This window comes from Cupressus sempervirens, chromosome 7 (assembly GCF_028749045.1).
Source record: "Cupressus sempervirens isolate cs-2001-9-10 chromosome 7, ASM2874904v1, whole genome shotgun sequence".
Taxonomy (NCBI): Eukaryota; Viridiplantae; Streptophyta; class Pinopsida; order Cupressales; family Cupressaceae; genus Cupressus; species Cupressus sempervirens.
Genome location: NC_143124.1, coordinates 330237611 through 330525968, shown reverse-complemented (window position 1 = coordinate 330525968; position 288358 = coordinate 330237611). Strand labels below are relative to the sequence as shown.

General features: G+C 34.7%; 3 protein-coding genes and 1 long non-coding RNA gene across 9 annotated transcripts; 3 read left to right on the top strand and 1 right to left on the bottom strand.

Moving 5' to 3' along the window:
* Positions 1–28305: 28305 nt before the first annotated feature.
* LOC149546773 (uncharacterized) lies at positions 28306–37255 on the top strand. The gene is made up of 9 exons (XM_089791352.1): positions 28306–29132; positions 29613–29738; positions 29890–30218; positions 35210–35361; positions 35452–35837; positions 35948–36149; positions 36266–36500; positions 36574–36718; positions 36806–37255. Exons 1-9 carry the CDS (start codon positions 29034–29036, stop codon positions 37040–37042), a joined length of 1911 nt encoding a protein of 636 aa, XP_089647478.1. The 5' UTR covers positions 28306–29033; the 3' UTR covers positions 37043–37255.
* A 42518-nt stretch (positions 37256–79773) lies between these two features.
* On the bottom strand, positions 79774–240762 carry LOC149546771 (uncharacterized). Of its 4 annotated transcripts, none has more exons than XR_016353771.1 (3): positions 240391–240760; positions 239991–240114; positions 79774–79799 (listed from the first exon to the last, which is right to left on the bottom strand). It is a non-coding gene; the product is annotated as an uncharacterized LOC149546771 (long non-coding RNA). The 4 variants fall into 4 exon arrangements; XR_016353769.1 differs by lacking the exon at positions 79774–79799 and adding an exon at positions 111537–112360 and having other exon boundaries at positions 240391–240762; XR_016353768.1 differs by lacking the exon at positions 79774–79799 and adding an exon at positions 118738–119249 and having other exon boundaries at positions 240391–240762.
* Positions 236260–239977, top strand: LOC149546772 (uncharacterized). The gene is made up of 4 exons (XM_089793636.1): positions 236260–237104; positions 237626–237751; positions 237896–238224; positions 239812–239977. The coding sequence occupies exons 1-4, from the start codon at positions 237006–237008 to the stop codon at positions 239975–239977; spliced, it is 720 nt and encodes a 239-aa protein (XP_089649762.1). The 5' UTR covers positions 236260–237005.
* Positions 240763–244455: 3693 nt separating the features above from the next.
* Positions 244456–246266, top strand: LOC149546770 (cold-responsive protein kinase 1-like). 3 transcript variants are annotated; one of them, XM_089794665.1, is made up of 5 exons: positions 244456–244762; positions 244873–245145; positions 245245–245425; positions 245498–245642; positions 245730–246266. In XM_089794665.1, exons 3-5 carry the CDS (start codon positions 245286–245288, stop codon positions 245964–245966), a joined length of 522 nt encoding a protein of 173 aa, XP_089650791.1. In that variant the 5' UTR covers positions 244456–244762; positions 244873–245145; positions 245245–245285; the 3' UTR covers positions 245967–246266. The 3 variants fall into 3 exon arrangements, with proteins under 3 accessions (XP_089650791.1, XP_089650790.1, XP_089650789.1); XM_089794664.1 differs by having other exon boundaries at positions 244456–245145; XM_089794663.1 differs by lacking the exons at positions 244456–244762; positions 244873–245145 and having other exon boundaries at positions 245157–245425.
* Positions 246267–288358: the final 42092 nt, after the last annotated feature.

The following is a 288358-nucleotide window of genomic DNA, read 5'->3' as shown; positions in this document are numbered from 1 at the left end:
GTAATTTTTGCAGTTCAGTTTTAACTATTTCTCTCTAAGGCTTGGATTTATCCTTCTTTGAGGTTGATAGAGTGGTAGAAAGCCTTCATTAATGTATATCCTATGGGTACACAATGTAGGACTCAACCCTTTCATGTCACTATAATCCCATGCAAAGGCATTTTCATGCCTTTGAAGCAATTCTTGCAATTGTTCCATTTGTGTGGGTGTTAATTTGGGATTAATATGGAGATTATAACCTTTAAACAGTTCAATGGTAGTTTTAGACTTTATCATAGCAGCTTCAAAGATTGGGCTTGCTTATAATTCATAAGGTAAGAGTTGATGAAGGATGTCAAGTTCCTTGAGCATAGTACAATTCTCATCACATTCCTCATATGTGATTAATTCCAACACAAAACTTTCAAATACATCTTTTTCTACCACACAAATGTTAGTAAGAATACTTTGGAGTACTAAATCTTCCTCTTGTAGCTTTAGAAATGATTGTCTATGCAACATCATGAGATGTACTTAGAATTTAACTCTTCTTCTTCATTCCTTAAATCTGGCCAAACAGATGTGCTCAAATCTGGTAATGGTTGTGTTGGAGGATATAAATCAAATTTCTTTGTTGTTTGGCCATTGAATATGGTCATGTTCCTTGATCTACAACTTATATTTGCATCAGTCGTGGCTAACCATGGTCGACCTAGGATGACAGGGTAACCAAATAGATTAACTTTGGGGGATAGAATCATGAAGTCGGCAGGATACTTTAGAGAATCTAAGGTTACAACTATGTTTTCTATCATCATCAAGGTGATAGTAGAACTATCTACAAGTTGCAGAATTTTTGGAGTAGCCCTTAATCCTTCTATTTTCAACTTCTTCATAGTGTCCTTGGTCATGACATTGATAGCAGCACCAAGATCTATTAAAGCATTCTTAATAGATTGACCATTTATATTAACATTCACTACTGGACTACTTGGATTAGAATATTTTGGTGTGATCAATTTGCCTAACATAATGCCAACCAATTATCCCACAACATGAACTATGGTGGGATCCTTTTTCTTCCTTCCATGCTTCTTTAGGCAAGCATCTCTAATAGCTTTTCCATAGATTGGAACATCTTTAATGGCTTGGAATAGGGGTATTTGGATATGTATATTCTTCAATTTATCAACAATATCAAAAGGTTGTTCCTCTACTTGTATAGGTTTTCTCTGTATAAACTTTTCTAGAAAAGGAGGTTCCACTGCTAGTTGAACTTGGGTTGACATGGGGACATTGGTTGGGTCAACTATTTCAGCAACTAAGGGTTTTGATGCTGCAGGAGTATCTGGTATTTTAGTTGTAAAAAGTAGTTTAGGCACTGGTAAAGTTGTACTAGATCTCAGATGTATATCGGCAACATTCATAGTGTAAGTAAGACATCGCTGAGCATCAGCACTATACATAGGTTGTTGTGGCAATTGGCTATTATAATTTGGCTGAAGTTGTGCAAGTAATTGTGTTTGCTTTTTAGGTCTAGGATTTGCAAGTGGTGGCATTAAAGCAGGTTGTTGAACTAGAGGTGGTAATTGTGGAGTATTGGTATTTTGATTAGGCCACTGTTGAGATCCCCTCCATTGATTTGTAGGCTATCGATTCCCTTGGGGTGGTTGCCATTAGTTCTACTAGTTTTGCCAGTAGTTTTGTTGGTTCTACCATTGATTACTCTATTGGTTATGCCAAAATGGTTGGGAATTCTAAGGCCATCAGGGTTGTTGCAGATTGTTTTTCCTAGCATTATTCCAATTGGGTTGACATTGTGGAGGACCTTGGGGATTACGATTTTTCCATTGATTACCATATGAATTTGAATTTTACAAAGGATCCTAAGGCATACCTTGACATTGGGCACATGGCAAGTGTTGAGAAAAAAACAATACTTGCTCATCATCTCCATCTATCTTGAGGTACTCAGTTGGAAGATGTTGGTTCTCCATGCTTACAACTAATTTACATTGGAAATCCTTCGTTTTCTTCTGGCAATGAGGGCAGTATTCATCTAGTTGTAGCTCATCTTTTGCATGGTTCTTCTTTGTAGTCATTGTGTCAAGATGTGTAGCGACATTATTGATGATGTCCTATTTGATATCTGACAATAGGTTAGATATCTCAAGCTCTGAAATACCTTGGCTAATTCCTTTAGTGATTGTGGAACGAGGTCCATGGCATTTCTTCATTATTGACCTTGAATAGTTCTAACAGATCTTCTTGAGGGCATCCCAGGAAGCTTGATACACATCACCAACAACCATCAAGTCTAATGTTTCTAGACAATCATCATTCACACCTCTCAGAAAGACTAGCTTTTGTGAATCCTCTAACAATGCATCCTAAGGGTTCTTCTATAATGTATATAAGAAATGTGAAACAATGTCTTCTAGTGTTTCTTCCTCCTTCTATGATATCCTTAAGACATCATCTCCTCTTGAATCAAATGCTTTGCAATACTCTTTATACTTATCCAGAAATAGAGTTTGCATTTCATCCCAAGTTCCTATTGCATTGGCTCCTAAGCCCATGAACCATTGTAGAGTTGATTCTTTCAATGATGCTAGAAACAATTTGAGCTTATGGGCATTAGAGTTGTAGTCAAAACTACAATGAAGTATGTCAAATTCAAACAAGAAAGTATCAGGGTCTTCAGTTGCAAGTCCATAGAACTTTGGAAGAGCAGTTGGAGGTATATTTTTAAGATTAGCATTGGTTACAAGACTTGGAAGAGGGAATGGAAAAGTAGGTTGTGCCATTATTGGAAGTATTAGATTATGGGGTTGCCGCTAAAAAGGAACATTAGGAATTGGGTTATTAACAACTAGTGGATTTAAGGCAGTGTTATCAAGGAAACTGGCCAAAATTTTAGCAAAAGGTTGAAGACCACTTGTATCTATAGGTTCTACTCTTGAAGATGATTGTGTAGGAAAAATGGGGCTTGCGTCTTCAAAAGGAAACTCAACTTCTTCTTCTTCAATTTCTTTGTTCAAATTAATAGACTCCCATGGGAGAAATCTACCATATTCATCTCATCATCTTCCTCTTCAATGCATACAATTGAACTCTTCACACTGGTGAAGGAAACTTCAAAGATAAAAATTCCTAAAAACTTTATCTAAGAACTATGACTCAAAAATGCTCCTAGCTTGAAACCATCCCCGACGATAGTGCCAAAAAATGGTCTGTCTCACAATAGGTATATAATAATCATGCTCTAGGTCATGCTTAGGAATAACGTATTCAATTTAAGGATTATTTTTCCCACTATAAGGTGCATTTAATGTTGTCAACCCAGGGACATAAACTTGAAATGGTTGGCATAGTGTGTGCACTAGGGCTCTTAATGAGTCACTATGCTTATGTTGCAGGAAAGTAAAATGCAAGAAAAAGAACTTACACTAATGTTGTAGGAAACTAACATACTTAACTCTATGAATATTGAAAATACAATGAAAGGCTAACATAAATTCCAACTTAGTTCATCCACTATAACTGTTCTCACAGATGCTGCAAGAACATTCACGTAGTATGATGCTACAGGAAGGAACTTACAACTTCTACTTGTGATAAATAAAATGGTTGGAAATAAATCTATACTAGCCTAATCTAATCTAATCCACCTCCCAAGTGGGCCCCCTTGGTTGGATTCTTCTAATCTACTAACATAGAATAGAAGCCAAAAACTATTTCATTACATTTCAGAAATTCATTACATAGAAACAACACACAAAACTGTAAAAACAACACATTGTAAAGTTAACAGTTTATTCTCATAAACTTTCTTCTTCTAACTAGCTAAACTAACACACTTGGTCCAATCCCTATAAATAGGAGATCGATTCTTATTCTGAAATAGAAAAGTAAACAACCTAGCTATATACCCACAAGAGAGAAAGAAGGAAAATAACAACTCAAGGTGGGAAAAAGAAATAATGGCTTAAGGTAGGAACAATAAAGTCTAAACAATTGCTTGCCATAATAATAAATGCAAAGAATGCAGTAAATCTTCATAGGTCCTCCATACTCATTGTCATGTCCTTTGGAACTGTTATGAGTTTTCATTACCGTGGCTACATCTCAATGTTCTTTTCTATTGGCTACATCTCCTTGAATTCTATTGGCTATCTTCAACATTCATCTTTGAATTCTTCTAATCATCTTCAGCTTCATTGCTAACAGGTTAGTTATAATGTAGATATAATTGCAAATAAGCATTTTCAAACTAAATTCAAATATAAGAACACACATTTTGATAATTATATGAAATACTGCATCATATATATGATATTAGCAAAAGATGACATACTATCTACCCATAGGTTAATCATTGGTTTAGCTAAATAGAGTTTCAAAAATGTCTTGATGAAAATGAAACAGAGTATTAACAAAGTGTTTTAAAACTATCATAAAATAGAGGTAGTATTTAGCCTCATCAAAAAGCTCTAAACAAGGGTGTAGAGCTCTGAATGTTCGTGGAGATCAATGGAGATCTAGGATTTTTTTGTCAATTCCCTTGTAATTTTTGTGCCCTTTCTCTATGATTTTTTTCAAGGGGAGAACAGGTACCTATGTAAATGTTGTTTTCTTTTCTTTCTAAACATGTATTTCTTGTTCATATATAATAGTTTTGGTCAGATTCAAGGATAACTAATTATGATGATTGTATGCATATGTGCATGTATCTATGTAAATTAGTTCACTATGTGAACTGTTTTACATGCATACATACACAATTGCATAGTACTTGTGCTAAATTAAATTAATCATTCATGTCTTGGATTCACACAAACAATTATCCTTGCATTCAATCAAATATATTCATACTAAACTAAGTATGCAGAAACCTGTACTTACAGAATATATTATCTCTTGGTGATTGAGTAAAGATCTCATGCATAATATCATCCAAGTAATGATCAGATGCATTCACTTTAAGTCATAATAGGATCGAGAAAATGATCCATTTATGTTATTTCATACTATTTTTATTGAACATTTTGTTTAACATGATTAATAATACTAGAATTATATAGTTACAACTAGTACTATTGTTTACTTTATTTAATCATATACATTTAAGACTATTATTTTTCTTAAAATTAGATTGTATATTTTTTTATCACTAAAACACGATTATAGATCTCTGATAGTTACCATTGTTAATTTCAAGATCTTCGTATTTAATGTGAAGAGTTTCCAGTACTGGATAGTAGAATAGCCACATAGCTCATGGCTTTTTCCACCAAATTATATTTTTATTATATTTTTGTCCTTCAAAAATATTATAGGTGAATGTTCTTCTGATTTTCAATATATTTAATAATTTTTTGCTTGTCGTTTGAGGTAATTTTCTATTATGAGATAGAGACATCTATTTTAAGGATGGGCATGCCAATTTTGATCATCCTACTTTCAAAGCCGATTCTCTTATCTAATTAATGAAACTACTTGCAACTGACACCCTAATTTTCTATAACTTGTCTAGTCAACCATTCATACAAATGAATCATCTCATATCCATAAATAACATCTAATATTCTATAAGTCTCTCTCCTCTAAAGACCTAATACATGGAGCCATTATCATCATGAGTAGACTCACTCTCCTCAAATAAATTTGATCGAAACTATTCATACCAAACTAAGTATGCATAATTCTATACTTACAAATTATATTATCACTTGGTGATTGAGTAAAGATCAAATAGAGTTTTCCAAGGTGATAAAATTGCATATGCAGATATATGAATGTATGTGTGTCTGTATAAATATATGTATGTATATATGCATGTTTTTATGTATTTATGTATCTCTACATCTCATTGTCACTCCTTTGTGATCTTTTTATATGTATTTTTGTATGTATATATATACATATGTATATGTATATATATGTGTATATATACATACATACACACACATATATATGTGTATGTCTATATATATACACATACATATACATAAAGAGAAGCTTCTCTAATCACATACTAGGGAAAATAAAAAGAGATACATGTTTAGAAGGAAAAGAAAAGAACATTTACATAGGTACCTCTTCTCGTCTTGAAGAAAATCATAGAGAAAATAGTACTACATTTGGGCTCAAACACCACAAACTACACCATTGTTGCAAATTGTCATTGTGATTTGACCCCAAATGTTGTAGTGTTGGAAAGGGTACAAAGATCACAAGGGCATGACATGGCAACAAAATCATAGAGAAAGGGCACGAAGATCACAAGGGAATGACAATATATATATAGATATATGTATGTATATGTATATATGTATATATATATATATATATATATATGTATATGTATATATATACATATATATATATACATATGTATATGTATATATATGTGTATATATATATGTATGTATGTATATGTATATATATGTATGTATGTATATATATATATACATATACATATATATATACATATGTATATGTATATATATGTGTATATATATATGCATATAAACAGAGAGATCTTGGTACAATAGAAAAATAATAAACCTCACTCAACGAGTAACATGGCCACGAGTATTGTCACAAGATTTTAAACATAACTATATAAGGAGTGAGTTAGGACATATATAGGTTAACCTTACATTAACTATAAACTACAACAAAAAGGTTGCATCAGGATACTACAATATTTTAATTATAGAAAACTGTCTGATTCACCTGAGTGGGTGTATGATTGTGAAGAGCTATATTAGGTGAGTAAAGCTCACCAATGGTTATAGGAATACAAATACATCAAAACAATTAGAAACCAAAACTAAATATTCATTAGAGTGAGTAGTTCAAAGGTCTTGATCCTGTGGATACAGGTATGTAGGTAGCTTGGTAGGTGGAGTATGCCTCCAGAGTGTAGACGCCCTAGACATAGTTAGGTAGCACTTAACTATTTTAAGATAGTATATGTTAACTCATGAGGCTCATTCCCTTGTAGAAGCCTCTCGCCAAATCACCCAAGATGGCTAGAATATCTGACTGAGAACCTCCTATATTACTCAATTTCTTGAGTTGATAGATCTGACATAATTCTAATTATCTATAAGAGGAATATATGTTTCTTCATTGTTGCCAATATCTATGTTCATTCTAAATTTTTACTCTTGCTTGTTTTTAGCATGTTCTTTGACAAAATTTACCTTTTGACTATTATTAGGGCCTAAGCTTTGGAATCAATGCAAGCTAATTTGCATGGTAGTAGAATATCTTGAATTTATCAACACAGTGCTAAGTGGAATCCAACAAAATTGGGAATGATTTATGTCATATTTTCTTTTTTCTTTTTTATATCTAAAATCAACTTCACATTGTGTTGTAACTTTGGCATAGGTGTTTGATCCTCAATAGCTTTCATTTAAGCATTTCAACATTCAAGTTTTCAAGTTTCCTATTCATTATATGTTTGGTCTATCAATGATTTCCTCCAGTTCGACTGTAGTGCATCTCAACTAGCTTCTCCAATGATGCAATCATCCATCTATCTCTAGATTATGCAAGAACTTGTTGATTTACAAAATCTAGATAGATACTAAGAGTTCCAAAGCCATAAACCTAAAGGTTATCATGTGTGTGTCCCACTATAGGGAAAATTTGGATGTCATGTTCTTGTACATATATTACGATCACTTCAAACTCAACTGAGGTGCACCCATGGAAGTTGAGGCTTTTTGTTGAGCATATGTTGTTGTTGCTTGTTGTTGTTGAAGTGACTCAAATTGGCATTGTTTTGTCACCCTAATATAACTTACATTCTCTCTAGCCCTATGTTGTTCCATAGTTTTACCCTGTATAGCTTGATTTATCATTTTAACGGATACATTTAGCTGACGTCTTATCCTCTCATTAGCAATAATCTCAAGGTGAAATAGTCATTTCCACCCTAAAAACCACTTTGTTACTTCATTAAGATCAGGCCAATGATACAAATCCTACTACCACTTTTGAAAAAATGTTGTTTTAGACAATGCAACCATATGATAAATGTTGCCTCCAACATTGCACCCCTTGTGATCTTTGCATCTTGTTTTCATGCCCTTGTGATCTCTGTATGTGTATTTATGTATGTATGTATGTATGTATGTCTATGTATGTATGTACACACACACACACATATGTATATACATATATATATATGTGTATATGTATGTATGTATATACATATGTATATTCATATATATGTGTATATGTATGTATGTATATAAATAGAGAAATCTTGGCACAACAGAAAAACAATAAAACTCACTCAATAGGTAGCATGGCCTAAAATGTGATGGTAATGCCTATTGGTAAGTAGATTCCTCTTTCTCTCTCTCATTTTTTACGTGTTTATTTCAATTCAACTGTTATTTCTTAGGAGACATTTTCTAATATTGGATTCATTTTATGCACAAAGCAATGAGGATGTTCTTGGATGTACCCATGTGATGAATTTCCTATGAGCAATGAAGATGGACTTCCTATGAGAGTAGCAGAAGGCAATGAGGACATAGGTGAACCCACAATAATGGGTTCCACTTAAGTGGGATGAACAAAAATTGCAAAACATGAAATCAGGTTTATCATATGTTCACGACGAACATACTTAATATGTTCACTGCAAATATATATTAAAACCATGTTTGCAGCAAACATATTAATATATAATTACGTATATTTTCTGCAAACATACGTAATTAATATGTTGCAGAAAACATACAAAATGTAGATTTTCAATGTTTAAAAATGTCGTTTTTACCCTCTTTTGTCATTTTTTACAGTGTTAACTATTCACTCAAGGATTGGAGCGAACATTTGCTCTCTGTCAATGTCATCTTGTCATTTTCCTTCAAATTCTCGTCTTCAGGTATGTCTATATATTTTTTAAATTTTTTTTTAAAGGTTTTTAATGTTTTTTAAGCATTTTTTAGAATTTTTTACATTTTTAATGTTTTCAAAGCATATTTTGATGTTAATTTAATATTTTTATTGTTTATTTATATTAAACTTAATTATATTAATTTAGAAAATATTAGAAAATAAATTTAGAAAACATTATAAAAAACATTAATTTAAAACAAAATTAGAAAATATTAGAAAATTTATAATAATATAAAATTAAGAAAAAAAATTTAGAAAAAACATTAGAAATTTTATAATAATATAAATTTTAGAAAACAAATTTAGAAAAACATTAGAAAAAATATTTTTAAAAAATTAGAAAAACATAAGAAAATTTATAATAATATAAAATTTAGAAAAATATTAGATAAAATATTAGAAAAATATTAAAAAAACATTAAAAAATTTATAATAATATAATGTATTAGAAAACAAATTTAGAAAAAAATTAGAAAAAATATTAGAAAAAACATTAGAAAAATATTAGAAAAAACATTGCATTTAAATATTAGAAAAATATTGGAAAATATATTTTTAAAATAATAATTTAGAATTTTATATTGGAAAACTATGAGAAAATAAATTAGGATTCAAACATTAGAAAATATTAGAAAAAACATTAGAAAATATTTTTAAAAACATTAGTCTCGAAAATTAGAAAACATTAGAAAATATTTAAAAATATTAAAAAAACGATAGTGTAGAAAATAAAATTTAGAAAAATATTTTCAATATTCATATAAATTTATTAATGTTAATGTACATGTTATTGATCTTTTAATACATCTTAATTTTTTATGTTTACATATATGTTTTATTCATGTTTCTGTATATGTTATTCATCTTAATGTCTTATTCATGTTTATGTGTATGTTATTCATCTTTATGCACCTTAATCTAAATTGTGTAATTAACTATATTTAATGCCATACATCTTAAGGGGAGATCCTAAATTATACATAACAATGCAAATTAAAATATACATATTTTATTTCATAGATATATGTATATATGTTAATGTTAAATGTAGACATGTATGTTTTCAATATTCATGTTTATGTATATGTCAAATTCATCTTAATGTCTTAATCATAGAAGTGTAATTAAACGGCATGTCTTAAGGGTTCAGGTCATAAATTATACATGTAAGAATGTAGATTAAAATGTATTTTTTATTTTGAACATAGATGTATGTATATTTGTTCATGGTTAAAAGTAGGTCCATGTTCATGTTTTCAATAAATTCACATTTTTATATGTACATATGTTAACTATTGATCTTAATTTGTCTTATAACTAAGTGTAATTAACTATATTTAATGACATGTCTTAAGGGTAGATCCTAAATTATACATAAGAATATAGATTAATGTATATTTTATTTCATAAATGTACATGAAGATATGTTCATGTTAAATATAGACACATGTATGTTTTCAATATTCATGTTTATGTATATATTATTATTTTTAATGCCTTAATCTAAGTATATAATTAACTATATAATTCAATGGCATGTCTTAAGGGGAGATCCTAAATTATACATATATAAGAATGTAGATTGATTTGCATAGGTAAGAATATAACATACATACATACATAAGAACATATAACTTAGAATGTGTATGACCTCAAGAGTACATGTTACAACATTTAATTAATAAAAGTCAATTATAAAAACATAACTTGATTATATACAAACATAAAGAATGTACATCATATAAGAACATGTAAATATTATATATAACTTAAATTTTAACTCTTAAAACTTAATGCTAAACAATAGTCCTAAATACTAAACCTGGTCATAATCCTAACTGCAAAACCCTAATCATAAATTATAACCCCTAATCTTAGATGCTCAACCATAACTCCTAAATCTCAATTTGAACCATAGACCTAAATGATAAACCCCAACATTAAATAGTAAATCATAATACTTGATCCTAACTTTAATTATAAATATTAAAACTATGTGTTAAAACCATAATCCAAAATCTTATCCCTAATACAAATCCTAACCCTCTAACCATACTTCTAACAATGATGTAAACCCATACCCTAACCCTCTAACCATACTTCTAACAATGATGTAAACCCATAACCTAGAACCCTAATCATAATCATAAATCATAAATGTTAAACCATGACCCTAAATACTAAACCCTAATCTTTGTACACTAAGATCCTAAAATGTTAAATTTAAATGCTAAACTCTAATTGTAAAAGCTATAAACTAATTTAAAGTAATAAACCATAATTCTAACCCTAATTGTAAATGGTAAACCCTTATACTAGATGTTAAGCCCCAACCCTTATCCTAAATTATAAGCCCTAATCATAATCCTATCCATAAATTTAACCCTGATACAAACCATAACCCTAAAAATAATACTAATAGCAATGTCTTGACCCATATCCTAACCCTGTAAATAATACTAATAGAAATGTAAACCCATACCCTAACCCTAATCATAACTATAACCCTAAATCCTAAATGCTAAAGCCTAATACTAACTCTAATTGATAGACTATAATTTGTACTCCTAACCTCCGACCATGATCCTAACCCTAATCATGGTCTCAATCCTAAATCATAGAGCTAACCATAATCCTAACTCTAACCCTAAACCTTAACTAAAATAATTATCCAAACCCTAACTCTAACCATTATCCAAACCCTAACCCTAACCTTGATCTTAAAATTTAATTTCTAAACCCTTATTATAAATGATAATTTACCCTAAATCATAATCTTGAACCAAATCATAAACTTCATATGCTAAACCCTTATCCTAAATTCTTAACCATGGACCTTAATATTAACCCCTAAATAATGTTAAATTATACTCGTATAAAACCTAACAATGTCATAAGGTCCTAAATCTTACCCTAAAAATAAGCCTAATTATAACCCTTACACTAAAACCCTATTTCAAAACCTAATTGAGGCCTAACTTACATAAAATTAAAACAAGTTGACCATAATCCTAAATTATAATATTACGTTTGAGATACATGCATACATAAACACACCTAAACCTCAACATTATCCTTTAAGAGTAATATAAATAATTTATTACCCTGATTGAACTCTAATAATACCCCCCAAAGTATAATAAAATCCTAACAATAAATTAACTCTAACCATAACCAAACTCTCAACTTTAAAGTTATCTTTAACCCTAACTATAAATCAAAGACTTTCCCTCTAATTTGTACCTTATCCTAAGTGCTAACCTTAACTCTAACCTTAATTTTCCTTAAATCATAACATTAATTAAACTAATATATCCCTATTTTAACCCTAACTATAATATAATCTAAATTATAACCATAACCTTTAACCCAACCCTAACATTCAAGATAACCATACCCTAATTTGAATCATAACAAAAGCTCAATTTGAATCATATGGACCAAAATCATCAAAGCCCAGAGGTTGTTTGAACCTTAGTAGAAACATTAATAAAAAATTATTTAGCCATCATATTAGACCTTGGACAACATATCTCATGACAAAAGATCAATTGAGATTCTTGTGAATGATTTAAAAACTAGTTTGGATAAAAGCTTGAAAATAAGGGATTAAAAAAGGTGTCAAAAGTTGACTTTTTTATCCTCGAGATAACCTAAACTTGAACATCTATATGAAATTTTGGAGATACATGGTTAAAAAATTAGTATGATAAACTTAGAAGACATTCTCATGAGATTGACTCAATGAAACATGGGTCAATGAGATTGACTCATAAACTATATGATTAATTCCTTATAGAAATAACACAATGTCATAATATATTAATGTATTTTAATAGAAAACTTGAATTGGTCTCATATAACTTTCAATGTTTTGAATTGCACTTCTTAGAAAATTATTAAAACATATTAGTTAAATATCTAATAAGATGAACCCTTTATATTTGTGATACAATTAGTTATCAAAAGTTACAAAATGGGAAAACTATTATATATATTTTAGAATCTAACTACTCCAAATATTTGATCTAGGGGATAAAATAAGATCTAATTTATCCTTAGATCATGTTAGATTATTTTATATATTTTTTAATTGATGGTTTATGGACCAATGTGTTCAAATTTATAATTAATTACACATTTAAAGACTAAATTTAGAAGGATTCACATGTGACCAACCTTTGTGACACCACATGTGATGTCTCAACAAAATGAATTTCCTTAAATTATCACATGTATGTATGTATGTATGTATGTATGTATGTGTGTCTCTAACTCTAAAGTTATCATGTATGTATGTATATGCATTCAATCATATATTTAAATTTTATCAAATCATATATGTACATGTTATAGATTATCTTGTACATTCAATTACATGTATAATTTTTAATTAGAAATAAAAAATTATGTGTAGAGTAGACATTTTAGCTCTTGATACATTCTACAGATATGGCTTCACACAATCAGTTTGTTGTGGCTCTTGGTGCAATGCCTGATGCAGTTCTTGTTGCAGCATAGGTTGATGCAGTTCCTATTGCAGTGCTTGATGCAGTTCCTATTTCGACTCCTCGCGTAGCTCATCATTTTGCTCATGGTGGGGCTCGTGTTGCAGCTCCTGGTGTGGCTTGAGGTGGTGTAGCTCCTACCATGGCTCCTAGTACGGCTCCTATTCTAGTTCAGGCTACACTTGCAGCTCCTACTGGAGGTCTTGTTGCACCACCTCCATGCATCAATATCGATGCTTTATTTACATTTTTAGAGTAGGAGGTTGCTAGACTACATCAGTCTATATTGTCCTCTGATAATGGTCTTTATAGAGACATATGTGCTACGATATGTAGGAGTTTACAGGATCTGACAGCTAGATTTAGAGCTCACCATTCATTTACTCTTGACATATTAGCTTCCATATATAGGGACCTTAGGGCTAAGATTTTAGGAGATGCCTCTTTTGATGACGTCAAGAGAGTGGCCCCCAAAGATGTCATCAAAAGAGAGCTCTTTCCAAAATATGAGGGAGCACAGGGTAGGCTGAGAGGCTACCAAGTCACATGATGTAGAGATCTTGTTATTGCTAGCATGATCTATCCTTGGTTTTTAGCTGCACATGGTCATTATCCTAATAACGACTAGATATCTCTTTATTTTGAACAGTAGTTATACGTTGAGTTCTGCGTGGGGCTCAATGTCAACTACTTGGATATTCCTGATTATTGTGGATAGGGGTGTGGTCAGATCGCAAATTGTGACCAGTATCATAGTGCACATCGTGATGGATGTTGTTAGACAACATCAGAGCCTCGACATAGTTCCACAGACACGGGCCACCACAATAGTGACAAATGATACACCTATGCATAGCTCACAGCATTCAGCACCAGGCTTACGACACTCTATAGATGACTCAAGCATACGAGTTGGAGATGTCCAAATCATAGCTGAGGGTCTTGATGATTTTGGTGAGTAGTTGCGAGGCCTATCTAAGATTGATTATACTAGTTTGAGCTTGGGTATTTCATCATACATGGACCTATTGTTCTAACCTAGTAGCACTAATTCTACACCATTACCCAGCCAGTTACATATTCCTCTTCACTTAGATTTACTAGTAGTTGGACATGGTGTTGAGGGTGGTTCAGTAGGTGTCAGAGTTTTAGGCTTAGGTGCATCAGTAGATGATACGATGGAGTTTTCTGATCATCCTCCACCTTTGAAGACCTAGGTACATATATAATTTATTTTTATTTTTAAATATATATGAAATTAAAAAATATGAATTTATTAAAAAAATCAGTTCAGATATATATAGATATTTAATTTATCTTTAACTATAATAAATCATGTAGGCAAAGGTCACTGAGCACATGGTTACATGAAGTGTTGGTTTAGGGCATCATGTATGTGAGAGAGATGATTCTATTGAAGCACCTAGTAGTGCTCAGGTACTTGAGCTTTAAATAGTTTGTTTAAAGTTATTTAAATGTTTCAAACTAGATATATATCTATATATGTGCAAGTTCATATTTAATTTGAATGTACATGTGTGTGTGTGTGTGTGTGTGTGTGTGTGTATAACTCTAATGTATGTATATGTATATATATTTGTAAGGCTCGGTTGATGCACCTCAGCAAAAGGATGTATAGGAGACTCGATCAGAGGGTCGTTTTGTTTGTATGTGTCTTGAGGGGTCCCTCTAGTAGTATATCTTTATATATTTTTGATGCATTTATATATTGGAGACAGTTTACATACACATGTGTATTTTAGTACATTGATGACATACGTGTATACATATGTTTCACTATTTATTTGATTATTGAGTACTTCAGTAGTTAGATGGTCACATGTATATATGATTTTTTATATTTTGCTACATATATGTATTTATTCGAGATTTACAGTTTGCATATGTATGCATTTTAGTTGTAGAGATATATTAGATCTGTAGATGTTTATTCTTGAGATGTGCATATGTGTATATGTGCATTTTTTTGTATTATAGCTATAGAACATGATCTTGAGATGTGTACAGACATGTACATATGTATATACATGTGTGTTTCTTTTTACAGTACTTATAGTAGAACATTCTTCATCAATAAGATTATAGCTTTCAAACTTTAGATTTTATTGTCATCATTATAAAATAATCAAATTAACTTCTCTAAATATAGGTACTTCAATAGTTAAATATTCAAAGAAGTTCCAAATTGATCTATGAAACTAATTTAAAACTTTGAAAAAAAATATTAATTTAAATAAGGTGATTGAATTGAATTAATGTAGGTGATTAAAACTACTAAATTAACCCAAATGATTTAGATTATAAATTTAAAACATTAAATATTTAATTGTAATCATTATATGAAATAAACAATTAGAAGGACTAAAGATACATAAATTTGGTAAATCAATTAGTACCTAAATAAAGATGCAAATTTGTTATATCAATTAGTAGGAAGTTAGAAAGATACATATTTCTTAAATTATCAATTACTAACCCGCTAAAGATAAATATTACTTTTATGTGGATAAAAATATGTTAATTAGGTAAGCCAATACATTATTTTAGAAAAGTTTTACAAAATATAATATTTAAAAGCATATTAATTTAAACTTTAACAGTATGACCATAGATGTAATAAACTAACATTAAAATATATAGTTTTTTAATAAACTAACATTTGATAACTATGAACTTATAATCTTACAAGTTTAAAAACAAATTTAATTCACTTATGAAATTCAATAGTTTGAAAAAAAAAGTTGATAAATGAATTTAAATTATTAAATTCATCCATGGTGCAATTAATTTATTATTAAATTATATAGTTTTTTAATAAACAAGATGAAATTCAATAGTTTGAAAAGAAGTTGATATTTAAGAATTGTAACATATTAAATTATTTTTGATACATATCTATAGATAATGATTGTGTAAGTTCGAACTAACTTAGCCTATTTATATCAAGTTTTTAATTATTAAATTCATCCATGGTACAATTAATTTATTATTAAATTATATAGTTTTTTAATAAACTAATGATAATTAAGAACTTATGACCGTACAATTAAAAACACATTTAATTCAAGATGAAATTCAATAGTTTGAAAAGAAATTGATATTTTAGAATTGTAATATATTAAATTATTTTTGATACATATCTATAGATAATGATTGTGTAAGTTTGAACTAACTTAGCCTATTTTTATCAAGTTGTTAAATTATTAAATTCATCCATGGTACAATTAATTTATTATTAAATTATGTAGTTTTTTAATAAACTAATGATAATTAAGAACTTATGATCATACAATTAAAAACACATTTAATTCAAGATGAAATTTAATAGTTTGAAAAGAAGTTGATATTTAAGAATTGTACCATATTCAATTATTTTTGATACATATCTATAGATAATGATTGTGTAAGTTCGAACTAACTTAACCTATTTATATCAAGTTCTTAAATTATTAAATTCATCCATGGTACAATTAATATTATTAAATTTTATAGTTTTTTAATAAACTAATGATAACTAAGACTATGATCGTACAATTAAAAACACATTTAATTCAAGATGAAATTCAATAGTTTGAAAACAAGTTGATATTCAAATTATTATAAAATAAATCTCAAATGTCAGTTCAACCATGATGTACACTTATAAGATGTAATATCTTCACATGATCTTCACTATCTAGTCTCCACTTGCAATGTGCATGCTTAACTTTGACTAGATGTAGACAAATCCTGGTAGCAATGACCAGGTGGTTGTATTGTAAAACCTTGTTGTTAGGTTGATAATCAACAAAGTGTATTCCATGTTGGACTATTTTGTCTTGCTTCAAATATGTTCCCTCTATCACAATAGAACCTACACCACAAATTTAAGTATTTTAAAATTTGATAAATATAAAGTTAGTTTTATATATATATAAAGTTACCTATGGGGGAACAACATTCCATCACTTTCTTCAAGGTCATATAACTTCATCCTCTCTGCAATACATCGCAATAAATAATAACTGACACCTTCATAATTTCCAAGCTTAGCAATCACTGCAAAGATATCTCCTGCATAACAAGTATACATGTGTATGTGTACAGTACATATATAAGACAATTCAAATTGATAATTAAATAACACTTGGTCAAATTAATTTTTATGATACTTACCCACTTTTACCAATCCAGAGATATGATCATAATCATCAAATATCAATGGAATATCATCAAAACTTTCATATCTTTATCAAATGTATCAGGAACATCAAGTGGTACCAAAATCCATGCACATGTATATCCATGTGCTTGATTGATGCATTCTTCATAATCTTCATCAATGCAACTATCACAAAAACATGAATATTCTCGTCTTCAATGTCCAATTGTAATTATCTGTACTCATGACTGAATGTAAGGAACATGTGTTTTCTATCCTCTTGCAACCATGCATGTTTTTTCTATTAACACCTGAAAGTTCATTAAATTGAAAATATGGACAAATTAAATTTTAAAAACTTCAACAAATTGAAACATAAAAAACTTAACAATAAAATTTTATAACTTAATTGCATAAAAATTAAACAGATGTACACATCCATACCTGTTATCTCCCAAAAGACTCTATATGGTACCTACCAACTCATTGTTGATGATGCCTCGACCTCATCTAATGAAAAATGTGTCTTACACCATTCAACAACATCATGTGCATCATTTACATGAACTCCCTGATAATTCATTTGATACTTTTGCAGAGCACGTTTGATGTAAGCTCCAGCACCATCATGTTCACCTTTTCCATGACCACTCTCGAAGAAATTCCATGTGTTTTATATTCTCATTGCAATGCTATCTACATAATGCATAAAATGGTCTAGATGATATAGAAATGATATTCCTTTTTAATTGTGCATGTCTATAACAAACATGTACCATAATAGTGACTTGCTTAGAAAAGTAATAATCTGATTAAATTATTTCCTAATGAACAAAGGAATAGTTCTCTACAAAGTCAACAACTGATACAATCATTCCAAGTGGGAAATTATCTCTCAAAGTTTGAAACTATTGTGCTTGCCACTTTGCAAAAAATGCATGATGAATATGAGGTTGAATCAAAATCTTAAATCTATTCATAAATGTTAGAACAGGTAACTCCTTTTCAACATATTCCAACCTTTTTGTCTCTTTTCCCAACTTTACTTCATTCTTGACATACTTGTAACTTTTGCGATTCAATTTTTTGGTCGCATCAATATTTTCAATTTTCAAAGGAAATAGAGCCAATTCACCACATGTTTCGCATAATCCTTTGATGCAATTTATTTGACCAACTGGATCATCTATTTTGTCACATATAATGGATGATATAAACTCAATTTTCCTACTAGGAGGAGTAGTGTGAAAACCATATGTGTCTTCTACAAACATTCAAGATACCTGATAGTGGAGATCAAACTCAATATGATGACGACAAAAACATGTTTCAAACACTTTGTTTGACCTCACAAAGTATGGCTTCAATTTTTCAAACAACGTTTGCCCAACTTCTATGTTAGGATGTTCACTACAAAATGACACATATAACTCATGTTGTCTTGTGTCCAACCAATGTTTTGTATGATGTTCATATTGACCAGATGTAATCCTATGTTTGATAACATCTCTACTATTTGATGAAGGACAAGTGTTATCAATCCAAAATGATATGACTAAATTTTTTAATGACTCTTCAATCCTATCAGAATGAGGTGCTCTACACATAATTGCCCAATTGCCCTCCATAGTATTGTCATCCACAGTTAATCTTTTCTTAACATATTTTCTCATTATTTTCCTACTAAAACCCATTTCAGATGAAATTGAAGATATTTGTCTATTTTGGGTCATATTCTTATTTACAACAAACATCAACATCACTTTTCTTGCCACAGACTTATCTTTAGTTTGAGAGTATCCTCCTATGTTTCTCAAACCTTGTTTAACATTTTCAATCAAATCAGTTTGCATGCCAGAAAATCTTCTCTTCTTTGATTTTGTGTCTACGCCTAACAATTTCAATGCCTCTTGCAACTTCTTTTGTGTAAGAAAAAGTGAAAGTAACTGATCTTGTTCAAGTGTTTCAATGTTATCAAATTGAGTCATAATTTCTCTTATCTTCTTATTCATTGACCTTTTCTTAGACAAACTTAATGGTTTAATAGTAGCTGCAAGTCTTCTCAATTTATCCACATCCATTTTAAGTAAATGATCTAAATTTTTTGGAGAAATAGCATTCTTTACAGATTGGTCAATATTTAGGAGTTCATCCATACTAGTTCCTGCACCTGATCTCGACCCTTCTCTAACTTATGTTACTGAAATTTCTATAGGGAGCAATCTTAAACCTTCTCCAACATCCATTGTTTGAGATTCTATAGGGAAAGATTCTGACCCTTTTTCGACTTCTATTATTTGAACCTCTGTAGGGAGTGATCTTGAGCCTTCTTCAACATTCATTGTTTGAGATTCCATAGGAAGTGTCCCTGAACTCTCTCCCATATGCACTTCTTCTACTTCTGTTGAGCCTTCTTCAACATTTCCTTCACTTTGTTTAATTTGATGATAACGTGTCACAATCTTCTGAAGATTTCTTTGTTCTACTTCATCGGATCTCTTTCTTGCATATTTGTTTTGCCTTCCTTTCTTGTTTCCCATTATAAAATCAAAAAATAAAAATAAAATTTACCCCTTGCCTCAAGATAAATTTCGCAATAACCATATAAAAATTTTGCTGTATAGATTTGCTTGTCGTTGTCACTATTTTTAAATTGCTTTTCAGAAGGTCAGGTTTTTTTGTTTTTTTACATGTTCGCACAAACACAATAAAATAGACATATTCATGCGAACATGTCTTGTTAAATTTTCGGTGGTCAAGAAATTATAACTCGTATGTTCATAACGAACATGTGTTCATAGAAAATGTCTAAAAATAAGAAAATTTTGCCCCTGTTTTTTTTTTTCCCCTCTTTTGACACTCATAATTGCAAAAGAATGAGCTTCTAATATAAAATAAAATATTTCAAAATGTGCTGCTCAGAGCAAGCTTTCCAATCACTATAATTGTAATACATATTTTAATCGTTAAAACTTTCAAATATGAGTTTAACTCATCATAGGTTCATTACCGATTCAACATCAACTGACTTCGACACTTCGAGAAAATCAGTAAATTAGGTGCAATTTTTTTTGAAAAATATGTAGGAAATAGTTCATTGAGATAGCTTTCTATTCAAAAAAATATATAGGTTTATGATAAATTGACTTCAAATTATCTATGTCAAAATGAACGTACATCTAAATTATGATTGGTGTCATTTCAAAACTTCATAAACTATACAATATTTACCCAAAATGAATCAAACCAAATGCATCTTCTGGATATTGATGTTACAAATCTAACACCAAAAGAATTACTTCATTATCATTTCTAGAAAAAAGTTGTGTCAAATGTACTGTCACTCTTTAAAAATATTGAATTTTATTATGTACCACTTTTCGGAGGAGATTTTTAAATTGACATTAAAAAAAAAAAAAAATTTGAGCTTAAAAAATATGGTTACAAAGTAGGAATAGAGTACTAAAAATCACTAATTATGTCATCTTGAAATTATTTATAGTTTTAGAGATATAGTCACTCAAATGTGAAGTTTGTTGCAAAAATATTGATTTTAGTGTCAAAATTGGCCAAAAACTTGAACCCATTATTGTGGGATCACCCACATTCCAAGTACTTTAAAGATTGATCATTTCTTAAATATTATATAAGCTCATGTGGTTGGCCTTGATTAGTAGAGAATATTAAACTATTCTTGAAACCAAGTGAAACTCAACAATAACCTATGATTGTATGACAACTAATTTATGAATCTCTTGGTTTAAGGCAATGTAGAAGGACATCGTAGTTCAATATGCAATGTCAATTCTTATGCATATGATATTAGATAGAGCTGAAAATTGCAACAGGTTTGCATTTTTTATAGAGGTCTTTAATTAGGTATTTTAAGTAATAGACCATCACAAGCATTTTTCATGATGATTGTCTATAATTTTAAACTTAATAGACCTATAAAATAAATGTGATTGAGTTGCCTTTTTTAAGTTTCGCCTATTGTTCATGCATAAAGATTGTAATTGCATGTGCTTCTTGATTTAGAGTGGGATGGGAAAGTGATGTCACTTTTGTAGGTTTGGAACCTTTTTTGTACTTTAAACATTGATCATTTCTTATTTAGATGTTAACAAAGATTTTAGATGTTGGGGGAAGGGAGCAAATGAGTTTCCACCTTCACATGGTTGGCTCTAAGTAGTAGAGAATATTAAACTATTTTCAAAACCATGTGAAGCTCAATATTAACCTATGATTGCATCATAGCTATTCAACATTGGCTACTATTTTTTTTATTAATACAACATGACATCGCAATTGCGACGGCTGGCCATCGATCCCACAACATTGCTGCCACATGCCCATCCCAATGACGACAAAGGTTTTTGACGGCTTTCCATGAGACCCATAGCATTTCTATCACACAGATGTCACAATTGTGATGGTTTCTTTGATAGATTTTTGTTGCAATGTGTACAGTGAAAATGAACAATTTGCCAGAAAGATAGCCCAATTTATGACACTTGTAGGCATTGCAATTGTGATGGTAACCCTTGTCATTGCAACTTGTGACAAGAAAAATCTAACACTTGTCCAACGGGAGCCAATTTTGACTAATGTCAGTTGGGCGAAAGGTTACTATCATAATTGCTATGGCCTATCATTGCAATTTAGGCCCAAATGTAGTAATGTCACTTTCAAAACCATCTTTTTCATTACTATAATAATATTTCTTACCTTTTCCCTTGTAGTTTTGGTTACCTCAGTTACCTCTATAATCTCTTCTACCTCATTATTTTTGTCTTTCCTTTCTTCCTTTTAACCTTTTTCAGGACACCTCACATCAATATGACCAAATTTATTACATGTAAAAAAAATTATAAGAAGTTTACCTTTGTATTTTCCTTTTCCTCTTACTAGCCTTTTTGCTAATAATGCTTCAAGATCATCAAGGTCATCATTTGATTTACTATCATTGTCAACAAGCTTACTCTTTGAACTTTTTTTTTCTTCTAGATCTATAAGGGTTAGCTGAGACTTGAAAGAGCATTCAACACTAGAAGGTATATAGTTATCAAAATTTAATAATTCAAATGTAGTGAGTCTACCAACTAAACTATCCAGGGTTAGATCATTACTAGGTGTACACCTCAGTTATTGTATTGCAGATACTCTAATGGCATAAGAAGGAAGTAAAGTCCTTAATACCTTGTTGATTATAGTCTCTTCAATTATGTCTCCTCCAACACCTTTGATTTCATTCACCACTTCAAGGTTTCAGCTAGAATATTGTGCAACAATTTCTCCTTTCAATTTTATATCATAAAACTTGCCACTCAAACTTTCAGCTTTATCCCCTAACACACTTTTGTCTCCTCCATGAAGTTGTGCCAACTGAGCCTGCATTTTCTTTTTAGTTGCGCAATCCTTCACATCATCAAACTCAACATAACTTAGCAAAGATGTCAGATCTATCATCATTTGATTATGCTCCTACTTCTTTTTCATTTTCTCAATTTTCATGGGTCTGGGTACTTCAATGTAGTCATTGTCCAATTAGTATAGTGAAGAATATCCAACTCCAAATAGATGCAAACTAATCAAATGTTTCCATGCTGGGAAGTTAATTTTGTTTAGCTTGGGTACTTCTCTCTTATACATCTAGGTCTTTAACTTAAGTCCCTCCAACTTTTCCTTGCAAGTACAAAATCTCTAATACCAATTATTAGAATGATTATAATAACTAAGGGGGAGTGGGAGGAATCAATTATCCTTAGGTCAAGATGTACCTGTATATGAGCAATGTTAGTATGCTAATAGAAACAAAATTTAAATAAAGCTTCTACAAACTAAACAAAATTCATAAACTTCAAGATAGACTAAGATGAGCTCTCAATTGAGAATATGAGCCATTAATGGACTCTCTCAATAAGAAGCTCTCTTGTTGAGTAGCTTTATCTAAATGGATAGGATGTATGCTCAATATGCTTTCAAAGGCTTCAATGGATGATTGTGGATTTTTGGTGTGGATAGATGGCTTTAGTATGGATTTGGCTCTCAAAATAGCATTATAACTTTACTTCATGGATTGTGTTAAAATGGCTTGGGAGGGGATCCAATTTATAGGCAAGAGGCTTGAAGGATTGAGGGCTAAGATGCAAGGATGGGAAAAAGCTCATAGAGGGCTTAGATTGCATGAGAGGAGAGCACATGGATTGTGCTTCCTTACAACCAATCAAGGAGTGACACATGTCACATGGTGAGAGGATGGAGGAAAGGGGAAGGATGAGTCAACAAAGGAGGCTCAAGGGATAAAATCTTCATAAAGACCCTTCATAAGTGCTTGTAAGAGCAATAAAAGGGCTTGGAAGAGTCATTTATGGCCTAGTGGGCTTCATAAAGTTTTATGGTTGAGATATTTTGAGGGTGATGAGAGCAATTTCGACTTGGACTTGATTTGAAGGGTTTTAAGCTTGCTTAGGCTTGTGCAAATGATTAGATGATGGATTAGGATAGTTTAGGATTAGCTTAGGGATAGGCAAGTGGATGGCATTTAATGAGGGTGGGTGAAGGAGGAGATATTTGTTAACTTTGGCTTGGGTTAGTAAGTTTTAACCCATGTTTAGAGAATGTGACAAGGTTAGGAGGGGATTAGGATTAGGTTTAAAGACATCTTCTAGAAGAGTCTAGATTTTGGATGAGGATAAAGACTTTCTAGAATAGTCTAGAATTTCCTAGGATGAGGATGAAGACTTTCTAGAAGAGTCTAGAACTTCTTAGGATGAGGATAAATTAGATTTTTAGGAAATAAATATAGTTTTATTTATTTCAAGGGTTTGGGTTGAAGAGATATTTATTAAAACTTTTTTAATAAACATGGGGATTAATATTTAATCTTAATTAAATATTTTGAGTTGGGATTAGGGGTAGGAAATGATGGGATCAGCCTTTAATCGAAATTAAAGAAGGATTAGAAGATTTTGGAAGAGGTTATTGGTCATAAGGAAATTGGCCAAGTTTTGGGCAAAAAATAAATTTTTTATTTATTTTAAAATTTTTGGTCAATTCATTAATTAAATAATTAATAAATAAGGAAATAATGTTTAAATAAGATTTAAACATTTTTGGGAGGGATTCCTTAATTAAATATTTTTAATTAAGATAAAGGGATTTAAGTATGATACCATTCACACAAGTATGATACCATGATTTAATGTGGAAACCTAATTTGGGAAAAGCCACCAAACTTAACATGCTACCACTTTTTCACTCTTATAAAGTGAGCTCGATTAAGAGCCAACACTATTAAGAGTTACAAAAAACATCATTAGGTGTGACCCTATTAAAGGATTTAATCACCTTGTTAGGAATGACCTTGTTAGAGGTCTTCAAAACATTTCATTAGAATGTCACCTTGATTAAAGGAGTTACAATATGACTATTAGGTCAACCTTGATTAAATAATTTTACTACCATAATGGTTAGAAAGTATCAGCTAGGTTGATATGATAAAATACAAGTTGCTTTGAATATTCAAATCTCCAGTTGTCTCATTCTTAATTCATTGACTAGACTTCATAACATTCTCCATCTCGGATCTTCTTGGCAATACTTCAAGGAATCTCAATACACAAACTTCTCACTTTTTCTTTGCAACTCTTGTTCCTCCACTTTCCTTCACAAATTCACCAGTCTAACAGCCATACAATTTCTCACATGTTTCCTTCAATAGACATGTTTAATCTTTTGTTGCTTAAACATTACTATAGATCTTAGGGTTTGCTCAAATTCATTGAATTTGTCCATCGTTTGTCTTTCTACTTCTTTCCTTGAAACTTTTGGAAACTTCTCATTGAATTCTTACTTTAGATCATTTTAACAAACTCAATTTACACATTAAATATTTTACTCCATCAATCTTTATCTTTTACACATTTTGACCATTCTATAAATTCAACTATGTCAACCTTAAATCTTGATTCTTTCTCAAATTGTTAATTTGTTGACACTTGGTCATCACTATGTTCTTCATCTTGGTCATCACTAGGTAGCTCAGTTACTATTGATTTGTCTCACTCAACTCACATTTCCTTGCTCAACCACTGTTGTACTTGGTCATTACTTTAGTTTACCTTCGTCTTGCTCAGTCATTACCATCACTCGACTAATATTGTTCTACTTGACAATGCTTGACTTCTTCATTGACTTCTATCAGTCATGTCTTCTATAAGTTTCAACTCATCTTTTTTCTCCACTAAATACAATGATCAAACAATATATTATCTTGTCAAATGATAATTGATCAAGTTCCCTTTGTAATTCCATCATACTTACTCCTCTTCACTCAATCACTTTACTAGTTCATCTTTTTATCTCTCTTTTCTTGAATCCTCTTCATCAATCAAATAATATGGCACTCTACATTGTTAGAAAATGTCTTACCAGAAAGGTTTGACATTAGTGAAAACATAAAAAATATCTCAATTATAGTTCTAACAAAAATAGACCAAATATTAACTACAACATTTTGGAGAATAAAATCATTTGTAGGCTTGAAGTGAATATGAAGTTGCAAGGATATCATAAGCTGGTGTAAAACAAAAACATAAAGAAGATAATGTAAACCAGATAATGACTTTGAATAAGAAGCATCAACACTTCAAAGAATGTGATTCAAAGGCCATAAACCTCTCTTTAATCCATGTGAAGGAATCATGACATGTACATCACATCCAACTATATAAAAGGAAGGCTTGTCTTCCCTAGATTCCAAATATCAAGGGATGCCTTTATATGTTCTAAGTTTGGATAGGAAGGATAGTTGTAAAGATATTTCTAAACTAATTTAAATGCATGGGAGGGTATGCCCTCTTAAAGACCTTTGTGAAGACACGAAGGAAAATGTATTTGGATGTAATCAAGACATAAATGTCCCAAACTACATTGAGGGTTTTCTTCCCCATTCTTGTTTCTTTAGTGCATGCACTTTGAACGGTTTTAATTTTGTTGTAAAATTATTTTGAATATAATATATAGGGCACTTTGTCTTTTACTAATAAAATGAATAAATAAATAAATAAATAATTGTTGATGCAAGATTGCTAAAGTACCCAAGATGCTCTTGCATCACCTTTTAATCAATTTTTATGTAAACCATATCAATTTAATCTTTTCCCTTACAATTGTTACTTCAATCTACTATTGATGGGAAGCCTGGACCTTATGCATGCTTTTGGACATTTTAAATTCCTTTTTATTAACTTTGGAGAACAATCAATTTAACCTTCACCAAGATTTTGTCCTTGTAAAATTCAGTTTTCCTTTAACCTAGATATTAACATCGTCCATCCATTTCTCTTATTATAATTGTTATATAGAAGGACAAGGTTAGTGCTTGTTCGATTAATTTGAGTGGTGAATATAGACCCTACGGTTTATACATGATATCTTAAAATTAAATTACTGAAAAATAATTAAATTTACTCAATTATATTCAAGGTGTAGAATTGTAGAATATCTTGAATGGTTCCAACTTTGAAGGGTCGTGAAGTAGTTATATTAGGTCTATGAGTGGAGTGAGAAGTGACTTATTTTTCTACAATGATCTGACAATTAATATCTTTCTTTTGTCCTTTGTTCACATTAATAGGCCATCATGATGTAGATATTTTCTCTCAATGATGTCGATCATAACAAAGAAGTTCCCTCCTATACAACCATGAAGACTCTGGGTCCACCACATGGGTGACATTCACGTGAAGACGTAGATACTAATGTGCATTTTTTTCGTAATGAAGTTCATTAGGGGGTCTCATTGTGTTTATCTATTAATAAACTAGCAATCACTTTAGTGTACAATGGATAAATCAAAGAGACATGGATACATATAGTAAATGAGATTATTAAGATATGTAAAAAATGACTTACATAAATGATAAATTTATAAACTATATAGACCTATTTTTTCATAATTGGCCCTTTCAATCTCTTGGCACACTCATGTGCAATTGCTAGTATTAAAATAAATTGAAGAAATAAAAATGAACTAGACCTTCTACCTTCTTTGGTCATTGCTCTTGTAGTTTAAGGGTGTTTCACTTCTAGGCTCAACCCTTTAACGTAGGACTTTGCCCTTATGACTTTATTAACTAGTATAGATATCTTAAATAAATCTATCTAAAGAAATGTCAATAGATATCCACTACAAAATTATTAAAATTTAATTTACTACACCAAAAACTATTTATATTTCCCTTTTTTCCATTTGTTTTATTTTTTTCACTAACTTGAACTTTTTATTTTTAATTTTTTTAAAAATTGATTTATATCTCCAAAGATTATAATTTTTATGGTGTTTATTAGATTATTTTCAATAGTATATTCTATTTATAATAAAATTAAAAATTTTGACATATAGATGATTGTCAAATTTAATCTAAAAAGATAGAAGTTAAGATTAATACTCACATCACCCCACTCCATATGACTATTAGGTAAAGAATTTTAAATTTTTTCCTCCGGTCTCTAAAAATTGATGTTTTTAATATAATAATTTTAATAACATATTTCCTTACAAAATATTAAAATATATTTAAATTTTACCTATCTTAATTTCACACAACTCATCTTTAAAATTTACATATCTTAATTTCATACATCTCATCTTTACAACTTTCTATCAAAACTTCAAAACAAATTAATGTCCTTGTCACTGATCTTCTGTGCTGGTGCGCAGAACGTTCTGGGTCAAAAAGAGGCAGAGTCGTAGTTTGGCTTCCGAGCTTGGCTAAAATCGAGTTCTCGAAACTCCAACTGGGCATTACCCGTTTTTTTTTAATGAAAATTTGAGTTGACTTGAAAGAAGAGAATATTTCTTTTGGAAGGTTTCGCTGTAATCAACCATTCTGTTCATCACGAAATCTAATCTAATATAAACTTACAATCAAACGCCTGGCAAACAATGGGAAAATAATTTAGATGAGACGAGTTTCATGATTTGCCTCGTAGACTTTACTTCGCTCTATATATCACAGCAATTGACTGAAAAATGTTAAAATTTTAACTTTTAATTTGACTCGGGATTTTTTCTCCTTCTTCGGTAAAGATGAGCTTTCGTAAGGGGGTCAGGTATTTTACAAGGTTAAACCAGAAAATGCATTGAAACCCTATAAATAATTGGAAAACAGTAACAATTTAAAGTAGCGCAGAGACTGAAAACTGATAGACTATACAATATTACCTTACAGCAGTCTGGATGCATCCAACGTGTATACAACTTACATGGTTTTATGTTTCAGTATTCAATTCATTGACCCTAGTCTGAATCGTGTGCCTCAAGAAACTGTAAACCTAAAATCTCTTCTGTTTATTTTTTAAATGGCGGGTTAACATTGTACAACATTTTCGTCAAGTTGGGAGATTGAATTTGCCAGTCTTCTACGTCGCCTCGAAAATTTAATTCAATGGATTCCGATCCCGGCAGTCAATATGGAACAGAAATGGACTTGGAGCTTCTTATACAGCATATTGATGCTGCTTTGTCTACCACAGTAATTGACAAGGTATGCAAAACCATCCAAACCTTTTTTAATTGTTCATGGTTTTAGTCTCTGATGTTTTAGTCCCTATACCCATGAGTTCAGTAGCCCCAGATTACGTCTGCGGAAAGTTGGAAATTAAAGAGGATATAATAATTTTGGGAAGTGTAATCTTGTAATATGAAATGATTTGATTGGAACTGAAAGCGTCTGCACTCCATATTGGAGGTCACATGTTCAAACCGAGGGATGGAAAGTTCGAACTTAACAGACAATATATAAGGTGGATCGTGTGTAACTTAATGAAAAACATTCAAGGTGAACTGGAAAAACAATTCCCCGGTCTCCTAGGCCACGACATGCTGAAATATTGGTCTAGCTTGAAATGGTTAACCATGAAATTCTTTGACTTGGTTCAACTTTTTACATCTGGATCCTCAAAAAAATGAGAAACTCGCGTCTCAGAGGACTCTAATCACCAGAATATTTTGTTTTGAATGATAGAGCTGCCGTAGTGACAAGGGTGAAGGTAGTACGGAATTCTCCGACTTTGTGCAGCCTGCTTCTTCTGGGTTTATCGAACTATTACAAGGACGGATCTCCGAGGGCTCCAAGTTATTTTCAAATCAGGTACTGTCAAATTGGACGGGTGAGGATTTCCTTGCAGATAAAATTTATTCAAGATTTTAGATCTGGGCAGTCTTTATTGCGATTATGTTGTTTAATTGTGTCTTGCTCATTTGAATACAAGAAGTGTAGTTGCACTGTTTTCTTTTTGTAGAAATCATTATCCTCAAGCACATGGGCTACTGATGCAAGAACAGTGGCTGTGGATGTTCTTAGAGGAGTGAGCAATATTCACTGGAGTGCAGTGGGGCTATTAGCAGTGGCGATTGTTCTTGAAAGACTCGATAAAATTTCATCAAACGATAGAGAATGTCTAGATCTTCTTCGAGGGATGAATGACTTGGCAAAATGTATTAAGCAGCTCCACGAAATCAAGGCCCATTTGCATAAGGAGATCAAAGAAAAGATGTCCGAGGGTGTTTACTTGATAATTACTGGAGCAATGATGTGTTGTTCTGTCATTCGATCTAAGAAAATATCCAAGTATGTGTTCCTTGTCATCTGCATGATTTATTGCCGAATGAAGTTACTACATTCATCCTTTGAATTCAGTAAGACATGCTAAATATATTTTCATTTTCCTATTATACTTGAGCCCTATATTTCTTAGATTAGTTTAGATTAAAATTCAGGCACTAGACACAATTTTCTTCTCTTTTTTCTTGAACACTAGACACAATCTTAGTTTAGTCCAGGTCAAAACCTTGGTCACTAGAGACAACTACTGAGCTTCCACCAGATTTCAAAATCTTCATTAAGTGGTTTGACAATGGTGGTTTTCAGGCAATCTGATGATCCGTAGAAAACTCAGAGAACAGAAGGGATAATCCCAGCCCTGTGAATATTGCAGATCAAATAGTTTTACCTGTGTATACATCACATAATTGGTCCACTTTAGCCCCTAGAGACAATTATTGACCCAAGGTGTTACGAAAAACAATAAACAGAGCAATATAAATCACTAGCAGATTAAACAGAAAATAAAAATTGTCATGGTTCATCATAATTCACTACATCACAGAAAAAAAATCGGGATTTATTCTCTTTAACAATTGCATCAATGCATAAGTTTTTCATAGAACATATGATACATTCCTCAAATTAATGTAATTCAATGGTAAAAATTGAAGAGGAAAAAAATAGAGGGAAGCAGAATGGCTTGTGACAGTTGGACTTCACAACCAACAAATCTCCCACTTGAAATCATACTGTCGCATATTTACTGAACCAAGAGAAGCTCTTCAGAACATCAGTTTCTCTTTAGTGTCAACTTTAGCAGATCCATCTGCAGGATTGTGGGAATCTTCTCAACGTTAGGTTAACCTATTCAAGAACACCTCTGGTAAAATGATATTCAAGAACGCCTCTGATAAAATGATATTGAATCTTTGCTAAGTAAATTGCATTTTTGTTGATAATTTTGCTTTTTTGTTGTCGTTATACTTTACTTCCCAATTTGGATAGTGACCATTGCAAGCAGAACATCTTCTTAGCTCCTTTTGTGATGTCCCCTAATTTTGATAAAATAATTTAATTAAATTAACTAATTAAGTGGTCCCAGAATTTAAAATAAACCTTTAATTAATTTTTAAGAGGGGCCCAAATAATAAACTAATAAAATAGTGTCAGCTTGAATTATGTTGTAACTTTCTAAACTCTAGGAGGCCTTTATATGGAGTTGGTTGGGCATTGTAAATTTTCATGGAATGTATCAACTCTTTTTTATTTCTAGAAGTTGAAAACTGAAGGTAGTTGTGTGCAGTTTCGGAGATGGAAGATCCTGCTTACTCTGCATTCACACTTTCAATGGCTCACAGCCACGCTAGTCTATTAGAAATATCACTACAATATTTCACATTGTGCATCAAATCTGTAAAAGTCTTCATTCGAAGAGAAATCTGTATCCTACTCTTGATCCATTTGAAATCATTCTAATATGAAGTGCTATCATCATTGAATCAGAATTTCTACATGTGCGAACCAAACTGGTGAAACCTATGGCGATCCACTTTAGTAATTGGTATATATATTCTTAATTGCATACTCTATTCTTCGTCTATGTTGAAGGCTGATCTGTATAACAGTCTGGAGTTGCTAGTAACCATATGACCATCATCATACACTCAGCCTGCACTTATACATCCACCTCCAGACATCACACTTCTTTGTACCATACCTACAACCCAACATCACCGTATGAATAGCACCAAAACATTGTACCAGAGTGGTAACTTGGTGCAGGGGCACTAATTAGATTGCTTTAGGAGTGGTGTCTTAGTGTTATGTTTTGTAATAAGGCCATAAGGCTGTGAACCTTATTTGTTCAATCCTTAATGAAAGCTCATTTTGGTAGTAAGGACCCATAGGAGTGGTGATGGCCAATTATGGCTCAGAGCCTTCCAAGGGCACCCAATGTTTAGGACAGGTTGCATTTGGTCTAATTAGGTATAATTAGGGGTCTAGAGGTGAGTTGAGACACTTAGAAGTGACCAAGAATTTGGATGAGCACAGTTGCTTAACAGATGTAAAATTGCACAAAACTTGCTTGACCAACTTTTGCAACTTTTTCAATTTCTTGCACAAATTAGTTGCAATCGGTTGTAACTGATCCAAGGCATGATAAATGTCTTGGAAAGTCAATTACAGAAGGTTACAGAGTGCAATTAAAAATCTTTTTGAGCAAGATTCCTAACTGGGTACAATGTTTTTACTGTTTTTCTGTGCTTTTCTTGTTGTGTATGGTCATGTACGGTCTTATCTGATCTTGTAACTTATATGGTGATTTAGCCCTGTGAGTTACTTGCTCAACAAAGGTGGTTGAGCATATGAAGAGCTTTGTGGAGGGAGAGTCATGGCTTTGAAGCCAAACTGGTTAAATACCCTTAAGAACCTAGGGTCTGGATTCAAAATGGCCATACCCTAGCATTCCACGGTGGAAATTTTTTAGTCTTCTTGGAATGTTAGGATGGAATGTATAATAAAGGTTCATGCAAGATTTGAGGTTGCAAACATTGGTTCCCTGTTTGTTAGGTGATGGCCTAGGCTGATCACAGAGTGGTGGTGAGCTAGGAAAGTAAGGAAGAAGCAAACATTTGCATGATAGAGGATGAATGTGTTGGAGCCAATGGTGGATTGGAGTTTCCTTAGGAGGTACAGATCCTAATTGAATGCGCAAGACAAGAGCTGAGTTGACTGGTGAAGGCTTTTAAGTCATTCTACTGCATTAGGTTCATCATGCTCCATTAGGCTTGCTTAAGCCCAAATTAAGTTACGTGGGTTGGGAGTAGAGCCGACAACTGGTTTTGTCATATGGTTTAGAATCCCCAAAGGGATATCCAACTATGCTCTTCAAACATATGTTACTTCAGAAGATAAGGAGAAAGAACCAAAATACTCGAATAAGAGGGCTAATAGAATTAGGTCTCCTATTAGGCCTAACTGAGAAAAATCAACTTGTGGCTTTTGTTGCTTGGGTTCAAAGAGTCCATTGGCATATGTGGAATCAAGAAAGGGTGGGAACTCATTCATCCATGGTGGCAGATGTGGTTGTGCACAAATTCTAGTTGGTAGAGGGGTTGTGGGAATAGAGACCTTAGGGTAAAGTTAAAGTGCAAGGTCAAATTAGAAAGAGTGGGTTTGGAACTCTACTTGCCTAGTTGGGATTGTCCTATTGAAGACCTTGGGAAGGTAGGGGACAAGTCCTTTATATGAGCCTTGAGAAGGCTAGCTGAGTAAAGGAACCATTGGATGATTCTAGGAAGTAGACCTTGGAAGGAGAATTAGCCATACGGCTAAGACAATCACTTTACGGTATCTTATCATATGACATCCTGCCGCTAACATTTCGTATGTCACCACTAGGCATACTGTTCAACTTTTTTTTTGCCTACCATATTCAGGCTACGTGCACCTGGGAGTATCATCAGGGGTAGTCCAACTAGGGCTTACCATTTTGTATATTGCTTATACCAATAGTTTGGGCTGGGAGAGCAGGTTGGGTGCATTACAATGGTATCAGAGCTTGTGACCTTGGTAACCTGTGGGGAATTCAGATCGAATTGTGGTGCTCAGTGATGGACAATGGTGGTTGAATGCACTAGAAAAGATTAGCCAAGGGTTCAGCAATGGTGTTGATATTCCATTAGATATATTGGAAGCTTGTTTGTGTAAGGTGGACCAGTCACCTTCAAGATTTATATAGAGGGCCCTTGCTCCTTTTGTGGTGGAGAAGGCCACTGCCTTCTGCAATCTAGAAATCCAGCTGATTGCTGCCCTGAACACATACCAATGGTTGATTGTATTTTATCCAAATCACCAATATGTCAAAGTCAACAAATGCTTGTAGTTGTGCATCTTCTCCTCTAAACATCAAAACATTGTGCCATGTGTCATTCAAATATCTCAGAATCCATTTTACAGCCCGCCAATAAATTTTCCTCTATTGCTCTTATATCTGCTAACCACTGCCAATGCATAAGAAATGTTGGATCTTGTGCAAACCATGGCATGCATAAGGCTTTCAATAATAGAGGAGTAGGGCTTTCTTTCTATGTATTCTTTTGTTCCCCATATTTAAGGATGTAACTCAACATAATATCCAATTTGATTGTCTGCATGTGGCTTATCTCCACAATCTCCTTAAAGTCATATTGTAGGTGCTGAGGCTTCTAAGCTGACTTTGATACCAATTGGCAAGCAGATAAAGCAAAGACACGGCAACATAAACCTACAACAGATAAAATAGAAAATACAAATTGCACAGAAACAACGAATTACATGGTTCACCAGAATGGACTAGGAATAAATATTCCATTCAAGTTTACCTAACTGGCAGGTGAAAGAATTAAAAAATGGAAGCTGAATGGTTTGTGACAGTTGGACTTCACAACCAAAAAAAGGGAAGACTCACAAAACCGGAGGAATCACCCCAACACTATGAATGGTATAGGTACAGAAGTTTCAGAACAGATAGGCATCATAGAGCTACCTTCCCAAACCCAACCAGGAGGAGCTACTATTGGTCACTGTCCCTCAAGATCAACTCCAGCTGTTTAATCACTGGTCATAAGACGTTTAAAATCCCCTTCAACCCATCATAGACTATTCTGCATGGCACCTATCATAGCAAGAAAGTGAGATTATATACCATCCCATTAAGCATACCTCCATCTCAGCTTCCATTCAAGGAAATTTGAATTAAACGGGAATAATTTACAAATAACTAAAACAGTATTGAGCTCCCATTCACTACAAAAGAGCTTAAAATTAACGGTTAAGGCCTTTTTGTTTGCCATGACTTCCATTTTTTTATTGGTTTTCAATTTTCCAATACTGTCCTATTTAGGTTTGACACAACTGTATAATATTTATAGATCATAACAAATGTTGGTTGAACATTGATCATGCATATTATCTCCATCTGACTTTCAGGTTTAAAGTTTGGTATTGATGCTATCTTCAAAAACATTCTACAGGTTCCTGCTTTCTACAAAGATACGGGAAGATCTTAATTTTTTAAGAGGACAAGTAGATCGTATGTTCAGAGATATTATGTTACAAGTGCAACTGAAGACACTATTTTCTTTTATGTCATATACATCACTTCAATCCACTTCTGAAGCTCCAGGTGATTTCTCACTCTTGTTTACAGATTCAATCTTTCAGGTTAACAGTTGGATACCCTACTAGATTTGAAGTTTTATCTTTGCATAAGCAGGTGGCATTTTGTTGCAGTCTGCGAAAGATGTCCCCGAAACTTCATTCCAAGGACAAATTCATAGAAATGCAATTTCTTACAACTCACGGAAAACAAACCATGACCAACCCTTTAACTGGAATCATGGTCACTCTTCACAAATTGCTAGCCATAGGAGCAATAATCATTATCAAAGGAGAGGAATAATTTCACGCATTGTTCGGGGAATCAGAGGAGGCAGCAAAACAGTGGGTGATGAAAAATATGAGCGTTTGGTCATGCAAAAAGGAATGAAGGATTTAGCTCGAGGAACAACTGTGTTCTCATTCAATGAAATTCAGATCGCATGTCAATATTTTCACCCAAATAATAAGATAGGAGAAGGAGGATTTGGGTCTGTATATAAGGTAATCAATCAAACAGATTGTTCACAATTTGATTTGTAAATTGTGAGGGCACTTATACCTTGTTTCTTTTATGTGGTAAGTTTCATGATGATGTAGCATTTCCACTACAGGGAACTTTTCCAGATGGTAAGCAATTTGCCATAAAGAGATTATCTGAAAAAGGAGGGAGCTTATTTATGAACGAATGGGGCATTGCTTCACGTTTACAACATCGTAACATTGTAAAGTTGTTCGGCTTTTGCATTGAGGGAGAGGAGATATTGCTTATTTATGAATATGCACCTAAAGGAAGCCTCGTAGAGTTTTGCTTCAGTAAGTTCCTAAGTAAAGAATAAACATTATTTCCTTCAAAGGCTTTTAAATTGGACACCTTCATAGACATGGTATGTATGCTCATTGCCTACACATGATTTTGAGTGCAATTGTAGATCCTTTAAAGGTCCAGACCCTTGATTGGAGAACCCATTTGAAAATAATACAAGGTGTAGCACGTGGGCTGGCATATGTTCATGAGGATTCTGGGATGTGCATAGTGCACAGAGATATAAAGCCCAATAATATATTACTCGACGAGAATTTGAATGCCAAGATTGCAGATTTTGGTTTGGGAGCAGTCTTAAGTGAAAATGACGTCAATCAAACTATACCAGTTGCTGGGACAGAGTAAGCTACATGTCATAAGAAATATAATTTTTAGAATGTAAATTAGAAAATGTTCTAATTTTTTCTTGTGCAGAGGTTACATAGCTCCAGAATGCAAGTCCGATGGTCAAGTAACTGACAAGGCAGATGTTTTCAGCTTTGGTGTGGTCGTCTTAGAAGTAATGTCTGGCAAAAGACATGTGGAATCTAATTCCTCCTTCCCGAGCCTCGTGAAGTGGGTGGGTATATATTTTTTACCTCAGAATTTTTCAATGTGAAGGAAGTGTTCTTCACCGTTTTAATGTGAAATTGCTTTTGTGCAATAGGCGTGGAGTCTAAATGAGGATAATTGCCATTTTGATCTGGTAGACAGCAAGTTAACTCGTAGTGAGAATTTTGACTCAAAAATTGCAATGAGAGTGATACTTATTGCCCTTCAGTGCACTCAAGAAGCGAGGTTGAGGCCTTCAACGTCAAAGGTATCATTCTTGTTGTCACTGTCTGGTGAAGAAGAAATTGGCATGCCTAAACTGACAAAGCCAGATTATCTCTACAACAGCTGATTAGCCCTCTTTCTTGATTATTCTAGTCAATTTCTTGTCACAAACCTTTGTTCTTTCCTAAGCGTTACTCAAATTCAGATGTTATGCAAGTAATTTTTCGTACATCATATAAACTCATTCACAGTTCCATTCAGATTCCCTTTACAAGAACAGTACATCAAAAGAACCCTTAATCAATAATTCACAAGCAACTAATTTAGAGATTTTTCACAACACTTACCTTCATTTCATTTTTTCCGATTTGTATCCAAAATATGCTTACCAACAAGATTCTATATGCATGCTACATTACTTTGTTGGCTGATTTCATTTTGTGGTCCTACCAGCTGAGAGCTGTTAATGCTTAGATGTATTGAATAATGAAAATGGTAATTATTTTTTGAGTTTGGTTTTTATAAATTATAGAATTTATATCTAATATTCTGAGTGTCAAAATTATTCAAGTCATGACAATGACTAAGGAAAAGAATCTGTTCATGGCAAATGACAAAGATAAGGAATCTGTTCATGGTTTTTCATATTCATAGCCATAACTAATCTTAATTCCAATAATTCTCAGTCCATTTCTTAGGAATACAGACATTCTGTTTGTTACAATTTAAAGAACAATAGAGCCAGAGAAAAATTTGTACACTTGGAGTGTAACACTATTAAATTTTAAATTAAGACTCCAATAATACAGCACAATCACAGATAAAAACTACAAAACAGCATTCATGAATCATTGGTAATTTCTGAGGCAAAACTATTTTATAACAAACTCTTCGAAGGTGGTTCTTATACATTCCTTAACCTAATACATATGCTCCTATTGTGCATTGTTCAAACAACATTCATCAAACATGTTACTTCTTGTAAGCAGCTTATGAATATACATGCATGAATTCATTCTCTATCCATTCGTTTGCCATGATAACTACACACTGTTATGATAAATGCATACATGCCAGCCATTGATTGCAATCTTTAGGAGACTTCCTACACAATGCTTGGTGCCTTTAAATATTTATCTTATACTAATCCGTCAATAAGCTAACTAATAGCAACAACATTTATGTAAGCTATTCCTTTCTTGTGTTGACAGGCAGATGCAATCATAAACACACTCAACTTGCAAAATTATATAGACGCTCAAATTGCAAAATATTCTGACTAGCGAAAATACTAATTCATCTTCCACTTCAGCTTTCAGGTCATAAACACTTCTGTCTGGAGAGCGGCAACACATCATTGCTCATTTGTATTATACTCTTTTCTTTGTTTTCTGCTGTGTTAGATTATTTACTTTGCAGCAGGCTTATTTGACTTGCAAAAACAGGGGTTGTCTGTATCACTTCAGTTTTAGAATGACAGAAGATGATTCAGAAAGGAGTCTATCTGAATTGAGGAAGGAGAGGTGGGAGGAATGAAAGGGTACAAAGTAATAATAGCTAAGAATGGCTCAAAGGATTAGAATCCATACAAACCAGAATGCATGTAGATGGCTCTGAAGAAAAACAAGAGATCAGGAGCAATACATGTAAATGATAGATCCTATGGAGAAGCTCACTGAGACTGTTTCCAGACAATGATTAAGAGTGGAGATTGGGATTTCAGACTTTAAATATGAACTTAGCCCCAATTTATTTATAGGCTGATTCTTGAATTTGAAGAGGTATTTTGAGATGGAGGATTTCGATGAAAATGATCAAAGGAAAGGTGAAAATTGTTGCATCAAAATTAGTCTCATCTTCCTCGCTCGCGGGAAATTTCTAGAGTACTAAGAGAAGATTGGGGAAGGACAATAGTAGGTTTGTATGCTGTTTTTTAATTTGATTTAGTGTATGTTTTTCGTATTAATGTTTTGAATCATATTTTATGATCGATCATCAAGACAATAGAATATATAAAGAGAATATAAAATACTCACGCAATAAAATCCAGAAACAACATATGAGCAAAACAACATCATTTTGTGGCCCAAGAAGTTGAAGCGCTTCATAGCTATATTTCTGCCTTCAGGCTATTAACAAAAATTATTAAGCCATATGTCTGCCTTCATATTATTAACAAAGATTATATAGAAATTTTTAAAAACCTAAAGAAAAGGGATTGATAGATGAAAATTTATAACAAACAGTTCATGAGGTTGCTAATCATAATTGATATACAAGAGAATGAAAGGCAAAGTAGTAGGCACATATGCGAATGAGCTAAGGTTTCAGCTTCCAAATGAACTAGCCTTGGCCAAAGTACATAATGTGGATCTGGTATATGAATATGCTTTGAAAACAAAGGAACATTGATGAGAAGAGAATGGCAAACGAGAAAAATTGACAGTACTCCAAATAAAACTAAATAATGTTCATCAAACCTACTAAACGAGAAGATGCTGATGGAAAAGTGAAACCCAACTTTAAGGGCCCATTTGGCAATGGGAATACAAGTGGAATAGGCATATGTATATTCTTAAAATTTTGAATTCTTTGTTTGGATGCACCAAATTGGAATTGAAATAGGAATAAAATTGGAAAACGTATTCCAATTTTGGCTCAAAAATGAGCATTTGTTATTACACATAAATAGGTGGAATTGGAATACATATTCCTATCCCAGTTTTTTTAATTTTAGAAAACATAGAATTTTGAGTCCGTAAATTCTACATCAAATTCTGGGTGAACCAAACAAGAATAGGAATACATAACCCCATTTTTTAATTGAGAATAAGTGTTCCTATTCCCATTTTCATATTCCTGCAGCCAAACGGACCCTAAAGGCTTTAGAGATAGGAGATGATGGCAAAGTTCTTATGCCATTGCAATCCTTCATATGCAATGAAGCTGACGAAGCTCAAGAGGTCCTACTAAATCCAAAAACATTAAAAAGGGCAATGATGATAGAAGAAGAGCAGCCGCAATAGAAAAAAGCTATAAAACTAGAGATTAGAATTATAATAAAAAAAGATGTTTGTAAGGACCATGACCTGAATAAACAAGCAATTTTAGACAATGATAGGAGGATGAATGTTTTTTAGACCAGACGAAGGACTCAAGCAAAGGTATATCAAGTAATCATAGACAATTTGGTAAATATAGAAATGGTGCAAAGGTTGAACATTTTTTGCATTCATAAATCTAAAAATATATAACAATATAGTTTTAGGAAAGGCTTTAGAGATAAGGGATGATGGAAAAGTTCTTATGGCATTTCAATCCTTCATATGCAATGAAGCCAATGAAGCTCAAGACTTCCTACTAAATCCAAAAACATTAAAAGGGGCAATGATGATAGAAGAAGAGTAGGCGCAATAGAAAAAAGCTATAAAACTAGAGGCTAGAATTATAATAAAAAAAGATATTTGTAAGGACCATGATCTGAAGAAACAAGCGATCTTTAGACAATGATACAAGGATGAATGTTTTTTAGACCAGACACAAGACTCAAGCAAAGGTATATCAAGTAATCATAGACAATTTGGTAAATATAGAAATGATGCAAAGGTATTTGGTATTGTGGTTTTAGTTGATGAATTGGGCATGACTCCAATAACTAGAAGGAAAATCTTAAATTGTAAACTACTCTTTAGTATGATAAAGGTAAGAGGAGCTTCAATGGTTTATTGAACTTCTTAAGAGTTTTACTAGAAATTGCAATAGCAATAGTGTACCTACATTTAATTACGCACTGCAAGGAAAATACTTTACCTAGAATTAAGTAGTTGATTTGAGCTTTCACCATGTTGAAAATTGGATAATTGAAACATTTTTTTGTTCTATAGGAAGATTTTACAATAGCGAGTGGTTCATTAGGGCTCTTGGTTAGCTATCACATTCAAGTTTATATGGAAAAGTTGAACTTCTAGAATTTGCAAATGAGGAGTTGATTAAAATTAAAAAGGTTCATTACCCATAATGGGGAATTTTATGCTACAACACAAGCAATTAATATTAAAGGTATTATATTTTCGTAGAGAATTCATTTTGATAATTAATAATTGAGTTTTGAAGAATATAAGTCCACAAGCTAATTGTCATGCATGTTCAAAAAACATAGGTTACATATGCCTTTACTTGTGCAAAAATAACTATTGACTAATATTTACATGGAACTTGTTTCAGCACTATGAAGAACCCAAAGATTACACAAATTCAATGTTTGTAATGGTGGACCAATTTTATGAAATAACCTTCACATGTCACAAAAAGATAATTTATCATTTGCACCAAAAGGAGTTGTAATGGCTACATTGATATTTTACACTCTATAATATGTTGTAGAAGAAAAATATGAAAATTGAATTCTGAATCTAAGTAGGGCGCCTTGAATAAGTTAATTTTGGAGTGAACATCTTGAGGGTAATCAAAACATTGAGGTGTGATTCCACCACATTCCATGCCTCACAAATATATTCTTAGCATTAAATTTAAAAGTAGTTTTCCATTAGGTATTTAGTAATATAATGTTAGCCTGTTCCTTAGAATAACTTAACTTTTTTGTGAACTTTTTTTGTTTAATTTCAATTTCAGACTACACAATCAACAAGTTTCATTTATGTATTTCCTCCAATCAAAATCGTCCATAAGATGATTTCTCTTTAAGGCATCTTGTCAAGTGGTACATATGCCTTGTAGCATATGATACGTCCCCAATACCTACTACACATAGAAGAAAGATGTTTTAACCACTAAGAAAATTTGAGAGAAATTATTAGCTCTATAATATGAGGTAGACATGGGGAAGAGTTTTGTGGGTTAATTTGTTATAGATAGAGTTGTTGCAATCAAACTTCCTCTTTTTTTCTTATTACTGTGTACATATTGTTTTGCATTTTGGACACCTGTTCGAAGGAGAATGTTTGTTGAATGCAAAGTTCATTTAATGACCTAACTCTAGATATGGTTATGAAGGCGAGACCTAACTCTAGATATGGTCAACTATTGCTTTATGTAATGTCAGTACTTGAGATTTGTGTATAGTTATAACCCATGACATTGTGAGTAGTATTTTCCTTTTGATGCCCAAGGATAAAGGATTTGATGGTATAATTTTGGAATCATTTTGGATTCATGGTCGCTCATTGTAATGTTCAATCCTTGCTACAACATATATTGAAATGTCAAGAGGTTGGGAATTAGAAGTATAAATAATTTCAATTACTTCACTAAGAACTCCATTTACAAGCCCTTCTTGTGCCCATACATTCATTGTGAGGATGATGTAATACCCTTTACAAATCGGTACATATTTGTCTAGTTATTCATCATTGGCATTATTGTTTGTTTTGTTACAAGTGTCAATTACTATGCTTATCACAATTGGACAGTTTAATAATTTTAATATCCTTCTATCATGTACCTTTACTATCATTGGTAAAAAATAAGTGCATTGAGTTGTTGAATTCTTCATTTTCTCTCAGTGTAACATCTTTCTTTGTGAGAGTCATCAAGAGATGCCAATCTTCCTGACATGGCTTTTCAATTTGTATCTTTTTTATAATTTGATGACATTGTATCTTTGTTATGTATACCAATTTAACAACTTCAAATAACTTAAACAAGCTCATAAATCCATTCGGACAATATAGAAACTCATCAATAATTTAACTTGTCCATTCATCACTTAACTCTTTGTTTAATATATGTTGAATAATAGAAACATATAATAGTAAATAACATGAAAGGTGAAAGAAACATTCACACATGTATGACACTAGGATTTAACATGGAGACTCAATTTGGAAAAAACCACCTAGTAACATGCTACCACTTTTCACTCTTATGAAGTGAGCTGAGTTAAGAGCCAACCCTATTAAAGGTTACAAAGCCCAATGTTATGTGTGACCCTGTTAAATTATTTAATCACCCTATTAGGAGTGGCCTGGTCAGAGGTCTTTAGAAAATCCCATTAGAATGTCACCTTGATTAAAGGATTTACAATATGATTGCTAGGTCAGCCTTGATTAAAGGATTTTACCACCACAATGGTTAGAAAGTAACACCTAGGTATGATATGATAAGATACAACACATTTTGCTTGTTCAAATCTCCATTCATCTCACTCTTGGTTCATTGATTGGACTTCATCATATTCTCCATCTTTGATCTACTTGGCAACTCTTCAAGCAATCACACTTCACCAAGTTTCTCAATTTTCCTTTGCAAGCTTGTTCTTCACTTTCCTTCACAAATTCACCAATCATCAACCATAAAACATCTCTTCTGCCTCCTTAAATAGGTAGCTTTGATTATTTGTTGCTTAAATATAACCGTAGTTCTTAGGGTTTGATCAAATTCATTGAATCTGTCTACCATTTTGTCCTTCTACTTTTTTCTTGAAAATTATGGAAACTTCTCCTTGAATCCACACCTTAGATTGCTTAATGAACTCTATTCATGCATTAAATATTCTAGCTCATTAATCATCATCTTCACGTGTTTTGACCAATCCAAAAATTCAACTATGTCGACCTCAAATCTTGATTCGTTCATAAACTATCAATTTTTCCAACACTCGATCATCACTAAGTAACTCAGTCTCTACTTATTCTATCTTCACTCGACTTACATTGGCTCATTTGACTTGCATCGACTTGCTCAACCATCTCTTTGTTCAGTTGCTTCAACTTTTTCCTTCATCTTGCTTGATCGCTACTATCACTTGGCTATTACTATTTTTGTCGGCTTTAACTCAAGTTCCTTAATCTTCTGCTTCAACTTCTCCATTGACCTTGTAAACTGGTACTCGATCAAGCTTGTGGTTTTCTCAATTTCTTGACTTGCTTCAATCATTCCTTCTAAACTTCAATTCATTTGACTTCTTCACTTAATATAATGATCAAACAACACATTATCTTGTTAAATACCAACCGATCAAGTACCCATTGTAATTCTATCATAATTACTTCTCTTTGCCCAAAAAAATTACTAGTTAATTTAATTACTAGTTAATCTAATTAACTATCTTGCCAAATCCTCTTCATCATTCAATAGATATGACACTCTACATTGATAGAGAATGTCTAACTATTAAGGTTTGACATCAATGACAACATAACAATTATTACAATTGTAGTTTCCAACAATATCCCTACTTGACATTGATGACAACACCTTTAGTTACCATACACTGACAAAAGTGTCTTCTTGGTTTTCACTTTGTCAGCTCCCTCTATGATCTATATAAGATCTTCACTAATATCCTTAGTTTCATTCTGATTCTCATACATGCAACCTCTGATATGCTTTCTCTTTTCTTCTTTACACTTCACCCTCTATGATACCAATTATAGATTCTTCATTTTGATACCAAATAAACATACTTTTTTCTCACACATCTTTAGATATTCATCTTCTTCCTCTTTATTTGTAACTTGTAACTCATTGGTTTCTCTAAAAACTAATTTTTGAAAATATCTCTCCTTCTATCATCTTTGTCCATGACTACTTGTAGTCTCACCAACTCATGCTTCTACCCTTATTTCCATAGCTTTAGGCAACTCCTAAAGTGTGACCTTCTGCATCAATTTGTCAGATATTTTGATCATCACAATTGATGCAATGTTGTACCTCTTATTAGTTTTCTTCGGATAGGGGAATGACCCTATCTTACCTCTTAGATACACATGTATCCTTAGGTAATGCCTTAGTGAATATATCAAGTATCTACTCCTTTATCTTCACATATTCTTGTCTAGCTTTTTTTTCTTATACTAGCTCTCTCAAGTAATGTTACTTCATTGCAACGTGCTTGATCTTTGTGTGCATCACATGATTCCTATATATGCTTATAGCACTTGTGTTATCATAATATATCACCACAATTTTAGTAACCTCTTGCATCATACATTTCAAAAATTGCTTGATCTATACTGTGTTTGAACAATTAAATGTTGTATCAACATATTTAGCCTCTGTTGTGGATTGAGAAATACAATTTTGCTTCTTACTTGCCCATGAAATCAATCTTCTACCTAGAAAGAAAGCATCTAATTGTACTCTTTCTATCATCAATGTTTTCATCCCAATCAACATCTATATAAACATTCAACTCAAACTTTCCACTCTTCTTATACCATAAATCATAGTCTTTTGTTCCTTTTAGATACCTCAATATCCTTTTCACAACCATCATGTGATTCTCCCTAGGTTTAGTAGAATATCTTGCAACACTACCAACAACTAATGCAATGGCAGGTCTCCTATGTACGACATATTTCAGTTTTCCATCCATTCACCTATATAATGTCTTATTTACTTTAGTAGAATCATCATTCTTTGAAAGTTTATGTCTAGTGACCATAGGTGTTCCAACTAGTCTTGAAGTTTCTATTCCAAATGTTTTCAGTATCTCCTTGATATACTTTGTGTTAGAGTAAATAATTAATTATTTATTATTTATATATTTATTTACTTAAGTTTACTTAGATAAATGCATCTAGATATTTAGTTGCCATCTAGGAGTTGTTGACAATATCAGAGTTTGTTCCTATCTAAGTCATACTTATCCTCTCACCTTGATCGAGGACATTCCACCTTTTGCGGATGTATGCTTAGTTGTCACACTTATCTCCTAGCACCTTCTAGCTAGTTCTAGAAGATTCCTTGAGGCCTTTAAATTCGGGCTCTCACATTGTATTTGATAACTCAACTCTTTTTCAAGGTATATTGTATAACAATACATTTTTCTTTATTTACAATATCTTCTCTCAAGTCCGTTTAGTTTCTCCAAGCTCTTGCTCCTTCCTTCTTTCATTTCTCTTTTACAAGTTATTTGCATGAAGGTGATCTTGGCACACTGTGAAGTTGGCTTTCATCAACTTCTACATAGTATCAGAGCCTCCCTGCTACTTCTCTGTTGAATAATATTTGAAGCCACGATTCGGACACACAAACCCTAGTTTGTTTGTGCATTTTTCTTCAATTCGGGGGAGGAGAAATTTTTTGGGTCACTTTGGGCCTAAATGGACATTGCCATTGAGTTCAGAAGGCCTGTTACAGTAAGGATTCATATAAAGTTTTTTGTTTTTAGTGACAGGAGCTCCGGGAGGCAAAAAAATTTGGTTCAACATGTAAAAAAACACACTGGCAGCATGCCACCATGGCACCGCCTAGTGACCATCATAGCTAATCATGCCACTGCGGCACCACCATGTTTCAGCTGCTACCAGTGCGCTACTCTACGGCCACCATGGCTCTGCTTCGGTGACTGCACCATCAATAGCGCCGCTAGATTCTCCTCCTGGGCGCCACCTTTGCTAGCAGTGCCATTGCCCATATAGCTCCATCAGTGACATCACATTTTGGCAACCCTGTGTTAGTATTTAGACTGTTGATGTCACTTTTAGGTGCTACGTCACCCTTTTCTGGCCGTTGATGTCATTACCACCAACCCTATGCTGACATCATTTCCTAGTCAGGTGACATCATTTTTTGGCTATTGATATCAACAAACTGGCAACCAGAATTTTTTTCGACAATAACCAGTTGATGGCCATACGCACGTCAAATTTTTTCCAATTACTATTTTTCTAGCAAGTTTTTTTTGGAGCAATAGTTGGTTTTTTGGCTAAAACTTGAGCATACGGAGGTCTTTTTCTGATCTGAAAGAAGTGCTCAAAAGTTGTCTCAGAGAGGGAGACAATGGTGTTGGTTTCATCACATTCCAAGTTTTTTTGTGCTCCCATTTTTGGCATTGAAGTAGAGGCTTTTGTTTCCTCCTTCTCTGCATCCAGAATCTAGGTTCTTTTCTCAGTTTTTGTGCTTTCTATAGTTGTTTTTTTGGTACTTGCGGGATATCATTGTACGTTGTGGGGGGGGGGGCATTTTCTTTTGTGTTATTTTCTTCAGAATAAGACCCTTCTACTTTTGTCTTCTTCTCTCAATGTCAGATCCATCTGGGACCCAGCTCACACCACACAACTTTCACACCTAGAAGGCACACATGATTAAGCTTCTCATGTCAAGAGGCTTATGGTCATGTCTTGATGCGTACCAACGTATTCTCACGTTCCCTTTTGAGGTTCTTCAGCACAAGAATAAAATGGATGAGGCCATGGGATTGATTGCACTGAATATCTCAAATAGTCTTCTTTTTCACTTGGATGGTTTGACCACTCTGAGGGCTATTTGGACCAAATCCCAGACTTTTTTTGGCATAGTGAATGAGTTCCGAGCACTTTAGCTAGATATAGAGTTGACCTCTTTGACACCAACTAGCTTTCCCACTATTGAAGACTTCTTGATGAAGTTCAAATCACAACCTACCATTTTGTAGGGATGTGGGAAAATCAAGATAGATGATGAGTGTATCTTTTTGATACTCTCAATGTTGAGGGGACAGTATCAGATCTTCTCTTCCACTTTCTAATCCATTATGGATGCCTTGGGTGACAAACACAGGATGCCTTTATTTGAGATATTTTGTGATTAGTTGACATGAGAATAGGCAAAGATCCAATAGGTGGATGCTTCTGGCTCTTCCAGCCACGCATTGCTTGCTCAAAATTCTAAGGGGAAATCAAAGCAGAAAGAAAAAATGAAGAAAGATACACCAAAAAAAGATATTAAACCTCCAGCTAACCCTCTTAAGGGTAAAGATTCTTCGAAGTTTACTGAGTCTACCTCCAAGACCAAGAAGAAATCTAGTGAGAATTGTAATTTTTGTAGCAAAGATGGACATCTCATTTCTAGGTGTTCGAGGCATTTGGAGGCTTTAGAGGAAGCCATGCAAGAGCATCATATTTCAACTCCTAAGTCTTCATCCCCTCCTACAGGGAAAGGTCATGCTCTTTTTTCTCTAGCTACGACTTCCTGGCCCACCTGAATTATTGATTCTAGTGCCTCTCACCATATGATAAACACTTTGCAGTTGGTCACCTCACTTGCTCCTTGTGCTAACTCATAGATTGTTGTTGGGAACTCATCAAAACTTTCAGTTATGGGTTATGGTTCTGTTGCACTAGTCGGGGGTTCTCTTCAGGATGTTCTTTGTGTCCCTGACATTTCGATGAACCTATTGTCCATCTACTAGATTTGCCACTTTAGCTCTGGTAAGACAATTGAGTTCTCACCACATGATGTGGTTATCCGAGACTTGCATGATTCTGAGATGGTTGTGGCTACTGGAAGTGTTGACTCTACATCTCACCTCTTCAGCTTTTATGGATTTGAGTCTTCTGATGACATAGGTTCATGTCTTGTTACACATGTAGATTCAGTAAGCAAACTTTGGCATGAGCATTTGGGTCATCTCAATTACAAATATCTTCAACAGATGAGTACACAGGCACTTGTTCTTGGGCTTCCCCAGATTTCCTGTATTGTGCACTTGGCAAGCAACATAAGGATTCTTTTCCACATGGATGATCCACTCGTGCTTTGGTGCCTTTGGAGTTTATTCATAGTGACCTCATATCATTTCCTACTCCTTTTTTTGGTGCCAAATATGTGCCTACATTTATTGATGACTTCTCTAGACGCACATGGGTGTACTTTCTCAAGTACAAGTCTAATGTCTTTGATTCATTTAAAGTCTTCAAGACATTTGTAGAGAAGTAGTCTAGTCTTTCTATTTAGTGGATATGCATGGATAATGGGGGGGAGTACATGAACCAAGCTTTCAGGGATTTTTTCTTTGGACATGGTCTTCAACATTAGTTTTCAGTGCCCTACACCCCTCAATAGAATGGCGTGGCCAAGAGAAAGAACATAACACTTTAGGAGATGGCTAATTGTATGATTCAATCCAAGTCCATGGATTCATATTTTTGGGCAAAGGCAGTTAATTGTGCCAATTATATTCAGAATTGGATGCCTCACAAGCTGGTTCGACATATGACTCCAATGGAGGCTTGGTCTCATGTCAAGCCTGATGTATCATCATTTTGAGTGTTTGGGAGTGAAGCTTGGACATTTATACATGATGCTTAGTGGAAAGCAATGAAACGAAAGAGTCGACCATTCATTTTTGTTGGCTACTGCATGGATGTTAAGGCTTATAGGTTGTTTGATCCTAATTCCTAAGAGGTCCTATTTCGACAAGATGTCCAGTTTGATGAGAGCCTTCCTATAGTTCATACCTCACCTCCAATGCCTACTTCACTTCCCACTAATCCTCCCTCTCTTCTAAACTATTTTCAGGATGATGAGGATGATGATCTTGGTGATCCCCATTTACCTCCACTATAGGATGCTCCACAAATGCCCAAATGGGCTTGGGCTATAGTTGAGTATGTAGGATCTTTAGCTAGTGATCCTTCCACTTCCCTTCACACCCTTTCTCATATAGCGAGTTCCAGTCTTATCAATCATGCTATTTGTGATGATCCATAGACATTTGTGGCAGCAACAAGACATTTAGAGTGGGACAGTGTCATGGAGGAGGAGTATTCTTCTTTGTTGAAGAATCATACAATGGGATCTTTGTACTCTTCCTAAGGGAAGAAAGCTAGTGCAATGCAAATGGATTTATCGTACTAAGTTTTCTACTGATGGTTCCATTGATAAGCACAAGGCTTATCTTGTTGCGAAGGTTTTTTCACAAGTTGAGGGTATTGACTACAACAAGACCTTTTCACATGTCGCTAAGATGAATTATATCTGCCTTGTCTTATCCTTCGCAACTTCCTACAGATGGCCTATTTTTCAGATGGATGTGAAGAGTGCCTTCTTGCATGGTATCTCACTGAGGAGATTTACATGGAGCAACCTAAGGGCTTTGTGCAAGACTCCTCCTTGGTTTGCAGACTTTGACACTCATTATATGGTCTCAAACAGGCCCCTCAGGCTTGGTATTAGAAGATGGACTCTTTTTTTCTTTCCACAGGCTTCACCTACTACCATTCTAATCTTACAGTGTACATTCAACATCTTGGAGATGAGATTTTGATTCTTGTCCTATATATTGATGATCTTATCCTCACGGGTAGCTCATCATCCATGCTTCAAGATGTTCAGCGTGCATTGATGGACCAGTTTGAGATGACTAATCTTGGCTTCCTACACTATTTTCTTGGGCCACAAATTGTTCAGTCCTCTACTAGGATTTTTTTTTCTTAGCAGAAGTATGCTCTTAACATGCTTTGTAACTTTGGCATGCTTGATTGCAAGCCTGCTCTAACACCTTTTCAATCAGGTGTCACTCTGTCTACCTCTTGCTCTTCACCTTCAATAGATGCAACTTTGTACTGGTAGTTGGTTGGCAGCTTGTTGTACCTAACACACACTTGTCCTAATCTCTACTTTGCAGTAGGTCTTGTCTCTTGATTCTCTCAGAACCCTCATGAGAGTCATTGGCAGGCTACTGGGCACATTTGAGATACAGTCAAGGCACCCTTTTGTATGGCATTCATTACACCTCAAGGACTCCTCACATTGTTGGCTACACTGGCTTTGATTGGGTTGGTGATGTTGATGATCAGAGGTATACTTTTGGCTTTGTGTTTTGTCTTGACTCTAGTCCTATCACATGGTCATGCAAGAAGCAGCATGCTCGCACACTTTCATCTACAAAGGCTGAGTACAAGGCCGTAGTTCTTGCCAATCAAGAGATTTTATGGCTTCGATAAATTGATGACTAGGTTTGGTTTCCCCCTGATCGTCCCACTATTGTGTGGTGCAATAATTAGAGTGTCATTCACATTTCTCACAAGTCGGTGGAGCATCAGCGCACCAAGCACATTGAGTTGCATATACACTTCATCCATCAACTCATATAGGATGGTCTTATTTCTTTGGAGTACATTTCTATTGATGCATAGGTTGCGGATATCTTCACCAAACCTTTTGCATCACCACGTTGTCTTCAGTTGTGGTCCATGCTTGGGGTTATAGAAGTTGTCCTTGGGGAGTCTTGTTGAGGCCTTCCTTCCTTCATGTTTTCTAGCATGCTTGTATTTATCTCTTTTGAGGGAGGATTTTTTCCACATGATTTTCTCTCTTTCCCCATTTTCTGAGGTTGCATTTCTTATGCATTTGTACATGAGTACCTTTCTTGGCTTTGTTGTCGGGACCCATTCTACATTTCATCTTAGCTTTTGTGAGCTTAAGGCATTTCCCTAAGTTGCACTTAAGGGGGGGTGTTAGAGTAAATAATTATTTATTCTTTTACTCAAGTTTACTTAGATAAATGCATCTAGATATTTAGTTGTCATCTAGGAGTTGTTGATGAGTTGTTGACAATACGAGATTTTTTTCCTATCTAAGTCATACTTATCCTCTCACCTTGATCAAGGACATTCCACATTTTGTGGATGTATTCTTAGTTGTCACACATATCTTCTAGCACTTTCTAGCTTGTTCTAGAAGATTCCTTGAGGCCTTTATATTCAAGCTCTCACATTGTATTTCATAACTCAACTCTTTTTCAAAGCATATTGTATAGCAATACATTTTTCTTTGTTTGCAATATCTTCTCTCAAGTTTTTTCAGTTTCTCCAAGCTCTTGCTCCTTCCTTCTTTGGTTTCTCTTCGACAAGTTATTTGCATGCAGGTGATCTTGGCACACTGTGAAGTTGGCTTTCATCAACTTCTACACTTTGATTGTGTAATGTATATACCTCCTTTCATCTAAGAGACTTGTAAACCAGCAAAGAACTTAATCTCTCCAAACATTGACATCTCAAATTATTTTTTCATCTCATTAACAAATGATTTGCACATCAAATTTTGTCCTCCAAATATGATATCATCAACAAATATTTAAGCTAGCAATATCCTATCCCCAGATTCACTTTTCAAGTATATGTTCCTATTATCATTAGCTCTTGCAAAACCAATTCTCACTAAATATACTTTTAAACTTTCATACCATGTTCTAGGAGCTTGTTTCAAACTATTTAATATTGTGTGCAATTCACATACGATGTTCTTCTTGCTAGGATCAACAAATCCTTTAGGTTGCTCAATGTAGACTTCTTCTTCCAAGATTCTATTAAAAAATGTAGATTTGACATCCATTTGACATACCTTTTAAAATCCTTTGTAAGAAGCATATGCAAGCAATGTTTTAATTCCATCAAACCTTGGAACTTAGGAAAATGTCTCTCCATAGTCAATCCCTTCCAATTGTGCATATCCCTTACAAACCAATCTCACTTTATTCCTTGTGACTTCACCTTGTTACTGAATACCCACTTGGTTACAATAAAACTCTTATCTTTTGGCCTTAGTAAAAATATCCATGTCTTGTTCTTCTCTATTTGATCAATCTCCTCATTCATTTCTTCAATTTAATATTCATTCTCCAAAGCTTACTTAACTAATTTAGGCTCAAACTCACATAGTAAACATGTATCGTTTTTCAATATACTTTTTTTCATGACTCTTGAATCTATGTCTCCAATGATTTGATCTAGTGTATGATTCTTTCCTACATATTTTTTCTAAGATAGGTTCACGTCTTTTTTCATCTTGTTGTATTTTGCTTGGTCCTTCTTTCTCATCTACTTCAACTGCTTCCTACTATAACTCAATATTATCTATCTAGTGTTCAGTCTCCTCTTTCTAATATTAGACGTCCTCTCATTGTGACTCAACTCCTATAGTCTGATGCTTGGTAGCATGGTGATGCTCAATTTTTTTTTGTAATGAACCTAGGAAGTGCCTCACTTCTAATACTTGAAAATCTCTTTCTCTACATCATGTAGTGTACTCAGTTCTCTTTCATAGATGTTTACTAAGTTTCTATAATTTTTTAGGTTCTTTCATGGATCCCTTTTCATTCTTTTCTACAAATTCATCAACTCTAACATTTGCACTTTCTACAATTTTCTTAGTGTTATAATTCAAACACTTGTATGCCTTGCTTTTAGTGGAATATCCTAAGAATAAACCTTCATCTCTTTTTTCATCAAGTTTTCCTTCCCTTGCATCTTTCAATATGTGACACTTTCTTCCAAATACTTTAAAATAATTGAAATTAGTTACATAGCCATACCAAAGTTCAAAAGGAGTTTTATCTGCACCTTTCTTGATTTGAACTTGGTTAAATGTATAAACAATAATAGTTACAATTTCTCTCCAATACTTTTGTGAAACATTTTCTTCCATCATTAGTGTTCTTGTATAATCCATGATTGATCTATTCTTTCTTTCAGTGCCTATCCCATTTTGCGGTGGAGTCCTTGGTGTTGACATTTATCTTTTGATTCCTTTTTTATTGTAGAATATATTGAACTTATATGATGTGAATTCACCTCCTCTATATGATTTCAAGCATTTCGGATTCTTACCTATTTCCTTTTCAACTCTAGCCAAATACCACTTATATATTTGAAAAGCATCAAAATTTTCTTTAAGAAACATCATATTCATTATTCTAGAAAATTCATCAACAAGTAAAACAAAGTACTTGTTACCATAATAGCTTTGCACTCCAGTAGGACCACATAAATCAGCACGAGCCAACTACAAAATATCATCAAAATAATAGGTCTTGCTCTTGAAACTAGATTTTATCATTTTTCCCTTTTGACATTGTTTGCACATCACTTTATCAAGTTTTCTCAATCTTGGTAATCCTCTTACTCTTTTCATCTTACTGATGTTTATCAAATTATCAAAGTTCACATGACATAACCTCTTATGCCATAATAAAAAACCCTTCAAATTGTGCAAATAAATATGTATATTTAGATAGGTATAGATAGAACAAGTTACCTCTTTTTTCTCTCCAATTCTAATTAGTTCACTAGTAGCATCATATAGATTTTTCCTTCTTGTTTTGGAATTTAACTCAATAGCTTAAACTATTCAATTGTGCCACACTCAACATATTATATTTTGGTCCATAAACCCAATATGCATTGTCACATCTAATCTTGTCATTCAAAAAATTGATCCTCTACCTTTCACATAACATGGTGCATCATTTTCAAACATAACACTACTTCCATTATACTATTCCAGCTTTTCAAACTTACTTGTATCACCAATCATATGATATCAGCAAATGCTATCAATCATGCATCAATAGCTATTACTCACATATTAAATTAAAGTATTTTAAAAAGTTTTTCATCTTCATTAGATTCAACTTTCATTCCAACATAACCAACTTCTTCGTCACGTTCTTTAGAATCACTTTTAGAACCATCTTTTTTAGTGATGTAACAAGATTTATTAAGATCAATAGTTTACCCAGAGGAAAAAAGCAATAGGGAACATGCCCCATGCCCCATGCCCCGAGTCCTCTAGTCCATAACATCCTCAAGAGACTATTAGGAAGGGAACACTCAAGAAAGAAACCATCATAGACATTACACAAAGAAAATAAATCCAATAGGTTTAATGTTCAAGTGCATGTGTGTAAGTCACATGAGTGTCTCTTAAGGACTCAAATCTGTCAGCGATAAATATCAGAACATCCTAGACTGTAGCTAAGGTATCTAATAAGTGTTGAGAAACACTTGATGTCAAGGGGGAGGTTTTGAAAAATATTATTTGAGAGAGTAGCCAAAGAAGCACCAATGCAACAGGGAGACCCATGATAAGATATGCAGTTCATGCCCCCTAGACCTAGATGAGAGTCAGTTCCAATCTAGGCAAGGAAAAGAAAAATGGAACAAATAGGTTCATGAGTATAAAGCAAGACTGATAGATATAGGTGTAAGGGTCTTAAGTAGCACATGTTTACAGGGAAGTATTTTTTTTAGGACTTATTACAATTTGTTTGCTGATGCATCAAAACACCTATTGCTAGGTTTTCACTAAGATGATCATTTTTTAGGACATTTTACACTTTTAAGGAATTTTCTTCTCAAATCATAAGATATGTACAAATAGCTAAGAAGCGAGAGCTTTAGGCATACAAATTCTTAAGATTCAAGATGTTGATAGGTTTAGGAAGTTGTTCTCCCTTTGGTGTAGAAATATGACATGCATCATATCCAAATGCAATAGTGACAATGTAGGGACTCAACCAATTTGGTTCAAACTTCCCCTTTTGTTCTCGATTTTGTTGATTCGTAGCATCTCTCTAAGGACAAGATCTCCAACATAAAACTCTCTAGGATGAACTTTCTTGTTACAGCTTGTAGACATACATGTTTTATAAGCTCTCATGTGATTGAAAGAAACCTTACAACATTCATCCAAGACCTTGAGCTCATGTATTCTCATTTCCCTATAATCATCATTAATGATCAACCCTTTTAAGAAGACTCGCAAGGAAGAGATCTTGACCTCAAGTGGTAAAATAGGTTTAGAACCATAGACTAGAGAAAAAGGGGTAGCTCCTCTAGGAATGTGTATGTTATTTTGATAAGCTCATAATGTAGGATTGATTTGCAAGTGCCAATCTCTCCTTGAATTGTGTACAGTACTATGCAAGATTCTCAACAATGTCTGATTTCATGCTTCATCTTGCCCATTCCCTTCAGGTTGATAAATAGATGACTAGTATTGTTTGATCTTTGAACTTTTTACAGAGTTGTCTAAGGGTTTTTGACTTGTCCCCCATTATTGGTAACTATAGAGGAGGGAATGCCATTATGAAAAAAAGATGTGATTCAAATAAACGGAGAAACGTGATTCCCATTAGATGCAAAAAGAGGTACAACTTTAAACCATTTTATAAAATGCTCTATAGTCATAATGATAAATATTTGTCGACTCAAAGAACTAGATGAATCTTTCCAACTAGATAAAGCCCACTATTGAAAAGGCCAATGTGTGATGGATGGAATCAACTCATGTCTAGGAGTGTGAATTAAGTTTCCATGTAGCTAACACTTCTTACAATATTTGGCATATCATACGACATATACTTGCATAGTAGGCGAATAATAACCAACCTTAAGTATCTTTTGAGCCAATGCAAGGCCATTAGAGTGTGACCCACAAATTTCATCATGGACTTGGGCTAGTGCTTTTCCGAACACATCTATTTCTCATTATAACATTTGGGGTCAAATTGCGTTAGCAATTTGCAATGACAGTGTAGTTTACATGTATTTTTTGTTTTTTTTGCAAGTTTCCCTAACATCATTGTAATACTGATGATGTTTTCATTATTGTGATGACCATGTGATTATAAAGAAAGAAAAGAAAAAAAATGTCATTTTCCCCAAATGTGTGTGCGAAGAGGAGCTAGCTAGGATGTTGCAGCTATGAGATCGGTGTGAAAAATTGTAACAAGGTGGTTGCAGCTAAGACATTGGTGCCACAAATTGTGTTACTCAATACTACATACTATTATGTGTTTTGGAATGGTATGCATACTATTTTGTCCTACTAAAAAACCCAACTCTCTATATTCAAGATGTTTGAATACATAGCTATTTCGGTACTTCTAGAAAAAGCATGGGATTACAAGTCACAGCATAATATTGGGCATTGTATAATTTGAAAGTGGGAATGACACACTCCATTGAAGATGATTGGGAATATGTGGTTCTTATGTTCTATTAGAGACCATGCATAAAGGACATGAAATTTCAAATAAAAAATACCCCCATAATAATAAATTTTAAACCAGTTGAATCACTCCTTACCATATGTGGCATTCCAAAGATTGGCTTCTATCCACCCTTGAACCTTTCTCTCTTTCTTTAGTTGTAATTTCACATTTAGTGACATATACTTTTATCATAGTCAGTGGCTATGATATATAAAGATTGAGTGCCAAAGTAGAGCTATTTCCTAGACATAGATATAGGCCTCCCCTAACCAATAGTAGAATAAACATAGTTAGCTTTAGGAGGGTTTCTTTAGTAAGTAGGCTTAGGCCTGTAATGAGTAGGTGTGGCCCTATGGGGAGAGTTTGTTAGTTCTCGGTCTAACCATTGAATGACCTGATAGATTTCCCCATGCTATGGCCTATAAGTGTAGATAAGAAACTACAAAAGAGAAATATCAAACTTGAAAAAGGTGTAGATAAGAAACTATTGTGGTTTGTACTATTTCAAAATTATAGTTACAAGTGATAAAGTTATATACCTTTGATTCAGAGAGCACAAATAATGGAAATGAAGTATTGCAGAAGGTGCAAGTTCAACTACTTAACTATGTCCAAGGCGTCTGTAATACTGTAATACCCTAGTGAAACCTTTGTGTTGTAGTTCACAGTTAATGTAAGTTTAACCTATATACATCCTAACTCAGTCCTTATATAGTTATGTTTAAAATCTTGTGACAATAATCAATGGGTCTAAATAGACCAGTGAAGTTAATGTTGAAATGTACAGTTAAGCCTTTTTATTTTCAATAGCTAGGTACACTAGGTAATATCATTGTGGTTTAGAGGTAATTTTTCATGTTTATAGGTAATGTGATTGTAGTTTAGAGGTAATGTCATTGTGGCAGTGACAATAACTTCAATAAAGAGTAGTTAAGTGTAAGTAGTTACTACCCCGAACCTATGCTGCAAATTCCTAGGAGCCAAGGGACCCTAAACCTATGCTACATTTTTTGGAGACATGAGACAAGTTACTATTGGATTTAGTACTTCATAACATTTTGGATCATATAGTAATGAAACTGGAGGAAATCATTGATAAACCAAACATGTAATGAAGAGGAAACTTGAAAACTTGAATGTTGAAATGTTAAAATGCTAAAATGAAAGCTATCGAGGATCAAACACCTATGCCAAAGTTACAACACAATGTGAAGTTGATTTTAGATATAAATAAATAAAAAATAAAATACAACATAAATCATTCCAAATTTTATGTTCACAACTCAAATTCTCTCTCGTGGCCTGAGCTAAAACCTCATTACTGCATCCAAAATCAAGAAATAAAATATGACTATGTCCCCAATGGAGAATTGAAATGCAATTTTTTCGGATACCACTTAGCATTGTGTTGATAAATTTAAGAAATTATGCTACCATGCAAATTAACTTACATTGAGTTAACATAATGTCTCAAAATGGCTAAGTGCTACCTACCTATGTCCAAGGTGTCTACCCACTAGAGGCATACTCTACCTACCAGGCTACCTACATACCGGTATTCATGAGATCAAGACCCTTGAACTACTCACTCTAACGAATATGTAGTTTTGGTTTCTAATTAATTTGATGTAGTTGTATTCCTATAAACATTGGTGAGCTTTACTCATCTAATAAAACACTTTGTCATCATACACCCACTAAGGCGAATCAGACAATTTTATATAATTACACTACTACAATACCCTGGTGCAACCTTTTTTTTTTGTAGTTTACAATTAATGCAAGGTTAACCTATATACATCCTAACTCACTCCTTATATAGTTATGTTTAAAATCTTGTGAAAATACCCATGACCATGCTACTTGTTGAGTGAGTTTTATTATTTTTTTGTTGTGCCAAGATCTCTTTGTTTATATACATACATACATATACAGAGATCACAATGGAACGACAACGAGATATAGATATCATAAGGGCATGACAATGAAATGAAGCAATCACAAGGGTAAAACAACAAAGTCCTAGATCTCCACTGATCTCCATAATCCAAAAGATCTCTCTACATATATACATACATACATATACATGCATATATACATACATACATATATAGATACATACATATACACACATATAATATATATATACACATACATGCATGCATACACATTTACATCTGCATATGTAATTTTATCACTTTTAAAAACTGTATTTGATCCTGCTAGCTAGGAACAACCGATTGTTCATTTTATTTTACCTAATTTGATGTTAGTTCTATAAGAATTTGTAATCAACGCAGATAATCATCAACTACACCAATGTAACTAGGTTATGGCTTGTTTCTTTCTAAAAATATCTGCTATGATATGTTTTTCTAAAATTTCTTATGAACTCTGCCCATTTTTCTTGGTCTGCATTATTTTTGTGTAGGATCTTAAGCTAAGCCAGTTAGTGCAGGTTGAGTGAGTTTTATTGTTTTATTATTTGGATTCTAGAATATGAGCATTTTTTATCATTGGCTTTGTTCAAGTCATGATTTTAATGAAGTAACAAAGTGATTTTTAGGGTGGAAAGGACTATATAATGAAGATGAAATTTGAAAACTTGAATGTTGAAATGAAAGATATCAAGGATCAAACACCTATGGTAGAGTTGCAACACAATGTGAAGTTGATTTTAGATATTAAAAAAAAAAACACAACATAAATCATTCCCCATTTGTTTTGATTGTGGAGAGTTGTGTGTGAAAGATGGTGGAGAGCTCCAAACACTAGTGGAGATTTCATTGTCATGCCCTTGTTATTGCTACATTTCATTGCCATGCACTTATCATCTCTACATTTTTTTGTCATGCCCTTGGTGGAGATTAGTGGAGATCTAGGATTATGTTGACGTGCCCTTGTGATCTCTACATTTTTTTTTCATTTCCTTGTGATCTTTATGCCCTTTCTCTATGATTCATTGTTTTGTCATTCCCTTGTGATCTCTGTACCCTTTGCTACTCACTACAACATTTGGGGTTAAATTGTGACATCGGTTTGCAATGACGATGTAATTTTTCGTGTTTGGGCCCAAATGTAGTAGTGCTTTCTCTATGACTTTCTTCAAGGGGAGAAGAGGTACCTATGTAAATTTTCTTTTCTTTTCCTTCTAAACATGTCTCTTTATATTTCCCCCAGCAAGTGATTAGAGAAGCTTCTCTTTATGTATATGTGTGTGTATATATACATACATAAGCACACACTTAAGTGTGTGTATGTATATATATATACACATATATATACATATACATTAGTATATATATGTATGTATATACATACATACATGTACAAAGATCACAAAAGCATGATAACAATATGTAGAGATACATACATACATACATACACACATAGAAATAAACATACATACATCTACAAATGCAATTTTATCATCTTGGAAAACTGTATTTGATCTTCACTCAATCACCAAGAGGCAATATAGTTTGTAAGTATAGATTTGTGCATACTTAGTTTGGTACAAATAGTTTCAATTGAATTCGTTTGAGGAGAATGAGTCTACTCATGATGATAATGACTCCATGCATTGGGTCTTTAGAGGAGAGAGACTTACAGAAGTTTAGATGGTGTTTATGGATATGGGATGATTTTTTTGTGTGAATGGTTGATCAGACAAGTAGCAAAAAATTAGGGTGTCAGTTACAAGTAGTTTCATTAATTAGATAAGGGAATTAGCTTTGAAAATGATATTTTTAAAAATTGGCATGTCCATCCTTATGATAGATATCTCTATCTCATAATAGAAAATTACCTCAAAGCAATGACAAATTATTAAAAATATGGAAAATTAAAAAAAATTCACCTATAATATTTTTGAACAACTAAAAAATATAAAAAATATAATTTGGTGGAAAAATCCATGAGCTATGTGGCTCCACATTGTGGCTATTCCACTATCTAGTAGTGGGAACTCTTCACATTAAGTATGTCGATCTTGAAATTTAAAACAGATAACTATTAGAGATCTATATTTGTGTTTTAGTAATAACAAATATACAATCTAATTTTAAGAAAAATAATAGTCTTAAATGTATATGATTAAATAAAATAAACAAAAGTACTAGTTGTAGCTATATAATTCTAGTATTACTGATTATGTTAAACAAAATGTTCAATAAAATAGGTATGAAGTAACATAAATGGATCATTTTCTCTATCATATTATGACATAATGTGAATGCATCTGATCATTACCTAGACAATATTATGCATGCGATCTTTACTCAATCACCAAGAGATAATATAATCTCTAAGTACAGATTTTTGCATACTTAGTTTGGCATGAATAATATAATCTGTAAGTACAAATTTCTTCATACTGATTTACATACATACATGCACACTCTCTAAGTACTGATTTACTGATTTACTGATAATATAATCTCTAAGTACAGATTTCTGATAATATAATCTCTAAGTACAGATTTCTGCATACTTAGTTTGGCATGAATAATATAATCTGTAAGTACAAATTTCTTCATACTGATTTACATACATACATGCACATATGCATACTGATTTACTGATAATATAATCTCTAAGTACAGATTTCTGCATACTTAGTTTGGCATGAATAATATAATCTGTAAGTACAAATTTCTTCATACTGATTTACATACATACATGCACATATGCATACAATTATCGTTGAATTTAACCAAAGCTATTATAAATAAACAAGAGATGCATGTTTAGAAAGAAAAGAAAAGAACATTTACATAGGTACCTCTTCTCCCCTTGAAGAAAATCATAGAGCAAGGGCATAGAGATCACAAGGGAACAAAAACAAAATCCTAGATCTCCACTGATCTCCACCAATGTTCAAAGCTCTCCACCCTCATTCAGAGCTTTCCACCCTCTTTCATGCGTAGCTCTCCACCTTCAACAAAATTAATATTTTGCAAGAAAATGCATTTGAAGAATTATTAGCTTAGAAGCAAGAACATGGTGTTGAAATAGTACAAAATGTGCTTGACATGAGAGGTCTACAAGTGAGGACCGTGTTGACCAATATTGAAAACTTGAATGCGAAAATGAAAGCTATCAATGATCAAACACCAATGCTAGAGATACAACACACTATGAAGTTGATTTTAGATAAGGTAGAGACATATATTCAAAAGTTTGATAATCAAAATTTAAGGCATGAGAGTAAAGGAGAAGGAGCGGCTTTACAAAGAGAACGAGAAGCAGCGGCTTTTGAAAGAGACTGCATGATAGAAACAACAACTAGACAACATAGAGGATATTATGGAAGTCACTAGATAGAATCCAAGAAAGTGTTGTGGTAGGTACTATGACATTGAAATCACTTGCAAGTGTCTTTTAGAATTTACGGTCCAAATATCAAATACTTATAAGAGTGTTTCAAGTATTGGCACAATCTCCCTATGATCATCCCAAGTATCAAATGCTTATAAGAGTGTTTCAACGTTGGGAACCACTTTGAATTCCTTTGCAAGGTTTAGAGGTAATTTCATTGTAGTAGAGGCTTCTAAAAGGGAATGAGTCGTGATTATGGCTAGTTTCTTTCTCAAAATATATGCTATGAAATGTTTTTGTAAAAAAAATTGTGAACTCTGCCCATTTTTCCTGGTTCGCATTATTTTTTTGGAGGATCTTGAGGTAAGTCACTTAGCATGGGTTGAGTGAGTTTTTTTTTTTTTGGATTATGGAATATGTATGAAGCTAGATCAATTTTTCTATTATGTAGCTAATATGTAATAAGCACCTTAAAAAATATCTCTAGATATAAATGTTCAAAAGGAGATATAAAGAGATGCCTATTTAGAAGAAAAAGAAACCAACATTTACATACCCTTGAAGAAAATCACAGAACTAGGGCATAGAAAAAAAACAATAGAGCAAGAGCACAACATGGCAATAAAATCACAGAGCAAGGTATGGCATGGCAACAAAATTGCAAAGAATGGGCATAACACTGAAATCATAAAGCAAGGGCATGGCAATGAAACACAGAGATTACAATGGCATGGCAACCAAATCATAAAGCAAGGGCACAACAACAAAATCTAGAGATATTTCACAGGAAAGAAATGCACCAAACACATATGCATAATCACGAGGATCATTCCCTTCAAAATGTCATAACCCAGTTAAATATACGTCTATATCAACCTAACTAATTAGCAGCTAGACCCATTTAACTAGTTATGGCTTGTTTCTTTCTAAAAGTATTTGCTATAATATGTTTTTGTAAAATTTCTTGTGAACTTGGCCCATTTTTCATGGTCTGCATTATTTTTGTGCAGGATCTTGGGGTAAGTCACTTAGCATGAGTTGAGTGAGTTTTATTGTTCTATTATTTAGATTATGGAATATGTATGCAACTAGATCATATATGTAATAAGCAGCTTGAAAAAGATCTCTTTGAATATATAAAGAGATACATGTTTAATTAAAATGAAATATAAAGACAAACATGTTTATAAGGAAAAGAAAAAAATATTTACATACGTACCCCTTCTCACCCTTGAAGAAAATTGCAAAGCTAGGGCATGTAGATCAAAGGGCACAACACGAAAATGAAATCATAGAGCAAGGGCATGACACGACAATGAAATCACAAAGCAAGGGCATGACATGACAATGAAATCACAAAGAAAGGGCACAACAATAAAATGTAGAGATCATGAGGGCACATCAACCAAATGCACTAATCACAAGGGTGCCACGAAAATGTTCATACCTCTCCACCTCTTTTGTGTGCAACTAGATCCAAAATCAAAACAAATAGAAAATGGTTTTCATGTTTCTTTTCTTTTATGCTCGCGAGAGTGTCGTAATTATGATGCCAACTTTGGTATTGCGACATTGTCAGGGATAATTGCAAAAAAAAACCATGAAAATGACCATAAATTACACCCTTGTCATAATTTGAACCCAAATATTGTAGTGCTACAACCAATCTAATTAGGGTTCTCCACAATCCAAAACCTTTGAAAAGAAAGAAACATTTTCTTTGATACCACTTGATGCAAGGCAAGAGGGAAATAAATTTACTCTTAGGCTACCCTTTCTTAGTGTTATGCACGAAAACCATAAGAAATTATATAGATCTTGATGCATAAATGATGAGATAGTGTTCATTCAACATGCAAGGCATAAGGCCTAGCTAGTTGCAACCATGTACAATCAAATTACAAGTAGTGAGTTTCCAAGCCTAGGCTTACTAAACCAAATCTTTAATATTTTGTTCTATCTAATTTCATTCTACTTTTCCTAAACCTAGATCTCTAATTATATCCAGCAAGACCATATGTTAGTTTGTTGGGAGTATTATTACAAAAATATAGGCCTTTCCCAAAGGAGAAATCAAAGACCTTACCATTTAGAAAATTAACTTCTATGGGGACATAAATAGGTCCACAAGTGATCCAAGAAGAGATTTTTGAGGCCATGTAAAGATATAATGTCAAACAAAACCTCACTGAAACCAAACTTGCATATCACTCGAGTTGCCAGGAAATAAGCACACCTCTAACAAAAAAATGATAACTTTCACATATAATGGAATCAATTTCTATGAGCTTCTATATAGGATCCATGATAGGTCCACATTAAGGAGATAACTATAGGGAAAGAGAAAAAATGAACAAAAGACAAGAACATGTTAGATTGTGGTAACTGATCAGGGAAGTACGATACATACTCCATAATTCCTCAATGGGGTTCGGGGTCTGGCCTGGCCTCGAGTGAGGGTTTTGGGGCAGTAACCCCCAATACAGCTAGGCCATTAGGCCATAGTTGTCTAGGGCTTCAAGGGCGAAGCCCCCCCAAAAAAAAATTTGGGCCCTATTTTACAAAGATTTTGGGCTGACATGTAATTATTAATTGTAACCCTAAAGTGGTAAAAATACTTGCATAAAAGGGCTTAGCATTAGGGATTTTTCATATGGTGATGCAAAAATTGGCTTGCGGCAGTATTGAGTTGTAAGGGATTATGGATTGTAATCAGGTTGTAATCACTGGATCATAAAAATATTGGACTTATTGTTTGGTGGACGTAGCCCAGGGTTTGGGTGAACCACGTTAAATCTTGGTGTCTTGTGTTCTTTTTTGTGTGATTTATTATTTTATGATATTGTTTATATTTGCATGCAATTGTTATTTTTGTCTGTGTTTAGTCCTAATAGAAAAAAATAAAGAAAATCTTTTGAACTTAGCAATCACTACATACTATCCTATTAAAATAAAAGTATCCAAACATACTTAGTGAAACTCATATAACTAAGGACAAAGAACCTATGTTAATTTTTTTAGAATGATTAGAATAACAGAGAGGGGATATAATCAGTTATCCTCAACTACAGATGTAATAATTTAACTTTTAACAACTTCAAACAACTTAATCGAACTCATAAATCCACTCGACCAATATAGAAAATCATCAATAATTTCAATTATTCATATCAACATTTAACTCTCTATTTTAGTGTATGTTGAATTGTAAAAACATGTAAAAGTAAAAATCATAATACATGAAAACAACATTCACACAATTATGATACTAGGATTTAAAGTAGAAACCCAATTTGGGAAAAACCACCAAGTAACATGCTACCACTTTTTCACTCTTCTAAAGTGAGTTTAGTTAAGAGCCAACTATATTAAATGATATAAATCACACTATTAGGTGTGACCCTATTAAAGGATTCAATCAACCTATTAGGAGTGGTCTTGTTAGAGGTCTTCAAAACGTTCAATTAGAATGTCACCTTGATCAATGGATTTACAATATGACTGTTAGGTCAACCTTGATTAAAGGATTTTACTGCCATAATGGTGAGAAAATAATAGCTAGGTCGATATGATAAAATACAACTTGCTTTGCATGTTTAAATCTCCAATTGCTTCATTCTTGGTTTATTGACTAGACTTCATAACATTCTCCATCACTTCAAGTAATCTCTCTTCACCAACTTCTCACTTTTCCTTTGCAACTCTTATTCTTCCACTTCACAAATTTTCCAATCTAACATCCATAAAACATCTCATATGCTTCCTTAAATAGACATGTTTAATCTTTTTCCACTTAAACATAATTGTAGATCTTAGGGTTTGATCAAATTCATTGAATTTGTTCATCATTTGTCTTTCTACTTCTTTTCTTGAAAATTATAGAAATTTCTCTTTGAATCCTCACCTTAGATCACTTAACAAACTCAATTCACACATTAAATATTCTAGCTCACTAATCCTCATCTTTTATGCATTTTGACTATTCTATAAATTCATATATGTCAGCCTCAAATCTTGGTTCTTTCTCAAACTATTTATTTGTTGACATTCGGTCATCACTATGTTCTTTTGCTCAATCATCACTAGGTATCTTGGTCACTACTGATCTGTCTCACTCGGCTTGCACTAGCTTTCCTAGTCATTAATGTGCTCAAACATTAATTTAGGTTACCTTCATCTTGCTTGGCCATTACCATCACTTGGCTAACACTGTTCTGCTTAACAATGCTTAACTTCTTTGTTGACTTCTATTAGTCATCGCTTCTACACTTTAACTCATCTTTCTTCTCCATTGAATACAATGATCAAACAACATATTATCTTATCAAATTCCAACTGATCAAGTGCCCTTTTTAATTCCATCATAATTATTCATCTTCACTCAATCACTTTACTACTTCACTTTGTTATCTCTATTTTCAAATCTTCTTCATCAATCAAATAATATGACACTTACACTATTAGCAATTTTCATACTAGTAAGGTTTGACATCAATGAAAACATAAATTTTTTTCCAATTGTAGTTTCAACAATCTCCCTCTTTGGCATTGATGACAACACCTTTAGTTACAATGCAATGGAAAAAGTGTTCATTGGATTTTTACTGTCAACTCCCTCTGTGATCTATATCAAATCTTCATTAATATCTATAGCTTTATCCCAATTCTCATCCATGCAATGTATGATATGCTCCCTCTTTTTTCTTTACACTTCTTTGTAATAACAATTGTATTAGTTAACTCTTTGACATATCTCTTACAATATTCTCCCTCTTTATAACTTTCTTAAATTAAATGGTAACCTAACACAAAATTCTCCCTCTTTGACAACAATGCCAAAGACATCATGTACACATCTCCCTCTTTATATTTTGTACTAGCTAATCTTTGAATTATTTCTCCCTCTTTCAAGATGCATATTTATCAACTCATGCTTATGTCATGTTTACAACTTTAGGTGACTCCTAAAGTGTGACCTCCTACATCAATCTATAAGATATTCTAATCATAAAAATTGTTGCAATATTGCATCTTTGTCTAGTTTTCTTCAAATAGGGGAATGACCCCTAACTTACCTCTTAGATACACAAATTAATCCTTTGGTAATGGCTTAGTGAATATATCAACCATTTGTTCCTTTGTATTCACACATTTCAATCTTACATCTTTGTCTTTCTCTAACTTCCTTAAATAATGATACTTGATTGAAATTTTTTTTGTCTTTGTGTCATCAAAGGATTATTATATGTATTTATAGCACTTGTGTTATCAAAATACATCACAACAGGCTCAATAATATCTTCCTTCATACCTTTAAACAATTGCTTGATCCACACTGTGTTTGAGCAATTAATTACTACTGCAACATATTTAGCCTCTATTGTAGATTGTAAGATACAATTTTTCTTCTTGATTGTCCATGAAATCAATCTCTTACCTAGGAAGAAAGCTTATCTACTTGTACTCTTTCTATCATCAATATTTCTAGCCCAATCAACATCTGTATAAACTCTTAGCTCAAACTTGTCATTCTTCTTATGTCATAAACCATAGTCTTATATTCTTTTCATATACATCAATATCCTTTTCACATCCATCAAGTGATTCTCCTTAGGATTGGCATAAAATATTGCAACAATTCCAACAACAAGTGCAATGCCAAATCTTCTATGAATATCATATTGCAATTTTCCAATCATTGACATGTACAATGTCTAATTTACTTAAGCTGAATCATCATTCTTTGAAATTTTATGTCCAATAGCCATAGGTGGTCCAACTATTTGTGAATCTTCTATTCCAAAGGTTTTTATCATCTCCTTGATATACTTTGATTGTGTAATATGTATTCCTCCTTTCATTTGATAGACTCGTAAACCAACAAAGAATTTTATCTCTCCAACTATTGACATCTCAAATTCCTTCTTCATCTCAATAGAAAATGATTTGCACATGAAGTCTTATCCTCCAAATATGATATCATCAATAAATATTTTAGCTAACAATATCCTATCCTCAAATTTACTTTTCAAGCATAGATTACTATTATCAATAGTTCTTGCAAAACCATTTGTTATTGAATATGCATATAACCTTTCATACCATGCTCTAGGAGCTTGTTTCAAATCATACAGTACCTTGTGCAATTTACATACCATGTTCTTCTTTTCAAGTTCAACACATCCTTCAAGTTATTCACTGTGGACTTCTTCTTCCAGAATTTCATTCAAAAATGCAGATTTGACATCTATTTAATATACCTTGAATCATGTGTAAGCATCACATGCAAGTAATTTTATTACTCCTTTCAACCTTGAAAATAGATCAAATGTATCTCCATAGTCAATTCATTCCTCTTGTGCATATCCCTTGTAAACCAATCTTGCTTCATTTCTTGTGACTTCACCTTTCTCATTCAACTTATTTCTAAATACACACTTGGCCCCAATCACATTTTTATCCTTTGGCCTCGGTACCAATCTCAATAATTTTTTCTTCTCTATTTGATCAATCTCCTCATTCATTGCTCTAATATAATCTTCATTTTACAATGCATTTGTAATTGTTCTTAGCTCAAACTCACATAGTAAAAATCTATCATTCTTCAACTTGTTTCTTCTTATGACTCCTGAATCTTTATATCCAACTATTCGATTAGGTGTATGATGTCTTCTCACATATTTTCATAAGACAGGTACATATATTATCTCTTCTTGTTGTTGTTCAGTAGGTTCATCTTCTCCAAGTATCTCCTATTGTGACTCTACTTCCTCTGTTTGGTGTTCAATCTCCTCTCTCTATAACTCAACTTCTATTTCCTGATGTTTGATAATATTTGATAGCTTGCTAATGCATGAAAAAGCTTCTTTGTTGTGACTTGAAAATGTCTATCTATCGATACTCGACATTATATTTCTCTAGTTCAAGTAAGATACTCGATTCTCCTTTATAGATGTATACAAATTTTTTGTAATCTTGAGGTTCCTTCTCGCATTCTTATTCACTTTTTTCTACAAATTCTTCAAATCTAGCAATTGCACTTTCCACAATTTTGTTAGTATTAGAATTCAAACACTTATATGCCTTTCTTTTAGTGAAATATCCTAAGAATGTACCTTCTTCACTCTTTGTATCAAGTTTTTTATTCCTTGAATCTTTCAATACATACACTTTCTTCAAAATACTTTAAAATTTGATAGTATGTAAACAGTCATACTATAGTTCAAAAGGGATTTTATTTCTACCTTTCTTCACTTGAACTCATTTGAGTGTATAAACATCAATACTTACAAATTTTTTCCAATATCTTTGTGAAATATTATTTTCCATCATTAGTGTTCTTGCATAGTCCATGATTGATATGTTTCATCATTAGCTATCCCATTATGTGGTGGAGTATTGAACTCCTCTGATATGGATTAACCTCCTCTATCTGATCTTAAGCATTACATAGATTTACATATTTCCCTTTTCAACTCTAGCCAAATACCACTTAAACATTTAAAAAGAATCACATTTTTCTTTGAGAAACATTACAATCATCATTGTAGAGAAATCATCAACAAATAGGATAAAGTACTTGTCACCATAATAAATTTGCACTCCAATGGGACCACACAAATCAATATGAACCCACTCCAAAATATCATCAAAAGAATAGGTCTTACTCTTAAAACTAGACTTTGTCATTTTTCCCATTTGACATTGTTTGTACATCACTTTATCAAGTTTTCTCAATCTTGGTAATCCTCTTACTCTTTTCATGTACTAATTGTAGGACCAGAAAAATGGGTTAAATGCGTAACACACTACGAGAAAATCACAAAACTCAATAATCATGCGTTAGCACCCACTAGTCTACCATGAAAGCCAAACTAATTAAGAAAGCAATAGAAACCCCCTTTTTCATTTGTAGCTCCCATGTCCTTCTTTCTTATCCAAATGATTGTAGCTCCAAAATTTCCTATAGTGCACACAAAATTGAAGCAAAAGCCTATGATAGTGATAAAGCCATGAGAATACTTGAAGTGTGATTTTATTGTAAGAGAGAGAATGCAAAATGCAAATTAATAGAGACTCAAAAACTCAAAGATTCAAGGACTCAAGACTTAAGCATTCTGATCCCAGAGACACAAAATGAGAGAAAGAGTGTTCATTTTATAATTTTCAAGTAGGGTGAGAGCATTGGATTTGTCACCTACAGACATGCGATGTGGCAAGAGATTCCTATGACGCATATGACAGAATATGCCAAAAGTAAGATTCTATGACACATGCAAGTCAAATTTGGAAGAGAATCTATGACGCGTCATAAGATTCCTCAACCCACTTAAAGCCAAGAATCTATGATGAATAAGCCAAGCAGGGACATGTGTAAGAGGTAATAATAATTCCTATGATACAAAAGGGGATACTAATGACAAAATATGGTCAATCTGGCCAAAAGATCAAAGTTAGTAGAATGAGAAAATGGGACAAATTAGTATGAAGAAGTGATGAGGTAGTAGATGCGAACCATTTTTGAGCGTCTACATTTTGCCCCTCTTTGATACAATGTGATTTAGAGCATTGTATCAAAGAATAACTGATGAGAAAACCACAACATGCCCTAGTAGGAATGATATATATGGGTGCCCCCTCGAGAAATTGACTAAGATAAGAATTTGATAAGTCAATTTATCGACAACAAGAAGACAAAACCATAGCAACTGATGGAATGAAAATCAGAACCAAAATGATGGAAAGATGTCAGAGCATGAGGGAAATCATTAAAAACCGTAGTATTTGGTCAAAGATGATGAGACAAATGTCAGACTGAGGTTGAACCAGGTCGAAAACCATAGAAAGTTGATTAACAGCGTAGGATGATGCAAGAATGCATGAATGCAAGATGAAGATGATTTGGTGAATCAGAAGACATGATCATGGTAATGGAGAATGAGATGAAAAAGAAAGATGAGATGAGGAGATGTTAGTATGATGGAAAGAATTTTGCTTCTAGAAGGTGCACTATATGTCAAATGGAGCTTTATTTTGATATGACAAATGGAATGCAACGCATCATGGCATAAAGGGCCAGAGCGCAAATGCAATCCTTTTGCGTAAACAAGCACAATGCAAACAAAGAATGACCTTGTCCTTCCTAAGGCATATGGACATGCCCCAAACTCTCCAAGGTACATTGTAAGAGACAGAAATGGAAAAAGATGACCATGAACCATCCTAGCCAGTCTCATAGATTAGTTTAATATCATCGAGTGGCATAGGGACATGATCAAAGAAAAAACAAAGCAAAAATAAATCACTCACTAAACAGCGTGAGCCAACAGCTATTCTTGTCCATTATTACGTTCTTGTTAATGTTTTAGGTGTGTATATAGTGTTTGACATGTTGATAATGTGATAGTTCTGGTTGTGGATTCAGTTGATAAGTTCATAGTGACATGTTGGATTGATTGTTGGTTTATGCTGCACAGATATTGTGATTGGCACTGAAGCGCAGTACTTTGATTTTCAGTCTGCAAAGCGCAAGTGTTTATGCAAAAGGGGTGGTTATCCATAGTGAAAATGTGCAAGGTTTATTGCAAATTTTTGACCAGTTTTTTTTATTTTTAGGGTTTTGTGGAGATATTTGATTTTTTTGTGTAATTGATTTCTTCAAGTCATTTTACGATTTTTAGGATTTTTTAGGACATTTTATGATTTTTAGGGATTTTTTCAGGATCGTATTTGAATGTTTAGGATTTTTTTTTTTCAGGACATTATGTGAATGTTTAGGATTTTCTCAGGACATGTTATGATTTTTAGGAATTTTTTCAGGATCGTATAAGCATATAGAAGTGTTAGCTCCAATCTGTTATGTGATAGATCCAATGGATAAAAAGAAATTAGGGGCATGCCCCTAGTTCAAATTTAAACTTACGCACCATGTAGGTAATATGCCCCCAGACAAGACGCAAATTATGTACAAAGGCCAATGACAGAGTGTGTGTATAGACTGGTGATGCTTAGGCAAGGTAACAAAGGACATTAACCAGTTCGTGAGCCATGATAAGGGACCAAGGATGTCTTGCAATATGAAGAATATGATCAAGGAATAATAAAGGGGAAAAAGTCTAGATGGAATCCTGATAGATGGAGCAATAACTGATTACACATGGCGCCTGTTTGCCAGGTTTTCACCATGGTACTTGCCCAAAGCGCCTGTTTGCCAGGTTTTCACTTTTGGACGAAATTTTTCTCTTGACTCAAATTTTCGTGCCAAGATGCCTGTTTGCCAGGTTTTCATCAAGGCATCCTCTTTTTTTTCATGACTTTTTTCACTTTTTTCTTTGCTTTTTTCATGACTTTTTACTATTTTTTTGATATTTTTTCAGGACTTTTTGCAATTTTTTTCATGACTTTTAGATTGAATCAAGAATGTCACTGACAAATGCTGAGAAGATATTTGTTGTTGATGCTGCTAGCTAATGAGCTCTGAATCCATGACTGACCATAACTACATAGGCTTTGTTCCGAGTCTATAGCTAAAATCAAACCACTAGAAAGGCCTCGAGAGATACCATCGTGTACCGTATGTAAGACAATGTCTATCTCTTGTGAATCAAGGCATCTAAGGATAAATGGGTCAATAGAAATGTCATGTGGGATGTCACTGATGATGACATAGGCAAAGGCTTGTTGGATAGAGGACTGATTTTGGTTATTGGACAAAGTAGGTAGTTGGATTTGGGGATAAACAAATGGATATAAGGGAGGGTTGGTAGGGTTGAGACCAATGACCTTCCGCATGAACGCTGATTGAGAGAGCTCCAAAAGACTTTGTGGCATGTTGAACACTGGAAAACTGATATTCATGGCATCATATTTTTCATTTTGTATCCTTGGGAGCTTCTTAGCTTTTGATTTTTTATAGTCTAATGGCGCCTTTCGATTTTCACCAAGAGACCTATGCTTGTTATTTCTTTCTCTTTTTGCTTTGTAACTAGAAGGTGGAGTAGGCTCCCCAAAGTATGCCAATGTGTTCTCTTTAGGAGAAACTGCTTCTTTATGATCTTCAGTCATAATGCCTTCAAAGTCTATTATGAGAGTGTCATCATCGTCGAATCGATCAAAAATTGGTGGTCCACGTTGGTCCCAATCCAAAGGTTCAAGATAACTTGAGGAGATGTCATCATCAGTGTTGAATGGGCTTTGGTTGAAGGTAGATATATGGGTAACTAATTCAACTGGGTCATTAGGGTTATGTTTAGAGGCTAGGGGATTGTTGGTTTCAAGTGGGATATCCTTAGATGTCTTTTCATCGTTTGAAACATCCATAGTCTTACATGTAGGTACTATGATACTAGGAGGACCTATTCGTAATGGTTTAAATCCAAGCCCCAAACTAGGAGGTTGTCCTTTTGTAGTGATAGGTTCAATGATTCCTTGTTTCTCAGATCCAAGACCACTATAGCCATCATAGCCTTGTTTCTGCATGATGGTAAACCCAAGTCCATACTTGCTAGGAGATATCAAAGCGGGTTCTCTTTTTGCTTTTGCTTTCTCAATACATATGGATGTATTCTCATTGATAGAAGTATCATTCTTTGTATTGATGGGAGAAAGTGGTGACTCCCTAATGTGAGAGACTTGAGACATAAAGTACTCTCCACACCCATTGTCTTCAATCTTCATCTTTTCCTTGGCTTTACTGAGCAGTATATCGGCATCCACATACTTAGAGGGATTTGTGGGTTGTGCTTCATTATTTTTTGGGATTTGGTATGTCGTGGCATCTCTTAGATTAGCACAAAACTAGAAAGGATTTGGATCGCCAGGGATTGTAACCTCCAAGTTGTCATAGGAAAACTTCACACATTGATGATATGCAGAAGGGACCGCTTTCATAGCATGAAGCCAAGGGCATCCAAGTATCATGTTGCAGTTCATTTCGATGTCTAGGACATGGAACAAGGTATCTTCAATAGCCGGACCAACTCTGACAAGTAATGTGATGATGCCCCTAGAGAAGCGTTCACCATCATCATAAGCTTTTATTGTGATTCTTCGAGAGGGATCCACATCATCTTCAGAATAACCCAAATTGTTGACAACCTTAAGAGTACAGATGTTTAGTCCTGCTCCTCCATCTATTAAGACGCATCTGACTTTGGCATTATGGATGAAGACTTCGAGATAAAGGGGATCATTATGGCTAGGTTTGTCCTTAGGAATATTTCGTGGTGAAAAAGTGATATGTTGTGATGTGGATAGGTTCCCAACCATGGCTTGGAACTGGCCAACATCAATGTTATCTAGGACTACTGACTCTTTAAGGGCTTGATCCAAGATCTTTTGGTGTTGGGGGGATGCATGCAGTAGGTCCAAAATGGATATTTGTGCAGGGGTTTTTCCGAGTTGTTCAACAAGGCTATAATCAGATGAAGTAGGAGCAATAGGTCTACTCGGGGGTGTAGGTCTAGTAGAAGCATTAGGTCTAGATGGGGCTCCAGGTAGGGTGATCTTGCTACGGCGTGTAGTGATAGCACAATGAGGGTCTTCAGCCTTCAATGTGAATCTGGATATGCGGAAGTCAGACTTATTAAAGCAATTGATGGTGTAGTCATAGTCGGTGCATGTGTAATTCACATTACCTTGCAAGTTTGAGTTTGAACTTGAGGGTTTCTCTTTGTCATGATTACCCAAAGGATCTTTGAAAATAGTGTGATCAGAGTTGGATGCTAATAGTGATGGATCAACTGTGATGACACCATCATCAATAAGGTCTTGTATTGCATGTTTCAGTTGGAAGCATGATGAAGTTTTGTGTCCTTTGGTGCAATGGTAATCACAATACTTTTTGTCATCCCACCAATTAGCTTTAGTCAATGGTTCATCTTTGATTGGGGGTAATTGCAAGAATTTATTAGTCAGTAACTGTTGTAATGCAGTCTCAAGTGGTATCCCCAATGGTGTGAATTTCCTATCTTTGGTTCTAGGATGTCTTCGAGGTTTATCTTGCGTGGGAGTCTCAGTTTTTTGTTGTGGAGTTGATGTTTGATTAGAGGTTTGTGAATTTGTAGGGTTTACACCTTTCAAAGTCAATTGAGGTTGTGCTGTGCTAATTGTGTGAGCATCCACAATACCATCATTAGTCACATTCTTATTTTTGGAGAAAAATTTTGCCTTGTCATTAGACGAGTTGGTGTTTGTGTTTTCTTTGTTTATCTTCAGGACTCCCTTATGGATAAGAGCATCTTCAATACTAGCCCCTTTTTTCATTAGTTTAGAAATGGTGCTTGGACTCTTGATTTTGAGTTCATACATTAAGTTTGGGACTAAATTTTCAATGCATAGGTTTACTTGTTCTTCTTCAAGAATATCTAGTGAGCATTGACTAACTAGGTTTCTCCAACGCAGTAAGAATGTGATGAATGCTTCTCCTGCCTTCTGTTTAGTTGAGCACAAATTAGAAAGTGTCACCTCATTTGCGATGTTAAAGGAAAAGTGGGAGATAAACTTGTCTGCTAGTTCTGACCAAGATTTGATATTACCAGGAAGTTTGGAGTACCATTCAAGTGCAAGCCCACCTAGAGAACGAGGGAACAATCTCATAAGGTACGTGGGCTCATCACTAAGTTCAGTGCATGAAGCACAAAATTCTTGGATGTGATCAATAGGGTTGCCTTTTCCTCGGTATTTTTCAAACCTTGGAGCTTCAAAGTGTTTTGGGAATGGAGGCATATATAGACTTTTATCGAATGGGTTAGGACGTAGGTCCCTTTCTGTATATAGAGCCTGTTTCTTTTGGACTCCCAATGCCTCGACTTGTTTGGAAAGTTGTTTGAATTGTTGTAATAGTTCTTCATTGGGGTTTTGCATGATAAGTCTTTTGTGTCTATGAGTAGACCGTTTGCTGTGGCGAGAACTATGTCTACTTGGTTCTGACATTTCTGTGTCTGATGAGTCTGATGAAGTGTCGCTAGGTGGTGGAGGTATGTTGGCACCTCGAAGACAGAAAGGTCCCTATTGTTGGGGAACTTGTTGTGGTATTTGATGTGGCATTTGCTGTGGGATTGACTGTGATTGTTGTACCATGCGTTGTTGTTGTGTCGTGTGTTGTGGTTGTTGTTGGGATACCTCTGTTGGTTGTATGTGAGACCATGTGTGTGCCTGTTGTTGTAGAGGCATTTGTTGAGGTTGTTGTGGCACATGTTGTTGTTGTAACAAATGTTCACGGTATGTGATTTGTTGCTCAAGGTGTCTTTGGTATTCCAACTGTTACTTGTGTTGCTCTTGTTGTTTAGCAAACATCATTTATTGTTTTTGGAATTGCTACTGAAATTGTTGTTGATAAATTGTGTGTAAGTCAAGTGGGTCCACATGGGATTGTGTGTTAGGAATGTTGGATGTTTGCCCCACTTGCGGTTGTTGTCATTGTGTATGATGTTGTTGTTGATATGTGGGATGTGTGTCAAGCGGATGTAGACTTGGTTGTGCCTTGTAAGTGTTGAGTCCTTGTACCATTGTAGGTTGTTGTTGTCGTGGGGGTTGACTAAGTCCTTGAGAATTGAACGTCATGTTTGTATCGTTGTTTTGGTACCTTTGTGTTTTAGATGTTCCTGCTTGCGACATCATATTGACTTGACTATGAGATACATTTCTATTGGAAATGGGTGTAATGTCAATAAGACTTTTCCTTTGTGTGTCCATAGGGATGGTTGCGCTTGATGTTTCACATGTTGTATTTATGAGAGGCTCCATAGTGTTTGATGTCGTAGCACTGGGTAAAGTTAGGAGCAAAGGTGTACTTTGTTGATTTGCCTCCAAAGAAGGTATGTCTGGCATCCCTAGAGCACTGGTCCCTTTAGGTGCATCTTATTGTTGCATCATGTGACTAAAATCAAGTCTTAATGTCCTATTGGGGTTTTTAGGGATTGGTGGTATTTCATCAAACAAGGGGTTCACATTGATGTGTTCAAATGTACTTTGGAGGATTTCAATTGTTGGTTCTTGATGGGATCTTATAGGTGCCATTATTGTGTTTGAAAATTCCAAAAGTTGTTTTCCCTTGTCTAAGTCCAAATTTATCATGGGTTGGATGTTTTCAATTGTTGTGTTGGTTTGATTTTTGGACCTAGGACCTTCCAAGTTTGGATTAAATTTGACAATTTCTTGAGCTCCCAAACGTTTGAAGTTCTTGCGAAAACTTTTGTCTTGACATGCCCTAGCCATTTCTTCATCAGTGATGCCATAATCAGTGTCAGAGTCATCGCTTAGGTGTGTAATACATTGTTGTATGTTTGATGCGTTAGGCTGGCTGAATTCAAAAGAATGTGATTGTTTATCTTTAGGTGAGGTTGGTACACTTCCTTCTCCTGGTGGCATTGGCACGAATATAGGTTCAAAGTCAGGACTCCATTGAACCATCCCATGTGTGGGGGAAGTGTTTGGAGGAAATCTCATGGTAGGTGTATTGTTCAAGGTTTGTTGTGCAATAGCTTGAGGATCTTGTGGATACATGTTCAAGGGGTCTGCTAGTAATGGTTGTGATGCTTCGATTTGGTCTTCGTCAAAGGTTTGTTGGATTTTCGTGCTCTTTCTTTGTCTTGGATGAGGTTTTGGTTGTGCTTGTGCCTCAGAAAACAAAGGTTGATAGAGTTCCTCGAGTCTCTAAGTTGCTTGTCTCCTAGTAAGTGCTGGCATGATACCTAAGAGTGCAAAGAGTGGTGGGTATGCAAGATATGAGTGTTTTTGGGATTTTTAAGAATTTAGGAATGTTATGCAATGTGAGGAAATGCTGGATGAATTATGGTTTTGATGTGCAAAGTGCAAATGTCCTAGGGATGTTATGTAAATGCAAATGCAAGGTGTTGTTTTGAAGTTTGACTAGAGGGGATGAAAATGACTCTAAAGTATGCAAAATGGCAATTAAGGTTATATTTTGGACTTGTTAAGGGTGCTAAAGGTTGATGTATGCAAGGTATATCATGCAAAGGATGATGTTCTAGGGTTCGTAATGACATTTGGGACATGAAAAATGAGGGTAAATGCTCAAGAAGGCAATTTGGTTGATGGACAATTTGATAGGGTTTGGTAGTGAAAATGATGCTAAGGATTTTGATCAATGCAATATGAAGGGGATATACCACTAGGGCAAGTCAAAATGACATTTGGGGATGCTAGGGATATGATTATGCTATGACAAGGGTATATGGAAAGTTTTGAACTTAAATAAAACCTTTTGAAAGTATTTTGCCTAAGAGTTTAACCTTGTGATAAAGGACTTTGGATCTTGACCAAAAACTGATAAAAGATGAAAAGATCAAATTGATAAAACATGAAAAGGTCAAATATATCAAGACATAGTTAAATTTTGACCAAAGAAAATGATAACCAAAGATAAAAGGACTAGTCAAGATCCATTATCCGTCAACACTAGGAGATACTCTAAGACTTATACTTTGTCTAGATTTTTGACTAAATTCAAAGGTTTTGGGAGTTCAAAATGACATTTAGACGACTTTGGAAGCTATGGTTTCAGGATTGATGTCACAGAGAGGTAAATGGTAGAGGACAGTGTTAGGGCCAGTTTGGATGCTTAAAATGATGATTAGGACACCTAGAATGATGGATAAAGTGGTCAAGATGATGAACAGGTATGTAAATATGCAAGGTGGTGAATGCAAAGTGCTGATTCTGAGATGGGAATGCAAAAACTAAGGAAAGTAAAACTGAACCTAAATGGACGCAATATGAAAAGTAATGAGGACTAAAAGGTGCAATATGAAGTCTATATGATGCAAGAATGAAACCTGGACTAGGGTGAATGCAAGTGAAATCTATGCAAGTGTGAGATCTACATTTTACCAAGCACATTTAGAAGCACAAGTCAACATGTTTTCCAAGGTTTGAGTATGTTGAACCAAAGTTTGATAAAGGATGAAATGTTTTGGCAATGTGTGATGTTTTGACAAGTTCAAATGATATCCAAGGTGTAAATTTAAAAGTTTGTCTTTTATCTTGATTATGTTTTACACACACGCAAGACACATTAAGACAAGAATAGCTGTTGTAAAAAGTTAACAAACACACCACAACCTAGGCTTTTAGGATTGTATCCACTGAATTCCTACTTGAACCGAAGTTCAGCCGCACTTATCCAGAGTGGACAACCTAGGATCTACCACAGGCTCCCCCTTAAAGCGCACTCACTTCTCGGGGCTACCAAGATCCGCTTCCTAAGGGGCATGACTTCCCAAGGGATTGTTGCCTCTACTAAGGACCACGAGAATGTAGGATGTCTTCACGGGCATGGGTGACCCCTTGAGCCAGTGGATAGAAAGGATTTTGGCCACTAAAACATGGTTTTTAGTAAGGGCATTCCGTTCGGCAAGTTAATGATAAACTTCCGTAGAAGGTCTCCCAGCCCCGAGAACCAGGGTTTGATGCATCACAAAGGTACTGGAGGAGAGCTATCACACAGCAATACTGCCGACACAGCTTTCACTATAATCGAGTTTTATATAGCGACTGGAACGTTGACCTGGCTTTGGTCCGTTAACGCTCTGAGGTCATCCCCTGGCATACCCAATATCGAGTATCTTGGTCCAAGGCAGGCCTCCTATAGAAGTTACACGGATTTATCTTACACCCAAGATCCACGAATGGTGAGGGGAGAGGATACGTCCAATGCAACTCCTAGGGATCTAACACTGTAGACACGCCAGGTAGAAAAGAAAAAGGTTCTTTTTAAGCACCAAACAAAATGTTATCTAATCTAGGAAATCCACACACATAGTTTTGAAAGACACACAAACTCTTCGACAACGTCTTGCAAACAAAGCATTAGTAGTTTATGATCATGTCTTCATCTCATGATTGCCACATGCTGCAAATAGACCATCAGTAACACAAAATCACCTAATCTATGTCCTAGATAGTGATAGGAGCTTGAAATGCAGATTTTGATTGGTGCATGTGCTTACTATGAACCTAGGTGTGCTCTGACAGTACAAATCTAGGTGTGAAAAGGGAGAGCAAATAGTCATTATACCCTTCCAAGTGAGCTCCTTCCTTGCACCTACAAGCACAAAACAAGAAAACCCAAGTTAGATATGCATGTTCACGTTGGGTTCACCAAATGTAGGACCAAAAAAATGGGTTAAATGCATAACATACTATGAGAAAATCACAAAACTCAATAATCATGCGTTAGCACCCACTAGTCTACCATGAAAGCCAAACTAATTAAGAAAGCAATAGAAACCCCCTTTTTCGTTTGTAGCTCCCATGTCCTTCTTTCTTCTCCAAATGATTGTAGCTCCAAAATTGCCTATAGTGCACACAAAATTGAAGCAAAAGCCTATGATAGTGATAAAGCCATGAGAATACTTGAAGTGTGATTTTATTGTAAGAGTGAGAATGCAAAATGCACATTAATAGAGACTCAAAAACTCAAAGATTCAAGGACTCAAGACTTAAGCATTCTAATCCCAGAGACCCAAAATGAGAGAAAGAGTGTTCATTTTATAATTTTCAAGTAGGGTGAGAGCATTGGATTTGTCACCTACAAACATGCGATGTGGCAAGAGATTCTTATGACGCATATGACAGAGTATGCCAAAAGTAAGATTCTATGACACATGCAAGTCAAATTTGGAAGAGAATCTATGACGCGTCATAAGATTCCTCAACCCACTTAAAGCCAAGAATCTATGACGAGTAAGCCAAATAGGGACATGTGTAAGAGGTAATAATAATTCCTATGACGCATATTACAAAATATACCAAAAGTAAGATTCTATGACACATGAGAGTCAAATTTGGAAGAGAATCTATGACACGTCATAAGATTCCTCAACCCAGTTAAAGCCAAGAATCTATGACGAATAAGCCAAATAGGGACATGCGTAAGAGATAAGAATATTTGATTATGAAAAATCTCAGCCAAGTGTCAAAGGAGAATCCACGAGGTGTCATATCCAAGTGTCATGATGATGGAATATTTTATGGAATACTTGAATTAAAAATCCTCTTATTCCACAAAATAAGAACTAGTAGAAAATGGATTTAATGATGAAAAATGGAACTTAGGAAATTAAAAATTTCCATGATTTGCAAATAATGAATCAATTAATTAATAAAATTAATTAATTGACGATGATAAACTAATTAATTAATAAAATTAATTAATTGAGGATGATAATTAGGAAGAATAATTAGAAGGAAAAATAGAATTAAATTATGGGTTATTTAATCCTATAGAGAAAATTAGCAGATGATTGGCCAAATTGATTAAATGAATGCGACTGTATCCTTTGATGAAAATGTGACGATGATGGATATCGAATAAGATGATGAAAAGGTAGACCAAAACTATGGTCAAATTAATTGATAGATGGAAATTGATAACATGCCAAGGACACATGACATGAATAAATTGAAATGTAACATTTAACTGACATTGTAAATGCTACAGGATTGAAATTGATTGATAAGGTTCGATCATAATAACATTGACAAACATTGTCAATATTATTAAAATGGTTGATGATGCCATGATCTGACATTGAAAGCCTCAACAACGTCAAATATTGAATGACATGAATGATATTTTGACCTAGTACTAAGAGCCATGACAGTACTAAGGTAAGATTGGTAAGATTGATAAGTTGATAGGTTTCCAAGGCACTGAAAGCCACAACAATGTCTAGGAGTGGATAAATGATGATTGATTTGGGATGTTTGATATGTTTTGGGTTGATTAGAACCAGTGTCGAGTGATTTCAAGTTGATTTGGGGTGATTCCGAGTTGATTTGATATGATTTCGAGTTGATATGAAATTGATACAAAAGGGGATACAAATGACAAAATATGGTCAATCTGGCCAAAAGATCAAAGTTAGTAGAATGAGAAAATGGGACAAATTAGTATGAAGAAGTGATGAGGTAGTAGATGCGAACCATTTTTGAGTGTCTACACTAATGTTTACCAAATTATCAAAATCCACATGACACAACCTCTTATGCCATAAGCAAACATATTCAAATTGTGTAAATAAACATATATTTTCAGATAGGTCTAGATAGAACACATTACCTCTTGTTTTCTCTCCATCTCCAATGAGTTCACCAGTAGCATCACATATTTTTCCCTTCTTATTTTTAAACTAAACTCAAAATCCTAAATTGTTCAGTTGTGCCACATTCAATATATTATATTTTAATCCATCAACCCAATATGCATTGTAACATCCCATCCTTATCATTCACTACAATAGATCCTTTATCTTTCACATAACATGGTGCATCATTTCCAACCTAACAAAACCTCCATCATAGTGTTCTAGCTTTACAAAATTACTTGTATCACTAGTCATATGATGTGAGCAACCACTATAAAATATCCATCTATCATTCTTACTAACATGTGAAATGAGACCAATTTTCTCAAAATTTTCATCTTCATTAGATTCATCTTTCATTTTAACACAAACAACTTCTTCATTATTTTCATCATAATCACTTTCAATACCATCTTTTTCATTAATGTAACAAGATTTCTTACCTTTTCCATTCTAGTCTTTGTTACCCCAGTTATCCCTATTGTCTCTTCTACCTCGTTCTTTGTTGTCTTTCCTTTCTTCCTTTTAACATTTTTTAGGACACCTTGTAGCAATATGACCAAATTTATTGCATGTAAAACAAATTATAGGAAGTTTACACTTGTATTTTCCTTTTCCTCTTAGTAGCCTTCTTCCCTATAGTCCTTCAAGATCATCAAGGTCATCATTTTATTTACTATCATTGTCCACAAGCTTATGCTTTGAACTTTTTTTTCTTCTAGATCCTTCAAGGGTAAGTTTAGACTTGAAAGCACATTCAAAACTAGAAGGTGTATGGTTATCAAAATTTGATAATTCAAATGTGGTGAGTCTACCAACTAAACTATCCAAGGTCAAATCATTACGAGGTGTACATCTCAATTCTTGTATTGTAGATACTCTAATGGCATAAGAAGGAAGTATAGTTCATAATACATTGTTAATCACATTCTCTTCAATATGTCTCCTCCAACACCTTTGATTGCATTCACCACTTCAAGGATTCAACTAGGATATTGTTCAACAGTTTCTTCTTCTTTCATTCTTATGTTATAAAATTTTCCTCTCAAAATTTCAGTTTTATCCCTTAACACACTTTTGTCTCCTCTATGAATTTGTGCCATCTTATCCCACATTTTCTTTTTAGTCATGCAATCGTTTACATCATCAAACTCAAATAACTCAATGAAGATGTCAAATCTACCATCATTTGATTGTTCGCTTGCTTCTCTTTTATTTTTCTCAATTGTCATGGGTCTAGGTACTTTAATGTATTCATTGTTCAAGTAGCATAGTGCAAAATCTCCAATTCTTGAATGATGCAATCTCATAAAATGTTTCCATGCTAGGAAGTTGTCTTTGTTCAGCTTGGGTACTTTTCTCTTTTATATCTAGATCTTTAACTTAAGTCCCATCAAAATTTCCTTGCAAGCACAAAAGCTCAGATACCAATTGTTAGAATGATTATAATAATTGAGGGGGAGGGGGATGAATCAATTATCCTTAGTTCAAGATGTACCAATTCAGCTTTTAACAGCTTGAAACAACTTAATGAAACTCATAAATCCACCAAGGCCAATATATAAAATCATCACTAATTCAACTTATTCATATTGACACTTAACTCTCGATTTTAGTGTATGATGAATTGTAGAAACATGTAATAGTAAATAGCGTAACACATAGAAACAACATTTACACAAGTATGACACCATGATTGAATGTGGAAACCCAATTTAAGAAAAAACATCAAGTAACATGCTACCACTTTTTCACTCTTCTAAAGTGATCTTAGTTAAGAGCCAACCCTATTAAGGTTACAAAACACATTGTTAGGTGTGACCCTGTTAAATGATTTAATCACCTTGTTAGGAATGGCCTTGTTAGAGGTCTTCAAAACATTTCTTTAGAATGTCACCTTGATAAAAGGATTTACATTATGATTGTTTGGTCAACCTTGATTAAAGGATTTTACTACCATAATGGTCAGAAAGTATCAGCTAGGTTGATATGATAAAATACAACTTGCTTTACATGTCCAGATCTCCAATTGGCTCATTCTTGGTTCATTAATTAGACTTCATAACATTCTCCATCTTTGATATGCTTGGAAAAACTTTAAGCAATCTTGATTCACCAACTTCTCACTTTTCCTTTGGAACTCTTGTCCTCCCACTTTCCTTCACAAATTCACCAGTCTAACATCCATAAAGTGTCTCATATGCTTCCTTAAATAGTCATGTTTAATCTTTTTCCTCTTAAACATAAGTTTAGATCTTAGGGTTTCATCAAATTCATTGATTTTTTCCATTATTTGTTTTTCTACTTCTTTCCTTGAAAGTTTTGGAAAATTCTCATTGAATCTTCACCTTAGATCACCTAACAAACTCAGTTTATGCATTAAATATGACATCTCATCGATCCTTATCTTTTATACATTTTGACCATTCTATAATTCAACCATGTCCACCTCAAATCTTGTTTCTTTCTCAAATTATTAATTTGCTAACACTCAGACATCACTATGTTCTTCATCTCAATCATCATTATGTTCTTCATCTCAGTAATCATTAGGTAGCTTAGTCACTATTGATTTGTCTCACTCGACTCACACTACCTTGCCTGACCATTACTATACTCAATCATTACTTTAGTTTACCTTCACCTTTCTTGGTCATACAATTACTTGGCTAATATTGTTCTACTCAACAATGCTTAACTTCTTCATTGACTTCTATCAATCATCTCTTCTGTACTTCAACTCATCTTTCTTCTCCACTGCATACAATGATCAAACAACATATTATCTTGTCAAATACTAATTGATCAAGCTTCCTTTGTAATTTCATCATACTTACTCCTATTTTCTTAATCACTTTCCTAGTTCATCTCGTTATCTCTCTTTTCAAATCCTCTTCATCGATCAAATAATATGACACTCTACACTGTTAGAAAATGTCTTACCAGTAAGGTTTGACATCAATGACAACATAAAAAAAATGTCTCAATTATTATTCCAACAAAAGAAAACTAAATCTTAACTACACGATTTTGAAAAAAAACATCATTTGTGAACTTGAAATGAATATGAAGTTGCAAGGATATCATAAGCTGATGTAAAACAAAAGCATAAAGAAGACAATTTAAACTAGATAATGACTTTGAATAAGAAGCATCAACACTTTGAAGAATGTGTTTCAGAGGTCATAGCTCTCTCTTAAATCCATGCAAAAGAATCATGAAATGTATCACATTCAACTATGTAAAAGGAAGGCTTGTCTTCCCTAGATTCTAAATATTATGGGGTGCCTTTATATTTTCTAAGTTTTGATAGGAAGGAAAGTTGTAAAGATATTTTTAAACTGATTTAAATAAGGGTATGCCCTCTCAAAGACCTTTGCGAAGACACAAAGACAAATGCATCTGGATGTAATTAATACATAAATGTCCCAAACTACATTGAGGGTTTTCTTTCCCATTCTTTTTCCTCTAGTGCCTGCACTTTGAATGGGGTCAATTTCTTTGTAAAATTATTTTGAATATAATATATAGGACACTTTGCCTTTACTAATAAAATGAATAAATAAAGGAATTTTTTTTGTTGATGCAAGATTGCCGAAGTACCTAAGATGCTCTTGCATCACCTTTTACTCAATTTTTATGTAAACCATGTCAATTTAATCTTTCCCTTACAATTGTTACTTCAATCTAGTACTAATGGGAAGCCTAGATCTTATGCATGCCTTTAAACATTTTAAATTCCTTTTTATTAATTTCGGAGAACAATTGATTTAACCTTCACCAAGAGCTTGTCCTTGTAAAATATAGTTTTACTTTAAGCTAGATATTAACATCGTCCATCCATTTCTCTTCTTATAATTGTTATCTGGAAGGACAAGCTTAGTGGTTGTTTGATTAATTTGAGTGGTGAATATAGACCCTAGGGTTTATGAATTATATCTTAAAATTCAATTAATGAAAAATAATTAAATTTAGTCAATCATATTCAAGGTGTAGAATTGGAGCATGTCTTGAGTGGTTCCAACTTCAAAGGGCTCTGAAGTAGTTATATTAGGTCTATGAGTGCAATGAGAAGTGACTTATTTTGCTACTATGGTCTAACAATTAATATCTTTCCTTTTCCTTTGTTCACACTGCTAGGCCATCATGATGTTGGTATTTTCTCTTAATGATGTTGATATTAACAAAGAAGTTCCCTCCTATGCAACCATGAAGACTTTCGGTCTACCACACGAGTGACATTCACGTGAAGACCTAGATACCAATGTGCCTTTTTTCGTAATGAAGTTCATTAGGGGGTCTCATCATGTTTATCTATAAATAAACTAGCAATCACTTTGGTGTACAATGGATAAATCCAAGAGATGTGGACACACACACACACACACACACACACACACATTAAAAAAGATTATTAAGATATGTAAAAATGACTTACATAAATTATAAATTTATAAACTACATAGACCTAGTTTTTCATAATTGGCCCTTCTTATCTCTTGGCACACCCATGTCCAATTGCTAGTATCAAAATACATTGAAGAAATAAAGAATTAGACCCTCTGTCTTCTTTGGTCATTGCTCTTGTCGTTTGAGGGTATTCCACTTCTAAGCACAACCCTTTAAAATGTCAACTCATGTTCGTAGCCATTATGATTTTATTAACAATTATTTAATGTATCTAAGCAATGCCTATATGACTATTAGGTAATGAATTTTAAATTTTTGTCTCCCATCTTTATACAAGAGAAGCAATGTGTCATAGTTCCTGCCTAACGCATAATAGTTGTAGAGGTGTAGATGAGTGAGAATCTAAATTATCATTATGAATGCATTAGTTTTTGCCTAGAAATGCACTTTTGATTTGATAGGATTGCTTATATTTTCTTATTAAATTCTCGTCCTAGAAATGCGCTTGTGATTTGATAGGATGGCTCATATTTTGTTGTTAAGCTCTTGTGCTATATTATTATATCTTTGGGCATTTAAGCCCAAGAATAAGAGGCCAAAGTCCCCAATATGACACTAAGTACTTAATATCATACTACGATCAATACATATGCTTTAGACAAATTTGCACCTTCTATATTGACAACTTAAATTATGTCCAATGAGGAAAGATATCCATACCAATATTTGAATTATGGAACTTGAAGAAATGATGAAGCATTTGGAGTATCACATTATATGTTTAAGCATACCATGCATGCTACTAGACAACCATAAGTAGTTGGAATAACTCCCCCAACCATGTATTATTCTCATCTTGATTATCAAATGGAACTCAAACTATTTTTAATCATTAGCACTAGACAAAAACTAGGATATAGATATAGATAGAGATAAATAGCAATATACAACAATAACAACATAAACATATATGCAGAGGAAAAAAGGATAGTTAATATAAAGGAGGAAGAGAAATAGAAATAAAATAGTAAGATAGAGTGATACCAACATAAGTTGTGTGTGTGTGTGAGAGAATTAAATATAATTATTTTTCTTAATAAAACAAATAGTCAAAATAAAATCATGGTTATAATAAATAATTAAAATATATTGTATTTTAATTAATTAAACTAAGAATTTAATTTTTATATTACAACTCACATTTCTATAAGAAAAAATGAAATGTATTGAAATATAAAAATATTTTATAAGTAAAACTAATTGTTTAATTTTACACAATTAAAGAAGGTTTACTATTTAATGTTTTGTTTTGTATTTCCAAAATTTTCATAAAATTAAGTAATTTTTAATTATGAATTAATATCTATATAATTTAATATGTACATTTGTAAATAATAAATAGATGTAATACATATAAATTATTATGATATAATAAATAAGAAATAAAATATAATTTTTTAATTTTAATACATAGTTTATAAAAACCTAATAATAATTTATAATATATCTTTTAGAATTGAATTATTTCTAGTTTGTGGTTATTTCTTTAGTATGTTTTTTGATATAAAATATGATTATTAATTTAATATTAAAATATATATTTAAGTTTTAAAAATATTTAAACTAAATGATAAATTGTTTAAATAAAAATAATAATGATAAATTGTTTAAAAATTGTAACACTTATCAATTATACATATTACAAACACTATTATAAAATATAACTAAAAAATAATATTGTTTAATTTATTTTTATAAAAGTAAAATAATAGTAATAATTTAACTACTTTTATTAAAAAAGAAAAATTTTAAAAAAAAAAAATTCAAATACCAAGATATAACATATTAAAATTATATTAAAAAGACATATTTATTAGTTTTATATATATATATAATTTGAACTTGCATTACATGAAGTTTTAGGAATAAGTTATATCAAATAGTAAAAAATAAACATCAATGTAAAACTAATAATAAATATATTTAAAATAATAAATTAAAAATATTTAATAAATTGTGATAATTAATATTGATTAGACATGTTGTGTGAGGTGGAAGATAAAATGATTGAAAAAATAAAATCTTATCAACTTGTCACAAATGCGAAAAATTAGAAAAAGATATAAACATTTGAAATCTAATATAATCTTCTAAATTCTTGAATTTGATTGGTTAGTGTTAATGTCATATTTGAATTGAGTATTCTTAAATATTGATGTTTTTAATAGCATATTTCCTTACTAAATATTAAAATATATTTAAATTTTATCTACCTTAATTTCATACATCTCATCTTTACACTTTTCTATAAAAAAAATTCATGTCCTTGTCACTGGTCTTCCGTGCTGGTGCACAGATGTTCTCGGTCAAAAGGAGGCAGAGTTGCAGTGTGGCTTCCGACTTGTTGATCACAGGGTAAAATCGGGCTCTCAAAACTCCAACTGGGCCTTACCCGCTTTTTAAAAATGAAAATTTGGGTTGTCTTGAAAGGAGAATTTTTGTTTGGTTTGATCAAAAGACTTTTCGCAGCAATCAACCATTTTTGTTCATCACGAAATCTAATCTAATATAAACTTACAATCAAACGCCTCGCAAACAATGGGAAAATAATTTAGACGAGATGAGTTTCATGATTTGACTCGTAGACTTTCCTTCGGTCTAGATATCACAGCAATTGACTGAAAAATGAAAAAATTCTAACTTTTAATTTGACTTCGGATTTTTTTTTCACTATTTGGTGAAGATGAGCTTTCGAAACGGGGTCAGGTTTTTTTACAAGGTTAAACCCGATAATACATTGAAACCCTATAAATAATTGGAAAGCAGTGACAATTAACAGTAGCGGAGAGACGGAAAACTGATAGACAATACAAAGTCACCATACAGCAGTCTGGATGCATCCAACGTGCATACAACTTACATGGTTTTAAGTTTCACTGTTCAATTCATTGACCATGGTCTGAATCGTGTGCCTCAAGAAACTGTAAACCTAAAATCTCTTCTGTTCGTTGTTTGGATGGTGGGTTAACATTGTACAACATTTTCGTGAAGTTGGGAGATTGCATTTGTCTGTTTTCTATCTGGCCTCAAAAAACTTAATTCAATGGATTCAGTAAGATACGCTAAATATATTTTTATTTTCTTATTATACTTGAGCCATATATTTCTTAGATTAGATTGGATTAAAATTCAGGCACTAGACACAATTTTCTTCTTTTTCCTTGAACACTAGACACAATCTTAGTTTAGTCTAGGTCAAAACCTTGGCCACTAGAGATAACTACTGAGCTTCCACCAGATTTCAAAATCTTCATTAAGTAGTTTGACAGTGGTGGTTTTCAGGCAATCTGATGATCCATTGAAAACTCAGAGAACAGGAGGGATAATCCTAGCCCTGTGAATATTGCAGATCAAATAGTTTTACCTGTGTATACATGAAAAAATTGGTCCACTTTAGCCTCTAGAGACAATTATTGACCCAAGGTGTTACGAAAAACAATAAAACAGAGCAATATAAAACAATAGCAGATTAAACAGAAAACATAAATTGTCCCGGTTCATCAAAATTCACTGCGTCACAGGAAAATATGGGGATTTATTCTCTTTAACAGTTACAGCAATTCATAAGTTTTTCATAGAACATATGATACGTTCCTCAAATTTATGTAATTCAATGGTAAAAATTGAGAAGGGAAAAAAATAGAGGGAAGCACAATGGTTTGTGACAGTTGGGCTTTACAACCAACCAATCTCCCACTTGAAATCATACCGTCACATATTTACTGAACCAAGCGAAGCTCTTCAGAACTTCAGTTTCACTTTAGTGTCAATTTTAGCAGATCCATCTGCAGGATAGTGTGAATCTTCTCAAACTTTAGGTTAAACTATTCAAGAAAACCTCTGGTAAAATGATATTCAAGAACACCTCTGATAAAATGATATTGATTCTTCACTAAGTGAATTGCATTTTTGTTGATAATTTTGCATTTTTGTTGTCATTTTACTTTACTACCCAATTTGGATAGTGACCATTGATACCACAACATCTTCTTAGCTCCTTTTGTGATGTCTCCCAAATTTTAATAAAATAATTTAATTTAATTAACTAATTAAGTGGTCCCAGAATTTAAAATAAACCTTTAATTATTTTGTAAGAGGGGCCCAAATAATAAACTAATAAAATAGTGTCAGCCTGTATGATGTTGTAACTTTCTAGACATAGGAGGCCTTAATATGGAGTTGGTTGGGCATTGTAAATTATCATGGAATGTATGACTCTTTTTTATTTCTAGAAGTTGAAAGCTGAAGGTAGTTATGTGCAGCTTCGGAGATGGAAGTTCCTCCTTACTCTGCATTTACACTTTCAATGGCTCACAGCCACCCTAGTCTGCCATTAGAAATATCATTACAATGTTCAACATTGTGCGTCAAATCTGTAAAAGTCTTCATTCGAAGACAAATCTATGTTCTACTCTTGATCCATTTGAAATCATTCTAATATGTAAGTGCTATCATCATTGAATCAGAATTTATACATGTGCGCACCAAACTGGTGAAACCTTTGGTGATCCACTTCAGTAATTGGTATATATATTCTTAATTGCATACTCTATTCTTCATCTATGTTGAGGGCTGAACCCTATAGCAGTCTGGAGTTGCTAGTAACCGTATGACCATCATCATACACTTGGCCTGCACTTATACATACACCTCCAGACATCACACTTGTTTGTACCATACCTATAGCCCAACATCACTGTATGAATGGCACCAAACCATTGTACCAGAGTGGTAACTTGGTGCAGGGGCACTAATTAGATTGCTTTAGGAGTGGTGTCTTAGTGTCATGTTTTGTAATAAGGCCATAAGGTTGTGACCCTTGTTTGTTCAATCCTTAATGAAAGCTCATTTTGGTGGTAAGGACCCTTAGGAGTGGTGATGGCCAATTATGGCCCAGAGCCTTCCAAGGGCACCTGATGTTTAGGACAGGTTGCATTTGGTCTAATTAGGTATAATTAGGAGTCTAGAGGTGAATTGAGGCACTTAGTAGTGACCAAGAATTGATGAGCAGAGTTGCTTAAAAGATGTAAAATTGCACAAAAGTTGCTTGAGCAACTTTTGCAACTTTTTCAATTTCTTCCACAAATTAGTTGCAATCAGTTGTAACTGATCCAAGGCATGATAAATGCTTTGGAAAGTCGATTAGAGAAGGTTACGGAGTGCAATGAAAAATCTTTTTGAGCAAGATTCCTAACTGGCTACATAGTTTTTACTGTTTTACTATGCTTTCCTTGTTATGTATGGTCCTGTACGGTCTTGTCTGATCTTGTAGCTTATATGGTGATTTAGCGCTGTGAGTTGCTCAAAAAAGGTGGCTGAGCATATGAAGAGCTTCGTGGAGGGAGTCATGGCTTTGAAGCCAAACTGGTTAAAAACCCATAAGAACCTAGGGTTTTGATTCAAAATGGTCATACCCTAGCATTCCAAAGTGGGAACTTTTTAGCCTTCTTGGAATGTTAGGATGGAATGTATGGTAAAGGTTCATGCAAGATTTGAGGTTGCAAACATTGATTCCCTATTTGTTAGGTGAAGCCCTAGGCTGATCATAGAGTGGTGGTGAGCTAGGAAAGTAATGGCATGATAGAGGATGGATGTGATGGACTAAATGGTGGATTGGAGTTTCTTGAGGAGGTAAAGATCTTAATTGAATGTGCAAGACAAGAGCTGAGTTGACTGGTGAAGGTTTTTAAGTTATTCTTCTGCATTAGGTTCATTACGCTCCATTAGGCTTGATTAAGCCAAAAATAAGTTACGTGAGTTGGGAGTAGAGCCCACAACTGGTTTTGTCATATTGTTTAGAATCCCCAAAGGGATATCCAAATATGCTCTTCAAACAGTAGGTTATTCAGCAAGATAAGGAGAAAGAACCAAAATACTCGATTAGGAGGGCTAATAGAATTAGATCTCCTATTAGGCCTAACTCGGAAAAATCAACTTGTGGGTTTTGTTGCTTGGGTTCAAAACGTCCATTGGCATATGTGGAGCCAAGATAGGGTGGGAACACATTCATCTGTAGTGGGAGATCTGATTATGCACAAATTCTAGTTGGTAGAGGGGTTGTGGGAATAGAGACCTTAGGGTAAAGTCAAAGTGCAAAGTCAAATTAGAAAGAGTGGGTTTGGAACTCTACTTGCCCTATTGGGATTGTCATACTAAAGACCTTCGGAAGGTAGGGAACAAGTCCTTTAGAGAAGCCTTGAGAAAGCTAGCTGAGTAAAGGGACCATTGGATGGTTCTTGGAACTAGACCTTGGAAGGAGAATTAGCCATATGGCTAAGACCATCACTTTATAGTATATTATCATATGATATCCTGCCGCTAACATTTTGTATGTCGCCATTAGGCATGCTGTCAACTTTTTTTTCCCTACCATATTAAGTCTATGTGCACCTAGAGTACCATCAGGGGTAGTCCAACAAGGGCTAACCATTGTGTATATTGCTTATACCAATGGTTTGGGCTGGGAGAGCAGGTCGGGTGCATTATAATGGTATCAAAGCTTGTGACCTTGGCAGCCTGTAGGGAATTCAGATTGAATCATGGTGCCCAGTGATGGAAAATGTTGGTTGAATGCATTACAAAAGATTAGCCAAGGGCTCAGCAACAATGTTGATATTCCATTAGATATATTGGAAGCTTGTTTGTGTAAGTAAGGTGGACCAGTCACCGTCAAGATTTATATAGAGGGCCCTTGCTCCTTTTGTAGTGGAGAAGGCCACCGCCTTTTGCAATCTAGAAATCCAGCTAATTATTGCCCTAAACATATACCAAGGGTTGATTGTATTTTATCCAAGTCACCAAATATGTCAAAGTCAACAAATCCTTGTAGTTGTGCATCTTCTCCTCTAAACATCAAAACATTGTGTCATGTGTCCTTCAAATATCTCAATATTCATTTTACAACCCACGAATAAATTTTCCTCTATTGCTTTTATATCTTCTAACCACTGCCAATGCATAAGAAATGTTGGATCTTGTGCAAACCATGGCATGCATAAGGCTTTCAATAATAGAGGAGTAAGGCTTTCTTTCTATGTATTCTTCTGTTCCCCATATTTAGGATGTAACTCAACATAATATCCAATTTGATTCTCTGTATCTGGCTTATCTCCACAATCTCCTTAAAGTCATATTGTAGGTGCTAAGGCTTCTAACTTGACTTTGATACCAATTGGCAAGCAAATAAAGCAAAGGCATGGCAATATAAACCTACAACAAATAAAATAGGAAAATACAAATTGCACAGAAACAACGAATTACATGGTTCACCATAATGGACTAGGAACAAATATTCCATTCAAGTTTACCTAACTAGCAGCTGAAAGAATAAAAAAATGGAAGCTGAATGGTTTGTGATGGTTGGACTTCACAACCAAAAAAGGGAAGACTCACAAAATAGGAGCAATCACCCCAACAATGTGAATGGTATGTAAAGAAATCAATTTCACAACATCAAATTTCACTTGGCACAAGAAGGTGCCAAGTGACAGTTTGCTCGACATGTAGTGGATGCCAAGTGATAGGCAAATGGTACCGAGTGACTCGACACACGAAGAAGCCGAGTAAGCTTGACACTAAGGGGAACTTGACACAAGAGGATGCCGAGTGAGCTCGGTCACCAAAGGGAAGGTGGACCTTGACACAATGGTTGCTAAGTGAACGTGGTCTCCAAAAGAAAGATGGAGCTCGACAAGCTCGACACCCAACCAACACTTAGACTACCAAGTAAACTCGGTAGGAACAACAGAAGAGAGAGCTTGGTTAAAGAGTGAACCAAGTGAGTTGTCTAACAATCTAACAAACTTACAGTCTGAGCATTTCTACCATTAAAACACAAAGTGGATAACTTCAAAACTTGCAAATATGAATATCTCAAGTGCAAAACATGTAATATTAAATAGAAGGGAGATAACAATATGCCAACTATGCTTGCTTTCTATTAAACTAGGTTAAACTATTACAAAATTTGGGAGCATTTGGCTTCAACCAAAAAATACTAAAACTTCAATTGATAAAACTTAAACTTACAACACTAAAAGTGACATACAATAATGCTTGGAGCAATCACTACTTCTTAGGAAAAAACAAAATGGACTTACAAAATGATAAGGAGATTCAACATGTGCTACTGCAAACACAAAAAGTGAACCTTCTTCCTATCCCCTGACCTTTGTTCTGAATATTCTTCCTTTGCTCTGATCTGCTGATCTTCCTTTCTCTCCACTTTGGTCTACTCTTCTATGATCTCTTTAACTTATCGAATGAATCGGGTTCATTCCCTTTGTCTTACTGCAAAATGTTTTCCCTCTCATTTCAAATTCAAATTCACCTACCGAGTTGAATGAGGGTCAGGCAGGTAGGTTGGCTTTTGGCTCTAGGGGCAACCGACCAACCACATTAAATTTCTGACACTCCCTCGTTGTCCTGAGCCAAACAAAACAAGGATCACTCATGATCCAAATCAACTACACCAAGACTCTTTCTTAGGTGCACAAAAGTTCCAATGCCCAAAAGCTTTGTGAATATATGTCTGCTAGTTGCTGCTTAGACTTACAAAATCTCATCTTGATATCTCCATTTTCCACCAACTCTCTGATGAAGTGATATTTGATCTCAATGTGCTTGCTTCTTCCATGGAAGACAAGATTCTTAGACAATGCAATTGAGGAGATGTTGTCACAAAAGATTGTAGTTCCATCCTCTTGCCTTTCATTCAAATCTATCAAGATTCTCCTTAACCAAATAGCTTGACATGTTGTTACATTTCCTGCTATGTATTCAACCTCTGCTATAGATTGAGCAACAATAGGTTGCTTGTTGGATGCCCATGAAATTGCACCTGATCCCATATGAAACATATATTTGGAAGTGATTTTACTATCATTTAAACTTCCAACCTAATTACTATCAATGTAACTAACCAACTTAAAATTATTATCTACAGTATATAAAATCCCAAATACCTTGGTACCATTCACATACCTTAGGATCTTCTTTCCCATTTTCAAATGGGAATCCTTTGGTGTTTCCATAAATCTAGAAATCAAACTTTTTGCATGCATCATGTGAGGCCGAGTTGCTGTCAAATACATCGAACTTTCAACCATCGTCATGTATAGTGTTGGATTCACATGTCTTCTGTTATCTTCCTTGCTCAACTTTAGACCTACTATTCTTGGTGTTCGGGCTGCCTTATTATTTTGCATTTTGAATCTCTCCAAGATCTGCCTTGCATATTTTTCTTTAGAGATAAAGATGCTATCATGCATTTGTTTTACTTCTATGCCTAGAAAATACTTCAAGAGACCTAGGTCTGTCATTTCAAATTCATTCTCATGGCCTCTTTGAACTCACCAATTAGGAAATTATCATTTCCAATGAAGATTAAATCATCTACATATAAGATGACAATCAACCCTTTAATATTTGTTGCCTTGATGTAGAGAGTGGGCTCACCATCACTTTTGCTAAAGTCATTGTTCATCAAATATGAGTCAATCCTACTGTACCATGCCTGCAGAGCTTATTTGAGCCCACATAGAACTCTCTTCAATCTATACACTGTGTTCTTTACCCAAAACTTCATAACCAGGTGGCTGCTCCACAAAAACAACTTCTTTCAATACACTATTCAAGAAGGCAGACTTCACATCCATTTGATATACCTTCCATTTGTGTTGGGCTAGAATTGCTATGATAACACGCATAGTTTCCATTCTTGCAATCGGGGCATATGTCTCATCATAATCTCTGTCATATTGTTGTTTGCACCCCTTGACCACCAAACATGCCTTATGCCTATCTGTTTTTTCTCAGCACTACACTTGGTCTTGTAAACCCATTTCACTCCAATTACTTGCTTCTTGTGAGGCAAAGTAGCTAACTCCCATGTCTCATTTCTCTCAATAGAATCTATTTCCTCATCCATGACATTACACCATTTGTCTTCCTTCGCGGCTTCCTCGAAATAAGTTGGATCACTATGAGAAAATAATGCAAAATTAGCACTCATCATAATCTTCCTCATAACTTTCTTCTTGGTATATCTCACTTAGACTTTGTCTTTCTTGGCAATAGGGAAGCAAGAGTGGGATTTGAATATTTAGTATTGCTATTGTTACTGGTTTGCATTCTAGCTCAAGGCTGCTCCAAGGTAAGGGGATGCTTACCCTTCTGCCTTTGTCTGCAATTTTTCACATTTGCTGCTCCATCATCCTGCTCATCACCAATGTCTTTCTCTTCCTCATCAATACTCGACACTTTTCTTGAAGTGCTTGAAGATACATCAACTGAGCCATCCAAAGACTTATTTTCAAGAAATTCCTCCTCTTGAAATGATGATCTTCATGGTGATTGGATCATACAATTTGTAAGCCTTTGATTCCAGAGTATAACCTGTGAAGATACACTTCACGCCTTTTCCATCTAGCTTTTGCCTTTGTTCCTTAGGCACATGTGCACATGCTACACATCCAAACACTCTCAAGTGTTCAACTACCCATCTATTCCTTAACCAAGCCTCAAGAGAAATCTTGTCACGAACTAACTTTGTAGGACACCTGTTGATCAAATATATTGTTGTTGCTACAACTTCTCCCCAATATTCAGTTGGAAGCCCTTTTTCTTTCATCATGCTTCTAGTAATTTCAAGGATGGTCCTTTTTTTCTCTCAGCCACTCTATTTTGCTGCAGAGTATAATTGGCTGTAAACTCTTTCTTTACGTCATTCCACCTACAAAAATTTACAAACAAATTGGAAGTATACTCCCCTCCTCTATCTGATCTAAGAACTTTTACATAGTGTCCACATTCTTTTTCAGCCAGACCTTTAAATTCAAAAAAATTATCAAACGGCTCAAAATTATTCTTCAAGAAATATACCCATGTCCTATCACTAAAATCATCTATGAGTGCCATATAAATAGTACTCCTCCCAATAGAAGTAGTTTGCATAGGGCCTACTAAATCAAAATGTATCGATTCTAATGGTGTTGTAGCCTTTCTAGAATTTTCAGAATTAAAGGGAAGCCTATGTTGCTTACCCAAAATGGAAGCCTCACACTTGTCATATTAATCTACTATGTTGGTAAAACAGCTACTATTCTTTTCTTGGACAATAAATTTAAACCAACAAGGCCAAGATGTCTATACCTGAGATGCCAAAGCTTGGAGGGGTCTTCAATCATGCTCCTAAGAGCTAATTGCTAATGTACTATTGTGCATGCATGCTTGCAAGGTGCAAAACTGACTTGAGACGAGAATGGAACATCCGGTTCTTTGTCATTTGGACTGCTACTAGTAATCTATTACTCCCATACTTCTTATGAATGACGCATTTGTCATTTTCCATCAACACCTTATATCCATTTTAAATGAGTTGTCCAACACTCATCAAGTTGTGCTTCATACCGAGGGAAAAATATACATTTTGTATCTCTTTCTTCTCACCCTGCTTAGTGTAGACCATGATAGATCCTTTGCCCACTATCGGAAGGGTTCCATTATTTCCAATTTTAATTTCAGACTTGAAAGTCTTGTCAATGAAAGATAATAAACTTTCATTACCACTCATGTGGTTGCTAAAATTGTTGTCCAAATACCGTACCTCAAGGCTGCCTTCTTCACCATTGTTGCACATGATGAAGGTTGTGAGATTATTTGCATTTTCCATGTTCACATCAACCACATTTGCATTCTGCTTTGACTGATCACCTTGCTTCTTCCAGCATTCCCTAGCATAATGCCTATACTTATGATAGTAGTAGCATTCAACATTTCTCTTATTGGAGTTGTAATTCTTCTTACCTCCTCTAGAGCTATTTTGAGAGGTGCTTGCTCCCTCTTGGTTGCTTGCTCGCCTTAAGCTTTCTGCACCATCATTCCTTTGACCATTTCTTCCATGACCTCTACTTCTTGAGCCTCTATTAGAGCCATTTCTTCCTCTCTCCCTGCCTCTTGAATTCTCTTGAGCTTTGAAAGACTGCCCTTGGAAGTTGTTGTTGATCTGTTCATCCAGTCCTCATGGGGTTGAAGAGTTCCCATCAACTCGTCCATGGTCAATGTGGTGAGGTCCTTTGCTTCCTCAGTAGTCATCACAAGGTTGTCATATTCCTGAGGTAAACTCCTCAATATCTTTTCAACAATCCTCTACTCTTCATAATCTTCTCCATTTGATTTGAGCTAGTTTATCAAAGTGGAGATTCATGAGCTCAACTCTTCAATAAGCTCATTGTCCTTCATCTGAAGCTTCTCAAATTCCGTTTTGATCATCTATAGTTTCACTACTCTGACCTTACCAGTCCCCTTGAAGTTTTTTTTTAAGGATATCCATGCTTCCTTTGCATAATTTGCTACTGCAATCTTGGAGAAGACTGTCTCTGTCATTGTTGCCTTAATCAAACTTAATGCTTTCGCATCCTTTCTCCTTGACTCTTTCAACTGAGTCTTTTATGGGTTTGTGAGAGCATCATACAGTGTTGGGACTGTAACATCATTGAAACCATTGATCACAAATTCCTACAAATCATTAGCTACCATTATGGTTTTCATCTTCTTTGCCCATGTATCATAATTATGTCTATTAAAGGATGGTGGTTGTTGCCATATATTTCTTGCATCTCCTACCATGCCAATTTTCCAAAATAAAAAAATGCCCTAACTCACTGTGGATATGGGGCCTCAAAGCTCTGATACCATGTAAAGAATTCAACTTCACAACATAAAATTTTGCTTAGCACAAAAAGGTGTCGAGTGAAAATTTTCTCGGCACACAGTGGATGCTGAGTGATAGTCAGATGGTGCCGAGTGACTCGGCACACGAAGAAGCTGAGTAAGCTCAACACTAAGGGAAAATCGGCACAAGAGGATTTCAAGTGAGCTCAGTCACCAAAGAGAAGGTGGAGCTCACCATAGTGGTTGTTGACTGAACTTGGTCTCCAAAAGAAAGGTGGACCTCGGCAAGCTCGACACCCAACCAACACTTAGATCGAGAGATCTCGGTCAACAAATATACTGAGTGAACTCGGTAGGAACAACAGAAGAGAGAGCTCGATTAAAGAGTGAACCAAGTGAGCTATCTAATAGACTTATAGTCTGAGCATTTTTGCCATTAAAACACAGAGTGGATAACTTCAAAATTTGCAAGTATGAATATCTCAAGTGCAAAACATGTAATATCAAATAGAAGAGAGACAAAAATACACCAAGTATGCTTGCTTTCTTGCTTTCTATTCAATTAGGTTAACCTATTACAAAATCTGAGAGCATTTGACTTTAACTAGAAAACGCTAAAACTTCAACTGATAAAACATAACCTTACGACACTAAGGGCTAGATACAATAATGCCTAGAGCAATCACTGCTTCTCAGGATGAAAAAAATGGACTTATAGAATGATAAGGAGATTCAACATGTGCTACTGAAAACACAGAAAGTGAACCTTCTTCCTGTCCTTTGATCTTTGTTCTAAATATTCTTCCTATGCTCTGATCTGCTGATCTTCTTCCATCCTCTGCACTTTGCTCTGCTCTTCTTTGATCTCTCTAACTAATCGAATGAATCAGATTCATTCCTTTTGTCTTACTAAAAAAATTTCCCTCTCATTTCAAATTCATATTCACCTACAAAGTTGAATGAGCATTAGGTGCGTAGGTGGGCATTTGGCTCCAAGGGCAACCGACCAAGTGTATTAAATTTATGACATGGTATAGGTACAGAAGTTTCAAAACAGATGGGCATCATAGAGCTACCTTTCCAAACCCAACCAGGAGGATCTACTATCATTCATTGCCCCTCAAGATCAACTCCCGTTGTTTAATCACTAGTCATTAAGACGTTTAAAAGAACCTCAGTAAATAAGGCATAAGAACCATGTCCTGAAATCCCCTTCAACCCATCATAGACTATTCTGCATGACACCGATCATAGCAAGAAAGTGAGATTATAAAACATCCCATTAAGCATACCTACGTCTCATATTCCATTCAAGAAAAACTGGATTAAACAAAAGTTATTTACAAATAACTAAAATAGTATTGACCACCCATTCACTACGAAAGAGCTCAAAATTAATGGTTAAGGCCTTTTTGTATGCCATGACTTCCATTTTTTTATTGGTTTTCAATTTTCCAACACTGTCCTATTTAGGTTTGACACAACTGTATAATATTTATAGATCATAACAAATGTTAGTTGAACATGGACCACCCATATTATCTCTGACTTTCAGGTTTAATGTTTGGTATTGATGCTATCTTCAAAAACATTGTACAGGTTCCTGCTTTCTACAAAGATATGGGAAGATCTTTATTTTTTAAGGGGACACGTAGATCATATGTTCAGAGATATTATGTTACAAGTGCAACTGAAGACACTATTTTCTTTTATGTCATATACATCACTTCAATCCACTTCTGAAGCTCCAAATATTTGATTTCTCACTATATGTTCTCAGATTCTTGTTTACAGATTCAATGTTTCAGATTATCAGTTGGATGCCCTACTAGATTTCAAGTTTTATCTTTGCATAAGTAGGTGGCATTTGGTCGCAATTTGAGAAAGATGTCCCTGAAACTTCATTCCAAGGACAAATTCATAGAAATGCAATTTCTTTTAATTTGCAGAAAATAAACCAGGACCAACCCTTTAACTCGAATCATGGTCACTCTTCACAAATTGCTAGCCATAAGAGCAATAATCATTATCAAAGGAGAGGAATAATTTCACGCATTGTTCAGGGAATTAGAGGAGGCAGCAAAATAGTGGGTGAGGAAAAATATGAGCATTTGTTCATGCAGAAAAGAATGAAGGATTTAGCTCGAGGAACAACTGTGTTCTCATTCAATGAAATTCAGATTACAAGTCAATATTTTCACCCAAATAATAAGCTAGGACAAGGAGGATTTGCGCCTGTATATAAGGTAAGCAATCAACCAGATCATTCACAGTTTGATTTGACACATAGTAGCGGAAGCAATAACATGTAATCATCAACAAACATTCATAACAGGTTACATTCCTTAAGGACCCCAGGACGTTGAAGCACATTTAAATTTAATTAATTCTAAGTCTAACAACTACCACATCCACATGAAAGAATAATAAGAAATTTCAATGTCCATATAATATACATTTTTTCTGAATGCCTCTTGGAAAATTAATTCAAAATGCTCATTCATCCACTGTACATATCACAGGGTATAAAAGGCTTAAAAGAATATACATATGTAGAAGTAAAAAAAATACATCATCCTCAAATCCATGATACAAAGTACAATAAAATAAATGAAATCATTCACCATACATGATACATCCATACATCCATAATGATAAAATACCGATCATAAATCTAACTATTCACCATAATAATCCATGAATAGAATGAGGTATATGCCAACAAGAATACTCCAGCCACGATGTCTCGGATGGATCTCAATGGTAAGAGTCAAAAGCACTACCACCCGACCTCGTGGAACCTAAATGGTCCACTCCCACCGCGCTGAGGAGAGAGTCTCAAGTCCCAAGCAAGATATCAAAACACAAAATACAAATACTCTCTAGGTTCAGGAAATCCTAAAAGTACACTAACTCAAAAGTTCTAACATAGATAGACATCTAGACCCAGAGGCACACAAGACATGTAGGAAACCTACTATGCAAGCAGAAAAGTATCATCGCAAAAGTCACGTAGAAGTTACTCGAGCAATCCCTTAGGAATCTCGGGTCCCTAGTGATCCCTGCGGCCACTACTATCCTCTCATATTGACGAGGCATACTACAGAATGCAAGGTCATAACCAAGCGTTCTCTCTACCCCATCCTAGTCTATACTAGCACTCAAGGCATGGGACAGAACATACAATTATCTTATTAGGTTCATTTAAGTCAGTATTTAGGTGAGATGTTTTCACTTATTAAAACAACTTACAATGGGTTTCTCCAGGCAGCCTCTTAGGGCCCTGACCCCCACCGCAAGCCACTTCCCGACACTACACATAGATAACGTACCCTAGGCTCATGAAATCACAAATCAAGAAACATAATAAAATCACTTCAGTCCTATACAAGCGACTGAAAGCATCAAAATTATAATCCACAATAAACACATCAGTTCTCCATAAGCAACTGATAAGCATCAAATAATAATCATAATGATCACAACAGTTCTCTATCATCAACTGAAGGCATCAATGATAAGTCACAATATCCAAAGGTTCTCCAACGAGCAAACAAAAAGTATCCCAATAATAAATCATAGTACTAATCAAAGACTCTAAAATGGTCAAGTCAAACATGTCACAACATGACATCATCAAAAACAAACCATACACTTCAGTCTTCTCGAAGTGACTGGAAAGCAAATCAAATATAACTGATCGATGACTCAAAAATGGTTAAGTTAGGTAACTCATAAACATATACCTCAGCTTCATACAAGGAAATTGGAAAGCAATAAGCAACAGTAAAAACATCCATCATAGAGCATATCAACACATCACCCTGGTTGGGTTTAGAAAGATCGAAAATAAATCATCATAATATCACAATCGCATAACCCCCGAGCCTCTGGTAAACGTCCTAATCTGGTCAACACTAGGACAACCCAAAACCCCAAAACATAGAGATCATAAGAAACAAGATGCAAATGCATATCTTGCCTTGTTTTAAATCACATGGTTGAGTTGAATATAAAGTTTCAGTTTGCATTTCAATGATCGTTTTAAATGTATAAAGTTCTTAGTATTACCCTTATAATTAAACTCGATAATTAATTCAATCCCATCTGCATAAAGTTGCTATCACATTTAAAAGTCAAATTTCCTAACAAAATAATCTAAGATAACTTTTATTTTATTTTATTAAGTTGTTAAAAAAAAATTTAACTCTTAAATGATTTAAATAAAATAACTACGATTTTTTTTTTAAATCGATTATTTAATCATCATTAATAACAAATGTCATTTAAATTAAACTTTATTAAATTAATTAATATTTTATTTAAATATAATTACATTTATATTTATAATAAAATATTAATAAATTTCAATATTAAAATTATTAGTAAATAATATGAACTTAATTTAATAATAAATTTATTAAAAATTAATTGCAATTTATATCATTGCAACTTAACCAAAAATGAAATGTCATAAAATAAAGTTTTGTTTTTTTAAAAAGTAACATAAAATAATGCAAGTGAGAATTTAATCGCTACCTGCGACCATACCTGCAACGCAGTGACTGTTGTCACAATCATCCTGCGTCAGGGGGTACGATTGCGTCAGCAGTCACCTGCTGCGCGCAGAGGCTATGACAAGGCGGGGATAGGGGCTGGTTTAGGTCGCCCCTCCCCAATGCAATGTTTATATTTTTTATTTTTTTTACAATAAAAACTTTATTTATATAACATTTTAAATTCTTTTAATAATTTTTATTTAATATTTTAAAATTAAACGCTTTTAAATAAATTTATTTATTTTATGAAATTTGTAAAATTTAAACAATTTCTTTCAATAAATATAAATTTATTTATTTATTTTTAAATTTGATTCCTACATTACTCTGATAGAGAAAATATTTTTAACCATCCAAATTTTCAACCTCAAATTTTTACTTTATTTAAAACTCAACCCTTCCTAATTAAATTTTGATATTCTAGAACGAGGGTTTCTCCATTTTTCCTTTCTAATCCCTATGTGTAGAATAATTAATTGAAAATCATCTAAAAAATTCACAATATTTGAAATACTTAAACCTCTATCACAAAGAATTCGATTTTACAATCCACGGAAACGAAGAAGATAGGAAAGGATAACTGCAAATTTAATCAACGATCAAAGCACCAGACCCTACCTAATCCTGATGCTAAGACAAAAAATTATGAAAAACTGTGAGAGAATTTGCTCCTGTTCAATAACTTTCCTCTGAAAAACTTTCCTAGAATTCTCCTTTTGAAATTCACTGCCAAAAGATGTCCCCCCAAAATTTTGTGTTTCCAAAATTCACGGTCCCTAAAAAATGAACCCCCGAAGTTGTGACAAGGAGATTTCTCCTCAAATCAGAGCACTAATTGTGCGTTCACCCGAGAAAACTCTTTGCTCAACTGAGTTAACTCTAGAATTAACTCGTATTAATCTTTGCTTTATCTTTTAATGCACCTTAAATGAATTATTAAATAAATTTATTTAATTTTCCACTTGATTTCTATTTTTAATTTATTTATTACTTTTAATCCCATGCACACTTTATGAAATTAAAACAACATTATTATATTCACTTATTTTATCTTTTAATTAATTTCTTTTATTTTCAACTCATGCATACATCATACGAACTAGAATCCTTTAATAATTAAATATCCTTTTTCTTTAACTTATTTTAGAAACTTAATTGATAAAATATTTAATTAACTTAAATAACAATAATATTTAGCATTTATTTAAAATGAACTCTAAATATATTATTATTAAATTAAATTAATATTATCACGTTTTAAATTTATCCTTAAACTTTTAGCTCCAAATTTAATTCTTTTATTTAATTAATTTCTCAATTAATTAAATATAATTAAATATTAAAATGTCATAATAATTTTCCATTAAATTAAATCATTAATTTAATCTTTTTAACTAAACTTAAGTAATAGAAAATACACCGAAGACCCATAAAGATAACATACGAAAACCCACCATAGCAAAACACATACTAAATCAACAAAGGGTTATAATCATGAATTAACGTCATTTAACGCATTCAGAGGGTACTTGACTCAGATACTTTTCCTAATTATCAATTAGGACAAATGGCTAAAGAGTTAAGGATTTGGACTTAAGATTTATCTCCCCTCTCTTACCATTGAGATAATGGGATAGGGTACGCTCATCTTGGCAATTCAGAGAAGTCAATACCCGGTACCTGCAACTTGCATAAAATTCACACATGTACAGACACAATATTCTAAGCTAAACAAGCAATGGCAGGAAGTGTTGCATCGTGTAGATCCCGACTAGCAGGTGACTACGACTCCCTTCCTTAACCACATCAGAAACACCATACATAACGAAAACAAACATGCACACCATACACGTAGTATGGGGTAAGTATCCATAAGAAAAAACATGTGATAATATACCATCTTACTAATCATCATCGATAACTAAAAACACTAAATAATCATCATACATATATTAAATATAGAGTACTAAGTAATCTCACTATATAATAAACTGAATATAAAACAATATCTGTTAATCTGAAAGTAATGCTACTAAACATCAAGTATAAAACTGGCCTAAAAGAGTTTGGCAATTAAAACAAAATGTGAACTAGGGGTAGGCACTACATCCACCCCCCTAGACTTAAGCTTACTCCTAGAAGTGTACATGAATGATAAAACTAAGGGTCTCACTGTGTGGGTCCCATGGGATCCTTTCCCGTGTAGGAGGATATGTCTCCACTGAGAATACTCTTTGGGATCTACCCATATCGCCAACCGTAGGTTCTGAAGCTGCGGGTCTCTGATCCAAGGGTTGAGGTTTCCTTTGAGGGCAATGAGACACCTTGTGTCCACGTTGTCCACATATGAAATACTCTCCATCAAAGCTCCTCTGGACTTTAGGTGCACTAGACTGCAAGAAACTACCCCCACTAGGATAAGGCTGAACACTCTGAGACAGTCGATCATACTGGTTGGGCTTGTTCCGATGAAGCTTGTGATAGTTCCTAGCATTGGAACCATCGCCACCAATATGTGCTGGAGGATATGTTTCTACCTGCCGCTGATTACCCCCAAAAGGAGATTTCCTATTGCCAACTACACCTTGATTACCCAGAGATGGCTGGTAACGTTGGTTCCGCTTATTATGTCGTGCATTACGAGCTTGACGAGAGTTAATGCTATTAGTCTATGCTCAAGTCCTACCCGAGGTGCTCTATCTTGGTCATGAACAAGAGGTAGCTGATTGATGATGGTCTGCAACATTTGCCTCAGATCAACCTCCTCAGAGACAACCTGTTGCTCTCTATAGTTCTCTTCCTGAAGCTCACTAATATGCTCTTCCCTATTCCCATCTTGGATAGGTTCTTCATGGATAAACTCATGGAAACTGATAGCTCTGTCTCGTCCATGGCCTTCACCATGGTTTGGGCTATGGCTTATAACAAAAGATCTCGCCCCAAATATCATCCTACAATAATATCCAGATACAAGATGCTATCATAAACATACCCATACTACTTTAAATCACTTAGAGCAATATAATTCTAGTTTAATAGTAAACTGAAAACCATATTGATCCAACATGCATCCATCCTAACAAATATTGAAATAGATCACCTAAACTCTCTAAACAAGAACAACATAATACTCCCAAGGACATTCAAAAGCACACTACCTTAAAACATAGATAATAGATACATGTTTTAAAAACAAAATAAGTTTCAATTTTTAGTTTGCCTATAATTTTGGTTTAAGTATGATTTCAGTTTTGAAGTATTGAAGTATGAAAAATATGCAACTAACAATTTAAGTTATGTTTTTAGTTCAACTAGTTTCAAGTTTCAGTTTGAGAAAGATACACATGATAGTTTTCAAGTTTTCATTTTTGTTCAAATAGTTCACACTAGTGGCATTCCAATATACCCAGAGCTCCCAATGTAGAAACTCGGGCTCTGATACCAAATGTAATGCCCCGCCAAGGGATCCAGAAGAATTAACCTAAAGTTTTACTAAGTTTGCTAAACATTTTTTTTTCAAATGTAAGAAAATATAACATACACATCAAACACATAGTAGCGGAAGCAATAACATGTAATCATCAACAAACATTCATAACAAGTTGCATTCCTTAAAGACCCCAAGATGTTGAGTCACATTTAAATTTAATTAATTCTAAGTCTAACAACTACCACATCCTCATGAAAGAATAATAAGAAAGTCCAATGTCCATATAATATGTACATTTATTCCGAATGTCTCTTGGCAAATTAATTCAAAATGCTCATTCATCCAGTGTACATGTCACAGGGTATGAAAGGCTTAAAAGAATATACATATGTAGAAGTAAAAAAAATACATCATCCTCAAATCCATGATACAAAGTATAATAAAATAAATGAAATCATTCACCATACATGATACATCCATACATCCATAATGATAAAATACCGATCATAAATCTAACTATTCATCATAGTAATTCATGAACAGAATGAGGTATATGCCAACAAGAATACTCCAGCCACGGTGTCTCTGATGGATCTCAATGGTAAGAGTAAAAAACACTATCACCCGACCTCGTGGAACCTAAATGGTCCACTCCCACCGCATTGAGGAGATAGTCTCAAGTCCCAAGCAAGATATCAAAACAAAAAATACAAATACTCTTTAGGTCCAGAAATCTTAAAAGTAAACTAACTCAAAGGTTCCAACATAGATAGACATCTAGACCTAGAGGCACACAAAACACGTAGAAAACCTACTATACAAGCAAGAAAGTGTCATCGCAAAAGTGACGTAGAAGTTACCTGAGCAATCCCTTAGGAATCCTAGGTCCCTAGTGATCCCTGTGGCCACTAGTATCCTCTCATATTGATGAGGCATACAACGGAATGCAAGGTCATAACCAAGCATTCTCTCTACCCCATCCTAGTCTATACTAGCACTCAAGGCATGGGATAGAACATACAATTATCTTATTAGGTTCATTTAAGTCAGTATATAGGTGAGATGTTTTCACTTATTAAAACAATTTACAATGGGTTTCTCCAGACAGCCTCTTAGGGCCCCGACCCCCATTGCAAGCCACTTCCCAACACTACACATAGATAACCTACCCTAGGCTCATGAAATCACAAATCAAGAAACATAATAAAATCACTTCAGTCCTATACAAGCGACTAAAAGCATCAAAATTATAATCCACAATAAACACATCAATTCTCCATAAGCAACTGATAAGCATCAAATAATAATCATAATGATCACAACAGTTCTCTATCAGCAACTAAACGCATGAATGATAAGGCACAATATCCAAAGGTTCTCCAACGAGCAAATAGAAAGTATCCTAATAATAAAATACAGTACTGATCGAAGACTCCAAAATGGTCAAGTGAAACATGTCACAACATGACATCATCAAGAACAAATCATACATTTTAGTCTTTTCAAGTGACTGGAAAGCAAATCAAATATAACTGATAGATGACTCAAAAATGGTTAAGTCAGGTAACTCATAAACATACACCTCAGCTTCATACAAGGAAACTAGAAAGCAATAAAAAACAGTAAAAACATCCATCTTAGAGCATATCAACGCATCACCCTAGTTGGGTATAGAAAGATCGAAAACAAATCATCATAATATCACAATCGCATAACCCCCGAGCCTCTGGTAAATGTCCTAATATGGTCAACACTAAGACAACCCAAAACCCCAAAACATAGACATCACAAGAAACAAGATGCAAATGCATGTCTTGGCTTGTTTTAAATCACATGGTTGAGTTGAATATAAAGTTTCAATTTGCATTTCAATGATCATTTTAAGTGTATAAGGTTCTCAATATTACCCTTATAATTAAACCTGATAATTAATTCAATCCCATTTGTATAAAGCTGCTATCACATTTAAAAGTCAAATTTCTTAAAATAAATCTAAGATTGCTTTTATTTTATTTTATTAAGTTATAAAAAAAATAAAATTAACCCTTAATGATTTAAATAAAATAACTACGATTTTTTTTTTAAATCGATTATTTAATCATCATTAATAAAAAATGACATTTAAATTATACTTTATTAAATTAATTAATATTTTATTTAAATATAATTACATTTATATTTATAATAAAATATTAATAAAATTCAATATTAAAATTATTAGTAAATAATATGAACTTAATTTAATAATAAATTTATTAAAAATTAATTGCAATTTATATCATTGCAACTTAATCAAAAATGAAATGCCATAAAATAAAGTTTTCTTTTTTTTAAAGTAACAGAAAATAATGCAAGCGATATTTAAATCGCTACCTGCGACGTAGTGACTGTTGTCGCAGTCGTCCTGCGTCAGGGGGTACGATTGCGTCAACAATCACCTGCTACGCGTAGAAGCTATGACAAGGTGGGGGTAGGGGGTGGTTTAGGTTGCCCCTCCCCAATGCAATGTTTATATATATATATATATATTTTACAATAAAAACTTTATTTATATAACATTTTAAATTCTTTTAATAATTTTTATTTAATACTTTAAAATTAAACGTTTTTAAATAAATTTATTTATTTTACAAAATTTGTAAAATTTAAACAATTTCTTTCAGTGAATATAAATTTATTTATTTATTTTTAAATTTGATTCCTACATTACTCTGATAGAGAAAATATTTTTAACCATCCAAATTTTCAATCTCAAATTTTTACTTTGTTTAAAACTCATCCCTTCTTGATTAAATTTTGATTGTCTAGAACGAGGGTTTCTCCATTTTTCTTTTCTAATCCCTATGTGTAGAGTAATTAATTGACAATCATCTAAAAAAATTCACAGTATTCGAAATACTTAAACCTCTATCAAAAAGAATTCAGATTTTACAATCCACAGACACAAAGAAGACAGGAAAGGATAACTGTGAATTTAATCAACGATCAAAGCACCAGACCCTACCTGATCCTGATGCTAATAGGAAAACTATGAAAAACTATGAAAGAATTCGCTTTTCAATTACTTTCCTCTGAAAAACTTTCCTAGAATTCTCCTTCTGAAATTCACTGCCAAAAGATGTCCCCAAAATTTTCTCTCCAAAATTCACGGTCTCTCAAAAATGAACACCCGAAGTTGTGATAAGGAGTTTTCTCCTCAAATCGGTGCACTAATTGTGCGTTCACCCGAGAGAACTCTTTGCTCAACTGAGTTAACTTTAGAATTAACTTGTATTAATCTTTGTTTTATCTTTTAATGCACCTTAAATGAATTATTAAATAACTTTATTTAATTTTTCACTTGACTTCTATTTTTAATTAAGTTATTACTTTTAATCCCATGTGCACTTTATGAAATTAAAACAACATTATTATTTTAACTTATTTTATCTTTTAATTAATTTCTTTTATTTAGAATTAATTTATTACTTTTAATCCCATGTGCACTTTATGAAATTAAAACAACATTATTATTTTAACTTATTTTATCTTTTAATTAATTTCTTTTATTTTCAACTCATGCATACATCATGTGAACTAAAATCCTTCAAGAATTAAATATCCTTTTTCTTTTAACTTATTTTAGAAACTTAATTGATAAAATATTTAATTAACTTAAATAACAATAATATTTAGCATTTATTTAAAATGAATTCTAAATATATTATTATTAAATTAAATTAATATTATCACGTTTTAAATTTATTCTTAAACTTTTATCTCCAAATTTAATTCTTTTATTTTATTAATTTCTCAATTAATTAAATATAATTAAATATTAGAATGTCATAATAATTTTTCATTAAATTAAATTATTAATTTAATCTTTTTAATTAAACTTAATTAATAGAAAATACACCAAAGACCCATAAAGACAACATATGAAAACCCACCATAGCAAAACCCATACTAAACCAACAAAGGGTTATAATCACGAATTAACGTCATTTAACGCATTCAGAAGGTACTTGACACGGATACTTGTCCTAATTATCAATTAGGACAAATGGCTAAAGGGTTTAGGATTTGGACTTAAGATTTATCTCCCCCCTCTTACCATTGAAATAATGCGATAAGGTACACTCATCCTGGCAATTCAGAGAAGTCACAACCCAGTACCTGCAACCTGCATAAAATTCACGCATGTACAGATACAATATTCTAAGCTAAACAAGCAATGGCAAGAAGTGGTGCATCGTGTAGATCCTGACTAGCAGATGACTACGACTCCCTTCTTTAACCACATCAGAAACACCATACATAAAGAAAACAAACACGCACACCATACACATTTCAGTATGGGGTAAGTATCGATAAGAAAACACATGTGATAATAAACCATCTTACTAATCATCATCGATAACTGAAAACACTGAATAATCATCATACATATATTATTCATAGAGTACCAAGTAATCTCACTATATAATAAAGTGAATGTAAAACAATATCTGATAATCTGAAAGTAATGCTACTAAACATCAAGTATAAAACTGGCCTAAAAGAGTTTGACAATTAAAACAAAATGTGAACTAGGGTCAGGCACTAGAAAGCCCAATAATATATTACGCGACGAGAATTTGAATGCCAAGATTGCAGATTTTGGTTTGGTAGTAGTCTTGCGTGAAAATGACGTCAATCAAACTATACCAGTTGCTGCGACAGAGTAAGGTACATGTCATAACAAATATAAGTATTAGAATGTAAACCAGAAAATGTTCTAATTTTTTCTTATGCAGAGGTTACATAGCTCCAGAATGCAAGTCTGATGGTCAAGTAACAGACAAGGCAGATGTTTTCAGCTTTTGTGTGCTCGTCTTAGAAGTAACGTCTGGCAAAAGACAAGTGGAATCTAGTTCCTCCTTCCCGAGCCTGCTGAAGTGGGTGGGTATATATTTGTTACCTCAGAATGTTTCAATGTCAAGGACGTGTTCTTTAACATTTTAATGTGAAATTGCTTTTGTGCAATAGGCATGGAGTCTACATGAGGATAATCGCCATTTTGATCAGGTAGACAGCAAGTTAACTCGTAGTGAAAACTTTGACTCAAAAATTGCAATGAGAGTGATACTTATTGCCCTTCAGTGCACTCAAGAAGCGAGGTTGAAGCCTTCAATGTCAAAGGTATCCTTCTTGTTGTCACTGACTGGTGAAGAAGAAATTGGCATGCCTACACTGACAAAGCCAGATTATCTCTATGACAGCTGATCAGCCCTCTTTCTTAATGTTATTCTAGTCAATTTCTTGTCACAACCTTTGCTCTTTCAGATGTTTACTCAAATTCAGATGTTATGGAAGTAATTTTCCGTACATCATCTAAATTCATTCACAGTTCCATTCAGATTCCCTTTACAAGAACAGTACATCAAAAGAACCCTTAATCAATAATTCACAAGCAACTAATTTAGAGATTGCTCACAACACTTACCTCCATTTCATTTTTTCCAATTTGTATCCAAAATATGCTTACCAAAAACATTCTATATGCATGCTACATTACTTTATTTCTTTTTGTGGTCCTACCAGCTGAGACCTGTTAATGCTTATATTTAATGAATATCGAAAATGGTAATTATTTAATAAGTTTGGTTTTTATAAATTATAGAATTTATATCTAATATTCTGAGTGTCAAAATTATTCAAGTCATGACAGTGACTACGGAAAAGAATCTTTTCATGGCAACTGACAAAGATAACGAATCTGTTCATGGTTTTTCATATTCATAGCTATATCTAATCTTAATTCCAATAATTCTCAGTCCATTTCTTAGGAATATAGACATTCCATTTTTTACGATTTAAAGAACAATAGAGCCATAGAAAAATTTGTACACTTCGAGTGAAACACTACCAAATCTTTAAATTAAGACTCGAATAATAAAGCACAATCACAAATAAAAACTACAAAACAACATTCATGAATCATTGGTAATTTCTGAGACAAAACTATTTTACAACAAACTTTTGGAAGGTTGTTCTTATACATTCCGTAACCTAATACATATGTTCCTATTGTGCGTTATTCAAACAACATTCATCAAACATGTTACTTCTTGTAAGCGGCTTATGAATATACATGTACGAATTCATTCTCTATCCATTCGTTTGCCATGATATCTACACACTGTTATGATAACATGCATACATGCCAGCAATTGATCTCAATCTTTTTGAAATTTCCTACACAATGCTTGGTGCACTTAAATATTTATCTTATACTAAACCAACAATAAGCTAACTAATAGCAACAACATTTATGTAAGCTATTCCTTTCTTGTGTTGACAGGCAGATGCAATCATAAACACACTCAAATTGCAAAATAATAAAGACACTCAAATTGCAAAATATTCTGACTAGCGAATACTAATTCATCTTCCACTTCAGCTTTCAGGGCATACACAGTTCCTGTCTGGACAGCGGCTACACATCATTGCTCATTTGTATTATAATTTTTTCTTGTTTTCTGCCGTGTTAGATTATTTTCTTGCAGCAGGCTTATTTGACTTGCAAAAACCGGGGCTGTCTTGATCACTTTGGTTTTAGAACAACAAAAGATGATTCAGAAAGGAGTCTATCTGAATTAAGGAAGGAGAGGTGGGAGGAATGAAAGGGTACAAAGTAATAATAGCTAAGAATGGCTCAAAGGATTAGAATCCATACAAACCAGACTGCATCTAGATGGCTCTGAAGAAAAACAAGAGATCAGGAGCAATAAATGTAAACAGTAGATCCTATGGAGAAGCTCACTGAAACTGTTTCCAGACAATTATCAAGAGTGGAGATTGAGATTTCACAATTTAAATATGAACTTAGCCCCAATTTATTTATAGGCCGATTCTTGAATTTGAATAGGTATTTTGAGATGGAGGACTTTGATGAAGATGATTAAAGGAAAGGTGAAAATTGTTGCATCAAAATTAGTCTTGTCTTCCTCTCTGGTGGGAAATTTCTAGAGTATTAGGAGAAGATTGGGGAAGGACAATAGTAGATTTCCACAGTCTATGGGACTGTGTATGCTGTTTTTGGATTTGATTGAGTGAGTGTTTATAGTAATAATGTTTTGAATCATATTTCACGATTGATCATAAGACAATGGAATATATAAAAAGTAAGTAAGTAAGTAAGTTTTATAGTCCACGACACTATGCCATAGTTTTTGGGTTTACATATGGTGACAGTGATATGGGACTACCTCGTACTCTTTTTCGAGAGGCGCTTGGCGCTACAAACGAGGCGTACATACCCTACCCCCCAGTGAGATTTGAACTTGTGACCTCTCTTTAAAGAGAATATAAAATACTCACGAAATAAAATCCAGAAACAACATATGAGCAAAATAATATCATTTTGTGGCCCAAGAAGTCGAAGCGCTTTATAGCTATATCTCTGCCTTCAGACTAGTGACAAAAAATATTAAGCCATATTTCTGCCTTTAGACTATTAACAAAAAATATTAAGCCATATTTCTGCCTTCAGACTATTAACAAAAATTATATAGAAAATTTTAAAAACCTAAAGCAAAGGGATTGATACATGAAAATTTCAAACAAACAGTTCATGAGGTTGCAAATCTTAATTGATATCCAAGGGAATGAAAAGAAAAATAGTAGGCACATATGCGAATGAGCTAAGGTTTCAGCTTCAAATGAACTAGCCTTGACCAAAGTAGATAATGTGGATCTGGTATATGAATATGTTTTGAAAGCAAAGGAACATTAAATCAGAAGAGAATGGCAAGTGAGAGAAGTGATAGTACCCCAAATAAAAATAAATAATGTTCATCGAAACTAAACGAGAAGATGCTGACGGAAAAGTGAAATCCAACTTTAAAGGTAAGGCAAAGTTCCTATGCCATTACAATGCTTATATGCAATCAAGCTGACAAAGCTCAAGACTTCCAACTAAATCTAAAAACATTAAAGGGCAATGATGATAGAAGAAGAGCAGCCGCAATAGAAAAAAGCTATAAAACTAGAGACTAGAATCATAAAAGAAAATGATGTTTGTAAGGACCTTGGTCTGAATAAACAAGTGATCTTTAGACAATGATAGGAAGATAAATGTTTTTCAGACGAAATGCAAGACTCAAGTAAAGGTATATCAAGTAATCATAGAGAATTTGGTAAATATAGAAATGGTGCCAAGGTTGAACATTTTTGACATTCATAAATCTAAAATTATATAAGAATATTGGGTTGAAGAAAGATCAAATTGTGTTTGTGAATGGTTTTTTTTATAGCTTTTAATGTCAACTTGTATGAAGATAAGATAATATATGATAACGTATTTATGGATTCAAACTATTTGTTTCTTTGTTGACCTTGAAAACTATATAGAAAGAACCATGCAGTCTACCTTGGTAGAGAAAATATCTATGATGTAGAACATGAAAAAAATGTCATATTTGGAAGTGTTTGAAAGGGAAAGTTTTAATGGAAACACTACAACTATTCTTGTTTATAGTGGGTTGGAAGGAGTCTCTCAAGGCTTCAAAAGAGAGAGATGTAATTTATTATAATCTACTTAGAGAATGGTAAAGTATAATAACTTATCATACTAAGGAGAGAATGGAAAAATCTAATAGAAAATGTCTTATTGGAATTTTATGAATGCTAAATCAATATTTATGTTTTACCACATCAATTTTACTGGCTAGTTTCTCCCCTGAAAGCATCACATATCAAATGGATCAAATTTTTAGAGCCTAGCTCCCAATCAAGCTATTTATTGACTGACACCTCTATAGAATTAAGAATAAGAAGGAAGACTATTAAGGTTTTGTAATAGCGATTCGTGAGATAAAGCATGAGTTCATGTGCCACACATCCTTTATTCTCTCCGAAGGGAAGAGAAAAAGGTAGATTATGCACGTATTCAAGATCAAATAATAATTAGCACTTTGAAGTATCAAGATATTACACTAAGAATGGATGACTTGTTAGATTGCTTGTTGGGTGCCAAGATCCTCTCCAAGATTGACCTTAGAAGTTCTTATCATTGCAACTCGATTCAAAAATGTAATAGATACAATATTTCCTTCAAACCTAGCTCGAATTTATATGAGTCAGAGGTGATGTCATTTGGTCTATCTAATGATGTAGCTACCTTCACGAGGATGATGGATTAAGTATTTAGTTTATACATTGGGAATCTTATTATAATTTATTTTAATGATATCTTTACTTTTAATAAAATATGTGGCATGTAGAATGCCCAAGAGTAGCACTTGCAAATAGAAATGTTGTTTAACAACTAGCGAAAGAGTGAGTTTAGTAGAGATATGTTAGTATTCTTTGGTAGTGTGGTTTTAGTTGATGAATTGGGCATGAATCCAATAACTAGAAGGAAAATCTTAAATTATGAGCTACTCCTTAGTATCATAGAGGTAAGAGGAGATTCAATGGTTTATTGAACTTCTTAAGAGGTTTACTGGAAATCTAAGTAGCAATAGTGCACCTTCAATTAATTACACAAAATGAAAATACTTTACCTAGAATGAAGTATTTGATTTGAGCTTTGACCAAGTCAAAAATTGGATAATTGAAACATTTATTTGTTCTATAGGAAAATTTTACAATAGTGAGTGGTTCATTGGGGCTCTTGGTTAGCTATCACATGAGTTTTATATGAAAAAAGTTGAACTTCTACAATTTACAAATGAAGACTTGATTAAAATAAAAAAAAGGTTTATTACCCATTATGAGGAATCTTATGCTGCAACACGAACAATTAATATTAAAGGTATTATCTTTGCATAGAGAATTCATTTTGATGATTAATAATTGAGTTTTAAAAAATATAAATTTACAAGCTAATTTTCATCCATGTTTAAAAAATATAGGCCTACATATGCCTTTACTTGTGCAAAAATAACTATTGACTAATATTCCCATGGAACTTGTTTTAGCACTATGATGGACCCAAAGATGACACAATTCAATATTTGTGATGGTGGACCAATTTTATGAAATGGCCTGCATGTGTCATTAAAAGATAATTTTGCACTTGCACCAAAAGGATGTGCAATGGTTACATTGATATTTTACACTCTATAATATGTTGTAGAGGAAAAATAAGAAAAGTGACTTCTAAATCTAAATAGGGCATCTTGAATATGTTCATTTTTTAGTGAACATCTTCAGGGTAATCAAAACATTGAGACATGAATCCACCACATTCCATGCCTCACAAATAGATTCTTAGCATTAAATAGATAAAGGCAATTTTCCATTAGGTATTGAGTAAATATAATGTTAGCTTGTTCCTTAGAATAACATAACCATTTTGTGAACTTTTCTTCACTTAATTTCAATTCGAGACTACACAATCAACAAGTTACATCCTCAAAACTTGCTATACAAATTTTAAAAATTGTTTTAATAACTGAGAAAATTTGAGAGAAATTATTAGCTCTGTGATGTGAGGTACATATGAGGAAGAATTTTGTAGCTTGATTTGTTATAGATAGAGTTGTTGTAATCGAACTTCCTCTTTCGTTATTATTATTGTGTAGAGATTGTTTTGCATTTTGGAGTATTGTTCAAAGGAGAATGTTGGTTTAATGTGAAGTTCATTTAATGACCTAACCCTAGATACGGTCATGAATGTGAGACCTCATATCTCTATTTTTACAATGTCAATTGTTTCTTTATGTATTGGCAATACTTGAGATTTGTGTATAGTTATGACCCATGGAATTGTGAGTAGTATTTTCCTTTGACTGGCCAAGGATAAAGGATTTGTTGCAATAGTAGATTATAGGTCAAATTTTGACCTAAATTTTTGACCAACTCGGGTAGAGAGTTGTTCAATACCCTTTTTTAGTTTTTATGCCTAAGTTAGTCAAAATTTTGACCAACTTAGGGTTTCCCACTTTGGTTGAAATTTTGACCAACTCAAGTTCAAATAACAAAATGGAAAAGTTTACTCGTTACTTGTTTATTTTATTTTCATCTCTGCACGCTATTGTAGCTATTGGCACTGAGCATCTGGTGTGTGGTATTCATCGAAGGCAACCCTTTCTATCACCCAACAATCTGAGCCATTGAAATGAGAATGACAAGTTGGGCCTTCCTTCCTCTCTCGCCGGTCCTAGATGCTCATCAGTGGCTTATGGAGCTTCAAAGGAAATTTGTGTTTTTCGTATATTGAAGAATGACACTAGACTTTCCTTGAATAAATTCTTGTGGAATAGAGGTAATGAGACAAACCCCTACGTTGAAACAAAAATCAATGACATCCTCTATATTGTGAATGATAATGTATTTTTTATGCATGTACATGTGGCTAAGCGAGTCCATCCATACTAGTAATGGACATCACCCATATTTATCTCATCTTTGTGTCATTTCTATGTTTCCAACATGGATTCCTGAGAACTCCTGCATGTGCATATGAGGAATCAACATACTAATTCTCCTTGGCTCCCATATTAGGTTTAGCAAATGATTGACGTAGAAAGAAAAAATTACATAATTAAATTAAAATATATAGAATTTTTTGTAATCCTCTATTTTTGTAGTCCTTTAGTAAATATATATTTAATTTTGCCAATATTTTTACATTTGATTATGTAATTTTTAATCCTCATCATCAACATTTTGATATCCATCATCAAGATAAAATAACATAAAAAAGAAAACAAAAATGATCCAAAAGATTATAAGAACAAAAATTTACATAATAAAATTGAAAAATATAAAACTAGAAAATTCTCATGTCTATAATCCTCAAATGACTATATATTCAGCCTTTGATCAAATGATATGTAAGGATTTTAGTATTACCACACAGTAACTCATCAAAATATTCAGTAATAGCACAATAACTCACTCTCCATAAGGTATTCTATAACTAAAGATGGAACACAAAACACATTGTTTAACTCTCCATAAGGTAGTTTATATCTAAAGATGAAGCACAAAACACCCAATAATTCTCTCTCCATAGATATTCTACATCTAAAGAATATGAAGCACACATGAACTCTCTCTCCATAAGGTATTCTAAACCTAAAGAATATGAAGCACAAAAACACACATGAACTCTCTCTTCGTATATAAAGATGTAGCATTAAACAAAAAACCTCTAATATGGGCTACTTTTGATTATTTTCTTCCCATATTTCCTCCACTTGAAGCCATCATCCAATTTATCAATTGGGGATCTAGTATTGAAAACAAACATTGGCCCTCTTTCCATATTGCTCCTCTTCCTCTTTTTGCTCTTACTCTCACTGCATAAAAACCACACAAAGAAAAGACATCACATTAAATCTCTATGAAAACCTTCAAACACTGCCTTGAATAAAAGAAAATGGATAGTAATTATACAACTACATTCTCCTCCTCACACATCTTGTTGTTCCCACTGATCTCATCATAAGTACTCTCAAAGACACATTGTATTTTTGAATGGGTGGTATAATGAGCCTCTGATTTGGGTACAACATTAGATGAGTACCCCTCACTCCCATTGTCTAACAAAAGGGTCCAATCAGTTTCTTCTTTCTCCCACCCATCAAAATCAGTCCCCTGCTAGAGCAGGTTTGTCTTATACAAACACAACGTCCAATTTACATTATAAAAATGGGGACAAAAGCAATGATACATTATGCTTCTCAATATTTTATTTTTCTTCTTCTTTATCTAACTTATTTATAAATAGGGTATGTGCAGGATCATGGTGTGCCAAAAAGTAGCGATGTGAAAAAAGTGGAGTTCGAAAACATTTAAAAGCATTTCAAAATATGGTTTGACTTTTTTCCACCCATCTTGATACCAAGCCAAAAAAGTTTGGGCCAAGCCTTTTTGGGTATTTGATCGGTAATTGGGTGTTCGACTTCATATCGGGTATGCGATCTATTATTAGGTACCCGATATCATATCAAGTATCTAATATGAAATCGGATACCCAAAACTTGTGACATAGATTTTTTTATTTATTTTAAATCAAGAGTTATTTTGCATTGCGTTTTTTGGGTTTTATTGTTGTGCTCCATTTTAGGTATCAAATTTCCAAATGAGTATCGGATAAAGGTAAGTTTTTCTTTTGTAATTTTTTATGATTTGAATAATATTATTATAAATTAGTTATTTTAAATAGAATTTGTTAAAATTTAGGTTTTTTTTAATAAAAATTATGTTTTGCAAATTAATTGGTATGACTAACCCAAATGACGATGCTAAGCTAGGAAATAATGTTCCTCATAACCCTCCACCAAACGATCTGGTAACCCCTCAAAACTATGTAGGTAGTGGGCCAACATCTCTCTCATGATTAACAACATGGCTTAACTGCCTCTTGTGGTTCTATAAGACTATTGGTTTTATCGAGCATTAACATGTCAATCTTTTGGTGTAAGGACAACTCTATCCTTTCTAACAATTAGTATCAAAGCTTGGTCACAAGTCTGAATCTTGTTGGCCGTGATGAGTGACGCTAGGAGGGGGATTGTTAACAGTGGGCTAACATCCCTCACAAGATTCACAAAATGGCTTAACTGCCTCTTGTGGTTCTATAAGACTATTGGTTGTATCAAAAAGTTATAGGTCGATCTCTTGGTGCAACAACAACCATATCCTTTCTAACAAACCATCCACCAAATGATCCCCTAACCCCTCAAAATCCTCCTTGAATTGAAGATTTGATATTTGAAAATCTTACTAAACTGAGGGTTTTGCAAACCACGTGTAACAATATACCTACATTGGCTCTCATGTTAACCACATTAAACACCACAGTGGATAATATTGAAACACTTACCAAAGAACAAAATGTTGCTCTTCATTGGTGTGAGAAAATGCATGCCATGTTTGATGATGGTTTGGACTATGATGAGGTTGCTAGCCTAAATATAACTAAAGATGATATAGTTAGCCTTTTTTTGGACCCAAATATCAGTAAACAAGCAGAACACACAAAGCCCAAATTATCAATTAAATGATGCACAAATGAGGCTATGTGTGCAAACTTTTGGGATCATTGGTGGATGGTTTTTGACATCCCTCCATGCAACAATTTAGAGCTCCCATTCTATTTCATTAAAAAATTGTATGCCGAATTTGTGTTACACCTCAAGGTGAATTATCAGAAGAAAGTTGACACTTTTGTCCCCTCTACTAGTGTCTCCCCCCCCTCCAATGCAACATCCTGATATCATTATAGAGGCTATATCTCAAATTATTAGATTCATCCATTGATTGAGTAACCTATTGATATCCTAGGCTAGGTCAGTGTTGTCTCCCCATGTTGATGATGCTAGCATGAGTTCATCATTGGCGAGCTCATCACATGTTTGTGTACCTCATACTTGCATAATGTGCAAGAATATTTGTATGGATCCCATAGGTCATCTTTCCAAGTATCAGTTTGTATTTGAGGAGGATACACCAGATGCACATACAATGGCTACACATCCTGATGTGAGAGAGGAGGGGCATGCAGAGGCATGGAATCATTATGTGCTGGTATGTGTATGCATTTTTTTTGTTACGATATTGTGATTTAAATTTAATCTTTATAATAGAGTAATTTTAACCCATACCTACTTATACATGTGTGTGATCTTCATTCATGTTTAATTAATGACTAAGGAGGAGCTCAAATAGGTTGATAATGTCAAGCTCTCGACTATTTCATTTGGCCTTGAGACATCTATAGTACATTATGTTGTGTTCTCATTATTTTTCTATTTGATATTCGAGCATATATGGTTTCTAATCTTTCTTTTCTCTTGCAAGTATCACACATGTCAGTGGAGGGCAAAGTGCAAGGGATGAGGCACAACCCATTGACAAGGGAAAGGTAGTTAGGTGCTTTTAAAGTGATTAAATATCAATGCATTCTTGTAAAATGTTTGCAGTAATGAAATTCAATTACATTCTTTATTGTACAGGGCATGGCTATTCGTGATGAGTCTAGGCAAATTTGGTGTCACAAACCCTTTGGTGTTTCCATTCACAGTGAGAACCCCATCATATGTATAAGTACCATTTATTTTTTATTTTATTTATTTTCATAAATAAATTCAAAACTGATTTTTGTCATATTAACAACCAATATTTTGTATCTCGTAGGAAACACCTACTGCATAAGAGGCTAGATGTCAAACTTTTGAATCTTTGTTGGCGTAGCCATTATATCCAGAGGAGTCGATAGAGGTAAGTTGTAGTTTGAATTCTTGATAATATGTTATAAATTTAGTATGCAATGAATTATAATGTTATAGTTTAACTTGTAGATTCATCTGACAAACATACTTGAGCATATACAAACCACAATCAATGAGGTTTAAACATTGCCAAGGACATATGAGAGGACTCATGATCGATGCCGAAGGTCGGCAAGAGAGGTATTTATGATGAAATTGTAATACTATAAATATTAATTAAAAAAAAGATCATGATGAATTGAGTAATTCAATGTTAGATACATAGAATCATATAAATTTAGTAGTTTAATTTTGGGTTTTCCTTTTTTGTTTATATAGGAGGCATCCGATCCACCTAGTGCAGTGAAGAGACTACATTTTGATCATCCACTAGTAGCATAGGCTGGTATAGTTGTCATAGGATGCATCATGAGACATTTTGAGATGACATATGCCACATTGTATAGCAAAATATTGATATTATACACATTTTGATGGCATGATCAGCCACATTTTGTATATGGATCTATGTATTTTGATATATATTTGCATAATTTATCTATGGATACATGTATTTTGATATACATATTTTTGTCATTTATGTGTAGAATGATATACATATTAATTTAGTATAATATTGTTCAATTTATTGTGGATCATGTGTATTGTTCACGTTTATGGAATATCATATTTTTTGATCATGTTTATTAAATTCGATTCAAATGTAATAATTGTGAATAACATTTTAACAACCTTTATTATCAAATTTTGATGCAATATTTAATTTGAAATGATATCATATATTTTTAATTTGAACTGGTCTCTGCAATCCCTTAAGATGTCACTATGGTTCACTCGCCCAAATGCACTTAGAGCACCTTGGAGACTCTTTGATATGGGGTGGTCATGAATGATGGAGGCTCTTTGCAGATAGAACAAGAGTGTCACTAGTTTCAATGCCAAGATCAATAGTTTCAATGCCAAGATCAATAGTTTCAAATTTACGTAGTGATGCACCAACAAACTAAGGCACACTACAAGTTTTGGCATCGAGCAAGATCATTGTGCCAAATCCAAACGAAATGTGATATCTCAAAAATGAGGTAGGTTATTGTAGGCCTCAACATGACCATCCTATAACATTCAATGTTTCATCGATAGCCCCAATGAGCTTTGAGTTATAACCCTCAGAAGATCAACCTTAAAACACACTTAGAGCACCTTAGAGACTCTTTGATAAGGGGTCACCGGGAATGATGGAGGCTATCTGTGGCTGGAACAAGGGTGTCACTAGGGTTCACCCACCCATCTAGAGCTAATTCATTGATAGTTCAATGACAAGATCAGAAGTTTCAAAATTACACAATTATGCACCTATGAACTAAGGCACACTGCGAGTTTTGCGATTGAGCAAGATTGTTGTGCCGAATCCAAACAAAATGTGATCTCTCAAAAATGAGATAGGTTATTGTAGGCCTTAGCATAACCATCTTGTAGCATTTGATGTTTCATTGATAGCCCTCATGAGCTCTGAGTTATGACCTGTTGTCACTTAGGTTTGCACCCTTGTCCAAAGCCTATGCATGAGGACAACCTAGTGAAACATAGAAACAACCTCCGAGCTATGGGACTTGAACTGTGAGGTTGAGTCTCCGGAGAAGGCTAGCTTCCTCTTACTATCAAGATGCACCTAACTACTCTTAGAGAGGAAAAGGGAGAAGGAGAGCATGAAAGCAAATCTACCTAATCTAATCTAAAGAGGTGATGCACCAAAATAGAGTGTTCGGACCAAACTCTGCCCATATATGCACTATTGAACCAGAATGAAACTAAGCATATACACATTCAAACTTGCTTTAATCTAACAATCACATGCAGATCAGAAGACCAAGATGAATGACGCAAGGAAAGGGAGATTCACTTATATTATGATTCATAGGCCAAGGAGATACAGTCATGCAAATCATAGATCTGTACAAAACACCAGTAAGAGGCAAAGAATTATTGCACTTTCATACCAATGGTTGAAGGAGATAAGACAAAAAATCATGTAGTTCAAAGGCATAGGAGAATTTACACCGAGAATCTTCAGAGCAGTAACAGAGAAAACAGAGAGAGGTCGACCCTACAAAATTCACAAAAATTACCTCTATAGTTCAGGCATAAGTGAGATTTTCCCTCCAAAACTATCCTACAACCATCGCCATCAAGGCTCTACCAAGAACAATCATGGGGATCTAAAGAAATTTGATCTAAGTATAGCTCTAGGTACCACAAAATCCGACTATTAACTAAAATTGGAGCCTTGAGAAGACAGAGGCGACACCATTGATTGTCCTGATCAAGTAGATGGATTAGATCGGGATGGTAGAGTGTCTTTGCATGCTTTACATTCACTTTGGGTAGTTGGAATTGATCATGAAGATCATATTCGCAAAAGACCTCGATTCTTATCATTCCTGAGCACTTGAATCAGCAGGCTCAGCAAGTCAACTAAACTCTGCATCCAAAACGGTCTACGTGGGCCAATAACCTCTTTTTATCTAGCCACCTCGTGGGAGTCCTATGTAGTTGACCATATCTTTCATTACTAATTGCACCACCTTGCAAAGCTGATTGCAACAGTCACATTAACTACTAGCGCGTCCAACTATTACTGCCTCTACTAGACCCACTAGGACATGTGTCACCAAGGTGCTATGTTGCTATGCATATCTTCCAAGCACTTTCCCATAGTGAGATAGCACCCACTATAGATTTGAACTGATTTGACGATCGTGAAGACTCGCCATAATACTGCACTATCTCCTTAAAACCTTTGGGCCCACGAAACACTTGGCAACCACCTGGCACAACTTGGCATCCTCACCTTGGCGAGATCTAGCCCCACTAATCCATGTGGCACAATGGTGCTATGTCTCTATGGGTAATATCCTCATAAACTTTCCATAGCGAGATAGCACCTACCGTTGATTTCTTTAGATCTACAGTGATGAACAAAATTGTACAACTGCACACTGAGTTGGCTGAGTGGACCAATGAAAAACCACCATTGTACTATGACCCACCTGATAACTGCCACCAAGGATGAGTCATAATATTCCTTTGCAGAAGGGGTGGCCCATTACGTCATTTATGCCACGCATCACCGAGGCGCTATGTCACTATGGATAACATCTTCGTAGTTTCCCATAGCGAGATAGCGCCCACCGTTGATTTTCTGAGATATGGCGATGAGCTAGATGGATCTGACCTATCAGTATACCAACCAATAGAAACAAGTCATGTGCCAACTTCTCTGACAACCCTCGTTCATGGCCTGCCAAGTGAAGCAAGACCCACATTCTACACAGTTATACTTTAGCCAATGAAAAGATTGATCAACTGCCAACGTGTCTGACAAATCCTCACTGATATCTGACAGGGCATACCTGGGACCCACCTTCCTTCTGACATCGCCGCAATATCATTTTCCGTTTGGGTGTTATGTAGCTAATGGCAAGGAATGTAGATTTTTCGATAGCACCATAGCACCCACCGTGGATCTAGCAAACCTCAACGCTAGAGAAACAACAAGGAAAGGAGGACCCACCTGCCACGTGGCAAAAAGGTGTTGTCGCTATGCATATCCTCCGTGCAACTTCCCATAGCGAGATAGCGCCAACCGTAGATATCTTTCAATCCGACGAATGGAAACTTGCGAGCTTGCAGAAACATTAAAATGCACAGGGAAGAAATATATAAGGTTTGATCTTCTTCTTTTTTTTCTAGGATGTTTAAAATAACATTAAACTGGGAAGTGACCGTTGGGCGGGCAAGTATTTAAAATTCAAATATTTAGCGAGGGACACAAAATGCAACATTTCTTGCTACTCACAGGGGATGCTAGCCTGCTATGCATAAGACCAGTGGCCTAAACCATCCATTGGGCTACAAGGTCATAAAGATGTGCGTCATGTGTATACTATGAAACCCTCACCCTACCTCTGAGAGGGACACCCTGAAACCTTTGTCTCTACAACTACAACCAGAGACAAAACCTTCTTCTGAAACCTTCAAAATTTCAAAACTTCCTATCTCACGGAGACAATCTTGTGCTCGTGCACTTCTTGGAAAAGTAGGGAACAAACTAGAAATGAAACTAACCTAACTATGTGCATGGAACCTTCAACCTTCATCAGAAGCATGGTTTGAGATAAATCCCATTGACTGGGATGGCAAAAATTTCACCACTAGGCCTGCTTAATTGGAAAGCATTGGCCTGTTTGCAACTGATAATCAGATAGGGACCACTCCATAATGCATCAAACTTTGAGTGTCTTCCTGGTTTTGCCCTATTTGCATCCCATTTCAGAACCAAATCTCCCTCCCTGAAGATTCTGACCCTAGCCTTCCTGTCAAAACTCTTTTTTACTTGCTACTAGTGTGCCTCTAGGGTCTGCATGGCTTTACTTCTCTTCTCTTCCAGCTCCATCAGCTCTGCCACTCTTACTGTCATGGCATCATCTTCAATCAACTCCAACTAATGAGCTAGCTCTAGGGATGGGAACTCCAATCAATTTGGAAGCCTTGCTTCTCTTCCATAGAGTAACAAAAATGGTTAATTCCCTATTGACCTTTTAGGCGTTATTCTATCAGCCCATAGTGCAGTCTTCAGTTTTTTATGCCAACACCTCTGGTTATCTTCTATTGTCTTTTTCATGATTCTGACCAAGTTCTTGTTGGACGACTCAGCCAAACCATTACCTTGAGGATGTGCTCAAATAGATATTATGATCCACTACCCATGCAAAAATCTGAGCTCCAACAAAAGACTTTGCATTATCTGAAATAACGGATGAAGGGGCACCAAACCTGGTCACAATTCCATCAAGGACCTCCATAACTAAAGATTCAGTGGCATCCTTCAATGCAACTGCCTCTGTCCATCTGGTGAAGTAATCTGTAACAGTTAAAATCCACTTGTGACCAGAACTGGAAGAAGGATTGATAGGGCCTATGAAATCCAATCCCCATTGGGCAAAAGGTTGGTCCACCTGAATAGGATGAAGGGGAAGAGCTGCAAGAATTTGTTTGCTAGACAAGAACGCACATTTTTCACACTTTCTCACATACTTATGACAATCATGAAATAGAGATGGCTAGTAATAACCAGCCCTCATGATCTTCATTATAGTTGTCCTTGTTGAGAAATGACCACCATCAGGACCATCATGAAGTTCTTTGATCATTCTTTCAGCCTGGTCTGTATCAAGGCATCTTAATAGGGCTCCATTAAAATCTTTTCTAAAGAGGACACATTCAGCTATGACATAAGGAATTGACTGTAATCTATATTGTCTCCTTCTAGTTCTATCTAATCCTTGAGGTTATCCATTGTGTAATAAGAAATTCATCATATCATCCATACAACTCCTTGGGTCGCTATTTCTTACCTCTTGTTGCTCTGTCAGTATCATAGCAGCTTCCTCATCAAGTTCTTCAGATGATAACTTCTGTTTACACAACCCACTCCCTCTTACCAGCTTGGTAATCTGAATATCAATATCATATTCCATCACTTTAGTAATCTAGCCAGCTCTTTTCTCACTAATATCTTTGCTCAAAAGGAAATCCTTCACACTGGCATGGGGTAATAACAAATGAATCTTATTATGAGATAGGAGGTGTTTAAATTTCTTTAAAGCTCTGATGACTGCAAGGGCTTGCTTCTCTACATAGCTATATTTATCTTCATATTCTTTAAGCCCTTCATTGAAGAAAGCTATGGGTTGCTCGTCACCTTTATCATTTCTTTGAGTCAAGATAGCAAAAATGCTTGACTCACCACCTAGGGTATAAAGGATGAAATCTTTCTCAAAATTAGGATTCATGAGAGTAGGGGCTGAGGCTATAGCTGTCTTGATCTCTTCAAAAATTTCCTTCCCTTCCTTGGTCCATGAAAAGACCATACCTTTCTTGAGCATGGCTATAAGAGGTTTCACCATGGTAGCAAGATTAGGGATAAATCTTCTCACAAAATTTATCCTACCTAAGAAACTTTGCAGCCCTTTCTTTTGTTTAGAAAGAGGGAGGGAAAGCATTGGTTTTGTCCTCTTTGGATCAATGGTTAAGCCATCCTCAGATACAATATGTCCTAATAATTTTCCTTGGTTAGTAGCAAAGACACACTTGCTTGGGTTAAGGGAAACCCCAAACTCTCTGCATCTTACGAATACCTGTCTTAGACGATCAAAATGATCCTCTGCATTCTTAGAATACACTGTGATATCATCAAGGTAAACTAAGACAAATTTGTCAATAAATCCTTTGAAGGCCATCTCCATTGCCTTCTGAAATGTAGCACCTACATTGGTTAGCCCAAATGGCATCTTACAATAAGCATAAGTACCCCATTTAGTAGTAAATGCAGTCTTGTATCTATCAAACTCTTTAACCAGCACTTGATTGTAGCCAGAAAATCCATCAAGAAATGAAAATCTCTTTGAACCACTGACTTGGGACAAAATTTGCTCCATAGAAGGGAGAGGATGGTGATCTTTAAGGAAAGCTTGGTTAAGGTCCCTAAAGTCCACACACAATCTAATTTCTCTGTTCTTCTTCCTAATACGAACAAGGTTTGCTACCCATGATGAGTGTTCGATGGGAAAAATTATATTGGCCTCAATCAACTTGGATAGCTCCTTTCTCATTAAGGGTTCAATTTTAGGATTCACTGGTCCCTTTTTTTGTCTTACTGGTTTTACATCATTAATTAAATCTATGGTATGCTGAAACAACCTTGGGTCAAAACCCTTTAAGTCATCATATGTCCAAGCAAATACATCATTGAATTCTTGACATAGATGAATAAAATTTTCTTGTTCAATTTCAGAACATACCTTCCCCATGTTTAAGGACTTTCCATCAGCAATCATGAGTAGAGTATAGTCATCTTCATCAACATCTAGGTTCATGGCCCTTCCTCTTGCTTGATTATTAGGATTGAAAACACTCTCTAAGGTAATGAGACCCTTAGGCAATTTGTTAGAACTAAGATGAATGATTTGGTTACCATATTGATCCTGCAGTCTCGACTGATTTCTCTCTGAAAATTCTGCCTCATTCTACAAGAAGCTCACAATTTGCTCATCAGAATCAAACACTTGCCAATGGATTTTGTTATCAAGGATGGCAGGCCTTACTACCACTCTGATTTGTTGCTTCCTTTCTTCCTCAAGATTCCCTGGCACATCATAAGATGCACCTATTGCTGCAAGTCTATCATCATATCTGTTTTCCTTTCTAGGGTTGCTTTGAATATTAAATGCATTGAAACCTTCAAGAAAACCCCATACCCTATTTTTATAAGACTTGAGAGCAAACCATTCTTGGTGGTATTCTGATTCCTCACTTGATTAACCACCAACTCACTGTCTCCATACACCCTTAAGGCTTGGATTCCTATTTTTTTAGCAAGTAGGAGACCTTGAATCAAGGATTCATACTCAGCTACATTATTAGTGCAACTAAATTGGAGCCTAAAGGAGAAGTAGTACCTTACTTGTGCAAGAGAAATTAACATCACACCAGCCCTTGATCCATTCTTATTCCTTGATCCATCAAAGTACATACTCCATATCCCACTCATATCTTCTTTAGTCTCTACAAGATTGGGAACTAGAGCATCTTTTCCCAATATACAATATGTACTGAGACCTGTCTCAAGAGTTTCTGGCATAAGATCAAATTGATATGCGTTAGACCACTCATCCAAGAAAAAATCAAGTATCTCTATTAGGAAAGTGGTGGGCTCATTCACTATGTCATTCTCATCCATCTCTAGGATAGGGCAATTCATGTTGATGGGGTTGGGGGTGTAAGATTTAGTATGATGGAGGGCTTGAGGCTCTATTGTAATTGAAGCTTTGGCTCCATATCTTGTTCTAAAAAACATATATGACCAATCAGAAGATATGTAACCACCTATTTGGGCAGTGAAGTCTCTTGACAGACAGATGGAAAAATATGGCTTGACCTCAGCAACAGAGATATCTTGGGTTACAGTACAACCATGGCATGCATGTAAGGCCATCTGCACATTCCTAAGGATCCATACAATCTTGACACTACTACCATCCAACTATAATACATCCTTAACAATGGGCTCATATTTCATTCCCAAAGCATTAGCAACACACCTAGGCATCACTGAATTGCTAGCCCCTAAATCAATCATGCAATAATGGACTAGTTTGCCCCCTATAATTAGAGAAACATAGAATGGAGGAGGTCTAACCTTTTTACTTGTTTCTACCTCCCTTGATGGTTGTACTAGTCTTGTGGCACTTTCCATGCTGGGTGTCTGATCCTTTCGTTCAATTCTTTCCAATTCTTGCTGCAGCAACCTCTTTTGCATGGGTATAGTAGCAACAGCATCCCACATGGAGATATTCACATTTGTCTTCTTCATTTGCTCTACCACACTGAATGGCATCGCAATTGCTTTCGTAGAAGCTTTGGGAGCTACAATTATATGAGGTTGAGATGGAATAACCTGAGGATCACTTGCTTCCTTTCTGCCATGATTTTGCCATTGTTGTTGAAAGGTACTTGATTGATTACTTGCTTCTTGCTAATGAGATATTGCATTTGAAGTTGAGGCCTGATTTGGAAGAGGAGGGACAACATCTTCCATAGCTCTTCTTTTGCTTCTAGTGTTATGAACAATGGAATCCTAGTTTACATTACAATGCTCCTCCATCTGATGGTTCATAAAAGAGCAATCACCCTGTCTTTTCATATCTGAGGCATCCTTTAATTGTCCTTCCTGGAATGATGGTTTTGTTGTAGGTTCTTGGACTGTCAAAGCCATAAAAGATTCAGCCTTATGACACATACAATAGGCATAGGAGTAGTTACAAGAGGGACAAAAATCTTGATCTTGAGCCATATTGTTTTGAGGGACTATGGCCCTACTTTGGTTTACAATAGAGGTTGAAGCATGGCCACCCTGCCTACTTTGATCAAAAGAATTTTTCCAATGATTAGGATTTGGAGGCCTACCACTACTTGGAATTTGATATTGCAATTGATGAGGCTTACTACCTTGACCTTGTTGTCTTTCTAAAGTCACCACCTTGTTGCTTACTTTCTGCATCATAGAGGAGTTATCCTCCAGCTTATTCCCATAATCTTGCAATCTTTTCTCTAGGTTCTTTTCTCTTTTCTCCATGTTCTGCATCAGAGATTGCATCATCTCTTTGATTTCATCTATCCCATTTGAAGATGTGGATACTTGAGGGATTGGGACAAGGGATTGTGATGTAAAAGTTGTGGGAAGAGGAGCCATTGTTGGTTGATGATTTGGAACATCAGGGAAGAAAAGAATAGGAGGCCTTGGAGCTAGCTTAGCTCCTTGTATTAGGATGTTCTCTAATTTTATTGCTATGTCATAAGCATTAGGCAAGGTATCTCCTCCCATAGTTTGGATTGTAGTGGCAATATCACTATCAAAAGCTCGAAGGTAATGCAGGAAGGCATTACCAGGGGTAGGCTTCACTGAACGAGGTATTCTATCCCATGTCTTTTGAAATCTATAATTAAAATCAGTCATACATTCATGGGGGGCTCTTTTTATAGTAGTCAACTACACTAAAAGTGACAAATAATCACTTTTCTCCTTAAAATGTTTGCACAATCCTGCTCCTAATTCATCCCAATCTGTTATAGAACCATGAGCTAAACCTTTATACCATTGTAGTGTTTTTCCTTTCAGGGATGAGGCTAGGAGCCTAACTGCAACATCATCGTCTGTAATACAATGGATATTGCAGACATTTGCAACCTCTTGAATGTGTTCTGAGGGAGAGATAGAAGTTTCACCAGTAAACACTGGTATACTTTTGAGGGAAGCTACTGGTATGTCATGTCTTTGGGCTAATAAGAGAGGGCTCCCACCATTAAAGGTGGCAAAAGTATGAGCTCTAGGCAACACCATATAGACAAGTGGTCTATTGATATGTATTGATGGAAGTCTAGGCGGAGATCTAATAGTAGGAGGAGTAGAGATAGATCTTGTAGGTGTATTTGCTACTATTGCACTCCTAACTAGTGATAAAGATATTCTAGTCTTCCTTATAGGGTTTGAAAATGAAAGCTCTTGATACTAAAACTTACATCTAGAAGATGCCCTTGTTTCAGCTCTTGAAAGCTTAAACACTAAAGCTAGTACTATCTCTTCGATATTGATCTTGAAATCTTCCCTTTTGACACCAGTAGGCTTGAAGTTTTCTAAAAAGTTTGTCCCATCGGGCGTGCCAAAAACTGTTGTCAATTAGGTTTGCACCCTTGTCCAAAGCCTATGCATGAGGACAACCTAGTGAAACATGGAAACAACCTTCAAGTTGTGGGACTTGAACTGTGAGGTTGAGTCTTCAAAGAAGGTTGACTTCCTCTTACTCTCAGGATGCACATAACTACTCTTGGAGAAGAAAAGGGAGAAGGAGAGCATGAAAGAAAATCTACCTAATCTAATCTAAAGAGGTGATGCACCAAAATAGAGTGTTCAGACCAAACTCTTCCCATATATGCACTATTGAACTAGAATGAAACTAAGGATATACACATTTAGACTTGCTTTAATCTAACAATCACATGCAGATCAAAAGACCAAGATGAATGACGCAAGGAAAAGGAGATTCACTTATATTATCATTCATAGGCCAAGGAGATACAATCATGCAGATCATAGATCTCTACAAAACACCAATAAGAGGCAAAGAATTCTTGCACTTTCATACCAATGGCTGAAGGAGATAAGACAAAAAATCATGTAGTACAGAGGCATAGGGGAATTTACACTGAGAATCTACAGAGTAGTAATAGAGAAAATAGACAGAGGTTGACCCTACAAAATTCACAAAAATTGCCTTTATAGTTCAGGCATAACTTATATTTTCCCTCCAAAACTATCTTGCAACCACTGCCATCAAGGCTTTGCCAAGAACAATCATGGGGATCTTAAGAAATTTGATCTAAGTATAGCTCTAGGTACCACGAAATCTAACTGTTAACTAAAATTAGGGCCTTGAGAAGACAGAGGTGGTGCCATTAATTTTCTTGATCAGGTAGATGGATTAAATCGGGATGGTAGAGTGTCTTTGCATGCTTTACATTCACTTCGGGAGGTTGGAATTGATCATGAAGATCATATTCACAAAAGACCTCGATTCTTATTATTCTTGAGCACCTAAATCAGCAGGGTCAGCAATCAACTAAACTCTAGATCCAAAATGGGCTATGTGCGCCAATAACCTCTTTTTATCTTGCCACCTCGCAGGAGTCCTACGTAGTTGACCATCTCTTTCATTACTAACCGTGCCACCTTGGAACCCCAATCGTGATAGTCACATTAACTGCCAAGACGTCCAACTGTTACTACCTCTACTGGACCCACTGGGACACATGTCACCAAGGTGCTATGTCACTATGCATATCTTCTGAGCACTTTCCCATAGCGAGATAGTGCCCACCATAGATTTGAACTGATCTTACGATCGTGAAGACTCGCCATAATACTACGCTATCTCCTTAAAACCTCTGGGCCCACAAAACACTTGGCAACCACCTAGCACAACCTAGCATCCTCATCTTGACGAGATCTGGCCCCACTAATCCACGTGGCACAATGGCACTATGTCTCTATGGGTAATCTCCTCACAACTTTCCATAGCGAGATAGCACCTACCGTCAATTTCCTTAGATCTATGGTGATCAAAAAAAATTTACAACTGCACACTGAGTTCGCTGAGTGGACCAATAAAAAACCACCATTGTACTGTGACCCAACAACTGCCACCGAGGATGAGCCATAATATTCCTTTGGAGAAGGGTGGGCCCATTACATCATCTATGCCACGCATCGTCGAGGCACTATGTCGCTATGGATAACGTCCTCACAGCTCCCAATAGCGAGATAGCGCCCACCATTGATTTTTTGAGATCTAGTGGCGAGCAAGATGGATCTAACCTATTAGTATACCAACCAATAGAAACTGGCCATGTGCCAACCTGTCTGACAACCCTCGTTTGTGGCCTGCCAAGTGAAGCAAGACCCACATTCTACACAGTTATACTTTAGCCAATGAAAAGATTGATCAACTGCCAACGTGTCTGACGAATCCTTGCTGATATCTGATGGGGCATACTTGGGACCCACCTTCCTTCTGACATTGCCACAGTATCATTTTTTGTTTGGGCGCTATGTTGCTAACTGTGAGGAATACATATTTTTCGATAGTGCCATAGCACCCACCGTGGATCTAGCAAATCTCGGTGCTGGAGAAACGACAAGGAAAGGAGGACCCACCTACCACATGGCGAAAAGGTGCTATGTCGCTATGTGTATCCTCCATGCAACTTCCCATAGCGAGATAGTGCCAATTGTAGATATCTTTCGATCTGACGATGGGGAACTTGCGAGCTTGCAGAAACATTAAAATGCACAAGGAAGAAATATATAAAGTTCTATCATTTTTTTTTAATATTTCTAGGATGTTTAAAATAACATTAAACCGGGAAGTGACCATTGGATGGGCAAGTATTTAAAATTCAAATATTTAGCAGGGGGCACAAAATGCAACATGACCCTCAGAAGATTGACCTTGAAACACACTTAAAAAACCTTGGAGACTCAATGGTACGGGGTGGCCGCGAATGTTGGAGGCTCTTTGCAACTAGAACAAGGGCATCACTAGGGTTCACCCACCCATCCGGAGCTAATGACATCAATGATTTGATGTCAATATTAGCAATTTCAGAGTTACACAGTGATGCACCTATCAATTTAGGCACACTACAAGTTTTTGCATTGAGCTAGATCGTTGTGCCAAATTTTGGCAAAAGGAATGTGATCTCTCAAAAATAAGATATGTTATTGTAGGCCTCACCATAACCATCCTATAGCATTTAATTTTCCATCGATAGCCCCTACAAGCTTCAAGTTACAACCCTCAGAAGATCAACCTCAAAACGCACTAAGAGCACCTTGGAGACTCTTTGGTACGAGGAGGCCGCAAATGATGGAGTCTCTCCATAGTCAAAACAAGGGTGTTACTAAGATTCACATACCCACCTAGAGCTAATGGTGCTAACAATTTGATGCCAAAATCAATAGTTTCAAAGTTATGCAGTGATGCACCTATGAATCGAGGCACACTACAAGTTTTGGCATTGAGCGAGATTGTTATTCCAAATCCAAATGAAATGTGAAATCTCAAAAGATAGGTTATTGTAGGCCTTAGTATGATCATCCTGTAGCATTCAACATTTCATCGATAGCCCCCACAAGCTCCAAGTTACAAGCCTTAGAATATCGACCTCAAAACACACTTAGAGCACCTTGGAAACTCTTCAATACGTCGTGGCTGCGAATGACAGATGCTCTTCATGAATAGAAAAAGGGTTTCATTAGGGTTCACCTACCTATCCATAGCTAATAGCTCTGACGATTCAATGCCAAGATTACTAGTTTCAAAGTTATGCAGTGATGCACCTATGAGCTAAGGCACACTGCGAGTTTTGGCATCAAGGGAGATTGTTGTGCCGAATCAAAATAGAATGTGATCTCTCCAAAATGAGAGAGTTTATTATATGCCTCAGTATAACCATCCTATAGAATTTGACATTTAATCGATAGCCCCCATGAGCTCTGAGTTAGAACCCTTAGAAGATTGACCTTGAAATGCACTTAGAGCACCTTGGAGACTCTTCAGTATGGGGTGGCCGCGAATGATGGAGGCTCTCTGCAACTTAAACAAGGGTGTCACTAGGGTTAGTACTAAGTAAAAACATTATTTCTTACCTCTCTCAATTTTTTAGCATTAGGAATAGTGCAAGTTTGGTGTTAGCATGTATTAAAATCATCATTTTTTAGGTCCCTCCAGATAAATTACATTAAGTAAAAACATCTTTGTTTCTTACATTAAATCAACAAGTTTAGATTTACAATATCTCAAGTGTTTCATCATGATTACATCTATACACAACTATCAAAATTCCTAGTGTCAAAAATAGTAGTGTCAAAAATCGTAGTGTCAAAAATTGTAGTGTCAAGAATAGAATATTTTTTCTTCATTTTGCTCCTTATTTAGTTTGTTATCTTCATGCATGGCTACTCTTCATGATGTACCTACATTCCAATATCATAAAAATTATTAGTAACTTATTGTATTAAAAAGATAATCATTGAATTATCGAATCATTATGAACAAAAGAACATAAGAAGTAAATATACCTAGTCGACTTTTCACGTAGGGTCATCTCTCTGTTTTAGAGTCTCCAATAGGGCTTCATGATCAATATTAGTAATGGTAAAAAGTTCTTTTACTTTTACTGTTGGTCTTCCTTGATGCTTCAACAATTTCACATTTGTTGCTATAATAAGATGTGAATATATGATAATTGTTTTGTGCTTTAGATAGTCTTCGAATGTAGGAATTCCATTCCTTCTAAGCATGTATGTTCATAGCCATGTTCCAACAACAACTGAACCAGTATGATATGTGAATATGTCATCATCTGTGAATATTCAATTTCTCCTAACTAGAGCTCTCTTCACACGTGACCATGCTCCATCGTGTTCCCCTTTCCCATGGCCAAAATTTAAAAAACACCAAATATGAGGCACCCCCCTCTCTAAGTGCATCCTACACAACCAATACAACATGCAAGCATTCTTGAATTGACCTATACAATTATCTAACCAAATGATATGTCTATCCATAGGAATGTCATGCTCTTATAAGAAATCAAAATAACTTTCAAAATAATGTTGTACAAACTCGTGAGAGTGAGATCTATCATCACTCATGTAAAAATGGTACTCTCTAATAATCTTTCAATTATCTTCTGCACTATCAGGGGTATGTCTATATGTTATGTGGACAAAAATAGCAATATGAATGGAGTTGTAATATTGAGATTATATCACATTTTGAGGTTGCAATGTGTAGTTCTCTTCAAAGTCAATAACTAATATAATAGTACCAATGGGAAAAGTTTCCTTACACATTCTAAGTTGTCGATCCAACCACTGAGACCTATGACTATGCTTTGCATACTTGTAGAAACATGGAAACATATGTCAAACATATGTCAAACTTGGATAAGCCACCACATTCTAAACACTTCTCATTTTAGCAAGCATTTCTATAAGAGAAAAAATCATCAACTCTATGACATGAAAATTGATCTAGCAAGTCTCTTGATGATTTTGGAAGCCCACTAGCACCACAATACTCCAAAATTTCTTTAGTATGCAAAGTAGAATGGATGAAGCATAATAGTTCATGGTGCATAGAAAATGTCTTCAAAGATTCAAAATCCCTTTGAGATAAATGCAATATTGGATGACTCTCTAAATTATTTGAACAACATAGTTTGACTTACCTCCAAATAATTTTTGTCACTTAGGTTTGCACCCTTGTCCAAGGCCTATGTGCGAGGACAACCCAGTGAAACATGGAAACAACCTCCAAGCTGTGGGACTTGAACTGTGAGGTTGAGTCTCCGGAGAAGGCCGGCTTCCTCTTACTATTAGGGCACACCTATCTACTCCTGGAGAGGAAAAGGGAGAAAGAGAGCACGAAAGCAAATCTACCTAGTCTAATCTAAGGAGGTGATGCACCAAAATAGAGTGTTCAGACTTCATTTCTACCCATATATGCACTACAAAACTAAGACAACATTCAAAAGACATACACACCCAGACTTATGTCAATCAATAACCACATACAGATCAGGAAACCAAACTGAAGAACACAAGGAAAAGGATTTCACTTATATATTATCCAATAGGCCAAGAATAGATACAGTATGCAGGCCACAAATCTCAACAATACACCAATGAGAGGCAAGATGGATGCACATACACTTTGATGGTTGAAGGAGATGATACAGAATATTATACAGCTCAGAGACAAAGCGAATTTTACACTGCAGACTTGCGAGCAATAGCTGAGAAATCAGAAAAGGAGTCCCCCTAAGAAAAGATCACAAAATTGCCTTTATAGTTCAGGCATAACTGAGGATTTTTTGCATTACATTTACTTCTTACCTACTGGCATTAACTTCTCACCCTGCAAATCGAATCAAAGCTCTGGTGGTTTTGAGTACCAAAAATGTGATATTCCTCTAAGAAAGAGCCTGGAGAAGACAGAATGGCACCAGAAAACATCCCCTGACATAGTAGATTGATCTGTAACAGTGGTAGAATGTCCTTGCACTTTGCATTTACTTCTGAGTCGGTGGCATTGATCACAAGATTGAAATCTCGCAGCAAAAAACCTAATTCATTGTTTCTAGCTCATGAATCCATGAGGTCAAAGCAAGTCAAACAGTTTCTTATGTGCCAACTAGGCCACGTGGGCCAATCGTCTCTCTTTATTTTGCCACATCCTCAAGGTCCCACGCGCTGACCATTCCTTATGTCGGACTGGGCGCTATGTCGCTATGGGCACCATGCCCTAAGAGTCATTATAGTGACATAGCGCCCCACTGTTATCTCTAATCGCGGTGGTTACCAATCTGACTGTGTCACCATTCCATCACCTAGCCGCAACATCAAAACTAACTGCCCTGTTGATTGCGACGATTGCACCGACTGCCATCTATTAACTGTCAACCCTGGTCTGCCAGCAAGACACGTGTCAGCAAGACGCTATGTTGCTATGGTAAAGATCACAATACTTCACCATAGCGAGACAGCGCCTTCCATTGATCTGACCTGATCTGACGATCGTGAAGACTCGTCATATTCCGTGCTTGTTTTTCAACTTCTGGGCCCGTGAAATGCTGTTAGCACACCTGGCATCACCTTCGCGATCGCACCTTGGCGAGACCTGGCCCCACTGACACATGGAGAAAGGGCACCATGTCGCTATGGTAAAGATCGCGCAACTTTACCATGCAAACATTGCGCCTTCTGTTGATTTTCCTTGATCTGATGGCAAGCAAGATAGATATTGCGCCCTACCCCACAGTGTATCAATCAATGGGAACCGGCCACGTGCCAACTGTCTATATATCTTGCGCCTTCAAACCTAGACCCACAAGGACACGTGTCCTCTAGGCACCAACTCGCTATCGTAAATCTCGTGCGGCTTATCCATAGCGCGATGGCGCCTGTCGTTGATCTCTGCAGATCTGACGGTGGAAACACCTCGTACTCTGCACATCCCTCCGTTTGAAAATCACTAGGCGTATGAACCACATATGCTCTTACTCATACATTTGGCACCTCCCTATTGGCCTTCTGAGAAACTGGAGGCCAATTCCCCATAGCGCCATAGCACCCAACTGATGACATGTCTTCTAATTTCCACGTGTCTTCAAATAATTCACCACCATGGCACCGGACTCTACCAACTGGGCAGATGAGGTACATGTGACCCATCTGTCTCTGATTCGTTGCGATGGACTTTTTCGTTTGGGCGCTATGTTACCATCGGAAAACTCATGAATTTTTTGATGGTGTCATGGCACCCCACTAGCTTTTCTAACTTCTCGACCCATGAAACTAACCGTTCACCGTGAACATTTTCCCGGTGACGTAACCTGCCCACCATAAGACATTTTCGTCGGGCGCTATGTCACTATGAAGATTTTTCGGCCTACACATGATAGCGACATAGCACCCACGGTGCCGTGGAACTTTTTTGACCTGCCAAAACATGTTTTCCCAGCAAGCTGGACCCATCGGACACGTGTCATCAGGGCACCATTTCAAAAACATAAATCTTGTGCAGCTTCCGATGGCGAGATAGCGCCAACTATCGATCTTCCTCAGATCTGACGGTAGAGAACCTGTGAGCCATAGAAACCATGTTAAAAGGTTCGCAGCTTGGTATTTTCATATTTCCACGGGTATTTGATTATGGAAATTTCAAAGGAAGGAAGGGCAATATGAATTATGAATTTTGGTAGGAAGATTAAAATACAACATTTCTGGCAACTCACAGGGGGCATGAGCCTGCTCGATGCATGACCAGTGCCTGTAAACAATCCATGGGTCATGGAGTCAAAAAAGTATAAATCTAAGAACTGCAAAACCGTAACCCTTCTATGAGGAGATCAAAACATTGAAAACCTTAGCTCCGCAACTGCAACTGGAAACAGAAAAACAAAACTTCCTTTGCAACCTGAGACACCTCAAAATTTGGTACCTCACAGGGATACGGCTGTGCTCGCGCACTTCTTGAAAAGCAGGAAACAATAGAAAAGAAACTAAGCTACTTATGTACATGGATTCACAATCTTTAAAAATAGGGCTTCAGATAGAACCCATTGACTGGAATGGGCAAAATTTCACCATTTGGCCTACTCAACTAAAATGCATTAGCCTGCTTGCAACTGGCAACTAGGTAGGGGCCACTCCATAGTGCATCAAATTTTTGAATGTCATCCTAGTTTTGCCCTATCTGCATCCCACTTTAGAACTAAATCTCCTTCTCTGAGGGTTCTGACCCTAGCCTTCTTATCAAAATTCCTCTTCATCTGCTGCTAATGTATCTCTAGGGTTTGCATAGCTTTATTTCTCTTTTCTTCTAGTTCAATCAGCTCTACCATTCTTACTGACATGGCATTATCTTCAATCAATTCCAGCTGATGAGCCAACTCCAAGGATGGGAATTCTAATGAAATCGGGAATCTGGCTTCCCTACCATATACCAGCACAAAAGGTGAATTCCCAACAGATCTCTTGGGGGTTATCCTATCAGCCCACAGAGCAGTTCTTAATTTCTCATGCTAGACCCTCTAATTGTCTTCTATTGTCCTCTTCATGATTTTGATCAGATTCTTGTTGGAAGACTCAGCCAAACCATTACCCTAGGGATAGTAATTTGATGATGTGCTCAGGTAAATATTGTGATTCATTGCCCATGCACAAATCTGGGTTCCAACAAAAGACTTAGCATTATCTGAAATGATAGTAGAACGAGCACCAAACCTAGATACAATTCCATCAAGGAATTCAACAACTAATGGTTCTGTGGCATCCTTCAAGGCAACTGCCTTTGTCCATCTAGTGAAATAATCAGTAGCAGCCAAAATCCATTTATGACCTGCACTAGACGGAGGATTAATGGGACTTATAAAATCCAACCCCCATTGGGTAAAGGGCTGATCCACCTGAATAGGATGAAGGGGGAGAGCTGCAAGCCTCTATTTGCCTAAAAAGAAAGCACACTTCTCACGTTTTCTCACATATCCATAACAATCATGAAACAGAGATGGCCAATAATAACCAGCCCTCATGATCTTCATGGTAGTTGTTCTCGCAAAGAAATGGCCACCATCAAGGCCATCATGAACTTCCTTAATCATCCTCTCAGCCTGATCCTCTTCAATGCATCTCAACAGGATCCCATTAAAATCCCTCCTGAATAGCATACCATTAATTACAACATAGGGAATGGACTGTAGTCTATATTGCCTCCTTTTAGTTCTGTCCAATCCCTGAGGGTATCCATTCCCTGATAAGAAGCTCTGCATATTATTTATCCAACTCCTTGGACTATTAACATTTCCTTCCTCCTGCTACTCTGTTAATACCATAGCAGCCTCTTCATCAGAATCCTGACCTGATAACATTTCCTTGCACAAACCTCTCCCTCTTACCAGCTTGGTAATCTAAATATCAACATCATACTCCATTACCTTGGTAATCCATCCAGCTCTCTTTTCACTGATATCTTTGCTTAACAGGAAATCCTTTACACTGGCATGGGGTACCAACAAATGGATCCTATTGTGGGATAAGAGGTGCTTGAATTTCTTCAAGGCTCTGATAACCACAAGGGCCTGCCTCTCAACAAAGTTGTACTTATCTTCATATTCCTTAAGCCCTTCACTGAAGAAAGCTATGGGTTGCTCCTCATCCTTGTCATTTGTTTGAGTCAAGACAGCAGAAATACTTGACTCACCACCTAAAGTGTAGAGGATGAAATCTTTCTAAAAATTTGGGTTCATGAGAGTAGGGGTTGAGGCTATGGTTGTCTTGATCTCTTCAAAACTCTCCTTCCCTTCCTTGGTCCATGAGAAGATCATACCTTTCTTAAGCATAGCTGTAAGAGGTTTCACCATGGTAGCAAGATTAAGAATAAACCTTCTTACAAAATTTATTCTACCAAGGAAACTTTGCAGCCCCTTCTTGTGTTTAGGAAGAGGAAGGGCAAGTATTGCCTTTGTTCTTTCTGGATCAATAGTCATCCCATCCTTAGATACAATGTGTCCCAATAATTTTCCTTGGCTTGTAGCAAAGACACATTTGGCTGTGTTAAGGGAAACCCCAAACTCTCTACATCTTAGAAATACCTGTCTTAGATGATCAAAATGGTCTTCTACATTTTTTGAATATACAGTTATATCATCAAGGTATACTAAGACAAACTTGTCAATTAATTTTTTAAAGGCCATCTCCATTGCCTTTCGAAATGTGGCACCTGCATTTGTTAGCCCAAATGGCATCTTGCAATAAGCATAGGTGCCCCATTTAGTAGTAAATGTTGTCTTATGTCTGTCAGATTCTTTAACCAACACTTGGTTATAACCAGAAAATCCATCAAGAAAAGAGAATCTCCTTGACCCACTGACCTTGGACCAAATCTGCTCCATGGAAGGGAGAGGATGGTGATCTTTAAGAGAAACCTGATTAAGATCCCTAAAGTCCACACACAGTCTGATTTCTCCATTTTTCTTCCTTACAGGGACAAGGTTAGCTACCCATGATGAGTGGTTGATGTGAAAAATTATATTAGCCTCAATCAACTTGGATAGCTCTTTCCTCAGTAGAGGCTCAATTTTAGGATTCACTGGCCTCTATTTTTTCCTTACTGGTTCGGCCTTATCAATTAAATCTATGGTATGCTGAAACAAACTGGGGTCAAATCCTTTCAAGTCATCATATGTCCAAGCAAATACATCATTAAATTCTTGACATAAATGAATGAATTTTTCTTGCTCAGTTTTAGAACATACCTTCCCCATATTCAGAAATTTTCCATCAGCAATTGTAACTGGGGCATAATCATCCTTTTTCACAGCTAGATTCATTCCTTTGCCTCTTGTTTGATCATCAGGATTAAAGACACTCTCCAAGGTAATGAGACCCTTTGGCAACTTGTTACAACTGAAATGAATGATCTGATCACCATACTGATCTTGCAGTCTTGACTGGTTTCTATCTAAGAATTCTGCCTCATTCTGCAAGAAACACACAATTTTCTCATCAGAATCAAACACCTGCCAATGAGTGTTGTTGTCAGGGATAGCAGGCCTCACTACCACCTTTATGTGTTGCTTCTTCTTCTCTTCAAGATTCCCTGGTACATCATAAGATGCACCTATTTCTGAAAGTCTATCAGCATGTTTATTTTCTTTCCTAGGAATGCTCTGAATATTAAATGCATTGAAGCCCTCAAGAAAATCCCAGACTATGTGTTTGTAGGACTTGAGCAGGCCATTTTTGGTGATATTCCAGTTTCTCACTTGTTTAACTACTAACTCACTATCCCCATATACTCTCAAGGCTTGAATTCCTCTCTTTTGGGCAAGTAAGAGACCTTGAATCAAAGATTCATACTCGGACACATTATTGGTGCAACTGAATTGGAGGCTAAAGGAGAAGTAGTATCTTATTTGTGCAAGAGAGATCAACATAACACTAGCCCCTAAACCATTTCTATTCCTTGAGCCATCAAAGTACATACTCCATGTTCCATTTATATCATCATTATTCCTAACAAGACCAAGAACTTGAGCATCTTTCTCTATTATGCAATATGTACTAAGGCTTGTCTCAAGAGTCTCTGACATAGGCTCAAACTGATATGCATTTGCCCACTCATCCAAGAAGAAATCAGAAATCTCTGCTATGGAAGTGGCAGGCTCATTTACTATGTCATTTTCATCCATCTCTAGAATAGGGCAATTCATGTTGATGGGATTGGGGATATAAGATTCAGCGTGATGAAGGGCTTGAGGTTCTGCTCTGATTGAAGCATTGGCTCCATATCTGGTCTTAAATGACATATATGACCAATCAGCAGATATGAATCCACCAATTTAAACAGTGAAGTCTCTTGAAAGACAAATAGCAAAATAGGGCTTGACTTCAGCAACAGATATGTCTTGAATCACAGTGCAACCAGGGCATGCATGTAGGGCCATCTCCACATTCCTAAGGATACCTACAGTTTTGACAGTACTACCATCTAATTGTAACACATCCTTAACAATGGGCTCATATTTCATTCCTAAAGCATCAGCAACACACCTAGGCATTACTGAGCTGCTAGCCCCTTAATTTATCATGCAATTGTGAACTAATTTGCCCCCCTATAATCAGAGAAACATAGAATGGAGGAGGTCTAACCTTTTTATTTGTCTCCACATCCCCTGCTGGTTGTACTAGACTTGTGGCACTTTCCATGGTAAATGATTGATCCCTGGGTTCAATCTTCTCTAATTCTTTCTGCAACATCCTCTTCTGCATTGGTATGGTAGCAACAGCATCCCACATAGAAATGTTCACATTTGTCTTCTTCATTTGATCTACCACACTGAATGGTGTATTAGGAACTTTGGTAGAAACTTTGGGACCTGCACTTATAAGAGGTTGAGATGGGGCAACATAAGGATCACCTGCATCTTTCTTTCTAGAATCTTGCTTTTGCTACTGTGAAGTACTTGTTTGTTCATTTGCTACATGTATATGAGGTCTAGCACTTGAAGCTGAGGCCTACTTAGGAGAAGGAGGGGCAGCATGTTCTATAGCTCTCCTTTTGCTTCTTGTGTTATGAGCAACGGGATCCTGGTTTACATTATAATGCTCCCCAATCTGATGATTCATGAAATAGCAATCATCATGTCCTTGAATATATGAGGCCTCCTTGGGATGATCCTCCTTGTATGATTGCTTTGCTGCAGGTTCTTGGTCAGTCAGGGCCAAATAAGATTCTACCTTCTCGCACATGCAATAGGTGTAAGAATAGTTGCAGGAAGGACAAAAATCTTGATCTTGGGCCAAGTTATTTTGAGGGACTATAGCTCTGTTCTGATTTGAGCTTGAAGTAGAAGCATGACTATTTCTCCTACCCTGATCAAAAGAGCTATTCCATTGGTTAGGAGGCCTACCACCATTTGGAGCTTGGTATTGCAATTGGGGAGGCTTGCCACATTGAGCTTGCTGGTTTTCTAAGGCCACCAATTTGTTACTCATTTTTTGTATTATAGAAAAACTATCCTCTAATCTCTTACCTTGGTCCTTCAATTCCCTCCCCTGTTCTTGCAATTTTTATCCAAGGTCTTCTCTCTCTTATCTGTATTCAGCACTAGACCTTGGAGCATCTCTTTGAGTTCATCTATCCCATTTGAGGATGTGGAAACTTGAAGGACTGGAGGAAGGGCTTGTGATGTAGAAGTTGTAGGAAGAGGGGCTATTGTTGGTTGATGGTTGGTAACATCAGGAAAGAAAGGCATAGGGGGCCTTGGAGCACACTTTACTCCTTGTATTAGGATGTTCTCAGCTTTTATGGCTATCTCATAAGCATTACGCAAGGTATCTCCTCCCATATAGTTTGGATTGTAGTGGCAATATCACTGTTGAAGGCTCTAAGGTAATGCAAGAAGGCATTACCAGGGGTAGGTTTCACTGTAGTAGGTATTCTATCCCATGTCTTTTGAAATCTATAATTAAAATCAGTCATACATTCATGGGGGGGCCTTTTTATAGTAGTCAGCTGCTCTAAAAGTGACAGATGGTCACTTCTATCCTCAAAATGTTTGCATAACCCTGGTCCTAGTCCATCCCAATCAGTTATAGAACCATGAGCTAAGCCTCTATACCACTGTAATGCTTTTCCTTTTAAAGATGAGGCTAGAAGTCTGATAGCAACATCATCCTCTGTGATACCATGAATATTACAGACATTTGCTACTTCTTGGATATGCTCTAAAGGGGAGATGGAAGTTTCACCAGTAAAATCAGGTATACTTTTTCGTGCAGATACTGGTATATCATGTCTTAGGGCTAATAATAGAGGACTTCCACCATTAAAGGTGGCAAAAGCATGGACTCGTGGTTCTGCCATGTAAACAAGTGTTCTATTGATGAGTGTTGATGGCAATCTAGGTTGAGTTCGAACAGTAGGAGGAGTAGAGACAGATCTTACAGGTATATTAACTATTATTACACCCCTAACTGGTGATAATGAAGCTCTAGTCCTCCTCCTTCTAGGATTTGAAAGAGAAAGCTCTTGATATTGAAATTTACCTCTGGAAGATGCCCTTGTTTCAGCTCTGGGCATGAATCGCTGCAACTTTGGCTTGAAACCAGATTTGTTGATGTTCAGAGTTGCCAAGTACTTTGAAGAATTAGCCTCTTGAAGGCTTGAATACTGAAACCAGCACTACCTCTTCAGCATTAATCTCTGAAACTCTTTCTTCTTGACACCAGTAGACTTTAAATTTGTTTGAAAAAGTGTCCCACCGAGCGTGCCAAAAACTGTTGTCAATTAGGTTTGCACCCTTGTCCAAGGCCTATACGTGAGGACAACCTAGTGAAACATGGAAACAACCTCCAAGCTGTGGGACTTGAACTGTGAGGTTGAGTCTCCGGAGAAGGCCGGCTTCCTCTTACTATCAGGGCATACCTATCTACTCCTGGAGAGGAAAAGGGAGAAGGAGAGCACGAAAGCAAATCTACCTAGTCTAATCTAAGGAGGTGATGCACATAAATAGAGTGTTCAGACTTCATTTTTGCCCATATATGCACTACAAAACCAAGATAACATTCAAAAGACATACACACCCAGACTTATGTCAATCAATAAACTCATACAGATCAAGAAACCAAACTGAATAACACAAGGGAAAGGATTTCACTTATATATTATCCAATAGGCTGAGAATAGATACAATATGCAGGCCACAGATCTCAACAATACACCAATGAGAGGTAAGATGGATGCACATACACTTTGATGGCTGAAAGAGATGATATAGAATGTTATACAGCTCAGAGACAAAGGGAATTTTACACTGCAGACCTGCGAGCAGTAGCAGAGAAATCAGAAAAGGAGTCCCCCTAAGAAAAGATCACAAAATTGCCTTTATAGTTCAGGCATAACTAAGGATTTTTTGCATTACATTTACTTCTCATCTATTGGCATTAACTTCTCACCCTAAAAATCCAATCAAAGATCTGGTGGTTTTGAGTACCAAAAATCTGATATTCCTCTAAGAAAGAGCTTGGAGAAGACAAAACGGTGCCAGAAAACATCCCCTGACATAGTAGATAGATCTGTAATGGTGGTAGAATGTCCTTGCACTTTGCATTTACTTCTGAATCAGTGGAATTGATCACAAGATCCAAATCTCGCAGAAAAAACCTGATTCATTATTTCTGGCTCATGAATCCGTGAGGTCAAAGCAAGTCAAATAGTTCCTTATGTGCCAACTAGGCCACGCAGGCCAATCGTCTCTCTTTATTTTGCCACCTCCTCAAGGTCCCACGCGCTGACCATTCTTTATGTCGGACTGGGTGCTATGTCGCTATGGGCACCATGCCTTGAGAGTCATTATAGTGACAGCGCCCCACTGTTATCTCTAATTGCGGCGGTTACCAATCTGACTGCATCACCTTTCCATCACCTAGCCGCAACATCAAAACTAACTGCCCTGTTGACTGCGATGATTGCACTGACTGCTAGCCGTTAACCATCAACCCTAGTCTACCAACGAGACACGTGTTAGCAAGATGCTATGTCACTATGGTAAAGATCGCACAACTTCACCATAGCGAGACAGTGCCTTCCATTGATCTGCCCTGCTCTGACAATCGTGAAGACTCGTCATGTTTCGTGCTTGCTTTTCAACTTATGGGCCCACGAAATGTTGTCAGCACACCTAGCATCACCTTCGCGACCGCACCTTGGCGAGACCTGGCCCCACTGACAGGTGGTGAAAGGGTGCCATGTCGCTATGGTAAAGATTGCGCAACTTCACCATGGCGACATGGTGCCTTCTGTCAATTTTCCTTGATCTGACGACAAGCAAGATAGATACTGCCCCCTGCCCCACAGTGTAGCAATCAATGGGAACTGACCACGTGCCAACTATCTGTATTTCCTACACCTTCAAACCTAGACCCACGAGGACACGTGTCCTCTAGGCACCAACTCGCTATCGTAAATCTCGTGCGGCTTATCCATATCGCGATGGCACCTGTCGTTGATCTCTGTAGATCTGACGGTGGAAACACTTCATACTCTGTACATCCCTCCCTCTAAAAATCACTGGGCTCGTGAACAATATATGCTCTGACTCATACACTTGGCACCTCCCTATTAGCCTTCGAAGCATCAACCTGGCAGACCCGAGACTTTGACCCCACAGAGCGGCCACGTGTCAACAAGGCGCTATGTTGCTAAGAGGAACTCGAGGCCAATTCCCCGTAGCACCATAGCGCCGAACTGATGACATGTATTTTGATTTGCATGTGTCTTCAAATAATTCACCACCATGGCACCCGACTCTTACCAACTAGGCAGATGAGGTACATGGCACCCATCTATCTCTGATTTGCCGTGGTGGACTTTTCTCTTTGGGCGCTATGTCGCCATCAAAAAACTTATGAGTTTTCTGATGGTGCCATGGTGCCCCACTGGCTTTTCTGACTTCCTGGCCCATGAAACTGACCATTCACCATGAACATTTCCCGGTGACGTAACCTGCCCATCGTAAGACATTTTTGTCGAGCGCTATGTCGCTATGAAGATTTTCCAACCAACACATGATAGTGACATAGTGCCCACGGTGCCGTGGAACTTTTTTGACCCACCGAAACATGTTTTCCCAGCAAGCTGGACCCACCGGACACTTGTCATCAGGGCACCACGTCGCAAACATAAATCTCGTGCAACTTCTGATGGCAAGATAGCACCAACTGTCGATCTTCCTCAGATCTGACGGCAGAGAACCTGCGGGCCGTAGAAACCATGTTATAACGTTCGTAGCTTGGTATTTTAATATTTCCATGGGTATTTGATTATGGACATTTCAAAGGCGGGAAGGGCAATATGAATTATGAATTTTGGCGGGAAGATTAAAATACAACAATAATGTTTAGGACGTGGCATACAATCATTGATACCAATTCTCAACTTCAACATGTCTTTAGCATTGAGTGATGCTCTTGAGCTAGAGTGCCAAAACTATATAATTTATTCCTTCAGATCATTGAATAACTTCTTACCAAATTCTCCCACCAAAAGCCTATGTTTCATTTTTAAGAGGATCACCAATTCTCTCTTGTCTAATAAGTGCTCTTCTCAAAGTAGTATGATTTAGGTTCAAGTCAATACAATTTTCTCTCATATATCTACCATTTCTCAAATGATGACTTACCAAGGGGTTGTAATAACCCTTCAAGAAGCTCTCTTATCCTTCTCCTTACTATTTTTTCCAATCCTATTGAGAGCACTGAAAAGATTCTTCACAATAATGGCATTTCTTTCCAATTTTTTATTGACACGAATCTTCAATTTGGAAAGCATAGGTCTCATCTTTTTTATCTTTAATAAGTGCATAAAAAGTTGACATTGCTCCAACACTATCTTGTTGTCAAAAAACATCTCATATAGTTTTGAAGCCCATAACCGAATGGTTATTTGTGATTTTTTTCCTTCCAAATTGGTAAAATCGTTTTATCAATTTCAATTATCCATTTTGGTGTCCTAGGACCTTCATGTTGATTATAATTAGGAGATATGTAATGTTCCTATGCATTTTCATTTTTGACATGGTCAATCATGCAATTTACATTATGAACTAGTAAATTTTCATTCTCCAATTTTTCATTCTCCAAATTTTCAATCTCGATATTATCATTATCAATATTTACATTTTCATTCACCAACTATACCTATTCATTATCTGACTCTATGATTTCACCTTCGATTAATACATCATCAACTTTATTAATATTTAACATACCTTGTCTCTTCCTTCAGTGATTTACCTTGTCCCTTTCCCTATATGTTGCAATGTCTTCACCCGATACCTTCCTTTTGCGTTTAGCCTTACAACAACTACTACTCCCTATGTTGGTTTGATTTTTCGTATATATATATTTTTCTTGACCAGGTATAAAAATCAGATTTAATTCATGTTTGGTGAACAGGGTTTCTTGTTTAAATCTGCCAAATTTTACAAATCTTTGAAAAGTCTTGATAAACCCTATGTGTCTTCCCTTTTAAAAGTCTTTGGCACGAAAATTTTGTGAATATTCTCCATCCTTTTTTTAAAAAAAAATTGTGCCTAAAGTCTCACCTTTCCTTTATGCTTATCACCATCAGATTTTGAAAATATCTACAACTCTCGCTATCTCGCTATAAAAATATGTGCACCTTTTACGCATAGCGAGATAGCGAGTACCAAAAATTTGAAGCGAGACCAAAAAATGAAGGTACAGTGGTCGAGATTTTTTTTATAGTCAAATTTTCAATCACATGCACTGTCAGGCAAGAAAAGAGACCCAGTTAAAGGTAACCTTTTCGTGGCACCGGAAATAAAGGTTTTTCTTGATGCCTCACTACCTCGCTATTAGAAATTGTCAGCATCTCATCATTAGTGAAGTAGTGAGGCACCGTCAAGTTGAAGACATGGTGGGACCCCAGGCAATGTGGAAGGCTGGCCAGGCTCAAAGTAAAGTTTTGTTGATTTCCAACAGTGCAAATTCTCCTACATCAGTAGTGCCCCGAACCCATAAAGCATTTAAGAGATCTCAATTGTCAGATCAAGTTTCAATCAACAATCCTCACCATCTCTCTTTGGAAAGTTGTGAGTTGTCTAAGCTATGTGACATAGCGAGTATGGGGCCCACCACCTTTTAGGGAACTTCGTGCAGTTTCTCCACCTCTTATTTAATCTCAGATCAACGATCGTCACTATCTTGCCATGCAGAGTTGCTAGGGTGATACATATAGGGAGGTAGCGAATGAGGGCCCACAACTATCTTCTAAAAAGTACAAGCAATATATCATCTGCAAGATCGAGAATGAATTGATGGCTATTGCCGCTTTGCTATGGCAAGGTGCTCATTCTTTATGTATGTTGAAGTAGTGAGCTATTGACATGTGTCCTCAGTCACAAATGGGTCTAGGTAGAAATGCCATCAAGGAAGGCATTGTATACATGGTCAGTTTTTATTGGATTGATTGGCCAACTTGTCAAGTGGAATGCCAAGTTGTCTTTCTCTGTACCCCATGATCGTATGATTTTTAAAGATCGACAGCATAGGTTTAAATACTGAAGGTGATGGCACTCTGCATATTAATGAGATATGAAAAGTTTTGCATGTGAAAGAAAAAATAGAGTGTAGCTTATAAGATTTTCTCAGTGACACCTTATGTGAATAAAGATTTTGAAGTCTTTTTTGAATAGGATCATTTACTAAGAGGATTGTGTAGATTTTGGCACGAGTGCCAAGTAGCATAAAATACCTATAGATAAGAGATTTCCAAGTGCGTATTTTAATGTAGTCTCTGAAGTGTTGCAATCTTGCATGGTGTAGCAAAAATGGCTCCAAAGAATTCATTAACTCTTAGACTATGGATAGCAGAGGGATTACTTGACAAGAGTAATTGGATCCCTAATGTTTCTTCCTCTCAAATTGGTTTAAGTTTGTTTCAAAGGTCGTTCACAGGGAGGAAGGAATTTTGATCGAGGAAGACTAGTAATCCCGGGTGTTTCTATGGGTTGTGATCAAGTTATTAAGGTAATGAGGGGAGCAAAGAGTGAACCTGATAAAATAAAAACCCTGTCAGCAATAACACATTTCTCTAAGGAAATTTTCAAGATGGCACACTTCAATGCCATGGTAGCAAAAATATGTAGGACCCTATGCAGAGTTTTTGGAGAGGATGAAGAAGATTTTATACCCATGAGCTTCATGTGAATAGTCCCTCTGAATTTTTGTTAGTGGACATATTTTTGTGTCAGTAGGTGACAAATTTTGGTTGAAAGTTGGTTTTGGATGCAGACGTGGTTGGCTAAGCAGAAATTGCTCATTTTGTTATATTTGACAGCCACATTGTTTCCATGCTCGAGTGTTGTTTCTTAAGGGTTAATCACATTATCTTAGGGAGTTCTATTAATCAGTGAAGAGTGGTAAGTAAGGGTTTTTCTCCCAATATCGTGATGATGGTAAAACCCACGGGTTCAAGTTAGTTCACAATCATCAGATTAGATTTTTTCATGGGCAAACTTAGCAGTTATATATATGACAGAATCACAATTGTAGCTAAATCAGCAAAAGGATTTGATAGACAGAAGCCCACAAGAGAGTATATGATTTGCATAACTTCTTGTTAATCATTTTCTTTTTTGGCAGATGTATGTGTCTTCCTCTTGTAAGGGACACCTGTCAGTCACATTTGCCCTTTGCTTGTTGCAACTCATGCCTATATAAGTGAATTTTCAAGGCAATGTGAAGGTCCGAATTCTATTTTTCTAAGTGATACTTAGTTTGTTTTTGGTCCATTGTTTTGAGAAAATTCGTGGTGTATTTTCTCTATCAGATCTTGAGAATACATGAATATAGAATGATCTGTGTTTCTTTTGAAGGTCATTCTAAGTTTACTGTAAATTGTATACAATTTTCAAAGAAAATGAATACAAATTATGAGCTATCCCCATATTAGTTCTCTCTTAACTTTGTCTCCTTTTGATTACTTGGTTATCTTGATGTTGTATGAGTAAAGGCTTGTGCAATTGAACGCAATTCAATTAGGTTGTATATATGTCCATCATTTCTATTAGTGCAATGGATTAAGTAAAAGCTTTGATGAATTTGATAAGGTTTCTGTAGTAGTGGAAAGGATTTTGAATGATGAATTTTGATAAGAATTGTTGATAAAATTTGTTGTAAGGCAACAAATTAGATATAGAAATTTGTAGTAAACTCTGAACCCCAATGGATTAGGCACTGATCAAATTTGATCCAGATGAAAGAGAAATGTGTCACAAATGGTTGTCAAAAATGCAGAATTAAATCAATTTTACTTTTATTTCCTATAGATCTTCAAAGTTGGCCAGTACTTGTTTGCATGGAATGTTTTAGCTTCAGTTAGCCACTATTGCTGAGAACACCTGCATATCTATATAAGAATTTTGGCAATATCTATTATATGGGATGTGTTTATCAAATTAGCAAGAATTGTGCATGTATTTGAGGATTTGAGATGAGAATCAAAATGAAACTAAAATAATCCTCATACAGTTTTCCCAGTCTTGAATCATCCCTGGGTATACCCACTCTAGTTTTGCAGAGCTAGAAGAGTAGAAAACCACCCTTTGTTTTGTTGAAGTTGGGCCCAAATGCTTTGCACATACAATTGTTAATAAGAATTGGCTGGTCTTTAGATTGTGTGAATAATGTCATCTTGGTATTGAGCATTTTGTTGCTTAATAGTTTTTCAAAAAAAAAAAAAACATCAACACCCTATTCATACAACAATATCAGACACCTGATAATACATTATAACAACTTTTTTGATCATATGGGCCCCAAGAAATCATTTTTCTTCAAACCCATGCAAATGGCCCCAAAAAAATGTGATTGTCGAGTTTGCAGTGACAAAATATTTTGAAAAAAGTATGCTAGTATTTTAGGTACTCGATACCATATTGTGTATCCAATATTATCAGGTATCCGATCCAAGATCAAATACTCGAAACAATAATGGGTACCCGGAATGGACACCCAAACTTTGGAGGTAAGTCAAAATTTAGCAAGTGTATTAATGGAAAGAAAATTGTAAATTATTATATATTGGTATCTTATTAAATATATTATAGTAATATATATGCATATTATTAAATATAATATGTAATATAATAATATATATTATTAAATATAATATATTAATATATTATATTATTATTATTATATAGTGATATATTATAATTATGTCCCTAGGGTTCCTATGGACCTATTTGATTTAATCGAATGGGTCGAAAGGGGTCACAAGATAACCTATGACCCTTTTTGATGTATTTCATGACAACATATGTCCCTAGGGGTCCTCGGACCCCTAGGGACCTATTTGGTTTGATCGAATGGGTTGACAGAGCTCATAGGATAACCTATAACAACTTTTGATGCATTTCATGGCAAGATATGTCCCTACCTATTGTTAACAATTGGCTATATATAGATATGTAAATTTTGTCATTAATGGCAGCACATGATGTACATGGTTGTAGTAAACCTCAAAAATAAAGATACTTACCTTTTGGTACTCAAAAAATTGTCTACATATGAAAATAGTTTACAACAGTGTATTGTTTTATGTATAACTAGTCTATACGATGTTATTCTTGAGAGAGAAGATATATGGGAATAATATACATATTGATGATGATGTTTATAACCTCGGACATCAGTATGGACAATATGGAAGAAATATATTTAAGATGTACAAAACATCATAATGAATGGTAACGGAATTATTTTTTTTACAAAATAATTACTTGACCAATTAGGGATGACATCCTAGATGTTTACTCTAAGTTGGGAAAGTTTATTTTGGTCTTAGCTAACCTATCAACAATTTGTGAAAAGGCATGGTATTTATGCAAAGACATCTTGCAAGATTATTTGGAAGTAACATGCGAAAGTTGTCAATGCAAAGTTTTGTATCATATGCAGAAGCAAATTTTGACACCCTAATTTGTGATCCAAGATTGAGCTGAGGTCAGAGGTTAGCTAAAAGAAGGTACATCATCCATACTTCTATATTTGAGGAACTTTATTTACTTTTTTTAGTAGTGAGATTTTCTTGTAATTAAAAGTGCATGTTTAGGCAATGAGCTCTTCCTGCACTCATTGTAGCACAACTGTTAACAAGGATTCAAAGTCTCTTAACAGTGACTCATATGTACTGAATGAGTTTATAGACTCCTAATGGGGTCCATGCTCTAATAAGGAACATTTTTAGTAGTACATCATCTAGTGTGTATCATGCCCACTGGGGTTTTCCCTTGGCTAGATTTTCCCTAGTTAACAAAATATAGTGGTATGAGTTCTCTCCATTCATGGTTACTATTACTTTTCAACATTACTTGTTTACTTTCTTATGCATGTTTCAAAGGAATTAATAATATCCAATTGGTAAAAAAGTTTGTAGAATATTAATTCATGCCCACCCACACCACCCACCCCCCCCTCAATATTCCCTATTTCTAACAATTTGTATCAAAGTAAAGTTACTTAGAAGAGGCTTAACATCTTGAGTAAGATCCCTATAGATATGGAATAGTTGATGAATAACCTTGAAGAGGCACTTGAAAAAAATTGATCTCCTTACTGAAGAAAGAGATAAGCTGAAAGATAGATATGAAGACTCCAAAGTGTACATTGGACAACCGAAGGACAAGATTGAACATCTCAAATCAAAGCCTAAATCTACTAAATTTGAAACTAGTGATTATTAATATTCAAAATTGAAGATAGAGTACAAGATCTTGAAGAAGGAATTAAAGATTACCAATCTAAAGTTAAGTTTGAGGAATGATCCTAGCAAAGTTGAATCTGATTTGAAGACTAAATATTCAGATATTAGAGTTAATCTAACGAAGAGGACATTTGAATTTAAAATATTAAAAAAAGATCATGAAGAACTTCATATGTAAAACACTATTATGAAAGGTGAACTAACTCAGTGCAGGCTACAACTTGAAAAGATTTATCCTAGCAAAGAAAAGCTTGATGAATCAATGTCGATACAAAGACCTACCTATGATAAGATTGGTCTTGGTTACCTAGTTAATATATTTGCAAAAAAACTTTAAAGTGGATTAGATCTAAAAGAAAATAAATAGATATGATGATAAAATTGAATCTAGACAATCTTTTCACAAATCTAAAGTAGTTGAACAAGACAAGGAAACTGAGAAATTGGATGAACTTAAGAAAGTGGAATATCCTAAGGAAACCAGGTATGAATTTAGAGGTAAGTATTTTTTATGTAATGAAATAGGTCATATGAAAAGAGATTGTAAAAATAAGTCATTTAATCATGTTACAGATTTTTATTGTCATAATTGTCATGGTATGGGTCATAAAGCACTAGTACATTTGCACCCATTTTTCTACTAAAATTTTCAACCAAAGCTATGAATCCTCTTTATTTTTATTTTCATTCCTACGTTGGTCACAAAAAAAATGTTTTCCTGCTTTGGTAAAAATTTTGACCAACATTAGTTTGGCCAAGTTGAAAATATCCAAACTATTCCCAAGTTGGTTGAAATTTAAACCAACTTGGGTCATAATACAATTTTTACTAACAAATTTAGATAAAGTCGATGTAAAAGATGAGAAACACATAACAAATCAACACGTGTTTATGAAATTTGGTGAGTGATTTTGGATTAGCGTGATTTTGTAGGATAGGGTTTGGCCAACAAGTTTTAAGCCATGATAATTGCTTTCTTGTAGGTCGCCATGAATCATGTGTGATTGTTTTCTTGCAGGTGGCTGTGAATCATGGTATTCCTCTAGATGTGGTGGAGAATGCAAGAAAAGTAGCAGGAGGCTTTTTGGACTTCTTGTTGAAGACAAGTTGAAATAGGGTTGAAAGGAAGGAATAAGAGATTAGATTGCTAGTTATGGATGTATAGAGGGCTTCAGAAGGCAAAATATTGATTGGGTGGATTTACTCTATGCCTTCCTTGCTCTTGATTCTCTTAAATCCCCCCATCTTTGGCCCTCAATGCCCACAGACTATAGGTTAGCCAAATGTTTAAACTAACAATTCATGAGGGTATTAAATATTTTGAGAATTTGATAGTTATATATAATAAGTGTATCTAGATTATAGGTTAGACAAAAGTTCAAGCTAATATTTTATGATGGTATCAAAGATTTTAAGATTTTGGTGATTGCATATACTCTGTGGGAGTTGGTCTATCTAAAGGTCAAATGTTGGCAGGAAGCTACATCATTTCCTTGGCATAGACATTTGGTGATCCAGATGGATCATGAAGACCTCAAAAATTTAGTCCACTAAAAATCTCCCAAAATTGACATCAATGCATAGAGCATGGTGAAACATTCCTAACCCAATTTGAAGTCTGTCAAAAGGAGTATGTTTGCTTGATATATGCTTGGTCAAAGTTTGGGTCAAACTAGCAAACTAGGAGTTGACCAAAATTGTGAAATTTGACCATCTCAAAAGTGGTCAACAATGGATTTCAAATGAAAGAGCTCATCAAAAGCTTTCCAATGGCATTCATTTCATCAGAAACAGAGTCATATGTAGAAGTTATACTTGTTTGAAGTTAGAGGGGAAAAGGTTGAAAATGATGACATCAGCATTGATGTCTGTTAGCTAGGGTTTTGGAACCCTAAATATTTCCCATCTTAGCTCAACAACATGAGAAATTAGAAACCTTTAAAATTTACAAATTATTTTGCATTTATATTATTTAATTCTTTAATGAATTAAATATATTCAAGTTGAATGCAAAGTCATTAATTATTAAACCATTACTCTAATTTCTCATATGATTAATTCTATAACGAATTAATTATAATATGAGGCTGAAAGTAGAAGAATTATATTTGGAAAAGAATGATTTAAAATAATTAATTCTTTTTTAAAAGAATTAATTATTATTATTGTAATTAGGATTGGTAGGGTAAATTGGAAAGAGATTTTACAAACGATTAATTTTTAAGGAATTAATTATTAATGTAATAGGGGGTTTTATGGAAAAGTTGTATGGGATTAGAAAATGGATTTTAAAAGAAAGGAAGTTAGGGTAGTTGAGAAATGGCTTGGATAGGATTTCTTTAAAAATAGGAAATTCTATTGTAAATGGGTTCCTCCCATTTTGAAGGAGTCTGCGCTTCTGAAGGAAAGGGAAGACAATTTAGTTTTTCAATCTTGTATCCAAAAGTTCATCTCTCCATAGAATACTAAGTCAGAACTATTTTTGCCTAAGTATTCTATTCTTTAAAACTTTGAATATATTTTTTGAAGTTGTGGCAAAGTATATAAAATTCTATAGTTTTATATATTATGTTAAACTTTCTGGAGTAGATACTATTGTTTACTCTACTGTGATTCATGTTCTTGTGGATATTAATTGCATGTGAAAGTTTAGCTTTCCTTTGTTGCATATTGGAAACATATTTTGAAGTTTAAAAGTTATGAGGGAGGAAGTTAAAATTGTCCATCTTTTTCTTATTTTAATATGTAGTCATGTTGATGAATGGATGTTAGTATCCCTTCATTGCCTTCTAGGTTAAAGGCATAACCAGAAAATCATTTATTGTAAATCAAAAGGAGGGAGTTGTACCTTCATTTCAAAATTCAGAGAGCACTTGACAAGATAATTGCAAGTGACTCTATTGTTAGTTTCAGAGTTTGTCTTTCTTTTGGGTATTCAAGAGTCAATTGTAAAGGTCTTTTTGGAGAGGACAAATCTATTTACTAATAGTTTTTGGCGACTCTGCTAGGGAAAATTAGAGTCTTGTGCATTTGATTTCTTATATTTTGAGGTACCTCCCCTAGGATGGAGGTTGGCGGCTCTATTGAAGATGAATACCAAAAGGTATTTCAAAGATATCCGAAAATTTTGAAGGATTGGATTCTTGCAAGAAATGAAGATGATGTCAATGTGTTTATTTTTATTCCTCCATTTAGAGAAAATCCAATCCAAGAAATTACAGAGGATGTAGCAAAGAGAGTAGCATTTTTAAAATCTTTTTATGGTGCTATCCTCATCCAAAGAAGATTTCTTGTGAAAGAGCTAGAAATAGTACAGGAGATGTGTGAAGAAAAGGAAATTGGTGAAGTGATGCATGAACAAGAAAATGCTCTTGAAGAGGACTCAGGGGACAATAAAGGCGAGGAAAAAGATTCACATATTTTTCAGCCTCCTGCAAATCTTTTCCACTATCTTCCTTTGGAGGAATCAATGCAGCAATTTTCAATGGAAACATCACATGAGCAATCAAAAGTTCAAGAAATTCAAGGTATGGAGACCTTTATTGGCATTTCATCTATCTCTGTGAAAGATGCTGATTTGAAAAATGAAAGAGATTTTAATTCTTTATTTATTTTTCCTCCCATATATCTTTCATAGATGAGATGAGCTTTAATTTGGTCATGTTGCTTTCCATTCAACCAAATATGCATTCATCTTTCCAAAAATTGATTCGGAAAGGTTCATACTTCCTCCAACCTGTAAATTGTCACAATTAGTTCTTAGGGTTTTCCCCTCCCCATTGTAAATAACCGCCCTCTTTTTGCAATTTTGGCTTAGTTGTTTCTGTTTTGTTTGCTTTATTGTTTCAATAAAGGCTTTGTCAGCTTTGAGCCTTCCCCCTTTCCTTGAGGTTATTCATATTTTGAGGAGTTTTGAGAAATTAAAGCCCTCTTTATTGATTGGCAACACGTTGTGCTCATCTAGCTCCACTATTCATAATTTTCAGATTCAATTTTCTTGTTCAAAAAATTCCTTTCTTTGAGAGCCATGTGCAGAAATATAATAATAACACAATAAAGAGCACTAATGGATCTTTTCAATAATGGAAGAAAAATGTTCTTCCAAAGTAGCTTTTCAAACGATGATGCCTGCAAACTCCAAATATTTTCATTTGCATTTCTAAAAATTTGGGTTTTCAAAAAAGAAAGGATTCACGGTGGATGGTCTATATAGTGGATGGACACTTAGCAAATATGTAAGTAATCATAATTCAAATGGGTTGTAGGGTACAATTTGATGCAAAAAGCATTATTCACATTAAAAGATTCGGTGAGATTACCAATATTGGTGTGTAAAAAGCCTGCTAAAGACAATAATACTCATGTGTCTATGAAAGAAGGGTCTTAATGTTCAAGGATCTTCAACATCTCCCAATGCAAAAACATAAAAAGTGTGATAAACCTAATTAAGGTTGAGATGTGGTGGCCAGAAAATAAGAGTAATTTGTCATTGTAATCATTTGCAAAATTATGCATTTGTGGGACCTTCGAGAGTGTCTGATGTGGGAAATGCTTCAGTTGTCACACCTCTCTAATTTTGGCAATAACATGTCATAATCCCCCACTACCTTTACCAGGTGAAAATGAAATGATATCATATATTATTATTGCAAGCAATTATGGGCACGGGAGAATACAAAGGCAGGTCCTATAAAAACAATTACAAAGAATGCTCAAATTGAAGATGACAGACAAAGCAAAATAAAGGTTACAGTTAAGCAAAACCTCATTTTTCAAGTAGAAGAAGACGACATGGAGGCTCTCTTTGGCAGGTATGTCCTGGGTCTTGATGAAGCAAGGATGTTGTAAATGTTGAGGCTCGTGATCCATTAGCCGGTGCTTTGCATGCCCTTATGCCACCAAGTTTCGATGCTAATCATGCAAATATGAGGGTAGTCAAAATCTGAAAGTTGGGCAAGTACTCTTGAGCATCTAAGTTTTCAAGGAACTATTTTGCTAGTTTAGTGGATTGTGATGAAGAATTGATCTGGATACACTCAGCCATATTCGTTGTGGAAGCATCAAGGACAACTTGAAAATAGATGAGGCAGTAAGTGGCTTGGTTTGGAAAACTGAAAATAATTGTGATATTAGTTCCCTAATCACGTAACATTTTCTCATCCAACAGTCCACTAATTTTTTTGGATTAGTTTCAAATTCTTTGGACGCATGTTTTTGGCTCAAATAATGTTGATCATTCTTTCATCCTCGGTTTGAAATTTTCCTATGTGCAAGCATTAAAGGCTTTAATGATCATTGTTGTGATATTGATAATGCATGAAGTGGTTGAGATCTAGTTCAAGTACATCCAATACTCGCACCATATATCCTTGTCACATTCTACTTGTAGCTATATTGAGGAATATATATAGAATGATATAAAGTCAGATTCAAGCAACCTGGGAAAGATTCTTTCTATTCTGACTGTTCACTATAATGCGTGGCACTACCAGAATGAGTTAGAAGCATGGGCTGGTTTAGCTCTCACATTGACAAAAGTGATGGAGTAAACAATGACCAGGTCATATTTGACATCAACTTTTTGAAAAGCCAAATTTGTGAAAAACCGAATTGGTTTTGGGAATTTCTAGCTTGCAATTGGTTTTGGAAAATGTGTGGTTGCTATGTTGACACTGTTAAAGGTCCTCGCTACCAGTAATTTAGTCTTGGCTGTTTGTGAGATTCTCATATTTGTTAAAGTGATTCTCAGAATGCACAAGAAAATGATTGCAAGAGCAATAGTGCATGAGTACCAAGACAATGATAGTTTAAACAGAGCATATTTGGCCAAGAAATATTTAAGAAAAATAGTTTAGCTACTCTTGGCTTTACCAGATTCTAGTAGTGAGGAAAGGAAAATGTTTCTAAATCAACAGTTGGGAGAGGAGTCCAACAAAAGTGACGATGATGCAGCGGATAGCTCGCAAAATTCTCAAGGTGCTCAACTGACAGATTCATCAAGTTCTCAGCAAGAAACCATACAAGCAGATGTTGAAACCGGCCAGACTGAAAACACTCAACAGAGCACCCAACAGGAAAGTTGATCACTATTTACAGAAAATTGACTTTGGCTATGAAAGTTATCAGAAATATGTTGAGTCATGAAAGGAGACATCTATCATAGATGATTATTCAAACAGATCCACTCGGGTGTTACTCGCCTTATTGAAATAATTAATGAATATCCCACCAACAAAGCAGATCAGAAGGTGTAACTTGAGAGGGACTGATAACTGATTGAGATTTTCCACCAGCTTGCAGATGTTTGTGGTCTCCATTCATCAATCAACTACCCATTATAACAGATATCCTTACAGCTATATTGAGAAGTTAATACAGTATGATATATAGTTAGGGTGATGCCATCATTTTCATGTATTAGTGTCTAATGAAGATGAAATGTATGATCGCGAGCCTTAAGCTTTTAAAATGCAATCATAATTCTGAAGAACCTATGACGAGGACTGTGAATAATTGCTCAGAATTATAGTAGAAACATAGTAAATCATGTGCACGGTAGGTAGACATGAACTTGTGCATTGATTCCAGGCAAAATGTGGGGATCTTGATACATATTGCATAAAGTGTGGAGGCCTTAGATGGTGTTAGTTTTCTCATTCTTGCCAGCATCCTATATATTGCCAGCAACAAAATGGTCACTCATAGTTGTTCGGGATGTTCAGACAAGGTGGTTTTGTGAGCAGAGTTATAATAATTCAATTCCCAATTGTGTTCCAATGCAAAGCAGATTTTAGTTTAAGGTTGCTTGAGCCTCATTGTGCACATTTCAAAAGGGTTGTGCATAGTAAAGTGAAGTGAGTATTTTGGCAATCTGGGACAGATTGCTGTGAAAAAGTTGACAGATGATTGGTTTCAGAGATAATTTGAAGATAGTGGAATGATGACTCTAAAGTTCAAGGAATCAAGCACTGGACATCATCAGATAGAGATTCTGGAGTTCTTTGCATCTCGAAACAGAATGCAACACCTAGAAAGAGCCAATGTTAGCTAGGGTTTTGGAACCCTAAATATTTCCCCTCTTAGCTCAACAACATGAGAAATTAGAAACCTTTAAAATTTACAAATTATTTTGCATTTATATTATTTAATTCTTTAATGAATTAAATATATTCAAGTTGAATGCAAAGTCATTAATTATTAAACCATTACTCTAATTTCTCATATGATTAATTCTATAATGAATTAATTATAATATGAGGGTGAAAGTACAAGAATTATATTTGGAAAAGAATGATTTAAAATAATTAATTCTTTTTTAAAGGAATTAATTATTATTATTGTAATTAGTATTGGTAGGGTAAATTAGAAAGAGATTTTAAAAATGATTAGAAAATGGATTTTAAAAGAAAGGAAGTTAGGGTAGTTGAGAAACGGCTTGGGTAGGATTTCTTTAAAAATAGGAAATTCTATTGTAAATGGTTCCTCCCATTTTGAAGGAGTCTGCACTTCTAAAAGAAAGGGAAGACAATTTAGTTTTTCAATCTTGTATCCAAAAGTTCATCTCTCCATAGAATACTGAGTCAGAACTATTTTTGCCTAAGTATTCTATTCTTTAAAACTTTGAATATATTTTCTGAAGTTGTGACAAAGTATATAAAATTCTATAGTTTTAAATATTATGTTAAACTTTTTGGAATAGATACTATTGTTTACTCTACTGTGATTCATGTTCTTGTGGATATTAATTGCATGTGAAAGTTTAGCTTTCCTTTGTTGCATATTGGAAACGTATTTTGGAGTTTAAATGTTATGAGGGAGGAAGTTAAAATTGTCCATCTTTTGCTTATTTTAATATTCAGTCATGTTGATGAATGGATGTTAGTATTCCTTCATTGCCTTCTAGGTTAAAGGCATAACCAGAAAATCATTTATTGTAAATCAAAAAGAGAGAGCTATACCTTCATTTCAAAATTCAGAGAGCACTTGACAAGATAATTGCAAGTGACTCTATTGTTAGTTTTAGAGTTTGTCTTTCGTTTGGGTATTCAAGAGTCAATTGTAAAGGTGTTTTTGGAGAGGACAAATCTGTTTACTAACAATGTCATAATCCCAGTCAGCCTAATGACATGGAAAATCAGCCGCATTTTGAAAAATAAAAATGGTCTTTTGAACATGATGATTATATATATATTTTAAAAAAAAATTTCCAAACCCCTACATAAAATATGGATTAGAAATAGTCCCTATTAATATGAGAATGGAATATATTCGAACCCTTTGTACCATACATTTCAAACAAATATTGTTATTTGTTTGATTAATTAAAGGGGTGTTTATGTTTGTATGGCTTGTAATTATAAAGGCCAAACAAGAGAGTTACTTGTTAATTATCATTTGGGGAAAATGGTTATTATGTTTTTTATTTGGTTTTAGACCAAATAAGGAAAATATTTTCTTATATAAAAGGGGATATAATTTGTAAAAAGGACAAGGGACATTTGGAGAGAATTTTGGTTGTTAAATTCTTTTGTGAAGAATTAGAGAGCTAAGTGGTCTCATCAATAAGATAAGAACTTAGTGGAATTCTATTGAGAGGGTTTTTCACGACCTTATGTCATTATTGTAATGGCTTAAAGCCTATTGAATTCATGTACTTTTATTGAAAGAGCAAGATAGAGAGTTGTAGTTATATTTCTTAGCATTGTAAAAAGTGGTAAAGGAGCTAGGCATGAAGATGTTGCTAGCAAGTTCCTATCGTCACAGTGTGGAAACAAGAAGCAGATTGTAACTCCATGGAAGAAAATGGTGATGTATGAGTTTTGCATCATAATAATGGCATTGATCCTACTAGTTTGTAGATCCAGAGATGTAGCCAGAGTCTGTGAACTCCGAAATCAAATCTTTTGTCTCTTGTTCTTTCTGATACATATTTTTGTCCACTTAGATATTTTATGTGTTTTTAAGTATTATTTTCTCAATTCACAAGCAACATCAGTTATGATCTTTAATTTAAATATGTATCATAGTGAATCTTAAAATTGTAAGTGATTCATAACAAGGAGTTTACAGATCATTTGGAAATTACAGGGATAGTAACCCTAGATTGAAAAAGGGTAAATAAACATCGATATCTATAATAGGTTAGAACCGTAACCATTAAACTCTCTTTGAGACTTGATATCAATTTTTTATTTGCAAGATATTGGTAGCTATTTGAAAGAGACTTTTCTATAAGCATATCTTCTGCTTAATTTATGGTCATATAAGCATTAACTGTCTCATTTTCAAGGGAGATCCTATTTATATTATTAGCTTTGGCATTGTTGTTTATTGGGTTTAATATATTCTTTGCACTATCATTAATCTTTGGAAAAGGCCAAACAAAGATATAAGAGCATGATTGTCACCCTTATTAGGTTAGTGTTTCCTTCAAGGCTGTTTCTCACGATACCTTCATATATCATTTTCTTAGTTGTCACATGTCAACTAGGCATGTCAAATATCTTCATTTTATTGTATAATGCTTTGACCTGTAACTGGATCACTCTTTATGGTTTGTAATATGTTCTTCATGGTGATTATCTGGAGGTTCTGAAATCTCTACTATTACTAGGACTTTCATCCCATGTGTTTTGCCTAAGTCTTGATATTTGCACCCTAAACTTGTCCTTAGAATATTTCACTCAACTTCATTATATAACAAACCTAACTTGTAGGTACTAAAAAAGAACTCTTGCTTATATTAGCATCTAGTCATTTAATATGCATTCTCAATGGCACCACTACTTGTTAGTCTGGCACATCCCCTAAACATGATATGCCACTGTCACAAATATTCTTTTTGAGGGATGTTAGTTGATTATTCTCTTTTACCTTGTCAAAGCTCATACCAAACCTCAATAGGTTGTTATCTACCTATTGAATGATCTCCTTCGCTATCACTAAATCATAGTGCTTTCCACTATTGTACATTGATGCATCATATTACAAAAGTATGTCACTTGTTTTTCTATATTTTTTCATGGTATTTCCTTATAGATTGCATGCACTAGTACTGATTAGATGGTCACCATTATCATCAGTTGATAATCTTTTCCACCTTTATGACTATTTGGCCTTATAGGTCAAGCTTTTGTTGAGATGACTGCCATGTAATGATGCTCTCTACCTCTGATTATTTGTCCTGTAGGTGATCCTCATTTTGAGATATGACTGTCATAAACTTTATTTTTTTGCTGCCCTCCAAATTGTTGCTCCTCTAGCATTCACCAATTAGCATTTTGACATTTTGTTCACTTGATCCATCTTGTTCTTAAGAAAATTTGTTTATTAGTTGTGACCTTGATTGAAAAAAATGATGGGGCTCTTAAATTTTGCTGATAGCTATGAATCTCTGTTCCTTTCACCTCCATCACTCCTCACTTGCATGGTGCTTTCTATTTGTATTGTGCTCTAGTAGTCCTTCACGAATTCTTGTTGAGTACTCCCTTATAGTGGTTTTACCTTTGATAGTCTTCCTAATGAACCACTTTAAGATTGCATATGGTTATTAAGAACAATGCTGCCATCTTTTTTGGTCATTCATGTCTACCACTTTAAATAATTGCCTTGATGCATCACTGAACATTGTGCTTTACATGCTACTACATCATTGATTTGGATTAAAGTTAATTCATAATGTTAACATACCTTCAACACTATCATAATAGTGTAGTTATCATCTGTTCAATATTTTTATTTATACATCCCTTTTACAACCTTTACATGCTCACCATACCCATCTTCAAAACTATTAGAAGGACCTCAAAGGTCTGTCATATCATGACAATTCCCTTTGAGCTCATGGAAAGATTTGAGACCTCAGTCTTCTTAGTGCATCCTTTTCTATTACATAATAGACCTCTCTATTTTTTCATGTCCTCATAACGGTGTCCTCCATGACTGCTCTGATGGATACCTCTACTTTGTCTTGCATATCCCAGTCCACTACTCTTAATTTCAATAGCATTGTCTTTCTTTTAGGATTACTAATTAATGTTCCATCATTTTAAAGAACTATTATTGTCTTAAGTAATTATCATTTTGTAAAAAATCACCATGTTAATAATTTGTAATCTATATTAGAAATTGACCATTTCTTTGGTGACAGTTTATCCACTTTGTTAATTCTAAAATGGTCCCTTGGCTATCATACTAATTTGTCTACATCAAGTGTCTCATTGTCCTTTGTTGCTGTCATATAACTACCCATTTGATCTAAATGATCTTCACACTTGGTCTTAGGAAGAAAAACACCCTTAAGTTGCTATTATTATGGAAAAATCTTATTTCTTATTTAAGTCCTTGAAATAATAATATGAACAAGGAGAAACTCCAAGATTTTGGTTCCTAGGTTTGCACCAAATATGCCTCTATGAAATAACACTTCACCCCAAACACTATTCTTTGGTACCTTTAAAGTGGGTCTTAGTGCATTAAGTAGTTAAACACTTGATGAAACACATGTAACAACATTCATAGTTTATTTATATTTTTTTCGTTAGTGGGAAAATTCATGCTGTTATTAGAGCTATAAAATTCAGTAACATCAAAATTAACAAAATCAGATAAACTAGCACAATATTTACTAAGGTCAAACTTTGCACTTTTTGAACCTTTCTTGATAGGGTTCATTCCGTGAATACCATCTTCTAACAAATGCTTATAAATGTTCATAGCTATAGCTAGTTTTTACCAAAATGAATGATCCCATCCAATTGTATTTTATACTAAAACATTTTGATACCTTATATAATTCACAAGACCATTTCTCAAATTATTGATCATTTTTTGTTATGCACATAGCTGAGGTAGTCCATTGTACATTACAGGATTACCCATTATCATAGATGATTATTCCCATGTTGGCTGAAGATAAGAAAGGATAGGTGTTGTTGATATTTTATATATCTACCTTAACCATAGATTTTGCAGATGCCTCATTTTTTTCTTGTTGATATTGCTTGCAAGAAACCTTTGTGCTAGTAAGAGTGTCCAAACAATTTATTATCTTGAAATAATAGACTAAAGGGTTGCACACCTATTGAAGTTTTTTTGTAGACTCTCATTTTTTTGGATTCCTTTTGAAACTATCTTGGGAAACCTTTTAGCATTAATTGATTTAGCAACACTAGTACTATACTAGAGGTAAAATTTGATCAATATTTTCATGTATTTGATAAACATATTTAATTTTATGCAACTCCTATTTTTTGTGTTTTTTATACACAAGAAATTTATTAACTCATTTGAGCATTGCACAACTTGAAATTATTATTGCTCTTGTGAAGTTGGAGTTCATATAAGGAATATGTCTTCTTGTAAAGTTGGAGTTTCTATAAGGAAGATGTGCTCTTCTCTCTCATTTCCCACTACATCAACAAGCCACAACTCACTTTACCATCACACAAATGTTGTAGTGAGAGCTACTACAATATTCATTAGCATTGGCAGAACCAATTTCTCTAGAATTTCTCTTAGTTTGCAACACTTTCCATACTTTACTCATTATGTGCATTTGTGCTCCAACAAGTCTAACAACATGATGAACACCTTTAGCTCCCTAATTTATCTTAAGCTTCTTAACAATTTTACATTGCTAAGATGGGGATTGTTGTACAATTTTATGTACTCTTATTTTTAATATTCTATCTTTAGCAATCATTGCCTTTATATTCATCAAAACAAGTGGACTATTTGAGCCTATATATACATATATATCTAATTATGACAAAATTTTATGTAGAGAACACATTAGTTACACCAAATCTTTCTTTCAAAACTATATGTGTAGATATAAACATTAAGTACAATATATTCAATTTTTCCGTAGATAATATACACATTAGTTAGATTAAAAAATTCTTTCAAGTCCATATGTGCAAATATAAATATTAAGTACAACATGTCCAATTTATTTGTAGATATATTTTCCTATGAAGAAAGACCACACCTAACAACATGAACCTAGAACAAAATAACAAGACAATGGCTACATTGTGGTCTCAGTTTCGAAGAAAAGTTGATAAATGTATTTTTCCTTGCAAAAAGTGTAAGAGCTTAAAGAATCGAAGAATTCTAATCACAATAGCCCAAAGTCATTGTACGCAACATGGTCACTTGAAGGTGGCCATGATTTTCGTCCATTGTTGAATTTGGATTTCCTACTACAGGAACATGAAGGTGTGAATATCCAAGTTGAGGATAACACTCCCATGAAAGAAGATGATAATGTGCCAGAGCACATGTTTGAAGAAGATTGTATTTGAGTAGGTGATGAAGAGGCTCACGATGATGTTACTAGCACATTTGATAATGATGATGAAGATGGTATTGATATATCTTTACTTGAGAAGGCACATGAGCCCCTATACGAAGGCTCCAAAATAACTCTTCTCTCAGTTATAGTGTTGTTGGTGAACTTAAAGGTTATGAATGGTTTATCTAATGTAGCAATGTCACGTATGCTAAGGTATGTCATTTTTTTCATCTTCAATGTTAGCATACAATTACTATTCATTATATTAACAATGCATATTTTTTTTAGGTTGATAGGTGAGTTTTGTTACCACCATCAAATATTTTGCCTCATTCATACTGAGAATTATTTACCATTATGAATCAGATTGGAATTAAGTGTCAAACAATACATGCATGTCCCAAACATCACATTCTATATCATAAACAAAATAAATTTGCAACAAAATGCTCTGATTCTCATATTAGTACATATTGGTCAGATCAAATAACAAAAAGGGTGCCTCACAAAGTTCTTTGATACATTCCCATTATTCCACGTCTTCAACAATTATTCAAGTGCACTAGCTTGGCACAATTTATGGATTACCATGCACACAATAGAAGTCAAGATGACATTATGCAAATTCTGTGGATGGTTCTGCATTTAAAGAACATGGTCACGCTTTAAAGAAGAACCTTACAATCTAAAGCTTTTATTGGCAGTTGATGGTGTCAATCCATTTCGAGATATGAGATCTATTTACTCAGTGTGGCCTACTTTTTTTATTAACAATAACATCCCTCCTTGATTGTCCACAAAGAGGGAGAACATAATGTTATCAATGATTGTGCCACGTATTTTTTCATTTAATAGTTATCTAAATTAATTTATAAATAGTGCATGAAAATAGTCATAATAATTATGTAATATTTATGTTCATTCAATTACTAGGTAAGTACCAAGTCAAAGATATGAACGTGTATATTGAGCCCCTACTTGACAAGTTGTTGAAGTTATAGAATGGCATCACTATCTATGACATCTCTAGACCAATAGGACATCAACAATTTCAATTCCATGCAATGCTTGTATGGACAATACATGATGCCCTTGGGCTAACTCATTTTTGCGGTATGTTATATTGCTAAGATCACATATTTTTGGTCTATTATAGTGCGTACACATTACTATTGTATGCTTAAGTTGTATATGATAATTATACATGATCCAATTGTACATGATCTTTTAGATCTTTGTTGGTAAGTTGATCATTGATTTCCAAGCAAGGGAGGGAACAACCTCAGACATGGCACATTGCAGATCCTCTATTATATAGAACTTTCCTGCAGATCCTCCACTCAAGGAAAGAAAATGAATTTGTTGAGATTGATGCTCCTATTCTTCCGTTGTTTGTATATACTATAAATCTATTTTCTTTCTTTACATAGTGGAGTGCTGCCAAACATAAAACTTTCCTAGCAAAACTACTAGTGCAACTACCAAGACCCCTTTTTGTAGTTACAATGATGTGTAGATTGTCTTTAGCTTTGTGGATTAAGTGCATGCCATTAGCTATATCAACCAACAAGTTTCCCTTAAATTATTTAAGCTTTGTTCTTCTCATCTATATGAAATGAGATTTCAAGATGAAGATAAAGTAAACTCCCAAACAATCAAGCAATTATCTATGTCTCAACAATGCCCAGCTACTGATTGACTGGTTCTTTGCTAAATATTCCTATTGAGAATAGAACTTCTGACCTTAGCAATTTGATGTAGTTAGGTATTCCAATTGTTCTCTTTACTTCAGGTGGCTTATCTTACAAATATTGCTTATGTCTAATAGGTTGCTCTATGATTTTAAGTCCATTGTAAAGAGATTGGACTCATTTCAAAATCTTGACACTGTAATAAGGATTAACCTGGTTGATATTAACATTGTAATTCAAAATCCTAACAACTTAGTTGATATATAGGTGTATATTACCATGCCCATGACCAGGGTCTGTTCAATCGTAGACAATTGTAGGCCAATTAGTGTTTGCAGTTACCTTTAATAAAAAACTAGTTATTGCCATGTAAGACCAGAAGACATCAAATATAATTTCCTCAATTTTTATGGTGACAATCAATTGAATTGGTTTTTATCAAGTTGTCAAAAGATAAATGAAATATTCAAATGATGAGTTAATATCTATTAATTTAATTATTAATAATAAAATTATAAATAGTAAAATATTATCAAATGTCACTTGATTAAATAAAGCTCTCCAAATATGATTAATTTTATAGTTAGCGAAGTTGGCTTAATATTTTAGATTCTTCTTAGTGTCATTATAAAAAGATTGCATGGATAAAGTAAGATGTGCTTTTAGATTTGATAAACTATTTATGTTTTCTGGAGACAAAAACCTAAAAGAGAACTACACAAGGGTTGGATGAAATCCTAATTCTTCTTAAGTGGTGGATTTGTGATGGAGCTTATAACTTTGCAAAATTTATGAAGTCTCAATTGAAGGAAAAATTGTAAGGGTTAGGATTATTTCAAGAATAAAGAAACCTAGAGGTCTTTCATTTATGTATCTAGTTTGATTTTTTTTTATTTGATTTGGGGAAATAATTCAGAAGAATAATATTTCACACTAGGTACTATGTATGCGTATTACTCAATTTCAAGCAGAAATGTGTAAATAACATTCTAGAAAATGCCATTACTAGAGATAAAATTATTGTGAGAAGAGAATATTCTATTTCCTTAAAGTAATTGAATTGCATGTTTTTATTTGCTTTATGGTAAAATTTCAGCTATATAATATGCATGATATACCCAATTTGTTTACTCACCTTCCATCAACAGGAGAAAGGTGGTGTCTTAACTTAGAGCTTTGGCATGCTTTTGCTAGTCCTCTGGTGTGCTTACCTACTATTGGAAGCAGGATTGTTTATTTTCCACAGGGCCACATTGAGCAGGTAAAGTTCTAGCTTTATAAACTCAAGATCTATGTATGGTATGTGAAACATGTTCAATAGAGAGATTGAAGAAAGTAAGTCAATATATGCTTGTTTTCTGTCTATTATTTGCTTGTACCCAACCTTCAAAAAATATAATTTTGACAGGTTGAGTTCAATTTTTTTGAAAAATGATTTTAGGTGCTTGCCTCAACAAACAAAGAGGTCAATGCTCACATACTGAATCATCCAAATCTTCCACCTTAGTTAGTCTGTTAGCTTCACAATGTCACTATGCATGTGAGTTTTTACTGCATTTTCATCTTATGTTGGACTTATTAACACTTCATTCCTTGTGATTCTATAAGTTTCCAATGTAGAGAGGTTTGATAAAATAGGCATCCATGGATGCTAGGTAGATGTGGAGATAGATGAAGTATATGCTTAGATGACATTGCAACCATTGAATGCTATCAGACATTATGAATTTTGCAACTTGGCATTTGTATAATAGTAATTTTTTGAATATTCAATGATGTGTCATCATGGAAAACACTCCTTACATGGCCTTTGTGTGTGCATCTTGATAATTATGCAATTTTGTATTCATGTTTTGTGAGCATTTAGTAATTAATGTTGTAATGAACTTGTGGTAAGAGGCAATCTTATATACCATTGCAATAAATGAAAATATTGGATGCTTTCATTTCAAAGAATACATGTTCATGTTTTATTTTTATGTTTTTTTTTCTCTTACATTCATACATGCTTCAATACATTATTGTCCATAAATTGCAGATTCCTGATATTCTCATAGAATTTAGCAGTTCGAAAGTCCACCAATCAGAGTGGTAGTAACAAGCTATTTTTGACAAATTTTAGTTTAATTACAATTTTCCATGAGGATCTTAATTTTTTCTTTATTATCTACACTGTTATTATTGAATCCTTGTTATATTTTGTTTGTTAGAGTAAGCAGCCAATTGTAGACAATTGAATTTTTTGAGTGATCTCTAACATGAATATGTTTGTGTGCACATGCAAGACCCAAAGAGGTTGAGTATAGACTTAGTACTTCTAGGTGTCCAATGCTTGGCAGTAAATCAACACCCTTGGCATCATCCATGCATAGGAAGTGGAGTAAGTTAATCAGTGATGAAGTGGACAATGAAGAAGTGCTCTCTCCACAACCCTTAAAACCATAATGTCAACTTCATTGAGATTAGAAACCTTATATTAATTGGTGTCTTTGACCCCCAAAAATTTGGTTGCATCTGCATTACTCACATAATTGATGGTGCTCTATGCATAAATGTCCATTTGTTCCATGTTGTATCAAGCAATTGTTTCTTATCCAAGCCATTTAATTTGCAACCTTTTAAATCTCTGCAAAGATAAAGTTGGAGCAAGAGAATTTTTGTTCTCAAAGGTGTCCTCTGATTGTAAAGCATCCCTTCCATTATCTGTTAAACTAGATTATGTCTTATTTGTTGAACACATAATGGAATGGATGCTTTACATTCAGAGGACACCTTTGAGAAGAAAAATTTTCCTACTCCAACTTTATCTTCGCAAAGATTTAAAAGGTAGCAAATTAAATGGCTTGGATAAGAAACAATTTCTTGATACAACTTTTTAAAAAAATCGACCAAACATTGGTGGAAATTTTGACCAATTCTTGATAGTTTTCTATCAAGAATTGGTCAAAATTTCCATCAACTATAAAACATTTTCGACCGAACATTGGTGGAAATTTTGACCAATTCTTGATAGTTTTCTACAAAGACTTGATCAAAATTTTCACCTATTATAAAAAAAATTGACCAAACATTGGTGGAAATTTTGACCAATTCTTGATAGTTTTCTACCAAGACTTGGTCAAAATTTTCACCAATTATTAAAAAAACTTGACCAAAAATTGGTGGAAATTTTGACCAATTCTTAATAGTTTTCTACCAAGAATTGGTCGAAATTTCTACCAATTCTAAAAAAAATTGACCAAACATTGGTGAAAATTTTGACCAATAATGACAAATTAGAGCTAGCAAAAATTTAAAAATTTCGATGAATGTATTGGTCAACATTTTGACCAACCTAGATCAAAATTTTGACCAAAATTCATCAAAAATTGAGTTCAAAATTACTAGTGAATAAATTGATTGTAAGAAGCCAAAATATGATAATGGTAAAAGGAATAGTGGAATGTCTAGAAATACTAACCCTGTAGATAGAAGAAGATCTAATAAGAGGACATCAAGAGAAAGAAGACCCTACGAAGAAAGAAAGCAGATCATGTCTTATAAGTGTACCAAGTTTCAACACATAGCCTAGAACTATCAAGCACCTATTGATCAACAAAACTCTAGAAGTTGAACCCCAATATGTTAGTTATGCAACAACTTCAGACATACAACAAAGTACTACATAATAAACATAAGAAACAATGGAAGAAATTTTGGAAATGATAAAAGGAATCATGAAAGAAACTTCAAAAATAGAAGCAGCAACGAAAACTTCAGAAATGACAAAAGGAATCATGAAAGTAACTCTAGAAATAAGAAAGATAAAGATTATCAAAGAATAGTAGTTAGTGAACTTTGAGAAGAACTTGTTGAGACATTTTGAACTAAATATTGGATCTAAAGAAAAGATAGATGATGCAGAGAAAGAAAGATTAAAGTCAGGAATTGAGTTTCATTCTGTTAGATTAGGTGAAAAACTAATCTCCCAAGAACACCTGCATGCATAACCCTGTCACATGGATGAAGCAAAGAACAGAGGCAAGGAAAAATCAAGGAGGCCAAAAAGCCAGATCCATCTTATGGACATGCAAAGAGAAATATCTCATATAATCCAATAAGTGAATCAATAAAATACAAAGAGGTGAATCCTTATAAAGGAATCATTAAACCCGAAAAGGGAAACTAAAGCCTAAAAAAGCTAGGGTTGCACAATATAATTAATAGAATATTAATTATATGCACCTACAAGATAGCTTAAGAAAACTAGAGTAATAGGCAACTTAATTAATTAAATCAAAGTGATTTAATTAATAAGTTAGAACAAATAATTACTCTAACACCCCCCCTTAAGCAAAGCTTGGGAGGAAGCTAACTTCGCATAGCTACGAAAGAGAATTGGGTCCCGGCAACAAGGCCAAATCAGGTACCCAATCACAACAAAATCTCTATAAAGAGGAGAAATAGAGAAAACCACATGGGAAAAACCCTACTCCAAAAAGAGATAGCAAAGAGTGTTCTAGAAGAAGGAACAAAGAGATCAGAAGAGAATCATTGAAGCATGAAGAACCGCAAAACTCTGTCAAAATGCTGATCTGTAGAACCTCCATGGAAATAGAAGGCACGAACCATCAACCAAAGGAACCTCCATGGAAATAGAAGGCATGAACCATTAACCAAAGATGCATAGAATAGCAATATAACCTCCCCTTAAGGCAGGTGAGGTGACAGGCAGCTGAAAATATGGGCCAATAATCTCCTACAACACAGGAGCCAAACACATCGAGAGTGAGGTACAAAACACCAATAAAGGCACGTGTCATCGACACTGCATGAGGAATTAGAGAAAGAGGGCCTATAAGCGGCAAACAACTATCACCCCCATGGCACTTTATAAAAATAGTGCGAGTTCAACGAATCACAATGATGAAAAGGATCCCAGAACGCAAGAGTGGCACTTTATCTCAGTGCGTTGCATAAAGATTCTTATAATGAATATCAACAATGATTAGAGAAAACATAAGGCTGAAAAAATAGAAGGTAAAGCCCAAAATGAAGCAATTGAAGCAACAAAATCGATCTCTGGACCTGAAACAATCAGGATATCCACCAGAATGCTAAAATGAAAATGACTAAATGAGATGTTCCTGGAATAGAATCTAGAACAACAATCAGCATCACTAGAAAGAGCACAGAAAGAGCTTTCCAGTGATATAAAGAAGTCCAAAAACAGAGATAGGATGCTCAAGATACGCCTCCCGGAGTGCAAAATAGAACATCCAGCTTTGACTGCTAAAATAGGCAACCAAACTGCATCAAAATCCAAAAACACCTATACCAGCATCTCCGTCTCAGAACCAGCTTTCCGACACATTTTTCAAATCGAAAAAATACGTCAGTATGCTCAAGTTACGGAGAAAAAACCTCCAGGGCCTCTGAAAATGCAAAAAAAAAAAATTTTTTTAATAAAAAAATAATAAAAAACAAAAAAAGGGCCGCCACCCCCACACCACTGGCGAAGCGGCAGCTGGGTGGTGAAAGGGCGGAGAGTAGCCGCTGGGCGGAGCTGCTGCGGGGCCGCGGCAGGAGCTGCCGGCGGAGCCGCTGTGGGCCGCTGGCGGACCACTAGCGGTTTTGCTGCGGCTTATTAACCGCCAAGCCTGGAAACCGTGCACAATTTATTTTTTTAAAATTTTTTTAAAATTTTTGCCTCGATCCGCGTGCAGGGAGCCATACGGCCTTGTATGGCAAAAAAATTTTGCCTCTCAAATCAACGGTGTCCAAAATGGACAAATTTAATATGGATTCTAGGGTTTTTGGGCGCTCTAAGCACAACGGTGATGTCCGTTTGAGCCCAAAGTGACCAAAAAAAAGGTCACCCTAAATCCACATAAAAAGCTTCCGAAACCCTTGAAAAATGCAGCTTCTGAAATGCTTCAACAAACCACGAACAGCGAGCAGCAAGCTAGCTCTGATACCATGTTAGATTAGGTAAAAAACTAATCTCCCAAGAACACCTACATGCATAACCCTATCACATGGATGAAGTAAAGAACAGAGGCAAGGAAAAATCAGGGAGGCCAAAAAGTCAGATCCATCTTATGGACATGCAAAGAGAAATATCTCATATAATCCAACACGTGAATCAATAAAATACAAAGAGGTGAATCCTTATAAAAGAATCACGAAACCCGAAAAGGGAAACTAAGGCCTAAAAAAGCTAGGGTTGCACAATATAATTAATAGAATATTAATTATATGCACCTACAAGATAGCTTAAGAAAACTAGAGTAATAGGCAACTTAATTAATTAAATCAAAGTGATTTAATTAATAAGTTAGAACAAATAATTACTCTAACAGATTCAACCAAGCTGAATTGAGCTTGTTCACAAGACCATAATTTGAAACTTATTTTAGAGATCGAACTATGAGTAGCAAGGTTGAGAGAAGATGTATCTAGAAGAGTTGAGATTGTAGCTAAGCTCGCTTGCAATTTGGAGCTTATCAGAACTAATTATGAAGGAAATAAGAGTTACTATTATGATAGAGAAGGTTTATTCTTTGACAAAAGATGAAATCCATGTTTTCACAAAAAAATTCATGGAAAGAATTTTTTGGAGCATTGTCATGATGAAAGGAAGATATGATTAACCTCGAGTAGCATTTGAAGATCAAACAGATGATTTTGAGCAAATATTTGATTTCTAAATGAATTTAATAGCTCTTTATGACTTAGAAAAGTACATAATTGATGCAAGTTCTAGTTGGATAAATAGAGTATGAACTTGATTATTTCCACATTATAATTATCTCAGAAGCTTAGAGCACTTAGAAGCGATTTCAAGCAAAACCTTATGTCGAAAAAAGCTATTTTATTATTTTTTGCATAGAATTTCTTTGATAAATATATATTTGGTGAAATCATGGATATGTTAGTAGTTCATCATGTTGAGGATGATGAGAGACCCAAGTTGAAGGTTACTTCTATGAGACCCTTAGAAGGAAACCTTAATTCTTCTCCATCAACAACTCTGAACAATGTACTATATTTGGAAGACGTAGGAAGTTATTTAACTAGCAAGTTTCAAACCAATATGAACAAGTATATGGAAATTTTTTTCAACCATGATATGACTATGAAGACCATATTTGAACATCTAAAGGATTTAGACTTATTCAGATATCATTTCTACTGTGAACTTGATACCAAAGAATGGACTCAAATCATATTGAGCGAAAATCATATTAGGAAGTTTTGGATGGGAGATAATGTAGTTGACATTTTTGCTAACCTTATTCATTAGGTTACTAGTCTTAGCAAATAAGGAAGTATACTATTGGTGAGAAATTAGTTTTAAAAAGGTTGAAAGTTATATTGGCAGTTTATAATGGTAAGGCGATGGTGATCAACACCATCAGACAACATGATGTCAGATTCTTGAGTAGAATCATTGCATATTCTATTTGTGCTAGTTCTAAGAGTGATGAGTAGTCATAAGGCTTTATCTATACATTCTATAAGATTTTTATTGAGAAAGAATAAGTGAATTTGAGTGAGATTTTGAGAGTACAACTCCTTGAGAATCTTGAGAATATTAAGAGAACTAAGAATGGTGTATTTAGATTTCAGTCACTAATCAATCACATTTTCTTTCATGTACTTAAGAGATTTCCATTTCTATCAAATATAGAGATTATGCATAGTGAAAGATGTACTATGGATAAGATAACAAATGTATGTAGAAGGCATTCTACAGATAAAATCTTGGACAACGAAAGCCTAATTATGAGACCATTCTAGAATGAGATGAAACAGAGATTCAAAATTGCGCTTGAAATTATTGATAGATTTAAGGATGGTATATGTTTTATTGTAGATATAGATCTAACATATATTGAAGTAGTAGAAACTTGGGAAAAAATTATTGATCCCTTAGGTAATGAATTGAGTGATAATATAGCTATTGGTTACATTGATCTATTGTTGAACTCTAGAAAGGACTAGGCATCTTACATATTTGGAACTTATGAGGGGATAACTTGGCCAGCTTATTAGGCATCCTTGTAGAAATTATCTCACAAGAAGATTGAGCCTCTAATGAAGAAAGCATTAATTGAGGCCAGTTTATCAAAAAGTGAATCGCAGGTAGTTAGGAGAACTATCTTTGGACTAAAGAAAATTGGTGGACAAGGTGTGATGTATGTAACACCTCTATCAATTGGAAAAGCATCAAGTGTATCCATTGTAGTGACTCATACAGAAAAAAGTATTCTATATGTTGTTGTATCAGTCGAGCAACCAAGTGAACCCAAAAGGAAGTCTGGAAGATTAGTAGAAGTTGAGACTCATAAGTCAAAAAGACTTAAGAAAATAGCTACTAGACTTGAGGAAAAGAGGAAAACATTGTTGAAAATTGAAGACTCTAGTGAAGAAGATGGTGAGGAACAAGAAGTTAAAAAGCCCTAAAAATGTCATTGTTTCAAAGCAGTCAGTAGGTAAAACAACGCAACCCTAGAAATCTAAGATAGAAAATATTAACATAGCTATTTCCAATGAGGGGAACTGTGTGCAAATGAATAAGTTTTATGATTTGTACAATGATATTGAAAAAGATTAGATCAATATCTATACTGTGAGATATATGATTCTTCAAACTTGAAGATATTGAAGGTATTGTAAATTAGAAAGTCTATGACATACTTATAGCTAAGAAGGCACCAGTTTGTGAGAAAGAAATGGAACTTTGGAAATCTATATTAATGTTTATATGCAAAATTGATGACGAAGAAGAAATCAAGAAAATGATGAGCAAACTAGCACCTTACTTGAGAAGTAAGATGAAGACATTTCTATTTATGGGACGTGAGAAGAATGCTATAAGAAGCGAAATAGCTACAACCATCAACCAGATGATGTCTAAATCAAAGGAAACACTTACCAAAATAGAGAAAACTTCAAAAATATCAATAACTGGTGATACAATGTAAATTGATCAAACTAATATTACTATTAATATTGAAGATGATCCTTTTAATCAACCCAAGTCTCATTCTAAGGACATTTAAGATCAGTTGAAACTAATAGAATAAGAGAAGAAGTAGTTAGAGGAAGAAAATAAGAAGATTGAAGAAGACAAGAAGAAATTGCTTGAGAAGGATAAGAGATAAAAAGAAGAAAAGAAGAGGAGAGTATAGGAAAAATAGAAGAAGCTAGTGTAATACCCCAAAATTGGCTTATTGCCATGACAACCAATTCTGGTCTTTTTTTATCAACCCTAAAGTCCTATTTCATTAGGCAATTCTTATCTTGATTTTTTCTACTTGACTTAATTGTCAAATGTAGAAAATCCTAATCTACATTAATCATGCTATTTATTTAATTCCTAAAGTATTGACTCATATTAGCTACATTAAACCTAATGATTAAGATTTAATTTAATTTGAACTGTTCATACTCTAATTAAATTAAATTATCTCCTAAGGCTAATGTACTAAGAAATTAAAAATATTTCATTCAATAATTGCTCTTATTTTAATTATTGAATATGACTATTCAATTAATTGAAATAAGTATTTATGAGGTCATATCTCATTTGCATTAAATTAAATATCCTTCTAATTTGTCTTCTTCAGTTCAAGAATGGGAATTCCAAATTATCTGTCTCTCGAATTGGAATTGACTTAATTCACTCATTCTCACACTTGAGTGAATTTCATTTAACTTTTCATAACACTCAAGATTTGAGTTAGTTAACTGCACCTATACTAGGAATCTTCCATCTTGACTGAATCTTAATTTCAATCATAACTGTTTATCTGAGTTGATCTCAACCGTTGATTGATTTTGAGAATTCTATATAAGAGGCTTCTAATTCCTCATTAGGGCGGTTGGAATTTGAATTGCATCAAATTATTGTCGAACTGAAAACTTATCTTGCTTAATATCTTTTATATGTTCTTAGCTATTTAAACATCATTTAGATCAAAGATGCATACATCTAGTTTAACTTCCTTATTTCTTATTAGAATAAACTGCATAACATCTAGATTAACTACATAATCATATTCTTGCATGAAAACCCTTTGTACTAAAAGGTCTAGTTGCCTGCTTCTCAATCTGAGAGCAAATAGGCAAAATCCTTCTAGTTAGAAGGCAACAAGTCACATTGTCAGATCTCTTGGATAAACGACTCCATGTTTATTCCAACATGACTCCGTAGGTAAGGACCATGTTGAAGTGTCTATGAGGTTCAGAGGCCCACAATCCACACACACATTTTTGGTGCCCATCATGGGGTAGAGGAGAACAAATTTTCTGGCTTCATTCACTTTATTTTTTGATATTTTGATGATTTTGTCGTACCTATACATAAAGATTTGTAGATTTTTGTGCGAGAAAGCTAATTTTTGTGGAAAGATCTAAGGATTTTGCCTCTTTATTTGCACTTCTTCTTGTGAAAAAGTGCCTAATTGCATGGTTTCTCATGTGACACCTCATTTTCTCATGCAGACCTATGCAAGAATTTGTGCAAAATCTTGAAACAACACATATAAAATGCAAATTTTTCATAACATTGTTTATCATTTCATTTCACTAATGGGATTTCTCTTAAGAATCTTTATTTCATCTTTCTAATTTTTCTGTAGGATAATCATGGTCTACAGGACAATTGATGAAGACTCATTTTACAAAAACTTTCCAAACATGAGCTGACTATGCGTTTGCAGGATGTTGTCAAAGATACGATTGTCAAAGATCAATTTTTTTTAAAACCCACATAAAACATAGTGTCTTTTTCCTGCTTTCCAAACATAGGCTATTTAGGGCTTGTGAACTTTGTAGGGTGCAAGACAGGGGAATAGGGTGTATGTTCTTTACCACTTGGAGGTCATGACCAAGGGTAAATCAAAAACCTAGAAGCCTCTGAAAGATGACATCTAAGGGAGGCAAGCAAGTTAGAAGTTCTCTAGTGCGAGTCCTCATCTATGAAGGGATGATGATTTCATTTTAGGGAATTCGACTCTTGAGAAAGGGATAAGTCTATATCAATTAAGCTAACTTAGTGATGAGGTGACGAGGTAGAGGAGTATGATCTTTCCCCTTGAGGAAAATCATAAACTCAGATCCTTAGATCTAGACCACCAGTCTGAGTCAACTCTTAGAGGGTCTACCAGAGTGATCCAACCTCTGGGAACAACCCAAGCGAGCACACTCCTTTTGCTAGAGATTCCAACTCACTATAATAAAGAAGCTTTTTAGAGAAAAAGACTTCAAAGCCATATTAATTTCTTCCTCTTGATTCCTAATATCACATATAAAGAGGAGTCTCTATTTGTTGCACTAGTCAGTGCCGACCCCAATCTTGCTAAGCAAGTGTATGCACTCTCAGATGCCAATGTGGGCTTATAGTCTCAACTCTGCTTGCGGAGCTACTAGGGATTAATATGAATGGAAGCCAAGTAAAAACCTTTAGTTAATTGCTACCTGGTTCACCTCCGAAAGGGGGCATAATCTTTGTCCAAGGAGGGGGAAGAATCTCTCCTGTAGAATTCATCATAGGCATGCTACTGGGTGTTGGAAGTTGGTATACATGCTTGACCCCTACCACAAGGGTGTTCATTCAACGTATATGTTATTAAGCCCTTTGAATACACCAAAAACATATGTGCCCTCTAGGGTGACATGGCTATGTGATGTGCATGCATGTGCATAAGTTGTGGGAAAAAGGTTTTTCCTTATCTACCATTTTTGGTTTTAGGGATAAAGTATGTTTTTTATTGAGTCTTAAACATGTCCAAATCTGTTTAAACAAACTAAAGGTCAAGACTCCCCCATCCCTTTGAGTTGCTTTGTCCTCGGTTGGATTGTATTCAACTATTGCTTACTTCATGTGCCTTTTTGGAAAACACTTGTCTTGTTCACAACTAATTGATGTTTAACAACTTGAAAATCAATCTTTCTATCCATCTAAAGTTTATCAAACAAATCAACAATCTGTCTAGAACAATTTGAAATCGTCAAAGGCTCTTCAAAATCTAGTTTTAGTTGTCAGTCTGGTCTCCATTTTTGCACATAGTTTTGCAAAATTTTGCTCAAGCACCTTTTGAGTCCTCATTTCTTTGCATGGCTCTACCTAGGTTCTCATGTGAGTCTATGAGAATCTTCATGTGAGATCTTTTGAACTATCTTTTTGTCAACATTCTATTTCACTTATTAGTTATAGCATTTCTTTGCACAACCCAATGCATGTCCCTATGTGAGCTTAAATTGCTATTTTAAGTCTTTTCCTAGTTTTGTACACTTTCTCATGTGGTTCCCAAAGAATCTTCACATGGAATCTTGAGTCAAAACTGTCAAATCTGGTCTGTCAAAGCTATTTGCACACTAAGTTTGGTATATTTCCTTTAATAGTTTACCTCCTTTTTATCTGCAATCAGTCCTAAAATAGTGACATCCTACTTAACCAATGTTTTTTACTCTATACTTGACCTAAGTCTCATCTTTCAGTTATCCTGTTCTTGTCCTTTAGTGCTTGTTATATTACATATCACAATAGTCATAATCTTTCGCTGTTCTAACCTTCACTCAGACTACTCATACCTTAGTATACAACACTGTTTTCTTTCTTTCTGAGACTACGTTCTAGTGTGGTCCTGGTCTAGGTTTTTCTTCTTGTCCCTATCTATGACTGTGGCAAAAATAAGTGGAAATGTTTTTTATCCCCTTAGGCTTAGATGAGGTAGAGCTAGGGGTCATAATTGCAATAGAGGACACTTGTCAGTTCATATGTATTGCTATTGATCAGTTGGTTTTCCATGCCATTGTGCCAAAAGTAGGAAAAGTGTTTTGAACATAAAAGAATATGCATATAAGGATAGAATCAAATTTACATTGAACACTTTTAGTCTTTCTTATTGCTCCTAGGTTCTTAATTAGTTGTTGTAGTTGGAGTTCTGCAAGATCATATGTGTGATCTTTCTTTACAATCTTATAAGCTACATCTACAACTATACAGGGCACACTGTTTAATCTACTAGATTGATAGAATTTGTGTGAAAGGACCCTTACAACAAAGTCTATTAATCGATTTGTGATTTTATCAATGTTCATTCCTCTTTTGTTCCATAGGGCTCTTGTATTTTTCTCAATAACCTCCTTTGAGTCACTCCTCGATTTCTTGGGCTGATCTAGGGTTGGGTATCCTATAACCCTATGGGTTATTATTTTGGTTATCTTGATCGGTCCATTTTCCAAACAAAGTGAATTTTCATGAATTCTGCTTAATACAATTCTAATCCATTTATTTTTTAATATGTTTGGAAAATATATGGCACGAGTTAACCCTTTCTTCTCTACAATATTGTATTCATCCCTTAGTACACCATTATCACAAAGTTTTTCATAGGCTTGTCTGATCTTCATATCACTACTGCTTCTAATTTTGTGGTTATAACATTTTCTAATATCTTGGACCATTAAAACATTTGGTGGTATCATGGATAACACACCAAAGGGGTCTAATTTGTAAGCAATATCAGGAATAGCTTTGACTACTGGTTTATGAAACTAGATGTCATTGTAAAAAGCTAGGGTTTATGAAAATGTAAACTACATAAGGCACTTGATAAATACCTTATAAAATCCAATGAAATGGTGTTGAATCACTACTCAAATCTTTTGCAATTGCCTTGGATAAACTATCTGATCACCTATTTCTCTCTTTGCTCTTAACTCAGTTTTGAAGTGATGATAAATGGGTTGAAATTGATCAAATACCCTATTGAAACATTACAATTAACGCTTAGTCCTTATATAGCTATAAGCTTGGAATCAACTAATTTCAATTTCACTCAACATCTACTAGAATTCCAATCATTTAGCATCCATTATGAGCTCAACATCAACTAGTCAATCTGTTAGCTTGACATCCTTTACCATTTTACTTGGCATTTATAGGAGACTTTTTCATTCTCGGCAATAACATGGAAAACTTAAATAACATCTTGCATTTCTGTTCATACTAATGTAATCATTTTAGTACTAAATCACTTTTGGAATTGATGTATAATGTAACATGTCCATATTCTTGACAATAATGGCAGCTATATCTTGTATTTTAATCCCAATTATAAAAGTTACCATTGTTCCTTAGCTATTTTTGTCTGTATGATGACTGAATAGGTTTGGATTTGTACACAAAAGCTTTGTGTCCATATTTCTGATAATTGTAACAATATCCATCAAATCTGTGTGTGTGCATAGTCTTGGTTTTGCATTCATGTGCCTGATGCCCTTGTTTGTTGTAGTTGTAACAATGAACCATGCTCTTATGATTGACATTTTATTTTATAGTCTTGCTCCTACACACATTAGCAATATGTCCTATCTTACCACAATTATAATAGGTGGGATTGGAGTTCTTACCTTTTTTTTTTTCCTTTATTCTGCACTATTGGATGACTCCCCTTCTTCAGTGCTTCTGTATCCCAGGCCTGATGTATCATTATTGGATCTAGGAGATCTCAATAATTGTTTAAAGTGTTTGATGGCCTCATTTGGTTTGTTAAGGCTTTCAAAAAATTCTTTCTCCCTTTGTAGGTCACTCTTCAATTGCTCATTCTATAATTTCAATGTGGTTATTTCAATATCTTTGACATTTAACTCATGGGTAGCATTCATCATTTGGTTTAAGGTATCCAATTGCATGTTGGAAATTTTGGCCAACTCTAATGATTTCTCTTCCAATCTGTTGATCAGAATTCCTTTATCCTCTTCGATCATAGCTTTATCTTCCATAACTTTCTCCTTTTGTTCAGTCACCCTACATAGTAGTATTTCATGTGATTCTTGCTCTAGCTTGAGATTTCTTACTTCTTTAGCTTGGATTCTATTCTTCTCTATTAGATCTGCAATTGTCGCATCAAATTCATTTGTATCTCTATTAGAAAATAGCTTAGTAGTATCTATTTTTTTGTATTGTGTGTCATTCTCCTCAATGGCTATTTCTTTCCTTCTCTTAAAGGATTTCTTCAAATGTTCTCTTGCTTCATCTAGTTGATGTAGAATAAGTTGTATTTAAATTCCCTAAATTTAAATAACCTTTCCCAACTTGTAGACTTCCATCGCTTCTTCTTTAGAGAACTGAGCTTTGATACTAATTGTTGGAATTATACTTGGAAAGGCAAACTTCTGAGCATGGGGGCTGAATCAGTAGTTTGAACTTTGACCCATAAAACTTTCACCACACATCTATATCATGCATTCAATAAGTAAACTAAATACCATGTAAAGCTTGTGCATCTAAATCATGTAAGCAAGTAAATGTTCACACATATATGACACCAGATAGGATTACCCAAAAACCCTCCAATGAGAAGGTAAAATTGGGGTGGGGATGACACCCACAAATATTAACTATTGCAGTAATAAAGTGTATCCAATGAAGGTTAAAATGTTTTGATCATGAAGCATGATCTACCCTATGAAAGGTTTACCCTGTTAAAAGCATACAAAGGCTGTTAGGTCTTACCATGTTAAAATATTTCAACACCCTATTAGAAGTGTGCCTTATTAAATGACTTCAACTCACAATTAAGCAAGCACCTTGTTAGAGGATTTCAATATAGCCTATTAAGACTACTCTATTAAGAGATTTAACTAATTCACCTATTAGAATGACTCAACAATGATCCTATGGTTAGCACTTGGTTGCTTGATGACAAATCACCTCTAAACTTATGTATTCTCGATCCTTCCTAAGTAGATGTCTCTTTTCACTTCTCTTCCTTTGTTCTTCTTTAATTGATTCTTCAATGTAATCTTAGATCATAACTCCTTAGTTACCATTAATGCTTTGTTTTGCACATGCAAAACTTCTCTCTTCACTTCTTGTTCCACCTTAGAAAATTTAGAGTTTTGTCCTACTTAAGAAGACTTCAGTGACTTAGGATTAGGTATGAATCCACTACTATAATTCATTCATTTTGCCTCTTAAACCTTCCCTTTTTTTGATTGGTTGCATGTAATGTATTGGGGATCCATTTTGAGATTCATCTTTATCTCCAAAATATCATAATTCAATTATTAAGTTAGCTGGAAAATGGTTTACATAGTTATTTGTGCCATTACAAACAACTATGAAAAAACTATCGTACTCGACATCTAAAGTTTCTAGTGCTTGGCATATACTGATCTTTATACTATGACTCGACACCTATATCACTCGGCATGCACTACTTTTCTTGACACTTGAATCACTCAGCATACACTATCTTCTCGGATTGAATAACTTAGCACTTGAGTGGCTTGGCATTCACTATGGACTTGGCATGCTATATAATATATATGTTTTGCTTGGTATGTACTACTTGTTTGGCATGAACTAAGTAAAATGACTTAAGTGTGTAGGCACTCATTAGTCAAAACCAATTTGAAATCAACACACTTGAACTCATTTGAGTGTATGAAAGTTAGCACTTAAAAATTCTCTCCAATACTTTTGTGAAATTATTTTCCATCATCAATGTTTTAGCGCAATGTATAATTGATGTGTTTCTTCTTTAGATATCCCATTCTACAGTGGACTCCTCAGTGTAGACATTTGTATTTTGATTCCTTGGTCTTTGTAGAATGTATTGAAATCCTTTGATATGGATTAACCTCCTCTATTTTATCTTAAGAATTAAATAATTTTATTGATTTCCTTTCCAACTCTAGCCAAATACCACTTAAACATTTGAAAAGCATCACATGTTTATTTGACAAACATGAGAGTCATCATTTTAGAGAAATCATCAACAAATAAGACAAAGTAATTGTCACCATAATAACTTTTCATTCTAATGAGACCACACAAATCAATATGAACCCACTCCAAAATATCAAAAGAATAGGTCTTACTCTTGAAACTAGACCTTGTCATTTTTCTCATTTGACATTATTTGCACATCACTTTATTAGGTTTTCTCAATCTTGGTAATTCTCTTACTCTTTCCATCTTGCTAATATTTACCAAATCATTAAAATTCACATGACACAACCTCTTATACCATAACCAAACATCTTCAAATTGTGCAAATACACATGTATTTTTAGATAGGTCTAAATAGAACACATTACCTCTTTTTTTCTCTCTACTTCTAGTGAGTTCACTAGTATCATTATATATTTTTTCCTTTTTGTTTTGAAACTAAACCTAGTATCCTGAATTGTTCAATTGTACCACACTCAAAAGATTATATTTTAATCCATTAACCCAATATGCATTGTAACATCCAATCTTATCATTCACTATAATTTATCCTTTATCTTTCACATAATATGGTGCATCATTTCCAAACTTAACAAAACTTCCACTCTAGTGTTATAGCTTTACAAACTTACTTGTATCACCAATCATATGATGTGAGAAACCACTATCAATTATCCATCTATCATTCTTACTAACATGTGAAATAAGAGAAATTTTCTCAAAATTTTCATCTTTCATTTCAACACAAACAAGTTCTTCGTCATTTTCATCATAATCACACTACAACATTTGGGGTCAAATTACAACGGTGGTATAATTTATGGTCATTTTAAATTTTTTTTGCAATTGTCCCCGTTGCCCTCACAATACCAACATTGGAGTCATAATTATGATGCCCTCATGAACGTAAACCAAATAAATGAAACACAAAAATAATTTTCTATTTGTTTTGATTTTTGATAGAGTTGCGCACAAAAGAGGTGGAGAACTTGAACGTTGTCATGGCACCCTCATAATCTCTACATTTCATTGTTGTCCCTTTGCTTTGCAATGTCATTTTCATGTCATGCCCTTGCTATGCAATTTCATTTTCATGTTGTTCCTTTACTTTGTGATTTCATTTTCTTGTCGTGCCCTTGTGATCTTTATGCCCTATCTCTACAATTTTCTTCAAGGGTGAGAAGGGTTACGTATGTAAATGTTTTTTCTTATCTTTTCCTTGTAAACATGTATGTCTTTATATTTCCTTCTAAACATGTATCTCTTTATATATTGAGTGAGATCTTTTTCAAGGTGCTTATTACATATATGATCTAGTTGCATACATATCCCAAAATCCAAATAATAAAACAATAAAACTCACTCAACCCATACTAAGTGACTTACCTCAATATCCTACACAAGAATAATGTAGACCATGAAAAATGGGCTGAGATCACAAGAAATTTTGCAAAAACAAATCATAGCATATATTTTTAGAGAGAAACAAGCCATAACCGATTAAATGGGACTAGTTTCTTATTAGCTAGGTTGATATATATGTATATTTAACTAGGTTATAGCATCTACAAGGGAATGAGCCTTTTGATTATGCATATGTGTTTGGTGCATTTCTTTCTTATCATATATCTATGCTTTTCATTATTGTTCCCTTGCTCTACGATTTGGTTGCCATGCCCTTTTGATCTTTGTATTTTTTTGTCGTGCCCTTGCTCTACAATTTCAATGCTGTGCCCTTTTTTTGTGATTTTTTTCCATGTCATGCCCTTTCTCTACGACTGCATTATCATGTTGTGTCCTTGCTCTATGATTTTTTTGTCATTCCCTAGCTTTATGATTTTCTTCAAGGGTATATAAATGTTGGTTTCTTTTCCTTCTAAACATGTATCTCTTTATATCTCCTTTTGAACATGTATATCTAGAGATATTTTTTAAGGTGCTTATTACATATTAGCTACATAACAAAAAAATTGATCTAGCTACATACATATTCTAGAATCCAAATAATAATAAAATAAAACTCAATCAAACTGTGCTAAGTGACTTACCTCAAGATCCTCGACAAAAATAATGTAGACTAGGAAAAATGGGCAAAGTACACAAGAAATTTTACAAAAACATATCATAGAAGATATTTTTAGAAGTAAACTAGTCATAATCATGATGCTCATTCCCTTATAGAAGCCTCTACCACAATGACATTACCTCTAAACCTTGCAAAGGATGTTGAAGTGGTTCCCAACCTTGAAACACTCTTATTACAATTTGATACTTGGGATCATCAGAGGGAGACTATGCCAATACTTGAAACACTCTTATAAGCATTTGATATTTGGACTATAAATTCTCAAAGACACTTGCAAGTGATTCCAATGTCATAGTACCTACCACAATACTTTCCAATATTCTATCCATTAGCTCCCGTAATATCCTCTATGTTGTCTAGATGTTGTTTTTGTCATGCAGTCTCTTTCTAAAGTTGCTCCTTCTCCTTTGCTGTTGTGCCTTAAATTTTGATTATCAAATTTCTGAATATCTGCCTCTACCTTATCTAAAAGCAACTTCACAGTGTATTGTAACTCTGGCATAGATGTTTGATCATTGATAGCCTTCATTTCAGAATTCAAGTTTTCAAGATTGGTGAACACCCTCACTTGCAAACCTCTCATGTCAAGCACTTTTTGTACTATTTCAACACCATATTCTTGCTTCTAAGCTAATAGTTCTTCAGATGTATTTTCATGTAAAACATCAATTTTGTTGAATAATTGTAAACTCTTAGAAAGTGTATTGTTGTTTTCATGTATGTATGTATGTATGTATGTATATATATAGATAGATAGATAGATAGAGAGAGAGAGAGAGAGAGAGAGAGAGAGAGAGAGAGAGAGAGAGAGAGATCTTGTGGATTGTGGATTATGGATTATAAACAAAAATGCAAAGAAAACATGACATTAATCATTCTCCATTTTTTTAATTGATTATGGAGAGCTACACGTGAAAGAGGGTGGAAATATTCAAACAAGGGTGGAGAGCTCTAAACGTTGGTAGAGATCAATGGAGATATAGGATTTTGTTGTTGTTCCCTTGTGATCTTTATGCCCTTTCTCTGTAATTTTCTTCAAGGGGAGAGCAGGTACCTACGTAAATGTTATTTTATTTTCTTTCTAAACATGTATCTCTTGTTCATATATAACAGTTTTGGTCAGATTCCAAGATAACTAATTATGATGATTGTATGCATATGAGCATGTATGTCTGTAAATTTGTTCACTATGTGAACTGCTTCACATGCATACATACACAATTGCATAGTACTTGTGCTAAATTAAATTAATCATTCATGTCTTGATTCACACAAGCAATTATCCTTGCATTCAATCGAATATATTCATACCAAACTAAGTATGCAAAAACCTGTACTTATAGATTATATTATCTCTTGGTGATTGAGTAAAGATCTCATGCATAATATCATCTAGGTAATGATTGGATGCATTCACTTTAAGTCATAATAGGATTGAGCAGATGATCCATTTATGTTACTTCATACTATTTTTACTAAACATTTTGTTTAACATGATCATTAATACTAGAATTATATAGCTACAACTAGTACCCTTGTTTATTTTATTTAATCATATACATTTAAGACTATTATTTTTCTTAAAATTAGATTGTATATTTTTAATCACTAAAACACAACTATAGATCTATGATTGTTATCTTTTTTAATATCAAGATCTTCATATTTAACATGAAGAGTTTCCAGTGTTGGACAATGGAATAGCCACAATGTGGAGCCACATAGCGCATGGCTTTTTCAACAAAATCATATTTTTATTATATTTTTGTCCTTCAAAAATATTATAGGTGAATGTTATTCTGATTTTCAATATATTTAATAATTGTTTGCTTGTCATTTGAGGTAATTTTCCATTATAAGATAGAGACATATATTATAAGGATGGGCATGCTAATTTTGATCATTCTACTTTCAAAGTCGATTCCCTTATCTAATTAATGAAACTACTTGCAATTGACACCCTAATTTTCTGCAACTCGTCTGATCAACCATTCACACAAATGAATCATCCCACATCCATAAACAACATCTAATCTTCTATAAGTCTCTCTCCTCTAAACACCAAATACATGGAGTCATTATCATCATGAATAGACTCACTCTCCTCAAAAAGATTCAATCAAAACTATTCATACCAAACTAAGTATGCATAAATCTATATTTACAAATTATATTATCTCTTGGTGATGGAGTAAAGATCAAATACAATTTTCCAAGGTGATAAAATTGCATATGCAGATGTATGTATATGTATGTATGTATGTATGTATGTACGTATGTATAAATATATGTATGGGTATATGTATGTTTGTATGAATTTATGTATATATGTATCTTTGCGTCTCATTGTCATTCCTTTGTGATCTCTATATATGTATGTTTGTATGTATATAAATATGTATATGTATATATGTATATATATATACACACACATATGTATGTGTATGTAAGTATATATAGACACACATATATGTGTATGTATGTATATATACACATACATGTACATAAAGAGAAGCTTCTCTAATCACCTACTGAGGGAAATATAAAGAGATACATGTTTAGAAGGAAAAGAAAAGAACATTTACATAGGTACCTCTTCTCCCCTTGAAGAAAATCACAGAGAAAACAATACTACATTTGGGCCCAAACATGACAAATTACACTATTGTCGCAAATTGTCATCACAATTTGACCCCAAATGTTGTAGTGTTACAGAGAGCATAGAGATCACAAGGACATGATATGACAACAAAATTGTAGAGAAATAGGATGAAGATCAAAAGGGAATGACAACAAAATGCAGAGATCACAAGGGCATGGCAACAAAATCCTAGATCTCCATTGATCTCCACCAAGGGCACGATAACAAAATGCAGAGATCACAAGGGCATGGCAACAAAAACCTAGATCTCCATTGATCTCCACCAAGGGCACGATAACAAAATGTAGAGATCATAAGAGCAAGGCAATGAAATTCAGTGATCACAAGGGCACATAAATGAAATCCCCACCAATGTTTGGATCTCTCTACCCTCATTTAGAGCTCTCCGCCCTCTTTTGAATGCAACTCTTAATAATCAAAACAAATGGAGAATGCTTTATGTCGTGTTTTCTTTTTTTTCTTTTTTATATCTCAAATCAACTTCACATTGTGTTGTAAATTTTCCATAGGTGTTTGATCCTTGATAGCTTTCATTTCAACATTTCAAAATTCAAGTTTTCAAGTTTCTTCTTCATTATATAGTTCTTTCCACCCTATAAACCACTTTGTTGTACTGTATTAAAATTAGGACATGAACAAAACCAATGATAAAGCAAAGCGCATATTCTAGAAACTAAATAATAAAACAATAAAACTCATTCAACACGTGCTAACTGATTTAGCTCAATATCATGCACAAAAATAATGCAGACTAGGAAAAATGGGTAAGAAATTTTAGAAAAACATATCATAGTAGATCTTTTTTTAGAAAGCAACAAGCCATAACCTAGTTAAATTGGTCTAGTTTCTGATTGGTTGGGTTAATTACAAATTCTCATAGAACTGTTATCAAATTATGTACATTAAAATGAACAATCAGCTCTTCATAGCTAGCAGGATCAAATATAGTTTTCCAAGGTGATAAAATTGCATATGCAGATGTATGCATGTATGCATGTATCTATGTACGTGTATATATATGTATATATGTATGTATGTATATATAGAAAGAGATATTGTGGATTGTGGAGATTAGTGGAGATCTAAGATTTCATTACTGTGCCCTTGTGATCACTGCATTTCGTTGTCATGCCCTTGTGATCTTTGCGTCTTATTGTTGCGAGCTTGTGATCTCTACATCTTGTTGTTGTGTCTATATATGTATGTATGTATGTATGTATGTACATATATATACATATGTATATGTATATATATGTATATATGTATGTAAATATGTATATAAACAAAGAAATTTTGGTACAATAAAAAAATAATAAACCTCACTCAACAAGTAGCATGGCCATGGGTACTATCAAAAGATTTTAAGCATAATTATATAAGGCATGAGTTAGGATGTATATAGGTTAGCCTTACATTAACTATAAACTACAACAAAAAGTTTGCACCAGGGTACTATAGTATTTTAATTATAGAAAATCGTCTCATTCACCCGAGTGGGTGTATGATTGCCAAAAGTTGTATTAGGTGAGTAAAGCTCACCAATGGTTATAGGAATACAACTAAATATTCATTAGAGTGAGTAGCTCAAGGGTCTTGATCCCATGAATATAAGTATGTAGGTAGCCTAGTAGGCAAAGTATGCCTCCAGTGTGTAGATGCCATGGACATAGTTAGGTAGCACTTAACTATTTTAAGAAATTATATTTTAACTCATGAGGCTCATTCCCTTGCAGGAGCCTCTCACCAAATCACTCAAGATGGCTAGAATATATGGTTGAGCACCTCCTATATTTCTCAATTTCTTGAGTTGATATCTAACATAATTTTGATTATGTATAAGAGGATTATATGTTTCTTCCAATATCTATGTTCATTCTAAATATGTACTCTTGCTTGTTTTAGCACATTCTTTGACAATAATTTACCTTTCAACAGTTGTTAGGGCCTAAGCTTTGGAATCAATGCAAGCTAATTTGCATGGTAGTAGAATATCTTGAATTTATCGACACAGTGCTAAGTGGAATCCAAAAAAATTGGGAATGATTTATGTCATGTTTTCTTTTTTCTTTTTTTATATCTAAAATCAACTTCACATTGCGTTGTAACTTGGGCATAGGTGTTTGATCCTTGATAGTTTTCATTTCAACATTCAAGTTTTCAACTTTCCTCTTCATTATATGTTTGGTCTATTAATGATTTCCTCTAGTTCGACTATAGTGCATCTCAACTAGCTACTTCAATGATGCAACCACCCATCTATCTCTATATTATGTAAGAACTTGTTGATTTATAGAATCTAGATAGATATTGAGAGTTCCAAAACCATAAACCTAAAGATTATCATGTGTGTGTCCCACTGTAGGGAAAAAGTGGATGCCATGTTCTTATACATATATTACAATCACTTCAAACTTAACTGAGGTGCACCCATGGAATTATTAAGGTGAATCCTACTGCCCATGGAAATTGAGGCTTGTTCTTGAGCATATGTTGTTACTACTTTTTGCTGCTAAAGTGCCTCAAATTGGCATTGCTCTGTCACCCTAATATAACTTACATTCTCTCTAGCCCTATGTTGTTCTACAGTTATACCCTCTACAGCTTGATTTATCATTTTAAGGGATACATTTAGCTAACTTCTTATCCTCTCATTAGCAAGAATCTCGTGGAAAAATAGTCCTTTCCACCCTAAAATCCACTTTGTTACTTCATTAAGATTAGGCCAATGATACAAATCCTGCTGCCACTTTTGAAAAAATGTTGCTTCAAACATTGCAACCATATGATAAATGTTGCCTCCAACATTGCAACCCTTGTGGTCTTTGCATATTGTTGTTGTGCCCTTGTGATCTCTGCATATGTGTGTATGTATGTATGTATGTATGTAAGTATATACATGTATATACATATGTATATGTATATATATATGTATATATGTATATACATATGTATGTGTATATGTATGTATGTATATAAATAGAGAGATCTTGGCACAACAAAAAAACAATAAAACTCACTCAATAGGTAGCATGGTCACAAATGCGATGGCAATGCCTATTGGTAAGTAGATTCCTATTTCTCGCTCTCACTTTTCATGTGTTTATTTCAATTGAAGTATTATTTCTTTGGAGAAATTTTCTAATATTGGATTCATTTTATGCATGAGGTGATGAGGACATTCGTGGATGTACCTATGTGATGAATTTCCCGTGAGTAATGAAGATGGACTTCCCATGGGAGTAGCAGGAGGTGATGAGGACATTCCAAGTCTTTAAAGATCGATCATTTCTTAAATATTTTAGATGTTAATGGAAAAATGAGCTTCCACCTTCACGTGGTTGGCCTTGATTAATAAAGAATATTAAACTATTCTCAAAACCAAGTGAAGCTCAACAATAACCTATGATTGTATGATAACTAATTGTGTGAATCTCTTGGTTTTAGGCAATGCAGAAGCACACTGTAGTTCAATATGCAATGTCAATTCTTATGCATATGACATTAGAAAGAGCTAAAAAATCCAACAGGTTTGCATTTTTGATAGAGATCTTTAATTAGGTATTTTATGTTATAGACCATCACGAGCATTTACCATGATGATGGTCTATAATTTTAGAAACTTAATAGACCTATAAAATATTTGTAAGTATGCTGCATTTTTTCAGTTTCGTCTATTGTCTATGCATAAAGATCATAGTTGCACATGCTTCTCAATTTAGAGTGGCAGAATCTTATTTTGAGGGCGACAAAAAAATGACATGCACCAGAAGATGTGAAAGTGGTGTCACTTTTGTAGGTTTAGAATTTTTTTTGTACTTTAAACATTAATCACTTCTTAAAGATTTTAGATGTTAACGAGGATTTTAGATGTTGGGGGAGGAGGAAAATGAGCTTCCACCTTCACATGGTTGATTGTAAGTAGTAGAGAATATTAAACTATTCTTGAAACCATGTGAAGCTCAATATTAACCTATGATTGCATCATAGCTATTCAACATTTCCTACCAATTTTTTTTATTAATACAACATGACATTGCAATTGCGACGGGTGATCATTGATCCCACAGCATTGTTGCCACATGCCCGCCCCTATGGTGACAGAGGTTTCTGATGGCTTTCCATGAGACCCATAAGCATTTCTATCATACAAATGTCACAATTGTGATATTTTTTTGACAAATTTTCGTTGCAATGTGTATGATGAAAATGAACAATTTTTTAGAAAGATTACCCAATTTATGATACCTGTAGGCATTGCAATTGTGATGGTAACCCCTATCATTGTAACTTGTGACAAAAAAAGTCTAATGCTTGTCCAACAAGAGCCAATTCTGATCGATGTTAGTTGGGCGGTGAGTTACTGTCATAATTGTTATGGCCTGTTGTTGCAACTCAAGCCCAAATGTATTAGTATCAATTTCAAAACCATCTTTTTCATTATTGTAACAAGATTTCTTACCTTTTGCCTTGTAGTTTCAGTTACCTTAATTACCTCTGTCATCTCTTCTACCTCATTATTTGTTGTCTTCCCTTTCTTCCTTTTAACCTTTTTCAAAACACCTCACAACAATCTGACCAAATTTATTGCATGTAAAACAATTATAGGAATTTTACCTTTGTAATTGCTTTCTCCTCTTAGTAGCCTTTTGCTAATAATTCTTCAAGATCATCAAAGTCATCATTTGATTTACAATAATTGTCAACAAGCTTACTCTTTGAACTTTTTTTCCTTCGAGATCCATAATGTTTAGTTGAGACTTGAAAGAGCATTCAACACTAGAAGGTGTATAGTTATCAAAATTTGATAATTCAAATGTAGTGAGTCTACCAACTAAGCTATCTAGGGTTAGATCATTACTAGGTATACATCTTACTTATTGTATTGCAGATGTAGTTAGATCATTACTAGGTGTACATCTCAGTTATTGTGTTACAGATACTCTAATGGTATAATAAGGAAGTAAATTTCTTAATACCTTGTTGATTATAGTCTCTTCAATTATGTCCCCTCCAACACCTTTGATTTCATTCACTACTTCAAGGATTCAGCTAGAATATTGTGCAATATTTTCTCCTTCTTTCAATTTTATATCATAAAACTTGCCTCTCAAACTTTTAGCTTTATCCCTTACCACACTTTTGTCTCCTCCTTGAAGTTGTGCCAACTGAGCCTACATTTTCTTTTCAGTTGTGCAATCCTTCACATAATCAAACTCAACATAACTTAGCAAAGATGTCAGATCTATCATCATTTGATTGTGCTCCTATTTCTTTTTTATTTTCGTAATTATCACGAGTCTAGGCACTTCAATGTATTCATTGTCCAATTAGTATAGTGAAGAATCTCCAACTCCATATAGATGCAAAATCATCAAATGTTTCCATGCTAGAAAGTTAATTTTGTTCAGCTTGGGTACTTCTCTTTTATACATCTAGATCCTTAAGTACCTTCAACTTTTCCTTGCAAGTACAAAATCTCTAATGCCAATTGTTAGAATGATTATAATAACTGAGGGAGAGGGGGAGGAATCAATTATCCTTAGGTCAAGATGTTCCAATTCAACTTTAAATAGCTTTAAACAACTTAATCAAACTCATTAATCCATTTGGCCAATATAAAAAATCACCTCTAATTCAACTTATTCATATCAACACTTAACTCTATGTTTTAGTGTATTATGAATTGCAAAAACATGTAATAGTAAATAGCATAACACATGGAAACAACATTCACACAAGTATGACACCATGATTTAATGTGGAAACCTAATTTGAGAAAAACCACCAAGTAATATGCTACCACCTTTTCACTCTTATAAAGTGAGCTCAATTAGGAGCCAACACTATTAAAGGTTACAAAACACATCATTAGGTGTGACCATGTTAAAGGATTTAATCATTGTAATGGCACTGTTAGAGGTCTTTAAAACATTTTATTAGAATGTCACCTTGATTAAAGGATTTACAATATGACAATTAGGTCAACCTTGATTAAAGAATTTTACTGTCATAATGGTTAGAAAGTATTGGCTAGGTTGATATGATAAAATATAACTTGCTTTGAATTTTCAAATCTCCAATTGTCTCATTCTTGATTCATTGACTGGACTTAATAGCATTCTCCATCTCAAATCTTCTTGGCAACACTTCAAGAAATCTCAATTCACCAACTTCTCACTTTTTCTATGCAACTCTTGTTCCTCCACTTTTATTCACAAATTCACCAGTCTAACAACCATAAAATTTCTCACATTTTTCCTTCAATAGGCATGGTTATCTTTTGTTGCTTAAACATTACTATAGATCTTAGGGTTATATCAAATTCACTAAATTTGTCCATCTTTTGTCTTTCTACTTCTTTCCTTGAAACTTATGGAAACTTCTCATTGGATCCTCACCTTATATCATTTTTAAAAACTCAATTTATGCATTAAATATGTCATTTCATTAATCTTTTCTTTTACACATTTTGACCATTCTATAAATTCAACTATGTCAACCTCAAATCTTGATTCTTTCTCAAATTGTTAATTTGTTGACACTTGGTCATCACTATGTTCTTCATCTTGGTCATCACTAGGTAGCTCAGTCACTATTGATTTGTCTACTCAGTTCACACTGCCTTGCTCGACCATTACCATACTTAGTCATTACTTTAGTTTACTTTCATCTTGCTTGATCATTACCATCACTCAATTAATATTTTTCTACTTGGCAATGCTTAACTTCTTCATTGACTTCTATCAGTCATGTCTTCTATACTTCAACTCATCTATTTTCTCCACTAATTACAATGATCAAACAACATATTATCTTGTCTTATTAATATGTTGTGATGGTAACCCTTGTCATTGCAACTTGTGACAACAAAAGTCTAACACTTGTCCAATAGGAGCCAATTCTGACTGATGTCAGTTGGGCGACTAGTTACTGTCATAATTGCTATGGCTAGTCATCGCAATTCAAGCCTAAATGTAGTAGTGTCACTTTCAAAACCATCTTTTTCATTACTGTAACAAGATTTCTTACCTTTTCCCTTGTAGTTTTGGATACCTTAGTTACCTCTGTCATCTCTTCTACCTCATTATTTTTTATCTTCCTTTTAACCTTTTTGAGGACACCTCGTAACAATATGACAAAATTTATTGCATGTAAAAAAATTTATAGGAAGTTTACCTTTGTAATTTCCTTTTCCTCTTAGTATCCTTTTTGCTAATAATTCTTCAAGATCATCAAGGTCATCATTTGATTTACAATCATTGTCAACAAGCTCCTAAAATGAATAAATAAAGGAATTTTTTTTGTTGATGCAAGATTGCCAAAGTACCCAAGATGCTCATGCATCACCTTTTAATCTATTTTTATGTAAACCATATCAATTTAATCTTTCCCTTACAATTGTTACTTCAATCCACTATTGATGGGAAGCCTAGATCTTATGCATGCTTTTGAACATTTTAAATTCCTTTTTATTAACTCTAGAGAACAATTGATTTAACCTTCGCCAAGAGTTTGTCCTTGTAAAAATTAGTTTTCCTTTAAGCTAGATATTAACATCATCCATCCATTTCTCTTCTTATAATAGTTATAGAAGGACAAGGTTAGTGCTTGTTTGATTAATTTGAGTGGTGAATATAGACCCTAGGGTTTATACATGATATCTTAAAATCAAATTAATGAAAACTAAATAAATTTACTCAATTATATTCAAGGTGTAGAATTGTAGAATGTCTTGAGTGGTTCAAACTTTGAAGGGCCTTGACGTAGTTATATTAGGTCTATGAGTGGAGTGAGAAGTGACTTATTTTTCTACAATGATCTGATAATTAATATCTTTCTTTTTTCCTTTGTTCATACTGATAGGCCATCATGATGTAGATATTCTCTCAGTGATGTCAATAATAACAAAGAAGTTCCCTCCTAGCCATAAAGACTTTGGGTCCACCACACGAGTGACATTCACATGAAGATGTAGATAATAATGTGCATTTTTTCGTAATGAAGTTCATTAGGGGGTCTTGTTGTGTTTATCTATAAATAAACTAGCAATCACTTTGGTGTACAATGGATAAATCAAAGAGACGTGGATACATATATTAAATGAGATTATTAAGATATGTAAAAAATGACTTTAATAAATCATAAATTTATAAGCTATATAGCCCTATTTTTTCATAGTTGGTCATTCTTATCTCTTGGCACACTCATGAGCAATTGGTAGTATTAAAATACATTGAAGAAATAAAAATGAACTAGACCCTCTACCTTCTTTGGCCATTGCTCTTATAGTTTGAGGGTGTTCCACTTCTAGGCTCAACACTTTAACGTAGAGCTTTGCCCTTATGATTTTATTAACAACTAGTATAGATATCTTAAATAAATCTATCCAAAGAAATTTTGATAGATATTCACTACAAAATCATTAAAATTTAATTTACTACACCAAAAACTATTTATATTTCCCTTTTCTACATTTGTTTTATTTTTTTCGCTAACTTGAACTTTTTATTTTTAATTTTAAAAAAAAATTGATTTACATCTCCAAAGATTATAATTTTTACAAATATTTAATGTGTTGTTTATTAGATTATTTTCAATAGTATATTTTGTTGGTGTTTGAAAATGTTGGAGGGTTTTCAATTATCCCACTAAGAAACTCACATATCTATGGGCAGCTAACTCCCATTTTCAACATGCCACTTTTGACAATAGGCCAACTATAAGGCATGACCCTTCTTCTACTTCAGGCTCTGCTAAACCTAGGCAAGTAGACCTCAGATTCAAATGATACCGTACCAGTGCAAAAACATATTCCTGAATCTATTAAGTAGATTTTACCCTTATTTCTCCTAATGATTCATGAAATGACACAAATCTACAGTAGCTAAATGCAAATCTATGAATCTCATAAGCTGAGTGAGGGTTAAACATTTAGGTCCTTCAACATGAAAGGGAAAGAACATTTGATTAATAATGTTGAATTCAAAAAAACCTCAGATGCGCAACAGTAAGACCTAATGATCCTGTAAACTGATTAGTGCCTTAACCATTGGGCAAATCTATGAATCACAAACATACATACGAATATCTGAGACATATGTGTATCTTAAGATATCTGATCTATCTATTCAACTTGTAAATAGACATCTATGCTCAGTTTAAATCTCATTCTTACCTGATATCCTCCTCAATAAACCTGTAACCCAATTGATTTCTATGAAGCATTTACACAATTCCTTGAATTATCAGCAACAATGAAAGAACATACAGCCTTAAGGGACTTCAACTATGACCTAGTCTCTTTTTTCAAAGGTCATAAAACATTACAACTCATTGAGAATGAAAACAAGATTCAACTGAAACTCAATCATCTGTTTCTCTTTGTATTAATTTCCTTGAAACTTATATAGTCATATGCATGAAATGAAAAACATGATGTAACCTAATAGATCTGAACTAGATTGTCAACTTGTAGAACTTTGTAAATCTTTAAACTCTTAAAAGAGAGAAAACACTTTTAAAACAATTCTGACTCTGAATTACAACAACACCTTGAAAAACAAGAACCAACTGAATTGATTGAAGATAAAACTTAGTGAGAACAATCTGCATTCAATCCTTCAAAATTATTGCTGCAAATGGATAAAACTTCACTGGGGTGCATGATTTGGAGTAAGAAAACTGGAAAGAACATCAGAGAACTTACTACTGAAACTTTTTAATGCACTTCTCCTGATATATTGAATCTCTTCTTTTCAAATTCTCGAGGTTTGTCTCAAATTTGATTCAATACAATCCCCAGCAAAGTTGCCATTTTGTTGGTGTTTGAAAACACTAGAGTGTTTTTAATTACCCCACTGAGAAACTGACATATCTAGGGGCAGCTAACTCCCATTTTCAACATGTCATTTCTGAAAATAGGCTAACTATAAGGCATGACCCTTTTTCTACTTCAGGCTCTACTAAACCTCAGCATCTAGACTTCAGATTCAAATGATACCATACCAGTGCAAAAACGTATTCCTGAATCTATTAACCAAATTTTACCCTTGTTAATCCTAATGACTCATGAAATCACACAGATCTACAATAGCTAAATGCTAAGCTATGAATCTCATAAGCTGAGTGAGAATTAAACATTTAGGTCCTTCAACATGAAAGGGAAAGAACGTCTGATTAATAATGTTGAATTTAAAAAAACCTCAGATATGTAGTAGTAAGACCTAATGATCTTGTAAACTGATCAATGTCTTAACCATTGGGCAAATCTATGAATCACAAACATGCATATGAATATTTGAGACATGTGTATCTTCAAATATCTGATCTATCTATTCAACTTGAAAATAGACATCTATGTTCAACTTAAATCTCTTTCTTACCTGATATCATCCTCAATAAAACTGTAACCCTATTGATTTCTATGAAGCATTTACACAATTTTTTGAATTATCAACAACAATGAAACAACATACAGCTTTAAGGGACTGCAACTATGACCTAGGCTCTTTGTTCAAAGGTCATAAAACATTACAACTCACTGAGAATGCAGACAAGATTCAACTGAAACTCAATCATCTGCTTCTCTTTGTATTAATTTCTTTGAAACTTATACAATCATATGCATGAAATGAAAAACATGATATAACCTAATAGATCTGAACTATCTGTATTAACCTTTTTAATGTTGTTCATACGAGAGAGAATATGCTGAAAAATATGGTGTCTCAGTATTGGGAATGCATCAAGACTGGAACCAAAAACCCTGGTATCACAGTAGTGTGCCAATTTTTTCCAAAAAATTGGAACCTATACAATGACAAAGAAAGGGAAAGATATAGTAAGAAGTGAATTCTCACATTGAATCTGCAACTGACATGTGTCCACTTAGAATTCATTCCCAAGAAGATGAAAAAAACCTCTTTCTACCCTCTCTCCTCAATAGGTGAATCAAATCTTACCATTTGGCCTTTATAAGACAGAAAATATCTTAGATATTTGGCTCATCATCATAACCACTTTTGATGTCGTATTTTAAATCATGGTTAAGCCAAAAATTAATTAAAAGGCCTCCAAAGAGCAATACAATCTTCTCAAAGTCATTTTTTCAACATTTTGGCTTCAAATAGTCTTCATAACTGCCCTCTAACCAATTCTGATGACCAATGTTGAAATCTAATCATTTCATTGAGAATGCCCCAAAATTCACAAATTGGCTTATAACTCGAATTGGTGAGCACTTGTACAAAAACTAACCTCAAATTTAGAAAGTTTGTCTCATTCTGGTTCCAGTGGTATATTGAAGTGCCCATTTTCGATAAAAATAACCTCTGTTATGCCCTTTTAAAGATCGAGTTTTCCATTCATGACTTGGCAATTAAAAGAATAAAATGAAAATTTTAAAATATTCTATAGTTTTCAACTATCAAAATTTAAAATTTGAAAACAAATATTTAATTTTATGACTGAACAAGCCGGGATATATTACTCTATTTTTTCAAAATCTCTTCATATCCCCTCACCCAATCAAATGGCACCACATGTCACACTGAGATTAGGTTCTTTTTTTGGTGGAACCCACATTTAAACTATACCCATCTGTCCATGTCGGTGCACCTCACCACATGCCATGTCATCATTGCTACCTCACTATACTAAAATTTGCCTGTCACATCATTGCTCGATTATTCTATCTACTGACTCTTAGCACTGCTCGATTCGTCGAAAGCGGGACCCATGACCATTTTTTACTCTCACAAGATTTTGAAGTTTTCTCGCTAATCACTATGTCGCTAGCTAGAATCTCTTCGATTTTCCAACTAGCGACATAGCGACTAGCCAGATTTGTTAACTTTTTTGACACTCTGCTTTCATGCTAACATCACTGACTTTTGAATTGGGTGTCCATTCAAAATTTATGCCTTGACTGTGTCCATCTAACGTCATCTAGGACCCACCAACATTCTTTGCCTTTCAAAAGGCTATGTCTTGTTGAAATTATCTATGGTGTGTATAATGGTACTTAAATAGCAAAAATGCCCACCATATGGGCAATGTGGGATAAAGGGTTTAAAGTGCCCTCTTCAACTCCTACGTAGTTCATCCCTTGCTCAATCTTCTCCTCCTATTTAACATGCCTACCTTGGGCTCTTTTATTTTGCTAGAAACTCCAGTTTGTCTAGCGTGGACGCTTTAGCTACTTTCTAATATGACAGCTTCCCTCGTTAAACACCTACGTGGAGAGCCTTTTTCATTCAGTCATATGGTCTTTATCGTGGGCTTGCATCTTTTCATTGACATGTTGCTCTATTTACTGCCATGTCTTCAACTAGCATTCTCCTCTACAAAGAAACTCTTTCCTTGCTTTGGCACTCTATTTGTTGTTGCCCTGCTCACGTGAGCTCTTCATGCGCAAGCCTCCAATCATGGTGTCTTCCACCGTAGCTGCCCCTTATTTCTCCTTGGTGGCTCCCATTTGTCTGATGCATGAGTTGCTTCATTGACCCTACACATGCTCTTCACTGAGGGTTCTTTTCTAACATGTTCACCTGTTTTCTTGCTATTAAACTCTTTCACTTGCGTGAGCCTTCCTAGCATGTTCTCCTTTGTTACATTGCCTCCTTCAAGTTGTGTGTGCGATGGCTTGTTCTAGAATCAATGGTGGTCTTCATAACTTATATGATCTTGGCTCTCCACCATATGTGGGTCTACTTCTAGCCTTTTGAAATGCTTCAGTGTGATAGCTTTCCCTCTTAGCCTACGTGGACCCCTGCTCATGGGCCTTTTCTTTAAAAGGCATGGGCTTATGTTATGCATGGATGACTTGGTTTCAAATGGCGTGAGCTTTTATGGCTTCAACTATCTCTGCCTTCCTTTTAATCGCTGGCTATTGCTAATGATAGCAAGTGTGCTTGTCTTGCTCTCAGCCAGCTATCTCCTATACTCTAGTCTTTTTCTTTAAAGGCGCGGGGCTCCCTTTTTTTCTACCTTCATGGATGCTCTACGCTTTTTTTGTCTTTTGTTGGGTGGAGTTCACTTTGCTTGCGTGGGGTTTCCTGCAATGATAGTCATAGACTTTGATTGCTAGAGCCTCCTACTCACTCTACCCTGTTAGGCACCGCATTCTTTTTAAATTAATGCAAGATGGTTAGAGTTGTCAAAAGCATACTCTTTTATCAATGGTATTTTGACCCCATATGCATTAATTCCATTAATGGCCAAAAAGTGTGTTCCAAGTGGAAACTTCCCATCTTCTTTTGTATTCTCATTTTCTCCTTCAAGGGAAACACCTTTCCATCCAAAGAAAGTGATGGAACAGTACTTAGCTCTTCACCACCAAAAGGGTTTACTGAAATGTGATTGTCTATATCTCCTACCACAGACCAGCTGTGCCAAGTACACTTAAACCTATGTGTTTCCTATTTGAATGATCTCTGTACTCTTTTCTCATCAAATGAAAAGTTGATACTAGAGGAGAGTTTAGCTGTCTGATATGGAAGCTCAACACCAGTGTCACCGGGAAACAAGTTTATAAGAAATTTGTTTTCATTTCAACCTTGTAACCCTTCAATCCCAACATAGACAACATGTAGCTTAACCAGATACTCAAATCTTAAAGTGACAAGTTTGCTTAGCCTTGCCCTATGAGTGGTTTAATCATCATAGATATGAAGAATGACAAAGAAAGGGTGAACTTGATAAATTCCTATTGCATCCATATTCTCCTTGCTCTGTAATTTCTTAGGCCTTTTGCATCCCCTTGTGCATCATCCTCCTCTCTAGGAACATCATTATTCAGTTTACCTTCCTCTAAGCCTGAATCTTTGATGAATTTAGCCAGGCCCCAAAGTGGGTCTGGCTAAAAAAAAAAATTCTTTTCAAACACCTGATAATTGTAACTGATCCATTCATCATCTGATACCAAATCAGATTTAACCACTGAATCAATATTTGAAACTTATTTTATCTCTTTATGCAACTAGTCAACTTAACGCCTGAAGGTCCTTTGACTGCCCTTGAAAATTGATCCAAATAGCTGATCGAGCTCTAAAAACTAGCACACTGATTCTCTATTCCACATACTTTCACCTTGTCAAATCTCGTCTCATGAAGAATTCTGGGTCAAAACATATTGATTGTCAAAGTTGACCTCTTTGAACTACATGGAAGAAAACATGTCAGAAAGCAATAAATTGGGTTTTGAATCGACTTTGAAAACTTGTCAAATTGACACTTGGGAAGACAAAAACTAAGAAATTGGTTCTCTATCATGAGGTGAGTATAAATCTGGGATTTGAGCTCATGAAAAATAATAGGGCGCAAATGGCGAGCGATCAAAGTGGGAAACTCAGAATTGCAGATTGAAAACAATGACAGAAAAGTGATTTTTGCAAATGGAATTGACTTGAAAAAGTGTGCAAATGAATTCGTCAAGACATAAAAACTAACACACTTGGAGTATTTTCAGAGAAAAACATAGTGGTACAATCCATTCAATCTCACCAATCATGGATCTCAAGTTATGACATCACGAACAGGGGTACTAATCAATGTATACACTAATATGTCAGCAAGAAACATTAATCTATTTAAAGAAACAAAGCATTAACTAAAAAGATCAATATAACATATATGAGAGACTAAAGAGGAACTCCTAATTAGGAATATGAGCCAAATGAATGGACTCTCCCAATAGGATTTCACTCTTTGCTTGGTAGTTGAGTCTAAGTAAAGGATTGGTATGTATGTTCAAAGGGCTTCAAGTTTGCTTCAATGGTGGGGATGGGTAATGGCAATTTGGTAGCTTTGTGAGCTCTCAATTTGGCATTATAAGGGTATGGTTAAGGGCTTTGTTTCTCATACTAGCATTATAACTTTAGCTCAAGGATTGTGATGAAATGGCTTGGGAGGGGATCCAATTTATAGGCTAAGGGCTTGAGGGTTTGAGGGCTAAGATGCAAGGATGGGAAAAAGCTCATGGAGAGTCAGATTGCATGAGAGGAGAGCACATGGATTGTGTTTCCTTGCAACCAATCAGGGAGTGACACATGTCACAGGGTGAGTGGATGGAGGAAAGGGCAAGGATGAGTCAACAAAGGAGGCTCAAGGCCTTAAAGACCCTCATAAATGGCTCGTAAGAGCAATGAATGGGTTTGTAAGAGTCTTTATGGCCTTGTAAGAGCAATGAATGGGTTTGTAAGAGTCTTTATGACCTTGTAAGAGCATTCATGGCTGGTTGGTTGGGATATTTTGGAGATTGTTGACTTTGCTTGGTTTAGGAAAGTCTTAAGCTTGCTTAGGGAATGTGACAAGGTTAGGGGGGATTAGAGGTGATTTAGGATTTAGATTAGGGATGTTAGAGATATGCAAGTGGATGGCATTCAATGAGGGTGGTAGCTAAGCTTGGTTAGTATGGGTGGATGGGGTGGATTAGACTAAAATGGAAGTTTAGTGATAGGCTTAGGATGAGGATGAAGACTTTCTAGAAGAGTCTAGAATTTCCTACGATGAGGATAAAAGGTTTTTTAAGAAATAAATAAAATTTTATTTATTTCATGGGTTTGGGTTGAGGAGATATTCATTAAAACATTTTTAATAAACATGAAGATTAATATTTAACCTTAATTAAATATTTTGAGTTGGGATTAAGGGTAGAAAATTATGAGATTAGCCTTTAATCGACATTTAAAAAGGATTAGAAGATTTTAGAAGAGATTAGTGGTCTTAAAGAAATTGGCCAAGTTTTGGGCAAAAAATAAATAAATTATTTTTGGAATTTTTGGTCAATTTATTAATTAAATAATTAATAAATAAAGAAATAATGTTTAAATAAGATTTAAACATTTTTGGGAGGGATTCCTTAATTAAATATTTTTAATTAAGATAAAAGGATTTAATGACATAAAAATAAATTAATTAATTAATAAATGATGATGTCATCAGGGACTTTTTCAAAAAATAAAAATACTTTATTTTCTAAAAAAATTTTAAGTGTCTATAGTTTGCCCCTCTTTGATATGATGCCACAAGTAGCATGGCATCAAAGATAAGAAAATAAGATGTCCAACGCTAGAGTAGAAGAGGAGAGAATGGACTGCGAGATGCCCCCTCAAGAAGGCGACGGCAAGAGAAAGCAAGGCTCGACAACTTCTTGAAAAATACAAGAATTTGGGATGAGTAAGGAGATTCAGATTGGCAAAGAGAAAGGGCTGAATTAGCTCAAACTCTCACTACGGGAGAATGATAAAGGGAGAATCAGAGGCACAAGAGGAAGTAAGCTTAAGACTTTAGGGAACGTGGAGGATGAAGGAGCAGAGCACTATAAAAAGGAATCCAGGAAAGGGAGAAGGATGAGGGGATTATAAAAGCTGATGCAACAGGATTTCAAAGAGTTAGATTGTCGGAAGATGGGTTTCGGAGATCCCTAGGACTAGGATTGTGGATCTCAAAAGATCAGGCTTGGTGGATTGATTGGATTGGTGGTTCCCTAAGACTAGGATTGTGGATCCCTAAAGCTAAGAGTGATGATTGATTCTGAGAGATATAGTTGCACAAGCTAGGGTAGGAGAGACAGATGCTGAATATGGATGGGGGATAATGGAGATGAAGGGAATCCATTGAAGCTTTCTGAGCGTGGGGATACTTCAAAGAGAAGTACCACCATGTAGTTGAGCACTAGATTTTCTATAGGACTGTTGGTTAATTGCCAAGGATTCCAAGAACATCAAGGCCGTGTCACCAACTGTCCAGAGAATTGATGAACTGACTCAAAACAAACACATAAGGATTGCCCCAACATCACACATGATTCCTAGAGGAAGCAACATGGAACCGACACTCGGTAACCCATAAGCAGAAAAGAAAAATAAATAAAAGACCTTATCAAGACCTTACACCCAGATTGCCACATTCACAGTATACCATGATATGGAAGATCGTGGCAACTTCGAGGAGGGAACAAAAAGATTGTTTGAAAAAGATACTTCAAGACCCAAAAGAGAAGATTCCAAATCAAAAGAAAGAGAAAATCCCAAAAGAGAACCGTTTGCCAACGAGATGGGTAGGACAAGGTACTAACAGACCAAGATCAGACATGAGGAAAGCTATATCCTACAAGGATCTATCAAAGAGCACCTAAGCTGGTGGATTTGGAGTAGTGATGCACTTGGCAAGCTAAATTAAGAAGGATAACACTTTGGTGATAGGAGATCTAGCTAAAGGATGCATTGGAATAGCTAACCAAGGGTTGTGCAATGTGTGCAAGAGGTCAAAGCTGGATAGAGACAATGGTACTAAACTAAAGAGAATGTACAAGCTGACAGACCAAAATATGTTACAAATGTACAAGGTTGTTCATGTTTTGGTTTTGTGAGAGGGAAATGTTTGTGAAGGGTGGGATGTTTTTAATAGTTGATAGGCGGATAGGTAGATGGTTTGTGAAAAGCTTAAGTGAAAATGGGTGTGCATGTGATAGGATACAAACTAGGATACAAGCTTTGGTATATAATACAAGCTGGAATATGGTACAAGCTTTGGACAAGATTTGGATATACAAGCCATGATACAAGGGATGATACGAGATTTACAAGCTGGGGTACAAGATTTACAAGCTGAGGTACAAGATTTACAAGCTGTACAGGAGGTATTTACAAGCTCCATTAGATTTTGGATATTTGGTCGGAACACCAAGGGAACAAGCAGGTGTTTTATTGGATTGTGAGTGGATGGATGAGGGATAGGATAGTGATAGATAATGGATTAGTCTTAGTACAAAAGGCACCTAAATTACCAAGTTTTCACCAAGGTACCTATCCAAGGCGCTTGAATTGCCAAGTTTTCACCATTGGACGCTTATTTCTCTTTAATATTTTTTTATATTTTTCAAAAGCTGGATATACCAAGGATCTTCAATCATAAAACTTCTTGAGATGAATGATGTTAGTAGGATCATTCAAGAGTTCTCCTTCTAGTGTAGATAGTTGATAGGGTCCAGAGCCAAAGGATGTAATTACAACATAAGAACCAAGCCAGGTAGGTTCAAACTTGCCTTTTTTTTCTCGATCTGCTTGGACTTTCATGTTTTCGTTGAGGACCATGTCGCCCAGCTGAAAGTGTCGTGGAAGCACCTTCTTGTTGAAATTCCTTTTGAGATGAGTTTGATAGACTGTGAGATGATCATAGGCTTGTTGTCACTTCTTGTCTAAAAGATCTAGTTGGGTGAGTCTGGCTACTCTGTATTCTTTATCTAATATTTGCCCTCGCAAAGATATGCGCAAGGAGGGAAGTTCAACCTCTATGGGTAGTACCGCTTTGGTACCATAGACTAGGGAGTATGGAGTTGTTCCTGTGGATGTACAGAAGGAGGTTCGATAGGCCCATAGGGCTGGATTTATTTGTAGGTGCCAATTGCAGCAAGAATCATTGACAACTTTCTTTAGGATTTTGAGGAGGGTTTTGTTAGTTGCCTCTGCCTTGACGTTACCTTATGGGAAATATGGGCTAGAAAAGCAGTGATGGATGTGGAGGGAAGTGCATAATTCTTCCATGCTGAGATTTTTTAAGTTACCTCCATGGTCAGTGAAGATGGTGGATGGGATGTCGAAGCAGCAATCAATGTGGTACAAGATGAACTTGGAGACTTAAACTCTTGTAGCTAAGACTAGGGGGACTGCTTCCACCCACTTAGTGAAATAGTCTACAGCTATTATAATCCATTTATGTCCATCAGATGAGATAGGTGTGATAGTTCCAACTAGATCAAGGCCCCAACAAGCGAAAGGCCAAGTTGGTGCCATAGGCTGTAGATCTTGTGCTGGAGCGTGCACAAGACTTGTGTGCTGTTGACATGAGAGACACTTTCTGACAACGTCGCATGAGTGTTCTTCAATGGTAGGCCAATAGTAGCCTTCTCTAAGGATTTTTTGTGCTAGGACAATACCACTCGTGTGGGCACTGCAAAGTCTGGAGTGTACTTCTTTAGACGCCATTGCGACCTCATTTTCATCTAAACATCGAGAGAGAGTATTGTGATAACCCCGACGATATAGGGTATTGGCTATGATAACATAGCAAGATGATTTTTGGATGAGGTTCTGGCATTGGGTACGTGTGAGGTGAGGGGATATGATACCATTGTTACAGTAAGCATGAATCTCATGGTACCAAGTGGATTGGGGAACAACCAAGATACAAACATAGTTTGAATCCCCGTTCGCATAGGCAGGTGTGAGGAGCTTTTCAACTAAAAACTCATACTGTGTAGCTGCTTGGGGAATTTCCAAGAGTGAGTCAATAGTAGCCATAGTGTCCACTTCCTTGTTCTGCATTCAAGGCACTTGTGTAAACTAAAGCTTTGTAAAATGTTGGGTTAGCTAATCTACTAGCTCTTTGTGGGGTAAGAGATTTTCATCTTTGGTTTGATATTCATTGAGCACTTGCTTGATGATGAGTTGAGAATTGCCAAAGATTTGTAACTCAGTAATGTTTCATTCTATGGCCATCTTTAATCCTGCTATGACAGCCTCATACTCAGCTATATTGTTGGTGCTAAAAAATTGTAGCTTAAAAGCTTTTGGAATGTAATCTCCTTGAGGTGTGACCAACAATATTTCTGCCCCTGATCCATTAGATGTATATGAGCCATCAAAATAAAGTTTCCATGGGGGTTGTTCTTCAATTAGACAGATATGTTCATCTAGAAATTCTGTGATTAAAGGATATGCATCTATTAGAGGTGCATTAGCTAGGTGATCTGCTATAGCTTGCCCTTTGATTGCCTTTCTATCCACATACTGGATGTCAAATTCGCTAAGGAGCATAACCCATTTGGCCAAACCGCCTGTAAGTGTTGTTCTAGAGAGGATATACTTGAGAGGGTCTATCTTGGAGACTAGTTGGATGGTATGACTTAGCATGTAGTGGCGAAGCTTTTGAGTTGAGAAAACAACTACCAAACAAGCTTTTTCCATAAGAGTATAATTGAGTACATAACCAACTAGGGTTCTACTGATGTAGTAGATGGTTTTTTCTCTACCGTAGTCATTGAGTTATGCTAGAAGTGCCCCTAGAGTAGTAGGCATTTTTGATCTGTACAAGATCAAGGAACAATCAGAAACTGGTGGAACCAAGATAGGGGGATTGGTGAGATACTGCTTGAGCTGATCGAAGCTACATTGACATAAAGGATCCCACTTGAAGTTTTCATCCTTCTTCAGTAAATGTGAAAATGGCGTACACTTATCTGCAAGCTGGGAGATGAAGCGCCAGACGGATTGAAGCTTTCCTTGAAAAGTGCAAAGTTGTCACAGTGTCTGAGTAGGAGGCATGTCTAAGATAGCCTTGACCTTCTTGGGGTCAATCTCTATACCTCATTTAGAAACTATAATGCCTAGAAGCTTGCCAAATGTGACCCGAAAGACACACTTCTTGGGATTCAGCATGAGATGATATTTGGCTAACCTATCAAAGAATTTCTCTAGGTCAGCAAGATGATCCATGAAGGTATGAGATTTGACCAAGATATCATCCACATAATCCTCCAAAATGCTATGGATAAGATCATGAAAAATGGTTGTCATAGCTCTTTGATAGGTAGCCCCAGCATTCTTTAGGCCAAAAGGCATCATGTTGTAACAAAAGGTTCCCCAAGGGGTAGTGAATGTTGTCTTATGCTAATCCTCTTCTCCAATCTTGATTTGATTGTACCCAAAAAATCCATCCATGAGGGAAAAAATTTCATGTCTAGCTGTAAGATCTACAATCATATCTATGTTGGGCAAGGGAAAATCATCTTTTGGACAAGATTTGTTAAGATCTTTGAAATCAGTGTAGATTCTGATGTCACCGGAAGGTTTAGTGATGGGGACCATGTTGGAGATCCACTCTAAGTCGTCAATAGGTCAAATAACCTTAGCAGCTAACATTCTTTCTAATTCAGCTTTGACCAGTAATGATACCTTGGGGTGCATTTTTTTGAGCTTTTGTCTGACGGGCTTGATCTTTAGATCGACTGCAAGATGATGAAATACAAGCTTTGGATCCATCCCTAGCATGTCCTAATATGACCATGCAAATCGGCCAATGTTCTCTCGTAAGACATCAAAGAGGAGATCAGTTTGGTCTTGCGATATGGATGCAGTAATGTGAACAAGTTTGGGGATCTTTGAAGAACTGATGTTGACTTCTCTAGTATCCTCAATTAGAATAGAAGACACCTCTGGTCTATTATCTTGAGGAGGCAATGCTAAATCCTCATGTTCTGCTTGTGGCTCTAGATTTTCTTGCTGAGGGGTTCTCTTCGCTGCCTTGGCTAGTCTCAAATTCACCTTAGTTCCAGTTTTGGGTGTATCAAAACTAGGTTGGAGATTTTCTCCAAAATACCCCTTGGGATCTAGCTTAAAGATATAGGCAAAATCTGGCTTTGTTTGCTTGTGGGGAGTTTCAGCTCCCATGAATCTCAGAAGCACTTCCTTTGATGTGAACTCATCAATGTGTATGACACTTGGTTGGTCTCAATCTATGAGTTGTGGATGGGTGAGTGGTAGGTCAATGAAATGGATGGATAGTTCTTGGAGAACAGAATCTTTGAGGAAGATTTGGTCTGGGATATCGTCGTAGGCTCTCTTTTTAACTTCCTCAGGAATGTCTTCGATTTTGACAAGGTTGCGGTGAATGTTTGAAAAAGCATGACCATTCTCATCAGTGCCCCCAGTTGTGGGTATGCCAAATCAAAGACCTGAGTTTGATTCCCACTTGTGTGTGTCGATGGGGCACTACATGCCTCTTTCTTCTAGTCCTAGAGCACCACCTTGATAGTTCCATTTTTCAGTGATGAGCTTGTATTCTTGGGGATACTTCTGGCTGAAGTGATCAAGGCATGCTTGATTTCTTAGAGGTGCATCCTTATGTAACCAATTTTTGATATCTAGAGTGAGCTCCTCATGAAGAGGGATTTTTGAGGATACAAAGGTTGTTGGGCCAAACTATTTGTATCAAGGAGGTAGAATCTCCTTAGCTTTGTGATATGTTGGTCATCCATGGGCGTGTGGATAAAGTGGGAGTGCCCCGATAGCAAATGCATCTGACAGACTATACTCTCCACAGCCTTTGTTATTGATCTTCATGGTAGATAGGGTGGAGGCGAGGATGGTTTTTGGGTCATTACAAGTGTGGGATAAACTAGCGATGGTTGTGTCGATATCAATTCCAGGGCAATGGTTTCTATATGAAGCTTCAACTGCATTACAGTAAGCAAAGGGTTTTGGATCGGCATGGATGGTTACCTCAGTACCCTGATGCATAAATTTGACACACTGATGTTAAGTGGATGGAACAACTTCCATGGCCTGAATCTATGGGTGATCGAGGAGGATGTTAAATGGTAGGTTTAGATCAATAACATGGCAGAGTGTTTCTTGGATGACTGGCCCGACCTTGATTAGTAGCAAAATAGTTCCTTTTGTGGTTCTTTCCAAGTTTTCATAAGCTTTGATGGTGATAACCTCATTGATGATATCTACCTCAGTATACCCAACTTATTTTATGAATTTTAGGGTGCAAATATTCAAGGCTGATCCATTATCTATGATTACTCTTTTATGGCAAAATTGGATACCATGATGGCTATGCGAAGTGGAAGGGTGTGATCTAGCTTGACCACGGCTATATTGGTGGGTTTGAATGATAGGGCACATGAGGAGGATAAGTGTCCAATGAGATTATGAAAATCAGTAGCGTTGATATCTGAAGGGACACGGGATTCTATGAGAGCACTGTCAAGCATGTTTTTATACACAAGACTAGTGCGGAGAAGGTCTAAATTGGAGATTTGGGTTGGCATGTTCCCGAGGTGTTCCAAGATATTGTAATGGATCTTGGATGGAGCTAATGATACTGTTGGGGTTGATAGTGCTGATGGGACTGATGGGGCTGCAATGTCCAATCGTGCTCTTCGAGTGGTGACTGCACACTCATTGTTTGGGCCTTGGATATTGATAACATTGAAAAAAGGCTCTTTTTCAGATATACAACCGATAAGGCTACCATAGTCTATGTAGGATGAAGTGTGGTCATTGTTCTTCCCATGCTGTTGGTTTGGCTGGTGGTTGTTAGTATTGTTGTTGTTGGTTTGGATAGGTGTTTGTCCAGGATTTTGGTTGTTGTGAGGAGGAAAAGAATTTTGATAGATCTGCAAGCCTGCATTGGGAGAGGCTTGTGCTCCAACTGTGATTTCTTTCCAATCAATGAGGTCCTACACATAATCTTTCAACTTCATGCATCTGAGGGTGGTGTGCCCTTTCACCCTATGAAACTTGCAATACTCATTGTCTCTATACCATGCAGCTTTGGATTGGCCTGGGTCAATTTGCTGGGTAGGAAGAAATTTGATGAGGTTTTCCTTAGTCAATTTCTCAAAAATGACATCCAATGGCTCACCAAGGGATGTATAGTTTCTAGGCGCAGTTTGGAACTTAAGCTTTGGTTCTGCAGCTACATTAATGGCATTAGCTTGATTGCTAGACCCTTGAAAGTTGGGTCTTGGATTGTGGCTTTGATAGCTTTGGTGATTTTGTTGTTGTTAGTTGATAGCTTGTTGATTGTTTGGTTGATACGGTGGGTTGGACTAATTTTGGGAAGGACCAACAATATTCACATGTCTTGTACAGTAACCCCATCTGTCGCAACGTGCTCATTTTTGTTCCAATACCTAGACTTGTCATTTGAATGTGTTTGATTTTGGTTGGCTTCCTTGTAAATCTTGACCACACCATCTTCAATGAGTCCTTGCTCAAGGATCATTCCTTTCTCTTTGATATCTTTGTAGGTCTGCAAACAGTTCATGGTCATGTGGTGAGCCAAGCTAGGATGGGCATTATCAATAAACATTTTCACCAAATGGTGCTCTGGCAAGGTGCAAGATATGCGGGTGGTAAGGGTTTTCCATCTTTGCAGATATTTAAGAAGGCTTTCTCCACCTTTTTGCTCAATGTGGACAAGATGAACTACTGATAGTTCTGTTTCGGCAAGATGGGCATATTGGGCTACAAATGCCTCAGACAATTCAACAAAGTTTTTAATTGTGCCATATGGGATTCTATAAAACCATTCGAGAGCTGGTCCGACCAAGCTTTTGGGAAAGAGACGCAAGATGAATACATCACCGTATGCCACTTCTTAGCAGTGCATGTAAAATTCTTTGATATGTGTGACAAGGTCTCCTTTTCCTCTAAATTTGTCAAACTTGGGTATCTCAAAGTGTTTGGGAAATGGTGTCATGGTAATGGCTCTATCAAATGGATAAGGACACACATTCTCAAACTTGAAGGTTTTTGGATCATTTCCCTCCTGGATGTTCTTCAAAGTTGTCTTCATGGCTTCCCATTCTGAATTAATGGGTGATGGCTCGGGTGCCCCAATGTAGGAGTGCCCTAAGGTAGGTATGTGCTAGATGGGGCAATGGAATATGGATGGCTTTGAGGTATGGGCTGGTAGGGATTGTACATAGCTTGGGCAACTGAATGGTGGATGATGGGTTGTTGAGGTGGAGGTGACACATATTGCTGCATGTGTTGTGAGGCTTGTTGTTGATATTGGATTTGAGGTTGGGATTGAGGAACATAAGCTGGCTATGGGATAAATGGATTGCTTTGTGGAGGTAAGGTATAAGATGGTTGTGAAGCTTGGGAAAAGGATTGGGGAGTTTGTGGAACTTGACTTTGGATTTGAGGAGTTTGACAAATATATGTGGGTTGTGCCCCCATTTGGGAAGGTATCTGCATGGCAAAAGAGGCCAAGTAATTGGTGGTTGGTGGTGGTGTATTTCCTCCTAGAAGTGGCATAGAAAAATAGTTAGTAATAGGAGGTAATGGATTAGTTGGTGGTGGAGTTGGTGAGAATTGAAAGCTTGGAAATGGAACTGATGGGGTTTGATAGCTTGGTGGCTGGATTTGAAAGCTTGGTAGAGTGATGGCAGGAGCTTGGGTCACTTGAGAGCTTGGCAGAACATTGGTAGTGGCTTGTGGGGTTTGATAGCTTTGTGGAGTGAGGGCAGTAGCTTGTGGATTTGTGGCTGATGGCACCGAGCTCCAAGGACCTAGTGGAAATGATGGAATTGTGCTCTGAGCTGAGGTAAACAAACTGGAGGTGATGAAAGGTTGATTACTTGGCCCCACGGGTGGCATCCCAATTGTATATTGCTGAGGTTGGCCAAAGGTGCTAGCATTGATTTGGGAGATGGGTGGATTTGGAAGGTTGGTTTGGAGAGCAACAGCAGCAATAGTGAAGGCAGTGAATGATGAGGTGTTTTGGGCAAAGGGAGTTTGGGATGGAGTGGTATGGATCAATGGTGGAGTGGTGGTAGCTGGATTGGCTTGTGGAATGGAGATTTCAACTTGGGTGGAGGATGGTATGTTTGGGTCAGTTGGATCAAAAGGATTGGCTTGAGGCTCTTCTTTTGGCACATATTGAGGATAATTTGAATCATAAGAGCCTATCAGGAGTGGTAGTTGCCCAAACAATGATGGATCTGATAAGACAGGAGGTCTTCCAAAGTCGAAGGCTCCTATGTTGTCCCTTCAAAAGTTAGCCATGATTGTTTCTTTACCAATACTGCATTTCCTTGTTGGTTCATGAAAGCTTCAATGTCAATAGGTAATGGTATAGTTCTCTGGGCTGAAGGATGGTTGAGTGCTCAAGGGGAGCGATGCTATTTTATCCAAATGATAGGGTTCCATTGTTTCCTTCTTCTTCTTGGCTAAGCGAGTGACTGGCGGCATGAAAATGTTCCTAAGGATGAGATGCAACAATCTCGATGGATGCAAAGGGGAAGGCTTTCCTATGCAAATGATTTCCTAGGTTAAGGCAAAGCTATATGACAAACCTAAGGAGGATTGGGTTGGGGATTCTAATTTCAAAGATATGTTGCCAAAGCATGAAAGGTTTGCTTTTCTATGTGCAAGCTTAGTGGTGATTATGTCAACTTTAAGGATAGAATGATGATCCTTTAGGAAAAACACGAGATTGACCACTTGTGGATCCCAACCTTTGGCTCAAGGTGATGAGGGATAACAAGTGACAAAGCTAAATTACCCTAGACAAAGCTCTATCAGAGGGATAACCTCGATGAGGCTGGTGGATTTGCAAGATGGTAGGAATGGAAAACCTTTGGCAAGGTGACAACAATTTTGAAGGCTTGGATGTGAGAATTAGGCTTTTGGGATGCTAGATAGGTTTGAGGGGATTGGTTTGGTTTCAAGGCAAAGATCTAAATGAGATGGATGAGCTAAAATGCTTAAAGGGATAACCTAGAATGGTTGGCTTTCCTAAAAAGATGACTCTAAAGTGGAACTTATGCAAGAAGATGTGAAGAAACAAAAGGGTCTAATCATAAAAAAAATGCCTAGTTGGTAAGGCATAAGCAGGGTTAACTCCTGGATGTTTGCTAAATCTAATAGTGCGATCTAACCAAGCATCTTGAAGGGCTACATCAACAGCTTTGTCTTCTGCTTTATGGAGTTTGGCAATTCAAGGACTTGGTGTTACTTCTTTTCTCTTGGCTGAAATTTCTTGATATACCTGATATGGCTTGAGTTTGGCTTTGTGAAACTTTTGTTTGGGTTTGGGTTGTTTTGACATAAATTCCTGAATTTGTTTGGCTTTGAGAGATCATGGTTGTTTTGCTTCAATTTGTTCAACTTCTGAAATAGGCAGTGACTACGCTAAGTGTGCGCTAAGCTAGGATTGACCAAGTTTGGCAAACATTCATTCAACAAGTAAAAGATCAAATAATAGATAGGAACAACCAGATAGAAGTTTTTGATTCTCAGAATGTGATACTTGCGCCACGGAGTGTGTCTGTTCTACAAATGTTTTGATCAGTCACTTCAAACACATTAACATCCTAGATGGTTGTTTACAAGGTTGACAGTTGGTTTAGCTAGGAAGTCCTCGATATACCCAAGGTACGTGAGGCCCAAATCCATAGATGAAACCAAAACAATGTCACACAGTCGAGAGAAATGGTAACCCACTTCTCTTTCACTTCTCAAAGGTATAAAGTTCCTTGAGGCTTAGCCCGATTGACAAAATCTTGATTCTAAGAGAGGTGTCTTTGGATTCACCTCCCGATCTTTATACTCCGTCGGAACGCTGGAGTTGAGGTCATCCCAAGGGGTGATGAAATCTCCAAGTAGGCCTCCTAAAACTTAAACAAGATTTTGGATCCTAATCTTATGCACCCAAGATGGGCTCGAAAGACAACAAGGAGAGAGAAGACTTCGATGATCTTGGGCTAAAAGACAGAATTCTTTTCCAACTGAAGTTTAAGTTTTCTAATCTAGACCTTGCAAACACACATGTTTAGGATGCAAATGTTCAATTCCAACTTGAAGCATTAACAAAAGTAAAATCGATCGAAGAATGAATACACCAAGAAGATTTAGGGTCAACAAAAGTAAGCTCGCGCACTCAGAGGCCCTCCACGTCAAGTATCGATTGATTTTTCTTTAAGGCATTTAAGATTGAGTGTGAGTTCGTTTAAAGCCCAAAACAAAGATGTGTGAAATTTGATTTCAAGCGCGTAGAGGCCCTCCACGTCAAGATTTGCTCAATTTTTTTTATGCCCAAATGAAGTGTTATCAAGACTAATGTGCATTCAAAGAATTTTCTAACTTTGAAAAACTAATAAAAACACAAGTGGAGTTTGATTTTTGTGGAGCACTTAACACCCTCTTAGGTAGACCCATCCCCATATATGGCGCTAAGATTGCAACCAATGGTTAGAATGATGGGTGATTAAAGGAGGTGAGTCCAACAACAACCTCATTCAAAGCGTCTTTATTTAATTTTTATAACTTAAAAAGTTTCTAAAATGTGGATTCTTTTTATGCCCCAAAAGATGAAGTTTGAGATATTGTAATGATTAATTGACCTTTTGCATTCAAGATTGTGTTTGTTGTTTTAAGCATGCATTCTAAGAAAAATTTGATTTTAATCCATGGCATTCAAGATTGATTTAAGCGACAGATTCAAAGACAAGTGTTTAAACATTCAAGTTCATTTTAACAACATGCATTCAAAAACAAGTGTTTAAACATTCAAGTTCATTTTTCAAGAGCATTAAATCATGTAAGGAGAACCTGCAAGAAACATGGTTAGTGGTTTCATAGATGCTCCAACCTGCAAAGCTACAAAAGTAAATTTGATTAGTCACCCAAAAATCTCAAAAATTGAAGCTTAACTATGGGGAAAATCAAATCAACTTTTTTTGTTCTTTTTCATAGGCGTAAAAATGCTTAGAAAAACTTCTACTCTATGGAACCACCAAAAGTTAATTTTTTTTTTTTTTTTTAAAATAAAAAGTGCAAGGATTAGTAAGTCACAGAGACGCTAAAACAAAAATGATGATGGTGTAGCTAGGAAACAATAACAGGTGGAGACGATAGTTCACCAGGTGGAGATGCCAAATTACGAAGACGCTGAACTACAAAGACACTAATTTGTGCAAACGACAAAAAACCAAGTAGAGATGACAGTAAATCTGGCAACGCAAAAAATATGAAACCAGGCAAAGACATTGAACTATGAAGATGACAATTAATCGAAGGTCGTGGCAGAGATGACAGACAACCAGAGGCAACAGCGGAGACGACGAAAATCCAGGCAGAGGCGCTGAACTGTGGAGATGACAGTTAAGGTTGCGGAGATGACAGTTTGGTGGCGGTGCAGACAATAGGAGACCAAGCAGAGACACCAAACTGCGGAGACGATAGTTTGTCGGGCAAAGATGACAGTTGATTTGACAAAGATGACAATTCACTAGGCGGAGACGATACTACAGAGATGACACTACATGAACAGAACTGATGGGCGTGGATTTTTCTAGAAATTTTATTATTTTTTTGGTATTTTTTGGATTTTTGAGGATATATTTTCTTCCCAAATGCGTCTTTCAACCTGCAAAAATAAGAAAAACACCCTACAACCCACTCAAACAACAAAAAATATTAGATTGTTAGTTTACAATAATAAGATATAGATTGAATGACCCATAGCGGGGTCCCGTCGGGTGTGCCAAAATGTATACACTAATATGTTAGCAAGAAACACTAATCTATTTAAAGAAACAAAGCATTAACTAACAAGATCAATATAACATATATGAGAGACTAAAGAGGAACCCCTAATTAGAAATGTGAGCCAAATGAATGGAATCTCCCAATAGAATTTCACTCTTTGCTTAGTAGATGAGTCTAAGTGAAAGATTGGTATGTATGCTCAAAGGGCTTCAAGTTTGCTTCAATGGTGGGGATGGGTAATGGCAATTTGGTAGCTTTGTGAGCTCTCAATTTGGCATTATAAGGGTATGGTTAAGGGGTTTATTTCTTAAACTAGCATTATAACTTTAGCTCAAGGATTGTAATGAAATGGCTTGGGAGGGGATCCAATTTATAAGCTAAGGGATTGAGGGTTTGAGCGCTTAGATGCAAGGATGGGGAAAAGCTCATGGAGGGCTCAGATTGCATGAGAGGAGAGCACATGAATTGTGCTTTCTTACAACCAATCAGGGAGTGACACATGTCACAAGGTGAGTGGATGGAGGAAAGGGCAAGGATGAGTCAACAAAGGAGGCTCAAGGCCTTAAAGACTCTCATAAATGGCTTGTAAGAGCAATGAATGGATTTGTAACTGTCTCTATGGCCTTGTAAGAGCATTCATGGCTGGGTGGTTGGGATATTTTGGAGATTGTTGACTTTGCTTGGTTTAGGAAAGTCTTAAGCTTGCTTACGAAATGTGACAAGGTTTGGGGGGGGGGGGGGGGGGGGGGGGGGGGCGCGGATTAGAGGTGATTTAGGATTTAGATTAGGGATGTTAGAGATATGCAAGTGGATGGCATTCAATGAGGGTGGGTGAGTTAGTAGCTAAGCTTGGTTAGTATGGGTGGATGGGGTGGATTAAGCTAAAATGGAAGTTCAATGATAGGCTTAAGATGAGGATGAAGACTTTCTAGAAGAGTCTAGAATTTCTTAAGATGAGGATAAAAGGTCTTTTAGGAGATAAATAAAGTTTTATTTATTTCATGGGTTTGGGTCAACGAGATATTCATTAAAACATTTTTAATAAACATGAGGATTAATATTTAACCTTAATGAAATATTTTGAGTTGGGATTAAGGGTAGAAAATGATGAGATTAGCCTTTAATCGAAATTAGAAAAGGATTAGAAGATTTTGGAAGAGTTTAGTGGTCTTAAGGAAATTGGCCAAGTTTTGGGCAAAAAATAAATAAATTATTTATTTTGAGATTTGTGGTCAATTTATTAATTAAATAATTAATAAATAAAGAAATAATGTTTAAATAAGTTTTAACATTTTTGGGAGGTATTCCTTAATTAAATATTTTTAATTAAGATAAAGAGATTTAATGACATAAAAATAAATTAATTAATTAAATAAATAATTAATTAATAAATAAATAATGATGTCATCAGGGAATTTTTCAGAAAATAAAAAAAAATTTATTTTCTAAAGGATTTTTAGGTGTCTACATTTTGCCCCTCTTTGATGTGATGCCACAAGTGGCAAGGCATCAAAGATAAGAAAATAAGATGCCCAAGGCTAGAGCAGAAGAGGAGAGAATGGACTATGAGATGCCCCCTCAAGAAGGCGGCGAGGAGGGCAAACATGAATATTTTTGAGAAAAAATGTAAAAGGTTGAAAACAAAGCATCCAGAAATGGATGAAGCCTCCATCCAGAACCAAACAAAAGAAGAAATGATGAAAGAATTTCAAAATATAAGCCCTAAGGAGGGGAGGCAGTTCTATTTCAAATAAATTGATTTTGCAAGACCAAAATAAAGAGGACTTTCAAGGCACTGCATTCATTGAAGATCAAGCTGCATTGGTCAGTTGGTCACTGAGAAGAGGATCCAGAGCCACATCATCATAGCCAGGATCCAGAGCAAACATGAATATTTTTGAGAAAAAATGTAAAAGGTTGAAAACAAAGCATCCAGAAATGGATGAAGCCTCCATCCAGAACCAAACAAAAGAAGAAATGATGAAAGAATTTCAAAATATAAGCCCTAAGGAGGGGAGGCAGTTCTATTTCAAATAAATTGACTTTGCAAGACCAAAATAAAGAGGACTTTCAAGGCACTGCATTCATTGAAGATCAAGCTGCATTTGTCAGTTGGTCACTGAGAAGAGGATCCAGAGCCACATCATCATAGCCAGATGAGTCTAGATTGATTGGAAGCTTAATTGTGAGAAGAGTTGTTGATACCTCACATGTGCAGGTAGCACACTCGAATGTGGACTCTTCCAAGTTTCTTTTGGCCACTTCTAAGAAGGAGGAACACGCCATGATGGAGTTACAAAATAAATATGAAACAATTCTTGAGGCTTATAATACGGAGATAAAAAGGAGAGTTGAGCTTGAAGACTAGCTAATGGGGAAGTCTACTAGGCCTAGAATAACATATTCCCATCCTCTAGTGGAACCTTTTAAATCCACCCCCCTTGTAGAAATACCAGACACATCTCAAAGGCCAAAATATTATACAGCTAAGGATTTTGAAGAAGAGAAAAGCAAGCTATGGGCCTTACATGTAGAGTTGAATATGCAATATGAGGATAAGCTTAGAAAGGCTCTAATGTATTTAGTAGATAAAATTGAATGGCCCTTATTCTTTGATCAGTTGGCAAGAGTAATAAGTATATGTGAGGAGTTGAAAACCCATGATGAAACCCTCAAGCTTATTGTTAATAAGTGGGGAACAAGGGAAAAAGAAATCACCCTTTTATGTTATTCAGTTATAAGGTCTTCCCATGACCATATTGAAAAATTGTATGATGTTGCTAATGACATGATAGACCCGCAATATTATGGAGTGATCAAAGGATCATAAAGGATTAAGATCAGGGCATCCTAGAGGATTAATATATTAATGTGTTCATTTGTCATGTGATCAGAGATCAAAGGAAATAATGTTACTATGTTATTCCAAAAGGGAGTCGAGAGATCGTGTAAAGATTAAATTTATAACCCCAAAATTATGATAAAATTAAAATAATTCAAATACATAATATGAAGTGAGGCCCACTTGAGCATTTCAAATGAATGGGATTCTAACACGTGGCATTGTAGGATTGGAGACATAAGAAAAATAAGGGGAAATAGTAAAATTAAAATTCCAAAGCATTCAACACATGAAAATTTCAAATATTAAAGATTGGAATGATTTAAATGTTTTATATAGTTTCAACTATATAAACATTTTAAATTTTTCATTTTTATGCTCTATTCATGCCCCAGGAGCTAGATTTTCAAATTGGTCTCAGGGGCACCTTTTTTATCCAAAATATGCAGTGTAGCATACCGTTAGAACCAAGAGGAGATAAATTTTCCAAATATGGGGTTAGTTTTATAGCAAGTCTTCACTGGTTCACTCTATAATCAGATTTAAGTTTTCTAGGGCATTCTCAGCAAAACAAGCAAATTCATCATGAAACATCAGAATCAATTAGGAGGCAAACATTGGAGTTTGTTGAAGCCTAAAGTGATTCTAAAAAGTTTTCTTGGCTTCTAGAGTTTATTTTTAACTAGATTTTGTTGTTGCCTTGAGTTCAAATTAGGCATCATAATCAGTTATGATTTTCATCAAATATCTGAATCATTTTATGCTTTTGGGAGGCCAAAATGATTAAAGATTTGATATGCAGTTGCAGAGAGAGATTAGAGAGATGCTTTGTCATTTCTAGGTTTTGTTTTCCAAGTGGACACATGTTAGATGGGCAACAGATCTGAGAATTCATTCTCCTCTATATTATTCTCTTTCTTTCTCATTGTTGTGGTTGGTAGGTTTCTCTGTGATACCACAAGGGTTTCAGTTTTCACTGTGAAACCAAGGTTGTTGTTGGTTTTACTTTCTATCTACTGAGTTGTGCTCTGGCAGTGAAGGCCACACATCTGCTCTTGTGTAGATTTCATTTCATTTTCATATATTATTTCTTTGAGATAATGGTAACTAATGCCAAATCATGTGAAGTATCTTAAGTTACATTTAGTTTTACTAATTTATGTATTCAGTCTTTCCAAGGATGAATATAAAAGGGGATTTACACGAATTATCTAGGTTTTCTTATTCTGTCTCCTAATTCTTCATATGCTATTGACTTTGAGATTAAATGAATAAGGTTCATTTGATTTAAGGCAGCTTGGATGAGTTGTATGTCAGATCTGTTGTTTCTTTTGACTCAAGGGGTTAAGTAAATGCTTCAATGTTATGATAGGGTTTCTAGGTATATGGAGGGGATATTTCATAAGAATAGAATTTGGGGATTTCAATTGACAAACTTAATTGTAAGGCAATCAAGTTAGATCATCCTACTGGTAATGACTCTATGTCCCAATAGATAAAGTACTGATCACTAAGTTAGATGCAAGCTGATATGAATTTCATTTGCACAAATCATTTCAATCAAATAAATTTAGTATTTCACATTTTCTAGTGGGCTGAAAAGAATTAACCTCTCTTAGCTTATGAGTTCATAGTTTATGATTTGTAGCTATCTCATTTCTATGGCATTGCATAAGTATCAGAAGATAAAAGGGTTGCATCTACTATTAATAGGTTCATATTTATGTTTAATTGTGCTAGTGCCATATAATAGAACTTCAAGGTTAACCCGCCTAGGTCTTACAGAGCTTGAAGGAGGAGTTATGCCTTATAATTGGCCCAAGATTGCAATCAAGTGTATCCATCATAGGAATTTGCTAGTGTTAGATGCATTGGTCTAGTTTCTTGGTTATTTTCAAAACTATTAAATTAGGAGCCAACACCTTCCATCAAATTTAACCCAAATAGTAAACTAACTGTTGGCCTTCCATTTTGCAAGAAAATTTGTAAAAAATTTGCATGACAACTTTTATTGTGATTTTGCAATTTTTACAACTTTTACATATACTTCTAACAAAATACTCCACATGCCTACTAAACTTTACCAAAACATGCAAGAAGATTAGGAAACATGAAAATGAACATTTTTTGTCAACTCATAGTGTTGATCATCCTTTGACTTGTCTATAATTCTTATTATAACATGTAAAAACTTTTCTAAATGCATTCTAGGGATGCTTAAGATGCCTAACATGTCTTGTCTCATCCTGCACACTTATTGACTTCTTATTCTATCCACCTTGGTGTTTGACCACCTTATTTAGGACCTAGGGCTCCTGCACCATACTATCCTAGTTTGAAAAACTCAAGTCCCTTGAGATTCCAACTACTAAAGAGTGGTGTCATGTTTTATGATGTGTTCCTTTGTCATCTAGATTGCTTCTACCTCAGGTAGGCCTTTCCATTTCACCAGATATACCTTTTATGTCTTGTTCCTAGTTTATTATCTTGGTATCCAATATGCATTCCAACTATAATGGTTTGCTGGGTGGTATGTCCTTCATCCATTCCACTTCAGAATCTACCCTGTTGTTGCTACTAGAATTCATGTTGTTGTTGTCCACTTTGTACAATGTGATGTCTGTAACATTGAGAATGGATGATATACCTATCCCTTGTGGCAATACTAATTTATATGTATTGTTCTTATATTTATTTAAAATTTTGCAACGACCTATCTTTTTCATCTGTAGTTTCTTGCTTGGTCCTTTAGGTAACCTATCCTTGTTTAGGAATGTCATCACTAGGTCACCAACCTTAAAATGGATCTCCTTCTTCTTCTTATTTACCTTATCCTCTTACTTAGTCAATAATTTCTCAAAATGATCCTTAACTTGATCATGGAATGTCTTCATGAATTCTACAAGTCTCTCCCCTGTGGCACTTCTAGACTTCATGTCTTGCAAATCCCTTAGTTCCATGGGTCCTCTTGGATGAAAATCATATACTACTTCAAAAGGTGTCCTTCCTATTGACATTTTAACAAAGTCACCATATACATATTAAGCTTGACTGATTACCTGATCCCAAACCAAACCATGTTGATTTGTGAGACACCTAAGTAGATTTCCCAAGTACTAATTCACCACCTTAGTTTGGCCATTAGTCTGAGGGTGATAAGCTGATGAATAAGCCAAATGTGAGTCAAGTTTCTTCCACAAGGTTCTCCAAAAATGACCAATGAATTTGGTGTCTCTATCAATCACTATTGTCATAGGGAGTCCATGAATTCTCACTGCTTCTTTACAAAAAATATTTGCAATCTAAGATGCATCATGGTTGCTTCTGCAAAGTATAAAATGAGCCATTTTTGTGAACCTATCAACTACTACAAAGACCATGTCTACTCCTCTAGTAGTTTTAGGTAACCCAAGGACAAATTCCATGCTTATGTTGTCCCAAGGTTTTGTAGGTATTGGTAAAGGTTGATATAAGCCTACATTAGATTATGGACCTTTGGCTTTTTGGAAAATTAGACAACTTTCCACATATCTCCTAACTTCACTCTATAATCTAGGCTAGTAGTAGAACCTTGCAACTTGCTCTAGTGTCTTTTCTACTCCAAAATGTTCTCCAATAACCCCATTGCACCTCTTCTTGATGATTTTTTCCCTCATTGATGACTTAGGTATACGTAACCTACTTCCTTAAATAATAAATCATCCTACAATACATAATTAGAAAATTCACCATAAAAAGTGTTAGCATACTAAAAACAAGTTTTATAGGCCTCCTTGAAATTAGAATCTTCCTTATACAGATCGTTGATCTTCTCCAATCCCACACTTTGTAGCTTGACTTCTTGGACTGCAAGTACCCTATTGCTTAAAGCATCAACCACCTTAGTGGCAGTCCCCTTTTTGTGTTTTATTACAAAGATAAATACTTGAATCCAATCCACCCATTTAACATGTCTATGGTTGATTTTATCTTTCCTATTTAGGAAATAGAGGGAATGATTTTCAGTATACACTATGAACTCCTTTGGCATGAGGTAGTGTTTCCATTTCTTTAGTGCTTGAACCATGGAGTACAGTTCAAGGTCATAGGTGAAATACTTTTTCTTTGCTTCATTCAATTTTTCTGAGAAAAATGCAATGGGATGATTCTCTTTACTAAGGACTACTCTTATAGCATACTTTCTAGAATCACACTCCATAATAAACACCTTGTCAAAACTAGGTAGCATTAGGGTGGGTAATTCTTCCACTTTCCTCTTCAAAAATTGAAAGCTATTCTTGTTGGTCCTTAGATGGTTTTGACATTTGAGTGTCAACACGCTTAATCAATTTTTACATTCAAGCCAAGTATATTATGTATGCAAGGCCACTATGTGTCTTGAGTTAGAATTTCAATAGGTGTCGAGTGACTGTAGTTGTCGAGTAGTATATAGGTGTCGAGTCATAGTTGATTCTGAGCAAGTTAGAATGCTTCATAGGTCGAGTGACCCAAAATCATATATGTGCCAACCAATACATAGTGTAATAGGTGTCGAGAAATCTAGGATAGTATATGTGTCGAGCACCAGTAGTTTAGTATTTTCCAAGTAACACAAAATTAGCATATGAGTTTGTGCCCTCACAAATTCAGATGTAAACTATAGAAGGATTTCGAAACAAAAAAAGGATAAGAACAAATCTTTTATGATTCTTATGTGATTAGCATGCAACCAATGATAAAAATGCAAAGAATGAGCTAGAACTTGAGATTCAGTATGGATCGTAGATCCATACCTAACCCTAAGTCTTCACAATCTTTAAAATGAGGTTGAAAACTCCATTAGGTATGTAATAGAGAATAGTGTATGGGGAGACTATAGTAAAATCAATGTGAAGAAGGAAAGGCTTAGAGGAATAGAGCAGCAATTTCATATCTAGTTGATCAGAATAGCACAAAGGACAAGGGACATGATCAGATCTCAGATCTTAGAGGATCAAGATCAGAGAGAGAAGATCAAGTGCCTAAATCTAGCAATTGGAAATTGCATATTGTCAGATTTATTGATCTAATACTTTCTTGTCATTGTATTAGAAGTTGTAAATTATATATTGATATGTTAGCTTAATAGCTAGGTAGGAGAACCTTTGGAGAAGGTGACTGAAAATCCTATGTATTAGGTGGGTTTAACAGCCTATTTTAAATCCTTTAACAGGGTGACACTTCATGTAAAGTGTTTGTAAATCCTCTAATCACGTCACTATTGATACAATGTAAAGCCTTTAATAGGGAGGAACATCAGAAGTGATCAAACAATTATTGCTATAGTAATTTTTGTGGGTATCATCCCCAACCCAATTTTACCTTCTTATTCGTGGAGGGTTTCTAGGTTATCAAATCTGATGTTATGTGTTATTGTATGTGTTTATTTTATGGTTATGTAATGTATTTACATGCATGCAATTTACTTTTTAGTTGTATGTTTTAAAAGGATTATCAAAGGTTAAAAGTGTGGTACTTCTAATTCACCCCCCCTCCTTAGAAGTACTCTTCCCATTTTTGAACATTCAAACAATTGGTATTAAAGCCTAGTTCTCACAAGGAGAATCCTAACAGCTTAGAGGAAAGATCTGAAGATGGAAGTCTTCAAACTTGGGAAGATCGTAGACAATCAAGTGATTGATGTGCACCTAGCTCTACACAAAGTGGAAGAAGCTAGAGAAGAATTGAGAAGATCCTTAAAAAGAAGCAAGGAGATGGCCATATCTAAAAATGACATATATTACAAGGAGATTGATACCACACAAGTATTTTCCAATGGAGATTTCAAGGAATTTGATGTAGCAATAGCAAAACTTATGGAGAAAAATAGATCACAAGCTAAAGAAATCAGATTACTCAAGCTTGAACAAGAATCACAAGCCATAATGCTTTGTGAAGTGACTAAACAAAAGAAGAGAGCCATTAAAGACAAGGCCATGATAGAAGATGACAAGAGAAATCTTACTAATAGACAAGAGGAGAAGACAACTGAGTTTGAAAAGATTTCAAACATGCAGCTAGACACCTTAGGTTAGACGATGAATGCTTATCATGAGCTAAACATAAAGGACATTGAGATTTCCACCTTGATGATGTAGAATGAGCAATTGCAGATTGAATTGAAAAGAGAGAACGAGATAGCAAAAAGCTACAACAAACCTAATGAGGCTATCAAGTACTTTGAGTAACTACTGAAATCACCAAGGGCTAGTAATGACACTTCAGGACTTGGTTACACCAACACTGAACAAGGAGAATCATCCAAGACTACAGAAAAAAGGAGTAACAAAGGAAAGAACACTAAACCTACTTGTCATTTTTGTGGTAAAAAGGGACATACCTCTAATGTGTGTAGGAGCAAGAACAATCATCAGCATGATAAGCCTATCAATGCAAGCTTTTGTCACAAGTACAAAAGGTAAGAACATCAAGCACATGAATGTAGAAACAAGACTATGAGGACACCAAGATTTGAAGGTCACTGCTACAATTGCAAATAGACATAAAGAATTTGAATGCAGATCAAAGCCTATGTTGACACCTAATTAGCCTGCAAGAGGAACCAACCATGCACATCACTACAACTAGGATTACAACACCAAGTATAGCTGTCATTATTGTCAGGAGTATGGACACATTCCTAAAAATTGCATATGAACACATTTTAGATATAGTTATAGTAGATGGCTAAGCCAAACCACATGTTTTAGTTGCTTGAAAATTGGTCATATCAGCAGGAATTGCCCAACAAAGTCAAAAGCACCCAAGAAAGAAGTCAACAAAGGAAAAGAGAAGGTTGATGTTGAACAAATAAGAGGACAAATGAATAAGACTTGGAAAAAGAAAGGTGAATGCAGCACATCAAATGGAGAAGTCACTTCACCCAAGAGGTCAAGTGATCACACTTCATCCATCTAAGAAAAAGAAGAGTGTATGGGACTAATATACAAAGTTATATCATACATCAGTTCCAAAGAACAAAGGAGTACTACAAGGAAGAAATTAGCATGAGCAAAGATGCCAAGTCAAAATTTTGAAGAAGTTGCCGAGTTACTCTTAGATTCCAAGTAAAGTTCCAATGGATGTTGAGTTGCCAATAGAAGCCAAGTAAAGAAGTAGTCTCATGGAGGCTGAGTAAATGAAATACAATGGGAGCTAAGTCATATTGAATCCTTCAAGTGCCAAGTTTACAACTGTATGCACGAAGCATTTAATGCTAGGTCTTTGACAAGTATAAAATCAATTTTTTTTCATTTTCATGCCATTTGAACACAGAGAAAAGTCAAGAGGAGTGAAGGAGTGATCAAGTAGCAACCTAATAGCCACTTGCATAGATTCCAATAGCAATTCAACATGAACTCATTGATTCAAAGGTATTTATCAAGTGCCAATCTATGCAAAAGTTAAAGTTTTAATACGTTTAAAACCTTAGTTTGGTAAAATGGCCTCTAGCTCAAGAAACCCCAAAGCAAAGGAAGGTCATGAGATTCAGTTAGTCAACAATGAAGTAAAGCAACCCAAATTTAGGCCAATCCCCAAATTTTCCTATAGAAATAACCCAGCTGGTTCATTATCTATCATTCCACCTAAAGTAGGCATGGTGCAAGATGTAAGAAAGTGCTACAACTACAAAATTAGTCCCATAGGTGATTTTTGCAATATTTCAAGCTTATGAAAAACTATGTGAGAACAAGATTTTGAAAAAGGAATTCGAGATAGTTGAGAAAAAGGGTTTGATCAATGCCCTAGTCTACCCTATAGGATTCAGAACTAAATGGATATGGATTATTTTGAGTCGAATTCATGAACGATGTATATGGATGGAGACAGGACTTGTCAAGATCACTAAGAGAATAGTTCATAGGGTTACGGGATTCCCAACCCTAGATCAGCCAAAGACCTTGAGAAGCGACAGAAAGGAGGTCACTGAAAAAAATATAGGAGCAAAATGGAACAACAGAAGAATGACCATTGACACTATAGCTAATCCACTTCTAGATTTTGTGGTGAGAATTATATCTCACAAATTCTATCAATCTAGTAGACTAAACATTGTGCCATGTCTAGTAGTTGTTGTAGTTTACAAGCTGGTGAAGAAAGATCATACCTATGATCTAGCAGAACCCATGTTGCAGCAAATCAATGAGAACCTAGGAGCAATAAGGAGATCAAAAGGTGCTCAATGCAAATTTGGTTTAGTTCTTATGTGTATATTATTTTATGTGATGGAAGAATTCCCTTCTATATGAAAGGTGAATTGGAACCCCAACAAAACTACAATTACACAAATTAATGAATTCATTGATCAGATAGGTGACAGTTTTGAGCCACAGATGACAAGCTATTTTGAAGACTTTAAGAAGTTTATGAAGCAAAGAATGAGAATACTAGTTTTACTAGTAGAGAAACATGTCAATGACATATGCTTCTTGGTTGACATTGATTACACCTATATTCAGGCAGCAATACCAAGAGTAAGATGGCTAAGGCCATTGGGACATGAGCTTGAGATAGAGGAAGCCTCAATAGCAATCACAGCATTGCTTGCAGAAGAAATAGATAAGGCAGTTCCTCACTTTGGGATATATGATGTTGTCAAGTCCAAAGTTGAGACTAAATTGAAAACAACTTCTATCATCAAGAATAAAGATAAAATGGTAAGGAAGATAAAGAAGAAATTTGGAGCAAACACTGAGGGAGAAGTAGTTGAAGAAGAAGAAGAACAAGCAGAAGGAGATAGTGAAGAAGAAGGAGAGCAAGGGCAAGGCCCAGTAGAGTTGACCCAAGGCTTAGGGGAAGACAAGGAGGAAGGTGCCAAGGGAGAAGAAGCCAAAGAAGCACCTACACCTATTGAGAAAAAGAAGAGGAAGGCAAAAACACAGCCTATAGCTCAGACCAAGCCTAAAAAGGTTACAAAGCCAGCTCTAGCTAAGCCAGCAACAACAAGGGCCACTGAAAGAGCAACCACTCAAAATGAGAAAGAGGCATCAAAGGAAAAGAAGAAAGCGTAACAAAGGAGAACATGCTAGGAAGGCTCACGCAGGTGAAAGAGTTTAATAGCAAGAAAACAGGGGAACACATTAGAAAAGAACCCTCAATGAAGAGCATGTGCAAGGTCAACGAAGTAACTCACGCATCAGACAAATGGGAGCCACCAAGGAGAAATAAGGGGCAGCTACGGTGGAAGACGCCATGATTGGAGGCTTGCCCATGAAGAGCTCATGTGAGCAGGGCAACAGCAAACAGAGCGCCAAAGCAAGGAAAGAGTTTCTTTGTAGAGGAGAATGCCAGTTGAAGACATGGCAGTAAACAAAACAACATGTCAATGAAAAGATGCAGGCCCATGATAAAGACTATATGATTGAATGAAAAAGGGGCTCCACGTAGGTGTTTAACGAGGGAAGCCACCATATTAGAAAGCAAATAAAGCGTTCACGCTAAACAAACTGGAGTTTCTAGCAAAATAAAAGAGCCCAAGGTAGGCATGTTAAATAGCAGGGGAAGATTGAGCAAGGGATGAGCTACGCAAGAGTTGAAGAGGGCATTTTAAACCCTTTATCCCACATTGCCCATATGGTGGGCATTTTTGATATTTAAGTACCATTACACACATCGTAGATAATGTCAACAAGACATTGCCTTTTAAAAGGCAAAGAATGCTAGTGGGTCCTAGATGACGTTAGATGGACACCGTCAAGGCATAAATTTTGAATGGGTACGCAATTTAAAAGCCGGTGACATCAACATGGAAGCAGGGCGCCGAAAAAGTTAACAAATCCGACTAGTCACTATGTCGCTAGCTGGAAAATCCAAGAGATTTCAGCTAGCGACATAGCGATTAGCCGAAAAACTTCAAAATCCGTCTAGAGTCAAAAATGGTCGTGGGTCCCGCTTTCGATGAATTGAACAGTGCTAAGTCTCAGTGGATAGAATAACCAACCAATGATGTGGTAGGCTAATTTCAGAGATCACTAGATCACGCCACATGGAAAATCCAACGGCTATCATTAACTCGCTATAGGAGAGTTGCCGGGAAGTTAGTATAGCGAGGTAGCGATGACAACGTGGCGCGTGGTGAGGTGGCGCCGACATGGACAGATGGGCAGAGTTTGAATGTGGGTTCCACCAAAAACAAGACTTAATCTCTGTGTGACATGTGGCACCATCTGATTGGGTGAGGGGATATGAAGAAATTTTGAAAAAATAATGTAATATATCCCTGCTTGTTAGGTCATAAAATGAAAAATTTATTTTCAAATTTTAAATTTCCATAGTTGAAAACTATAGAATATTTTAAAATTTTCATTTTATTCTTTTAATTGCCAAGTCATGAATGGAAAACCCGATCTTCAGAAGGGCATAATAGATGTTATTTTTATCGAAAATGGGCACTTCAATATACCATCGGAACCAGAACGAGACGAACCTTTCAAATTTGAGGTTGGTTTTTGCACAGGTACTCACCAATTCAAGTTGTAAGCCAATTTGTGAATTTTGGGGCATTCTCAACGAAATGAACAAAATTCAACATTGGTCATCAGAATTGGTTAGAGGGCAGATATGAAGACTATTTGAAGCCAGAATGTGGAAAAAATGACTTTGAGAAGATTGTATTGCATTTTGGAGGCCTTTTAACTAATTTTTGGCTTAACCATGATTTAAAATCTGGCATCAAAAGCGGTTATGATGATGAACCAAATATTTGAGATATTTTTTGTCTTGTAGAGGACAAATGATAAGATTTGACTCACCTATTGAGGAGAGAGGGTAGAAAGAGGTTTTTTCATCTTCTTGGGAATGAATTCTGAGTGGACCCATGTTAATTGCAGATTCAATCCGAGAATTCACTTCTTACTATATCTTTCCCTTTCTTTCTCATTGTATAGGTTTCAGTGCTTTGGAAAAAATTGGCACACTACTGTGATACCAGGGTTTTTTGTTCCAATCTTGATGCATTCTCAATACTAAGACACCATATTTTTCAGCATATTCTCTATTGTATGAACAGCATTAAAAAGGTTAATACAGATAGTTCAGATCTGTTAGGTTACATCATGTTTTTCATTTCATGCATATGACTGTATAAGTTTCAAAGAAATTAATACAAAGAGAAGCAGAGGATTGAGTTTTTGTTGAATCTTGTCTCCATTCTTAGTGAGTTGTAATGTTTTATGACCTTTGAACAAAGAGCCTAGGTCATATTTGTAGTCCCTTAAGGTTGTATGTTGTTTCATTGTTGCTGATAATTCAAGGAATTGTGTAAATGCTTCATAGAAATCAACAGGGTTACAGGTTTATTGAGGAGGATATCAGGTAAGAATGAGATTTAAACCTAACATAGATGTCTATTTACAAGTTGAATAGATAGATCAGATATATGAAAATACACATATGTCTCAGATATTCATATGTATGTTTGTAATTCATAGATTTGCCCAATGGTTAAGGCACTAATCAATTTATAGGATCATTAGGTCTTACTGCTGCATATTTGAGGTTTTGTTGAATTCAACATTATTAATCAAACGTTCTTTCCCTTTCATGTTGAAGGATCTAAATGTTTAACCCTCACCCAGCTTATGAGATTCATAGCTTTACATTTAGCTACTGTAGATTTGTGTCATTTCATGAGTCATTAGGAGAAATAAGGGTAAAATCTGCTTAATAGATTCAAGAATATGTTTTTGCACTAGTACGATATCATTTAAATCTGAGGTCTACCCGCCTAGGTTTAGTAGAGCCTGAAGTAGAAGAAGGGTCATGCCTTATAGTTGGCCTATTGTCAGAAATGGCATGTTGAAAATGGGAGTTAGCTGCCTCTAGATATGTCAGTTTCTTAGTGGAATAATTGAAAACCCTCCAACGTTTTCAAACACCAACATATTCAATTTATAATAAAATTAGAAATATTGACATGTAGATGGTTGTCAAATTTAATCTAGAAAGATAGAAGTTAACATTAACACTCACATCACCCCATTCTATATGACTATTAGGTAAAGAATTTTAAATTTTTTGCTCCCGTCTCTAAAAATTGATGTTTTTAATACAATATTTTTTTATAACATATTTCCTTACCAAATATTAAAATATATTTAAAATTTACCTATCTTAATTTCATATATCTCATCTTCTGTGCGGGTGCGCAGAACGTTCTGGGTCAAAAAGTGGCAGAGTCGCAGTTTGGCTGCCGAGTTGTTGATCACAGGCTAAAATCGAGTTCTCAAAACTCCAACTGGGCATTAACCGTTTTTTTAAATGAAAATTTGAGTTGACTTGAAAGAAGAGAATATTGCTTTTGGAACGTTTCGCTGTAATCAACCATTCTGTTCATAACGAAATCTAATCTAATATAAACTTACAATCAAACGCCTGGCAAACAATGGGAAAATAATTTAGATGAGACAAGTTTCATGATTTGCCTCGTAGACTTTCCTTCGCTCTAGATATCACAGCAATTAACTGAAAAATGTTAAAATTCTAGCTTTTAATTTGACTCGAGATTTTTTCTCATTCTTCGGTAAAGATGAGCTTTCGAAAGTGGGTCAGGTTTTTTTACAAGGTTAAACCAGATAATACATTGAAACCCTATAAATAACTGGAAAACAGTAACAATTTAAAGTAGCGCAGAGACTGAAAACTGATAGACAATACAACATTACCTTACAGTCTGGATGCATCCAACGTGTATACAACTTACATGGTTTTAAGTTTCAGTTTTCAATTCATTGACCCTAGTCTGAATCGTGTGCCTCAAGAAACTGTGAACCTAAAATCTCTTCTGTTTATTTTTTAAATGGCGGGTTAACATTGTACAACATTTTCGTCAAGTTGGGAGATTGCATTTGCCAGTCTTCTGCCTCTCCTCGAAAAACTTAATTCAATGGATTCCAATCCCGGCTGTCAATACGGAATAGAAATGGACTTGGAGCTTTTTGTACAGCATATTGATGCTGCTTTGTCTACCACAGTGATTGACAAGGTATGCAAAACCATCCAAACCTTTTTTAATTGTTCATGGTTTTAATCTCTGATGTTTTAGTCCCTATACCCATGAATTCAGTAACCCCAGATTACCTCTGTGGAAAGTTGGAAATTAAAGCGGATATAATAATTTTGGGAAGTGTAATCTTGTAATATGGAATGATTTGATTGGAACTGAAAGCGTCTGCACTCCATATTGGAGGTCACATGTTCAAACAGAGGGATGGAAAGTTCGAACTTAATAGACAATATATAAGGTGGATGGTGTGTAACTTAATGAAAAACATTCAAGTTGAACTGGAAAAACAATTCCCCTGTCTCCTAGGCGACGACATGCTAAAATCAATACTGTGACTAGAACTTTTACTTATGAACGACAGGAAATAGTGGTCAAGCTTGAAATGGTTAACCATGAAATTCTTTGACTTGTTCAGCTTTTTACATCTGGATCCTCAAAAAAATGAGAAATTCGTGTCTCAGAGGACTCTAATTACCAGAATATTTTGTTTTGAATGATAGAGCTGCCGTAGTGACAAGGGTGAAGGTAGTACGCAATTCTCCGACTTTGTGCAGCCTGCTTCTTCTGGGTTTATCGAACTATTACAAGGACGGATCTCCGAGGGCTCCAAGTTATTTTCAAATCAGGTACTGTCAAATTGGAAGGGTGAGGATTTCCTTGCAGATAAAATTTATTCAAGATTTTAGATCTGGGCAGTCTTTATTGCAGTTATATTGTTTAATTGTGTCTTGCTCATTTGAATACAAGATTGTACTGTTTTCTTTTTGTAGAAATCATTATCCTCAAGCACATGGGCTACTGATACAAGAACAGTGGCTGTGGATGTTCTTAGAGGAGTGAGCAATATTCACTGGAGTGCAGTGGGGCTATTAGCAGTGGCGATTGTTCTTGAAAGACTCGATAAAATTTCATCAAACGATAGAGAATGTGTAGATCTTCTTCGAGGGATGAATGACTTGGCAAAATGCAGTAAGCAGTTCCACGAAAGCAAGGCCCATTTGCATAAGGAGATTAAAGAAAATATGTCGGAGGGTGTTTACTTGATAATTACTGGAGCAATGATGTGTTGTTCTGTCATTCGATCTAAGAAAATATCCAAGTATATGTTCCTTGTCATCTGCATGGTTTATTGTCGAATGAAGTTACTGCATTCAGTAAGACATTGATCCTTTGAATTCAGTAAGACATGCTAAATATATTTTTATTTTCTTATTATACTTGAGCCCTATATTTCTTAGATTAGTTTAGATTGAAATTCAGGCACTAGACACAATTTTCTTCCATTTTTCTTGAACACTAGACACAATCTTAGATTAGTCCAGGTCAAAACCTTGGTCACTAGAGACAACTACTGAGCTTCCACCAGATTTCAAAATCTTCATTAAGTGGTTTGACAATGGTGGTTTTCAGGCAATCTGATGATCCATAGAAAACTCAGAGAACAGGAGGGATAATCCCAGCCCTGTGAATATTACAGATCAAATAGTTTTACCTGTGTATACATCAAATAATTTGTCCACTTTAGCCCCTAGAGACAATTATTGACCCAAGGTGTTATGAAAACAATAAACAGAGCAATATAAATCACTAGCAGATTAAACAGAAAATAACAAGAGCTCTTGTGAGAGCTGGAGTCCCTGCCCTGTAAAAAATGAGAAATAGGGAGAAATAGGCAATATCGAGAAGCATGGAACAGAATAATGAATTCTTTCGAGGCTGCTGTTGAGAGCAGAATATAAATAATAATATTAGTCAACAAAGTTAGAAGATGCGAAGACATTGTTATTTGCTGTGCGGTCGGAGTAGTTACCCAAACGAGAATTGAAATCTGCATAACAATATGATACTTATGCTGTTCAAAATTATTTTTTATGTTGAATCCTTCCATATTTCAATCCAACATAAATGCAGTCATTATAATATGAATAGAGTAATTATTTTTTATTTGCTGTGCGGTCAGAGTAGTTACCCAAACAAGAATTGAAATCTGCATAACAATATGATAGTAATGCTGTTCAAAATTATCAGTTGTTAAACTTATTCAAGTTCTATGACTTTTGGCATAGAAATAAAATGAAGTGGAAGTAGAATTTATAAAAGTACACAGAAACCATAAACCTGTAACGTAAGAGTATATTTGTAGTATATTTCTGAAATGACGTGGCTGAATAAAAAACATGAAACCAAACAGATATGTTTGTAATATATTTCGGAAATGTTGGAAACAGTTTTGGTGTTTGTAATTGCATAGAATGATTTTCTGTACAACTATCAAAATGAAGATGTAATGATGTCTGAAATCTCAAGTTACTTATATTTCATGTAACAAAATTCGTAGACTTCTGTACAATTTGCTGCGTAGAATAGGCAGCGTAGTGCAGAGGTGAGTAGGATTCAAAAGACATGTATCATATATATGCATTTTTTATGTCTCAGACATGTTGAAAAAAATATCTCTTTAGCGGAATGCATATTTGGGCATGGACTATTGTTGGAACTGACCAAAGATTTTTAAATAAACAATGATTTGGGGGAGATGTGTTTGGCTGTAACGGCTTTTCATTGAGGCGGGGTTTTGGCGACGATGAAAATAAATTTAACAGCCATGTGGAATTCGAGGAGTTGGGAATGGTGGCCTCAAGCTGCATTTTATAAATGCTGTGACTAATTCAAAAAATACATGCAGCCAGGACCTTCAGCTTTTGACATTTTCACTCATAGGACATGCAAATCAGAATGTACGGAAGGCAGAAGATTTTGAAAAATATATATGCAGAAACAAGGGAAGCAACGTTTTCATTTCAAACCCTCAAACGGTTGTCAAAGATAAAAGAGAATACACAATTTCCTGAAAGGAGAATGTACCTGCAATATTGAGTGAGGATACAAAATTCTTCACGAGAATCCTAAGGTAGCAGTAAACTCGGTCCAACTCTTGCTGCGACTTCACACTATTCTGAATCTCTGATAAACGACGACCGATGAAAATCTGTTCATGTTCGTAATTGTTAAAGCTTCTACAGTTACAACAGTACGATAAAGTGGAAATGAAAATGATAAAACCTATTTTAAAAAAATACATGGAGCTGAGACGTTTGCCTTTTGACGTTTTCACTCATAGGAAACCCAAATCGGAACATACGGAGGTAAGAAGATTTTGAAAGAAAGATATGTCGAAACAAAGAAAGCAAGGTTTTCATTTGAAACCTTCAAACGATTCTCAAAGATAAAACAGAATACGCAATTTGCTGAAAGAAGAATGTACCTGTGACATTGAGTCAGCATACAAAATTCTTCTTGACAATCCCAAGCTAGCAGTAAACCTCGTCGAACGAAACCCAAACCTCGACAGTGCCAAACCTTGTTTCAGACTTCGCTTGCCACTAACTGCTATACATTGTCTAGGCCAGAATGAGGAAAGGATTTTACAACGAGTTGCGATTTCAAGTTCTTCATGTCGGTGCCTTCTAGTGCTGTACTAAAGCCACTGACAAGCTGTAACTGCTCTTCTAGATTTTTGCACGGGCATTTAATGCACAGTAAATGCATGCCTATCTGCCTTCTTGTTTTTTTTCCTCAATTTTCGTCTCCAGAAAATAATTTTTCACCCGGCAAATTGGCTTCTACCCAATCACAAATTACAAAATGACAACTAATAATATAATTATTAAATCAGACTTTAGATTGTCCAAGATATGACGCAACAAGGTCACGGAAAAAAAATCCAACGGGTCATGTGGGAACATTAGTTCCCTGCCTTAATAAGGCAGGGACTAAAAATTGTCATGGTTCATCAAAATTCACTACATCACAGGAAAACAATGGGGATTTATTCTCTTTAGCAGTTGCATCAATGCACAAGTTTTTCATAGAACATATGATACATTCCTCAAATTAATGTAATTCAATGGTAAAAATTGAAGAGGAAAAAAAATAGAGGGAAGCAAAATGGCTTGTGACAGTTCGACTTCACAACCAACCAATCTCCCACTTGAAATCATACTGTCACATATTTACTGGACCAAGAGAAGCTCTTCAGGACATCAGTTTCTCTTTAGTGTCAACTTTAGCAGATCCATCTGCAGGATTGTGGGAATCTTCTCAAACTTTAGGTTAACCTATTCAAGAACACCTCTGGTAAAATGATATTCAAGAACGCCTCTGATAAAATGATATTGAATCTTTGCTAAGTAAATTGCATTTTTGTTGATAATTTTGTATTTTTGTTCTCGTTATACTTTATTGTCCAATTTGGATAGTGACCATTGCAACCAGAACATCTTCTTAGCTCCTTTTGTGATGTCCCCTAATTTTAATAAAATAACTTAATTAAATTAACTAATTAAGTGGTCCCAGAATTTAAAATAAACCATTAATTAATTTTTAAGAGGAGCCCAAATAATAAACTAATAAAATAGTGTCAGCTTGTATGATGTTGTAACTTTCTAGACTCTAGGAGGCCTTTATATGGAGTTGGTTGGGCATTGTAAATTATCATGGAATGTATCAACTCTTTTTTATTTCTAGAAGTTGAAAGCTGAAGGTAGTTGTGTGCAGTTTCGGAGATGGAAGGTCCTCCTTACTCTGCATTCACACTTTCAATGGCTCACAGCCATGCTAGTCTGCCATTAGAAATATCATTACGATATTTCACATTGTGCGTCAAATCTTTAAAAGTCCTCATTCGAAGACAAATCTGTATTCTACTCTTGATCCATTTGAAATCATTCTAATATGAAGTGCTATCATAATTGAATCAGAATTTCTACATGTGCGAACCAAACTGGTGAAACCTCTGGCGATCCACTTAAGTAATTGGTATATATATTCTTCATTGCATACTCTATTCTTCATCTATGTTGAGGGTTGAAGTGTATAGCAGTCTGGAGTTGCTAGTAACCGTATGACCATCATCATACACTCGGCTTGCACTTATACATCCACCTCCAAACATCACACTTCTTTGTACCATACCTATAAGCCAACATCACCATATGAATGGCACCAAACCATTGTACGTGAGTGGTAACTTGGTGCAGGGGCACTAATTAGATTGCTTTAGGAGTGGTATCTTAGTGTTATGTTTTGTAATAAGGCCATAAGGCTATGAACTTTGTTTGTTCAATCCTTAATGAAAGCTCATTTTGGTGGTAAGGACCCTTAGGAGTGTTGATGGCCAATTATGGCTCAGAGCCTTCCAAGGGCACCTGATGTTTAGGACAGGTTGCATTTGGTCTAATTAGGTATAATTAGGGGTCTAGAGGTGAGTTGAGGCACTTAGAAGTGACCAAGAATTTGGATGAGCACAGTTGCTTAAAAGATGTAAAATTGCACAAAAGTTGCTTGACCAACTTTTTCAATTTCTTGCACAAATTAGTTGCAATTGGTTCTAACTGATCCAAGGCATGATAAATGTCTTGGAAAGTCGATTAGAGAAGGTTACAGAGCGCAATTAAAAATCTTTTTGAGCAAGATTCCTAACTGGGTACATTGTTTTTATTGTTTGTCTGTGATTTCCTTGTGTATGGTCATGTACGGTCTTGTCTGATCTTGTAACTTATATGGTGATTTAGCCCTATGAGTTGCTCAACAAAGGTGGTTGAGCATATGAAGGGCTTCGTGGAGGGAGAGTCATAGCTTTGAAGCCAAACTGGTTAAATACCTTTAAGAACCTAGGGTCTAGATTCAAAATGGCCATACCCTAGCTTTCCACGGTGGAAATTTTTTATTCTTCTTGGAATATTAGAATGGAATGTATAATAAAGGTCCATGCAAGATTTGAGGTTGCAAACATTGGTTCCCTGTTTGTTAGGTGATGGCCTAGGCTTATCACAGAGTGGTGGTGAGCTAGGAAAGCAAGGAAGAAGCAAACATTGGCATGATAGAGGATGAATGTGTTGGAGCCAATGGTGGATTGGAGTTTCCTGAGGAGGTACAGATCCTAATTGAATGCGCAAGACAAGAGCTGAGTTGACTGGTGAAGGTTTTTAAGTCATTCTTCTGCATTAGGTTCATTATGCTACATTAGGCTTGCTTAAGCCCAAATTAAGTTACGTGGGTTGGGAGTAGAGCACACAACTGGTTTTGTCATATTGTTTAGAATCCCCTAAGGGATATCCAAATATGCTCTTCAAACAGTAGGTTATTTCAGAAGATAAGGAGAAAGAACCAAAATACTCAAATAAGAGGGCTAATAGAATTAGGTCTCCTATTAGGCCTAACTGAGAAAAATCAACTTCTGGGTTTTGTTGCTTGGGTTCAAAGGGTCCATTGGCATATGTGGAGCCAACAAAGGGTGGGAACTCATTCATCCATGGTGGGAGATATGGTTATGCACAAATTCTAGTTGGTAGAGGGGTTGTGGGAATAGAGACCTTAGGGTAAAGTCAAAGTGCAAGGTCAAATTAGAAAGAGTGGGTTTGGAACTCTACTTGCCCAGTTGGGATTGTCCTATTGAAGACCTTGGGAAGGTAGGGGACAAGTCCTTTATAGGAGCCTTGAGAAGGCTAGCTGAGTAAAGGGACCATTGGATGATTTTAGGAAGTAGACCTTGGAAGGAGAATTAGCCATACAGCTAAGACCATCACTTTACAGTATATTATCATATGAAATCCTGCCACTAACATTATGTATGTCACCACTAAGCATACTGTTCGACTTTATTATTGCCTACCATATTAAGGCTACATGCACATGGGAGTACCATCAGGGGTAGTCCAACTAGGGCTTACCATTGTGTATATTGCTTATACCAATAGTTTGGGCTGGGAGAGCAGGTTGGGTGCATTACAATGGTATCAGAACTTGTGACCTCGGTAGCCTGTGGGGAATTCAAATCGAATCATGGTGCTCAGTGATGGACAATGGTGGTTGAATGCACTAGAGAAGATTAGCCAAGGGCTCAGCAATGATGTTGATAATCATTAGATATATTGCAAGCTTGTTTGTGTAAGGTGGACCAGTCACCTTCAAGATTTATATAGAGGACCCTTGCTCCTTTTGTAGTGGAGAAGGCCACCGCCTTATGCAATCTAGAAATCCAGCTGATTGCTGCCCTGAACATATACCAATGGTTGATTATATTTTATCCAGGTCACCAAATATGTCAAAAGTCAACAAATGCTTGTAGTTGTGCATCTTCTCCTCTAAACATCAAAACATTGTGCCACGTGTCCTTCAAATATCTCAGAATCCATTTTACAGCCCACCAATAAATTTTCCTCTATTGCTCTTATATCTGTTAACCACTGCCAATGCATAAGAAATGTTGGATCTTGTGCAAACCATGGCATACATAAGGCTTTCAATAATAGAGGAATAAGGCTTTCTTTCAACTCACAAAAAACAAACCATGACCAACCCTTTAACTGGAATCATGGTCACTCTTCACAAATTGCTAGCCATAGGAGCAATAATCATTATCAAAGGAGAGGAATAATTTCACGCATTCTTCGGGGAATCAGAGGATGCAGCAAAACAGTGGGAGATGAAAAATATGAGCATTTGGTCATGCAGAAAGGAATGAAGGATTTAGCTTAAGGAACAACTGTGTTCTCATTCAATGAAATTCAGATCGCATGTCAATATTTTCACCAAAATAATAAGCTAGGATAAGGAGGATTGGGTCTGTATATAAGGTAATCAATCAAACAGATTGTTCACAATTTGATTTGTAAATTGTGAGGGCACTTATACCTTGTTTCTTTTATGTGGTAAGTTTCATGATGATGTAGCATTTCTACCACAGGGAACTTTTCCAAATGGTAAGCAATTTGCCATAAAGAGATTATCTGAAAAAGGAGGGAGCTTATTTATGAACGAATGGGGCATTGCTTCACGTTTACAACATCGTAACATTGTAAAGTTGTTCGGCTTTTGCATTGAGGGAGAGGAGATATTGCTTATTTATGAATGTGTACCTAAAGGAAGCCTTGTAGAGTTTTGCTTCACTAAGTTCCTAAGTAAAGAATAAACATTATTTCCTTCAAAGGCTTTTAAATTGGACACCTTCATAGACATGGTATGTATGCTCATTGCCTATACATGATGTTGAGTGCAATTGTAGATCCTTTAAAGGTCCAAACCTCTAATTGGAGAACCCATTTGAACATAATACAAGGTGTAGCACGTGGGCTGGCATATGTTCATGAGGATTCTGGGATGTGCATAGTGCATAGAGATATAAAGCCCAATAATATATTACTCGACGAGAATTTGAATGCCAAGATTGCAGATTTTGGTTTGGGAGCAGTCTTACATGAAAATGACGTCAATCAAACTATACCAGTTGCTGGGACAGAGTAAGCTACATGTCATAAGAAATATAATTATTAGAATGTAAATTAGAAATGTTCTAATTTTTTCTTGTGCAGAGGTTACATAGCTCCAGAATGCAAGTCCGATGGTCAAGTAACTGGCAAGGCAGATGTTTTCAGCTTTGGTGTGGTCGTCTTAGAAGTAATGTCTGGCAAAAGACATGTGGAATCTAATTCCTCCTTCCCCAGCCTCGTGAAGTGGGTGGGTATATATTTTTTACCTCAGAATTTTTCAATTTGAAGGAAGTGTTCTTTACCGTTTTAATGTGAAATTGCTTTTGTGCAATAGGCGTGGAGTCCAAATGAGGATAATCGCCATTTTGATCTGGTAGACAGCAAGTTAACTCATAGTGAGAATTTTGACTCAAAAATTGCAATGAGAGTGATAGTTATTGCCCTTCAGTGCACTCAAGAAGTGAGGTTGAGACCTTCAATGTCAAAGGTATCATTCTTGTTGTCACTGTCTGGTGAAGAAGAAATTGGCATGCCTAAACTGGCAAAGCCAGATTATCTCTACAACAGCTGATTAGCCCTCTTTCTTGATTGTTCTAGTTAATTTCTTGTCACAAACCTTTGTTCTTTCCTAAGCTTTACTCAAATTCAGATGTTAAGTAATTTTTCGTACATCATATAAATTCATTCACAGTTCCATTCAGATTCCCTTTACAAGAACAGTACATCAAAAGAACCCTTAATCAATAATTCACAAGCAACTAATTTAGAGATTGCTCACAACACTTACCTTCATTTCATTTTTTCCAATTTGTATCCAAAATATGCTTACCAACAAGATTCTATATGCATGCTACATTACTTTGTTGGCTGATTTCTTTTTGTGGTCCTACCAGCTGAGACCTTTTAATGCTTAGATTTAATGAATAACAAAAATGGTAATTATTTTTTGAGTTTGGTTTTTATAAATTATAGAATTTATATCTAATATTCTGAGTGTCAATATTATTCAAGTCATGACAATGACTAAGGAAAAGAATCTGTTCATGGCAAATGACAAAGATAAGGAATCTGTTCATGGTTTTTCATATTCATAGCCATATCTAATCTTAATTCCAATAATTCTCAGTCCATTTGTTAGGAATACAGACATTCCGTTTGTTATAATTTAAAGAACAATAGAGCCATAGACAAATTTGTACACTTGGAGTGTAACACTATTAAAATTTAAAATTAAGACTCCAATAATACAACACAATCACAAATAAAAACAACAAAACAGCATTCATTAATCATTGGTAATTTCTGAGGCAAAACTATTTTATAACAAACTCTTCGAAGGTGGTTCTTATACATTCCTTAACCTAATACATATGTTCCTATTGTGCATTATTCAAACAACATTCATCAAACATGTTACTTCTTGTAAGCAGCTTATGAATATACATGCATGAATTCATTCTCTATCCATTCGTTTGCCATGATAACTACACACTGTTATGATAAATGCATACATGCCAGCCATTGATTGCAATCTTTCGGAAACTTCCTACACAACTGCTTGGTGCCTTTAAATATTTATCTTATACTAAACCATCAATAAGCTAACTAATAGCATCAACATTTATGTAAGCTATTCCTTTCTTGTGTTGACAGGCGGATGCAATCATAAACACACTCAACTTGCAAAATAATAAAGACGCTCAAATTGCAAAATATTCTGACTGGCGAAAATACTAATTCATCTTTCTTCAGCTTTCAGGTCATAAACACTTCTGTCTGGACAGCGGCTACACATCATTGCTCATTTGTATTATACTTTTTTCTTGTTTTCTGCTGTGTTAGATTATTTACTTGCAGCAGGCTTATTTGACTTGTAAAAACAGGGGTTGTCTGTATCACTTCAGTTTTAGAACGACAGAAGATGATTCAGAAAGGAGTCTATCTGAATTGAGGAAGGAGAGGTGGGAGGAATGAAAGGGTACAAAGTAATAATAGCTAAGAATGGCTCAAAGGATTAGAATCCATACAAACCAGACTGCATGTAGATGGCTCTGAAGAAAAACAAGAGATCAGGAGCAATACATGTAAACGATAGATCCTATAGAGAAGCTCACTGAGACTGTTTCCGGACAATGATCAAGAGTTGAGATTGAGATTTCAGACTTTAAATATGAACTTAGCCCAAATTTATTTATAGGGTGATTCTTGAATTTGAAGAGGTATTTTGAGATGGAGGATTTTGATGAAGATGATCAAAGGAAAGGTGAAAATTTTTGCATCAAAATTAGTCTCATCTTCCTCCCTCACGGGAAATTCTAGATTACTAAGAGAAGATTGGGGAAGGACAATAGTAGGTTTCCACAGTCTATGAGACTGTGTGTATGCTGTTTTTTGATTTGATTGAGTTTGTGTTTTTCGTATTAATGTTTTGGATCATATTTCATGATCGATCATCAAGACAAAAGAATATATAAAGAGAATATAAAATACTCACGCAATAAAATCCAGAAACAATATATGAGCAAAACAACATCATTCTGTGGCCCAAGAAGTTGAAGCACTTCATAGCTATATTTCTGCCTTCAGCCTATTAAAAAAAATTATTAAGCCATATTTATCCCTTCAGACTATAACAAAGATTATATAGAAATTTTTAAAAACCTAAAGAAAAGGGATTGATAGATGAAAATTTATAACAAACAGTTCATGAGGTTTCAAATCATAATTGATATACAAGAGAATGAAAGGCAAAGTAGTAGGCACATATGCGAATGAGCTAAGGTTTCAGCTTCAAAATGAACTAGCCTTGGCCAAAATACATAATGTGGATCTGGTATATGAATATGCTTTGAAAACAAAGGAACATTGATCAGAAGAGAATGGCCAATGAGAGAAGTGATAGTACTCCAAATAAAAATAAATAATGTTCATCAAACCTACTAAAAGAGAAGATGCCGACGGAAAAGTGAAACCCAACTTTAAAGGCTTTAGAGATAGGGGATGATGGCAAAGTTCTTATGGCATTGCAATTCTTCATATGCAATGAAGCTGACAAAGCTCAAGACTTCTTACTAAATCCAAAAACATTAATAAGGGCAATGATGATAGAAGAAGAGCAGCGGCAATAGAAAAAAACTATAAAACTAGAGATTAAGATTGTAATAAAAAAAGATGTTTGTAAGGACCCTAGTCTGAATAAACAAGCGATTTTAGACAATGATAGAAGGATGAATGTTTTTTTTGACCAGATGCAAGACTCAAGCTAAGGTATATCAAGTAATCATAGACAGTTTGGTAAATATAGAAATGATGCAAAGGTTGAACATTTTTTGCATTAATAAATCTAAAATTATATAACAATACAAGAGCTCTGGTAGAGCAAGAATCCTTGCCTATTGTGAAAAGTGCAAGGACAAAGATTATTAAAAATTAAAAATTAAAATAAGACAAAATAAAAGATTATCGTGAATTTGAAATTATATATGAGAATGAATATGCTTAGCTTTTTTAATCTATTAAATTATTACACTGCAAAATAGGAACACAATAATTTTAAACATTTCATTTAGTTACATTTAGATGTATCAAATTAAGTTGTCACTTATGTCAATACTTAAGTACTATCAAATATGAGCTATTAAATTTTACACACTGTAAAAAATATATATATAATTATAAAGTTGTAATATATATGCACATATCAAATATAAATCATTAAATTTAAATTAATATTCTTTTATAAACAAAGTTTTTTATGTATGGCTTTGATTGTGTGCATTAAATATATTATATTTTTATAATTATAATTATATATTGATATAATACATTGAATATTATACTTACTCATAGAATAATATTATTAAGAGTAAAAATAATAATACTTTATAACCGCTCACAAAGAATGAGCTTGTCAAAATTTATGAATGGTATTGTTGATATGATTGTTTTGCTGAAATTTTGCAATATATGTTCTAATCATATCATGTCATGGTCGTTGGGTGTGTGGGCCATATCTCTTTGACGGGATGAAGGTTTCATGGGTGAATTGGGTGTGGTGCGCGAAAAGTTAATTGGAATGATGAGTTTAAAAAGAAATTAAAAATAAAGATCGAGAAGGAGCTTGAGAGCATTGGGTTCTTCGACCTGCTCTCAATATTCACTATTCTTGCAAGTATTGAGAATATTCATCTGCAACTTGGTCTGTCCCAGTCATAGAAGGTGCCTCTACATTGGGATGAATCCGAGTCTGGGGCGCTGTAATTGCAATTCCCACGGACTTGCTCAAAAATGGCGATCCAAAAATCGATGCAGAGGACAGTTCCTAGGGTTTGAGTCCCAGGGTTTCCCCGGCACAGACCTTGACCCCTGTTTTTTGGGCCCGTGGCTATACAGCCACGAAAATGCACTTCCTTTACATTGCTTTTTCTAACTTTTTAAAAAATTAACTAAGTCCTCTCCTTCGTATGGAAGTGCATTTTCGTAGCTGTATAGACGTTAAAACGGCGGCAGCAACCAATCTAGAAGCTAGAGATGCCAAATTCTGCGGCGAAAGGTCCGAATTGAGAATCGTGAAAGGCAGCACAAAGTAAATCTCAACCAGCCGGAGATCCTCCTCTGCAGGAAGAGGGCGGCCGGTTTTAATGGCGTACAGATTCCGCGAAGAGCAGACGAAATGCTCGGGATGATTTTGCAGGACCTTCAACTTTCACGGTTGTCGGAAATTCCTCCACCAGACCGCTCATGTCAACAATCCGAACACACTGCGGACACACTTCATCCCATCTCTTGCACGAGGCTTTCTGTCCCATTTTTCTACAACTGCAAGAGAAAAGTTTACAAACCCTAAAACACCTAGTTTCTACGGATTTTTTCAGACTCAAAACCTTACGAAAGCTAGTTTATGCACTTCTTCGGATTTAAACTGTGTGAGATGATTTTGTTCCTCAAAACCTTACAGACCCTTTTGATTATGCGCAGTCAAATGATTCAGTGAATATATAAGCTGGAGAAAGAAATGCTTGGACTTTGATAGACTGGAGAAATAATTATTTACAGAGCAGAAGTGGAAAAGATTGAATGGTTTATAGGAAACAATGTGCAGGAATTTGATGTTGATATAAATAGTAGGCCGGGCGGTGGATTTTCTGTTGGCTTCAATTTTACCTGAATTTGCGATGGGCGGAGCCGCAGGTTGGGATTGGAAAAATCCGAGTCATCTTTGTTTCCAAGACAGAGCAAAGCGAAAGAAGGCACAATGAAATGAATCACAATAATGGCGGACCACTGCACTATGGAAGGTCGTGTTTTTGCACTGATTTTTTCTGAGGGCGTAACTAATGGTGTTTTTTAATAGATTTTTTTGGTTTCAAGGGGTACATATGTTGTTTGTGCACAGATTTTCTTTCAAGCATAAGCATGGTCTAATTGCTGATTGCCTCTGGGGATGGGGATTTGTAACCAGTACCACTGGAGATTGTTAGGGCAAGTATGGCTGTTGGGCTGATCTCAGATCTTACCTGGTGTTCTATATGGAGACTCCTTTGGAAATTTCTGGAAATATAAATATTTCTACTAATTTTTGAATTTGAAAAATAATGAAACCCCCACTAAAATTACAAATAGTCAATCAGAAAAAGGAAATTGTTGATAACAAATTAGTTTAAAAATAAAACAGCTTTCTTAGAACTTAATAATTTTGATTGAAAAATTAATAGGCAGGGGGTCTACTGAAAACATTAGTTCCCTGCTTATATATAGGTAGGGACTAATAATTTTAGGAAAGGCTTTAGAGATAGGGGATGATGGCAAAGTTCTTATGGCATCACAATCTTTCATATGCAATGAAGCCGATGAAGCTCAAGACTTCCTAATAAATCCAAAAACATTAAAAACGGCAATGATGATAGAAGAAGAGCAGCCACAATAGGCAAAAGCTATAAAACTAGAGACTAGAATTATAATAAAAAAAGATGTTTGTAAGGACCATGGTGTTAATAAACAAGCAATCTTTAGACAATGATAGGAGGATGAATGTTTTTTAGACCAGACGCAAGACTCAAGCAAAGGTATATCAAGTAATCATAGACAATTTGGTAAATATAGAAATGATGCAAAGGTTGAACATTTTTCGCATTCATAAAGGGTGAGTGGTTTTTTTTATGGTTTTTAATGTCAAGTTATATGAAGATATGAAGATAAGATAATATATGATAAAGTATTTATGGATTCAAACTATCTCGTTCTTTGTTGACTTTGAAAACTATATAGAAAGAAACATGTAGTCTACCTTGGTAGAGAAAATACCTATGACATAGAACATCACAAAAATTTCATATTTGGAAGTGTTTGATAGGAAAAGTTTTAATGTAAACACAACAACTATTCTTGTTTATAGTGGGTTGGAAGGAGTTTCTCAAGGCTTCAAAGGAGAGACATGTAATTTGTTATAATTTGCTTAGAGAATGGTAAAGCATAATAACTTATCCCACTAAGGAGAGAATGGAAAAGCCTAATAGAAAATGTCTTATTGCAAGTTTAGGAATTGCTAAATCAATATTCAAGTTTTACTACATCAATTTCACTAGCTAGTTTCTCTCCTCAAAGCATCATTCATCAAATGGATCAAATTTTTGCAGCCTAGCTCCCAATCAAGCTATTTATTGATTGGCACCCCTATATAATTATGGATAAGAAGGAAGATTATTAAGGTTTTGTAATAGATATATGTGAGGTAAAGCATGAGTTTGTGTGCTCCACATTATTTATTCTCTCCCAAGGGAGGAGAAAAAGGTAGATTATGCATGTATTCTAGATCAAATAATAATTAACACTTTGAGTATCAAGAAATGGCACTAAGAATGGATGACTCGTTACATTGCTTGTTGGGTTCCAAGATCCTCTCACGATTGACCTTAGAAGTTCGTCTCATTGCAATTAGATTTAAAAAGGCAATAAATACAAAATTTTCTTCAAAACTAACTCCAATTTAGTTTACACATTGGGAATCTTATTATGATTTATGTTAATGGTATCTTCACTTTTAATAAAATGTATGGCATGTATAATGCCCAAGAGTAGCACTTGCAAATAGAAATGTTGTTTAACAACTAGCAAAAGACTGAGTTTAGTAGAAATAAGTTAGTATTATTCAGTATTGTGGTTTTATTCGATGAATTAGGCATGACTTCAATAACTAGAAGGAAAATCTTAAATTGCTAGCTACTGTAGTGCCTACCCTCGTTCACATCTTTTCTGAACATATTATTGCTATTATTATCAGACTATGATAGACTAGCTTTATGTTAATGGATTAGTGGTATTGTTTTGACACTATCAAACATTATGTTATGGATTCAGTTGTTATATGATGAGATCATTTAGACTTTACATTTCATGTATGTATGATGATCATTATATTGTTTTCAGTTATTGTTGATGATTAGTTAGATGGTTTATTATCTCATGTGTTTTATTATGGATACTTACCCCATACTTGCATGTGTATGGTGTGCGTGTTTTCTTATTGTATGACGTTTCTAATGTGGTTAAGGAAGGGAGTCGTAGTCACCTGCTTAGTCGGGATCTACACGATGCACCACTTCCTGCCATTGCCTGTTTAGCTTAGCACCATATATATTGTATGTACATGCATGGTTTTTTTGCATGTTGCAGGTACCGGGTATCGACTTCCTTGAATTGCCAGGATGAGCGTACCCTATTATACTATCTCAATGATAAGAGAGGGGAGATAAATTCTCAAATCCAAATCCCAAACCCTAAAACCATTTGTCCTAGTAAGTTAGGACAAGTATCAGAGTTGAGTACCCACCGAATGTGTCAGATGACATATTTCGTGATTTTTAACCCTTTAGATTTATTTTGTATGATTTGTTCTATGATGGGTTTTCATATTTTATCTTGGAGGTCTATGGTGAATTTTCCATTAATTAAGTCTTAATAAATTATTTATTTGAGAAAATTAACAAAATATCATGATCTTTGATTTTTTGATTGTAATTAATTAAATGTGAATTATTGGGGAAAAGGAATTAAATAAAAGAAAATTAGAAATTAAAATTAATAATAGTTATAAAATAATAATAAAGTAATAAATAAAATAATAATAATAAAAGTTATAAAAATTAAAATGAAAGTTATAAAATTTAAATAGAAATTATTTAAAAAGTAAATTGGAGTTATAAGCTTACATGAGAATTAACATGTGTCAACAACACGGGGGTTAGTGCATCAATTAAGCACAAAGTGTCTACAATTCTATGACTCGTCAAAAAAAATTGGAAAAGACCCATGCTTAGTTGGTGACACCTTTCAGCGGTTTCAAAAAGCATTCCAAAGGTTTCTTGAGAGCTCTTTATATTCAGGCATTCATAGAACTTTTAAAAAAAAAGGGGGGAGAGCTATTGGAGCATTGGAGGACTCGAGAACTCTGAAGAAGGGAGGAGCTTGCTCTGCGGATTTTTTTTTGAGGAAGAGCGATTTAGCATCAGAATCTGGGTAGATTCTTGTGATTTTACTTATGCTATTTTTGCATCATGCATTCCCTGTCTTCTTCGTGTCTTCCATATGTCTTTTGAGGAATCTCATATTTCATTATGCATTTTCAATTTGGGCAATTAAAATTTATTTGAGGATTCTATATGCTTAGATCTGAAAATGACACAGGGCTAGGGTTGAAAATTCATAGTTAAACCCATTAGGTTAATTATTAGAAATTTTGAAAATCAAGTTTCATAGAGAAATTCTGAAAATTGGAAATTGTATTTGTAAATTTGCTTATATATATATATGTATATATATATGTATATATGTATATATATATATATATATATACATATATATATATATATACATATATATATATATATACATATATATATATGTATATATATACATATATAATTACATATATGTATATATATACATATATGTAATTATATATGTATATATATATATATATACACATAATCCTTTATATATATGTATATATACATATGTATGTACATAATATATATGTATTTGTTTAAAAATCGAATATCATTAATCGAAAAACATTTTTGAAAAAAAAACGTTAAATTTTAATCAAAAATTCGAATCGCATCACACAGTGGAAGCGTTTTGAAAACGTTTTATACATATGCAAATGTTGGGTGGGCGGGTATTCAATACCCCACCCACCACAGGCCTGCGAGATCGCAGGGTACCTGCGACCGCAAGGTACCTGCAATCCGCAGTGTACCTGCAGTGCGGTACCTTATATGGCCGCGCGATTTAATAAATCGCATTGCGATTTTTCATTTGGTTTAACTGACTTGCAACATCATCTCATATACGATTTGGTATGAATTTCGATTTCGGTTGCATTGTTATTAATTATTATTATATGTATGTATGTATGTATGTATGTATGTATGTATGTATGTATGTATGTATGTATGTATGTATGTATGTATGTATGTATATATATATATATATATATATATATATATATATATATATATATATATATATGTATATATAATTGATTATAAATAATTATTATAAAGTTCTAAATTAATGGATCACTCTTTAATGATTTAAAGTATTGTTATTAAGGTTATGAAGAGATATTAATAATTATTTTAATTAAACATTAGTTTTAATTAAGATTAATTATTAGAATATATAATCGAAGTTTTATTTTTCAAACAAAGTTTTTATAAATAAAATATTATTGGATCAATTAGAAAATTGAATCTAATGGAGGAACTTTTATCTATCAAGCAAATACATAGGTTAGGTAAAATGTGATATTTCTCCACTTGATATTAATTGGGAAACGTAAATTGAGACTTTTACATTCAAATTTGAAAACTTAGCAAAACCAAAACATGTGTTTACATTGTGTATTCCTTATGCTAATGTTTTGGGTTTTGGGTTGACTAGTGTTGACCAGTATAGGATGTCTACCAGAGGCTTGGGGGTTATGTGATTGTGATGCCATGATGATGTTTTATTCTCGATCTTTATAAACCCAACCATGATTATGTGATGGAATGCTCTATGTATTGGTTGCGATTACTGATTGCTAAAGTTGAGATTCTTATGTTTGAGACCCTTGACTTAACCATTATTTTTGGTCATCGATCAGTTATCCTTGGTTATATTCTAGTCGCCATGATGGGACTGAAATGTGGATTTATTCTTAATGATGTCATGTTGTGACATGTTTGACTCAACCATTTTTGGAGTCTTCGATCAGTATGATTGAGACATATTTTGGTTATTGAGAACCAATGGATACTTTGATTATCAGTGATACTTCAGTTGCCAATAGAGAGTTGTTGTGGTCATGATTTTCTATGGATGTTGCTCATAGAGATTTGATGCTTTTATGCATATTTGATGATTTTATCATGGATATTTGATGATTCTTATTGTGGATATTTGATGATTTTATTATGGATTTTCTTTGGTGATTTTGATGATTTATGATACCATGAGCATTAGGGTAGGATATCTGCATGTAGTGTCGGGAAGTGGCTTGCAATGGGGGTCGGGGCCCTAAGAGGTTGCCAGGGTAACTCATTGTAAGTTGGATTAATAAGTGATAACATTCACACTTAATACTAACTGAATGAACCTAAAAAGATAAGAGTTTTGGCTCTCGCCCATGCCTTGAGTGCTTTTATAGGCTAGGATGGGAGTAGTGAGAATGCATGGTTGCGACCTTGCATTCCATAGTATGCCTTGTCAGTATGAGAGGATACTAGTGGCCGCATGAGATTTGTATGGACCCGTGGAGTTTAGCTAACTGCCAGGGTAACTTGTACGAGATAAATGCAATGACACTTTCCCGCTTGCATAGTAGGTTCCTACATGTCATTGTGTGCCTTTGGGAAGTAGATGTCTGTTGTGTGATTGGAACCTTTGAGTTAGTATACTTTTAGGATTCTTGGACTTTAGAGATTTGTGCTATGTGATTTTGTTAGCCTGTTTGGGACTTGAGATTATCTCCTCAGCACGGTGGGAGTGGACCACTTAGGTACCACGCAGTCGGGTGGTAGTGTATTTTCCACTCTTATCATTGGAGATTCATTGAGACATCGTGGCTAAAGCGTCCTTCGTGATGGTGGATGTGTATCCTTTCATTGATGATTAGCATATGTTAGATGATGTTATCTTATTCTTATATTTGCATGTTAGATTACTTCTACATATGATGTTGTATTTATTAGGAGTGACATTTCTACTATGTTAATGCCGATGATCTTTTCGGCGATTTGGGATGTTACGCACGGAGGGATGGCTAGGGCCCACGATGGTCTAATGATGCTATTAACAGTGGGAGGAACCGTGCACTTAGTTTATTATGTTTGATCTTATGATGGATGTATCATGTGATTATCTTTACTTTGATATATCATGGATTAGAATAGAGTGATGTACTATATTTCACATATGTATATTCTTTTAAGCCTTCATACCCTGCGACATGTGCAGTGGATGATTGTACATTCTGGAATGTAATTTAGAAAGGACATTTGTACAATGGACTTATCATTATTATTTCATGTGGATTTTGTACTAGATGGAAACATGTATGTAATTCACGTTAAGGGATCTTAAAGAATGTAATCTGTTAAGTATGTTATGTTTATTTTTAGATGGACATTGCTATTGCTTCCATTATTGTGAATAAGTTATATGTGGTATTTACTTTCATGTAATTTAAAAAAAAAATGTTACCAAATTTAGTGAAATTCTAGTTAATTCTTTGGATCCCTTGGCGGGGCATTACAGCTACTCTTTAGTATCATAGAGGTAAGAGGAGCTTCAATGGTTTATTGAACTTCTTAAGAGGTTTACTAGAAATTGTGATAGCAATAGTGTACCTTCAATTAATTACACACTGCAAGGAAAATACTTTACCTAGAATTAAGTAGTTGATTTGAGCTTTGACCATGTCAAAAATTGGATAATTAAAACATTTTTTTGTTCAATAGGAAGATTTTACAACAGCGAGTGGTTCATTAGGGCTCTTGGTTAGCTATCACATTCAAGTTTTATACGAAAGAGTTCAACTTCTAGAATTTGCAAATGAGGAATTGATTAAAATTAAAAAGGTTCATTACCCACAATGGGGAATTTTATGCTACAACACAAGCAATTTATATTAAAGTTATTATATTTTCATAGAGAATTCATTTTGATGATTAATAATTGGGTTTTGAAGAATATAAGTCCACAAGCTAATTGTCATGCATGTTTAAAAAATATAGGCTTACATATGCCTTTACTTGTGCAAAAAATAACTATTGACTAATATTTCCATGGAACTTGTTTCAGCACTATGAACAACCCAAAGATTACACAAAATCAATGTTTGTAATGGTGGACCAATTTTATAAAATAGCCTTCATGTGTGACAAAAAGATAATTTATCATTTGCACCAAAACGTGTTGTAATGGCTACATCGATATTTTACACTCTATAATATGTTGTAGAAGAAAAATATGAAAAGTGAATTCTGAATCTAAGTAGGGTGCCTTGAATAAGTTAATTTTGGAGTGAACATCTTAAGGGTAATCAAAACATTGAGGTGTGATTCCACCACATTCCATGCCTCACAGATAGATTCCTAGCATTAAATTTAAGGGTAATTTTCCATTAGGTATTTAGTAATATAATGTTAGCCTATTCCTTAGAATAACTTAACTTTTTTGTGATCTTTTTTTGATTAATTTCAATTTGAGACTACACAATCAACAAGTTTCATTTATGTATTTCCTCCAATCACAATCTTAAATAAGATGATATCTCTTTAGGGAATCTTGTCAAGTGGTACATATGCCTTGTAGCATATGGTATGTCCCCAAAACCTACTACCCATAGAAGAAAAATGTTTTAACCACTGAGAAAATTTGAGAGAAATTATTAGCTTTGTAATATGAGGTAGACATGGGGAAGAGTTTTGTGGGTTAATTTGTTATAGATAGAGTTGTTGCAATCAAACTTCCTCTTTTTTTCTTATTACTATGTACAGATTGTTCTGCATTTTAGACACTTGTTTGAAGGAGAATGTTTGTTGAATGCAAAGCTCATTTAATGACCTAACTCTAGATATGGTCATGAAGGCGGGACCTCGTATCTCTATTTTAACCATGTCAATTTTTGCTTTATGTAATGTCAGTACTTGAGATTTGTGTATAGTTATAACCCATGACATTATGAGTAGTATTTTCCTTTTGCTACCCAGGGACAAAGGATTTGTTGGTATAATTTATCATTTTGGATTCATGGTGGCTCATTGTAATGTTCAATCCTTGCTACAACATATATTGAAACTTCAAGAGGTTTGGAATCAAAAGTATAAATAATTTCAATTACTTCACTAAGAACTCCATTTAGAAGCCCTTATTGTGTCCATACATTCATTGTGAGCATGATGTCATACCCTTTACAAATTAGTACATATTTGTCTAGTTATTCATCATTGACATTATTGTTTGTTTTGTTACGAGTGTTAGTTACCATGCTTATCACAATTGGACAGTTTAATAATTTTAATATCCTTCTATAATGTACTTTTATTGAATCATTGGTAAAAAATAAGTGCATTGAGTTGTCAATTTCTTCATTTTGTCTCAATGTAACATCTTTCTTTGTGTGAGTCATCAAGAGATGCCAATCTTCCTGATATGGCTTTGCAATTTGTATCTTTTGTATAATTTGACATTGTATCCTTGTTATGCATACCAATTTAACTTTTAACAACTTCAAATAACTTAAACAAACTCATAAATGCACTCATACCATATAGAAACTCATCAATAATTTAGCTTGTCCATTCATCACTTAAATCTTTGTTTAGTATATGTTCAATAATAGAAACATATAATAGTAAATAACATGAAGCATGAAAGAAACATTCACAAATGTATGACACCAGGATTTAACATGGAAACCCAATTTGAGAAAAAACACCTAGTAACATGCTACCACTTTTCACTCTTATGAAGTGAGCTCAGTTAAGAGCCAACCCTGTTAAAGGTTAAAAAACACATTGTTACATGTGACCCTGTTAAAGGATTTAATCACCCTATTAGGACTGGCCTGGTTAGAAGTCTTTAGAACATCCCATTAAAATGTCACCTTGATTAAAGGATTTACAATATGATTGCTAGGTCGGCCTTGATTAAAGGATTTTACCACCACAATGGTTAGAAAGTAACACCCAGGTATGATATGATAAGATACAACTCATTTTTCTTGATCAAATCTCCATTTGTCTCACTCTTGGTTCATTGATTGGACTCCATCATATTCTCCATCTTTGATCTACTTGGCAACTCTTCAAGCAATCACACTTCACCAAGTTTCTCAATTTTCCTTTGCAAGCTTGTTCTTCACTTTCCTTCACAAATTCACCAATCATCAACCATAAAACATCTTCTATGCCTCCTTAAATAGGTAGCTTTGATTATTTGTTGCTTAAATATAACTGTAGTTCTTAGGGTTTGATCAAATTCATTGAATCTATCTACCATTTTGTCCTTCTACTTCTTCCTTGAAAATTATGGAAACTTCTCCTTGATTCCACACCTTATATTGCTTAACAAACTCCATTTGTGTATTAAATACTCTAGCTCATTAATCCTCATCTTTCATGTGTTTTGACCAATCCAAAAATTCAACTATGTCGACCCCAAATCTTGATTCTTTCATAAACTATCAATTTTGCCGACACTCGGTCATCACTAAGTAACTCAGTCTCTACTAATTCTGTCTTCACTCGACTTGCATTGGCTCGTTTGACTTGCACTGGCTTGCTTAGCTATCGCTTTGTTTAGTTGCTTCAACTTTTTCCTTCATCTTGCTTGGTCGCTACTATCACTTGGCTATTACTATTTTTGTTGGCTTTAACTCAAGTTCCTTATTTTTGTGCTTCAACTTCTCCATTGACCTTGTAAATTGGTACTCGGTCAAGCTTGTGTTTTTCTCAGCTTCTTGACTTACTTCAATCATTCCTTCTACACTTCAATTCATTTGACTTCTTCACTTAATACAATGATCAAACAACACATTATCTTGTTAAATGCCAACTGAGCAAGTACCCATTGTAGTTCCATCATGATTACTTCTCTTTACCCAAAAAATTTACTAGTTCATCTCATTAACTATCTTGTCAAATCCTTTTCATCATTCAATAGATATGACACTCTTTATTGATAGAGGATGTCTCACTAGTAAGGTTTGACATCAATGACAACATAACAATTGTTGTAATTGTAGTTTCCAACAATCTCCCTATTTGACATTGATGACAACACATTTAGTTACCATACACTGACAAAAGTGTCTTCTTGGTTTTCACTTTGTCAGCTCCCTCTATGATCTATATAAGATCTTCATTAATATCCTCAGTTCCATTCTAATTCTCATACATGCAACCTCTGATATGCTTTCTCTTTTCTTCTTTACACTTCACCCTCTATGATACCAATTATAGATTCTTCATTCTAATACCGAATAAACATACTTTTTCCTCACACATCTTTAGATATTCATCTTCTTCCTCTTTATTTGTAACTTGTAACTAGATGGTAACTTTCATACTTCTCCGTCTTTGACAACAGTGCCAAAGAAATAATCCTCAATATCCATTCTTACTCATTGGTTTCTATAAAAACTAATCTTTGAAAATATCTCTCCTTTTGTCATCTTTGTCCATGACTACTTGTAGTCTCCCCAACTCATGCTTCTATCCTTCTTTTCATAGCTTTAAGTAGCTCCTAAAGTGTGACCTCCTACATCAATTTGTAAGATATTCTTATCATAACAATTGATGTAATGTTGCATCTCTTATTAGTTTTCTTCAGATAGGGGAATGACCCTATCTTACCTCTTAGATACACATGTATCCTTAGGTAATGCCTTATTGAATATATCAAGTATCTACTCCTTTATGTTCACATATTCTTGCCTAGCTTTTTCTTCTTATACTTGTTCTCTCAAGTAATGTTACTTTATTGCAACGTGCTTGATCTTTGTGTGCATCACATGATTCCTATATATGCTTATAGCACTTGTGTTATCATAATATATCACCACAAGTTCAGTAACCTCTTGCATCATACAATTCAACAATTGCTTGATCTATACTATGTTTGAACAATTAAATGTTGTATCAACATATTCAGCCTCTGTTGTGGATTGAGAAATACAATTTTGCTTCTTACTTTCCATGAAATCAATGTTCTACCTAGAAAGAAAGCACTTCCAATTGTACTCTTTCTATCATCAACGTTTCCATCCCAATCAATATCTGTATAAACATTCAACTCAAACTTTCCACTCTTCTTATACCATAAATCATAGTTTTTTGTTCCTTTTAGATACCTCAATATCCTTTTCACAACCATCATGTGATTCTCCCTAGGTTTAGTAGAATATCTTGCAACACTACCAACAACTAATGCAATGTTAGGTCTTCTATGTACAACATATTTTATTTTTCCATCCATTCACCTATATAATGTTTTATTTACTTTAGCAGAATCATCATTCTTTGAAAGTTTATGTCTAGTGACCATAGGTGTTCCAACTAGTCTTGAAGTTTCTATTCCAAATGTTTTCAATATCTCCTTAATATACTTTGATTGTGTAATGTATATACCTCCTTTCATCTGATAGACTTGTAAACCAACAAAGAACTTAATCTCTCCAAATATTGACATCTCAAATTATTTTTTCATCTCATTAGGAAATGATTTGCATATCAAATTTTATCCTCCAAATATGATATCATCAACAAATATTTAAGCTAGCAATATCCTATCCCCAAATTCACTTTTCAAGTATAAATTTCTATTATCATTAGCTCTTGCAAAACCAATTCTCACTAAATATACTTTTAACCTTTCATACCATGTTCTAGGAGCTTGTTTCAAACCATTTAATATTGTATGCAATTTACATACCATGTTCTTCTTGCTAGGATCAAAAAATCCTTTAGGTTGCTCAATGTAGACTTCTTCTTCCAAGATTCCATTAAAAAATGCAGATTTGACATCCATTTGACATACCTTTTAAAATCCTTTGTAAGAAGCATATGCAAGCAATGTTTTAATTTCATCGAACCTTGAAACTAGGGAAAATGTCTCTCCATAGTCAATTCCTTCCTATTGTGCATATCCCTTACAAACCAATCTCACTTTATTCCTTGTGACTTCACCTTGTTTCTAAATACCCACTTGGTTCCAATCAAACTCTTATCGTTTGGCCTTGGTAAAAATGTCTATGTCTTCAAGAAAGGTTGGGTGGGAATAAGAGGGCTTTAAGTCTATATTCATGTCGTCCTTCTCTAGTTGTTGCTTTCACTCCCAATGCCCTATCTCTCTATCTCTGGGTTGGGCGGGAGATAGAAGAAGATAAACAACCGATGAACTTAATACCCGAGACGAAGGAAACTAGCATCAATCGAACCGGAACCAACCCATGAAGCGATCAATTTTACACTACAAACTCCTCTTATATGAATAAAAGGTGGGTAGACACATGTGGCGGTGATGCACCGATGCGCCCTTCTTCTCTTTTTTATCAATCTCCTCATTCATTTATTCAATCCAATATTCATTCTCCAAAGCTTGCTTAACTAATTTAGGTTCAAACTCACATAGTAAACATGTATCATTTTTCAACATACTTTTTTCATCACTCTTGAATCTTAGTCTCCAATGATTTGATCTAGTGTATGATTCTTTCTTACATTTTTGTTTCTAAGATAGGTTCACGTCTTTTTTCATCTTGTTGTATTTTTCTTGGTCCTTCTTTCTCATCTACTTTAGGTATTTCCTACTTTGACTCAATATTATCTATCTGGTGTTCAGTCTCCTCTTTTTGATATTAGACTTCCTCTCATTGTGACTCAACTCCTATAGTCTGATGCTTGGTAGCATGGTGATGCTCAAATTTTTTTTTTCTAATGAACCTAGGAAGTGCCTCACTGCTAATGCTTGAAAACCTCTTTCTCTACATCATGCAATGTACTCAGTTCTCTTTCATAGATGTTTACTAAGTTTCTATAATTTTTAGGTTCTTTCATGGATTCCTTTTCATTCTTTTCTACAAACTCATCAACTCTAAGATTTGCACTTTCCACAATTTTGTTAGTGTTATAATTTGAACACTTGTATGCCTTTCTTTTAGTGGAATATCCTAAGAATAAACCTTCATCACTTTTTGCATCAAGTTTTCCTTTCCTTGCATCTTTCAATATGTAACACTTTCTTCCAAATTATTTAAAATAATTGAAATTAGCAACATAGCCATACCAAAGTTCAAAAGGAGGTTTATTTGCACCTTTCTTTATTTGAACTTGGTTCAATGTATAAACAATAATACTTACAATTTCTCTCCAATACTTTTGTGAAACATTCTTTTCCATCATCACTTTTCTTGTATAATCCATGATTGATCTATTCCTTATTTCAGTGCCTATCCCATTCTGTAGTGGAGTCCTTGGTGTTGACATTTGTCTTTTGATTCCTTTTTATTGTTGAATATATTGAACTCATATGATGTGTATTCACCTCCTCTATATGATTTCAAGCATTTCAAATTCTTACCTGTTTCCTTTTCAACTCTAACCAAAGACCACTTATATATTTGAAAAGCATCAAAATTTTCTTTAAGAAATATCATATTCATTATTCTTGAAATATTGTCAACAAGTAAAACAAAGTACTTGTTACCGTAATAGCTTTGCACTTCAATACCACATAAATCATTACAAGCCAACTACAAAATATCATCAAAATAATAGGTCTTGCTCTTGAAACTAGAATTTGTCATTTTTCCCATTTGACATTGTTTGCACATCACTTTATCAAGTTTTCTCAATCTTGGTAATCCTCTTACTCTTTTCATCTTACTAATGTTTACCAAATTATCAAAGTTCACATGACATAGCCTCTTATGCCATAATAAAAAACCTTCAAATTGTGCAAATAAACATGTATATTTAGATAGGAACAGATAGAACAAGTTACCTCTAGTTTCTCTCCAATTCTAATCAGTTCACCAATAGCATCATATAGATTTGTCCTTCTTGTTTTGGAATTTAACTCAATAGCCTAAACTATTCAATTGTGCCACACTCAATATATATAATTGATTTCCAATATTAACCTATCTATCTCATATAAGAAATACCTTTAGTATATAAATTGTCATAGAAATTGTATTCCTTTTCTCTAACCTGAATTTAAATTTAAAAAATTTTTAAAAAGGAAAGTAAAAGATAAACATCGATCTCACTAATACCATTGTAGATTAAAATCATCCCTAGTAATAAATCTTTGGATTCAACTTGAATCATAAGATTATCAAGAATATTAACTATCATATAATTTTTTAAATTATATTTAGCTAATAGAAAATAAACTGTAATACCAAAAAATGACAAAGAGAATAAAAAGTCTAAGTTTTAACCAAGCATGAAAGTAAAATAGTAAAAGTCATTCTATATTAATAGAGTCCTATAAAGTAGAAGCTGGTATGGATATATGCAAGGATTAGCATTAGTATTTAATCTATGGGATCTCATTCAAAGGCCCCCTTCCTTTCAACCTTAAGGATTACATGCTACAAATTTTTGGAGAAAAGTAATATTTTTTTCATTGAAGTTTTTTTAATAATGACTTGTTACAATTGTAGTTTTCTATGTATTCTTTCAAAACATGTACCTTAAAGACATCTAAAAAATATAATCCTTAAATATTAGGAAATAATTTGGCACCACCTCTACATAAAAGAGGATACACATGATGGGTTTTGTACATAATTTTTGCAAGATTCTAAAAATCCAAAATCATTTATATGAAATGAAATGAAAATTATATTGTCTGTTGACGTGTCTCTACTTAGGTCGAGGTAAGGAAATCATAGTGGAACTTATACATCAGCCCACATCTACTTCAATCTTTTTTTTCCATTGAGACGAACATTTTAATCCTCATCCCACCACCTCAAAGACAAAGATGGGGAACAATGACTCATGGATTATGGGCCCCTGAATTCACATGCATCTATGTTTAAATTTCTATAATTGGCAATGAAGGGTACATGGCTCCAATCTGTCTTCACTAGCCCTCCTTGTGTAGCCTAGTCACCTACATTCCATATAGATGAATATATCCCCATTATACCTCCGTTGATATGCCACTCCTATTTCTTTCTCCCTATTCTCAAATACTTTGATTGGTAAACTATCCACTATGAACTTGCATTTAGATTTCTCTTATTAACAAAATCAATAGATTTTGTTACATAGCATGTTGTGTGGTACAATGCTCAATAAAATTAGAAATACTAAGGGGCATTATGGGCTTTCCATAGCATCAAACTATATATTTATGAAAAATAGTTGATTTCTAAGATAAAACTATTAGACCCAACAATACAAACCAAAAAATGACCATGGTTTGACCAACCATGTCTTGATTAGACATAAGTCCTATTGGCTTCAAAGTCTTATAATTTGAACAATAATATTATATTTGACAACTAAATGGTCTAATAGACTTCATATACTTGGGTTAGTATTGAATCATCTATCAAGCATAGTTACTTATTTATTCCATTGTGCAATTTGAATGCCTCTTGGGATCTTTGAATAGTGATTGTTGTTTAAAACCATTGTTTAGTTTAATTGTTTGTTTTTTCTTGCTAGTCATCATCACTACTTTAACAACTATAATTAAATAAATATAAACAAACACTAATATAATTCTAGCTCATATCTATAAAATAACACATGAATTAGATTATCTAATGAACCATACTAGGTTGTACATAATATCTAGTGAATGTGTATCATGGAAAGTCATTAATAATAGACAGATTGACAATTATTTGTAACATGGATACTTGATAATGTTAATAGATAATTATTTTTCATATTGAAATAAAATAAATTTTTAAAAAATTCCATCGCAAAAACTTTGGAGGAGCACTGAGTCAATGCAGGCCAAGACAAGGATAGGCTCCAATGTGAGAGAGATTTGGGTGGTCATATTGGACATGCTAAAACTAATTAAAATTAATTAATTCACTAAAGTTTTTCTACCACTAACTGAAACTCATGAGTTTATTCAAACATCATATTTAAGTCTACCATTTTGAGTTTTGAGTAGGTTCTAAAGACTAACTTGTTCAATAATTCTACCATCTTCAAAACCATATGTACAATATAAACTTTTAAGTACAACATGTCCAATATTTTTGTAGATATACACATTAATTACACCAATTTTTTCTTTCAAAACCATATGTGCAGATATAAGCACTAAGTACAAATGTCCATTTTTTTTTGCAGATATACACATTAAGTACACCAATTTTTTTCTTTCAAAACCATATGTGTAGATATAAATATTAAGAACACCATGTCTAATTTTTTTAAAGGTTTTCTCTCTAATGTCAAAGTGTATGTTGAAATGGTTATCAATGATAGCTCTAGAAAGTACAACCAACTCAATAAGGGTACAAGAATAAGTTATTCCTATGAAGAAGGATCATGCCAAATAATACAAGGGAATTTGATCAAAATAGGGAGACAATCACTAGACTTTCAAAGAGAAGGTGATGACAAATGTTATTGTCCTTGCAAGAGTTTTTTTATGGATTAAAGACAAGAAGAATCAAAATCAAAATAACTAAGAGACATTGTATGGAGAATAGTCACATTGAAGGGGATTTGATTATCATCCATTAGTAAGTTTCTTGTTATATTTCATTTGCAATTAATATACATATGAACCACAGAACAAGGGTTTGATCATCACATTGAAGGGGGGTTGATTATCATCATTTTTATATAAGTCAATCTCCCCAGGGTGGTACGTGATATGGACCAACACATCTTAGAGGAAAATGGAGGTGTGAACATGGAGGAACATGGAGGTGTGAGTTTTGAAAGAGAAGATCATGATCGGATGGAAGATGAAGATCATGTACCAAGAAACACATTTGAATATAATAGTAAAAATGCATTGATCTATGACACATTTGGTACTAGTGTTACCATTTTTTCTTCTGATGATGATGATTATGATGAGGATGACATTGAGGCCATCCATGATATACCTTTACTTGAGAAGGTAAAAATGACCCTTTACAAAGGATCCCAATCAACTCTTCTCTCTGTTATATTGTCATTGGTGAATTTGAAGATTATAAATGGTTTATACAACATAAAATGTCATGTATGCTAAGGTTTATCATATACATCATTATAGTCTATAAAAAATGAAATATGTAGGTCATTAATATTTTTTATACTAATGACTTATATTTTTTGTCATAGATTGATAGGTGACTATTTGTTACCACCATCAAACGTTCTCTCTTGCTCATAGTGATAATTATGTGCCGCTATAAAACATATTGGAATGGAGTATTAAGAAATAGATGCTTGTCCTAAAGATCATGTTATTTATCATAAAGAACACGAAAAATACAGTAGAATGCTCTAAATGTCATACAAGAAGATATCAAGATGACCAAGTGACAAAAAATGTGCCTCACGAGGTTCTTCAATACATCCCCATTATTCCATGTCTTAAATGATTATTCAAGTGTAGTAGATTGGCACAATTTAAGGATTATCATGCATGCAATAGAAGTTGAGACAGCATTATTTGAATGCCTACAAATGGTTCAACATTTATGGACATAGTGGAAAAGTGACCACACTATAAAGAAGAACCTTAAAATCTCAGGCTTTCTCTAGCAACTATCAATGTCAATCCATTTGGAGAGATGAGATCTGTTTACTCAATGTTCCCTATTTTACTATCAACAATAACCTTCCTCCATGGATGTTAATAAAGAGGGAGCACATTATGTTGGAAATTATTGTCCTAGTATTTTATTATTTTATTTTTATCTACATGTAATTATAAGTCTTGGAGTGAAATGACCACAATAATTATTTGATGTTGTTCATTCAACTAGGTAAGTACCAAGTGAGAGATATGAATGTATATATTGTGCCTCCTATCAATGAGTTGCTAGTGTTATGGAATGGTTTCACTATGCATGATATCTCTAGAGAAATTATACGAAAAAAATTTCAATTCATGATGCCCCAAGGTCGACACATTTATGTGGTATGTTATGTTGAGATCTAGTTGTACATGATAATACTAATTCCAAAAATGAATGTATTTAATCCAATTTTATCATTATCTTGTAGGTCTTCTTATGTAGTGAAAAGTAAGAGAATCCCCAAAGGAGATGTTCTAGTCTTTAACAAATAACCACACAATGGAAACACAACAACAATGCAAGATCTGATTCCAAATTTCAACTCTTTAATCATAAAATAACTATTTACATGCAATATGCCCAGTTGTAAGGCCTTCTGAATTAGGGCCAAATGCAAAAGAAATTATAAAACAGTTCTGCAAGATCCCACAAGATCCAACTCAAACACTAATTCTAGCTAGTCTAGATCTTCACTTTGGTAGAAATCCCCAAGGAAATATTAACTTATGCTCGCAAGCCCAACAAACAATCTCATTGTTTCCCAAGCCTCAGCTACTATCCCTTCTTAAAGTTTTCTCATCCACTTCATCCTCTTCTCCAAATTGGATGAATTTTGACTCACTCCTTTGAATGAATGCCTAAAAGAATCCATAAATATCTACGAAATTCCCTCCTAATCCCATCCTTAACTCAATCATCCAAACTAGCTTCAAATTGAGTAGACATATTAGAAATCCTCTTCTCCATCACATCATGAAGATTCATACTCATACCAGGGCCCAATCCGCTCAGAGACATCTTCCAAGATCTTCATAAAACCTCTACAAAAAATCCTTCTTGTGCTCCTTGTGACAACCATGGATTATCTACAAGTCAAATCATGGTCTTCCACCTCACACAAACAACTAGGAATAAATCACAAGTCCAACAACATGGATCTACAATACACATCACACAAACTCTTTGCCATCAAGTCCAATGTTGATTAGGTTATTAAGATTCATTTGATTCTAATGTTTGAGTTGGATCTTGAGGGATCTTGCAGAACTATTTTGTAATTGGTTTTATATTTGGCCCCAACCTAGAAGGCCTTACAACATATTGCATGTAAATAGTTATTTTATGAATAAAGAGTTGAAATTTGGTATCAGGTATTGCATTGTTGTTGTGTTTCCACTGTGTGGTTATTTGTTGGGGGCTAGGAAATCTCCTTTGGGGATTCTCCTGCCTTGCACTACATCATCTTCAAATAAAGGGAAAATTTGCATGTCCAATGTGTGGTCTAAAGATGAAATCTTGTCATTCTAAAATTTTAAGAAAGTAGGTGCTTGATGAGTATAAACACTTTCTCCATAGAAATCGTAAGTATCGAAGTGTCAAAAAACATCTGTTCAATGGGAAAGAATATAATAGATCAAATTCATGAAGAATGACACCTCAGTTATGGCAGTTGGAATATAATACAATTTGAGGTAGTATCGCTCCATCTAATGGTTTATGTTTGGAAATTATATATTTTGATTTTTTTTGTTGGCTAATTATGTAATTAATGATCATGAAAGTCGTCAAGGCATCACTGCCCACCTTCCAAAGGAAGTAAAATGTTATCCCAGAGAAATTAGTAGGTTTCCCTACTATGAGAAACTATAAATTGTGCATTTGTTTGATACTATGCATATTGGAGAAAATGTAACAGAGACATTGTAGAAAATATTGGATGGAATGCGTAACAAAGAAAAACTTGCCAAACTTTTTTAGTGACATTCATGATTCCAATCATGCAATAAAAAATATCATTGAATCAAATAGCAATGGAGTCTGGATTAATTTAAGTGTCCTTCCTTGGTTATTAACAAACCAAAAAAGTAATCCCATAAAAGAAGTCATACAAAAAATTCAATTTCCTATAGGATTCATTGCGAATATAAGAAATCTCATATCAAAGAAAAGTGAATTTGGTCCAGGGATGAAAATGCATGATTGGCATACCTTCATCAAAGTAAGTCATGGTCTTTTGTATTTACAATATATTTGTGAAACTATATTCACTTTTCATTGTATTATGTTAGAAAATAATGAAATGATTAGTTGACAATTGTTGCAGTATGTGCTACCCCTATTGCTCACAGACAACTTTGACAATAATATCAAACAAGTGATATATGATCTTGGAAAATACATGAGGTAAGAATTGATATTTGTTCAACCAAATTTCAGCAATCTCCCTCTTTGGGATTGATGGCAAACAAAACTGATCAACCAAGTCACCTAGATGGTAAAACATTTTGTTTGACCAAACTGGCTAGGTTAGAATAGTAAGGCAATGCCAAAAAGAAATCTTGTATTCAAAATTGTTCCTTCCATTAGCAGCTTCCAACTTTTTATGTCTCCCTCTAAATTTTTTTTCTTATAGCTCCCTCTTACAAGGTAGACTAGGGCAATCATCTCAATTATCTCCCTTTCTGATATACTTTATCTTTTCTCCCTCTTTGATCTATCATCCTAATTGGTTTTTTCTATGTTTCCTTGTGTTGTTTCTCCCTCTAAGCTTTTGATTAGTTTTTGTTATTTCTCCCTCTTAGCTGCTATGTCTCCTTCTCTTTCTTTGATCCTTCTTAGCTTTGATCAGTTTATGCTATTTCTCCCTCTTTGACAACAATGCCAAAGACATATTATTTTGACATCTTAATATGTAGATATTAGATTTGTAGTATCTCAAGTTTCTCCCTTTGTCACCTTGCTTGTGACTGATTTGGAATTTTAGCATTTTCATTACTTTAAGCAATACCTAAAGTAAGATCCTCTGCCTTAATTTGTGACATTTGGCAATCAACCTATTTGATGCAGGGCAGTCCTATTGTTATTTAAACAAACTTTGATAGGGGTATCACCCCTAACTTACCTCTAATATATTCATATGCATCCTTAGGTAATGATTTTGTGATGATGTCAGCAATTTGTTCCTTTGAATTGACATACTCCATATTCACCTCTTTGTCTTCAACTAGCTCTCTTACATAATGATACTTGATTGCAATGTGCTTGGTCTTGGCATGTATCACTGGATTCTTTGATATGTTTATAGCACTAGTGTTATCACAATAAAGTATTACAGATTTTTTTATTTCTTCCTTCATACCCTTGAGTAGATGCTTGTCCATACAATGTTTGTGTAGTTTATGGCAGCTACAACATATTCAGCTTCAGTTGTGGATTTTGAGGTACAACTCTATTTCTTACTAGTCCATGTAACTAGTCTCTTGCCTAAGATAAGTGCTCCTCCACTAGTGCTTTTTCTGTCATCTATATTTCCTCCCCAATCAACATCAATGTAGGCTCTTAAATCAAACTTTTAATTCTTCTTATAGTATAGACCAAACTCTTCTGTTCCTTTCACGTATCTCATTATTCTTTTCACTGCCAATAAATGATTTTCTCTTGGATTTGTAGAAAACCTTACAACTATTCCAATACATAATGCAATATCAGGTATGCTATGTACAACATATTATAACTTACCAATCATTGACCTATATAGTGTTTGATTCACGTTAGCAGATTCATCATTCTTAGATAGTTTGTGCCATGTTATCATGGGTGTACTTATTGGTTTTGAATCTTCCAATCCAAATGTTTTTAGTATTTCTTTGATGTATTTTGACTGGGTGACAAATATGCCATACTTCAGTTGATAAACTTGCAATCCAACAAAGAATTTGATCCCACCAAACATTGACATTTCAAATTCATGGTTCATCTGATTAGAAAAATCCTTACATAGAGCATCTTGTCCTCCAAATATTATATCATCAACAAAGATTTCAGATAACACAATGTCTTTATCTTTTTTTTGCCTTGATGTAAAGATTTTTGTTATCATCAGTTCTCTCAAATCCAATCTTCACAAGATACTTATGAAGTCTTTCATACCATGCTCTTGGCACTTGTTTCAAACCATGAAGTGCTTTATGCAGTTTACATACCATATTCCTATTGTTTCTTCTTGTGCATATCCTTTGCAAACTAGTCTAGCTTTGTTTCTTGTGATTTCGCCATTTTCATCTAGCTTATTCCTAAACACCCACTTGGTACCAATCACATTTTTGTCATCTGGTCTTGGAACTAAACTCCAAGTTTTATTCTTCTCTGTCTGTTCAATTTCTTCTGCCATGGCTTTGCTCCAATCATCATCTTCTAGTGCATCTCTCACTGTCTTGGGTTCTTTCTGGCTCAGCAAGCATGATTCATTTCTCAATCTATTCCTTGTCATTAGTCTAGCATCTTTGTTTCCAATGATTTGTTCAGCAGGGTGATGTCTTCTAACATACTTGGATAGTCTTGGCTCAACTCTTGTTTCTTCATTTTGTCTTTTAGCTTTGGAGTCACTATGCATATTTATGTCAAGTATTTCAACATCTCTTTCATGTATACTAATTTCAGGATCAGAATGTGCAATTTCATCATTTTGTAACTCAACATCTGAATGCAACTTAGTTCCTGAATTTAGTTTAGCATTGATTAGTTGTTACTTGATAGTAACTGCGACTTAATGTTGGTTCCCAACTTGATTGACAGTATCTTCTTCAGTAGTCGTTCCTTCATAGAAGTATACAAATGATTTGCATTCTTCTGTTCTTTTGATGGGTTTAGCATCATGAACTTCTATGTATTTATCAAAATTTACATTTGCACTTTTCACAATTTTGTTAGTGTTAGTATTGAAACAATTATATGCTTTAGTTCTTGTGGAGTAACCAAGGAATATACCTTCATCACTTTTTGCATCAAACTTACCATATCTAGCATCTTTAAGAATATAGCATTTTCTCCCAAATACCTTAAAATGTTTTACATTGGGTGAGTGACCATACCATAATTCAAAAGGTGTTGCATTTGTACCTTTCTTGATTTGTACTCAGTTCAAGGTGTAGACAGTTGTACTTACAACTTCTCTCCAATATTTTAGAGCAACATTCTTCTCCATCATAAGTGGACCCTAGCACAGTCTATTATTGATCTATTTCTTCTTTTAGAAATTCCATTTTGTGGAGGGGCTCTAGTTGTAGATGTTTGTCTTTTGATTCCTCTATCATTACAGAATATTTCAAATTTGTTTGATGTGAACTCTCCTCCTCTGTCTAATCTCAAACATTTTAGACTTTTACCTGTTTCTTTTTCAACTATTTCCAAAAACCACTTAAATATTTGAAAGGCATCATATTTTTGCTTTGGAAACATGATTGTCATCATCCTAGAGTAATCATCTACAAACAACATTATATACTTGTCTCCTTTGTAACTTTCTACTTCTATAGGTCTACACAAATTAGTATGAACAATCTTTAGTATCTCTTTAGAAGTATAAGTTTTGCTTTTGAAACTTGATTTAGTCATTTTGCCTAGCTGACATTATTTGCATATCACATTATCAAGCTTTTTCAGCTTGGGCAAACCTCTAACTTTCTTCATGTTCCTGATACTAATCAAGTTATCAAAGTTGACATGACAAAACCTTTTATGCCATAGCCACACATCATCAAATTTCACAATAAGACAAGTAGCATCCTCTATATCAAGGTAAAATAGATTGCTTCTAGTTTGATCTCCTTTTCCTACCGAATTTCCATTTATGTCATATATCTTGGCAGTTTTATTTCTAAATTCAACTTTGCAGCCTACATTGCTTAGTTGTGATACACTCAATAGATTATAATTCAAACCTTCAACATAGTAGGCATTATCACATGAGATCTTTTCTATGAGCTTAATGGACCCTTTTCCTTTTATCAGACATGGAGCATCATTACCAAATCTAACACTATTTCCATCATAATGGGTTAAGGTAATGAACTTACTTTTATCTCCTGCCATATGATGTGAGCATTCACTATCAATGATCCATTTGTCAGTTTTGTATACATAGGTCACAAGTGCAGTTGCCTCATCTTCATCAGACTCATCCTTCATTGTAACATAGACTACTTCATCATCATGTTCATCATAATCATCTTCTTCAACAATGTAGCACTTCTTGCCTTTGTCTTTGTAATCTATGTTGTCATCTTCTCTTCTATTTTTGCACTTGTTTCCTTCTCTATAGTTCTTCTTTTGTGTACATCTTGTAGCAATATGGCCAACTTCATTGCAATTGAAACAAATGATAGGTAGCTTACCTTTGAACTTTTCTTTGCCTCTGTGGAACCTTCTAGCCAGTAGTGCTTTTAATTGTTTAACATCTTCTTCATTTGTATTGCTATCACTGGATACATGCTTTATCTTTCTTTTCTTCTTCTTCTGTTTTACCTCTTTAGAATATTTCAACAACAACTTAGCCTTGAAAGTAGATTCAAGACTCTTTGGCTTGTAATTGTCAAAGTTGGATAACTCAAAAGCAATGAGTCTACCTACTAGACCTTCAAGAGTTAGATTGTTTCCTGGAATGCATCTCAATCCTTGGATAGTAGATACTCTAATAGAATTAATAGTCAGTAATGTTCTTAAGACTTAGAACAGTATCATCATCTATATGACTAGTAGCACGTTTTATTGCACTAACAACCATTTTTATTCTAGTAACATATTGAGCAATGTTCTCACCTTCCTCCATTCTCATGTCATCAAATTTACCTCTAAGGCTCTCTAACTTGGCTATTTGTACATTTTTATCTCCTCCATAGATGGTTTGTAGAGCATTCCACATCTTCAATGCAGTGTTACATCTCTTGATGTCATCAAATTCTGCATAGCTGAGGACAGAGGCAATCTCCAACATTGCCTGATTGTGCTCTTTCTTCTTCTTCATATCTTCAGCAGTAGGAACTCCAACTAGATCAACACGTTCCACTGAAATGGAGGTTTGTGCATGATCCCCTATTCCTCCAAGATGCAGTCACATTAGACTTTACGATGCAGGGAAGTTGTCTCTGTTAAGCTTGGGTACTTCTCTCTTGGACATCTTGATCTTTGTGCTTCTAGTACCTTTAAACTAGTTTAACCAACAGATGGCTCTAATACTAATTTTTAGAATTATTTAGAATAATTGAGAGGGGGGTTGAATCAGTTATTCAAGGTCCAGATGTACCAATAAAACTTTTCACTTAGCTTAGTGAGCCCATTAAACATTCATGCATCCAAGATAATCACTCAAACTTGCATGTTACTACTATATCAACATGCAACAATAAAACATGAAACATCAACAAACATAACACAATGATTTAATGTGAAAACCCAATTTGAGAAAAACCACTAGTAACATGCTACTCCTTTTTTCACTCTTTTGAAGTGATGTCCTATGAAAGGCCAACCCTATTTAAGGTTACAACACACACAATGTTAAATGTGACCTAGTTAAGGGATTTCAATCAGCCTATTAGAAGTGAGCTTGGTTAAAGGACTTTAGGCCATTCACTTGGAGTTCCACCATGTTAAAGGATTTTCTAATGATTGTTAAGTCAGCCTTAGTCTAAAGGATTTTACACTAACTGATACAATTGTTGGAGAGTACAGTAGAGTATTTGATCTAATACAACTTTCAACATATCTTGCAAATTTCATATCACAATCTAGTTCTCAATTCTGCTTGGCTTTCAATCTTTGCAGCTCTAATAGCTTGTTCACTCTTCAATCTTTTGTCTCCTTAAGCCTTTTGCTTGTTGTGCCAATGCAGTCATTTCTTTGGTCACTTGACAAAGTAGAGTCTCTATCTCTATTCTTCCATGGTGTTTTCTAACCTTCTCAAAGTCTCCTCCTTGACACCACACTCTTAGGCTTGGACACTTTTCTTCATGACTAGACATTCCTTAAATAGGAAATTAGAATACTTTTCTCGCTCTATTTTCCATCATCCAATTTAGGGTTTGGATGGAATAGGTAGGATACAATGTATCTATCCCTTATCTTGTTTCTTCTAGAAACTTCTCCTGGAATCCATTTGAAACTGCCTAAAAATGGTTAACCTCAAATTCTATACCACCATCTCATCAGTCTTATCTTCCACCTAGTTCACAAACTTCAAGAGAACAAACTTGTCAGCTTAGATTTGGTGAATCTTTGAATTTTCTAATAATGCAGTAGCTCACCATTATTGAACTTCTAATGCTCAACACATACTGTGCTGCTCGGCATCTACTGTGAGTTCACTCAACATCAACTACAATTTACTAATGCTCGACACCTATTGTATTTTGCTCAGCATTAACTGTGTTACTCGGCACACACTAGAATTTTCTTTTACTCAGCACTAACTAATTTTTTTCTTGGCATGAACTAACTTTTCTTGACACCTACTATCAACTTTGGTCAAGCTTTGCTGACACGTTTAGTATTACTTGTTCTTCTAAAGTTTCTAAGTGTAGCCAATCTTTGTATCTTCATGTAGATTATCAATACATTATTTCACCATTACCTTAACTGATCCTTGTACTTCATTACATAACCATAACTCAACCTTTCCTCTAGATGTTCTTGTTACATCTTATTGATTAAATCCTCTTCATCAATCAACTAAGTGATAGTACTTGGATCTTATAAGCAATTTTCTTACCAACAAATAGTAGGTTTAACACCAGTGACAAAACAATGATTGAAACATATGTTCTGCTTCAACGATCTCCTTTCTTCAACAATGATCTTTTCAATCAGATTTCAACATAAGCTTGTTGTTTCATGTGGTGTATTTGTACCCGATGATCATTATGAATAAAGCACATATGTTTTTGTTTTCTAAATAGTATATTATATTTTTATAGTCCAATGTGATGATGTTAATTCAAAACAACATGGCTGTTAAGACATTCTAGAATTTTGTGAATGTTTTTGAATTTTTTTTAAAAAAAAGATATCGATATTTTTGGAATTTTCAAAAGCTTAGCCTATGCACAAATTAGGACAAAAAACTAAAGTAGGAAATACATAGAAAGAAAAGCACATAAAGTAGGAAAAGTGACAAAAATTTTTTTTGATATTATCAAGGTGGCATATGACTAAGTTTTCACCTGGATAATGATTTTTTAGGGACTTTTTGCATTTTTTAGACTTTTTTCAGGACATTGAGATATGTACAAAGAGCTTCAAAAGAATTTTAGTTGTAGAACCATTTGAGATGAAGGGTATTGATTGGATCTTTGAGTAATTCTCCTTCAGTTGTTGAAAGTTTATACGCACCAGATTCAAACACTGTAGTGACTATGTATGGCCCAAGCTAGTTAGGTTCAAACTTCCCTTTTTGTATCTGTTGTTGTTGATTCTTAGGGTTTTACCTCAGGATGAGGTCACCCACTTGGAATTAAGATGGTTTGACTTTCTTGTTGTAGCTTCTAGACACTCTCTTTTGATAAACTTTTAGGTGATCAAACACCACTTGTCGATGTTCATCTAGCAATTCTAGCTCTTGTAGCTAACATATTCTTTAATAATTGTTAGTGATGAGGCATTTCAGAGAGATTCACAAAGTAGAAATCTCGACCTCAATAGGAAGTACAACATCTAATGCATATACAGAAAAAAAGGGCATTTTTCCTGTAGGAGTCCTTATACTTGTTATATAAGCCCATAGAGTTAGATTCATCTATAGGTACAATCACTTCTAGATTTTTTGACTTTGCAATATAAGATCTTAAGAATAACCTTATTGGATTCTTCCACTTGTCCATTACCCTAAGATAATAGATGGAAGACCATGGTTGCGTGATTTTAAATTTTGAGCACAACTTCTTGAGATCTTTGTTTTAAAACTATCCTCCATTGTTAGTAATGATGGAGGATGGTACACCATACTTGTAGATGATGTAGTTGAGGATGAAAAAAAGTATAATTTTTCCAATATCCTCAAAAAAAGGAACTTCTTCTACCCATTTTGTGAAGTAGTCTATAGCTGTGATAATGAACTTGTCTCCATTCAAAGAAGATGGATGAATCTGACCTACTAGATCAAAGGCCCATTTTTGAAATTGCCAAAATACGATAAAAGGAACTAGCTCCCTAGATGGAGCATGAATTAGATTTCTATGGAGTTGTAATTGTTTGCAATGCTTGGCATATTGAATAGCCTCTTTCTCCATATCTAGCCAATAGTAACCAACTCTAATAAGTTTGTGAGCTAGTGTTAAACCATTTAAGTGATATCCACAAATGCCCCATGTACATTTATTAATGTGTGTTTTGACTCATCGAGTTCTAGACACCTAAGGAGTGTACCATCAAGACCTTTCCTAAATAAGTCATTAGCAATGATGACATATTGTGAAGCATTGTGGATTAAGTGACATTTTTTGTTCTAGGTTAGATTGTCCATAATTATTAGGTCATGAAGGTACGAGTAGATATGGGAATAGCAAGATGAATCATGTCCTATGATAGAATAGATCATTTAGAATTTACATGAATCATAGGTAGGGTAGGATAATGTCTCCACCACGTACTTATGTTCAAAACTATTTTTCAAGTATTTGTAGCATTGAAGCAAGAGTAGCCATTGCATTGGCTACTTTCTTATCAGCCCATGAAACTTGTTGGAAAGTGATATGTGCAAAGTACCTTTTCAAATCATCAACCATTCTGATATGTGAAAAGTACCTTTTCAAATCATCAACTATTCTTTTGTAAGGTATCAACTTCTCATAGTTGGTTTGATAAATATCATTAACATGGTTTACCAACTATGAGTCACCAAAGATATTTTGGTCTACCCTCTATTCACCAATGATTTTCATCTCGTTGATCAAGGCTTCATATTCAAAAATATTATTTTTACAAGGAAGTATAATCTTGTATGTCTTGGGTAGAGAATAAAATTGTGGTATTATGAATAGAATTCTAGCACCAGATCCTTGTTGTGTGAAGAAATCGTCGAGGAACATCACCCATGTTTGATGTGTTAGCAATATAATGGACTCATTAGGAAATTCAATATTTAATGGTGGAAGACTTTGCATTGGTGCTTCTTCTAGTTGATCAACAATTTCCTTCCCTTTGATAGCTTTCTATTTGACATATTCAATGTCAAACTTGCTTAGGATCATAACCCATTTAGCTAACCTTCCTACTAGAGAAGCCTTGTTGAGTAAATACTTTAATGGATCAATCTTTACAATTAGAAGTGTAGTATGAGAAAGCATGTAGTGTTGCAAATTTTGGGAAGCAAAAACAACCACTAAGAAAATTTTCTCAATCATGTTGTATTTTATCACATATGAGATCAGTGTGCGACTGGGATAGTAAATAGCTTGCTCTATGTTATTTTTGTCTTCTTGAGCCAGTAAAATACCCATAGACAAATCTGTCACAAAGATGTACATCCATAAATAGGAGGCATCAGCATTGGTGGATTAGCAAGATAGTACTTAATTTGTGTGAAGCTTTTGACAAAATCTATATTCCAATCATATTTCACACCTTTATGCAAATTTTTATTGAAAGGGTGTAATTTAGCAATTAACTACAATATGAATAGGTGAATGGATTGAAGCCTTCCTTGCAACCCTCTCATCTGACTAATGTTACAAGGTGGAGCCATTTCCATTATAGCTTGAACCTTTTCTAAATCCACCTTGATTCCTTTAGTAGATATGATGTAAACAAGTAGCTTACCTGATATGACACCAAAAGCACATTTCTTTGGATTCAACCTAAGATTGAATTTCTTCATAGGATCTAGGATAGGTCCCAAATCTTTAAGATGAGTGGTTCATTGTGTACTTTTGACCAAGGTGTCCTCAACATAGTCTTCCATCATCTTATGCATCATATCATAGAATATTTTCATCACTAATCACTGATATGTGGCCCTAGCATTCTTTAGACCAAATGGCATCATATTCTAGAAAAAGGTACCCCATGCACATGTGGAAGCAATTTTCTCCTCATATTTCGATAGAATTTTTATTTGGTTGTAAGAAGAAAAATTGTTCATTAGGGATTATATTTCACATCCTGCTATCATGTCTACTATCATATCAATATTGGGGTGCGAAAAGTCATCCTTGGGACATGCTTTGTTCAGATCTCAAAAATACGTACTAATTCTAATGAATTTTTCATGATTGGATATTGGAACTCTATTTGATACCTATTTAGCATAATCAATAGCAAAGATGAAACTAGCTTTGAGGAACTTTTCTAAGTCATCTTTGAAAAGTAATGTCATGTGAGGATGAATTATCTTGAGCTTTTTCTTGATAGGTTTCACCCCTGGTGCTATAGACAAATGATGCATTATGAGATCAGGATCCAAGCCTAGCATATCTGAATAGGTCCATGCAAAATTAATCTTCTTTTCCCAAAAGAAGGAAAAAAACCCCTCTTTTTCCTCTTCAAATAAAGATTGTGCAAGGTGCATTATTTGAGGGTGTTCCACAGTTCCCAAATTGATTGAATGCATTGGCGCTTTCAACACAAGTGATCTTTCCTAGAAGTGACTTGGAAGCACATCAAATATCTCATCCTTAGGTGTCTTTGAGAGGCTTTCACCTTTAGATATGTCTCTTACTTTGACTATTTTTGGTTTTGATACTGTCACAACAAGGTTTTCACCATCAGATTGTCTATTCTTTTTTCTTTTAATTATATGTTTGCTTTAGTCATATTAACACTTTTCCCCTGATGGAAGAGGTTATTGGCTTGATAATGTGTAAATAGCAAGAGAGAGCATAGTCATTCTAGAATATGGACTTCATTTGATGTTGTTTTGGAGTTTCAGTCTATTAACTCAAGATAGGTGAGTGGGAGAGAGTGGCGGATTTGTGGCGCTCATAGTATAGTCATCAAATACATGGACAAGTAATTTAAGACCTAAAGTGATTTCATCCAAAGGTATGTTTGAATCCCTTTAAATTCTGACCACATTAATTGAAGAATCATTGATATTAGAAGGAAGGGACTCATCAGACCAAACCCTAGAGGTCTCTCCTATTTCAAGATGATTTCCATATGTGCACTTGATCTACATCCTTGTCAGAGTTATCTCTGAGAGAGAATCAAACTCATATTCTCAAGAGTATGTGTTGCATGAAGTTAGATCATAGAACTCTCCAACAGTTATGAGAACCCATTCTCCACTCTCATTATCATCTTTACAAAGTCATCCTCAATTATAGTATGACTAGACTCACCTTGTTCCTACTGACTTTGGGAAGTATCAGTTATATTTCCAATGGAATCACTATCAGCATTGGCAGTACTAACATGTGGTACAAAGTCATCTAGTTCTACAAATAAGGTAGCAAGATCTAGCACAACATGATGAGGAAAGGTATCATCATCATCAAATCTTTCTACTCGATTATTTCATTCACCTTGCGACTCATGTTAAGATGAACTCTTAGATTCTGGCACAAATATGTTGATCCTTAGATGAAAGGAAACCTTCTTGAAGCCTAAGCATGATGTGTCATGAGGCCTTCTAAATGTAGCTTTGATTGGATCAATCAAACCATTGTTGCATCCTATAGGACCTTTTCCTTTGTAACCAATGTGTATGATCAATTTTAGACCTAGTCCATATTTCTCAAGAGTTAACTCACGAGCCTGCTCTATGAAATCAGATGGAACTTCCTCTTTGTATAACCATGCAGTAATAGCTTTTTTTTTTCGCATCTTCCAGAGGTATCATAACCTTTACAAAGGATCCATTGAACTTAGTCTTAGGTGAAATAGGTCTATTTGCTTCATATGTTATCCCGTAATGATGAGGAGATTTAGGAAGACATGTCAAAGACAAGATTGGTTCAATGTGATACCCTCCCATCCCTATTTCTATTAGCTTTAAAGTCTTCTCTATTTCTTGCATCTTAGTGACCTCGTTGTTCGTAGACTCTCTATTAGTAGGGACAAGACTATCAACATATTTAAGCATGTTGCAAGTATAACTGGTATTAGCAGGTATAGTAACTTCACCTTCTTGGAAGGGAAATTTAACACATTGATGGTATATTGAAGGTACTACTTGTATTTAATGAATCCATGGCCTCCTTAACAATATGGTGTATGCTAAAGGAATGTCAAAGACTTGACAAGTAACATCTCTCTCTATAGGACCAACTCAGAGAGGCAACACAACAAGACCTAAGGATTTGTGTTCTACCTCATTATAGGCTTTTATGGTTAGTTTTCGATGAGGATCAATAGACTCTTCCCCATAGCCTATTTGTTTGAGTAGAGTTGTTGAACATATGCTAAGGTCAACCCCATTGTCTATCAATACATGCCAAACACGCTTTTGATGTATCATGACCTCAATATGCAATAATTGGTTATGCAGATGACTCAAAGAATTATAATCCTCTTAAGAAAAAGGACAAATAATGATGCAAGGTCAAGTGACCTACCATAGATTAAAACTTATAAAGATCGATATCTTGAGGTACATTTACCTTATCGAGGGATTTCTCAAGAATCTGCCTATGAGCGGGCAAGATTTTAAGTAGTTCAAAGATTGATATTTGAGCATTCATCTATTGCAATTGCTCAAGGATATAGTAATTTGCAGCCATGGATGATGTTGCAATTTTCATGTTTCTACCAAAAGGACTAGCAATGGGGTTGTCTTTATGTCAACCTAGCTTAGGAGTAAAAGGTGAAGGACCTTTGAGGACTACCTTAGCACAAGAACATGTGATGGCATTGGCAAAATATTGCAACTATTCTTGATCCAATGTGAGAGATGTAGAACCTCTTAAGACAAATGGGGTCTTAGGTTTTGTATTGTCATGTTTCCCTTCAATTGTGATAACATCACAATGTTCAAAGTCTAAAGGTTCAACCATGTTGATCACGTGATCATCATTAGTATATGTGTAGTTGATCTTATTATTTCTCTTTTGTTTAGATTTGTCTCTTTTTTCATAAAATGGAAAGGGTTCTTTAAATGCTTTATGATTAGAGTTCCTTTTCTGTCCATCCACAACTATGTGATCATCATCAATAAGGTGTTAGACCTTATGACGCAGATTAATATAATTACTTGTTTTGTGACCCTTGTTTTGATGGTATTACAATATGCATTCTTGTTCCACCAAGATTTTCATTGTTGTGGATCATAAGGAAGAGAATTATCAAGTGGGGTGAGGAGCTGATTCTGATGTAAAGTCTTATAGACCACATCAAGAGGTTCACCTAGAGGTGTGTATTTAGGCGGGGTTCCAGTAACCCAAGATGAATTCTTTACTTTACTCCCAATTGTCTTGTTACTATAGTAACTTGTTCAGTGGTTTTATACTCATTTAATTTATTAGTGAGGTTAAATTTTATTTTGGATGGCTTAGGAGTGATATTATCTACCACTCCATCGTGCAGTACCTCTCAATTTTTGTTGACAAATCTAGATTTGTCTTTGATAGAGGTATACCTCTATTTAACATCCTTCTAAAGGGTTAATTCACCCTTATTGACCATTAATTATTCAATTCAGATGGCTTGTGTAATTATGTCCTCCAAATTATGTGGACCATGAAGTTTTATTCTATACCCAAAGTTAGGTGAAAGAATATCCATGAAGATATCAATCTTTTCAACTTCAAGAATCTTTTGTGAGTACTTGGTATACAACTATTGCCATCTTTAGAGAAATGTTGGGAAAGGTTCTCCAATTCATTGTTTAAGGTTACATAACTCTCATGTTGACTAGGTGTTGTATGTTGTGTGAGTATTGTTGAATGAACATATCACAATCTCATCGAATGTCTTGATCCCAGTAGGTAATTCTAAGAATCACTTCATGGATTGACCCCCAAGACTTTGTGGGAATAAACACATAAGATATATTTGATTGTGCATGAACTCCATCAATAAAGAACTAAAATCCCTCAAGTGATCTTGGGAGTTAAATGTTCCTAAGTATTTGTCATACTTCAACATCTCAACTCCTCTAGGAAGAGGAACCATATATAGATCCTTATTAAAAGGAAAAGGACATGTAGCTTCTAATGTGTATCGTTGAACTGGTTTTTCTTTCTCTTTCAACATTTGGGTCAAGTGCTCTTGCATGGCTTGAAGTTGTTTTTGTAATTTACAGGTTTCATATTTCTCTTCTTTTCTGACGACAGTTTCCATGTTGAAGTTATGAGACAACTTTGCTCCTTCATGAGCGAGTTTAAGGAAATATTTTTCTTTCTCATCTTTAAGTAGTATTTCCATCATTTTCTAGAAATTTTTTTCTTGGGGACATTGCTCCATTTGTGCTTGGGGTATATCTATAGTATCCCCATAGTCTTTGGTGTAGAAAGGAGTATCCATGAGCCTTTCGGTTCATTGGAATTCCTCCCTATTTTATTGTCTACTATTTTCATCAGTTTCCCAATCTTTCTCTACTATCCTAGGGGTGGAAGAGATTTCATATTGTTTAGGACTTGATGATGTTTCAACAAAATGTTCACTTATTTCCTTAGACGTAGGTGTTGAGTTAAGGTCTAGGTTTTCTTGAAACAACGGATTCCTAACTTTTTGTAAGTTTATAGAAAATGTTTGTTGAATCCTTTATGGAACAATGGATGAATGAGATCGTGAGGACCCTTCTGTGTACTCAAACTAAGTGTATAATTGGGAATGACCTTTATCACAATTTCTACCTCTACCTCTACTCATCTTGGTCTGTGAGGAGGAAACACATTTCCACTCCTAGTTGGAATAGTCATAGACAATAACTTATGACAAAGTTTGGACAAGGACCATACTAGAACATTCTCTCAAAGTAAGTAAGATTTAGTAAGCATGTCGTATACCTACCTACGAGTAGTTAGAAAAATGGCTAGAACACCTAAGATTTTTTTACTATTGTGACCCAATATATGACAAACAAAAGAGATAAGATAGGATAATAGAGTAACTAGACTATTTTATGTGTTGCCACAAGTAACAAACTAAGAAAAATGTCTGAGTTTTGGATAGTTGTCGATAGATGCATGACTTAATGTTTACAGTCAAAGGCTAGATTTAGGTCAATTTTTGATGAGGGAGCTTAGAATAGCTCATTGTTTTTGGGAGAATCTTGACAAACTCGTGCAAGGAAATGACTTTGGAGTAAGTAAATGTTGTTAAACAAGTGAGGAAACACCTCTGTCAGACCAATTTTGATAGTTTTTAATAGTTTCTAGGTAGAAGTTCATGCAAGGATTCAGACAGAGCTACATGAGGAAGTACATAGACCCATGCGAGGATTCAGAACAACATTTTCATTAGCATTTTCTCATGTGAGGATTCTCACATAATCGCATGAGGAAGTGATAGCTAGTTGATAGAACAAGGTTTTGACAATTTAAGACCAATTGGTTATAAGCTTGCATGAGGATTCTTACCTTCCTATATAAGGAAGTACAGTGTGTTATGTGAGGAAATGAAAAAAAGGTGTTTTCTAGTGCAAAATTTTGCAATAGTGCAAGTGATATTTTGACTAGACTAACAAGTTTTGACTTTTCTCAAAGAGATTCTGATGATTTTGACAGTTTCAAGATAGATTTTGATAACATATACAATTTTTAGTTAGATGAGAACCTTGTTTTCAGATTTTGGAGACCATGTTGGATTTTGAGTGATAGTTGATTTCCAGACAGGGGACGCAAACATTAGTTGTAAAAAATCTAACCGAGGAGAAAGAAACTTGAAGGAATGAGGAAGTCTTTACCTTCTTGTTTGAATAGTTTGGATAGTTTAAGATTCAAAATAGGCACTCTTTTATCCCTATAACCAAAATGGATTAGTAATCAAAATCCTTACCCACACTAAGCATCTAATAAGATCTGACCTGTTGGGGGATGAGTGAACCTCAAGTTCAAAGAAACCCCATGCATGTTTGCATTCTATGAAGTATAGATGGTGACTGTAAAGTATTCGGGCGATCCAGGTAAGTCTACTTGGATCAATCCCTACACAAGGATTATGACACTTTCAGAGGTGAATCAAGTAGAATACTAACTACAAAGTTTTTAATATGCTTTTTTTCACATTAATCCTCGGTGGCCCACAAACGAGGTTAAGGCTAGTAGCCCACATCAACACCTGAAAGTGCACACACTTGACTAGAAAGACTAGGAGTGATGCCACCCAGTGCAATAGACATAGCCTTTTCTTGATATATGAAATTAGAATCAAGAGGAAGAAATTAACATGGCTTTGGAGATTTTAGTTCTACAAAGAATTCTTTATTATAGTTAGATGGAATCATTGGCATTAGGTGTGTGCTCACTTGGGTCATTCCTAGAGGTTGGATCGCTCCGACAAGCCCTCTTAGAAATGTTGACTTCAACTATAGCTTGGATTCAAGGATTTAAGTTTCTAATTTTCCTCGTCTACCTCGTCACCTTACCCAAACACACAAAATATGTTTATCACCAAGCTAGCTTATCAATCCCAACTTATCTCATTCTAGGAGTTCGATTTTCCTAAAAGGAAAAGAGAATCATCCCTTTGTTCAAAGATTTGTTTAGGAGAACCACTACCTTTCTTGTCTCCCTCAGGTACCATCTTCCAAGGGTCTCTAGGTTTCTGATTTACTCTTGGGAATCACTTCCAAGTAGCAAAGAGCATAATCTCCTATTCCTTTATCTAGAACCCTACAAAGTTCACAAGCCCTATTAAATTATGTGATGAAAGCATTAAAACAAACACATTTGTTTGATTATGTTTTCTATATTCTTTGACATATGTCCTGCAATTAAATCATTAGCACTATCTATTTCAAGATCTTTGACAATTGTCCTGTAATCAAAGCTTTAGTGTTATTTGTTTCAAATTCTTCGACAAGTGTCCTGCAATCATCATAATACTATTCCAAAATTAGAAATAAAAAATCAATGTTCAGAAACAGTGGTTAGCACAAAGAATTTTTCTACTGGAAACTGAAAAATTCAACTTTTCTCTTTTCTGATACCAAGTCTCACACAAGACTTTGTAGCAGAGTGCTCGAGGACTCTCCCTAGCCATAGGAGGAAGTATCTTCACTACGCAAGGAAATAAAGTTATGCATGAGGAAATGACAGAGCCACATGAGGAAGTGTTTCTTCGCACAAAGAAATGAATTCTCGAACAAAGAAACATTGTATTTTGTATGGGCAAAAACTTGAAAATAAGTAGAACTGAGGCCAACAAATTGATTTTTCGTGCCCCATGGTGGGCACTAGAGATTTGAGTGTTAAATATGGTCCTCTAAATCCACACACACTTCAACATGATCATTATTCTTGAGTACTATATCAAAATGAACATGAGGTTATTCATTCGACATGTAGGCACAAGCGATTTGTTTCCTTGTAACTAGATGGGGTTCACTACGTACTCTTAGGATTGAGAGTCCAACAACTAGACCAAGCTAGGATGAAGGATTTAAATGAATCTATGAGAATGCATTAATCTAGATGATATGCATATTAATCTAAGAACAAGGTAGCCAAAGTAAGGTAAAATGGATGTAAATAACCTAGATGGTGAACATATGGATGCAATGTAGATTTGAGTGTGAATGGTTTACAATTTCAACAACACTTCAATACCTACTTCTCCTTCTTTTTTTATTTCCCTTAGAGGGCCTTGTATTTTTAAGTTTCCAATAATGGACTTGGGTAGGGTCTGAATCCACCATGGCGAGGTTGAGTTTAAATAAACAATTTGTAGTGAAGATCCCACTAGAATAAACAATGCAAAGTGGAGATCCCACTAGAATAAACAACTCAAAGTGGAGATCCTTCTTTGGTTAAACAAAAAATATCCTTGGATCCCTAATGAATAGAATATTCATTTATAGATATGGGGTCCATTTTCATTTTTAAATTGATTTCATGGATAATTACCTATTTCATTTTATTCTACAATTGATATTCATGTATTTATTTTTGAATGGGTTCAAATTAATTGATTTGTTTGATTTATTTTGTTTCTTGGATTCAATTAATTTGTTTTGAACCTTCACCTTAAGATGTAATTATGCA

What these genes read in the sequence shown, in the direction of transcription:
- LOC149546772 (XM_089793636.1), top strand. Translation starts at nt 237,006, where the DNA reads ATGGATTCCAATCCCGGCTGTCAATACGGAATAGAAATGGACTTGGAG. An exon ending in CTACCACAGTGATTGACAAG is followed by an intron (nt 237,105 to 237,625) that starts GTATGCAAAACC and finishes TTTGAATGATAG; the next exon opens with AGCTGCCGTAGTGACAAGGG. An exon ending in CGATCTAAGAAAATATCCAA is followed by an intron (nt 238,225 to 239,811) that starts GTATATGTTCCT and finishes AAATACATGCAG; the next exon opens with CCAGGACCTTCAGCTTTTGA.
- LOC149546773 (XM_089791352.1), top strand. Translation starts at nt 29,034, where the DNA reads ATGGATTCCGATCCCGGCAGTCAATATGGAACAGAAATGGACTTGGAG. An exon ending in CCAAGTTATTTTCAAATCAG is followed by an intron (nt 29,739 to 29,889) that starts GTACTGTCAAAT and finishes TTCTTTTTGTAG; the next exon opens with AAATCATTATCCTCAAGCAC. An exon ending in ATCCACTTCTGAAGCTCCAG is followed by an intron (nt 35,362 to 35,451) that starts GTGATTTCTCAC and finishes TTGCATAAGCAG; the next exon opens with GTGGCATTTTGTTGCAGTCT.
- LOC149546770 (XM_089794663.1), top strand. Translation starts at nt 245,169, where the DNA reads ATGATGTTGAGTGCAATTGTAGATCCTTTAAAGGTCCAAACCTCTAAT. An exon ending in ATACCAGTTGCTGGGACAGA is followed by an intron (nt 245,426 to 245,497) that starts GTAAGCTACATG and finishes TTTCTTGTGCAG; the next exon opens with AGGTTACATAGCTCCAGAAT. An exon ending in TCCCCAGCCTCGTGAAGTGG is followed by an intron (nt 245,643 to 245,729) that starts GTGGGTATATAT and finishes TTTGTGCAATAG; the next exon opens with GCGTGGAGTCCAAATGAGGA.